The following is a 281,297-nucleotide window of genomic DNA, read 5'->3' as shown; positions in this document are numbered from 1 at the left end:
AAAAAAAAGGAATTGCGTTAGAATTGTCAATTTCCCAGGAAAATGGAGTGCACTGAAGTCGTGCGTCTAACGTTCGGCTCCATTGCTTCATGCGATTGCAAGGAAACGTAATAAACCAACATTCAATAGAACGAAAACAGGGTAAAACAGTGAAGTTTTTTACGTTAGATGCATATCCTAACCACTTGGATGTTCTTGGGAAAGTGGTGAAAAGCCGGAGAAGATACATTTCAACGGTTTTTCCACCTCAAGGGAAACATCATTTTTCTATTGTCAAGAGATACTGCAGCTGGCGTTTTGCAGCAAGACATTTGTTATTCATACCGTTGATCTTCAGCATCGCTAACAGTGTGTACGTTTGAAGTTGTTTCCATTTGTAGCAACGCTTTGTTTCCGGAAAGAAAGATAAAACAACCGTGGCTTTATATTACGGTTCTCTTACACACTTGCATTGGTACACTGCCAGTAACACGCCAGTCCTAGACCATTGCACAGTTGCAGTTGTGCCACGCTGCATTATGCCGCACATAAGTTGTGTGGGGAATAGAAAGTAACACAATTCGAATGCACTTTCTTCACCGCTAATGCATATGCATTCCTTTAGGTTGTGCCACGAATTGTTTCTACGCCGGAATTCCTTCAATGGGTACCGAATGTTTGCCGAAAAATTGTACCATATAAAAACTGTTCTTGCCTTCATCTTACGCAATTCCACAAACACACACACGTGCCCGATCTCACGGCACGGGGAAAAAAAGCTTGACATAAACTTTCACCAATGCAACTAAAACCTAATGGATGCTTCACATTTATCAGGCACCATCGAACCGGTGTACCACCACCGGGCCATGTTAGTTGGCACAGTTGGCGTGGAAACCCATAAATCTGTGCCCTGCGTCCTGTCACCCCACTTCCGGCAATCTGCAGCGCGAAGTGGCCACTTGCGAGAAGTGTGTACCCGAGATGCACTGTGCACACTCGCAAGCACGGCGTTAAAGTCCGTCGAGCGGCAGTGCCGGCATATACCTACCACACATGCCCCGGGACACGGAGCGCATCGTGTGTCAAGACAAACCCAGGGAAACCCCGGGAAAACCCTCGGTGTTCTTGTTGTTCGCTTTCCGGTCCCTCCATGCCGGAGCTTTCCCAAGACAACACGAACACGGGCCTGCTGATGCTGACAGAGTGATGATGAATTGGAGTACCCTTTCGTAAATAAAACATGCCCACTTCTTCTGCGTCTTCCGAGCCTAAAGTAGACTGACTGGTCCGGTGAGTGGTTGGGATTAGAAACAAAAGTTTTCGTATCCCAATTTCTGTGCATTTGTTTTTGTCTGCTTATGGTTGGTGGCTTTTTTGTTTGGTTTTGGTGGCCGTTGTCGTTATTGTACCTTCACATTATCCTTTTCTGCTCTCGCTTCTTCGCGGTGTGTGCGCGAGTTCACACGAGAAAAGACAATAATTTAGCCGTGGCCACGGTAGCTGTGTGTTGCTGATGGATCGTTTTAACGCGACTTTAAAGTTGTGCCAATCGTACCGTAGCAAGTGAGGATAAGTCGGACCAGACCAGAGTCGGAACTGGCCGGTGGTACCCCTGCTACGGAAATAATTTATCACTCCGAGCAAATGCGGTTCGCAAGGGTTGAAGGAATTGTAAAAATTCGATCCATTATTTACACACCGGGGAACCAAAACCAAACAACACTTGCCCAACCTGATACCCAGCTCACTCAACCGGCGTAAGTGTTGACAAGGGCAAGGGTCCTTGGAGGGTTTTTTTATTTTTCCTTCAAGTAATTAACCTTCTGTATTGTTTTTTTTTCTTCTTTTTTACATTTCACAATGCAATTGGGGGATTTTTTTTTGCGGACAAAGCGGAAAAAATAGAATGAAATAAACTTGAAGGAAATAATGCTCGAAACCATCAAACACCTTCCACCGCTTCATGATTCAATCTGTCAGTGCGGGATTTGAAAAGCTCTTGGAAAGGTCCAAGAAGCTTTCAATCACATTTGCACAGCATGGTTCATCTCTTAACAAGGTTCATCCTCATATGTGAAAGGAAAAATTTAAGCTTTTAGACTACATGTTGAAGAAGGGAGTTGGAGGCTAAAGAGTTCGAAGAGAAACATAACGTTTCGCAATATTTTTAAACAAACAGTGTAAGTTAAATAAAATGGGTTTTATCGTTCGGAAAATGTCCAGTATTTTGCGTATAAATTAAAAAGATTTTAGAAGATACGGACCTTATATTGTATGACAAAAACAAACAACTCAATTCCGCTGGTTCTTAAGGTTTTGTCCATGGCACTGCTCCGGAGTACGGCGCTCCTAACAACTATTCACAATTTTTGAATTTTTGAATATAATTTTTAAAAAATGGCCCAGTACACCCGGGATAAAGTGATCTTTCACTGTTTGGAGAAGGAAATGTCTTCAAACGAATGTGAATTGTATGCTAGATTACGTTACCTATAGTTCTAAGCGGCCTGGCCGTTCTTCGTGAAAAAAAAATAAAGTAATAATAATAGTTTTAAAAAACTATTATAGGAAATGTATTGAAAATAAGGGAAAATGTACATTTTATCCGCAAAGGAAATGTCCAATAGGAGCCCAAAACTTTAACTTTAGCTTGAATAGCTTGTAAATGGCTGGTAATATTAATTAATGACACACAATTAAATTTAAATTCAAAATCAAAAATCCCAAAAATCATCTTTTTTTTGCAAATCGTCCGTGTGTGAATCCCTTCAGGCTTCTTATCGACTTTTTCATATTGATTTTACTCCCGAATTTTGAACATAAACTCAAACAGCCTTACACTTTCCGGCGGCATAAAAAGTTTTTTTTTCTGTACCCCCTTCTCCCTTACGTATTATTGATTGAAAGGTTCATTTCGATTGCAATTACCGACGGATCGCTACTGTGCCCATCATTTCCAATTGCTTGATCGTTTGACCACCATTTTGCGTTTTCCGGCGGAGGGCGATAGAATAAAATGAATGAAAAAAATAAACTAAAATGAAACCATTATCCCATTTGACGCACTTCTTTCATGAATGCATTTCGTTTTGCATTTCAATTCCATCGGAGCAGCAGGAATTCGTTTCGCTCGAGTCCCCTTGTCATGTGCCATTGTCAGTCGCAGCCGATGTCAACGCTGTCCGGCGGTTGAAAGACGCAGCTACCCGTTAGCTGTTAGTTAAGGTTTGTCCCCCTGGCTAGAACTGGAAATTATTTTACTGCAAGTCAAAAACACTCGTCCGTCCACTCTCCCCGTCACGCGCGGGCAGTTTGTCTTTAGCTAAACGTGCCTTGAAACTTTAAAAGGCTGTTACATTATCGTTATGTTAACAAACGAACCACTGAATTTAACTTTTCCTAACTAACGCAAGTTTCTTTCTGCTACTATTCGCGCAAGCAAGCAAGCTGAACGTACTTTTAATATTAATTATGATCCTTTATTCATTACATTGCTCTTCATTCCAACATAATATGCCCGGTGCCTCTGTTGACCAGTAACGGCCACTCGCGGTCGCGCGGTATGCTGACTTTTGTTAATTATAATAATTTACTGTTTTACATTCTTGCACTGCTGTCTACTTCATGTGCATGCCCACCCTTAACGTTTCTTTTACTTTGATGCAACCATAATAAAACTAAAGCATCGCGCGTGTTTGTTATCGTTTTGTTTTGCCCTTCGCTATTCAGGCGCTGTCTAGAGGATGATAATAATATAAAAAACCAAGCAACGAAAGACGAGCATCGTCTTATCCGTCGATTCCAAAGGAAAGTGCTGCTTGTACGAAACAGAACGAAAAAAGAAAAGCACATATGAGTACGTGCCAGGATAGCCGGATAAGCGGTTAATAGCTATATAAACTTGCAACCACAGAAACAAGAACCGAATTCTCTCTTCAGAATCGCGATTCCCGTTTTAACAGAAAGTTATTTCCAGCCTGCATATTTTTTTTGTTATTGTTACCGTGTCCTGTGTCGCGTGTGTCGATTGAATGTAAAAAGAGTGTTTGTAAAAGCCTTCCAAACCGGTGACATGTATAAATGGTTGTTTTGTGAATGAAACGAGCGATCATCATCTACCAGCCTCGGGAGACAATTTGGTTTATAATTAATGGTTTCTTCTCTTGCTATCCGTTGCCAGTTGCGTTCAGCTTTGGTTCAGTGGAAACACGGTGCAGTGGATTTACGTTGTACAATCCATCCGCCTACATGCATCTCATGCACTTCCTCCAAGGGTTTATTTGTTCTGCTATGCACTTCTCTTTCACAGCCAAAGAAACGTTAGAGTAATAATTTTCCGAATGTATGTAAGGATGGACAACAAAAAAACATGGGTACGTCGCACCATTCGACGACCACAAGGTACAAGGAAAGCCATTACTTGTACGGCGCGTTAGAAACAAACAACACTGTATATGCTGTTGTGAAACACATTTTAGCCTTTTCATTTCATTTCATTGCATTCGGTCTCTTAGTTAACGAATACTTTGATATAATGTGTGAAGATCCACTCGGCATGCACAGTTTTAAACTCCAGAGAGCCTATATTAATGGATGTGGGCCAAATAACACAGACAGAACGAAGCAAATACATCAAAAATACACGACCATTAACAAAGATAGAGACATTGGGGTTTTGTGGAAAAACATTGAACTTTAATCAACAACTGCATGTTTATTCATCCGTAACGTACGGATGCGGAAACCCAGTTCGGTTAATCGAAAACGATGTTCGATAAACCCGAACGCAGAAAGCAGAAGCCGTTGCCGAGGCAAGCGCATCTTCATAACTAAGATATAAATAATCTTTGGAAGCTTTAAAACGATTAAAACAACACACATACACACACATACGACTTGAACCATACTCTACGCTTGACACTCTTATCGTGTTCTTCCTCATGGTGTAAATGCATAAACCATTCAGTTTGACCTTTTTTGTGTAGCAAAAATGTTTCCATTTACCGAACCGCACCCTGATGCTAATGATTGCGACTTTACACGCGCATGTAAAAGATGAAGATGCATGGATGCGTTAGTTTTGTTGTTGGTTGTATTTTACAGTGCTTTACAGTACATGCTCGTGTTCGTCCCATTACCCGCCCTAAATGGGCGTCATCCATACGGTTGATACGGTTTGCAAGCATGTGTGCATACGTTTCTCTACAATATGCACCAAACAATATGCAGTGATCGAACATTTGATCTTTGATTACTATTCCTCACTACAGTGCATACACACCTTCGTCACATGCTGCTCTCCCTTTGCCGACGACTTGAGGGAGAAAATATACAATTTCCTACTTTTAATTTCCAGAAGGCAATAAAACGATCAACCGAAAATAATCGGAAAATCTCTCATGCGTATTTACCGCGTCGCCAGTTTTGAGTAATGCGTACCATACATACATATGTATTTATATATCCGTATGTGTATCTACATCTTTTATATATATAATTATCTCTTCTGCTTCCGTATCCACACGCTCCACCGCTCTTTACTATTCATCATTCTGCTGCCCTATGATAGCATCAATCGTTCCTACCTTTGTCCGGGACGCATGTTTCACCCCCATCTACACAATTTATTGATTGATTTGATCAAATCAAACGTTGCTGGCTTTCTGCTGCAATGCCCTTGTGATCGTCCTGTACGGATTTTGTAACACTATGTTTACTACTGTTGAAAATGTACTCCATTTTTATATGTATATATCCGTATCCGTCTCTTTATCGACACACCAATACGTCTAGCCGTATCTGCCTGCGGTTAGATGCATAATATTACGGAGCACAACTATTTAGTGTGCTATGTGGAAACTTGTATATTTTATCCACACCACGTGAAACAGACACCTCTTTGTGACTGGTACCAGCAGTGTACGTGTTGTATGTGTTTATATACGGGTCACTCTCATTGCTCATCACTTGTAATGTGCCGCTTCAGCTTATTGGTGTGTTTTTGTCTGTGTTTTCTTCAAACCCCTTAGTGCCGAGGACAGTGCGGCCATTTTCAATTGCTTGGATTGGCATAAGACTTCTCCATACGTTGAACGCTACCATGCTACCATCTCCTGCCTTCCTTTTTTTCCAGTGTTCTCCTATCCCTGTGGTGTGTGTGTGTGCCACTGTGGCATTTAATTTATCTGCTTAGTTCACTTTTATCCTACGCGATGTCACGCTTCCGAATATCTGTCGTATGCGATTTATTATCATGCGTTTAATTTACTTTCTTTCTGCAAGTATCTCACACAAAACACACTTCATTAGTACAAAAAGCATCTGATTTTGCGCTTTTCTGATAGTGCACGGTGTGTGTATGTGTTTGTGCCCTGCGGAAAACATCGACATGCTCTTATGCTTTGACTGGTTAGTTAGGCAGAACGTGAAAGCAGTTCGATCTTTTCCGCATGGTGTGTATTTGTTAACAATATCATTCAATAAAAACTAGTTAATTTTTGTTTTCCTTCGCGTTCCTCGCTTAACTTCGAAGCGCGATTTTGTGTATCCCTTCTCATGCATCTTAAATTCTCTCACATTCTCACACGCTTCCCATTTTGTCGCGACACATTTTGATAGTCATCATCGTTATGTTTTGTTTTTGTAAGACCATTCTACCAACTAAACTTTTGTGGCCACTCTTTTACTATTTTGTTATCCAACCGATCCTGGTCCATAATAGCCCTATCCGTTCCCATGTTTCCGTCTAGATCACACGCTTACAGCCTTAACTTTCATACGCACGATATAATATAGAGCTGACCTAATTATGGCGCTCACACATCGAACATGTACAGCACCGTTTAGCTGCCAAATGAATTTTGACGTGAGCCCGCTGAGGCACCGAATGTACGCAAGATAGGCACAGTCGAAACAACTGCCGAGCTATTACTGCCGGTAGCTACGGTAATGGTGGATGCGGTAGAATACGCATTTGCCGACACGGTAGGAGGCCTTTCTCTTCCAAGCGTACTGCTACCGGCAACTGTTGGGCGTGGTACCGGTGTTATCCAAATAGGTGTCGGCTTCGGAAGCGGTACCGCCGGTGGATAGGGCGGCAACTGCCTATTGGGGCCAGCTCCACCAGGCATCACGTGAGACCCAGAGGTACTCATTACCGCGGTCGTTACAACGGCTGGTGGTGGCGGAGAAAAGCATGAGCGTGCCGAGGTCGCTGCATTATGCGCGGCCTGCTCCATGCCATGTACTGCTGCGTCTTGTGGATACTGTGGAATTGGTTGGTGTAGGTGAAGAGCTTGCAGTTGCATCACTGGCACCGTTTGTATCGACGGTGGAGGCGGTGGTGACGGCAAGGAACAGTCTTCCTCCTGCACTGCAGATCCTCTTCTTTCCATAAGCGAGATATCCGGACGGCCGAGTGTAGAGGGGGTAGCGGGTCGTAAATGCGGCGTGGTCGTATCGTTATCAATACTTTGCAAAGATTGGTCAGAAAACACGATTGCTTTTATTGGAACATTTTTCAGCAACACCGAAGACGATGACGCGCCTGATGAAGCCGAAGCTACTGCACCGGTTGCTGCCGTGGTGCCGTTTACTACGTTAACTCGTTCATGGTCCTGACCTTGCGCTAAATGCTCTGCTGCAGGATCGTACGGCACGGAGGTACCGGTGAGCATAATTTCATCATCACCATCAATACTGTTGGAAACGTTAGTGGCATTGGTGGCGGTGTTTGCCGACGAACTGGCCGTTGTTGATGACTTCTTCTTGCTGCGTCTCGTTAGGTAGCGGTTGAGAAGGGAGAGAAATTATTATTTCCGTTTATTGGTTGGATTTTGATTGCGCTGGGGTGTCTGCGGTCGCTGATTATTCGTTCCGCTATATTGATATTTAGCCTTCTTTTCCGATGGTTTTAGAATCTGAAACAAAAATGGTACACGCAACAACAAAAATAACGTCATTGACAATAAAACCGCAAAGAAGCGCTGTGACGACATACCTGAAACGAACACATTAGATTTGCGTCTACCGACATCATACCACCAGCATTGTCGAATTCACCGCAATAGTTTGGAGCGGAAAACAGCGTTACTAGCGATCGACGGGCAAAGAACTCGTACCCGTCCTCCACGACCTGGTGCGCTCGGCAAATGAGATCCAGCTCGTGAATAAGTAAAAACTTGGAAACAATATCCACACCAAACGTGAAGCTAACGCCACGATCGTTCTCTCCCCAACCTTTAACATCTTTGTCCGGATCACTCCACAGCAGATCGCACAACAGCCCCGTGTCGGGAACGTCTGTAGGTCGCATTATGCGTTTTATTTGTTCCATGTGCTGTGTAAAAAAGAAAAGAAATAAAACACAACTTTTTAACCATCCAATATAAAAAACGGTTACCAACACTTACATTCAAATCCGGACTCAAGCCTCCATGACAACAGAATATTTTCTCATCAATAATGGCAGCAATGGGCAGGCAATTGAAACAATCCGTGAACGTTTTCCACAATTTCACGTTGTACCGCCGTTTGCATTCATCGTAGAATCCTAAATTAGAATACATTTTGTTGTTACTGATGATTGCTAATTTCAATTATACCCTTGCTTTCTCACCATATATCCTATTAATACTGGCACACTCATGATTTCCGCGCAATAGGAAAAAGTTTTCCGGATACTTGATTTTGTATGCTAACAGAAGACAGATCGTTTCCAACGACTGTTTGCCTCGATCCACATAATCGCCCAGGAATAGATAGTTGGCCTCTGGGGGGAATCCTCCATATTCGAAAAGTCGCAGCAGGTCTGTGTACTGTCCATGTATATCACCTAGAAGGATTGGAAAACGATGCAAAAAAACATACAATCCATTGCAGAAATCTGGTATGTTCTGATATCTTTTACACTCTCAATACTTACCGCAAATTTTAAGTGGAGCCTCCAATTCCAGAAGTATTGGTTGTTGCAGGAAGATTTCACGAGATTTAAGACATAGTGCTCGAATTTCTTCCTCTGGCATAGGTACTGATTTTCCTGGACGACATCCCCGAACTATCATGAAGAAACAAAAACAAAGTGGACAACATTTATCACGAGTTTTTATTAGTCCTTATAATTATAATCATAATTAAAACCTAACATACCAGTATACTAACATATTACTAGATAAAAAGAAGTGATTAAATATAGAGTATCTAAACAAAACTCTAAAATGTAGCTAAAACTTACAGTAACTTTCAAGTAATCGATTGATTCTCTAATGTATCGTTTTAGCTAATTGGCACGTTCTCATAAATAGTTATTATTTAGCCGGAAGTATAATAATCTGTCGGTTATGTTCCGTAGCACAACACGTATTGTGCAAGCGGTGTTATAATTAAATTATCCGCTTTGTAAAAAAACCAACATGTGCAACCGCCAGGTAAGACGAACACAAAACCATTACATTCTGCATTCGACTGAAGCAGTAGTCCAGCAACAACACGGACAGGGAAACACATCAACTATTTATAGGCGGAATTTTCTTTACCTTACCCCGAGTGATTCGTTGCCTTTGGGACAAATCTGCTGGCTAACGTTAAACAATTTAAAGGATGAAAGTGAAACGGTAAGCTTTCACTGAAGTTTAGAAAGCCTATAAAATGTGAAGAATGAATATTCTTCTAAATAGAAAAGATTTTAATTGGTAATAATCAATGTCGTTAACCATATACAGTTTGCGTCCTTTAATAAAGGTGTACAATCTCATCACTGTTGACTGCACAAACTCGTTAAGGTAAATCGCCTCTAAGCGGCAGTTGTGCATCATCAGATGCTCACGTTTATGATGCTATATTTAACCTGTGAGCTGTACAGTATGTTGCACTCATGCCACATCAGGTCAATTGCTCTTGAAAAGTTAGTGTAGCTTAAACATCCCGTGTGTCTTATGTATTAAAGAGTCCGTTCGCATCGATTTGATACCCTCCATCTTTAATCCCATCGGTGATAGTGATTCAATAACAACTGTTTAAAACCTCTTGAATTATTTAAAAAACTTGTACAGACGTTCAATAAATACACGAAGTTATTTCATGTAGAACTTCGAGCACAAAATCAGCCCTCGTCTTATATCACACCGCTCATATTCGTGAACATTATGCCTAAATACTCAATGGCGCAGCATTTAGATCAATATTTGGATTCCATCCAGAAATATGACACTTTATACTGTATTAAATCAATATGACACTTGCAACGGTCAAAATCTTACCAGAATATATTAAATAAAATAAAGGTTTTACACATAGCAATCTGGTAAATTTAAAGGCCAAATAAATTGGCAGATTTTATACAAATAAATAAATAAGTGGGAAGTAACACAAAATAGCACATAGTGTTTTTTTTAAATTCCAACGCTGAACATCATCTACTCTATTTCTCTTATTCTCGCAGAAATTGTATTCAATGTACCTCAACTCAACCCGGACCGAATGTCATGAGCAGGGTAATCAAGCAAAACGATGCATTCATTCGCGAAACAAGCCACCAAATTAGCTTTTTCTCAAACCTGTTGCGGGCTAGACAATCATATGGTGAAGATTTCAAGCTTTTTCCAGAGAAAATTCTAGTTTTTGTAAATGCAAATCTGCCGCAAATGTTTTTGCGCCACGTGCGAAAGACGCGCGAGGTGCGGGAAAGCGACCCACAATGGGAGACCGGTTTAATTGCACCTAATTTGCGATCATCGAACAAACCCGGTTTATTGTAAGAAAATAAAGTGAGAAAAAAAGGAAAAATAAACGTGACCAACAGGGGGTTACACCCACTGCGGAGGCGCAGGGCCGGCCCTGCAGGTCGATTGTGTTTTGTGAGATTGCCGCGCGCTAGTGTACTATTAGCATGGGTGACGTCGGTGTCGTCGGCAATCCCCAACCATGTAGTTGCCGGCATTTAAATCGTCATCGGCAGCATCGCGTGAGCCTAATCGAATGCAATTGATGCACGAATTAATAGCACCCGTCTGTGGTAACAATAGTTACAGAAATGTTGGTGTGATGTTGGCAGTACTAATGGAAATAACAGTAATAGTGGAGGAGTCCAACACACACAGTACTCTACGGGCACTTCATCAACTTTGATGGTGCGTTGAACGATTGAACATTGTGCGCTTTACATCCTACTGCATTGTAGATCGGCAACGTTTCGATGGAATGAGCAAATTATAGGTTTGTAAACAGAACTAGATGCTGTGGTGTTTTCCCTCTTGCCAACTTCACATGTACGGATTTCCTACTTGGCTTTACGGTCTGGCACTATCCGTTGATCCACGGTAGCATATTTTTTCCGCAAAATATGTGTAACAAACCTTTAAAATTCACACAAACACTAAATAAAAAACATTAACTACTCAATGGGTTTAAAATAACGAAAGTTGGCAATTGGACCGAATAAAGTATTGTAAGTCCTTTGTAACAAATGTAACAAGTCCACAAGCGACAATACCAACCACTGCATGTTTCACAAATTCGCTTCCTTAGCTCTACTACGGCCGCCGATTTTATCAGTGCATATTCAAACTAGCTCGTGTTGAATTACCCCCATCAACAGAAGACCCCATCTGTGCAATGCCTGCCGACAGCGGGAACTGTTCACCGAGCAAAACATAGAATGAAGTAAATAAACAATCAAGTTGTTCAAAACCATCCAGCCGTAACGCCCCACCGAGCAAGTTGTTGCCAGTCGAACGCAAAATCGTTGGCCATGAACTTCAACTATACGCGGCGACGAAAAACCTCAAGTCTGGAGAGCACGATTGCATGTCTATGTTCGGTCGTACCCATATCTGTCCAGTATTATGTATGCAAACGTTAACTAATGGCAGGGTGCTTGGTAGCCGGTAATTTGCTGGTAGCTAAAATCACCAAAGTCGCGCCGACGATGACGCGTATTCTCGCATGATGACAGTTTCGTTACGTTTTGCATGGTACACGGAACGGGGGAAAAAACACATTTGCAGTGTTTGCAAAATGACGGCGTATCGGTTGTTGGTTTACTTCCCGAGCCAGTGGGAATTAAATGCGAAACTTGAGCTAATGGCATTATTTGTTTTTAACAATATAATTGGAACTATACCTGTCACGTTATTAATAAAAAAAACTTTAATGAGCTCTCCAACGAAAACGATATTTATCGATCCAAATTATTCACGGACGCTTCCCAACAAACGCTGAGAGATACTTCCTGCTCAAAACATTCGTACGCAAAATCCAACCTCATCATATTACGTGTCCCGTTAGCATCCGCGTTGTTATTCTATTTAAAATCGGCAGACACTCTTACACCGTTTTAATAATACCAAACACGCTTACAACCTTTGAATATTTCTGAGGTATGCGAAATACTGACCTGCAACGAAAAACAAAAGAAGAAGAAACAAAACAAAAATCATTAGTAATGCAACTACTAACAGGCGACCGTTCTTAAGGTACTACGCAAAGACAACACACATTAATGTTTATCCTAAAAGTGCAGAGCATAATACACTTTACTAGCTACGAACTAGTGGACAAGAGCAGGAAAAAGGTACGGTAAGTTATACGGTAAAACGCACTCTGGAACAACAACAGACAACAGCTCTACAAGAAGTTGTACCAAGCTTGTAGTTGACTAAATCAAAGGAGGGAAGCAACCTTGAAGTTAAACGAAAACATATTTCAATTAAAACCACAATAAATCATGCTTAACAGTTGGTTAATTACGGAAAGAACAGCTCATGGAAGAACGCCAACATCTTAAAGCTTTTTTCGTGGGCAGATGGAGGCGCCCGGTAGACTGTAGTGCAGAAACTCCTGCTCACTTTGGATCTTATCAATGTACCTTTTTGTTTAACTTTAACGCGATGAAAGGCAACCCTCCGCTATAGCTGAAATGGCCTGATATACCCGCATCTTTAGATATAAATATATATATACGGTCGTTGAAGATGGAAACCACAATTTTTGCTGATTTTCCACCACACTCTGCAATCAATCATTCGCTCAACCTACGCTAATACGGCGCAACTCATGTGCAGATCCATCACCGTTGATGGTCTTTTGAGTGTGTGATAAGAAAGGATCATAAATGTGCCACCACCAGCCACCACAGAGGAGGTCGGGGCATCAATTTCCTTTCTTGCTGACTGATAATGTATGAACAAATCCACCAGGAACCCGAGTGGAAAACTGGGATAAAATTATGGTACCAGTGCTCAAAACATTCACATCCGGCTAGGTTTTGCCTTGCTTATCATGCGTGATACAAAGCGCACGCAACATGAAGGATGCCACGTGAGTCGATGATGGCAGTGATAGGTATTAAGTAATTACTACCGTTCGTGAGAAAAAAAAAAACAAACAAACATCTTCCCGACCAAATGATACAAGCAATGTTTACTAAAGTAGATGCTCCTGAGCGTGTGCAACAAAAATGACGGCACGAGCAAATAAAACTATGCTGCGACGAATCGACCTAATGCAAGAACGCTTATCTGCATTGAAGTCAAATTATGACCATAGACTTCCTGGCGGTCCTTGACACGCGAAATCTAATGTTCTCAGTAAACCATTATTTTAACCATTTAAATCCGCCGTTACGATAACTATCGACATCACAAACGCGCGGCAGAGGTAAAGATTGTTGGCAATAAACGTTGCAATAACTCTTGCAACGTATTATTCATCGTCTTATGTATTTACTTCAACGCTCCGGCAGCCAAACCAAAACGACCAGGTCAGAAATGGATCAAATTTATCAAGCCAAACGATCATCCAATTAAGTCGTAAACGATAACAACAGTAACAATCGCAATAAAATACGGTCCAGCCCATGCCATAACCCTTCAAGCACACCGCGCGGCCACTGGTTGCCTTCGCCAATTCATCCATGATAATGACATTGACAGCTAAATCAGCAACAGCACACAGAAGAGCACAACAAAATTGGAACTTCACATGCGGCAGATGGTTCACCCAACCCGCGAGTCGACTGAATAAACAATTCCGTCTACTTGCAATTCACTCGTCACCGCCTGCCTGCCGACTTTGTTTTCCCTTTTTTAATCCATTCCTGTCGCACAGGGGGCACGTGTGAGTAATGGGCAAACCGGTGCGGACTCCGAGCAAGGCAAGCAAAAAAAGGGCTTTACGACACTTACGCGAGGAGGAGCGAGGGTTCGTCTTCGAGATGGTTTTGCTGCGAATTCCAAGGACTCGAAGAAGCTCCAATAGGGGAAAATTTACATATTCAACGAACGGGACGCAGAGAAAGAGAATCGCTTTACAAACTCATTCATGCATATGTAACAGGTAGCTGTTAACAGTATGTCCGACCTGTTCATGTGGGCAAAATCAAAACTCTCTCAGTTTGGAAGATCTTGCAGACTCAGTACTAGCTCGAACTGCTCGAGAGGAATTTTACTGAGTTGATTGAAACAACAATCGAAATCATCTTCCTATTCCCAATATTTAAAACAAAATAACTTCAATAAATTAAACTAAAATAACCATCTTTGATACAATAATCTATAAATGTGATATCCATCCATTCTAATGATGAATGAATTAAATCAAATAAATTATCACATTGCGATAGTATTTAAAATGCTTTCTGTAATGCTTTCTAACGTTTAATCAAACATTGAAATATCTTTCAATTTCATGGTAATCTGTTCAAAACTCTGGGTGACAAAGTACTGATGGTGATGTCTTTAAACCTTACCTTCGAAATTTTACGTATTTGTTATATTAATAGAAAACACACAATCAAAATTCACAATTCGCTATAAAGTACGGAGTTTACAGCAAACCTTAACAGAGGTTATTCATTCGTGTAAATAAAGTGGTTCTTTTCTTCCAGACAATCAAGCAATGAGCTTTTACATCAAAAATAGACAATATCTAGCCATGTTCATCTACCAACAGATAACTAAAACACGAACAAACTGCAAGCAAACAGGTCTAATGAGAATAGAAGAATTAGACAAGGAATGCGAAGACGCGGAAAACTGGGAAATACACAACACAGGTAGACAGGCACAACCGTTTTGTTACATTACGACAGTACACAAGGAGTCGGAAAAAAACAAGACAGAAGAGTGAGTGTAAGGGGCCATAAGGGCAAAATCAGGTACAGCAAAGAAGAAAACGAAAAGACCAAATGCAACTAAACAAGAACACAATAAAATTAGATATTTTGAAACACAATCAACGAAACCCGGGAACGGGAAAGGTCAATCAATGCACTATGCGTATCAGAAAACAAATGCAAACTAGAATTAAAATAAAACCCGATTACATAAACCAACCATAAAAGGAGCAACTAATCATACAACGGAACATACTACTATCCGGAATGCAAAATCGAAACGCAAACTGCAAACTGCGCAACCAAAACACAAGAAAGAAAAACTTGAACAAAAAAACCATAACAAAAGGAATGCAGCAGAGCTCATTCCGTATCGTGGTTCGCTGCTATACCCATGAAATCGTGTGAGAATATCTCTTTCAGTTTGCCCTTTTTCCGGGACTCTTGCGCCTGCTGCTGCTGCAGTTTGTGAGCTGTTCGGCACACGCGCGGCATGACGCGCACCAGGGCAGTAGACAAAACAAATGTACCGGCAAGTGGCGGGGGGAGGAGATCGATCGCGGGAAGCGCCATGTTTGTTCATTCATTCGGATGGATCACGCAGCCGTCGATCGTCGCGGGTGAACCAAAAGAAAGCAGAGAAAGGCAGGATTACAGCACAATAGAGATGGTAAAATGGTAAGTGGCGATGAGTTACGAATAATGTACCACCAATTAAGCACGATCGAGTTGGGAGTTTGGTATGTGTGTGTGTATATATATATATATGTGTGTGTATGTGAATATCATTTAGTTTGGCGTTGTTTGGTATTGTTTTTTTTTTAATTTTAAGATAGATATATCCACAAGAAGCATGTAGAATCATGATGATCGGTACCGAAATTCCATTAATTACACAGCGCACAGTAGTTGATGCATCGCACAAAGACACGGTACGGTGCCACGTCGCAGAAGAAACCCAAACCAGACACAAAAACCAGCCGATGGCGAGATAATAGGCAAGGTAAGCCAGAAGTGTTATTAAATTGTGTAACACAGTTGTATGTTAAAATTTACGTTATACGTAGTGTTTGGTTGTATTGTTTTGTAGCAGTTGTTTGGTCGTTCAAAAAACGAAAACCGAAATCCGGAATTTATTTAAGCAGCGGGAAAAGAAAGAGAAAAAGAAAAGAGATAAACAAAACGGATAAATAAAGCCAACAATCTGGTACGTTTGTTAAAACGAGAGAGGGAGAGAGAGATAGAGCGTATGTTATAAAACAATTATTGATCGTATAAAGAACAAATAACAAAATAAAGCGAAACACAACGAGCATAACGAAGATGAAGCGAACGGGAGAACGTTAAAGGCGCATCGTGGAATGTTTTCTCAGGGGGAGGGGGGATATGTTATGCATGCCAAATGATATTATGATAGTACGGATAAGGGCAAGAGTACTTTAATGAAACTGCTCGTTTGAAGCGCTAGCCGGAAAATTCCTTAAACATGCAAAGGAAATGGCACTTCAATTCGAGGTAGTTAAATGTAAAAGATTCAAATGAAACTCCTCCCTTCTCTTTCAGGCGCAGCGTGTTTTTGAAAAGCCATCACCAATATTAAATTTATTGCTAAACTTGAAGGAAACACACACGCCCCACAATAGATAATAATAATAATACAATATATTGATAGCATTGTGATATGTGTGGTGAGTTTAAAGACTGCTGCTAAAACTTCTCAGCACTACCAAAACTAATAAGTGTTGGCAAATCTTTCCACTTTGGCAAACTGATACACCTTGCCTTTAGGTGACAGTGGTAATGTTTCACCACCACGGGCGATCTCCGCCTTACGATGCCCAGCATGGAAAACATTTCAAAACCCAATTTCCTTCCCGAACGACACCGGTCAACGTGCTGCAACAACAAAAAAAAAGTCATGGTAATACTGTTACACGGTAGCAGCATCTTTTTGCCAGCAGAGAAAATTGTTGCGCGACACGTGAACACAGGACACAGCCGCATTTTTCGTCCGCCCATTCCGTTTGTACATTCTTTGCCCGCAAGAGTCTCGCGTCTGTCAGCGTGAGCAAGGGGGAAAATTTTCATTTTCAACCTAATTATTGAGCAGCAAATTGAACTAGCAAACCAATTTCCCGTGCGCTCGTTCGCTGTGCGCTTTAAACTTCTTCCCCCCCTTTTAGGCGTTCGTCGGGGCATCATCATCATCATCATCACCACCTTCACCAATTGGGCATGCCCGGGTAGTTGGTAGTTGCTCGCGACAAGAAATTTCCTTAAATCACCCTTCCATAAAAAGAAATTACTACTCTGGCTTTACGCAGCACCAGTGTGCACACCACCTTTTTCGCTTCTGGTACCAGGGCACCCGCCGGTTTTAGTTGACCTGTGCAGGTGAGGGTGAAGGGGTGGAGGGGAGGAGGGAGAGGGGTTTTAAGACTTGTTTATCAAATATCCGTCAGCACTGATGGTGCTACCTGTACAGTAACCAAAGACGGCATACATCATCCAGCATTGGGGAGAGAGATGCTGGCAGCAGACAGCAATGGCCGCACGGTGTTCGGTCTCCCTCAAAAGACACCCTCAGGGAAGCAACCCTAACTCGAACGATATTGAATTTATACCTCTCATCGTTGGACGACACCCCCGAAACAGCGAGAGGGGATACACCCGAATTAGGGCATCCCGTTTCATCACCGTGCCAATGGATTTCCTAAGGGCTCGCACCATGCCATGCGCGAATAGCATTACACATCCGGAAGACATATTTTTAACGTTCTGCGCCCGGTGGCGCCGCGCCGTGAAATGAAACCGGAACCGGATCATTTACCGTATCCAAAGGTGATAAATATGTAACATTTCAAGAGCTGGCCGTTCGCTTACGAAACCGTGACGTAGAGACATTCGTTTTCTTTGTTGCGCATGCCTTAACCAGCTAACGATGTAACACGGCTTAGCGAAGCGAACCAGCAGCTTGCGTTACCTTCAACGCCGGACTGTGTATAACAATCTGTACAAAGAACTTTAAGATTATGCAATCCATGGTGTTTAGGAAACTAACGATATGGTTTTGTTTTATAGAAGAATACGTGGTTCGTACCGTCTGAAACAGCGCAGTGTTCAGTTCTGTTTCTACAGTTCTTGATGACTGGAAAGCTATCTTGAAGCTTGATTCTTCAAAGTTCACATTTCTCCTTAAAAACTGCACGGTCTCGAAAGTATTTATGTACTTTAAATACGTCAATACAGCTTTGCGAATTTTTTGTCAACTTCAATCTCCAAATTTACTCAAACCATGTTTGAGAATCAAAAAACGCTATTGCGTCTAAAGTACTATTATTATAAAACATACAATTATCACTCATCAAACAACATCACAACATCTTATTCCAGCAGTGCAAAATATTGAAACTGACTGCAGCAAGTAGTCGAAAACAACATCAACGACAGCAACGACAATCAATGACCATGAGAAATTGCGTCAGATCGTGCAGCATGCGGCCAGTCGCCAAGCCGAATTTGAGTGACATGTTTACACCGGCCGTTCGTTGTGGCCTTTCGTTCGCTCGCGCTAACAACACAACACACTCGTATGAAAGCAATTTTGATTATCGTGCTATGATTTCTGCACACTTTCTTCCGCTTTTGCTGCGGACGACAGGCGGTGGAAGTGATTAAAGCTCAGGTTTTGATGTGCCGTGATAGGCAGCTCGTACAGCTCACAGAGTAACAATGCATCCCCGTGTGCCTGACATATCTGACCCTGGGACAATATTGACTAATCCACTAGTTTACCCAACCCCCCTCACTAAAGGCTACTTCTCGCGAGAACAAAATCCATATCCATGCTCGACTGAAGGCGGAATGAAGGGAACCTACAGCAGACACGAAAAAAGACACGTACACAAACATCCTTCACTGTACCTGCAAAACCATGCTACGGCATTGTCCCCGACTTGCCTGTTCTAGCTATGTAACGACCCAAACCACATCAAAGAAAACAAAACGTCTGTTGAAAGTGCGCAATGGCCTGAAAAATTGTCCACCTTTTAGCGGAAGCTAAAATTAGAGAAATATGTTTACCATCAACGAAACCTAGTTAAATCATTAGACAAGCAAACTTTGCACCCTCGCTGGGAAAGCAACTGTGGAAAAGGGGTGCGCACAGTACAGTACGGTGGGAAAACCGTGACATACATTTTTCCTTCCCCACGTTCCGTTTTGTTTCGGCGCCATGTAATTTTTCTTTTGCTTGATTGCAAGTATCACGATCGCACCCCCGGGACTACATAGCGACATCGATTCGTGCAATCGGAAATTGTCATAAAACTGTAACAATTTTTGTTTCACACCCGAGATGTACTAACTCTTAGATGCAAAATATAGTAGCAGACATAAAGGTTCACAAATGAAGAAGCTGACAGGCATAATAGCTATAAGTCCGCACTGTATTTAGACGTTTGTGTTAATTGCATTTGAGAACGGTTAGTCTTATGAAGTCATCAATGAAGAGTCACTCTGAATCTCTAAGTGTGTAACGATTCACGAATCTTTGAAGTTTTGGATAAATAAGGACTATGAAATTATTTGATCTCTGATAGTTAATGCCTATCTACTTCACTGCAGATTCATGATTCAAAAAGATTTATGAATCTCTGAAAAACTCTGGAGAATCATAAACACCGAAATCTCTGAATCTTGAAAATTATTTTTCAAATTAAATAATTTTCTGAGGATTTATGAATTCCAGAAAACGAATATTTCTGAGCATTGTATTTCTCTGAAGCTTTGTGAATTCACCAAGATTCTTATATTTCCAAGGGTTGAGGTATCTACGAAAATCTTCTTTTTTACCATTTCTCTTTTTCTTTTTCCCACTATGTCTCTTTCTTTCTTTTTCTATCTCTCTTTCGTCTTATCAGTTATTCTATTCCTCTCTATATCTGTAACTGAAACATATCCATCAATTTACGGTAAATCAGTGGAAATTCTTCCGTCAGCTTTTGCTCAACTAAACAGATTAAACATTTAATGGATTTTCTCCAACCAAAGCGTTGTACTTTGTGGTCTAAAGACGAAACATTGGGTACCCCTCCACAGCACATAACCATTGCCACATGCTTTTCCGTTCTGCAACGCTTTAACAGCAACGAAAGCGCACATGGAGGGAGACGCCGTCGCACCTAAAACAACCTCTGAAACCTCTACGCAAAGCACAAAAAAGGGCAAGTTTGAAAGTAATTATCTACCCTTCGAAACTTTTCCCAAAACAACTTTGATACAGCGCTGCTGCTATAAATTGAACTTCCGTTCCCTCCCATCAACCGGTACACGTACCGGTGTGACTTCAAGGGCCCAACACATTTACAGTGGCTGGGGCGACCCGTTCAAAACACATTATAAAACGCACCGAAAGCTGCTTTCGTCGGGGGAGCAAACATTGCCCTTTTACCCCAACTTTTGCATTCGATCGCTTGGAAAAACAAAATAAAACATGGAGTTTGTGGAAAAAAAAGAACTGCACACAAACAGATAATGCAGCATGATAAACCATGGCCAGAACCCGTACTAATTTTGCCAATTAATTCTTCTCGAACTGCACAACTACTATCGTTCCGCAATCCCAGCCAATACAATGTGGAAACGTTTTATCACGTCGAATCGTTTTTTTTATAATCACACTTTTCGCACAACTTCCGGTACGGTCAGTACGGTACATTTTCCATGCACTATCACGTAATACTGGCTGGCGCAGCTTCACATCGGGGCGGGGGGCCACATTCTTTCCGACCGATATCACTGCAGAAAATTCAATCAACAAGAAAATTAATTATTGCCACAGCTATATTATAGCACAGGGTAGCACACTCTATTGTTATGGAAAGTACATCCAGGAAAGTTTTTCCCATCCTTGTCAATAACTTTCTCCCGGTCTTGAATGCATGATTTTTCTCTCCTTCCACCTAGCCATGCCAGTCATGGTTGTTGAAGAATTCACCAATCGATCCAACAGCAGTGTACGGGCGGGAAGCAAATCCTTAGCGAAAAAGCAACAACCCGGGCCACACACCGACGCCACCCGTGTGGAAGCCATTGAAAAGTGAGAAAAACGTGATCCTAACTTCAACGAGTGCTCTAAGCAGCGCGAACTTTCCATCATCCGGCTTGGTTTTTAGCGCAATATTTGTTCCATCGAAGTAGTGCAACCGCCCACGGCGCGGGTTGGCATGGGGATGATAGGGAACGATGACCAGGAACTGCCATTTTCCATTTTTCATTTTCTCCCGGCGTTCTCAACTTGCAGCAGAACATATTCAACGGCGAGTGTCATGGTCAACGCACAAAGTCGCTTGAAATGACACACACACACACACAGAGTGAAGGAACTGGGCCACCGTCTTTTCCGGTGGAAAAGCCGAAGAAAACTGCGTACCCTTCACGGTTCACGGTTGCTAACATATTTCCCAGCTTAACCACAAACCACACCCCGCAGAGACAAACTCCATCGACCCCCGGCCACCGAAGCTTCATTGTGTGTCCGCTGGGAAGTGGTACATCTTTACCGGACTGGCAATGAAAAGTACACTACAGTGGCTACACGAAAGTACAATCCTTCTAGATGGAAAGCTCACAGCGTTTTTCAGCATTTTTCCCTGGCAGTTGGTAGTATTGGTGGTCGAATAGAAATAGACACAGAAGGGCTTTATCTGTGCGGTAGCTCAGGACACGTGCTTTCCCTTTTTCTTCCCGTCTCGTTCTCGCCCTTCATCTCCCTTTCTCTCTCGCATTCTCAAGCTCTCTCTCTCTCTCTCTGTGTATTAAACATTGTTCAGGTATCGATTTTCCCAACCCAACCGAGTTGACGAAGACGACCGTTGCAAACGACCCTTATCGTTCGCCACACCCACCCCCAGACCGGACACGAAAGATAAGGAATGGTATGGCTGCCGCAACAGGAAAACGTCGCCTGGTGAAAAACGTCATTTGGCATTTTAAATTGCATTAGCAATACTGCGCGTTGCATGCACCGTGGCACAAACCCACCGCGAGACTAATTTTCATACCGAGATGCTACAAAAAAAAACAAATTCCACTTCAAGACAACGCAGAAACGCAACAAGTTCGACGAAAGAAAATTATTTTTTTTCCCCTGTTACGAATACATACCTTCACCCACAACTAACTAGCCATTGTACAACCAATGGGTCAATTTAAAATATAAACTCTTCGGGCACGATCGATTGTGCATCTAAATAACTTTCTTCGACACCCCGGCCGGCCCTGAATAATACAGAAGAACGGGGTGCAAAGGCGCCTAGTGCCACCCCCTCGAACCGAACCACCCAACGGCTTTGTTCCGGGTGGAAAACTGTTGAGCTTTCTTTTCCGCCATTCTTCCGTTTAAAACCACCATCCCCACCCACTTCGTGGTGGCAAAAGTTGGAACACCATAAAACCAGGACTGCAGCAAACAAAAACAGTGTGGCGCCTATATGGTCGTAAAGTCGCGTGGCGTGCACATTTCGTGTCAAGGACATTCTCGATCGAAAAGTTAGAGCTATCGGGAACGCCGATCCAGAAAAAGGGGTCCGGCCCGACCACGACACGGTGGTGTTTTCATTAATGGGGGAAAGAAAATCAGAACCCAAGCGCGATCTCTCTCTCTCTCTCTCTCGCACACGCACACACCCGAATGGATGGTTTATAGGCATCTGTGAGGTATAAGCGTATGTGCCGCGCTGTTGTAATGTAATTATGCACTCACAACAACAAAACAAAAACGGATTCAAAGGGAGCAAGTTGCCATCCTGTCGATTGTGGGTCAAGCCAAGACGCTTTTATAAACCAAAACAAAAAATAAACAGGGTCGGAAGTGGAAATCTAGGGTAATGACAAACATATTTCCATGTCTGAATGCCCGAGCAGCACGATAAAGTTGAGGTTTGATTTCATTCTTTGTTGTTATTAGCAGTAGCGATTTAATTTCCCACCTTACTCGAAGGGATATCCCTTACTAGCATTGCCTAATTGGATGCTTTGTAGCATTATGATTAATCTATTTTTCCTTATCGGGCTACTTTGCTTATCAAAATCACATAAAGAGAATTTAATTTAAAAACAAACGGAACAAAAACTTGAAATCATTTTCAAACTTTCTATTAACACACGCCATTGTTTATAGCCCATTCATTATTCGGCTTAAAAAAAAAGCAATCAAACGAATGAATCAGCGCACTAAGTCGGCAACTGTAACAACATCGTGTAATACCGCGTGGAATCGCATCACGTTTTAGCAAACAGCACACAAATAAACACAATTCGTGTTATGTTTTTAGTAAAAAAAAATAGAAGTATTTAATTCAAAATCAACCAACAATATATTCCAAAATTATGCCATTATAATTATGGAAGTAAAAGGATTTTGCGCTCATTTCAGAACATGTTTAAGCACCTCATCTATATTCCAACAATAAAATGCCACACTTATATGTTTTGTCCATGCAAGCACATGCTCCAGTTTCGGTAAACATCAATGCTACCTTTCGCTTATCTCAGGAACGACGAGTGCACATGTACGTCTGGGAGGAGGAAAAATGGGTACACCCGATCGCGGGCAGACTCACTCAGGGCGCCCGCCCTGATAAGATAGCGCGAAAAAGATCTTCCCTACGCAATGTTTAAAATAAATAACGGTAGCAGCAAACCTGCTCTAAACGTGTGATTCAACCCCGCACTGGAAATGGTGCTTGTAATAATTCTTCAACATAATTTAGAAGTTAGGAATCACTCATGACTCTCAATAGTTTTTTTATAGACTATCCCATGTACACCATACATACTCCGACTGACGGATTAATTAACTGCAAAAAAATTGGAATATTTCAATTCTAAAAACACAATTTCTACAATACTTTAATGAACTTCCATAGGAACATTTAACAAAAAAACACACACACACAGCGTTACTAAACTACTCCAACGCAACATCGTGTTGAATAGCATTGAAATTGTGCCAGAAACTAACTACCATACAGTCCGGACAATCTCCACCTTGAATCTCAATAAAAAATAAATATATACACACACACATGTGAACAATTCGCACACTGCGAGATTTGTGAATCGTGAAAAACTATTTTTGGATCCTCCCCAGTAACGTTCATCAGTGAAATTGATTTTGATGAACAGGAAAATGCGCACACACACACGCGCCGCAAACATGGAAAACAGCCCTTTAGAAAGGAGCTGTACGTCAATCCTCAAAATGGGGAGGGATTTCGATTGCGACAGCCGAATTCGATGGAGAAAATTCTGGTAAGCAACTTTTCACAAACCGACCGGAATGTAGCGAGCGGAACACCGTGCGCGTTACCAGTGGCGATACATGCACACACAGACACACACCATTCAAGGGCAACGCAACCCGAAATCCTGAAAACACGAGGTAAATTATTTGGCAAACAGAACGGTACACCACCCTTACCGAACCCTTACGTGCGTGTGCGATTCTTTTGGACTGGGAGGCAACCGTGCGGGGCGGCCAACTCCTCACATTAGCAACCAGACACATTATAAATAGAAATCCATTACCCCATGGACATGGGAGGTTCGTTGTTCGTACGAGGCGGGCGATACACAGTAGTGGTGTGTCAATTTCGTTTATTTTTTACGCCCTGGATAGGCGAGATTCTTTCCATCATGGGCTATAAATTGGCAAATGAACATCACACACTGAAAATGATTCTAAAATTCTCGTTCCAAAAATCCCAAGGTTTATGCACACTGTTTAGCGAATCTCCGCGTCTACGGCAAGCCGAGAGAAAGGATTTTCTTCCACGGACGACAGCATTAAAAACAAATGCACGTAAATAAATTGAAATTCTTCAGCTGTTCGCACTACAGGAAGAGAATAGTTAATTTGAAATGCTACCACAGCAGAGCGGTACGGAAAATTGAAACGGCAAATATTAACCACATCGTTACGGGAGCTATTCATAGCTACATCGATTGCCGGGCGCAGTGAATGCGTGCAATTTGTGGCTTGCAACACGCCCCGCCACATATCAACAATTCGTCGTCGTAATACACGATTAAGCATCGTAATGCCGCTGTATCCGAGGGATCTCGCTTCTGACATCCAATTGTTCGCTACTGTTTCCTCAATCCTGCCTTACAGCAGCCTTCGATCGGCTTCGATCCGTCATCGTAAATAAACAAAACGACGGTCCAGTTCGAGCTTGACACGCTGGCAGACATTGTGAACCACTGCTTGTATTTATGAGAACATGGTCAATATTTACACCACCATCGGGCGCCAAGCGCTAAACTATAAATCCATCGTTTCGTTCCACCATGTAAAGCGGTGACTAAAAATAGACTCGATACACAGCAACCAGCTATAAGCCGCGAATTGACAAAGCTATCGCGAAACTTGCCCTGGTGATTGGTGATAGAGAACCAAATGAAGAATCAATCTCACATGTAGCGATGGTGAAAAGCCTAACCAATACCTTCCCGATCATGTTTTGGAAATTAAAGCCTGTTGTGTGGAAGTGAAACAACACAAAATGAAATGTAATGAATACAGGACATCCAACATGAAGACCATCTGTTAACTTATCCAGTTGAAGTGGAATAAATACAGGTAGATATGGAATCTTTCCTCCTTTCTCGCTGTGCCCAGTTTTTGCGCAGAATCAAAATCCTTTTGAGCAAGATCCAGAAAATAGGATGGAATGCGATCTCACCCACTTTAGATCGCCTTGAAAACTTTGAAACACTGAAAAACTTTGAAACGAAACAGTTGAAAAACAACTGACTCCAGCTCCAGGTTCCAGCTTTGCCACTTGAACTTGAAAGCCCTGTAAGGGTAAACGACGGCAGAATTGGAATAATCTATACGTTGTAACAAAATGATATTTCGCCGTCCATTACCCATATCCAAACGCGTCCCTCGCAGCAAAATGTTTTACCTTGCCAAGGAGTTGTAAATATCCCTCTTATCGGCAATGGCAATCGTACGACATTTTCATACTCGGAGAGCTTTCTTTCACGATACAGATGCTGAAAGCTTTTTACAACACCCACACGATAACGCTGCGATATCAAAAGAAATCTTAAGAGATATTATGTTTACCCCCCTCTTATTCTGGAAAATATCGAGTTCGAATATTTTACTGCCGCTCCCGGGGTTCCCTGGTCCCCCTTTCACATCTTCTAATAAATGCAAAAGCAATAGACCACTCTTGTCAAACAAAACGCGAAAAATTGGGACGGAAAATGTGCCCATACAGCGGAAGCGGCGTGGAAAATGTTATGATTTATGCTAACGAGCACTTTCACTCGCTGGGACGGGAGCAGGAAATTTGATGTTTGCAAATGAGATAGATACTGCTGCAGAATGTTGGAATGTGGCAGTACGCATCCAAATCACCACGTACATGCTCTGCTGGTACACCGACAGCTGCAAAATTGTGGGTCTGTGCCATCTACAACAAGGCATCAGAATTATGATACGCTTCTTAGTGCTCGGTATTTTGTTCTTCGCCCGATTTACTATCAAACCGTTTTGGTCAAATTTGCTGACACGTGTATGTGTGTCACCCGAACCAAAAGCCAAAAAGGTGAAGAAAACTTGTTTTAATACAAGCGGCTCACTTTTGACAAATATTGCCATAATCCCACCGACACCGTTGCGTGTTGCGGACCGGTGCCACTCCACCTCGTCCGCAAGTGGCAGTAGTAGTAGCACTTTACAGTACAAACGGGTGTGGAAAGAAGAAACAGGAGGAGAAAAAACAATCCAGCTACCCCAAAAAAATGGAGCACTCCATATCAGCTTAAGTCAATGGGACGAAAAGCCAAACAGCATTAAACACCCGACCTACCGGGCGTCCTTTTACACCCCCACCCGTGCGGGTTGAGCACTTTTCACCCCAAAATGGAAAAGGGCGATATGCGCCGGCAATGGTCATGCAGTAACAGACTTATTCGAGTGTCACTCGAAGCCACGGCTGCCAAAGTGGAGTGTCTCTTCAAAGCTTTTTCAATCCACTTTCTTAACATACTCTCCCAACCGTTAGAATCTGAGTCTCGCGCGAGCAGCAGTATGTCGCCGTTCTACTTTCCAATCGATCCAAAGCATTGGCTGAAGCGAGCACAAATCGTAGTGTGATAGCTGAGATCGGTGGGTGTCAGAAATTGAAAGAAATAAACAGATTGCAGTGAAGGGGTGTTTAAGAATCGATGAAGATTGTGGCGAATACGGTTTCTCATTCCGGCGACAGGACCCGTTACGATCCGTTTCAAGTGTGTTCCTGTGCGAAAGGATGAGCAATTTAGACCGACAGACCGACTGAAGCCATTAGTATATTCGCATTGCCATCAGTGCACTTTGTGAGTAAAAATATAAAACGCTAATAATGTATTTTAATCGCTTCTTCTATAAACCTTGGCAATCAAAATCTGCTCTGGCCATCTGCTGGTTGTTATGACGAACTTATTCTACAAGCTATGCAAAAACTATTGCTTAATTTATTAATTATGGACGATTTGATAGTTTAATACTGTTAAGTGTTGAGTAGAGTTTGAAATTCATTATATGCAAGTTGAGTTCATTACTCATCTATATTGATCTTGATCATCATAACTTTTGATTCGCCTGTAACTCAATTTGCGAAACTTGTTTCATTGGTGATTTTTACGCTTATTTAACTATAAATTAATAGTGACAATTATAATTGCTTGTAAGTAGATCTATCTAATAGTGTCAACAGGTATGACGCGCTTATTTGCTCATCAATCGAACGCTACACGTTCGCAAATTAATCAATATTTAAACATTTGTACAATAACTCACCATGGAACAATTGAAACGTGTTGCTATCTTCAACCATTAACCGTACTATAAGTGTCAACTTGTAGGTCTACAGGTATACAAGATGTTTTTGGTACGAAAATCAACACTGGCCGTTTCGTTCCCCCATCGGTAATGACATGCAAAATAAGTAAAGCTGTTTCTATTAGACCACAACCAAACCACCGAAGCGGATGATTGCTCTTTGCCACGGTTCTATTCAATGAGTGCCGTTGTTTCCAGTATCTTTTTTTTACCACCTCTAGGCACATTATACCAGCTCCCCCATCCATGAGGGTGGCCAGTAACGCAGGTGGGTGTTACCATTTAGCGGTATCCAACCGTTCCGGGTGCTCCCCAAAATGGAGCAAAACGAGCGCAACCGTATCAAGCAGCAGTGGCAGCAAAACAAAAAAATACAATTCCTCGCGAAAAAAAAAACCAACCCCACCAAGAAACATCCCCCCGGTCGGGCGGAAGCGAACACAAGAAACAACACTGTTTCTGTACGGGTGATGCGCGGCTACCAAACAGAACCACGTGAAAACGGTACCCGTAGCGCGAAACATCCATCGGCAGAAGAAACAACAGCAGGAAATTATCATAGAATGGGTCGGAACCAACTACGGACCGAATAGGGGCTTACAGGTAGGGGATAGGATTGGGCGATGGAAGCAAAATCAGATCATCACCCATTAGGTAGCCGACTCCCCCCATGCTCATATACATCGGCAAGTGGTAAGATAATTTTACCGCACCACCTTCGCAATCCGACCAAAGGGTATATGTTTACCGTGCGTTTGTTTCTCTTCCACTTGGGTTGCGCTGAAACTTCATTCTTTCGCTCACTCGTTCTCGAAAAGATCACTCATGATCTATCTGTGCTTTTATGTGTGCAGTTCCCTGGCGTTCTCTTTTTGGTCTGCTTAGCTCACTGTTGCTTCCTGTTGTACGTCTGAATAACACAAAAAAAGCGAACACCCCCTCCGGATCTAACGGATTCGCGGGTGGATAGCGAAACATTCATCACCCTGCCAATGAATGATTCTTATTTGCTGTTTCTGGGTCTTTCTCTTTTGGGTTAGTTTTTTGCTCGAAAGTATCACAACAGTGCCATGACAAGATTTCATATTCAGTCAGAGTCTTTTAGTACCCCATTTAAGTAGGCTACCGATTGTTGGGCCAGTAACGATAGTTTAGGTTCAACGCGATCTTAACTGATCGGCTGATGAAAATACAGAACTGAGAGATGCCTAACGATAATCCAAACCATTGTGCTGCTAATTAAGCATTAGTTTTTCTCTTAATTTACATGGTACAGCTGCAATAGTTCATGTACGCCGGCATTATTTTGGATTTGGTACCAGATACCCGATATCTGATAGCAAATATTCAAATAGAAACGGAAATTTGTCGATCTTTTCATATGAAATTATCATTCATCATCATCAAAAATTGTGTATTTGAAGGATTGCCTGTCCCTGTACCTGTGTTAATGTATCTACAAAATTATACTCAACTCTTTGTATACTCAACACTCCACTCATGATATAGAATTTCAGGTTTGATGATACCAGTGGACTCATCCTTAAACCTTATTAGATCGCAATACAGTCGTTGCCGCTAAATTTTGTCTCGTAGCCCCCAATTACTGTCTTAAAATCACGTAGTTTTGTCGCCTACTGATAAATTAAATTAAATTAATAGTGAATAAAGTATATAATGTTATGAACCTATTTGAAAAACTTTGAGTTTTATCGGTAAATTTGCGGTACTGAAATAGGCTTGCAACTATTTGTTTTTCAATTTAGCAGATGAGAATCAATTTAAATTACAACTGAATTAATTTATGCTGAATAAAACATAACATCAACGTTTATTGTTTTTGATATTTTCTTAAACTAATTCCATCAAATATTCATTCAAGCTTCAAGGTAATCATTCAAGCTTCCATCCTCCCTGCGGAGTACTTCACAACTTGAGATTTGGTGATCACGAGACAACAGGTATCAACCGACTGTCAAAGATTGGTGACCGCCAAACAAACATTCATGCGTTAGAGACAAAATTTAGAGACAACGAGTGTATTTTGCAGCGTACAAAATTACTCATCTTTTTGCCTTTTGGATTTGCCTGACACCTCAGAATATAAATCGATAAAATCTTTTTGGCAATGACATATTCAATCTAACGAGGTTAAAAAGATAATTTAAGGCCCATAACTTCCGTTACGCTACAACAATGTATCCAGGCATATAAAAATTGACCATAGGTACTCAACCGTAAGTAGTGTCATTGTACGAGAAAGGTGTAATAAGATACAATAGTAAAAGCCAGTAGCAGCAGAATAACAGTACGACAAAGAATGGCTGTCAAATTACCCTTGACAGTGCTAATCATTGGACACATGGAAGGCAGACTTTGCAAATTTTCAAAACACAAGCACAAACATTGGCAATCGATCAAGAATCCATATCATATTCCTTCTAAAAACCGCTCTCCACCACCAACGGTCTAAACCTGATGGACGACCAACATAGAACCAAGAGAGGCAGCCGAAAATAACAAGTTCAAAAGTCGCAATATCGATTGGCGCGCGATAAAAATATGCCCCCAATCAATTGTAGTCAATAATAGAGCCCTTGGCATCGGGACTAAATCTAACACACATGCACAACATTAGCGCCCCCCCCCCCCCTTCCTCCCACCCCAAAAGTGTGCCCTTCGAAAAGCGCGAGCAAGGGGAGCAAACCAGCATATATGTTACGTTCACGGTCACAGCAAAAATACACGCTGCTCTCGCGCCATATCAAACACTCGAAGGCAATCGTGAGACAGTGAGAGCAATGGTTGGCTTATTTTTTTCCCTTCTTCCGATTTAGCAAAACAGAAGCAAAGCGGTGAACCATCCGATGGGGCTGACGGTGGGGGATTTTTGGGCGATTCCCAAACGGGACGATTCAATCGTGCATTGTTTATTGTTACATACGCCAAACACCCATACGTACTGTCGGGAGATAAATAAACACACCGAGAGCAAATAAACATGGCAGCTCAAAATATGGGTATGATAATAAAAGCGTAATGAAGTAAGCTTTTCCACCGAACACAGCAGGGATAAAGCGAAAAAGCCCATCGCTTTATAACACTGCCCAGTCAGTACATATTCGTCCGAGGGATCAGTAACGGATAATCTACGGCAATCCACACCCCAGCGCTGGGATTCGGGTCAACCGAAGGACACTCGTCGACTCGCCCAAGGACGAGGAGTCAGGTCCCCGTACCCTCGCTCACACGAAACGTGCGAACCATACAGACCGATATTGGGTACTTCCATCGATCGACTCCCGATAACGACAGACACACGTCGGTCCATCAATCGAAAAACCTAACGAGCATTTTAATTATTAATTTTGGTGTGGTATGGTAAGCGCACTGAACATACAAACGATGATGTGATAACACTGGGCAGTGCTAACATTGGCCGGTTTGCTTCGAAATGAATGCGTTTGAACCAGCGCACGAAAAAAAAGGTTACATTCTTTTATTTTTGACGCTGTCGACACGCAACGGTCAAGAAGGGGTTTATTAAATTTTCAAGTATTTGGGTGAATATCCCAATACGACGGGTTTACTGTGAATTTTTATATTTAATTAAACAGTTTATAAGAAAATATGATTATTTCATTTCATCATTTAACATTTCATGATCTTTTAATTATGGTGATCTATATAATAAGTTGTAAAAACAATTATATGCAGTTGAAACACTTAAGTGTTGCGATCAATCTCACTACAGACTTTAGCTAATACATGTAAGATATTATTATCAAAGGTGCAAGTTTTCGCTGTTGGTCAACATTTGACGCCAACAATTATTGACGTGCCCAAAATGTTTTAGACCTAGCTTTGACATATCTTAATCAAACCGCTTCATCTAATTAGTGGTGTTATTATTTCGTCATATGCTAATATTTATGCATATTTTATGCAAATATTTAGCATGTGGCTAAAAATCGAAATTCGAAGGATTTGTTGCTTTTATTCTTTAATTCAAAGAGCACAGCTTCTCTGAAGCGCAAAGGTAACGAACCCAACTGATGCGATTGCTACCACGTGGTCATGCTCGGCCTCACGTTGCCAAAATCCGCTATTAAGAAAGATTTGGACACCCTCAGACGGGGAATTCTACCCTACCATTTTGCCCGAATTCACCTGACATTGTGCCGACCCCCGATTATCACTCGTTTCGTTCGTGGACACATGGTCATCCGATCAACAGTTACGGTTTATGTTGGGAATAACAACTCAGTACGGTGCAATTACTTTCGAGTGAAAGAGTTTTATCATTAGGTTAACTCTTTAACTCACTCACTTTAGAATTATAATAAGCTTCTGGTCGGCGCACAAAAATAAAATAATTGCTAAGACGCAAATAAATAATTAAAACTTAACACTATGACATTCCAATTAGCTCACTCAATCGTTCTGATTCAATATGAACAGATGAAGCGATCAAAATCAACCTGATTCGTGGATAGCTTGTGCAAAGATTAACGATGGTTCCCTGACGGTAGTCGATTTCTATCCGAAAAGTCGTCGGGCAAAAGTTGTATTTAACGATGTGAATTACTTTCAATTATTGAATTCACTTCTTAATATGACGCATTCATTTGCATATTGAAATTGAGAGTTCTGTTTGACCCAGCCGGTAAGGCCACGTGGGACCGCGAAGACAACACACATGTGCAGAAAGGATGGCACAGAGCAATTGAAAACTCAAGCCTTAAATACCGAATTGATGGTTAAATTCATTTACTTTTTTTTAAAAGAAAAAAAGAAAAAGAACAAGGAGGAGTTTAAGTGAAATGTAAACGAAAGTTTAACTACCAGTGCGGAACACATTGAACTTACAATGAAATAATGAAGATTGCAAAAGTGTCAGACGAAAATAGGATAAAATCGCACGTAGAATGTGACAACCAAAGGAAGAAAAACAAATGAACACCAAAGAATTGGGGACATTGGGAAGGGAAATAAAAAGCGAAGAATTTTCCTCGAAGCTCAATGGCGACAAATGTTGAATGAAAAACGACCTTTTTCTATTTACATGAACACGAAAACGACCAACGGTGATGTGGAATATAATGGGAAGAAAGTGAAAAGTGAAGGGAACACACAAACGGCGTACATACACGCCACACATCAGCCACATACACACCCGAGTGGAACAACACTAGAAATGTGAAGGTTTGTTTTTTTTTAGTACAGCAGGGAAATGTCCGATCGAAAATGGAATTCCACGACGGGTTAAACTTTATCACCCAACACAGTGAGGGAAAGCCCCTTTTGCCGACCATCTTGCCGGGGGCACGTAGGAGGAATACTAGGGAAGATGGTGGTGGTGTATTGTGAAAAGAAACGAATGAAGTGTTGAGACATGACGAGGAGGGGCGAGTTTTTGGGGATGATGTACTACACCCTCCCTGCATCATAATTCTTCCGTGACTTATGTGTGAACTTTATGAAGCTTGAAAATGAGCTAGACAAGGCAACGCAAAGATTGCGTAATTTTTTTACCTTCTAGCAGCCGCTGGATCAGATTGTCCACGTCCAACGTGTAGTCGCCCATTGCAGCTATTGGTTCTTTACGACTGGATGGTTGGTAGTTGGCTGGTTTGTACGAACCCCGGCTCTGCTTTGTCCGGGAAACTGCTGCTACTTAGATCTCTCCGATGGGTTTGAAAAATCCCACCGTTGTGGTCTGCTGCTTTTTCTAACTACACTGTAGGTAAGAATCCCTCAGCGGGCTGGGATGGGATAAATTTGGACTGCTCGTCCCTGGGTACTGAGTTCGAATCAACGAATGTTTAACACTGAAAACAAACCCGGCAAATCGGCTACTATGATGAATGTAGTACAGCACAACACTTGCCAGCCGGACGTGCGCACTATCTCATGTCCTGTCAAACTGCACTGGACACTTGTTTTTTTTTTTCTTTATCAGTTGATGTTGCCGCTGCTGTTTTTGCTTTTTCCTGCGTGGTGAAAATGTATGATTTTTTGTTACCCTTAGACTAATATGAATTGCACCTTTCGGTTAAGTTTCCAATAGATTTAAGCAAATACGGCCCGTTCCTTAAGAATCAGAAAAAAAAACCTCACACACCAAAACGTATACAAGCGCACGGTGCCAGGAATAGGCGCCGGTGACGAATTTAGCAAGCGGCGTTAAACACGAACAACAGTCGGCACTGTAACACAGGGGTGTTTTATTAATAAAAAAGCAACGCGGGCGAGTTGCTTGGATACAGCGACGATAATTACTGCATTCGCACCAGCTTGTTCCCACTTAATATCAACCTCACGGCTAGGGATTTCGCTTCCGATGGAGTTCAAAGTTGTACACAAAAAAACATACAACAAATACCTGCCAGCAAAAGTTTAAGCAGTTAAACCCTTTGGAATGTGATATAACTTAGGTAGAATAAAATTATGTTGACATGCATAAACACACGTAATAAAATATAAACATAGGTAAAATAACATTTGGAACATTAATTCCGCACACAACGCGTAGGAGGTGGTTTCATCTTTAGCACAAGCCGGAAATAATTCTTCCTCTGCCGAGATGTCCGCCGTCATTATTATTTCTTCTATTTACGAAACGCACGCGCGCACCTGGTTTTACTCACGCGCACGGCTTCCCGCTTCTTTTTGCTGTGTGATTAAAACCCTTGCTCAATTTTATGAACACCGCCTCACTAACACACACTACCACTACGTTTGCAGGTGAAGTCAACACCGACACGATGCAGTCCAATGGTGGGAAATGTGCATTGTATGGTAAAGACGTTCCCCAACGTCGAGTTTTGTTCACATCCATATACCTTCTCACACGAGCGCACACACAATCATTCTTGGTTCTCTTCGCACATGCCAGTACAATATTCACACCCGAAAATGGAACGATTAACGCATACTTGGATACGGTAACACGATAGCGCCACACACACGCACTCAACACACACCGTCCATCTGCACTCTTCAACTACAAACAAACTTGCGTGTGTACACAGAAAAAAATACACACACGGTTGAGCAGAGTATTATTTTTGGACAACGGTCCCACCGTACCCGCAAGGGAGAGAAAATTCTTCATTTGCCGTATGTTGCACACACACGCACACTTTCCGGACTTTAAATCAACCGTGAAGAATATAGAACAATCTATCTACCACAAAAAACTATCTTACCACACTAAACTGCAACCAATAAAAACGAATGCGACGATCCCGTCTTTTCCTGTTTCTGGAGCCTATTTCACACACTTTCCACACAACCAAAGGCGATTCATTGAACCGAAAACTACTACGAAGCTAAAAAAAAGGCACTCATAAAAAAGGTAGGAACTGTCTTTTCTAGCTAGGATCTTCACTGCGTAGGACCGGATTTTAATCCATTGACGACACTGGGAGACAAAATTAGATCACAGCTACAAATTGGAGCAATCTTTGCTGTTGTTGTTGGAGTGAACAGTGGAGCAGTAACACTTTTGCACACGTTTCCCTTGTTACGCTTACACTTCCCACAACACCACAACGGCACCGATGGAGACGGATTTAATACCTTTCGTAGGATAAAGCAGTATTCCGGCACCGCGTGCACGAAAAACCCAACTCGTTCCGGCAGCGAATCACTTGACTGTGAACTTTCCACACGTAGTGCACAGTTTTCTACCTTGCTTGGGCGGTGGGAAAATACACTACACAGTGCACACACCTTTTTACGTACTTGCGATGTGTGTGTGTGTACGCGGCTGAGTGTGAGTTTTAATCAAATGGGAATGAAAAATGGATATTTCATCACGAACACACATTGACAGGCTGTTAATGTTTTGACCATATTGTACGGCCACACTGTTCATTATGGTCGATTCGATCAGAATATTTGCCCATAGTTTGTATGACTGCAATGAGCGAGATGGAAGACAATCGTTGAAACAGCTGGAAAGGCCTTTTCGCTATTCGAAAATAATGGTTATAGAAATGTTTTGATTTCTGTAGCAACATGTTGCTGGTCTATATTTATTCAAATGGTTACACATTTTTATTTACTTTCGGTAAAATATTCAAAATCTTTCTCTAAACAAACATCGATAAACGGAATCGGTGTACAAACTTCAGCACAGGGTGACAGCCCATTGACAGCAAAGGGTGACAAACGAAAACATACAAACGTTCCGAAACAACAACAAATCAGTACAGCTTCGACGTAATTCTCCACCAAATTAAAACAACTTGTTTTAGTTACACAGGATGGCCGATTTCGACTGGAACGATCATCACCGGCAGCAGGTTCTACAGGGCCGACAAATATTAGAACGAACGTCCGCCAGTCTGGCCCGTTCGAATCAGATTGCCATCGAGACGGAACATACGGGTCATGAAGTGAGTAGCCCTTTCATTACATCGCTGGTCACTTACGGTTTAGCTCGAGCATATAATGCCATGCTCCTTTCTTTTAGGTAATTAATGAACTTGAAGTGCAGCGTGAATCTCTGCTACGCAGCCAACGTCGTCTGGAGAGCGCCAATGACGATCTTAGCAAATCCGGTGCCATCATCCGTGCGATGAAGCGTAATGTGCTGTACAATAAGCTCATCTTGATCATGATCATCGTAATGGAGGTGGTAATACTCGCAGGCATGCTTGCGTTGAAGTTCATGTAACGAAGCAAATATACCGCAACCGAATGCCAAAGCTTAATAGAAATGGTTTCTTTTCCCGCTGGCTAATCAAATTGAATAAATTCCTGTCAAATCTGTGATTTATACACCGTTTTCGAAACATTCAAACAAACGTTCTCTTTTGCCTGTGGAATTAGCTCAGTTCATGTTTATTGTATACTCTTATCAATATAATCGTGCATAATAAAAAAAAAACATTGTTAAATCTTTAAATGGTTAATCAAAGAATACTCTAACCTTACTGCTTAATAAGGTCTTTAGAAGGCCACAAATTGCCGTTATTGTGTGTGGAGTCAGCCTAACTTCATCCCATTGCACCACGGATTCCTCGAGAAAACAACAAATCGAGGTTTTTTTGAGAAGAGCCACCTCAAAAAATCAATAATCTAGCCAATATTGCCGGATTATTTATTTTTTAACACGTGCATGATAACTTCATCAACCGTGTGGTTGTTCAATAAGGATCGTATATCGTCATCGTCCATCGTGACGGAAAACAGAATTTTTGTGTTCTCGCGCATACGCGTCGTATGATCACCGACCTCTTCTCCCTTTGCCGGCTGATGACCGCAGCCCATAATAACGCGCCCGAGCACCTCCTCTACCGGTGCATTCGGCCAGCCGAAACTGCGCAACATCTCGTCCCCCATCAACATCTGCAGCAGTTCGGAAATTTTGCGCTCCAACATATCGTCGCTCAGGAAGATCGGTATAGTGTCGTCATCCGTGCGGGCACGCTTCGAACCGATCGTTTTCGGTTCACGTTTGCGCTTCACTTTCATTTCATCCATCATCTTCGTTTTAGCTTCTTTCGGGCGAGTTGTTGCTGTCGGTACTGTGTCCGGCTTTGCTTGTTTGACGGGTTCCTCTTTCGTGCGGGGAATCTCTTTTGTAACCTTTGCGACCGTTTTTGGTGGTGATTCCTTTGGCGAACGCATCGGTGCACTTTCCGACTTTAGTTTCAACGTTCCACTGCTGCTGCCGGTTGGTTTTGTGGAGCTTGCAACGTTCTTCTTGGGTGATTTGTCCTCATGTGCCATTTTATCGGCCTTCTTTGTAACGACCGGTTCCGCCTGTTTTGGCCGAGCAGTGACAGTCGCCGTTGATTTGGATTTGTCGAGGGAATCTTTTTCCTTTTTAACAATCGCGACGCTTGGCTGTATCGGGGCAACATTTGACTGGTCGATAAACTCGACTATACCGCTCTCGCCCAAAACTACACCCGTATCATCCACGATTGGTATCAGTTCATACGGGACCGATGTGGTTGGTGGCATGCTTGCGGTGCTTGCCGGGATTTCTACCACTTCGAACATTTCTACCGTTTGGTTGGTGGTATAGCCGTCCTCTTTCGTGGGGCCTTCCTCCATCGTGGTGATCTGGTAGACGGCTCCGTCTATTTCCACCGTTGCTTCCTTTTCTGCTTCCCGCTTTGCCATCAGCTGTTCCATCTTCTCTTTCTCCGTATCGTCGATTATTTTTTCCAAATAATCACTGTTTGTGAAGAACGTTAAGAAATGCAGTAATTATTTATTACATGGTCAGCACTAAACTAATAATTGAATAACAGAGAATGCTCCTAATTAAATTTTAAAAAATAATTCTTTTAAGTTAAACAATTCTCTGGAATATCTAACCTCATCGTAAACTTTACCGGAAGTTCATGAGACACTCCATTCCATAATAACAGGCCAAATAGCGAAATAGTGTCATTCTCGCTGAACTTAATACGTGGTAATCTCGAAATTATGTTCCTCAAAGTAATGGACATCATAATTCAAAAAAGCTTGTTTTCAATTTGAACACTGCATGATTCAAAAACTTATCGTATTTCCTTTTGTCAACCCAAATACGAAATCCTGGGTAAGGAAAAGGAATATTAATTTTATACTAGTGTAACGAACACGTAACAGCACGGTAAACGAAATTGTATAAGCGAAATTTTGAGTTTTATGTTCAAGGTAAGTAAGGATTAGATTTTAGGAAATAAATTAATCGATGATTAATCTATGATCTCCGGCGGTTAACAGGTTATGCTGCATATGTACTTAGCCACTTCTTTATCGGCACAACAACCTCTAGAGGTCTAGGCCTGCCATTTCTGGTTTTCTGTGACCTTATTTTGCCGTAGCTGTATATTCAGTCCAGCGTACGGGGTATTGGTCCGGATGGCATTTTGGTAAGGTCCGTTCGTGAAGACCATCATGAAACCGGGCCGCCCTGTTCTTAGATAGCTGTACAAAAAGTCCCTAATATTTTCCAGAATTTAATTCCCTTGGCAGTTATTGTTTTTAAATTACACAACAAGTATTAGTTTAATCGCAAAGGAAGCGATTTAAGTATTTGCTAATTAAACCGAATCTCTTACCGGTGTCTTGTGCGCATATGTCGCATCAAGCAGTCCGCCCTCTTGAATGTTCCCGAGCAAACTTTGCATTGCACCGGATTTTCTTCCGTGTGCGTCCGCTGGTGCAACACGATAGCGTTTTTGGTCGTGAAAAATTTTCGACACACCAAACATTCGTATGCTGAAATGGTAGAAGAAACATAATAAATCATCACTCCAAGCAATGATCATAAACAAAAAGTCAACTCACGTTTCACGTCCAAATGGATTAGCTCGTGGCGTGTCAGATCATCCTTACGCAAGAACGTTTTTGGACATTTGTCACACTCGAACGGTTGCTCTCCCTTGTGCATGAACTTGATGTGCTCGTTTAGTCGGGCCTTCCGGCTAAAAGTTTCGTCACACTCGCTGCACTCGAACGCATTGCCGCCACTGTGGTTGAGCATGTGCGCCCGTAGCTGCGTGGCCTGGATGAAGCGTTTACCGCAATCCTGACACTCGTGCGGTTTCTCGCCGGTGTGCGTTTTCCGGTGCCGGTTAAGCGTTTCACGCGCAGCAAACGTTGCCGTACACTCGTCACAACGGTACGGCCGTTCGCCGGTGTGCTTGCGCCGATGCTTTCGTAGCGCACCCGTGGACGGAAACGACATCGGGCACAGATCGCACGGAAATGGTTTCTCGCCCGTGTGCGTACGAATGTGAATGTTTAGCAGTGATGACCCGTAGAACGACTTCGAACAGTACGGACACTGGTAATCACGTTTACGCGCTCCCTGGCCCATATGCGAACGCAAATGTTCGCGCAGATTGTCAATGCGTGTAAATTGCTTGCCACAAACCTCACACGGTAAGACTTCCACCTCCTTCGGGACCATACCACACTTGGTGTGCTTCTCGTGCCGGTCCAGATGGTAACGGCGGGTGAAATCCTTCCCACACGCCATACATGCGTACGGCTTGCCCTCGTCGTGGGTCTTCAGATGCTCGTCCAAAATTGTCTGTGTGCTGCACTTTGCGTTGCAGTAGCAGCATGGAAACGCGTCCGACTCCGAATGGATCGAGCTCAGGTGTCGCTCCATGTACTCGTACGCCTTGAACGATTTGGGACAGAATTTGCACCGGATGTGACCAACGTGCGCCGTGCTGACATCTTCACCACAGCAATAGCACGGATTATCTGGATTCGGATTGCAGTACTTGTGAAACTCTTCGCCTGGGTTCGCATGTTTGGCCGCTATGCGCTCCTTCAAGATAACGTCTTGCACCTCATCCACCACGCCCGGACACTTGTACTTGTGTGCTTTTTGTTCCTGGAAAGAAATTGTAACAATTTAGTTCGGTTCACGTAATCCCCCACAAGATCGCACGCATCTTTAGCTTCTGTTGCTTACCGACGTTGTTTTGAAAATCTTTTTACACTTCCCACAGTACTTGCTGCGCTTCATGTCCAGTATCAGTCGGCCATCGGCAGTTTCCAGCAAATCCGGATCCGAGTCCGGATTGTCCGAAAGATCCTCGTAATCTTCGTCATCATCCCGATCATCTTCCGATGTGCTTCCGTAGTCCGTGTTCTTATTAACCGGTACCAGATCAATCTCGTCGTTACCGTTCACCTGAACGTTGACCAACAGTTCTTCCTTCTTCGTCCCACTCGTACGGACTCCGGCAGACTTTTGACCGACCATTTCCGGATTTCCGGTTTCTGCAAGAAACGTCACTGCCCTCGACGATGCAAGCGAACTGCTGCTCCGTAAATTAGATTTCACTTGCTCGTGCCACTTCAACGCACAACACGGTAAACACTTTGGGGCAGATCGACGATCATTTATGCGCAAGCTTGTTCTAGTCACGACACGGGATTGCGCCTACAGCCAAACCAATCGCACGCACAAAAGTAGTGCACAGTGTAGGAATGCTGAAAAGACTGGTACAACAGTGCTTACAGCACAACAACAAACCCAAGCCCTGGAATGCTCATCATCCAAATGTCAAACTGCACACGTAAAGATGCTTGCGCACCGTAGCACGAAAAAGGTTAAGCCACGGTAAGATAAACGCACCACGCACCTCCTAATTCACTTTCATTGCTTACCCTTGGCCAAAGGAATCACTAGCACACCTTTTTACCACCGCTTTTCATCTTCTGCAAGCAAATTTCCAGGAAAATTGGGCGAGTTTTCACTAGGTCGACTTCTTAATTGTTCCAATGTCTAGCGCGATTTGACATTACGACTTCAATGACGCAGACACGTCAGCAGCGTTGCAGTTCAACAGGCGTTTTGGTGTACATGTGTAGTGGTATATTAGGCGCAGAAAATTCATCTATTTGTTCAGCAGGGCTATATTACCGTGCATCTACACTGATCAGTCGTTTCAGGTACGACTGCCAACGTACCTATAGGTCTGGTATGCTACGGGGTACGTTGCCAGTTACCCATGATTTGTGGAAGACAAAAATGCAGGGTTCTCAGGCTAACGTACATGGGATGACCGCGATGTATTTTGTCAAGTGGGCCATCACTACGCATACTATCGAACTCATGGACACGTTTGCTTGTGTAAGTAAGATGAAGTGAGATCTTGCCCTGCTGCAAAATTGCACAGCAAGGAAACAAAAAAAGAGCACTTCAATGGCTCCAGAGAGGATCGAACTCACGACCTTCGCGTTATTAGCACGACGCTCTAACCAGCTGAGCTATGGAGCCAGATGCCAGAGAGCGCTTATATCTACTATTTAAGCTGAAAGCTTTCAGCACGTTACGGAGGTTTGTGTTTGAAGCATACAGTAATAATATAATTATTTTACACAATACCTAGACGATGCAGAATTGAATGAAGAAATGGATGTCATTTTGAACATTATAGGACAAAACAATTTTTTTAAATTAATTGTATTCTCCACGTGACTTAGGTAAGAAGACCCTGGTTTACATAATAACGATTTTTTTACGATTAAAGAACACCTTCTTTCCCTGCGCTTTACACATTGTTTTTTTGTTTTATCCTAGTGGAGAGATTGAGTTGTTGCTTGCACCTGTCCACATGTACGGTAGGACGCTTGTATCTGTCTATTTGCATGTAGGAAGCGTCTACTATCACACAGTGGGAATGTGAACTACACTTCGAATAATGTAACTATGGCATTGCTTACACAGTACGAAAGCGTGTGTGCGATTGTTTTCGACAACAACCGGGCGGGTTGCAGCTAAAACTAAAATTCGCTCACAATAAATTTACATCCCACCTAATTGTAGACCTTCAAACTGCTAAATGTTTTACTCCAAACCCACGTACCCTCTATCCCACGTATTAACCAGCTAGTGTATAGCGCAATGAGATCGATCAACATCAATTTAAAACCGTCTTTTAACGCGTCTAATACACGGTAAAACCTGGTACCGCGTTCCAATATTCTCGCGTTATCGGCACCAAACATACGTCCTTGTTGATGAATCTAATTTTGTGGGCTGGTCTGTAACCAACCGCGGCTGACCAGATACTTTTTCACGATGCTCTCCGCCACCGAATGAATGTTATGGTCTAGCGCGGGACGGCTAAGCAGAACCGTTTTTAACGTGAGATATCTGGTAACGGGCATGTTCAGTGAACTGCACAGTTGAATTTCATTAGACGTCAGCAGCTGGCCGCCGGGCTGCTGTGCCGGATCGGATGCCAGGTTTCCGGCCCCTGCGCCGCTGCTCGCCTGATGGTGGTGGTGGAGCTTCTGGCCGCTCGTTGACTGATGCAGGCCGCCCGAGCTCGTCACCACCTCCCGCTGTGAGCTATCCAAGCAACTTTTGCTGCTGTATGAGTCGTCGGAGCAAACCCGGTCTTCGGTGAGGTGCGTGGGCTTTCGGTCGATGGAATTTAAGCTTCGGGCGTCGTTTTCGTTTCTTCTTGCCGATCCCACCGTCGATGGTACCCCTTGGGTCGCATTCACCTGACCCACTGACGACACCGCTCCCGTTTGGCCCATTCCGCTGCCCAACACCGAGGATGCCCCTTTGGCGATCTCTCCAGAGGCGCCTCTGCTTCGGTTGTCCTGTCAAAATTTGTCGTATACAACCGGTGATCGACTGACCGTTTGGACCGATTATACATGCAAGCTATTTCGGAAATCGCCGTGCAAACAAAGAGCACAATAGCCACATCAGACAGTGGCGCACGGGAAGAGCATTGGGAGAAAGAACGTGAAGAAGAGAAAAGATTGAGACCGATTAACTTCGCGGCTGGCAACATTGTATTCACAAGAAATAGCTCCCATGTATAATCGGTAACCGGCTCGGTGTGCTACTGTTGTTGCTATGGAAATGGAGCACGATAATTTGTAATGAAATCGTTCGTGCAATACACGAAACATCGTGATGAGAGTGTAGCTATTAAATCAACAATCTAATCATATCAATGCATCCGTACCAATCCATTTCCATGGCTTTCAACGACACGCCGGTGCGGAAAGCTACGCATATACATACCGTCCGTCCATGTCCATATGGTCCCGTGTTGCGATACTGTGCCGCAGCCACATGCTGCTCGAAGTGAACACATTCATCGACGCGTTGAATGCCATTCCAGCGGTAACGGTTCAGCTCGGACAAACGAATCCGCAGCGCCCGTTCACGTTCGAGTGAAGATATCAGTCTCTCAAACTCCAGCGACGTGTAGAACTGAGAATAAGTTCGTAACCGTTCACGAAATTCACGCTGGTCGCGGGTCTGTCGCGCACGTTTCATGTTGCCGCGGAAGAAGTTGGCTATCAGTTGATAATCTCGCACCACTCGTTTCCTTCTCGCCCGTTCTCGTAACCGGCGGGTGTAGATATCCACTTGGGCTAACTTGAGCAGCATGTCCACATCTTCATCGTCCGGCTGTAACGACAGTGTAGAAACGAGCTGTTCCGCCGTTGGGTCGTATTCGCGCTCGAAATCGTCCCTATTTGGCATGTAACCAAGGGCGGCCGCTTCCTCGGCCGTGCAGTCCATCGGCGGTAACTTCTGTATCAGTAACTGACTGAGTGGTCCGGTATCGTCCGAGGTGTGGTCGGTAAGGATCGGGCGCTGATCGACTGCCGTTTGCCATGTGTGCCGCCCGATGGTACCATTGAGAAACTTCGACACATATTCGTCTTTGGCCTCCTCCGGTGTGCGGGTTTCGATGTGTTTGCTAATATCCTCCCAGTTACCGAAACCGTACTGTTCGATGGCATCGAGCAGATGCAGCTCTTCGCGAGCCGACCAGCCGCTTTTGCCACGAAAAATGGAAAGTATTCCTGAGTCCATAAACTGGTACGAGTGATCATTCCGATGCGGTCCGATTTCGGCACCTGCAGCAAAGCACTGTAAACAAAACACAGTAATCAAGCAACCCAGTGGAAGAGACCATTCTTCGCCTTCATCTTCTTCTTTGCATCAACACCTACCGCTAGGCACAGTTCGAAGTCCGTGCACACCACGCAATGCACGCGGATCCCCGAAATATCTTCCTGGCAGTTGGTACATGTGTATTTGGCGAACAGTTCTGTGAACATTGGTGTAACCAAAGATTAGATACACTGCGGGAAAATCCACGACAAATTTTCGTCTCCCAGTACAGACGCTCGCACTTACCCGCCATCTTGGATGTGAGACGAAATTTCGATTATTCGTGGCTTATTTTATTTTTAGATTTTTCGTCGAGCAGCTTCCACAGACTTTCGAGCAGATCTGCATGACACGATGGCACAGTGGGCGTTTGACCTGCTGGTCCAAAATTTTATTTTTCAAATATTTGAAAAATGTTTTAACGTAATTCAGGTGTCAATTGTTTAGTAAAGTGATTTATACGATAAGGGAACGAACCAATAAAAGAACAACCATTCTACATCCAAGAGATGAAAGCTGTCTTCACAAAAGCCGACAAAAGCGTATTTACTTTCAATGGTGTAGCATACCGACCACGTGTGCGTTTGCAAAATTTCAAATAAACCACGTGTGGCGAGGTGTGCGAGTAGAAAACTTACCTATAGAAATTATTTTTTGTAGTAAAATCTTAAACTAATTTTATGTTTCGGACATTTTTGTAATTCTTAACACCATGAAATCAACATTTGAATTTGAGCAAGTAAATTATAACGTCGCACCAGTAAAAACATTCGATTCACATCGTTTTTAGCTTAATATTTATTCGTAGTTTTTATTTTTACAATTCCTTGCCTGATTTGATTGTTGTGTTCATACAGTCTATGTACAATAATACTCGTTGAACTCGCTCCCAAGCTCCCTACTCTTACGTATGCTTGTGACCTCCATGGGGTGTCCTATAGAATTGACCTATGCCGCCTACATTTCACTATATCTGTTCTTCCACAAACGGTTACACTTTCATCAAACTAAACCCGATTCGACGTAGACATCGTTGAAAAATTGTGACTTAATCTAACTTACCTCAAATTACACGTCATTACGTTACTACTAAACTCGGATTGGGATTGCTTTGGCGTTCAAATAATGAGCCGAAAAGCAATCTTCGACATATCAAATGAATAAACATGTAATGGCCTCAATGTGGTCATGGTATTGGTATTACGCAATAAGATTTGGATATGCTGCTCGAAAGGATCCGCAGTTATTGACTAGTTTTCCCTCCTTAGATTTGTGTTTAATTACCGGCTAAGCTGCTCTTAATTACATCAAATAAATACAGTCTTGTTCAAACTTAACGTCTATAAGCATACGACACGTGTGACATCCGCATTGGGTACTCAATTTCATTGCTGTTCGACGGTTGTATTTGCAATATAAATTTAGTAGGACGACGAAAACCAACCCTTTTACTTGCAAATGGTTCTAAAGATGTTATGTTAATCTACACTGGATATCTCTATCGCAACTTGAAGCAAATGCACCCCATAGTTTCTCTGTAGTTGGTATGTCTGCCTCCAAGATGAAGACTATCTTCCTTGAAGGTGATCGGCGATTTACGAGCCACATATTGCCACGTGTTTTGTTTTCGCTTCCAAAATCAGAGTTCGTGATCCCGAAGTGTAGCCTTCCGACTCCTCACGCTTCTGGGCAGCTGTAGCCGTTGCCTTATCTTGTTACCACCGTCCGGTATTCAACTATTTAGAACTACTTTAAAACTCTGCCCCAAAGCAATGCTAGATACTCAAACATTCATTCACATTCACGCAACGCTTTACAATAAATAATCTACATTGAGATTGCTCATAACGAGACTCATCCTAAAGAACTCTACCCGTTCTGCATGGCACAATGGTTAGTAGATACAGTCGTTGTTGTAGCTTCTATTAAATCGATACATGTGTACACGTTCGTGTTCCGTGCCCGCTTGATCGTCACAATCTTCCTCGTCCTCTTCGTCGTCACTATCGTCGCTAGATGGCGGAGTTTCTAGCTGCGGTAGCCCTAGGTCTAGGTATTCTTCGTTGGACGTTATGCTCACAAGCCGATCCAGGTGTTGCACGATTTCACTAAACGTAGGCCGTTCTTCTGGTCGATAATGCCAACACTCTCGCATAAACAGGTATCTGAGAAAGAAGAGACAGTAACCATTGATTAGTGTCGTGGCCGATGGTCGACGACTTCAAACAACGAAACACCAACGTACATTTCAATCGAACATAGCGGAGGTTTTTCCATCCGTTTGCCTTTTTTCAAATGTTCCAGCAGGTTGTCCCACGTTGGAATTGATGGGTAGGGGTTTCCTCCCAGTGTCATTATTTCCCACAAAAGAACGCCAAAAGACCATCTAAAGGTAAAGAAACACCAACAATATTTAATCCAATTCCATAAGCTATGCAAACAAAACTAAAAACTTACACATCGCTTTGTGAGTCGTAGAACTTTTCTTCCAGAGATTCCGGTGCCATCCATCGGATCGGTAGTTTGCCAGTGGTCGTCTTTCGGTAATATTCCTGATCGTGGATATCTCTGGCTAATCCAAAGTCGGCTATCTTCATCACGTAGTTGTCGCTTACCAAGATATTTCGGGCCGCCAGATCTCGATGGATGCACTGCATTTCCGTGAAACGAAACACGAACCACACGAGCCAATCATTCAACAAAAGTTCCAAAGAAACTTCGTTACTCTTAACCTACCCTTCTCGAAGCCAAATGTTCCATGCCACGTGCTATCTGATACGCGAACGAGATAAGCTCCTTTTGAGTGAGAATTTTCTTTTCCTTCTCATTGGTGGCCTCGTAGTTCGATCCAAAGCGATGACTTCGCAGAAAGTTCTTCAGGTTGCCGTGCGGTGCATACTCAACGATCACGTACAATGGACCATCCTTGCAGCAACAGCCCAGCAGATTGATGATATTCACATGCTTTCCAATCATCTTCATCACCTCCATTTCACACACGAGATCCTTGACATCGGCATCCGTATGTCCCTCTGAAACCATATACACGAACACCGATGCATTTCATCAAAACTATCGCAATTTGTACTCTGCTTGTACTATCCTTACCCTTTAGCATCTTAACGGCAACCACGGTTGATGGATGACCTTTGACAAGCCCGTGCGCTTCCGCCATGACGACCTTTCCAAACATTCCCTCGCCGAGGCTCTTGCCCAGATGTAGCTTGTTGCGAGGAAACTCCCAATTCAGATCAATCGGAAACTCGTACTCCGAGATCATGGTTGGATCACAGTTTCCACTTTGCACCAGCGTCGACCGTTGTTTCTCGATGCGAACAATTGGCATTTGCTAGAAACAAAAATAAAAATAAGAAGGATATCGTTAAACCAGAAACCCGAACAAAACATGCGTAGTAATCTCTCCAGCAACTTACCAATGCCTCTGACATGCCCGGTATGCTACTCTCGACGATCGGTTGCTTCAACACGATCACCTTCTTCGTCCACTGGTTAACGTGTTCCATGGCGCGGTGCTTCATCTTTTCGCGCTTTAGCTTTTTGCAGACTATGATTACCACGCCGGCCAGCACCACGAAACAGACGCACAGAAAGAACGTCATGCCCATGATCAGCGTCGAATGTGTTCTGACCGGATGTGCGGTCGGGGTATCATCCGGGGGCAGTTCGTCCAACACCTGCAGATACGCACTCTCGTACGATGCACCCAGGCTGTTGGCTGCAATGCACGTGTACCAACCTTCGTCCGCATGGGTTACGTTTTCCAACGTCAAAACTTCAGGATTATCCGGATCACGCTGATAGGGGGATACATTGGAGTAAAAAGTTTTAACAGTTTGTAAAGCTAATCAACTAAAATATCATTATTATTGCACATCTTATGTTAGCAAGTGCGCTGTTAATAGGTTAATAGTACTCGTTAGTCAACAAACTTACTTAAACTAACGCTAAATCGATGATTAATGTCGGTTAATTCACAACAGGATAACGATTATTGTGTTAGCAAACGGACAATTTTGTTTTTTTTTAAACCATCACCTTAACAGTGTTTGTAAATTCGTCGCAATTCACATCGCAGAGACCTTTGTATTTGACCCACTCCACGTGTTTCGTGAGATCACTCAGCACCTTACACTCCATCGTGACATTTCCACCAACAACTATCGTCACGTTGGATAACGCTTTCGTTATGATCGGCTTGTGGTTGACACGATCTGTAAATTGATGGGAAAGGGATATTGCTTTGTGTTACCGCAGTCAGAGCTACAACAACCTCACCAAGGATACAAAGTGTGCTATAAAAGTACAACAGTATTATCACCCTTAATGTGACCATCACCAGCAGTTTTCCATTAGCAGAAATATACAAACAACCAACCCGAGTAAAGATAAAGCCCAATCTCCATTACACAAAGGAACTACACCGTACGGAACCGTAACACCGAAGAAACATGGATGTCGAACAACGTAAATCTACCGTCCACCAACTGTAACCAACACCTGAGTCTGTCATTCGGTACCTTCAGTTTAAGATTTTCCGGTATGGATACATTTTCCAACTCGACTATTCGTAGCTTCACCCACTCAATGTGTGGCTCCAGTTCGGACAGGGTGGGACAGCGGAAGATGGCGGTGGTGTTGACCAGTGTGGTCACATTCTTCGGACGTTCCGTAAAAAGTGGACGAGCTGGGAAGCGATCTGCGATCACGATCACGAGACACCGCCACCCATGAAGGAAGAATGATGAAAAAAGGATTTTCCCAGCTTCCCCACGTTCCCCACCCTTTGTAACTCACCTTTCACTTCAAGCTTGGTAGTGAAGTCGGAACATCCCAGCCGGTTGCACACGGTGCAGGTGTAAATGCCCGAATCCTGCGGCACCAGATCCTCCAGCACGATTGCCCAGTTAACCTTCTTCACCTGCCCCATGGTACGTTCGATGTCGCGCCCATCCTTCGTCCAGGTGATGTTTGGTTTCGGGTACCCGTCGGCAGGACACCGCAGCCGTACCATGTTGCCGGACGGCTTCGACACAATCTTCGGCATGTGTTCCTTCTTCATGAACTCGGGCCAACGGTCCGGCGGTGGCGTACCGGATCCATTTACTGCACCGGCACTATCCTCCGTCGTGTCCGCACCATGCACACCGGTTCCATTGGACGGATCTTCTCCCTCGTCGTCCTCATCTTCCTCTTCCGCGTCCTCTTCCGGCTGGAGCATTCGTTTCTCGGTGGCGACCGGGTAGTAGCGGCCCATCGCACGCACCATCACCGTATCTTGGGCCGGACCCGGTCGAAAATCTCCCTGCAGCTGGGAATGGCTTTCCATCGTGTTGTGCTGAATGTAAGTTGGTTCGAGCTCTCCCGATTCTACCACCTCCAGCTCGGTTGTTGAATTTACACACCCGTACACGTTGCACACCACGCACACGTATGTTCCGGCGTCCGTCGGCATCAGCTGCTTGAAGACTATGGTCGATTTGTACGAGTTGTCCCGATATTCTTGGCCATCCTTTTGCCAGCTTATGTGCGGTATTGGGTGACCGATCGCGTCACACTTTAATCGATAATCTTCACCCACCTCGCGAACAACCGAACTCGGGTATGCGTCGTCCTGCGTACCAAGTATGCGTGGAGGGCCCTCCTTCAGCTCGTTGTCCAGTATGTCCAGAGGCTTAACACTACCGGGCGCGGGACCGGCTGATGTGGCATGTAAACTTTTGCGTTCCAGATTTGCCATTCCGGCACCGTCGCTTTGGTATTGGTCCGTTTCCTGACTGAACACGGACAGTGTCAGGTTGGACCATTCGTTAAATTCGGAACCGCAGGAATAGTAACCGGCATCAGTTTTGCGAACTTGCTCAAAACGCAGTCTGGTGGTGGCGAGGAGAAGAAAACACAAAATATGTAATTAGTCGAAACAATCAACGATTCTGGCATTCATTTTCTTTCCCTTCCCAAACTTAGACATCTTTCCCGAACTCAGCCGGACTTGTCTAACAGTAAGTACGTGCTATTAAGTTACGCCCTCCCCTGTATACGAGAGCCTTTACGAGACGAGACTTTGGAATTAGACAACCCGAACACATGTTGAGCAGTTGTTTAATGCTATTGCTTACCCGTCAATAACACCTACTACAGAACGGAAGGAACGCTGTTGGAAATAAATTCTAGGTACTTATTGTTCCACTTCCCCACTAGCAGCGGAGACTCTCACCGGCCGGAGGGTGGTCCGATAAAAGTCTACAAAGGTATGGCAATAAATCCATCAAACAGCAAATCCAATCACAATAACCGATAGCAAAAGCAACTGCCAGCATACTTCCAAAACAGGGACCCGTGTCTGTCAACTGTTTGATGGGAACTCTGAGCGTATGCTCGTCGTGTCATAAATTGCATTATTTCCCCGGGAGTAGCTCCTACAGTTCATTCAAGTGTCAATCGATCGGCTCTGAACTGAATCCTGGTCTGAAATTCTTTCTCGCCGTGCCTAACCTTTTGCTTACCCAATTTGTACGTCAATCGACACAAGGGTAACGTACGATCATTACTGCGCGTGCGAAGGCACGTGGTCGATCGTTCGATCCCAGCCAAGAGGAAAAACTCTCTTCGTTGCTTTTACTTGCTTTTGGTCATGATGGTTTGTTTATTTTTCAACCATCTAATAAAGATTTGTCGATCGGTGAAGATTTCCCTGCCCCGATTGACTGTGGATGCGTGGAGATCACAAGGGGCAAACGGCCCTAGAAGCAGCTTGACTTTTCTTTATGGAAATTATCTCAACCCTCCCCCGGGTATGGTTCGGGCAACGTACGAGGGGTTAATTGAAGTTTTGGGTTTTCCAATAACTTTCGAGCTCACCCATTTGATCTTCACCCATTTGTGAACGTTGGGGCTTGAAGGTGGGACAATGTTCTATACACATTGTGCGCGACCGGAGCGATCGAGCAGATGTTTGGAATGAAAAACCGATCAAGAAGTGTTGTTCCCTCCCAGTTTTGTTATGCATCTTCACTTACAATCCATCCCTTTATGGCGTGATGGCATTAAATGCAGTTGTGTATGCTGATGCCTGCACGCGTGCACTATCGTGCGTTTTGAGATGGGGTTTTGGCGGGACCGTATGTTTGTAAACATTCGGGAACTCAAGAGGAAAACAAAAAAAAACCATAAGATGCTAAAGCTCATAATTTTTCTTCACCTCCACTGTACCCAAAGGAGTATTTTTAGCTCGGAACATTGACGAATCCGTTCCAAGGACGATAGAAGCGAACAGAATAAGTGGAAAATTGAGCCCATTTAACGGGCATGAAGTACGCCGTGTGTCCGGAACAGTGGAGCACCAGTGCGACGCGCTAGCCTTCAACGACTGTTGATGAAAAGCAGTACAGTTCCTTGTTTAACCGTGCGGACAATCACTGCCAGTCTTTTGCCACTGTTTGAATGCCGTTTCTTGTAACGGGCTGTCGCGGAAGACGCTAGTAATTGCTCTTAATGGATTACAAATTGATGTACCGTGCCGTCGGTTTTGCATCCCTACCCTCCAAATGTCCGGATTGCCACGCGAGGGGAAAGATTGATCGCATATGCATGTCGATCGATGAAAGAGCGAAAGTAAACTGCACGGGACTGCGTGCACGGGGGTTGGTGTTTGATCAGCGAACGTCCTTTGGAATTTGTACTTCAATTTGAGCCATAGCAGCCGACCCATCAAGCACTGGCTTAATGTACACACATTGGACCTTACTGTAGTACCTGTAGCAATCAACAGACCACAGCAACAGCGCACACAAAAATCCACTCCGCAGCAAACCGGATTATTTTAACCGTCTTTCGTTGCCCTGGCTGTAAAATACACACTACTCCGCACAACTCGGTAACCGCAGCACGGGAAATTCAGGGAACTCATCGTTCGCTTCTGTTTTACTCCCAAATGCGTTGCGCGACTGTTTCATCACGTTACACGTCCGTTCAATTTTCCTCCCAGTCTGGCCATCATGGAGGATTACTGCCAAATTTCAACAAAACGTTGCGCTTGTGTTTATTTTAAGTTGCTCAATGAAATTTCAAACACACACGCACACCAATTTTTCCATGTGTACCGTTGGCCGATGGTAACAGTTCCGCTGCTGTGCTCTAAACATACGGACGGAAAGACCCCACTTTTCCGACGGGACGCCGTGAGCGTGCGCCCGTGCGCCCGGGAAAAGGTAAACACACAGTTTCAGACCAACTCCGGAGATCGCCATCTGGTGAATTTTCTTCTGAGTTTCCACGAAAGCTAGAGACACGCGATTGAGCGCTGTTTCGTTTAACGGGGTATAGGTTTGATTGCATCTATTGCAACTGTTCATATCTCTCTGCTAGTCTTTTGGGGAATAGTAATTCTCAATATCAGTTTTCCCACTCCTTGATGGAAGAATAATTTTCCTTCTTGCTTGGTGATGCTTGGTCAATTCTGGCTCTATTTGACTTCGTTTAGCCGTAGCTGGGTAGTAGTCAAGTCCCACAAGAACCTCCAAGAACGTTGGATTTGGTCCGGATGGGATTTTGTCCCGGTCCTGTCGTGTGAAGATCAGCGCCATTCCCAATACACCACCGTGCCTTCCAACTTTCCTATCGGTCACAACCATCTTGAACTTTATCGAAAAATATTCAATATCCGAATTTACTTACGATTTCGCACGCTTATGATCCACCGCAATCAGTTTACCATTCCTATACCACGTGGGACTGTCGAAATTGCACTTGATGATCAGCTTGGCATAGAGTGGGACCGTTTCCTTCACGAGCTTTTTATTGCCTGTAATAAAACAGAATGGAATGGAAAGATATTAAACATTTGGTTCGAGAAAAAATGGTTTTATTAGCAAAGTGTTGAAATCGGGCCGACAAGCAGCCACGAACGGAAGAAAGATGAACAATGTTGGGCGTCACCGCGGACAACATCAAGCTAAAATTAAAGCGTTTTGTTTGTAGCGTACAGTACACGGTGTTACACAGGGCCAAGACATCACTCACACAGGCGTTCTTATAGGCCGTATGAAATAGCAAAGAAATCTCGCGTCAATCGAAGCTTCAGGTTTGACTGCGCCGTATTCCGGTCGAAGCTTAGGCAACCGGATCCGGCGATCCGGACGGCAACGGGAAGATCGTCATTGAGAGGCTGTGGCTGCGAACCGCAACCTGCGCATCGCAAGATGCGATCGCACGGATAGCACGGGTCCAGTAGGGGGAGTTTAGTGGTAGTTTGCACATGTTTCCGTTTTGATCAGTTTCGGGCCCCGAAAAAAACCCTTTCCGAATGGTTCCGGCTGGTGTGCGGTCGGGTTTTTGCTGTGTCGTTGACGGTATTTCGGGGCGGTTTTTCAATGTCGCTACCGGAACGAGTCATCCCACTTGCTGCAGGATAGAAAGAGAGGAAGTTGCATAGGCGCAAGGATGGAACGATTGTAACATTTGCGGCTTCCACCAGCTTTCGGAAAACAGATGCGGAACAAACCTACACGATGCGATTCTAAGCAAGAGAGTGTGTTGATGGTTTCCTCCTGTTCTTTTTTTTCAGGATATCCTTACATTCATTAGAAGAGGAAGACACAGCGTAAGACACAACATTAAATCTAGCGAGAGATTTTTATTACTTTAGTCAGGCATCTATCATTTGAAAATTTGCCTAGCATAAACGCCAAAACGAACATCGACCACGACACCGCAACATTCGCCGGTATATAAAATAACGGATACGGTCCCATGCCGTGTATGGGACCGGTGCAAAATGATGCCCAGCATAAAACGCTTGATACAACTTCGATGAGTTTTACGCGTTTATGATATTAATTAAAACGTGAAACCGTGCGCTGATGTACGCTGGCAAGTCGCGGCCTTTAATTAGTGACATGTGCATCGAGATGCGGCCGTTTTTCGCCTTCACCCAGCGCACGCACGTGCGCAGATGAAACTGACGCGCGTGATGAGCGACACCACTTCCTGACGGCTCGCTGTCAACGCTTCTGTGTCGCCGAAGCCCGGTTGGAAGGTTCTCAAAACTCGTGCGAGTTCGAGTGGTTTGTGTGTGTGTTTGATTGCAATAATTTTTCACGGGTCAATGTGTGATCGTACCGCAATAACTTCGGCTCTCCAATTATGCCCGAGAAGGCAGCTTCACGGTAGCGTGGATACATTTTTCCCTGTTCCTCGCAGACAACATCCCGGTGTAGGTCCTCAAAACATGGCTTTCAATTTCCATTTTGCATGTAACTTCATGTTGGGAGATCTTCGTTTTTTGTTGGTGCATAGAGTTCCTAGTAGTTCCAGACTAGACACCAGGCAGTCTGCAGCAACTCGACTGCTAGTTTGAAAGGTGTGATGTATGGCTGTGGCTAGCATACTCACCGAACCATCTGAAATACCCTTTCGGCATATCCTGCCTGAATGTCTAACACATGGCTTTCCTTACGCACGTTGAGTGCATTCGCCCATTCGACAGTGACAACGTTTCCATGATCAAAGTAATGACCTTCGCGCGAACGATCGGGAAAAAAAAGATGCTCACCACCGGGACTCGGTACCTTCAACCTAAACTCTTGAACCACTCGAAAATAAAATATTAATTATAGCCCAACGTTCTGGTCCGCCGAGCATTTCGTTTGGCCCCCGGTTGATGCTGTTCGGTTCGAATTGCTGCATAAAGTATTGCACGCTTCGGAACTGACGATCGTTTCCATCGTTTCGCCCAACGGGACCGAACAAGTGCACCAGACAGATACGCGTCGCAAATGGTTGGAACAGCTCCAACAGTACTCGCCGTGGCTAATTGATGTCTATGCCAGTGTCCAGAGGAAAGCGTTTCTAGAATACGGTCGGTATTGTACGACGGCTGCGACGCACAGTACTTCACCGCGCTGGTATTCCAGCTAGTTCCGGTTTGTGCCGCTAGAAGTTCGATCTTCCCCCGTCAGACAGACAATGCCACAAAAGCGCTATGGTGGTGCTGGCTTATGCAACTATGTATCTGTTTTCTTCGTCGCATCTGCGATCGAGATGCACGGTGATATATCGCACCCGATGGATTCCATCTGGCCCACAGATGCTGGCTGCGTGAATCCCGATCGATATCGGGAACCCTCTAACCGAACGTTTGAAAAATGTACACAGCACACTGCTGGTACACCCGTTCCTGCTTGGTCATTCATCTTTTTCGCCAAGGCATCCAATTGCTGGAACGAAGCGCATTTGCATTGTAGCGTTTAATTAATGATATATGCCGCTAACTGCAAAAGGTTGCTGCACCTGTTCTATTTTCGTGTCACGCGTTTTGCTGCCTTTTGGCCTCGACCGAGGCAGTACCGATGGTACGGGCACCGCTAATGCATCTGCAGAGCAGTGCAGAGTTTATTTTAGTTGACGCAAATTTCACTTTTCATTCATAACTTTTCCTTTTACCCATGGCTGTAACATTTGCAGTCATTCATGGTGTGATGTACATGAAGAGGGCCTGGAATAAATGCAGCATGGGGACGTGCACGGGACGCATCTTCGTTTGGTGACACTGGGGAGTCGACCAATCTTGGCTATGCCGAACGAGCATGGGCTGCAGAAGATGCACGAATGGACCCGGTTTAGGGTAAGACCGACGGAAATGAGCTTCAATTACTATCATCTTCATTCGCCTGCCTGCTTACGGTGGCCCCCCACCTCCGCTTGAACTGCACCGAATGGACAGATAGGAAGGATTTAAATGTTTCGCTCCCCAAATCACGCTATCGCTCATGCACGGAATGTCCCATGCGTGTATCATCGTACGGCTGGTTCGGGTCGGACATTATGTTTGCCCGCTGTTGCATCGAGCATAGTAGGCGAATTAAATAATTTATAGCAGTGCTAAATTTGTCCACGCAGTGTCTTGCTGCTTACGTGTGTTCGCTTTGTGGTGTAGTGCCTTTGCTTCATCTAAATCCCTCCGCTGGAGGTTAGCAGCTGCTGGATGCGATGTTCCGTTTGTTTCGGCTTTGTGTGAAAATGTTCGATTGCGGATTGTTTATGCGGAAACTAATCGATGTAAACGTACTTCAAACGTGAACATAAACACCGGATACATAGTATTACGTGACCGCCCAAGATTCGGTGGAAACGTTTGAACGTTAGCAAACACCCTGTACCAACTAGAACCCCTGTTCCGGTGCTTAAAGGAAGCTGGACTTCCTTCCTGTTCAGGGAAGTAGACCGCAAGCGTGGAATGTAAGTTAAATAAATATCACATGCTAGTTTCTTGCTACAATTGTCCAGGGTGGATATCAAAGAATCTCTACAATTGTTAATATTGCAGACAATTCAATCAGCACGGTTCTGTTAACCTTTTCCTCTCTAATCGACAATGGTAATGGGTATACCGATGACTATGATTGTACTTTAAAAACCATCTTGGGTCAATGTTAAATGAAAAGTGTAGTGATACAAATTTCTATAACTGCATTCTGACGGCAATTTCAATTAACCTCTCTGTTTGCCATCAGATTCAGCATTTGTTTGCAGAGTGACATTAAGTGATAGTTGGATAATTCTAACAACCTGAGCTCTTGAAGATGACTGGAGGAGATGTATTGTTGCTGTCAAGTGGAGATCAGAGGTGATTAATATTCAAACATATTTTATTATTACAGCAATTATTTGATGCTGCCAAATTAACAAACAAATAATAAATCAAACCAATCTCTGCTCAATGATTACTAACTTATAATTTTGAAGTCGTAAAGATACCACCAGAAGTTGAATACTTCAACCACCAAGTGAGCGTGTTGGTATGTTCCTACCCTCAAACACTAACCCTTTTGGCCCTTTCCGCCATTCCTGGAGTGTTCTGATTGTTAGTAACCTTGGTGCACAATGATAGTCTCAAGGTGTATGTGATGACGCTCGCCACATCCACACTGTGGCCGTTAAGTTAAATCACTCACCGGAAGCTTCATTCTCAGACGGTGCCGGAATGAAGCAGCAGCGTGTACAAAATTGGCCGTGCTGCGTCAATTCCTATTCCCCATGCAGCTCACAAGAAGCGGAAAACGTGGTGGCACGTTGTACGTATCCTCTCCCCTGCTGTTCCTGCTACTAATGCTACCATCATCATCATCATCATCACTGGTCGCCACAGTCATTATCATCATCTGCATCGTCAGTGGCGGTGTGCTATTTTCGACACCTTCCCATAAACCAAGGTAAATAAACATTCCAACGTGTGGTTACGCCCAGCACCCCAACGTGCCAATATAAACAGGCACTAGGGCAAAACACTCGGTATCGGTAGCGCTCGGTTCGTAGATCGATTTTTGAGAGTAATCTATTGGCACTAATTTTGAACAGGCCAGGACGTTAAGCGACTGTGCGGTAAGGTTGGAATGTACAACGAATTTTGGGTTGGTGAGGTTGATTGGACATCGGCCATTGTGCAGTGCGACTTAGCGTGTTACCGTGAACGATCTAATCGTTTACTGCAGGTGTGCACATTACACGCTTAATGGTTGTACCGAACATGGTGGTTGGATACGATTGATATTCTGCAGCCGTACAATTTTCGCAAACACTATTGTTAGCGTTGCGATCTGCATCAGGTTTCCACCAAAGGAGGGTGATGAAATGTTTCGTTAGTAGGCTTATCACGTTGCAGCATACGCGCTAGTGTCACTTATGGATGAATTTGTTACATTTACGCGACGGAAGTGTGAAGCCAGCAATGGAAAAAGAATTGCTATGAGGAGTTCGTTAATCGATCGTTATATTTCCAATACAATTCCGAAACATCTTATTGCGTCTCGCGATTATATGACGTTCCGCAATGTCGTCACCCGAAAGTCTACCTTTGCTCTATAAGCCCTTTTTAGTACGGTGTTCACTCAACGCACTGCGACTGCGACGACAGCTTAAGTGACAGTTTGCCGGACACTAGACATCGTGGCTGCCGCACGACTCAGTACGCGGTCACCGGCCTGGAGTAACATTTTGGACGGTCCCAACTTCTCTGCTGTAATGTCATGTTGCGTTAGAAAACCAACCGTCTCTCTTGGTCACTCCCTTCCCGGGAGATGGCACTGATTGGAGGGAGCTGATGAGATTTATACGCCACATAAATGACGCTTGCCGCTACGGGCCGCTTCGGGTTCCCCAGGGCGGGCTAATTATCTGACGACAAACATATCATTGAGTTAATTATTTTAAGCGATTCAAAAGACCGTTTTTCGCGACCAACCTCGGCAAATGGTTTGGGGTGGATCGGCACGAAAGAATAGACACGCTAAGGTTCAAGTAAATTACCACATGAACAAGTATGCAAGCGACAAGAGTCAATTTGGGCTACAATGTGGTTTTGTTTTTGAGGAGTCTTTCTTTTTTTTTGGCATTCCGAAAGAATGTTCGTATGATAACTTCGTGCTCCTTTATTAAAAAGTGTGCAAACCGAATATTCCAACGGAGCGCTGGATGTATTCCAACCACGTACTGACCTGCTCTGTATCAAGCTATGGCGCGAGTATCCGAACGATCGAGATTCATTTATAAACCGTTGCCCATGGAATGGAATGCGTACACGACTATCTTGATGGGGAGAACAATGCGGTGCTGTTTTCTTGGCTTTGCAAGACAGTCAGACGAAGTTCGACCACGGTACAGCAGCGGAGATTGTTCGCGTTGTCAGTAAACGATGTAAGAAGATTATTTTTATATGAAAGTTGGGTTTCGACTACTCATTCCAACGTCCAGTACATTCTGCGAACCAAACAACTGGCCGAAATGATTCATATGAAGTACACACACAATTCTCAGAACCATTGAAACCAACAACAACTCCCAAATTGCATTATAAAAAAAACAAAATAACGATTTCAATAAAAAGCACTGGGAAATTGGCCATCACATCACACGGTTTACGTACTTTGCATAAAAATCGGTAAACATTCGCACCATTTCGCCCAAAGCGGAGAGTGTCTGGTTTTGACGAATCAATCAAGAACGGCTTGGAATCTGTTACATCTCCTGTCAATCGTCACCCATCTAATCGCGAAGATCTTTCCAAAACCGTCTCGCCTCAACAAACCCTGGAGATGGCGCCATCTTGGTTTGGTAGTCCGCTACCCCTACACGGATGCTTCCGACAGTGCGCCACAGCCGCATTGCGCTGCGGCTGCATCGTATGCGTAATCACTGCCTTTCCAAGAAATTCAGCAAACCAACACGAGATCCCATCAACATCAACAACGCTGTCTTCCGCGCCCCAGCATCATCAGTGGCTGGAACACAGGGCCGCGGATGTGTAACCGGCAGCAGTGTTGCTGAGATTTGACAGTATCAGTATCTTACCCTGAGGGTTGAGTCAGAATTGGCAGGAACACATTAGAATCGTAGGAACGGAGCCATAAAATTATGTACCAACAAATAAAAAAAAACACTGCGAGATGCAATGATTTGCTGTCTGGCAAGTTCAGCAGCTTTGGTTCCTCTTTTTTTTGTCTGACCCTGTGCGTTGTGTACGTGTACCGAAATTTTGGTGAACCATTTCGTACCCGGCGAGCTGCGTCGCTGCTCCGGAGTCATGTGTGCCAAAATCGCAGCTCAGCTCACAGGCGCGCCCCTTGAGTGTCTTGAGATCCTTCTGGCAAACGAACGGCACCCGTACAGCGGTCGGAACCCGGTGCGTCTCTAGGGCAAAGATCGCATCTAATAAAGTGATGCGATCGTATAAACAAATCATAAAGCGAACGATGTAAACATCGAGTTAACAAACGCAATAAAAAGGCGGCCCACAGAGATAGTCCGCCACCGGGGCCCCGTGCAAAACAGACGCCCGCAGTCGCTCGGGGACGGCGAAAGAAATGAACCCGCCCATCGCCCTACCGCGGCCAGGAAATGGATGTCGTCCGGTTGTGCGGCAAGGGTGTGTATGGGTTGCAACGGTGGCAACTAAATGGACCATTCAAAAGCGTCAGTTTAACGGGGGGAAAATTACTGCACTGTATGCAGGAAAGTGAGCGCGAGACGTAGGCAATGTTCAATTAATCCCCAATACGCGCCTGCCACCTCACGTGCCTTCAATACTCCCGCAACAACTCGAAGGAAGTCACAATGAGCGGTGGCATTTTTTGTTGCCCTCGGTGCCAATCCATTCGGTGGCTTTGACTGATAGGAAACGGCAGTAATAAGCCAACGTTAACGCATGTCTTCAGCGGAACCGCAGTACCAGTTGGATACGAACGAGTCGATAGCCGATAGATCCAGTACATGGGTGGTCTACTCCGATGCGTCACAGACGCGTCGGTGTGACGATTCCGTTCCGCAGGTCAAGGAACTGTTGCCGCATCTTGTATTATCTCTGCTGCATTCGATCGGCGGCCCATGCAAATCGCTTTATGCGACACATCCCAGATGACGGGAAGGAATTGCCCAAGCGAATTTCGATGGGAAGTAAAAGATGATTCGATCAGATCTTACCATTGGGCGCACCCTACACTTCATCAGCGTTTGCATTTGTTTGCTCGGGTTACGGGAGGGAAGTTCCTTCTTGACTAGAGCGATCTCGTTTAATTTTTGTCATTTTATTATTTCCTGTCTTCCTGGCCACATCGGTAGCTGCGTGTGACAAACTGGTCGGAGAACAAGTAATTTATGATCTCTATTATATGCGCCAGACGTAGTAGTCGCTCTCACTCTTTCTCTCTCTCTCCCTCTCACACACGCATTATGTTGTGCGCGCTGGCGTCTTCGCGACTTCAGGGCACAAGACGCCAGCATATGCAACTTCGACGTTGCTGTCCCTCGAGAGTGATCGTGAAGTTGCGTCAAGAGCACTAAAGAAAAAAAACACTCCGAGGTCGATTTAGGGGTAACACTATCCTTGGCCTATCGTTACAAACGGGTGCCAGAGCAGGAAAGCAACGTCTCACGAGAGATAGCATGAAATCGGCAACAAAATATCATTTTTCACATTCTGAAAAATGATGGCAAAAAAGATCCAAGTCAGACCCATAATGGGACACATTGTCGGGACGGTGCTGTGCTGTGGTGTGTGCTTGAAGGTTTCGTCAGAAAACAAAGAAGCTTCAAAGTGTCGCTTCAGGGCCTTGTCTTAAAAGGTTACGCAGGGCGCGGAAACGGCTAGGGCCGACATGACCTTCGAGATTCCAAATCCATGAAACACTCATCCGCGGGTCCCCCACATGGGAAAGGTTTGGCGGGGTGCGTTGCAGATTCGTCACCGATTTCTGGGCAATTTATTGGGTCTGCTGTCTGATAAGGCGTTCTGCCGCGCCTGTTTGCAATTAAATGTCGGGACAATCTGTGGCTAGCCTTAAAAACGCTGGTGGTGCTTTGATGCACGGATTTCTTTTGCTTAACTTTTTTTTTTGATTGACCCTCGCTCATCTGTTTTGTTACCATTCTACGGCGGCTAGCCTACGGATGAGAAGAATGAGTGCAGAAATGACTGCATACGATCGATCGGTCTGCATCACGTCGAGGTTGTACGACCAAAAACCACGACCTGTTTGTTGCTTCTTCCCCCGGCAACGTAATGCGGGTCAAACTCCAATACAGACCCGCCGAAAATGACCAAATCTCGTAAACAGTCGACCCACTTGCGTCCCCCATCCTGAAGTGAGGGTAATGTGCACGACCAGGCGTACCCACCAGCACATTAATGAATGGTTCAATGTTGTTGTTATTATGTTTGTTACTATATGTTCTTTTTTGTGTCGCTCCCAATTCACAGGAAAAGCAGTAAAAATGAACCGCGATGTTCAAAAATGCCACTGCCATACGTCAATCTCTCAAAATACGTACGCCGGAATGATTGCTGCTGTGACAATTGATCCCGCATACTGAAAGACGTGCGAGCTAAAGAATGTGTGGTCAATGGTAGTTCTACCAGGGGTCAGAACAAAGCCGAAATCAGGGAGTTTGCTTTAATCAAATGTACGTTTTTGCATGTCAGTAGACACGAGATTCGTAATTGCATTTCTTGCCTTGCGGGGAAAATCTTTATCGGGGTACATTGAAAGCAATAATTAAAACACAATTGTACGTTAATGAATTCTGCCTAATGTTTTAACTTATGTAGGGTGTTGGGAGAAAACTCTTGTTGTTTCTAATACATTTTACGAGAATACTCATTAATATAAATCTTCCGTAGCATTCAGATTCGAATAAATTAATGATTAATTGGGTTACTGCTTGCTATTTCAACACTATGGGAATTTTAATTATAACTATGGGAAAGATTAAAAAAATCATAAATACCATCATTGATTATGCTGGCGTTATTGTGTTTCTTATACCAGCAAATCATGAATGTTTGAGAATTTATGAACGTTTGTGGATGTACGATTTCTTAATAATTGAGTTGATAATGGTATTCAAGAATCTTCAAGGATTCCTGGATATCATGGGATCCCAGAACATTTCAAGTTATTCTGAAATTAAATAATCTTTGGAGATTTTTGGAGAGAAATCTTATGGAATTTAGGAACCTTAGAGGGGTCATCGATCGTCAGATTATAGAATGATCTAAAAATTGCATTGCATTGCAAACTAAACGATCCTTAAAGTCATACGACGAACAAATAGCAACAATTGCCTTGTGGTTGAAATACCACCATGGAAAACTGAAAACAAATCGCTACCGATGCTTTATGAACATTGTTGCTGTTACTAAACCAACGCGCGTCGGTAAATTATCGTTGATTGTTGTAAACAAAGGCTGTACGTGAATGAAAACGTGCAAGGAGAACTGTATAAAGCGAAAAGCTGGGAATCATATACATATAACAGTAGGAATTTGCAGGTTGCTCGATACGTGCAGAATGGATACATTTTCCGCATGGGTTGCAAAGTAAACAGACGAAAGTTTAGGCGAAGCAATGCCATTTTTCGTACCCACTCACCGGCCATACTTGAACCTCAGAAAACCATTCACTCTCCTCTTTGGTTCATTTGCAAACGGAACATCGCACACCAGAACATAAAGTATCAAATTTCCCACCGCAATGACCGCCAGATGCAGGAAAATTCGATTTCGCTTAAGCAAACACCACGGACGGTTAAGTGCCCCAGTTTGCACGCACGCACGTTCGGCCGTGCGGCTTTGCGATCGTGAAAATGGTAAAGAAAATTTTAAACTTTTCCGTGCCCCCTTTCGTGTGATGGAATGTGACACGCTTTCATCTGCCCTCTACAGTGCGCGGCTTCGCTTGTCTCTCGGCAAGTTGTCTTCTTCAGCAAGACGGAAGTACTTCCCTTCGTCAAAATGTTTCTAAAGCCGGGAAAAGTATTCCCGGTGAAAAAAGTGTGCATTATGCTCCCCTTCTTTTTTGTGACTGCCATTTTCCAACCCCGAGTGGAATGTGTCAAATGCTAAACGGGAAAATAATTATGAAAATTTCGGTGCTTAGTGGTGACGCGCTTAGAGGACGGGCATACAAAAACACAACACTAATGAGCCAGTTGGCCACAGAGCAGTGGCGCCGAGAAATGTTGTAAAATTACCAAATGAAAAAAAAAATGAAAATGAGGATGGAGATGGTTGTTGAAAATGAAATTCTGGTGGAAAATGCTTCCATTAATCAATACGGTACGATAAATCATCACTCACCTAAATTGATCCGTATTGTGTCCGGATCGGACTGTGATAGTTTGTACGGTGTGCTATGCCCAACACATAGGCTTACGAGGACTGCCACTATACACCACCAGCGTACACCGTTCGGAGCCATATTTATGAAGCAACTCTGTAGCATCAACAGCACAACAACCCTTCACATGTGATCAATTTGCACAATCTTCTTCTGGTAATTGGTCTAGCAGCACTACTGGTCCTTTTCACCCGGTTGTTTTACGCGATCGTCGATCGTTCGCCACACGATTCGATGACGCACGGTTTCACACACTCATCCACCTTGAACCTGGTCAGCAGCATGGCCGTTTCGTGAGCGAGGGACTTACACCACCGCCAACGTTTGTGGGATGCGTTTCTGCAAAAAGGGGAAAGAATAAAGTATAAATATTAATATGCAATTTTGTCAAGACAAATTCATGCGTGCGGTTCTGTGTGGCGTATACGGCATGTACACGCAAATCAACCCATTCCCATGCGCGTGTTTCGGGACGCGCTTCTCCGACGGTTTTCCCGCGAAAAGTGCGGTACCGACCTCCAGCCGGTGCGGTCTCGTATAATGTAACTGTCCACAAGGGCAGCATAACAATTTTATTATCTTCACATCCGCTACGCCGTGCGTACATGTGGCAAAACTGTTATCTTACTTTACTGCGGGTGGATAGTTGCAGGATCATCAGCGCATTGAAGATAACCGACTGCATCTTCCCAATCATCGGCCAACGCAGGACGTTCTGATCGGAGGAATAAACACACATGTTTGAGAAAATCTAAACAACAACCTATCGAGCCTTTTTCATTAGGAGCTAGCTGCAGGTTTTGAGGGATCGAAATGAATCTACCAACCAAACAACTAAACTAGAACGCATTAAACCGGTAACCAGACAGTTCAGAGAAATACGAGCAGGATATGTGTCGGATGGGATGGGCCGAAAGTTTATGAACTGTAACGATGCCGCAAAAAGCGCACCGACTGTTGTTTTCATCTGGCCTAATCTGGCGCTGGATGAAGGCTACAGGCTAAACATACCATTATGTAGCTATAAGTTAAACATTCCCAAAATGATAAAAAGGATTACCGCATCGGAACTTTGGAGGGTGTGTGCCTTCAACCGATAAAAGCATTCGTTGGGTTGTTTTGTTTAAAACCTTTCGGGTTTCATAGAGGAGTTAAAAGAAGTTAGTCGGAAGGTATTCGGTTTTGATCTAATTTTGTTTGAATTGCCTTTTTTTAAATTTAAAATTTGAATCCTTCTTCTTAAAAGTACCTTCAATATATATGATTTCTTAATATAAGTAATGTTACCGAGACGGCATTGTTCACCAATGGGATGTTTTCTTTCCATCAGGATTCAGAGCCGGATGGGATTTTCCACATGGTATTCTATATTTTACGCTCGTTAGACAAATTTTGTGAAAAATTAGCCCTTCCAATACGACATATCTATCATCATTAACCCCTTTTGACGGCAATTGTTAGTGAAGTACCCGGTTCTTAAGAGTATGTTTTCGTTTGCTGCGTTTGCTTTTGTCCGCTAAAATCCACTTCATTAACACACATGGCACCGAGCAGTCGAATGGAAGACTGTCACAGGACACGGCCATAAGCTACGCAGGTTCACCCGCCGTAGAAATGAGAAGTGGCAAAGGCATAAGAGAATTTCCCATCCCACAAGGGGTGTGTATTTTTTTTGGAAATGCTTGTACCTTACCCAAAAAAAAAAACGACCCAGAGTCCTTTAGCTAAGGCTGGTACTTCTGGTGAGACTTTAAAATGCAAAGTAGGCCATGCCAGCACTGTTGGCCGATATGGTTCGTAAAAATGCAACTGCACAACAGCGACCGATGCAGCAACCCCCGTTGCAGCAGTGCAAGTAATTATCCATTCCCATCCTCCGCATCCTTCTTGGCCATGGCCGGGATACCCTCTGGACCAGACAGCTAAATAACGTCCTCTCTCTCGCTCTCTTACTGTCGCTCTCCATTTCAGCATCAGCTTCAGCGTCCCTGGTTGAACGGTCCCGAAAAATGGGACATGAAAAACTGCCCGAAAATGAATGGCGTCCATGTGTTTGCTCATCATCCTTGTTTTCTTTACAAAATGCACGAAACCCGAGGACAGTAATTGTGGCGGACGTAAATAACGCCAAACGCCCAACGCTGCGCAGCCCCAGCGGACCGTCTATATCGTCCGGACGGCGAGAGTCCCTTCTCGCTCCGGTTACCATTAGCCGGCTTCTGGCATTCTGGTGTTGTCCATTTGCGAATATGGTCCACACGCTTAGCCGATGCACACTGAGATCGTGCAGAAAAAAAGTATCGCCTCAGCTCGGTCGAACTTTTGAATTCTGACGTTCGGTGGTAGGAAAAACTCACATTCAATTGTTCTGTCACCTCAAATGAGGCTTCATTGGATTTTTGTCGCTTTGGATGGGGTGTTTTTTTGTTGCTGGTAGTGTACGATGTCACATGCATTATTTGTGCATCGTTCTTGGATTTGAGGTACAGCTGGTGAATCTTCGCACACGCGTAACACCATTATCGGCATCGTTCGCGATCACGAGATCTCGACGAACAAACGAGAAGAATCGACGTAGCAAGGTGGAAGTAAACCATTTGAGCCAACGTTAAAACAAAGCGGGGAACTGTTTAGTGGCACAAAATTTAGCATCTTCGCTCACCCACCCCGTTCTTCAACCTTTTATCTCCATCCACTGACACAGTTGCAAACGGGATTTTGGGCACGTCCGTACAAAATAAGACTTATTAGTTGCTTTCGCTACTCGTTCGCATCAGCCCCCAAACTGTAATTCCATCACGCAACATATTGTGCGTTGAACATACCAAAATATGGGCAGGCCGTGTGGATACATCAAAAAAAAAAAACCCCCCGAACACCCTCCGGGGTTTGTATCGCACCGTGTCGCCAATACAAACGGTCCGATTGTGTCCGAGAAATCTTCAACAAAACTTGCCCTCGTGGCCAAAACCGGGTACGATTGTTTTATCGCACTCAATTTACAAAGTAGTATCTTGGGCCAGCAACCGGTGGTCTTCCTCCAAATTTTGGTTTGGTGAGCTTCTTAAGGTCCCCAGTCAATCTCACCAGTTTCGAACAAATCAAATTTATGCTGGACACGCATCGGGACGCGCGGAACAAACGAGCTGTATTATTTGACATTATTTTATGGCAACCACACAACAGTTCTGGTGACGAAGAAGTTTTTTTTGTTGTTGCTGTTTGGCATTGGTTTTGTTTTTATTAAGTGTGCACAGTGTGCGGTAAATCACGGCCTGTGAACGAATACCCGGAGGATCATCGGAGTTCCAATGGGGCACAAACAACAACAGCATAACCCCGTATCGTAGCACTCAATCAGCTCTCGTTTCAGGAGCATCTTAATTCCTGCTTAAAGGTTCAAATTGTGCCTCGGTCTGATCAACTGATCTGTGTGTGTGTACGATGGTCGGTGTCGTTTAGAAAGAACCGAAACCATCATCACAAAAAACGACCCCTTTTTTTCGGAGGGATTAGACGACCCGATGGCCACCGGTTTGGTACCGCGTAAACCCGAGACCCTGTGTGGACAGTGATTGCGCGTTCGTATCACTAACCGATGGGGCGTGAAGCAGTCTCACCCGGGGTTGAAGATTTGATTTAATTCAATTGACGAATTCTTCCCGTGTCCCTCCCCCGAGGGTCCCCGAGGGTCCCCGGGGGCACTTTGACACACGCTGGCCGGCTTTATCGCGGTCATCTTTTGATGATCCCTTTAGCTGGAAGGAAAACCCTCGGATAATTTGATTTATAACATAATTACACGCACCAACGATTTGTTACGCCCGTACCACTGTCGGAGGTCGTGGGATATTTCGGGGAGGGAAAAAAACACCTTGAGTTATCTGGCCGATGAATCAGTTGTAGCGAGTAGCAGTGTGATGTTATTTTTTACAATGTTTTTTACACTTTACAACACTCTGCGACCAAAGTTGCATTTGTTACCGAGAGGTGTAAGCAATTTGTCGTACCGTGGCGTCAGCTGCTGTCCGCCCGCGCTTTGTTATAACCTTGTCCAACGTTTGGCCTCTAAAGAATACTAGTCCGATGCACTTGCAAAATGGATGTGGCGTGTGCGGATGAAGTAGCTTTGCGACACGCACACGCGCCTCTCACTGCGATGCAACTCACCATTGCGCATGCATCGTCACCTCGGCGGGTGGATCGGCTTTTCCATGTCAGTTGGCGCGGTTCACTTGACAGCTCCATCTGCCCGTCGTACATCTTTTTGCGAGCGTGCTCGATCGGTGCAGTTTGCCGCACGGCAAACTCCCTTCATTCTCTGCCGGGGATTAATGCAACCGTGCAAGCAAAAAAAAGAACCCCCGTTGGAAGTACTGTCGCATAAATTACGCTTCGAACCGCGAAAACCGGGCAACGGATTGACAGCAACAGCGGCAATCGGCAGCAATGGCGGGAAGAACGATGCACGCGCGCGAATTTTGTCATTCGGCGCAAATGTAGCAACATAGCGGCACTCAGTTTGCCACTGAAGGAACGTTATTACATCAAACGATTTTGCGATGTTTTGATAGAAAGTAAAGGCATTGACATCGGTCCGGTAGCGCTTGGACATGCGCTGTGACCGCACGTGATAGCGTTAAGGGTTTCGCTCCGTTCGGACCGTTGAGGTACTACATCAAAGTTCAAGCTCTTGATAACTGGTACAGACTTCAACCGAGCATGGTGTTTTCACTCACCCCGAACGGAAACCATTTCGGGGCGATAGTGCCGCATGCCCTCGCTTTGTTTCTACCTTGACTCGTACGGCGGTGGAATACGCATAGACGGAGGACATCAAGGATTCTAATTGAGTGCCATTAGCGGTGATGATCAGCCATCCAGACATACATCCGGGGGCACGCATATACGCTTCCCTCACAATGTCCGGGAGAAGAGAGAGTGAGAGAGAGACTAAAACTCCTTTGGCCACTTGAGCGTCAAATCCCCCCTTGATGTCTTCTGCTGGTCGCCAAGAATTGACGGTCTGTTTTAGATGCTATCCTGCGAGCCGTCTCTGTGCCGATCCCTTGTGAAGTTCCATATTCAATTAGGCACGCAACATCAGCCCGCTTACCGTGGGCGAGAGCCTCACGGGCTCGTGACAGGGATTTTGATTAGAAGCTTCAACTCCTCGGAAAAAAACAGAAATCAATTTCCAGCAATCGCACCGCACGGGCCCCGACACATTCAAGATAGGGGGGACACTGTTTCCGAGCGGTGTAGCTGTTGAATACGAAATTAATCAACCCTCGACGGGAGGTAACGAAACCACCGCTCATCGCTGCTCCTTTAATGTCCACCGATCTGCCGTGAAGTTAGTTGGCTTTCCAGATCCTGTGCCTCTTCGTGGTGGATATGGTCATGCATTAATGAAACACCACTGGCAGGTATCGCCGTATGCATGATTAGATCTGGTGACGGTTTGTTGGTTTTTGTTTGTTTCGTGTGTTACTCCAACATTGCGCGTAGACATGATCGATGTTTGGCGCATGTCATGTGTGTGCGCGGGTGTTTCGACTACTGGGCCAGGCGTAAAAGTGAAACACAGTCTCCCCCATTGTTTTGGGGATGGTGGCAGCACTGTAGGCAGTGCTACCTACTTAGCAAAACGACTAGACGGTGGCACCCAGATTGCGAGGTTAGGTTCGAACTAGAATCTGGGTTAAATGAACGTCACATACTAATGGAGGAATGCGCACGAAACTGCGCACAAAGCGTTAGGTGGAATGCAACGAAGATTGTATCTGTAAGGTGCGCTTAGAAGGAATGGAAAGTTTATGAATATAACTTCCTTCCCCACTAGGAAACACCTAAACGTTTTTATGTGACTATTCTAACTAAAAGTATTAAAATAATTCACTTCAAAGTGTTCAATACCCCTTTAATTAAAATTTATTTCATTTTAAATTATTTATTAAATATTTTTAAGGATCTCGACAAAATATTTATGGGAAAAGCATTTTTCACTTTTCAAAAATTTCAAACACCAATAAAATCATCCACCTAAAGTGGATCGTAATTTTCTGCTTCCCTCTGATTGTCTACATAACTGCGCATTGTAAATTATTCATTTCAATCAAGCAAAAATTCAAATCATCGTAAAATTGTTTTTTTTTTCGCCTGTTCGCCCAAATTAAAACTGACTCTAAACAGTTCCGCTCTTAAATCGTACCGGTCGCACATTTTACAGCTGTAAACGTCCACTTAATGCGATCTATAACTCTGCGTGCGCATTTACGTGTGACAGGCGCATTCGCCAAAAAATACGAAAAGCACACGGATGCTTCCACTCTAGCAGCTCCCCTAAGTCCCGCTAATTAATTACCGAAATTAAACTTAATCCTAAGGTACATTTCTCACCCGGTGCACCGCACTCAAAGCGTGCTGAAGCGGGTGTGAAATTTTGAAAAATAAAATACAAATCTTCAAACACACGGCATCGACCGTCAAGCAACACCAAAAAAAAAAGACGCTTTATCGCTCCAAACCTATAAACAGCGTTTCGCTTAGCTGTAGAAGGATGACAAATGGCTACGACCCGTTGTGTACAGCACGCGAATAAAAATGACCGGATCGGAACGCCGGATGCAGAAATAGTGTCCCGGCCCCCGGGGGAGCCGTTTTCGGGCTGGTCGACGCGAAGTTCATTTATTTGGGTACAATTCATGTTTACAAAACGTGGCCCGAAAGCATGTTAGCTGGGATGTTACCTTTTTGCCGAACATTACTTCCCGACCCACTCAAATGTTCACTTCAACCCATCATCTGTCTTTCGGTACTCACCGCACTATGGCGACAATGCTCAGATGATCCTGCTTTGTGCATGCGTACTGTTTTGGGGGGCCCATGAAATATGAACTCACCAACAGTGAGAAAGTGTTTGGCGTTGGAAGTTGGACGAAACAAAAAAAAAACAAAACCTCCCCTTTAGACGAGGAAATCCTCAGTGTTCTTGAGCAAGGTAGTTGTATTGGGTGTCTAACTCGGTGCACTAAAAGTAGAGCAAAACTGTGACCGCATTTCGGTGATCCAACGACATGCAACCCTCGTGTCAGCATTCGGCCGAGCAGTAGGGGACGTCGCAGTAAATCAAGCGTCATGCTATTGGACAGTACAATAAATCAAATCCTTACAATCCTGGTGATTGCATAGCAAAATAGCATATTGCCACCCAATTTTTTGACGGTTGTTGCTGCTATTTCGTACCCGAACAACGATCGCGGTCACGGCGATCGAAGATCATTCTTTCTTGAAGCATATGGGATGATGTGTACAAAAAATCAGCCACAGAACGAAAAATAGGGAGGGAAAATCGATGCACCTTGCCCTGTGCGGGTCTGCGAGGTCTTCGAGAATGTCTGTTAGACGACTATCACGGACGGGGAGAGATCGAGACCGAATGGTTTGCCCATTACATTCAACAGAACCAGAAGCCAAAACTGTGTTCACCTTACCTCTGACCCATCGACAAAATGCTATAAATATTGATGTTTACACCCCGTCGTACAAGTACTTCCCTACCCCAACCCACCACCCACGACATCGTGGAGTGGGGACGCGACCTCAAACAGTGATGGAACCCCGTTGAGTGAGTTGCCCCCGAAACATGCTCGAAATTGGCAAAATGGAAAAAACGGGGAAACATTTCCCGCCGGGGCGCTACAAATACACACACATACAACCAAACACACAAACACACATTGGGGGAAGTTTTTCGCGGATTTTCTCACCAGCGGTAAACTTATTTTACCGATCGCTGCTATGTGAAGATCGAGGTGAAGATCAACGACGTGCGTGTTGATGTGTATTTCTTCACGCGGGTTTTTATTTTCCGTTAGCGATCGCGTACTTTTTCTATCTGTTTTGTTTTTTTTTTGCAAACATCCAATCGCGGTAACACTGCAATGGGAAGGTTTGTCTTCGAGCGAGTTTAAATCGCGTTCCCTCCTAACGGCTACACCTTGCAGCGAACGGTGATCCTTCGCGATGTGCTATGGATGGGAAAACGATCGCTATTTTTAAAAGAAACACCGCCAAACGCAACGATCGATTGATTGTTTCAAAATCGACCGCTCTACCGTGCGGTGGCACCATTTTCGTTGGGCCCGATACCTGCTTGTTGCCGCAGCGTGAGGCCCGAAGGACGAGATCGATGGGAAAGCGGTTCACAAAATGGTGCAAAGTAAAACTGTCTTTGATCCGAACAGCGTCTTATGGTGACAATTTATTTGCTGGGAAAATAAAGTTCTTAAACTGTTCTCTTTTTTGCAGAACATCTTTTCTGATTAAAAAATATTTTACTTTGATGGAAAAAGTCTCAAAATTTTCCGTTTTGCCTTCCCATTTTTCCATTCTAGCAATCAATTCAATTCATTTGTCAATTGATTGCTTTTTTTTTGTCCCTTGCATCCTTTGATCGTTTCTTTTTATATTGCTCCATTCATTGTTCATTTATTTTTACCTGATTGTTGTGTTGACAGCTTCCTACCGTGTGTCGTGTGTGACCCGTTTGCGTAATCCAATTTGTCCGTTTGTCAGCTTGGTAAAATCGTTCTTGTTTTGTCGCTTAATTCTCCGTTCCAACAGCTACGTTTTGCGGCATTACACTTGATACACACCTTTCTTTTCGGTGGTATTCGCGATGATACCGAACACTTCGAACGCAAAGGACAAATATCGCAGATCGAATGACAATCGATCCGATACTATTCCGTGGTTTTTTTGTTGTTGCTTTCTTTCTCGCTTACTCGTTTCGGTTCGTTTCGCTGTTGTTGTTGAATCTATTTTTTTGTTTATTTTTTACACTTTACAACACATTATTTTCTGCCTTTCAATTAAATTCGCACTTTTTATTCGACACTTGATCATCCAACAACACGCTGTTCACTGTTGGTGATATCGATAACTTTTTTGAATTCCAAATTTGTAGTCACTTGCATTAAGATAAACCCCTGCAACACATGATCACCGAAAAGGCTTTTCTTTTCATCTCTTCTTTTTGAAATATTTTTCTTCTGCGTGTTTCTTTTTTTTTCAAATCTTTCTTCTCCGTCTGCTGCGTCTCCGTTTTCTGGCCGGTTTATCTTCACTGCGCAACACATGGAGTTTCACATTTCACATATGGAAAAATGCACCTTTTACCAAACGTACTGGCACAGGGGAAGACTACACGCCACATGCACACTGCACTCGCCAAACAACAAACTATTCGACCGTCGAGGATTCGGGCACAGACAAACATACGCACGCGCGGTTTGCTTTGTGGAAAATCCTTCGATACGCGTAGCGTTTTCAAACAGCACCTACTGCGTGCGTCTTAGCGAACGGACCGTCAGTAAAGGACTGAGAAAATATGTTTCGTTGCTTTACCGCTTTCCCATAGCACGGTACGCATACTCACATTGCTCATTCGTTTCGTACGTGCTGTTTGGGTGCGCGCGAAAGTTACGTGAATGTTTTGGTATGGTGGTTTGAAACTCATCTAGCATTATGTTTGGAATTTTTAACCTTTTTTGCGTTAGATAGAGAAATAAGATTTAAAAAAAAATATGATTTTTTGTTTAAATAGACTCAACATATTTTTTGTAAAATTTCTCTAAACTAGATCAGGTTTGCGTAGTTGATATCAATTATACGATAGAGTTACATCTCATTGAATTACATTAAATTTTTTAGAGCGTTAAAGGGTTTTGAATACACACGGATTTTAAAATTGGACATCATGTGGACTTTTAATTAATAAAACTTCATTTTATAATATTTGAGTATTCTTGCTCTTCTAAAACATTTGTTTTATTTCATTGTTATTTCTAGAAAATTACCGTATATCATAAATTTGAAAGATATGAGTTGTCAAAATGAACTTTATTAATATTTTTTATACTTTGAAGACTTTGTACTTTATACAACTTGTACCTATAATTCGATACTTTTATATTAAATACTCACGATGTGTAAAACAATTTTGGAAGTACGTAGTCATTTTAACTACCATAATTAGTCGAGAAAGCAATACCCAAAGGAAGACTGTAGATCAATAAAAATCGACACAACTTACAGACCTACCCAACATGCACTCTCTATGCCATGTTTGCTCTCAACATATCGCAAGGATGCGCAATATGAGAAAGAGAGTTAGTTTACGGATTTATTTATGCTTCTCACAGCAATCGATTTCATCCCATTCTCGTTTGCTTTTCCTCACTACTCACCACGTTAGTTTTACCCGCGAAAGAAGAAAAGGTGCATTACTAGTTTGTCGTCTTTCTGCTAGTAGAATATAAAGTCATTTGTTTACTGATTAAAACCATTGGCATAGCATCAATTAATGTGACTGTCTCTGATGATAAATTATAGGTATGTAACAGTTAGGAAGAGTATAAGAAATACATCCGACATTAAACATATAAGATGGTTTTGCTATTTGACCAAACATTGTTAATTGTTTACACCGGCCATACTGCGAGCGCCATTTGCAATATGAATTTCGCCGGAAAAACGGAACACCATAATGATGCTTGTTTAAAGTTCTGAATTTCCTTCCTGCGCATAGCATCCGGTGGTATCCGGCCCTAGCCCTTTTAAGGAGTTTCATGTCTATGTTAATAAAATTTGTATCACAGTTTTCAAAGCCGCCGGAATCGGTATCCACATTTCCGTTGCAACTAGTACGCGGTTTACAATTCGTTTTCCTGTGAAGTTAAACTCACATCCGGAAAACTCATCCAACGTTTGGAGTGATCTTCATCATTCGACAGCGATCGTTCGGCAGCTCACCACTTGCAGTTCACCTTTGTTACTCCAGCGAACGATCCCCGGTACGGACTCAATGCACTGACGAACGCCGCACCGGATACGTCATCGTCATCGCACGTCAACGGAGCGTCCTCGATTTCGTCCTCCCCATTGCCTCCGCAGATGCCTGTGATGGATGGGATGAGGTGGAAAAACTGCGCTTCCTGTTTCCAGTTTTTTTGTCAGCGCTTTCTTCCTACAGTCTCGTCTGAAGGAAAATTTCCAGCGGGAAAGAAGGAAATGTTCGTCCCAATATCGATGATCAACACAAAGAGATGGATACCTTCGTAAAAAGGTGAGGGATTTTTGGTTTGCTGTTGCTGTTATTGCTACTCTACTATTAGTTGCCACACCATGCATGGTGTCTCGGGTGACAAACAGTTGTAAACATGACAGTTTAATCACGTGAGACCGTTTTGTGACGAGACCGACGTGGCGATGCGCTCTGGTTGCGATCTCGTTCCACGCTCCACGTTCCGACAACACCCGCTGCTTCAAGTGCAGACTGCCACAGCTAGATGCCAGAGGGGATGCACGCTCTAGGATAGGAGCGAGCATCCCCACGGTCAAAGCAAACCAACATCCGCCATTCGTCATCGCGAGACGTCGAACAGTTTGATGTGGAGTTCGTTGAATTGTGGTGTTCTGGCGAGACCTTTCCCGACGCCCTCATGCTCCGGTTGAAGTGCTGGGGCCAAGAACTATCCGAAACCACTGACCAGAGTGAAGAAGGCATGGTGGAAATTGTAGCAACCGTTGACTGCAGGAGTTTGCCGTGAGGATACGCGGAGGGGGGCCTTGGGAAGTGAAAGTATCCGTCACGCGGAAACACTCCGTCGGCGGAAGCAGAACGTGGCAGGCCCGTAAGCAAACGGCTTTTTTGGGGAAAGATATTTATTTTTAAGCAAACAAGATGACGTTTTGGCATCTAACGAGCAGTATTCTCTAGGGAGAGAGGGAAGGGAGATGAAAGGGAAATTGCTGCTTTACTCGTAGACTTGCACTCCTTTGCAGTGAGCTCTGTCCGAGCTAGACCTAAATCATCTCTCCACGCACCCAAGCAGCAGTTGGAAAGAAATGTTGCAATGGAAATGGAAATGTTTACAAATAACGAATAAATCAACAGACAAAATGATGAAATTTTAGGAACAAACTCGATGTTGAGCCAACAAAGTTACAAGTTACAAACGAAACAAACTTCAATGTTACTAAGTTCGTTTAAGAGGAAAATACGAACATTCTAAGTAATTTACAACATTATTCTTAGTTCTTAATACGCTAATAATTAAATTTGAAATAAAAAATATTAACAATCGCTGCACTCAATTCTTTTGGGCACTTCAACGATCGGTTGTTACTTTATAAACAAGCTCATGAACATTAATAATGTTGACTCCCCAAGCCCCTACTATCTTCAAGCAAAACTACCGTGCGCGTTGCCCCAAGAATGTTTTGGTTTAAATGGACCTTTTCTTCAGTTGATAATTAAACGTTTATTTTCCAACGGTATGTAATTCACTCGCCGGACAAGCAGCAAGCCGAACGTGCAGAAGGTTTGGTCAACTTCACTCATCACCTCCTGGCTAATAATTTCTCTATTGCTCGCCCACCCCATCGTATGCCAACGCTTCTTGCGGGGAGCAAGTTCAGTGGTCAGTATATACATATCGTTTTATGCCATCTTCACTTCCCGACAGTTGGCGTGCCGTGCGTGCTGTGTGCGGTCGTGTTTTGATTCATTGTTGTTAATATGTTTTATGTACTGCACGGGAGGGCACGACGGCACCTCTGCTGATCTCGGAAGCCAACGAGTTGGTGTGCGATTCGCTTGTAATCGAACTGGAAATTAATCCCACAATGGAAGGCCGCCCTGTTTATATGGGAGCTGCATTGAGCAATTTATTACATCGGTTACAACATATCATTTTAGTTAATACCATCTCGTGTTGAAAACTTCACAATAATAATATGTATAGATAAGCAGTAGAGCGTCCTCTACGTGGTAAAATGTCGATTGCTTGGATTATTTTTTAAAAGGTAAATAAAAAGTAGCAAGAGAAAAGGGAGGGATATATTATTAATTACATATAACGGATTGATATCAGTTTTGATCATAATATACCGTGTTTGGTATTTATCTAATCAGGAAAAAATATAGTTGATAATATAATTAAACAACCTTCTGTGAAACAGCAAATAGCGTTCTACAAATACCACATTTCCAAATATGTTTCCTCAAAGTGTGCTGAAAGCTTGACCCGACCTTTAAAAGACTCCCACAGTAGTCTAGTAGCGCGACGAACCTGTTAAGTAATTAAGTTATTTATTCACTTTATTTATTAGCTTCCTACGACCGATTGGATTTTAACATAAACCTCTGATATCTTGTTTGCTATATAAAGTAAATGATCACTTCCTCTAAAGCGTATCGAACTCACAATTCTTTCTTATCATAGTCAACTCGTTCAAGGTTCGCTATCTACTATGTATTGCATGATAAACATCCAGGTATGGTAGCTCCCAAAACAATCCTATTTCCCTTTTGTCGATCATGTATTTCAGATAAACGTTATGATTATTACCTTTCAGAGCAGATCGCACGAGAATGGATTTTATTTATTGTTCTGCTTTTTTCTTATTATAGGCCGCGTGCGGTTCGAAGATTTCTGGCACGCGCGTGTGCGTGCTCGGTACATGCGTGGGAGCTACACATGGCCAGGGAGTCGGATGCAACGTACCACAGAACACTGATTCATTGCTGAACATGCACGGATGCGGGCGGATGCGGAACGTGCAGGGATGCTTTAAATGAACCGATCTCCACCAGCAGAGATTACAACGAACCGAAGCGAAACGATATGGACACGATCGCGGGGCGGAGTAACGCATAGTAAGCGTTCCGCATACGAGCGGTTTGTTTGCGATTAATGTTGCCCAATGTAATCTTGTTGACATGCTGCATACGAAGCATAGCGCTGGTTAGGGATCATAAAAGTAATTGCATAGCATAAGATTAACAACCTGAATGATATGTGCTGCCATCATTAATAATTGCAATAATAGGAACATTATCCGCATCGAAGTAGAGGAAAAGAAGATGAATGATTAATCGATTTTTTGTTTTGCTATAGGTGAATGGTACGTTGTTGTGAAACATTGGAAATGTTACCTGTGTTATGATACGATACTTAACACACAACGTGATTTAAGTGAAATACCATTCTAATTACAATACCACCACATTTTCCTTACGCGGCACGATCATGCACAAGTGCATTGACAGCTTCCTAAACGGTTTGTTTGCCGTATCCGAAAGATTCCAGCACCCAACGCAGGGCTAAACATCCTTCACGGCAGCTGCAATCATCAGTTGCGTTCATTCCGTCTCCCAAGTCTCACATCCTTCGTAACGGAAAATCTGGCACTAGATTCAAAAGATGCTCCTTTTTCGGTTGGCTCTCGTGCCAACTGCATCAACAAACCGGTGCATCGTTGCATGCGCATGGTGCATGTGTACACAGTTCTCCCCCAAAGCTTCGTCTCATTTTCCCACCCGTGCACAGACCTGTAGCAACCGCAACGAACATCTGGAACCTGATCGCAGACATTTACATCGCTACCATCTTGCCAACTCGCGTTGATCGTTTCCCTCCACTGGTCGTCTCTTCCCGTTCGCTGGCCACCGTTTTTCATGTGCGCACACGAATTAAGGGCGCATGATGTGCCGCCTGTCTCCCTTAACACCCCAAAAACTCACCACAAACTAATCAATCTCAGCCGGCAGCAGCATCAGTTTGCGAGACAGGGCTTAGAATTCGGGAGTTTTTCGTTTTCTTGATTTGGGCCCCTGCGCCACTGACAACTTCCGAGAATTGTCAACATAAATTTTGCACTTAACCACCGATTGAACGCGTGAGCAACTGGGTTGCTTCCATCCCGGCAGCAATTAGCGATCGGACGAAATCCTTTCCAGATGTTTCGCCGAACGGGTGCGGTGCTTTCGGTGACCGCGATCCCCTGGGGGCCAAACTGATGCCATGATGCCATGCGATCTTATTACAAATTCAATACAACGGTGAGATATGCAACGCCACAGTTTAGAATCGTTTACGCCCGACGACGGTTAGTTGAAATTAGGGCCAGTTATCAAAACATCCATGTCCGTTTAAACAAACCCATTACGTTTACGATATTCATATGGCACGGTGGTTATAAATTAGCTACGGGAAGCGCAAAACAAACGGTGCATATATTGGGGTCGAAAATTATGTTATTTATGTAGAATGGACGGGCTGCGTGATTAATGGTGTGGAATTTTATGCAATACCTTAACCAGAGGTGGTTGTTGCTTTGGGAAATTTGTGAATGTGAGTTTAATGGGAGTGAGGAAATTGTGAAAAAAATTGAAAAACAGCAGAAAAAATTATGATCATGTGATATTTTTTGATAAATTGATAACAGCGTAAATATGATGAGGTCCATTCAAATCTCAAAAATCTTTGAAAAAATTTGAACGGTTTAAGGAAATCTGTAAATTCTATATTTCTCTATTTCTCTAATTCCAAAGATTCATTAATACTCTGAAATTCATCAATCCTCAGAGAAAACTTAAACTACTCTATTCTTAAAGAGAAACTAATCTTGATTTGAAGTTCAAGATGATATATAAACACTAAAACATCTGTGGGTGTTTATACGTATGCCATCTTTATAAAAATCCATACCTCAGCAACAACAATAATATGATTAATCCTAAAATCATGTTTCCAAATAGTTTATTGAGCCTATGAGGATTCATTTAAGGAACTCAGGAATCATTTGAAACTCAACCCCTGATTTGAACGACTCCTTGTTAAACATTTATATGAATGACTCTTCTCAAAAGTTTCGTAAAGTTCACATCCCTGATCTGTTTTGATCTTCTGAGTCTACGTCTTTAGATAGCTCCTGATGCCTGGTACGTGTGATCGATACTTCGTATACATCACGGCATTACCAAAACGAGATCGAACCGCTCACTTAAACCCCATTTACCATTGTTTCCATTGTGGTCACGGCATCACCTGCTAATACCTCTCTCACATATGCAGCAAACCCGCTTTAATGTACCCGTCAATCGTTTCGCACCATAGCGGTACGACCATCGCCATCGAATCAAACCCATATCCGCCCAGCACACAACACCCGCCCACACGATGTCCAAGACGAATAACGATTTGTCCCATCATCATCGTTTGTTGTGAGGCTATGCTTTTTTTGTTGCTGTTCCTTCACAACCCTTCATTCTGACACGAGGATAGTCACACCTTCCTAAGCCGGGTGGCATTTACTTTTCTCACCTCATTCCGGCACCGTTTCCGGGGTGGTTAAGGAGGGAAGGCCCATGTTTTCAAATAGCTGTTTTTGGACCATGGCTTTGTTGCGCCGAGCTTTCCAATGCTTCCGTTGGTGACAAACGACATAGCCTAATCGCGCTTGACAGGGTCGACGGAAATGATGGAATTTAGATATTCTATTTCTATTTACCGCTCGTTGGCCGGCACGAGTTCCGTCACGCCGGATATTTAGCGGGTAGCGGTAGGCAGCGAGCGTAGGAAGTGCACTTTGAAGTGCATCCGATGCACGGTGAAAATGAGGCCATCCGTTAGGTGCAGTACTACGGCACCTGTGCAGCCCGATTTAATGTTTTGTTTACATTTTCTCCGTTTAAGTCTTTGTCAGTTTGCAGTAAGAATCACTGATTTCAAGAATTAATCATTGCAGACTAGATTTTTATGTGTTTGAAATTTGGATTACAATATTAACAACTTTCATTAATTAATGAATTTTTTCTGCTTTTATTTTTTGTTCAAAAAATATCTCGTAATTTATTTACTTATTCACAACTTTCACTTTATTAATCCACACAAATAACCAACAACTCTTCTGTAACTAAAAAATCTTTTGCAACTTAAACTACACTTATGCTCCATGACACTTCCCGCTGGTTTCAATGCGTTTCTTTTGACAACCAGCATACAACCCCGGGGACAAACAGAAGAAACCGTCTTAATTCGTTGTCATAACTTCAGTAAACTATACATCCGCCCTGACTGACTCCATAGCGTTCGGTCCTGCCTGGAATAGCGAGACGGGAACACAATGAATGTGGGTGAAAATTCATAATTATATCGTTCACATACACAACACGCTAAGCCAGAAGCAAAGCCTCATGTATTGTAACGAAAAAGCAAAACGAAACCCTCTCCCAAAAACTGACGCCCGAGCGAAGTTTTCAATTTGTGAAACGATTATCTTTCCGGTCGTTGCCGGATAGTAAGCTGAGTAGGAAGGATGTGCAACGATACTCCCGCATGCAATAGGGACAAGCGTTCGAGGGTTCTGTGGTTTCCCTCGCTAAAGCACCACACGTGTACGTCTAGCCACCCTCAAGGCGGGATAAGTAATGATTTAAACCCATTGCCTAGAGATGACAGGTGAAGTAGTTTTGGTAGGAACGATCAGCCACCAATGATGAATGGGAAAAGGGGGTAAGCTGCTGGGAGGTATGTACCGTCAAAAGCGGCTCCCATAATCGTTAACGGATCGTTACGAATGCAACACAATGGTGCCGTTAGGTGGGAGCAGTGTTTGGGTAATATTTTATCTCCCGATTGCAGCAACGTGCACATGCTGCAAACGAATTTCCTTATGCATTGTCACCATTATTTTCTAACCCATGTATGGCTTGTGAATAGCGTTAATGCAAAATGATTTAATTTATTTGTTTTGAGTTGATTTATGCCAATTGTAAGCTTACGTAATCTTGTCATCCTACACAAAGCAAAAAAGAATTTCAGAATATGCTTCTCTTTTTTTCATTTAAAAAAAACCATTCTCATACAAAAACAACAGTTAAATTAAGCAACCAACATCACAGCACAAATGGTTGGATGCGCTCCGTCAAAGAAGTGTGGGCTTCAGTAATTTGATAAGATTTTTCCAACAATTTGATTTGATCATTTCTCAAGGGCTTCCTTTGTGCGTTGTACCGCCTGTGATGTAGACGAATGTAAAACATTTTATTGATCATTCCAAAATCGTGTATTCTAGAACATCTTCAAAATGTAAAAGATTGACAGGAAATGCCACTTAGATCACTAGATTTCGGCTATGCTGTAACTACATTTTGGGGGTATGCTTTGGAGTAGATAATGATTCTGGACGATTCAAAATAAACTTGCACATTCCAACACTCATTGGTGTAGCTTTTAAGGTTAGTGCTTCCAAGGAAAACTTCCCACAAGTTTATGCATACAGATGCAGATGTTATCGCAGTATTTACGCAACTTATTTCTCTGGAAATATTTATGAGAACTCATGCTCCCGTTCATAAAATGGACATTCTATCGCTTTTCAAATTTACCGCACTCGTCAAAGAACATGGAACAGCTGGAACAGAAAACCAACCACTACGGTCGGTCTGTGATGAAAGTAGATACGAATACATATTATCCCCCGACCGGTACCGCAGCAGCTACTTTGATCCGTCCAACGTTCCGAGTTCCGCACCGTGTAGAAATTCCTAGTAAAATGCTACTCCCAGTGTGCGCCTGAAACATGATCACTTAAATCGTTTTATTTCCTCCACAGTTCGGTTCCACATCCATCAAACTTCCGATTCCTTGCGGCACCGTGAATGGTTGTCGTCCGATGCTAGCGCGTCAGTGAAGAGCGCAGCAGTGCGGCAGATCGGCAAACAACTGTTTACAGTCATCGGTGTGTGCTGGAGTGCCGAATTCTTCGAAATAAACAGTACTCCCCGGTGGGGTGCTGTGACGCATCATCATCATCAGCGACCCTACTAGTCCGATGTAAACACCATGTCCAACGCCTCCACCGGTTAAAATCGCGGCTCCGAGTATAAATCCCGATCGGGTGAGATTCGGTGTCGGTGCCGGAATTGTGACTTACAGTGAACAGAGCAATCCTTTTGATGTCACAAAGCATCTTGGGAGGGTAACTGTTTTTTTCAATCGCTCCCACGACAACCTCGCAATAAGAACTTGTGGGAATGTAGGCATTTAAGTTTGCTTCGGATTGTCAAACATTTATGGAACTTTTAGTTTAGGAAACTTGCGGTAAAATATGTTCTCGATATATTCAACCCACTCTGTAGTCGGCGAGACATTCACGCTGGCGCGAGTGATGTCATAGAACGGAAGGAAGGCCGTTTGGGTAAAAGATCCGAATAATGACGCTTTAACCTACTTTATGAGCAACACATTTTGACAAAGCACAATCCCCATTTCGGACGCGGTACACCCATGGTATGAAGATCATATTATACGCCCCGTGACGCTAACGGGTCGTGCACCCACCTGAAAGATATTGTACACCACTTTTCCACGCAGTTTACCCATGACCGGCCATCTCACATACTAGGCTACCTAGCCGCAACAAATTGATACCATACAAACCCCCATAAACGACCGAGAGACACTTGCAAATTCGTGAAGGAAATTAATGTGTACAGTGCCCGTTGGAGGGTTAACAAATTATCTCCACACTTTCGTCTTTACACTTGCTCAAACCACTCCTTCTGGAGAATGGTTTGAAAAATATTCCTATCGTACGCTAATGTCACACCCGGCATGACTTTGTCCGGGGTTTAGTGGGAATAGTGTGCAGGTTCTACGGCATTTGTATGCACGCCTGTATGCTGCGTTCGTCCAATAAGTTATATCATTTCGCTTTTTCGTTTGTTTCGAAGTGGCGTCAAAAAACTATCCAAGGTTGTACAGGATATACACTTGTGATCCCACCGCCGGCTTTCTTCCAAAGAGCGTACCTAAGCTCGGTTTGTGCAGGTCCACACCCTGATCTCAACCGATCTCACGCATTAACATTTCACGGATGTAACTTCCTTTCCATTTCGTTGGCTGCTTAGAGATTGATTAATAATTCATGGTTATGATTATTTGAATTTAATTTACCAACTGGACACACGGAGTGTCTTTGGCTGGTGAACGCTCTGCCCCATCTGCAGCACCCAAATTGATTTCTTAGTTTGTTCCTCGTTTTCGACCAGAATTTCATAGTTTTCGATAGGACTTGCCGGTTTGCATACTAATGTGGCAGCACGATGGTTTTGTGTATGACTTTTAAGGAAAGACTCAACGAAAAGGAAATGCACTTGTATGCCGTATCTGTAGCTAAGGTTACGTAGAGGTACCTGCACGTAATTCCAAGAAAAAACACAACTCCAGACGAAATTCGGCACGCAACCATAACGCAAACTCGCGCAGAATTTAAAACTGCATCCATCAGCAGGAAGAAACATTATCTGCTATCACACAAATGGTCCGAGTTCTTGGGAAATTAGCACAAACTATCGTACGCAGAAATCGTTACAGTACCACGGTTGGCCCAATGTCCAAGCTTGCCCCCCAAGGAAGAGGCACACGGTCGACCCGCCTCTTGTCCGAAACATGAAAGGATGCGTATTGTTGACGGAACGCGCACGCTTGAGTTCGTATTTTTATTAAAAACTTATGCTGATGTCTCTCGCGCCTTTCTTCCAGTCGCGAGTTCCGGCGTCGGCCCGAAACGGCACGCGCATACGCTAAAGATAAAACGAAGCGGTTGTTGTTTTCTTAGCGCTGTACATAAGCAAACGATCGTAAGCGTTTGTCAAGATGGTGGTTTGTGTGGTGGCGGTACGATTGCCACGAGACTGGCGGGCATCGGTTAGAACGATGAGCCACCAAAAGGTATTAAGAGATCAAAGGCTGATGAGTTTTCAGCGAGCGTCACGCATCAACCTGCCGCCAATGTTACGATCCGAAGATGCTCTCCGCTGGATCGAAATCTGATCGCCCTAGAGCAAAAAGGATTAAAGTGAAACTAAAAATACACACAGTGATGTTAAAGAAACAACTCGTCTAGTTAAATATTTTTTGTTTCTTTTTCTTTATCGGTACAACAATCTCAAGAGGTCTAGAAGTGCCAGCCGTTATCAATACATTACTGGGCCACCCTCAATTTCCCGGATTTTCCCGGAGAATTAAAGACACAATTCTGCTCAATACCTCATAACAAGGTGTCAACAAGGGTGTCCTGGATGGATTTTATGAATATTTTATTGTGTTATTCTTGAACATTTTTAACTCTTTCTTCAGGAAATCTTGAAAATTAAACTCTTTTTTTTTGGATATGCCATCCAATGATTTATGCAAATTTGTATTTTCCAATCCAATGATTTCCAGCTTCGTAAGCACATCAACTGATAATTATGCGAACCCGGAAAAGATTTCATTGAGCGGCTCATAATACGCAATTTCTAAATGTTCCCACCAAACACAAAGTATCAACTGCTTCTCATAAACCGATAAACTCTGCCGAAGCCAGATGTTCTAACGTCGTTCTATGTCTTTGGGGATCCTGAAATGGGAAATCATCTTCTTGGGAAACTTTCTGCATATATTGACAAAAATAAAAGGACCCGTAGATGAACAAACTTAGGATTTCTGATGATACTTTTCAATTAATTTCAGAAGTTCGAGATATTGGTGAGAATCCTTACATTACTTTCATACCGTATACATTTCCAACTCAACTCCAGCAATACCTTCCCTTACGCCTTACAACGTTGTCATTTTGCTATTGTGTAACTTAAGCCACGAGTAAAACGCATCCAAACAATTCATCAACATATCGTAAACCACGCAGTAGCCTTGAACGAGGCCAGACAAACAAGCACTGCGCCCGTACACATTTCCGGGACAGTTTGGCCTAGCACCTTCATCCATATTTTCCACACACATCCTCCTGCGTACGCTTTTTCAGTGCGCTTGTTTGTTTGCATAAATGCATCTTAACGCAGCGGCGCGAGTACACACCAACCACGCAGCAAAAACCGTATGTGTGCGATCGCCCCAGACCAATCCCAGCCCTAAATTGAGTTGTTTTCCCTCGTGGCAAGGGCACGTGGGGAGCGTTCTGTTGTGTTATGGTTTTTTTTTCGTTTCTTCTCCCCAGGCTCCGGAAACGGGACACCACTCCGGAACCACTCCAAATTATGGGATGCAACGTTGGGAAAACTGTACGCATTGGAAGAAAGGAAGGAAAAAAACAACCCCAGCTCTAGGCACGCGCGCTTCCAGTGTCGGAGCGAATCATTAAATTTGTCCGCACTGTATCGAAGAACGAATAAATCCACCACCATCGGGATGATCGAATATCAATGCACCGCGATCGCGTAACGTTATCCGTGTGCTATCGCCCGGACCATAAATCCTTAAATGTGACAGGTTTTACGAGCCTCGGTGCGTGCGGGTTAGATGTTGTACCATCCTAGCTCAATTTGTGCTGCGAATGAGAGGAATATTACCGGCCGCATCGGTGGCTACAAACTGGCAACTTGGTCAGCATACTACAACGTGCTCTTCGGTGAAGTTTTCAGCTCTAGTGAGTGATCCTTCTTAAGTTACGCTATAAATAAATCGTGCATTATCAGAATGTTTTGGTTATGGACTGTTTTACGATCGATACCGATGTTTGACAGTGAAATATACATCTTAGACAGTAGCTACCGGTAGGGAAGATACTACCATAGCGCAAAGCCATCACACATTGTTAGACATCAGATTACAACACTGCGCTAGTCAACCCAGATGGTGATCTGAAGATCTTCTTCGCCCAATGCAATACATCTGATGTTGTTTCGCTGGGAAGCGCTTGCTTTATCACATAAGCCCCCCCTTTGGACCTTTGCACTTGCCAAGCTGTTGCAACAGCATACATAAACGGTACACCATGTCTTACGACACGGTTTATGCTTTGCGCCTCAAGCAGCCAAACAGCATCTTATGCACCCACCCCACACCACGCGCCATCGCCCGAGTGGGGCAATTTTCCAGTTGAATCGAATATCTTTTGAAAACCTTCCTAGCCATTCAAATCAATTGGCTTCAATTGTCTCCCGGACCTCGATGGAATCGGTGTAGATTTATTTTAATGCTATTACATTAGAGAGATGTTCGCTACTACAAATAAAACTAATAAGCAAGGCGAAATCCGTTGCGTTGCGTGTGCACACACGTTCCGCATCATTGGTAGAACCTGGAACCTTTGCGGCGGGTATCAGCTCTGGTCGCTTGCCTTACTATCCATCGGTGTGTACCACCCGACCGGTGCAATTGAGTTTGATTGAGCTGACCGAATGCCTAGACAACTGGTTGGGTCCCAATGCACAGTGGCACACACGCAGCCGTGCACCAGTTTTCGTTGGAAGAAAATTTCCAAATGATGCTTTTCCTCTCGAGCTGAAGCCGCTGTAAGTGATGCTTAAGGCTGAAGCTTCAAGTTGATAAACAAACAGCCTGTTGAACTGCTTGTCTACAAGGACCTTGCCCGAACTATGCTACAAATAAACAACTTCTGAAGGGCTTTTTGTGGGAATCAGCACTTTCTCCCAATTTTAAAGCTTCCTAGGCAATTGAGCACACAGTACTTCAGAACACACGGGTAGCTCGTGCCATCCACGAAGCAGCTGACGTGTAGAGGCTACAGCATAGAACGGTCAAAAAGGCTACCCCTTGATAATATCTCGATCTCAGGAACACGGTCGACGATCATGAGGATTATACTTTCTTTCGTTCTTCTTTACATCTTCAAAACACGTGGATGCAGGAGTGTGCTTCTAATAGAATTCTCCGCTCTGCAAGTGCAGCAGCTCAGGTAAAGAAAGGGTGCGCTTAATTTATTTCCAGCAATAAATTAACTCACGGCCGGTAATCGGAAGCCTCGCGGTACCGTCGACACCGCGGTAGACAAGTGGCTACCGGATTGTTTAGCTTTCCTTCTAATTCATGCAGGTCTGGTTACGAAATGATGGTGGCTACCGTAGCACCTCTTCTTGGGAGGTGAATGAGCTGCCTCAACCATCTACGGGTGCTTTGTTAGGACCCTAAGCTGGTCCCTCGTTAATGTTCAGCCATATTTCAGCGTACATTGGGAGAAAGTTTTTCGTTTAAAGCTTTGTAAATTGATTTCCGATTTAGCTTTGCTGATGTATTTCGTGCTGTATAAATTAGGTTGGGATAAATGAGCTTTCATAAAAAAAAAATATCAAATTTAAAGATTCCTTATTTCTACTGCAAAAGACAATTTCTATTAAATCTTAAATCATTCGTCACTCTACATCCGGCACGGAATCAAAACATCCGTTGCGATCGGAAGAAAGTGCGGCACGGCCCTGCGACATCTTCTCAATTACATCCAGATGAATGATTACACCCACAGCGGAAGCTCAAAAACGGCTAACCGACAAAGAACATCCAGTTCTCAACGATTCCATCTCACTTTTGACACCCTAGTAAATGAATTCTTTTCGAACAAAAACGTTTTTTTGTGGAGATGCACCAACTGTTCTCCTTGTTTTTTTTTTCGCTACAACTCGCATGAGCCTTTGCTTTATGTTGAAACGCGATGTAATAATACCGTCCAGGTGCCACACATCAGGCAGAGCAACTGGATCACTTCGTCGTCTGCATCACAGACGGGATCAACACAAAAAGCGATCGACCGCCAACGATGAACGCGCGGGTGACGGTGCACGCAACAAAATAAGAATGAAAAAAACAGCCCCTTGTACATCTTAACCATCGCCTTAGGTGACAAATGCATCGATTCATAAATGCATTTCCGGAGGATAACCTTCACGCCCTTGTGCAACCGTGGCATTTGGCGCGAACAGCCAGGGTCAACCGATCGATGTCGATCGGAATGCTGTTGCAATACGCTGTACGTTCGACAACTGAAATGCGATCACGTTCCCGAATGTACGGTGCAACAGATGCAAACACCCGCAAATGGAAACACACCCTTGCCGGGTACGGGTAACAAGGTCTTTGGTTCGATAGCAAAATGGGGCACGTGTCATGTGCCAGAGCGTTAAAAAGCCCGGATGCTTGCAAAGTAACTCACGAATGTGTCAGCTTCCGATAGTTTGTAGTTCGTTGGGTACTCTTACTTGCACCAAGTGCAAGTTCTTCGTTCCGATTGTCTAAGAGCTTGAAGAAATGCCGAAAGTGCATTATCACTTCAATTATTTGGATTTATGGTTTAGATGTAATATTATATTAATGCGCAATTAAATTTATAGCCTTATTTTCAGCTAAGCAATGTTGATGACTTGAATTTTGTTGTTGTTGTGTTAGAGATTTTGAGCCTTTTGAGGAAAACCGCCGAAAAGTATGCAATGTTTAAACACTAACTTTTCATACAAACCAGCTGTTTTCAGATTTCCGATACCAGGAGAGCATGTTTCTTAAGAGGTGACACCTAGTACCAGCCGATCAGGATGGCGGGCAAGATGGTGCACAAGATGGCGCGCAACTTCGTATGCAATGTTGAGCAACACTGCATACAACAAACTTGCATGCAACAAACTTGCATGCAAACTTGCATGCAAGTTCTTGCATGTAATTTCTTGCATGCAAACTTGCATGCAATGTTGCATGCAAGTTTGTTGCATGCAAGTTTGTTGTATGCAGTATGCGCACCTCTTAAGAAACATGTTCTCCTGGTATCGGAAATCTGAAAACAGTTGGTTTGTATGAAAAGTTAGCGTTTAAACATTGCATACCTTTAGGCGGGCAAAATTACCAGGTGCTACCTCTTCCGTGGATGTTCTGCTGGTACTATACATTCGGAAACTGGTAGTTTTCGAAGAAATTTTTCACGACCAACGGGAAAGTTAGTGTTTAAACATTGCATACCTTTCGGCGGTTTTCGAGCAAAACTGATGTACCACGTGCTACCTCTTCCGTGGATGCTCTCCTGGTATCGGCAATCTGAAAAGAGCTGGTTTGTATGGAATTTAGTACCAGCCGACGGAAACGATGTACGTGTTTCCACATCAAAACGTCTACAACATGTTTGCAAAAAAGTACTGATAATCTTTGAATGGTCAAGTGCCAAGTTTTGAGCGGATCAAGCTCCTTGAAGACTCTAAGCAGAATGTCAGTAAGGGTCCTTCTAAGGGCTTGGCAATTATGACACGTTCCTTAGGTATTAATGGTGCTCTAGCCTATAACGATAACTAACAATAAATGTAGGAAAATACCCGACGTAGGTTGAAATATTTGATTATCGATATATTGTTGTTGCGTTGAAAATACGGCATTGCCGTCATAATGGAATCTAAATAAAAATAAAAAAAATAAAAATATTGTTGTTGCGGTTCATTAGATATTTAGGAGTGAATGTAAAGCTACAAAATTTGTAAATATTTTATAAAAGCACCAGCACAAACCCGACGTTACAAAATTATCCACTTGTTCTTAGACGAGCACGTACAGTCATGGCTAAGCAATAACACAAATTATCAAACCAATCGTTCCCGCCTGGCGGAATCAAGCAGTCAACACACGAAAAAACTTAACCTTCCCCACACAGCAAAGGATTCATCCTTCCTCTCCACGCAGTCCTGCCAGTATCAACGCACCGCACCGTTCGGAAACAAAATAACGCTTTATTATTTATTCTACCACGTTTCCCATCCTATCGCTTCATCCTGCGGGGGGCTTTAGAATCGAATAATAAATAATCGCTTAAACCTGTCAAGCGCGGGCACACACCCCGGGGCACACAGGACATCCCTTAGTCCCTCTCGATGCGGTGGTCGTTTAACGTTTGCAATCTTCCTTCGCGGTCTTTGCGTTCCCCCCTCCCAACCAGTTGCAGTGTCCCCGCTCATCCGTTTGGGTGTGTGCACTTTTTATCAGAGGTTCGTCGTCTGGAGTGCGCTTCTTTTGTCCGACCAGATCTTCTCTTCGCACACCTTCATCACACATCCGATATCTTTACGATCCCCTTTGCGACCGCGCTATCGCATTTATTTATTCATTCTGTCGATGGTTTCACACCGCAGCAGTTTGCACTATTCGTGCTTATCGGATTTGTTTGGTTTGTCTCTATTTTCCGCACCGTTGGCGTGTGGTTTGGCGGTATTCCGAACCATTCCTTAGCATATGCTATGTGTTGTGCATGTTGTGCAGTTGTCTTGTTCGCGCTTCCAGTGGTGAAACTTTCAGATGCATGATAAGCATTACTCAAGGAGATTCCCAGTGAAAGGGAGTTGAGTGTAGTGCGTGGAAAATGGAAGAAAAACATGATTACATTCCGGTCACAAACTTCATCGGATCTCACTAGGGACAATCTAGGGATAGCACCCGATGCCACAACCCAGAACCGATACGATCGACAAATCGACGAAATATAATTTAAATGATTCCCTTAAATGTTACGAAGTCACTCTGTTAATTAAAATGCTTCTAATATGATGATATTTGTAGTATTACACTACTAGCCATTTTAATAGAATAATCAAATGTTTATGTATCTTTTAATATTAAATAAACTTATTCCTACTTAACACACTTTGAAGCAATTTATTACAATATAAAATGTGATGAAATATCCTTTTTACTGGAAAAACTTCAAAAATAATATCTTCTTAACTTATATGCTTACACTTCCTAACACAATTCATCTACATATATGCTCTGTCTCTCGACCATTATCTTGGCGTCCCCTTACTGGGAATTCCACTGGAAGCGAGAGTATCAGATCAGAGACGATCAAGAAATCTCTACGCTTCATTTGCGGAAGATAATACGCCACAATTCAGGCTGATTTCGTTCTGAATTGGGTAATTGTGATTGCTTCTGGGATGGTGGCTCGCGCTGATGTGATCGACGTACAACGATGGAGGTCGCTTTCGACAAAACCGTTGGTTAAGTTTTGCACATTTGAATCATATGATCCAACCGACGTTTGTGGCAGTGTTACTTCCCGATTGATATAGTTATTTTTTTATTGAACTAGCCCATAAAATTGTGAAGCATCATAATGCTGTAAAAAACAATTGTACAAATCGATTCCAAACCATTCATTGGTGCGCAGTCCGCCTCTGAAACACTATAAATCTCAAATGGTTACACATTAAAACTTAACGACGGAAAAGGGAAACAAACGAACGCTGGACGGCAGCTTAAACGGACCAAAAAGGAGTCTCCAAGCCGGTGATCGTATATTTCTTCCTGTTTGCTCGTTAAAACGTCTGTCGGTAGATGCGTACAGTGCAAATTTTGCCGCACTCAACCCAGCGTTCGACTGGCGACAATTTATTACCGCCATTCGAGTATCTGTTTCACCGTACGGAATATTACGAGCAGCATAAGCAATTGGCAATTGGCTTGGTACAGCAAACGTGCAAGTAATCAACAAAAGACAGAAGCCTTTTTTCCCGCCACCCCTGCAAGGACTTACTATTAATAGATGGGCGAAACTATTGTCTCCACTTTACGTAATCACCGATCATGATCCTCTGCAAGGTGCGTGCTGCATAGCGGCAGAATGGGTGCGCGTGTGTCTATTGCAAGTATTATAATGGCACCCGAACACGTTTGTCGCATGTTAATTCGTTTCGTCGACAAGTAGAGTTTATGATTTTTTTTGTTTTAGAGAAACACGACGCGACCAAAGCAAAGAGGAATTTGCTATGACGAATGTAATGGAAAAGTTACCATAGAAATAAAACAATTATTTAACTATCATTAAAATTATGTCTAACATTGAACTGAAATCATGATAACATAAAAAAACAGAAAAGAATAAAGAAAGATGCTCACAAAAAGAAAAAAAAGAGTTTCCCATACCGGGAATCGAACCCGGGCCTTCCGGGTGAGAGCCGGATATCCTAACCACTAGACAATATGGGACTGTCTCTTTCCTACCACATAACGTGCTACATAAACCACGTCTCTCTTCTTCATGTGCAATTCGTTTTGACAGCTTTTCTTGACGACAGGATAATAAAGGACATTTTAGGATAATAATCATCACACTATTAAAAACGCTCCAATGCAACTTTTTGCTGAATGATCCGTACAAAAAGTGGATAGATGCAGTGCATTAGTGGATTAGTGGTGTATTAAACCACAACGGGTTTCAATCAAATTTATTACTATTGGAGTGATAATTAAACTGGCTCTATCACTGCTAAAGATTTATCAAACGCTTCAGCTCATTGTGAGTTTTTGCTTGTTAGTTTTTGTGAATCACCAAATTATGACACCTCACGACGCGTGGTCCGGTGACGCCGTTAATATTTTTGCTAGCAAGAACTCCACCCGAGCAATATAGGCGTTGCTCAGCCAAACGGGCGTCATTTGGCGAATGTTGCGTTGAAATTGATTTAAATTAGTCTCAATCAAACCGCAGCGCGAAGCGCAAAACGAACAACGGTGGACGCTAAGTAAGGGTGGTAGCATTTTCGTGTCCAGCGAACAGCATAAGCTGGTGTGTGTGCTGAACCCACAGTGGATTTCGAACAGCTTCAGCTCGCAGAGTATGTCAGACATACTTAAATAGGCAGTTACACAAAAACCACATCCCTTTCTTTTTTAATAATAAATCCATTTCCAAATCCAGACTGACTGTCTGAATTCCAATCGATCATTAAAATCATATCATCAGCACACGCTAGGCAGGACGAGTGTACGCGTGTCAGTGCAGTGTTTTTTAACCTCAGGCCGCAACAGTTTTCCATTTCCATTACCGGCCGTAGCCGTACGAGGGAAGTGTTTTGTTATTGTTGAATTGTTGATATTATTTCCCTCCCTTCGCGGGCGGATCGTCGCGCCCGACCGCTGTTGGGTCCTATCCCGGACCACACCAACACAAACTACAGCATCCGAGAACCGTCTCGCTAGGCAGTACCAGCAGCTGGCAGCAGTTCGAACCGTCATCATCTCCGCGGCCGGAGAGGATCGTGCGAGCACTCACAATTATTCCAGAGCGTATTATGATTCTGGAGAATCACTATCACACAGCTGTGGCCGTATCGCACAGGCAAAACAGGTACCCCGGTCCCTTAATCGGCGTCAATTGCAACGAGATAGCGAGTGAGTGCTGACACATTCTTTCACGCTTTGCCAGCAGTGTTTCCTGAATGTGTTTTCGGAAGTATCAGTGGAAAGATACTAAGCATTCCAGAATAGTTCCAGCTCAGATCAGATCAAGCAGTTCGTACGCAGTAGATTTCTTGGGTCTCCTCCCCAGGAATATTGAAGGACTATTCCTAACAACAAATCTGTGTCCGTGTGTGTGTGTTTGTGCATGTGTGGACACATCTATTTCTGTGTCCAGTGAGCCACGGTCCAGATTACCAATGTGCAAACAAGCAGCACAATGAGGTGTCACACCAGCAGCGGCATCAAAAGTGCAATGGAGTTGCCGGCGCCCAAACACGACAGCGATGAAGACAGCGGAGGTTGCGCGCTAGGCATCGATGAGCGTACCGGTCGGCTCCACTGGTGCCCGGGGTATAGGTTCGTGAAGATCCTGTTCGTAATACCAGCGGCGATGCTTCCGATCGGTTTGCTGTTTCTGCTGTTATCTCGGTTTCAGGTGGTTGGATCGGTTCGGCTAGGCGGTCAGCTGGCTGACCCAACGAGCGCTCTCGATGGATGCGGTGAGATTGGATACTTCACCGAGGAGCAACTGGCGGCCAACCACCTACCCGAGGAGATCGACTGGGCGGAGCAGTCCGATGATGCGGAACGTCGCTGCCAACCGGTACCCGACAAAGTGCCGGGCGAAAGTGTCGACACGGAAGATCGTGGACTGTTACGGGGGATCGTACGAACTTCCTTCATACCGTCCGAGAGGCGCATCATCCCGGCAGATTGTTTGGGCGAGTCGGTTGCCAACCAGCAGCAACATCGACCGCCACCGGTGGAGCATGGTGCCGAGGAGCGACGACGCGTCCGTAAGTCACTCGCGTGGATAAACGACGACAGGAGCAGCCCGGCAAGCGTACGGGCCGCACAGGTCCAGATCATGAAGCAGTACATGGATCCGCAGGCAGATCCGTGCGAGGACTTCTACCAGTATGCCTGCGGTAACTGGGATCGGGTTAACCCGATACCGAAAGACAAGGCCGCACTAGACACGTTCGAGCTGTTGCGCGAGAGTCTCGATATGGTGCTGAAAAACCTGCTGCTCGAGGGTGAACCGGTGGGTCTGCACGATATAGAAAACGCACTGTCGACCGTGCGCTCACCGCAGGGTGCGAAAAAGATCACCACCACGACCACAGCAGCCACCGTGATGGTGACGGCACCGACCGACGATATGCCGCAAGACACGATCACATCCGCAGAGCAGTTGCATCGCGTACGGAAGCGGGGCCGTGCCGTGCAGGACCGTACGCGGCGTGCGGTGCAAAACAAGCTTATCATCCGCTCCGCACAAGTAAAGCGAGTCCGCAAGCGTGCACTACTTATCAACGATGATGCCGAAATGAAGGCGCGTCATCTGTTCGTGTCCTGCATGAACTACGAGCTGATCAAGCAGCGCGGTTTGGAGCCGTTGCACGCGCTGCTGCACGGACTCGGCGGTTGGCCCGTGCTCGAACCGGACACCTGGGACGAGAACAACTTCGACTGGCTGAATCTGACCGCGGCATTGCGGCGCTACAACAACGATGTCCTGATCGTCGAATGGGTCGGGCCCGATATTAAGAACTCGGACGAGAACATAGTGCAGTTCGATCAAACTTCGCTAGGGCTGCCGACGCGTGACTACTACCTACAGCCGGGCAATCGCAAATATCTGGAAGCGTATCGGCAGTTTATGGTGGAGGTGATTGGATTGCTCGGTGTGCCGGCAGAAAGGGCACGACAGGCAACGGAAGAAATGATCGAGTTTGAGACACAGCTGGCAAACATCACCAGCACGCCGGAGGAGCGTAACAACGTGTCGACGCTGTACCGTAAGCTGATCCTGGAGCAACTGCACGAAGAGGTGCCCGAAATCGATTGGACACGCTACCTTACGATTGTAACGGAGCGACCGGTCAATGGGTCTGACTTTGTCGTCATGTTTGCGATGGGTTATATGCGCGAACTGGTTGAGCTGATCGGTCAGACCGAGCCGCGCATCGTGGCCAACTATCTGCTGTGGCGCTTCGTACGTCACCGCATCAACAATCTGGACGATCGCTTTCTCGGTGCGAAGCAGCGCTTCTCCAACGCACTGTTTGGACGCGAGCGGAATCCTCCGCGCTGGAAGAACTGTGTGACGCAGGTGAACGCCAACATGGGCATGGCGGTGGGCGCAATGTTTGTACGGCGCTACTTCGACGAAAACAGCAAGCGCGACACGCTCAAGATGACGCACGAGCTGCAGGAATCGTTCCGCGAAATTCTCGAACAAACGAGCTGGATCGATGCGGCAACGAGGCGGCTGGCGGAGCAGAAGGTTAACGCCATGTCCCTGCGGATCGGCTATCCGGATTTTATTCTCGATCCGGACCAGCTGAACGCACGCTACGACACGCTGGAGATCCATCCGGATCGCTACTTCGAGAACACGCTGAACGTGCTCAGCCACATACGGCGCACCGATCAGGAGAAGCTCGGCCAGCCGGTGAACAAAACCGCGTGGCACACGGCACCGGCCGTGGTCAATGCGTACTACAGCCGCAACAAGAACCAGATCATGTTCCCGGCCGGAATATTGCAGCCACCGTTCTACCACCGCCATCTGCCGAAGGCGATCAACTACGGTGGCATTGGGGTTGTGATTGGGCACGAGCTGACGCACGGGTTCGACGACAAGGGCCGGTTGTTCGATCGGGACGGTAACTTGTACCGGTGGTGGAGCGATCAGGCGATCGAAGCGTTCCACGAGCGGGCGGCCTGCCTGGTGCAGCAGTACAGCCGGTACACGATCGACGAGGTCGGCGTGCAGCTGGACGGAGAAAACACCCAGGGCGAAAACATTGCCGACAACGGTGGCATCAAGCAGGCGTTCCTCGCGTACAACAAATGGCTCGAGGGGCAAACGGACCGGCTGGTGCTGGAGGCGGAAACACTGCCCGGGCTGAATGTCACCCGCACGCAGCTGTTCTTCCTGAACTTCGCCCAGATATGGTGCGGTGCGATGCGTCCGGAAGCGACCCGCAACAAGCTCAAAACAGCAGTCCACAGTCCCGGGCGGTTCCGGGTCATCGGCACACTGTCCAACTCGGAGGACTTTGCGCGCGAATATCACTGCCCGGTGGGAAGCTTCATGAATCCGGCTGACAAGTGTAGCGTGTGGTAGGGTTTGTGGAATAGGTCACGGATGTGGTGAATGTGCGCTGTAAATAAGCCCTTTATGCTTGGTAGTCAATCGAGAAGCACAACCGGTTGTGTGGTACTGGAAGGCATCTAAGATAGCACACGAGTGAGATCCGCTTACAAAATTTGCGTGTAGCGTTTCGATCAATTGGTTCGATCGCTGTTGCACATGACGCACTGTACACGGTCCCGCCGTGAGGGATTGCACGTGGTGTGCTGTTTGAGTAATGACTCCCGGCTGCCTGACACACCGCTTGCATATCTTACAGATATAAGTCACTATTTAATTGAAATCAATTCCAAACACCCGTCGGAGGATCCACTCGAACGATTTCCCGGGGGTGACATCTGGTTCTCCACGCTCAACTTCACACATGCACACAACCCAGGCACAAATAACGACTGTTATCCAATTTATCTGCCGTAGATCAATTTCACCGAGGTCGAATCGTTTCCCGGGGTGGTGGTACGGCGACTCGCTATCATCAGCACCGTGCTCCGAGCATGGTTCGGCGGGATCAGCAATGGTTAAACGATTAGATTAAGCACACCTTGCGACAAACGTGTAGACACCGTGCGTGAAGGGATTTTTTAGTGTTAGTGTCAGTTAGAGTTCCAAATTGTCCCCAGTGTATGGGGATGGTAGGGCCATCAGCAACGTTCCAGCAATTCCACTCCCCTTCAAACTGTGGCCTTCTAATGTTAGCCCGTTCGTCTTAAGTACCTGAACTACAACACCGCATGTAGGAGTGCTTTTCACATCTCAAAATTATGAAATAGACGAAAAGTTCAACTCGCCAAAACTTTTTGTGTTCCGATTGAAGTTGCATGAAGCATGAATGCGTGACGCTCCGAAGCACGGACGTCGCACCCAATTCATGAAGATATCACCCGCACGATGCGGTTGCACCCGTGTTGAGACAAGTAGCAGGAAGAGGGTTCCTTCTCCTTGCTCGATCGTGCGATCATGCCAAACAAGACGCGTCGTCCACGGCCCAGCGCACTCCATTGCAACTTGTTTCACGCGCTTGGAATCTTGCTTACCCAATGTCCAGAAATAACCTCCAAAAACCAGTGCGTACGCGTGAGCTAGCTAGTTGTCAACCTATAGGGCCGGTGTGTGCCACGGCACTTGGACCGGATGCACACGACGGAATTAACATCCAAGCAGAAATTGTTACCTCGCTACCCAAGACCGGGGGTGGTGTTACCAAATAGTTTAACCACTGCACACCTCCGGTGGTTAGTTGGTCCACACACACACACACACACCCAAGCTTAAACCGGGAGATGGCAACAAACCGATTACGGAAGCAACGAACCGGTGACCCGAATGAACATTCCGCCACCGTCGTGGAGCAGTTGCATCTGTACACACGCCGGTCCGCGTTGTTGTTGCTTCACTTTCGATCGAAATGTTGTTCTAATATTAGACTACGGTCATCTTTACAGCCAGTAAAATAACGGAAGTGTTATTAGCGACGTAAGCCGCTCGCTGCGTGCACCGGCAATGTCAGGCTAGGTTTATCGAATGTAGTAATGTGCGATCGCGCAGCAGTGCTTACTTCCCGCGTGCTGGTAGCTGCCACCAGTAGACGAATTAGCCTACCACGTGTTTTGGGTGATTAAATTCTTACGGGCGAAGTGATAAATGGTTGGCGATGAAAAGCAGCAACAAGTCGTTCCCTGTTTCCACTGTTTCCATTCGAGTGCGAGCAGATGATAATTTATAGCCCTTCTTTCAATTTGTCTAAAATTCGATCTTATGAAAGGGGGAAAACGGAACCGTTACTCTTAAGCAATAATAGCTAATTTGGTCGACAGCAAAAGACCAAACTGATGAAAATGTTTGATGCAATTAATTACAGAACATTAACAAAAGTAAAGCTGCAAACAGGTTTGCAAGTTGTATTGATACAAAATAATAGGCTTTATTTTGTAAAATTAATTAATTCGAAATAAAGAATCTCCATAACAGCTACGCCATCAAAATCACATGCAGGGTCAATGGCTCTTGCTTTTATATTACACCTGACGAGACTGCATCCTTATGCACAATATGAAGGGACGTGGGGACGAAAGAGTTGTGAGTTGGGAGTTAAAATAAATCATTAATTATGCCTCCTCCCAACAAAACCAATGGCTCAGGATGGAGCCCCATTCATCGGCAACAACAACGGTAAGGAAATAAAAGATAAATACAACGGTCTCCCGCACAATAGCAACTGGACATCGAGCTCGAGCACGATAAGGGCGCACTGGAAGTGCAAACAGGAAACAAACAGCGATGGGTTTGGAATTAGAATATTAAATAGCGTCCGTTCGCTAGAAGTTATATAAAAAAAACCCCGATTGGCCGGTAGAACAACTCCCTTCAAGAAGAACCAGCGCACCTGCCTGCATGCGCCGGGGGGAGTACCGTGCCGGGTGCTTTTACGGAAATGGTCGGCAAGATCGTAAATGGCGGAAGGCATCGGCAGTTGTGTGCAGAGCACAATGGATGTAGTGTGACAAACGCTGGGGGTGGTTGTTTGAGTGCCCACACTTTTCCCGTCCTTTGCTGCAGTTTCCTTTTACGTTCGCTTCCCAAGATGGCAGTGCTTTCGGAGGTTGGGGCGACAGAAGCCACTTTTGGGCGACCGCTAGTATTCGCCGTAAAAACGGTAGCGAAACAACATTTTCGGAACGTTCTGTCGTTTGGTGAGAAATGCCACGCGGGCTAATGGGGAAGAGTGTGGCATTTCTTTATTCGCGGCGGATGTCGCGGTTTGAGCGGCTAGAGTTATATGTGAAGCAGAGGTAACACTTCCGCCTCATCCGCGACACCGGTGGCCAGGTGGATAATTTATACACCAGTGAGGACCGTTAGTTGGCAACTACTGCGCTCTCTAGTGCTACTTTTAACTTCTGTCCTATTCATTGCTAGCAGTTCTAGCATTCTTTAAATTCACAACTCGAACATGGCATGACACGACCATGCTACCCAGAGATCACCCAAAGGACATTGGAAGCAACACGAAAATGCATAATCGCCATTTTGGCCGTTCTCACGATCGTTGGTTAGACCGGATTTGGTCCAGCTCATAGAGTGCATCATAAATCTTCATCAACCACAAAACAACGGCTCAAACTTGATTGGTGTAGTTTCGGAATGAGGCTTAGACCAACGGGTAAGAACCCGATTGAAGGAAACGGATCCGTGCCTCACCATGAAATACACAACGAACAAGCTGGATGTGATTGCAAACACGGATTCGAAAGGCACTCTATACATATCATGAGTGATAAGCTGATTTGCAGGAAGATTAATGAATCTGTAAATGGATGTGCATAACTGGAGCTAATGGAAAAATTTCGCACAATTTGATAAACTGTTTTTGCACTTCCTATTCCAGCCTATGTATAGTGTTATGTGTTTCAATATGATTTACGAATTATGCAGGCAAAGACATAAATTTGTATACAAAAATGTAACGTCAAAAAAGGGACGCGACTAGTAAAAAGAAGTTGGGTGAGAAAAAAAAGCTTCGGGATAGCAGAACGTAGTTTCGATCTACGGACCTCTGGGTTATGGGCCCAGCACGCTTCCACTGCGCCACTCTGCTCTCGTAGTGGAGTGTGGTTTCAAAGCTGTATATAAAGATTTTTATGCTCTTTTTATTGATACTTTTATGAAAAAACTATTGTTATGATAATACTAGTGACAACAAACAAACATATTAACTGAAAGGTTATTAGATTGAGTATTCAATTGTTTTAATTGTGTTGTTTAACTGTTGATTTTTTTTCATTTTCTAATCCAATTTATTTATTACTCCAGGTTTTATACCCGTACATTTTTAAGATCATTTCAACTTAAACCAGTTTTTTTTGTTTAGTGTAATAGTATCAATAATAATAATATAATAATAATGTAGTATTGTAATATAATTCTTCAGTTTGTCTTCCTCGCGGGTTCACAAATAATTAATAATATCTATATCCTAAAATATCCGAAAACTTCAAGCAATCATTAAACAGCTAGGAAGGATAATGAGGAGACGATCTATAACTGATTCGAAAGGAGGACAAACTAAGATGAATATCTCACAAGTAGGAAGCAGAATTAAATAGGAACGGAATTAATAATATAGTAAAAGTAATAGCAATTATTATCAGTAATAGTAACAATAGCAATTGGGTTTGAAGAAACGAATCAATGTCATTAATCAAAATTATTCAAACTAATTAATAATTCGTTGTAATGTTGAGCACCACCGAATAATTTCCTGCCTGGCAACATTCAACAAGCATCGGTGGTTCAGTGGTAGAATGCTCGCCTGCCACGCGGGCGGCCCGGGTTCGATTCCCGGCCGATGCAATGAATTTCATTTTGATGATGAAAACACCACCCACCTTTTTTCACAAAGTCTACCAGGTGTTACCTCTTGAAAAGCATGCTCTCCTGGTATCGGCAATCTGAAAACAGCTGGTTTGTATGGAATTTCGTACCAGCCGACGGAAAGTTTGAGCGAAATGAAGGATGCTTTCCTGTTCATCCATCTTTCTTACACTAGCGATCGCTCTCACGGGATTGATAGTATGCAATGCAATAGTGATGGGCAAATTTAATCCACGCTTCAGGTGTCAGCTCTTGAAAAACATGTTCTCTTAGTATCGGAAATCTGAAAACAATTGTATGCGCGGCAACGGTATAGTGGTTTTCACAGTTGACCAGCTGATTTGGTCATTGGACAAATTTGTCAGCATTTTGGCAACTCTCGTGGCCCTGCACCTAATGGATCGAAGAATGGAGCATAACTGCTTGGATTAATCCTCCACTGCAATAGATACAAATAAAAAAAACAGAAACATATTCGAAACATAACACATCCACCATCACATACACACACACACAAATATTCCTCTCGCTCTCTATAACTCTGTCTCTGTACTCTCCCTCCACCTTTCCCTCCTTCCACGTCATCTCTTCTCATGCTAGCATAATTTATATATCATGATAAAGCAAAATATTTCACACGCCCAACGTGGGGCTCGAACCCACGACCCTGAGATTAAGAGTCTCATGCTCTACCGACTGAGCTAGCCGGGCCAGGTGAGAGAAGAGCTCAAATTGTGCTTTACAAACGTAACAGATACCTTAATTCGTATTCCATAGCCCAATAAGGACGTTTTCATACAATGTTATGATTTCTAAACGGAGTAATTTATTAAAAACCTATTCTCGCCATTAGAGACAAGCCAACAACTTATCCAATTCCACATTAGAGACTAATAGTTCTTTACTACGAAATTTCGGACCAAATTGTTTTTTATGTTATAGATTACTGCTTGAGTTTTACAATTGTTTACAATTGTTTAAGTTTTACAATTTGACTTTACTAATGGTTCGGTGCGTTTTTCACGCATAACACATCACAAATAAAATGAAATCTTTCCATGACGATTATAATTATAACCGTATCAACCGTAGCTGGAGTTTCTTTCTCAGCAATTAATTATCTAATAATTTTCTATTCGTAGCGAGAGGCCATGTGGTAGTGGCTTTGTTATGTGGTGAATATAATTGCATGCCATTAGTTATTTGGAAGGTGCTTAATTATTGTTAAAATTATCACTTACAAGTAATGCAGCATAAACGGGTCGTATTTAGAATATCATGTATGTAGCGTGCATTTGTGAAGCGGCGTTGTCCTCGGGCAGATCGACATGGCTCCATAGCTCAGCTGGTTAGAGCGTCGTGCTAATAACGCGAAGGTCGTGAGTTCGATCCTCTCTGGAGCCATCTTATGCTTTTTTTTTATATTGTATGAATTGCAAATGATCAATTATTTAACTATGATTTTATCTATATGCCGTTTATCCACATAGGTTTTATATTCTGTCGTTAATTTTCTTCCCGGTTTCTCTCTTATTCGTGGTGGCACATAACCGCTTCCGTAAGTCAACAAACATCGATTTGTTTTCCTTGCGGTACTTCCGGCTAAACACAGAAGAATCCCATTGTCTTGGGCAATAGAAAGCATACCAAAGGGTTAATCTCCGCATGGCAAACATATTCGCAACATTGTCCATCCACTGCACACGGAGCCGTTGTCATCTTTTCGTTTTTTCCGCTTTTCCGATGGCTTTTCTCCGGTGTCTAAAGTTTTCTGCACTGTGTACACAACGGTGGGTGCATGGAACTGTTTAGATAATTCTTCGCACGCGCCACACAATCGAACGCGAACGGCCGGAAACACTTCGTCAAAACATAACTGGCAACCAGTCGCATACGGAGAAAGAAACAAAGTCAACGCGATGTTTCCGGTGAGCATAAAGTTTTCATCATCTTCCCATCTTTCCCTTAGCCGTGTTGACAAAATGTTTAATTGATTTCTTCTCGCTTGTTCGCTACCCTTTTGAGATCCCCCTTGTTATATCCACTTCCTGTGTGTTGAAACTCCGCTCTCGGGCGTTAGGAGGTGTTGCTGTTGTTAATAGACTTTCTCTATCGATATTGTGTCTATTTCAAGGCGCTTTATTAAAATTCTTATCACACTCCTTAAGGCAACATGTAAACCTGTTCAGTACGATCGTCTTTTGTGCATAAATAAACGATATATACTAAACATCGACGTTTCTATTCGTTTGTCAAATCCTACGTTTGGTTCACAACGTAATCAACTCCCAATAGTCGCTGTTCTAACAGTCGTGTTTCATAATTTATGAAGTGATGAAAGGAATATGAAAATCGTCCGTTTGTTTCGGGGACCCCAATAAATTACCTGCCCGTTTGAAGCTACCTTTGAATGCAGCGTATTGAGTAGACACGGGACAAGGGTACTGCGACACGAAAACCCACATGCCCCGTATACCGGAAGAGGTAATAATAAATTCTTACTGTATATATTATGAGGCAAAGATGATATTGATAGAAAAGGGACTAACAGCATGGATTGGGAAAGGTAGAATAATTACGGACGTGTTGACAAGGTTTGATGTATTCATTTATTTTCCCACAGGGATCATTACTATTGAACAAGTGTTTTGTTTGATTTTCTTTTCTACTAACCGGTTGGCAGAAGTATGTGGCATGTCTTTTTCTACTAAATTCTATTTAACTAATAAAAATGTAAACTTGCTTACAAGATAAGGTTTCTTGTAAAGGTCAGATCGATGGACACCGCATGATTGAATTAAGTTTTTATCGTAAAAATACATACTTTTTATATTAGGATACATAATGCTGATAATTCTGAGAAACAAAAGTACAGAGCAAGAAATGTTTAAACAAGTGCAAGGAAAAGGTTCCACTGTCAGTGGGAAACCATTGTAAGCTAAAAATAAAGTTGTCACGCGTACAGGTGCTTGAAACATGCGCGCCTGGTATTAACTAGTGAAGCGCACCAAAGAGTGAACTCGACCATGGTAAATGAGCTATGATTTTACATGATTACGCACAGGGCATATCGGCTCCATAGCTCAGCTGGTTAGAGCGTCGTGCTAATAACGCGAAGGTCGTGAGTTCGATCCTCTCTGGAGCCATATGCATTCTTTTTGCTACTTACAACTTGCTCTCTCACTCCAAAAGATGCATATGTTCCTTTTTTACTAATTTCACATCAACATTCACTTGATAATTCAATGCTAAAATGGTGCTAACATTTCACAATCAAGCCCACCCCCATGTTTTATCGTAAGTAAAGCGCGTGTCATTCGATGCGTGGTCGCACAAGTGATTCGTAACTCAGCAAGAATGCAGCATTTATGCTTATGCTCATGCGGCTTATTCGTCGAACAAATGTCAATCGTTAATAGCCCTTTGCTAATTACTTAACGCATCGCCGAACCTCTGAGCGTTTCAGAAGAGAACAGACGGTTCTTCTACGTTCTTCCGCCCGTTGGTGGTTGTGGTTTGTACTATGTGTGCATAAATGCGTGTGTGCATAAATGCGTTTGATTCCAATTGCTTCTTTTACGTAAAGTCTTTGACATGTATTTAATAATCCGTAAATTAAATCCAACCTGGTCCTGGTCTAATGTACGCGGTGGCTGCATTTTGCTTGTGGCGTGGACTTCATACGGCACAGGTTGCGTTTGGACTTAATGGACGATTATTCATCTCGATTGGTCGTGCCATGCGTGTGCGTGTTGTCCCTTTGGTTACTTAACCATGAAATTAATGTGTCATCGGTATGCCGATAATAAGAAATATACTATTCAACGACGTTGTACCTGATGCATATCGTCTGTGATGTCACAAACAATATTATTTCTCACAATCGTGCTCAGTAATCTGCAAAATATCCTAAACAGATTATTTCTAAATTTACCTAAGCAAAAGAAGCTTGATAAACCTAACCGGCGAATGAAATGCAATATACTCTATAAACAATAATACACGCATTTGCTGCATTTTGTTGCTTGAAGAGTTCGAAAAAAATCGAATCGAAGGAGGTAGAATATAAAACTAAAAAAATATTACATTTTAAAGGAATCCATTTGGATTAAATTTACGAAAGAAAGATAATAAATAATCGTCAGAAGTCTTATTTAAACAAAATTTGAAGAAAAAATGGAAGTTTTGTTGGAAATGAAGGTAATTATAAAAAAATAAGAAAAAGACAACAAAGGACTACTTTATAAAAGGTTAACAAAGTTTCACTCCATTTAGATTAAGATTTCGTACTCCTAGAGTATAATAGTATATTAGTAATATAATTATGTAAACAAAAATTACTACTTAAAGAATGTTGAATTAGTGCATGACATCATTATTTCGTATCTACCATTGGCAATAGGTTAGTACAAATCATAGAATCTTGTAGTTCGTAGTAGCAGACTCCCTTACTGAAGTTATTTTTAAACCTGCTGCCACCCCCAGTTAACATGACGGTTTGTTCCTCGGTTGTTTCGATAAACTGAAGCGTTGTGTAGTGACGCTTTTAAGATTTGAAATTACGTGAATACGATGTGGCTCGCAATCGTTTATTGAAAAATATAATCAAACCTTAATTAATTTGTTTGCAAAAGTTAATTTACAATCAAGGAAATGTTCCACAGCAAGCTTTTCTCAATTTATCCGTCGCGCTTTCAACTCGCCAATCACAAAACGCTTCACATGGAAGAAACGCTTGCGCAAACGTCCCCCCACCCCCCCTTTCCTCCCCTCTCTCTTCCCAACCCACTTGCTCGTTCATTTATATGTCAAACGCAGCTGACGCATCGAGCATACTCGCAGCATCAACCCCCAACAACCGCTTCCACCCACAGCAGTCTATCACGGTGTTGTTTATCGTGCGGTTTAGCGATCGACTCTCTGTAAAACCGAGCCCCAAGTGGTTAAATTAATTTCACGAACCGTTGAGCATTTGATTGACGGGTACAGCAAAACAGAAGTGGTATGTTTTTTTTTGGGTTTCTGCCCAAATTATCAACCCCCACTGATAAGGGTGACAAAGTGGGGTCGTGAATGATTTACGGTGAAATTTCCATTTGATTGTTTTTTTTTCACAAAGCCTCGCGATGACAGGGGTGGCGCTACGGTTTAGTGCGAATTTGAATTTTATGTTTCTCGAAGCTGGTAGCTTTCTGGACCGATACCGTGCCGCAAAACGGGCCGGTTTCGATGGCGTCGAGGGACCGTTTCCACCCGCGGAAATTAGCGTGGATGAGTTGGTGGCGGTGCAGAAAGAAACTGGATTGAAACAGATTCTTATGAATATAGCCTTGGGTAGGTGGATGATTGCTGGAAAATAGAGTATGCTGGAGAGTGCTGTGTTTTCAAATGTGTTCCCATTTTCGTTTAGGGGATGTACCAGGCGGTCAGCTCGGTTGTGCTGCCCTGCCGGGATGGGAGTCGGAGTTCCTGGTAAATCTGAACCGTACGATTGAGTACGCCAAGGCTGTAGGGTGTAGGAAGTAAGTGTTTGCAGAGATAGTACTGTTTGTATTTGCATTTCAGTTTGCATTGTACTGAGCAATGATAAGCGAGAGGTGACTTTGAAGTGCATTGAGATTTCAAAGAAGGTTGGTTTTTGTTTACGCTTAAATGGGGCGTAAAACACTCTCCATGCACGAAGCATCGGTGGTTCAGTGGTAGAATGCTCGCCTGCCACGCGGGCGGCCCGGGTTCGATTCCCGGCCGATGCAACTAACCTCTCTTTTTTTGTTACCATTTTCGTACAATGCTTGCATTAATTTTTATGCTCCTTCAACTACTCCACGCTCTGGACAGAATACACATAATGGCGGGAAAATTGGATGGACCTGGGACAGAAGTACACGATCGGACGTATCTTGCCAATCTTCGTGTCGCAGCACCGATCCTTGAGCGCAACAACATTATCGGTGTGATTGAACCCATTAACAAACATTCTGTACCTGGGTATTATCTGGCATGTTACGATAAGGGTAGGTACTAAACCCTTGAATTAACCTTAAATCTTGCATCTTTACTGAGCTTCCATACTGTTGCTTTGCAGCCACCAAGATGATTACTTCCGTCGGTAGTGCCAACGTGAAACTGATGTTGGACATCTTTCATGCGCAGCATATACGAGGCGACATCACCAACAGCATCCGTGCCCTAACGTCTTACATCGGCCACGTGCAGCTGGCCCAGGTACCGGGCCGCAACGAACCAGACACCGACGGGGAGCTTAACTTCCGCTACATTCTGCACGTGCTGGCCACCGAGGGCCGGTATGCGGACGGTTGGGTTGGGTGCGAATATCGTCCACTTACCGACACCGCGAGCGGCCTCAACTGGTTGCGTGACTTCGGCTACTGGCAGTGACATTGCTGATGATGGTCCGGTTTGACGAAACGTCTCCGGGAAGGGTCATGGGATGTCAACATTATGCATAAGCAATGTGATCAAATAGACGGGACCGTGCACTTTGGGGTAGAAAGTTGTTTCATTATTTAGCGATTAAACGTATCGATTGCCAGTTGCGCGGTGGGTGTGTTAACCAACGTGGTTGCTCCGTATAAAAATGAAACACGGGAATACCACCGGAAGGACAGTCTCTCGGTCACTGCACAAAACCGGCACGGCACGATGGTTATCAAGGAAAGTGAGTTCGATGATTCGCTCGGGTACGCGCTGCTGCGCAGTGAGATGGGCACCGTGTGGGACACGTCCAAGGACGAACGAATGATCAACGGCACGATGGATCCGGAGCTGATCCAGCGTGCCAAGGAGCGGGCCATCCGGGCCCAGCTGAACTCGGCCGACGGCGACACGTGTGAAACGCACGATCAGTTCTACCGCGACCACAAGCTGCTGCTGGTGCTGTTCCGTGGGCTGGCCGTCATGCCAATAACGCGCTCCGTGCCGGGCCGCATCACATTCAGCTGGCGGTCGGCCGCATCCATCTACGCGTTCTGCTTCTACATCGTGTCCACCGTGATCGTGCTCGTGGTCGGGTACGAACGCATCAAGGTGTTCCAGACGACGACCAAGTTCGATGAGTACATCTACGGCATACTGTTCGTGATCTTTCTCGTACCACACTTCTGGATACCGTTCGTGGGCTGGGGTGTCGCCGGCCAGGTCGCCATCTACAAGACGATGTGGGGCGCGTTCCAGGTGCGCTACTACCGCGTCACCGGTACATCGCTGCAGTTTCCCCATCTGAAGCTGCTGATCGTTTTCCTCTCGATCGGGTGCCTCGTGTGTGCGATCGTGTTTCTGCTGTCACTCAGCTTCCTGCTGGAGGGTTTCGCCCTGTGGCACACATCCGCCTACTACCACATCATCACGATGCTCAACATGAACTGTGCGCTCTGGTACATCAACAGCCGCGGCATCCGGGTCGCCTCCTCCAGCTTGTCGCGCTGCTTCCGGCAGGATGTGGCGATCGAATGTACGGCCGCAATGATCTCACGCTACCGATTCCTGTGGCTGAACCTGAGCGAACTGCTGCAGGCGCTCGGGAACGCCTACGCCCGCACCTACTCGACCTACTGCTTGTTCATGTTCGTTAACATCACCGTCGCGATTTATGGCGCACTGTCGGAGATCATCGACCACGGGTTTGGGTTTTCGTTCAAGGAGATCGGGCTCATCGTTGACACGGTCTACTGCTCCACGCTGCTGTTCATCTTCTGCGACTGCTCGCACAATGCCACGCTGCAGGTGGCGCAAGGTGTGCAGGACACGCTGCTCAGCATCAACCTGCTGAAGGTGGACCAACCGACACAGAAGGAGATCGATCTGTTCATACAGGCAATCGAGATGAATCCGGCCATTGTGAGTCTCAAAGGGTACGCGGAAGTGAATCGGGAGTTACTCACCTCGGTAAGCATCTTGCATCACGTGCCCTCAGTGCAGTAATCTTCCTTTCTCACGCATTCCTGTGTTGTCTCCTTCCACAGAGTATTGCCACGATCGCTATCTACTTGATCGTGCTGCTGCAGTTTAAGCTGTCGCTCATCTCACAACAAATTCCGGCCGAAATCATCGAGAATGTTAAGCTTTTACAAAAACAGTAAACCAGAGTTAAGATAACTCAATTTGCGTTAGGTACTTGATTGTCCTTTACAATGAATTGTTGTTGTTTGTTAATCGTATAGAAACTTTGAGCTGGGCGGCTACATTCGCCTCTATTAAAAAGAATTCAGCGAAGAAAAGAAGTGTTTCCAGTAGTGTTGTGCTTAATGAACCTTTTGCCAAGAGCCATTCATAGGAATATTTACTTAGAAGTCTTTCAATTCTGAAATCGACACTCAAAAGAGTCATGAATCCTCAGAGCATGAATCTTAGAGGCATTTTAGAGGATATAAGAATCTTTGAAAAAGAGATTCGGATTCAATCAGTTTCAAGATTCATTCAGACTCATGAATTTGAATCAAACAAACCCAACATACTTCTTCTCCTTCTTGTCCCGCTCACAGTTGAGCACGTCATGCTGACATGGTCTGATCACCAATCCGTTCCAGGAATCTCGGTCCATGGCTGCTCTCCTCCACCCTTGGCTACACCCGATCTCCGACAAGTCCTGCTCCACTTGCCAACATTTCTGGTGCGACTTGAGTCCGGCATCCTTATCACGTGCCTCAGCCATCGTATCCCTTAGGCCTTCGCCATCGTCAGGATGTCTGCTCCTCCACACAGCTCAACTAGCTCGTGATTCGTTGGTCGGTTTGGTCTATTTGTCTCCAACAAACCCTGCCAGGTAGGTTCCGACGACATCTGTAACGAGGGTCCCAAGTCTGTAAAAGAGTATTCAGGACAGGATCTTACAGGCAGCATTCAGGACTGTGATGGCTCAGACGTTAGAACAGTCCAACCTGTCGCCCTTTTTGTACACACCCAGTTTTCACTCATCCGGTAGTTCTTCCTGTTCCCAAATCCTTACAATCAGCCGATGCACGATAGCGGTAAGCCTCTCCAGTCCCATCGTTGCTAGCGGACTTGCTGCATTTCAGCTGTTTGACTCCGCTGTTGGCTTCGTCCAAGGATGGTGGGGGTACTTCGCGATCATAGCGGCGAGAATCAGGTCTACAGCTTAAAAAAGCAACCCTCAAGATATGACTGCAGATGCTTTTGCTGTCTTTATTGATTAATGGACACAATAGTTGTATATATGCACCGTAAGCAAACACAAAATAAAAGCAATCTCAAGAGCAAATAAAAATTAAACGAGTCAGTTAAGATGCTTCACAGCTCCTCCTCCAAAACGAAGATTCTCTATGGAGCATTATCACACTTTGTGCCCCGGATAGCAACGGCCGGATCCTGTCGCCATAGGCGAAAATTGTAATCACTCTCATTCAGCCGCGAGTAGATCCAGATCGGTAGATTGTTGGATAACACCCACAGCATGCCGTCGCTGTCGCTCGTCAAGTCGGTCGGATATATAAGCTCCCGATTGTCCAGATGGACCACCGCGTGATTGCCCGCATCGAAGATGTGATTGGTGTTCCAGCAGCCGATCGAGTTCCGGTTTATCTCGGCGTAGAACAATACCCCGGTGCGTGCATCGTAGTGGTGCATGGTCGACTGCGTGTTTGCACCCCGGTCACCCAACGATTCGAACAGACCATCGTAATTCCCTGACAGTGCGATCCGTTTGTTCTGCAGCACGCTGGAAAACGTCCCAAACTCGGTGGTGCTTACCATCGGATGGTAGTAGACCAGCTTCGAACGGGCGAGCGTATCATTCTGTCCGACCGCCACCGAAAACACACCGTCATCCCACTCAAACCGTTGGCCGGCCACGTTCAGCGCGGTACGGTTCCGATCGTGCGCAAACGACGTATGATTGAACGACCACATGTCATTATCGCGCAAACTGTACACGTGGATGGCGTTTGCGGCCAGATCCGGAATGTAGGCGAATGCGCCGCCACAGTCGGACGGCTCAACGTCCACGGTGATGCTCGCCATTCCGACCCCTTCCCGTACGATCGAGTCCGGTATGGTGTAGCGTTGCACCAGCTGATCGCGGTTCAGATCGATGATCCAGATCTGGGGACGTTGCAGCTGCAGTCGATTGTCCGGGTACTCTAGCATGCCCGTATCAACAAACCACAGCCGTTCGCAGGCATCCACCCTGGTGCGATACACCGAAACCAACCGTCTCAGATCAGGCACATATTCCGGCTAAAAAGATCAGAACAGTATAACAGCAGGAGTAGCGTTTCCAACAACACAAACCTGCAGCTCGTTGATTGGGTAGGTCGGATAGGCTTTCAACGGTGGGCTACGATCACCGTGCGCCACCTTCGACAGATCGATCACGTTCAGTGTTGCCGGTACACCCGGCCTTCGACGTGGCACCGTGATAAACAGCCGGTTCCTGTGATGGGTGGCACCCATCGGAATGTTACCGTACGCTTGGAATGTTTCGTTCTCGGCATCTCCCAGCGTTCTAGGAAATACAATCGCACTGTTGCCGCCTGGTGGAGGAATCGCACAACAAACCCAATCACTGAGAACTCTTTTTCTGCCATAATCAACGAGCAGCGTTGTGTAATACGCACGCACCTTTACTGCGATCGGGAAGATCACTGTAGGACAGCTGTTTCCATTCAAACACTTTCTCGAACTCGGTAGCCTTGCCGTGAAACACCAGCAGTGCCCCCAACGTGGCAACGACAAACAAACGTCGACAGGACATTTTTAACGAACACATAAATAACTCCCTTTTTTGCCAATTTGGGAATGCCACTTTATTAAACCCCTTAAGGAACTGTGGTCCAGCAAGCCGTACGCGCTGATCGAAACTGGGATGTCTATCACAAAACCGATCACGTCAGATCACGTTAATCACCACACCCGCCGACTGGCTACGAACCAACGACGCTCCTTTACCCCCAACCAATACAGACAGGCTGCGAAGTGTGTATTTGTAGTGCGCTTTATCCGTTCATTGCCTATGCATCGGGTGCACAGATTGTGCCTGCGATTGCCTTCGCCGGGTTTTGCCGCCAGACGCGGAAATTATAGTCATCAGCGTTGAGCGACGCGTACAGCCACCTAGGCAATCCGTTCGTCATGACCCACAGGTCACCGTCGCTGTCGAGCTGCCCGGTGTGAGGGAAATGAGGTTATTTGGATTTCGGTTAGTTAGTGCAAGGTGTCGGGGAAAACGCCACACCGTGACCACTTACGGTCATATCCGAGGGGTAGATGAAGTTCGTATTGTCCAGATGGACGATGCCGTGGTTTTCGGGATTGAAGGGCCGCTTAGAGTTCCAGCAACCGATCGAGTTGCGGTTGACTTCCGCGTAGAACAGCACACCCGTCGGTGGATCGTACTGGTGGATGGTGCACTGCGTTTTAATTCCACGCTCGCCAAGATGCTGCCAGGGTGTGAAATAACCGAAATAAGTGTTACAAAACCTCGAAGAATTCCTCTTCAATATTGAGGAATAACGAATAAAATAACACAAACACACTTACAGTAAACAAATGATCGTATCCTCCAACTTTGGCAAGAGTTTCGTTTTGCAAGACACGCGAATTGGTCGTGTACTCGGACGTGCTGGCCATGGCGTGGAAGTACACCGTTCGTCCTTCCTCCGTCGACTGCTGTTGCGGACCGAGTGCCACCGAGAAGATGCCATCGTTCCAGCGAAACCGTACACCGGCTACACCGAACCCGGTCATGCGCGGATCGAACGAAAGGAACTCGTGCTGGAACTTCCACATCCGGTTTTCCCGGAACCCGTACACGTACAGCCGGTAGTAGGCAAGATCGGGTATGTAAGCGTACGCCCCGTCACAATCGTCGCCGTTGGAATCGATTGTAACGCTGGCCATACCGTGGCCCTCAGCAACGAGCGTGTCCGGTATTTCGAACTGGCGCACCTTTCGATCCTGCAGCAGATCGATGATCCACAGTGCGGGTCGCTGCACCTGCTTCCGGTGGCCGGGATATTCGAGATATCCCGTATCGACGAACCACATACGGTCGCAGCGATCAACACGGGTGCGATAGACGGAGATGAGCTTTTTCGGGTCCGGTAGGTAAGGGGCCTACATTGGAACAGTTAGTGGAGTGAGTTAGCAATATGCTACCAGTTGTTCATGCGAAAAGGCATGGAAGGAACTTCCAAAACTGAAAGCACAAATCTGCAATTCTACATTCTAAAACCGGCTTCTAATGTACACCATCATCAAACAACAAAAAAGCGAAGAGGAAACGACGATGCGACCAGTTTTTGTTGCACATCTAATGACTGCACTTGTGGAACGTTCCCTTCATGCGCAACAACCCCCACATTGTTGCGGAGCATCTTACCTTCAGCTCGTTGGTGAGCGCGTTCGGGTACGCAACCAGCTTGGGTGACTTTTCACCTGCCGGGACCTGATCCAGCAGGATAACGTTCAGCGTGGACGGAATGCCGGTACGACGCCTCGGCACGGTTATGAACACACGGCCCTTATGATGCGTCACTCCCATCGGTAGATTGTGGTATGGTGCGAAGATTTCGTTCAGTGCCGCCATTTCCGGCGCATCGTCCGGCATATCCGGGAAGAGCAATCGATCGGAATCTTTACGCGGCGATTGGAAGATGGAAACAGAACGTTACACGCATCCTTTAACCGATGTCTTCGTTAGCGGTATACTACCTTCGCCTAAATCACTGCTGTTAAAGTCTAACGACTTCCAGCGAAACACTTCCTCAAATTCATCTCCTTGAACGAAGCGGCACAAAGTCACGGTAATGAGCAGAGTGACGCACCGTAACGCGGACACACTTTTCTCACACATCCTATCGCCGATGCAGCAGAGTACGCAGTGCGCCGGCCAAGACAACCTTTTTCGCGGCCACCGATTCGCACTGAACCGGTTTCGTCATTCGATGTTATTGATTTAACAGTCGTTTCTTTCCGTTGTGGGTTTGCGGTTAGGGCAGTGATGTCAAACTCTGTCTAGCTCGTGAGCCTGGTTACATGCAGTGATGGCTAAAATGCAAGAATGCTCTGGATTTTGAAGCTTCACCAGAATTCCCCAGAACTTCCCAAGAATTCAAAGGCAGCATCTCACCCATTCTTTAAACAATATCATCAGGTATCTGATTCGTATTCAGACAACCGGAGAGTTCTAATTCTTGAAGTGCTCACAAATTCGCATGTTTGACAAGTCTGGAGTAGGGTGGGTAATTGCAAATAATCACCTATTCACATCCACCCTTACTCTGGTCCACATCCAAACAAAAAAGCAGTGCAGGGTTGTTTTATTGGTAGATGCGGAAAAGTTGACGCGGTTTATTTGATGCTCTTTTTCGTCGCGGACCCACCGGGACCGGCTAGTGGTAGTGGTCGTTTGATACCCGTATTACGGTCGTCGACCGTTTCCCGGGCGGCCGTGCCCCCAGCCACCATATGGACCACCGCCCGGTCCGTCCTTGTCCTTGTACTCGAAGAACGTTACACGATCATTATTGTTCTCATCTCCAAACCGTTGCCCGGTATGCACGTTCGGCTGGGAGGCTGGATCGCAAACGGTACCCTTGATGATCTGCTTGATGTTCGCACGCCACACGAAGAAATTGAAGTCCTCCAAGCTGAGCTGAGTGTACAGCAGCTTGATGATGGAGTTCGTCATGAACCATACGTAGCCGTTTTGATCGATCTACAAAAATGTACACGAGGCAATTAGCAAATGTTCGATACTAAGGTTCTTCGAAAGTCCTCCACACAACCTTCTACTCACCGACAGATCATTCGGGTACACAATATCACGATCGTTTTTGTACACGATCGCCATGTTTTGTGGTGCGAAAGGTTTCTTCGTATCCCAGCAGAGGATCGCGTTCTGCTGGATCAGTGCGAAGAAGATCACCTCCGTTTCCGGATCGTACGCGTGTATGCTCGACTGCGACTTGCTGCCACGGTAGCCAAGCAGCTTGAAGTCCGTACCATGCCAGGAACGCTGGGATGCGGTCTCGTTACGCAGGACCTCCGTCGACACGGTAAACTCGGAGTTACTGGACAGGGCGTGGAAGTACGCCGTACGGAACTTGGTGGCCGGATTCGGATTGCCGAGCGCGATCGAGAAGATACCATCGTCCCAGGCAAAGTTGATACCCTGGATCAGGTAGTCACCCTCGAGCGGGTTAAGGAAGAAGTAGTTGTGCAGGAAGCGCCACGCACGTCTGTTAGCATAGTCGTACACCACCATGCGGTACGTCTGCAGATCGGAGATGTACACGAACACCTTCTCGCAATCGGTCGGATCGACGTCGAGCGTGATCGACGTTAATCCGTAGCCAGTTTCGACCGCTTCCTTGGGAATTTCGAAGCGATGGATTGGCTGGTTGGTGGTAAGATCGATCGACCACACCGAGGGTCTTTGTACGACGGTGAAGTTGCCTGCAATGGAAAGAGAGGGAGAAGGAAGGACATTTTAATGTACGAATACAAGTTTAATCCTGATAAATGATTGATTCTCTGAGGTGCCTTCGTTGAAGTCGCCGGTCTTCTACCGGCGTGTTTCATCTTTCGTATGCTTCTTTGCATACGATGACATATTCTTGCATGCAATTATTCACAATTCGTATCTGAGGAAAGTTCCGTTTACGAAAGAAACAATCCTATCGAGTTCCTATCCCCGGATGACCTTGTGGATCAGTCGTACGTTACCGGTTATATTATACGATCGGGATTAATCATCCAACTCATATAAAAAGCGCCAGAAAAGAAGAGGTGTCTGCTAAAACGGAATCGAACAAGGCCATCCCAAAACATTTCGGGCTGGGTAACAGTGTGCACCCAAAACCTTGACCAGATTTTGTTTGTTTTCCATACCGCAGAGACATGCCCGAGATGGTTGGAAACACCCATCGTTCACACTTCGAACCTGTTCGTTTCGGAAACCGGTCTCCCGAAGTGATAAAGCGTTGTAACCGGTTTCCTCCATAAAACACCGCCACAAAACGTACATGTTTTGCAGGGAAATAACGTTCGATTCGGCGGAAAAAAGCCATCAAAAAGCCAATCTTTGTACAACAAAAAATATAGATTGGAAAAAGAAAACGTACCCATCTTGACCGCGTCTTGATTTTAGGTTGGGAGCGTTGTTGTCTACGGGGTGCGTTGATTATTGTGACCTTCGGCGAGAGCTAGGTTCATCGTTTTGAACCTAAACAACTTGATAACGAATGCTAGGCGTAGTGAATTAGGGCAAATATCCCAACAAATGCTCTGTATGTTGAAACATACATGCTCCGTATGTTACATTTTGAAACTTACCGGGGATTTCCATCATGCCCGTGTCGACAAACCACAGCCGGTCGCAGCGATCGACACGTGGACGGTATACCGTTACGATACGGTTCGCGTCCGGTTGTAAGTCCGCCTAGAGCCGTGGAACGGAATTTGATTAGCGTTCGTTCTGGTGCGGAACACAAAATAGGACCCACTTACCCGGAGCTCGTTGAGCGCAAAGTTGGGATACGGCTTCAGGATAACGTTCGTGTTGGGGAAAGGCGGCGAAATGTCGACCACATTCAGTGTGGATGGGATGCCCCAGCGACGGCGGGCCACGGCCACAAACACTCGATTCTTGTGATGTACAGCACCCATCGGGATGTTTCCAATCGGTATGTAACCATTTGGACGCTGTAACACTTCCGCCGGTACGTCGTACTCGACCTTCTGCCACTTCAATACCTCTTCTACCTGTCCGTAAGCCACTGCCACCAGGGTGGCCAGAAGGATCAGGCCCGCTTTCGCCATTTCTGCCTGTGAATGAACAGACGACCAACACTGATCACCACAATTCCTCCAACTTAATACTACTGATGCGACTGTTACCCGTCACTGATGGAAGAAATTAACACTGTGACCGTTCCGTTCCGATCACACTGTAGCAATGACGCTGTGCGACTTGGTAGACGAATAAATAGACTTCGCATCCAACGATTTTTTGTTGTGTTTTTAATCTCGTGCATCTTCGCTTTAGCCGGACCGGTTCCTATTTGTTCTCCCTCTACCAATTTTTATTATCTCGAGCGTTCCTTCGCCGACTCTCTCCTTTTGCCTGTTTACAATATTTTGTGGCGAGGGTCGCCTACGTTCAGAAGAAATTTGTTAAATTTGTTTAATTTCTGCCGGTTTCTTTTCAACGTTCTTTACCTGGGATAGGTAGACTCCTGTTTAGGATCGAGGAAAAAATGCTGCTGGTCAACAACCTGTTGCTGATTTCGTGTCTGAAGAAAACGCAGCTCGTGGAAGATGTCTACCAGAAGCGACAAATTCTGGACAAGTTTGAACTTTCACATTTAATCTGCTATTGCAAACGATGCCAGACACTCTTGGTCCAGCAGATGCAAAAGACTTCGAACATTTCCTATACCCGGGGTTAAGTTTTGTTTCTAGTTAAATTCTGCAACCGTAATTATTTCCCTTTTGCAGAGATAGCTTTATAACTGTTAGAATAAGTTGCTCTTCCTGAATCTTCTACAATTTTTATGGGAGAAGTTTTTGTGAGCAGTATTGAATGATATGTAATGGACTCTCAACTACTTTGCTATACTCGGATATTTTGTTGAAAAATATCTTCCTCTACTTCTTTTCTGGTACAATTTGGGACTCCTGTTTCCTGGACCATGTTTTCTTACTCCGCAGGTTTGAACAGAAGTGCTGATATATGACTAGCAGCTAGTGGTCTTATGTATATCCCGCTTGTATTTTTGTTTTTAAGAAATAAAATGCATAAACTGTTGATTATTTTGCCAAATGGTAGTATAGGGTCGTATGTTTTGTGTTCTGAATGATAGAATGCAGCTAGACGGCTTTTTTAAAATTATTTGCATGAAAGTTTTCAAAAATGTTTCTTGAAATATTTCAGTACCGAAGAATGATACAGTGTCGTACCACAAATATACTCATCTTGTCATGTCTGTCGTGTTTGACAGCTGAAAGCGCCTTGTTGATACTCCAATAGCATTCTCTGCATTGTTTTGCTCTAGAATGGATGTAAGTGTGCAAAGTACCAAGCGATTATTACGTATTTTATTGATTTAATTACAAAATTTGTTCTCTCTTCATTGCATATCCTCGTCAGCTACAAGGCACGGAACGAGAGAAGGGCGAAAAGGTGAAGATAGTCAACCAGGTAAAGCATATACCGAAAGATGCTCAGGTTGTGATGTCGATCCTGAAGGAGCTTGGTGCCACCGATTACGAGCCACGGGTCATTAATCAGCTGCTAGAATTTACCTACCGTATGTACAGTCGTGTCGCTCTAGAGTGCCGTATAGTGGGAATCCTTACGATAACTTGATTTTACTATTTTCAGGATACGTAACGTGCATCCTGGATGACGCCAAAATATACGCCAATCACGCACGCAAGAAGGTGATCGAGATGGATGATGTGAAGTTGGCTACGCAGATGATTCTCGATAAAGCGTTTACAAGGCCACCTCCGCGAGATGTGTTACTGGAAATAGCGCGTGTCCGCAACGCTACACCGCTACCATTGATAAAGACCCACTGTGGATTACGCCTTCCGCCAGACCGCTATTGTCTTTCGGCCTGCAACTACAAGCTTCGTGCTGCACAACAACCGAAACGCATGAACAAATCCGCTCTCGAAGGTAGATCGTCTCTCAAGTCTGCTAAAGCAGGTTCCGGTGGAGGAGCCGACGGAAACGGCACTGGTGGAGGCGTCAAACGACCATCCGTTCAGTCCACTCCGAAGACACAGGTAGTAAGCATACCAAAGCCAGTGTTCAAATTTAGTACGGCTCCAAAAACGGCACCAACTACGGCAACAAAATCAATTAAAACGACAGTCACACCGATCGGTGGTTTGGGTGGAAGCAATGGCACGTCAGCCGGTAGTACAGGTGTAGCTGGAAACGTGGACATTAAGATGGAAACAGATGATCAGTTTGGCGAGGGAAACAACGGCAACAAGCGCAAGCGAGAAGAGGATGACTTTGAAATAGTGGAATAATTTAGTAGACATTAACAATAAACACTCCTGTGTGCGTGTGACTGACCTAACCATGAGCGAGCAGTGAGACACAAAGTTTATTCAAAACCGAGAAATTAATGTAGTTGTACTGAATCGCATACTACTTATTAACATAATTTCATTGGTCTTTGAGAGCCTGAATAGTAACGCATCCTAGATCCATGATCTGAATATATTCCGATCCTCCGCCATGTAGTCGGAAGCAACATTCCTGTAATTATAAATCACAAAGCATAAGTATCTGTTTGTACAGCTTACCATCCATCTACTTACACCAAGCTTTTCGCAGATAACGGCCTTTTGTTTTTCCGTAAGTCCGTCGTTGTACACAATGTACTCAGTCAGTTGTTCGAACAGTTGGCCGACACTATACGCGTCGTAGGAAAGATTCTGCACAAATTCCTCCAGCTTGCTGTAGTTCGAGCTTTTGCAAACCGATATAAATTCCTCCAGGTAGCGTTCCGGCACCACGCCGGACATTTCCAGTATGTCCTGCCGTTCGATACGTGCCTGGGTGCCTTTTAACCGGTGACAAGATTGTAGTGTAGTGATGGCTCGTCTCAAATCACCACCGGATATGTTCACGATGTCCCTATAAACTTCTTCATCCACTTTCACACCTTCCTGTTCGCAGATGTAGCGCAATCGCTCAATGATCTTCTCTTCACCCAATGGCTTGAACCGAAACTTGGTGCATCGGGATGTAATGGGCTCGATAATACGCGACACGTAGTTGCAAACCAGACAAAATCGCGTGGTTTTCGTTTCCTTTTCCATCGTTCGGCGCAGAGCAGCCTGAGCCGCGTGCGTCATTGCATCGGCCTCATCCAGTATGACGATCTTAAACGGTGGACATGGTTTACCATCCGATCTGGTACCGCTGGCCGTTAGTTGAGCGAACGTTTTCACTTTGTTCCGGATCACCGCTATGCCACGATCGTCCGATGCATTCAGCTCGAGAATGCGTTCTTTAAACATATCGCCAAACAGTTGTCGCGCAGCAGCAAGAATTGTGCTGGTTTTGCCGGTACCGGGAGGACCGTACAGTAGCAAATTTGGTAGGTCCGTGGTGGAGAGACTTTCACGAAGTACGGCTACAACTTCTGCCTGTTCCACCACATCATCCACACTCTTTGGCCGGCTAAAAGAAAGAAGTGTGCATGCTGTAAACCTCAATCTAATAACCAACAGCTAATACTTACTATTTCTCAACCCATGGTACGCTATGCTTTGCTCTCTTGGTTGATGTTGATGTGCCGCCCTCACCACTAGGACCCGAGGAAGAACTGTCTCCAGTTGTGCGGCCTGTTTTTAAAAATGCTTGCATAGTTTCTGTTGAGTCTCGGGCAGTGATCCAAATGCTTGGTTTTATTGAATAACAGATACAAATTAGAAAACAACGAGTGGAGAATGTTGAAAGTACCGCTTTGTATCAAATTTGCGCGGTTATTATTGTTGACATCGTCTGTCAACGTGAAACATTTGTAAGGTTCCCTTAAGGTTTCGCTAGGCAATACAAGCGCACGGTGGAAATTTGTCATGCTGAATAAATTTGAACTAGTCGTTACTAACTCAATTAAAATTGAATTAAAGCTAAAGTTCATTTACAATCCTGTTCTATGAAATTTGCAGAAAAACAGCATAAAACACTTAAATTCTATTAAGATTTTCTATAAAAATATGAGAATGTTTTTTCTTATTTTATTTTTAAATTGGTTTCTTTCATTCAACATCCCAAAATAATGGAAAACGTCTCATGGATACAATTTAATTCGGCTTAAAATGACTAGTTTATTTAGCAAATATATAAAACACGTACACAGTACACGTGCACGCCTTTTGTTGCCAAGGTTGGCTGGTACCTGTTTACGTTCGATTTCGCCGCAGTTTTCCTTCAAACAATCTTTCCTTTCCCTATTATCACTAGAAATATTCTGTAACAATCTTTTTTGATTTGTGCTAACTAGGCGTAAACATGTTCGTACGTTTTGCTCTCTCGGTTCGCTTTTAGATAATCGCTCAGTAGTATCGCTAGGGTGAATCACTATCGCTGTGGTAATGGTGGTAGCAAGCTACGTAACCTGATTGATACTAAACAGAAAGAAGCGTTTGGATTTTAGGCTGAAATCCATCTGCTGAAAGAGTTTTTAACATATCGGTTCATAATGCTGCGTATGAATACTATCGCAAAATACGGCCATTCTTTTTTCCCCCGCTAGAGTTTATGGCAAATACACACCTACTCAGCAAAGATAACAAGTCAGATTGGAGTGAAAACATTTCCAGATGTGTCGCATCTGTAAATACAATTTTTGCTCAACAATTTACAGCTACATAATTATAACCAATACTGCAAAGGAAAAAAAATCACCAACAGTTCGACTAACAGTTCGCCTCAATCGCGCCCTTACTTAGTGCTTCGTGAGTACAGTACAGCTTACCACTCAATCCCCTACAAAACGTTCCGTTTAGCCCGTACAGTCAATCTAGCAGATTTCACTAACCACCCTAACGTCTAAGCTATAGTATCGTACAGATCCGAGGGCCCGCGTGTGGTTTCTTCTCCACAGCCCTGACCGCCTCGTCGAACACCTCCGCCAGATTGAGCTTCCGTTTCGCGGAACATTCCACTAACGCGTAGGCTTTGATTTTGTGCTTTAGCCTCTTGCCCTCGGTCGTGGTGACGAACTTTTCCGACCCGGCTACCCGCAGATCACTCTTGGTGCCTGGCACACGCAAAACACGCACAGCAGTAGTTGAACAGGTGTGGGCAATGCGTTGCGCCCGAGCAAGGCAGCGTCGACGTCCCAAGGCGTTATCGTGGGTCCACGGTATGATTATTTGGGTGAACAAGAAAAGAAGAAGAAGAAACACGGGGAAACAAGAACGTGTATAAATTTAAAGTTAGAAAACCTTTGCACAACCACACACGCCAACGATGGCCGTCGCGAGGCGCGTATCTAGGCGTAGACGATTGGACACACTTACCGACAAGCACGATTGGAACGGAGGGCGCAAAATGTCTTATCTCTGGGTACCATTTGGACAGCACGTTATCGTAAGATGTGCGGTTCGATATGGAGTAGCAGATGAGAAAACAATCGGTCTGGAAATAGTTTTAAGCGAATAAGACCCTCCATCATATAGGACGGAAAAGGTTAGGGCCGGCAGAATGGACGCCTGGACCCACCCATACTTACATTCGGATAGCTGAGTGGCCGCAATCGCTCGTAATCTTCCTGGCCGGCCGTATCCCACAGGGTAAGCGCATAATCGGCACCGTCCACGACGATATTACACGCATGGTTGTCGAACACGGTCGGGACGTACTCGCTGGGGAATTCGTTTTGCGTGTAGGTGATCAGCATGCAGGTCTTCCCGACCATACCATCCCCGACGGTCGTTATCTTCAGGGGACGCATCCCGCCGCCGCCACCATTCGTAATCGTCATACTGCGAGTGTTGCTCTTTTTATCCAATGTCCCAGAATATCCGACGTGTCTCGGCGATCGTTTGGTGCTGGTTGGTAGAAGAAATGGTATAACACATTAAGCTTTTAAGCACGCACCGTTCAGGCCGTCAACAGGTTGTTTCTAACCGATAAACCACGCTGCCACACATTCCCTGGCTCGCGGGGAACTTCACCGAACCACCGGTGTAGGTAGCCGTGGTTTATCGTGCCAGTGAGAAAGTTTTCATTTTACTGCCAAATGCGGTCTTCCAGTGGGCCTAGGTCCGGTGGGGAAGGGGATAAGCGGGACTTGTACCGACTTCCAATGTGTGATCTTGAACATCGTTTAGTTGCAGCGTGATAGCAACAGCGCGTAACGGTGAGAGAAAATGGCTACCAGAGGGCGCAGCGCTGAATTTGTTTACACAAGCGGCCGATACGAAGGTGCGAAACAAACTTACAGCCAACCAACGGCGGATGGCGGGAGGCTATGACGATGGAAGATTCCCAATTAGTAACCGGCAACACGGTTGGTACCCAACCGGCCAAAGTGTGGTCGCGAAATCGAAGGAAATGAGACGTATCGGTCGTGCTTCTTTTATCGTACCCGCGAATTGTTTTATCCCAAACGATTAGTTGGAGCGCTCAATCGGCGTAACAAATTAATAGCAACTTGCCCGAAGAAAGCGACAAATGGTGATGAGGCGGAAGGATGGGAAAGTGTTGGTGGTCGAAAAAGAAAAGTAAACTCATTTTTTTTATTTTAAACTTCAGCGTACATTACCAATCAAGAAATTTGAGAAATTCGAGAGGAATAGCGTTGTGCTTAATGAATCTTTTGAGAAGATTCATCCACATGAATATTTAGTGAATTGTGTGTGGCGTATCACAGCCCCTTGAAGCTCAGGCTCATATGGACGGACAAGCTCTAAAACTTGGATGGTGATATATGAATCATGGAGGATTAATTAATCTTCGAAATAGAGATTCAGATTTATTCATTCCTGAGACTTTGTCATCCAACTTGCCACATATTGACATATATTCTAAATATAAGAGTTAGGGCGGCATCTTTCACTTATGGAAGCTAATGGGAAACAGTGACAAACATGTAAAAGATAGTTACAAACATCCTGTATTCCGTGAGTGGAAGAATTAGCAAATGCAAATTGTTGAAATTTCGAATAACGAGGATTTCAGTAGAGCGAAACAAAGAATTGAAGATTAGACATTGCAGAAGTTGGTGGCTGTAAACCAAACCAAAACGCAGAACAAATTGGACGTCGCAGTAAAAGTGCCTCAGGTGACAATTTGTTATTCGTTTCAAACCGCAAAAGAGGAAAATTCCAAAAGCTCAGAAAATAAGTGCCACCCGAACGGAGCGTTAGGAAATGGGAGCATCTCAAACCCATTTGTGAGATGGCTCTTTAACGGTGATAAAGGGAAATTATTTCCGCATCCGATTGTCAATGGTGACAACAACTGAACCTAGCCTCGAGAATCATGACTTTCACCTGTTTGAAGTCGGACCATCGGACATTGAAGAGCCAAATCGCTCTGTGACCAGATTAATCCTAGTAGGTTGTGGTGTGTCATCGAATGCTGAATCGAGGTGGTTCGGTAAATATGTAACTCTATCAACTGCACAAATAACTTTACCTTAACATAAGATTCGACAGAAACGATATACGATTCGAACGTTGGTAGTAATTGTTTCATATGTATCATTAAACGGGTTCTCCTTAGAGCAAGAACTATTTTGAAGTCATTCTGAAACACTACCAAGTCTAATCATCCTACGAACGAATATTCTCAACGTATACCACGGGGTTTTTTTCTAAATTGTCCAAAACATCATTGTCGTCTAGCTCACGTTAATGTTTATGGATATTAAAACCCCGCCGAACAGGAATTAATTTGCCGCCATCAAGAGGCAAACACAGTTCATACAAACTAAATTCAGCCTCAAGCTCAAACCTATTCTACGCTGAAATTAGCTTAGGGCATAGGAGATTAGGTCCATGAAACAAACCTTTTCCGGTTCATTATGAAATAGCGCTATGGTTGCTAGGACCAAGTCCCAGCAGGATTTAACCCGAGCACTAGCATCGTTCGTGTACGTTGCCTAGCACCATGACGTGAAGACGTTGGTCGGTAATTGAATTGTGTTTTGCATAATTTTGCTGTTAAATTTAACGCATACGGTCAGGGATATTTGGCGCTTTTTTTCGCTTCCCCGCGTACATATACCCACTTTAAAGCACACCGATTCCGATGCATTACATTCCAATTACTATTTTCGTACGCTTGCAAGTACTTGGTGAAGGGTGAAACACTTGAAGAATGGAACACTTGAAACGGTGTGTAGTTAAATCTGAACTAAACATATCGTCCGGAGTGCAGAGAAAAAAGAAACCGGATGAAGACGTACAGGGGCTTTCTACACATCAGGTGATTTCATTTCTCCGTACGTATAAAGTTTACATTCAACAAATACTTTTTGCTCGACGAAAGACGGTGTAGCACACGAGGAAAATGCCTGCCTTGCTCAAACGGGGATGTTTGATGTCGAACAACTTAATGCGTATGAAAATTGATACGCAAATTCATACGATGATGCTCACTCACACCACGCGTTACCAGTGCTCGTTGTCGTAGTGCATCCTTTTCCCGTGCCAGACAATGTGCTGGAGCGGTGTTTCCGTGAATTACCATATGCTGGGCAAGAACACCATTTGACGAGCGTAGTCACAAGAATTTTTCATATGGTTAGACATGTTTTTATGTTCTGCTATCTGTCGAGTTACAAGAACTGTCTCTCCTTTTCTTTATTTGCGATCATCTTCAAGCGTGACAACGTGGCAGCCGTGATGTCTGCAGGGAATATGCTATTGGATGAATGGAATTATGTATCACACTATTTCATAAACAAAATGTATCGAATACCTTAAGTGTAATCAATTCTTAATAGTGAAATTGTTTAGGTTACTGGTGAGTGATGCATCTTTATTAGACTTTCTATCGAGGTCACTATTGTGAAATTAATTATACAATCATATCCAAGGAGTTCATGACAGTTGCGTGCGCACAGGACAATTTAGTATACCGTAAAACAATAAATATACTACAAATATACCAATTTAGTATACCGTGTGCTGGAAATAAACTAATTTTTCATATTATAATTTTATACAAGAAATATTTCTTATTTCTTGATATTATTTATTACTATGATATGTTTCTTATTATTTCCATTTATTTCGTACTTTATATATCTTGTACTCAAAATGTACTAATTTAGTATAAGTTACAATAAAAGTTCACTGATATAGTATATCAGCATATACTACATTCAAATGCAGGATGTTCAATGTAAATTTGACAGTTCAGCACTGTTTACAATTTGTGATTGACGTATCAACACAAGCGATTCGTCAACCGAAAGCTAACGTTGTATGTAACTGGGTACGTAATTATGTTCCCACATGGGAACATTATGTACCTCATAATTAGTATGCAAAAATTAAGGATTGAGCTGAAAAACTGTTGAATAAAAAAGCGTCTTTTTATTGTAAATCTTTGGTTATCCTCAAAAAAATACGCTGAAAGCCACCCTTATTTTTTTAGCACTCCATCGTGTACTACCCCCTTTAGTATACTTTTAACTCCTGTTAATACGGGTCCCTTTTTCCTACCCTTTATAAGCCACGAATGCTCTCACTCTCTCCCTTTCATGCATTGTAAGGTTTTTTTTTCTTTCGTGAAGCATTTTTTTTTCGTACACGCAACCTATACCTACATCCGCTCATATCACTCGTTTTGCACCCCTTATTACTCATCTCCAGGTGTAAAGTGAAGCAAAAACGCTATGATGCTCATATCACCTTCTCGCTGCCACTTGCTGTCGGGTTAATTATTCAACGGACGTGTTGGGACACCATTTTTGTCGCCATGTCGACGTTAGACACAAAGCATCCCAAATGGCTAAGAATATCCTCTATGTGCGCGTTGTAGGCGTTTTGACTGCGTCATTAAAATCCTTGGAATTATGTTAGATTACCAGCAACATAATTGAGGCATCTCCATTCAGCGAAGATAGGTGTCTCTTTAGGGGTTGTTTCCATTTTAACTAGACATGTCGCAATGGCAATGTGTGGAACTTAGATGATCCATACCAGAATTTAGCCCGTCCGTTGCTTATGAATATCGTAGCAAATGTATCACCAGAAGCAAAAAAGCAGGACCAATTATTACACCATGCGAAACCGTATCAAAATAATCAGTTTCCAACAGCCGTTCGGTGGGCCCAAGGTTGAACGGAGCTCGCGGGAATATGGCACCCAAGTGTGTCGGTGTGCTTGAGCACGATTTCACACCGACTCGCCAAACTGTCGGGTGTCTTATCAGTATATCGTCACATACTGCGCACATATGATGACCGTATGATGATGACGATGGTGATGGGGCTGGTGCAACAGTAACACACCACGATGCGCCACACTCCCAACCCAGGCGGCACATGATATTTGCCCACAGCACACAGTTGACCGTCGCTGCGTTCCTTCCCTGTGGCAACTCCGTTTTCCCACATTTCCCGTCTTGTGCGAATCTTTTCGCAGTTATTTGTTTGCCGACAGATTTTCCGTGCCTCGTGTTGGGTATTAGATTGGGTAGTATTTGGCTGATGCGAGAACCAGTCTGTCTTCTAACAGAAATCATGATCATGGCACTCTGCTCTTACTATTCTCGTGTTTATCTCGTACAGACGGTTTATTTGCATCCCTTACTAACGTTCGCTGGCAAGCAGCAGCAAACTACATCTTCACCAACGAAGAACGGTAGCGGTTCTCTTCGGCACACAAACATATTCCGTTCCGTCGCCGGTTTGCTGTTAATTGAGGTAAATTAATTTTATCAACCTCACACTAACGTCGCGCGCGGACTGACGCGTTTCCTACCCCAAAACGAAGCTGCTGTTCCGCGTTCCTAGCTGGAAAAGGCCACCGAAAATCTTACTCCGCACGTACACACATGGCAAAAGAGGGCAAAGATTAATGGATGTAAATTGAGACGAACCCCGAACGGGAATGACCTCGCACGGTATATCGGTCACCATCAGCACAGAAACTCACATCCGAAAGGCTTTGCTTTGTGCCGTGGACACAATTCGCGTCGACGCACCGGTTGAATTTGAATCAAGGTGCGTAAGGCTTATTGAGTCAGCATTGAGTGGTGCTAGCGATACACCGAGGAAGGAAGGAGTCGAAAACCCATCGAACAAGCGTCCAAATGAAGCAAGAAGGCACGCTTTGTCCATTACCAAGGGGTGGGGGGTGGTTTATTAAATTTGTACATACCAACATCTGCTTCCGCTTTGCTTTGCCCTGTTTTTCCGGTAGCATAAAGGCAAACATAAATACCCACGCGAGAGCAAACCGAATTCAATCCAAATCTCGCAAAAGTTAGTAAAGTGCTTGGAACCAGACCAGGTGAGCAGGTTACTGCCGGTGCTTAGAATGAATATTTTACCAAAAAACGAAACACACAGCCACCCAGTCGAATTGGAAAAGTAATGCCGGCATTCAACTTGGGCATGGTGTCCGGGACGGGTGTGTATGACTGTGCGTGCCCGGTTAAAGTACCAACAACGGGTATAATGCTGTGCAATAAAACTTTTCCCCTTAGGACGGTGAAATGTTGTGCGTTTGTTTGTTTTCTTGTTTTAAAAATATTGGTAGCTCTGGTAAGAGATGTAAAAAGGCACTGTTACTTTATGGAAAGCAACAGCTTCCTTTACGTTTTATTAACGATAGCAACGAACTCTACTACGTTCATTTGGTTAGACACAACTTGGACCATGTGGTTAAGTTGCAGAAAGATACATAGAAATATTTGAAGAATAAAAAACAATTACAAATTTGCAGTTTATAATAATTGAAAAACCAAGTTTTAGACGACGGCATGAAAAATTGTTTTAAAAGTGAAAAATGCTCCACAAATTTACTTAAATTTCCCAAGATTTTCCACAACTTTTTGCTAACAAAGATGTATATAAAACAGTATGGGTAATATTATGAACCATTGTTATTATATAAACCTGACTGTAATGTTTGTGAAAAATGTTTGATTATGCCCATCATTGGAGTGGCCCAAGGTATCCCATCCGAGGTAAAATCCCATCCGAACAATCCCCCGTAGCAAAGGCTGACTTTTCGATTAAGTAAGGGGTAAATGAAGTCAAAGATAGAAATAGCAAGGCTCTATGCCTCTCGTGGTTATTGTGCCAGTCATTATTTGCAATTAAAATAATTTAGAAATATTAAAGACATTTATATACATTAGATTAAGTAATGTAGCATATTTTGAAGATTCTCAAAGACAAGCAATAGGATGAATGGAATATAACGACTTCACATTAAGGAGGCAGCTTCGGAGGATTCGTAAGGAAATATCGCGATCGAGCACATTGGGCAAGACATTGTAATTTCTAATTGCTCTCAAAAACGGACCATTCTGACCACAACGAGAAAGATAAGCAGAGACAGACAAAGGAGGTCGAATGCGTAAGTTACGGGACGGAGCATAAAAGTTCACACAGGACAACAAAGCAAGAGCATCAATACCATGCATCAGAAGTGATTGGTGATGAAAACGAAAGCTCCTCAAGATGCCACAATTGGCAGGGAACCGTCCATATCAGCGGTACCGGCAGGAGCACAAGAAGGAATTTGCATTGGTAACGATCCAAACGTCCATTTGGTGGGACCTGCTCCGGGTAGTATATTATGAGCCGTTCTTACCAGAATAACTAAATTGCACCAATTGTCAATACTTTCCAAAGCAAAATAAGTCAATATATGGTCAGTTAAGGAACTACTAAGGATATTTTGAGGCCTTCGGGGGGCCTCGGAAAAAACTTAAAAACTCGACATGTGAGCGTTGTGTCTGAGCGTAATGAAGCGATGAATTGTAATACAGATCAACTATGACATATCAGTCAATTATTGGCCTAATCTGCATTGCATTCGGACAGCGCACATACACACACACACACCGGGGTCGTTGTATGTTAGCTCGTTAAAACAATGTACTCCCAAGAAAAAGACTCACTTAATTGAAACATACATTAGCACTTCTTAAACCTGCCCCTCAATGTTTATTTGCTGGTAAAACTGTTCCAGAAATGGTTCCACAGGCCAACGGGCTGTACTGTGGATAATATATATGCGTACAGGTATTACTCAGCACCAGCAGGGTAACTTTGTGATGCGTCAGAAATCAAATACCCGCATACATCGATGCCTGCAAAGGGTGCTTAAACGCAAGCTTAAGATTGGTGCGCATCACGGTGCGGCGTGATGAATCATCACACCTTGCTTTCCGACATAACTGAACTTATCCGGCTCGTGGTAGGTGAAACATAATCCAAAAACAGAAAACGAAACCACCTCAGTTTAAAAAGAGGTGAAAAGTGTAAAGATATTGAACATTTTTGGTAACCCAACACAAACTCTTCTATTCCCAATTCCCAAGGGTTGAGAGCCCTCTTTATTTCCCCTTCACCACAAGCAATTAGTTCAGTGCGATGGGCTGCAGCAATGGATTAGAATTCCCGACGTACCCGACAAACCAAAACAGAAAATCCCGATGGATATTTCAATATCCAGCCGCAGCGGCAGCTTGAGGTGTATGAGTGATTTCACTTCCGGCGTTCCAGCGTCAACGGAAATGCCCGATTCGCGCGACCCAAACCGGCTCGACAACTGTTTGGGAAGGTTTACCAGCAGCAGTAGAACAACATGCATCGAATGGAGTTATTATTGTTATGCCAGTGTAACTTGTTTCTGGGGACAATCGGTATGTGCCACAGCCGTGTCGTAATAGAATGGTACTGGAAGCAAACGGCCCCCTTCTTGGACGAGCCTCCACAAACCTACATTGACCGATCGTTTGGGTTGGGTGTGAACCGTCGAAAAGGAAAACGTCGGTTGTTGTTACTTTCGAGTGTCGACTGTTGCCTTCCCGTAGTTTCCGATGGATGGGACATATTGATTTGCATCTTTGTTTGAATCGTCTTCAAGCAACTCTCGTCTACCGTTTTAGGGCGGAAGATGGTAGACTTTATTTCTGTATTCCCCGTATTCTTTCCATCAGCCTTAAATTTCACGGTCGTTACCTTCTTCCACCACCGAAACCGTGTGCCAATTCATTGCCAATTGTTCACCACGTTTGTGCGCAAAATTGCCGTTGGTATTTCGCTCTGCGTCGATCGGAACGTTTTGCTTTTATTTTTTTTGGATAGAGAATGAAGTTCCCTACTTATCCCACAACGCGCGGTTTCGTGTGCGGGAGCAATCTATTTCTCTTCTTCGTCGCACCTTTTCGCCGCAACAATTCCATTACGAGCGTTTCAGCGTGCGGACACACCAATATTCCGCATACACATGTTCACCGGTAGCTGGGCCGCTCCTGCAAATGGATACGCATTAATAAACACCAAGAGTAAATATCCTTCCACAAACGTGTGCCATTTTATCTCCCCCGTGAATACACGCCGAAAGCAATGGGGCGCTGGCACAGGTAAAACACCAGCAGTGGAAACGAATGACTTATCATTTTTTTTTGTATTTGTTGGTGGTGCGTTGATAGCGAGAAGACCATTCAAAAATGCTTCTCGTTCATTGCATTAACGAGAGGCCCGGTAAATCATCATTATTGGCGTCCCACAGCCCCCCCCCCCTATCCAGAAGGTGGAAACCCCCCAAAAACTGAAATTGAAATTCCGTTTTGGTGAGACCATTTTTCAAAACCTTGGCTACTTGGATACTAAACAAATCTCCCATCAGGCAACTTCCCAAACGTCAGTCCGGGAAAATCAATTTTGTGGAATAAATGAGTTATTCACTGTGGGGCGTATTGGGGAGTGGAAGGAGAACAACAAAAAAGCTTACGCTCGTCCAAAATATTGCTTCTGCTTCCGTTGCGTAGAACGTAGAATTGAAGGTAGTGTGCTATCAATTAGATTTTTGAACCATTACACCGATTGAGCAGGCTTTTGTATGGTATGTTTTGGAACAGAACTGACACTGTGTTTCCAGTTTTTGTCATGCTGTTTGGTGATCCAGTGGTGATTAGATCTTCATCGGGACCTGGGAGTTGGACATAGAATTAGCTCTTTCGTCCTACACCAGTTAACTCAAGTCACAGAGAGCCCGAAATGGCCAGAAGGCCACAAGGGACTTCCAGAAGTTTTGCAGTAGTACATAAGAAGTACTGTTCAAGCATTCCTAGTAGAGTCCTCACTAAAGAGACATATGAATGATTCTTCCCAAAAGATTCATGAAAAGCCAACGCTAAATGAAAACTGTCATATTCAAATTAATCAATGAAGAGTCATTAGAATCATAAGCCGTCTCTCGACAGATTTGTGAGTCTCTGTAGGTTCATAAGCCTTGGATGATTATGATTGGTGTCATTTTCACTCTAATTATTTTTTGCTGAATTACCTCTACGCAATCGATGGCTACCAGTACCCGGGGGTCCTTCTGAAGCTGTGTTTAAAATTGCGCAAATTCGTGGATATATTGGGAGCAATGAATCCGGGTCTTTGCACGGAAGGACCGGTATCGAGGTACTCCGAGGTACCAACTGACGAGTCCTAGACTCTGACCGACCGTTTGACCAAGCAAAACGTGTGATGAAAGTCCCATTCAATCATCATACCATAAAGCAACATTCTTGGAATAATAAAAAGCCCCATTCGGTTGAGTTTCCCGTCGCGAAACATTCCGCGAAAAATTCGTCCCATTATCCAGCGTTTCGTTTCGTCGCACAACATCAAACAGACACGGAATGCAGGGGAAGGATGTTCCACAAACAACCCCCCGGCAGGTGTAAAAAGGCCCACCCGTAGGAAGGCTGCGCATCCAATCTGTTGGCCCAAAAACGGAAACACTTTGCAGCGGCACACATCCGTGTGTGCGCTGTGGAATGAGTTTGAGCTTGTTGAATGGCTGTTCGTTTCCGCGTTGGATCCGTCCGGGCGGTCCGGATAGATAAAGATGGCGGAAGGCCCGTTCAAAAGCAAAAAAAGGGCTCCTTTAGGGTTTGAACGACCCCGTTCTAGTAGGAGCAGGACCTTATCTCAACTAGGACGTCACAATACCGTCAAAGCGTGTGCTCATTAGTGCATTTACCACCCTGCAGACGCTGGTCTGATTGTGAAGGTTTAGTTTCAACGGGGTTCCTCCTTCACGCACACGCGCGTGTCCCGTTTCATCTCCACCCCTCACTAACGCACTTTATGGACTTACCTTTAGCACACTGCTCGTTACGCGGTACAAACAAGTTGTGTGGCGGCGATGCTATGCACATTCAGGTTCCCAAAACGCGGCACAAACGCGTCCGTCAGGTTTCTTCTCCACCTAAAATGATCCAGCGCGAGCTAAAGAATGTACGCGCGTTCGCAAAAGCTAGTCATTACACTGATTGCCGACGAAACATCGAACCCCAGAGGCAGTATTCACGGTATCTTATCGGCGCTGTGAAGCCCTCTTGGCGGGACGGCGGAGGGAAGGTCTCCGATAGCAGGAGTGGTGTGCGGTGACCCTTCTTCTCGTTTTTAATCACGTTGAAAAATGTCAATCGCCACAGGAAATGTCATCGAGTGCGAGCGTTTTGCGGGGTAGAACCGTCGCTCATTACCATTGCACTGTGATCGCCTTTGGGCGATAGGATGCGAACATGTCATACACTTTCTGTGCACAATAGTATCGGTGAGCCACGTTGCGTCGTCAACTTGCACGTTGCAGCACTGTGAATGAAAAGGAAACAAACGCGTTTACCGAATTGATGCAACGGCATCCACACGCAAGATCGCTACTTTGCCTCACACTGCACACATTGGGCACATTAGGGGGGGATTTTTCTATTTGTCACGAGACGGTTCATCGCAGGATGATGTGTGTGTTGGGTTTGAAAACAAAAACGGGCTTACGAAGCGCACATCACAGCCGCGAGGAGAGCTTTCACTCTTCTGGTGTCACATCACTTTTAACTTCAACCGGATGTTATCGCGTCTGCTGTGTGCGTGCGGACACAAACTCCGATTAACGCGCTCCGTTTCGGACAAGAACCTACAGATATCTTACAGACCCCCAGGGAACGGTTCCGGACCGTTCCTCGGGATACGTTCACTCCGCTGCATTACAAGCGTTCAACGTGTTCCCGATCTCGGCGATCCCGCGCGTCCAAACAACGCCACCGACAGTTGCAGTTGCCCACACTGTGCTGCAGCTACACTGTGTGTGTGCGTCTACCGATAGCACTGATAAGCACGGAACGGTCACAGTTTATCTCGTACGCCGTCACGTCAATTCCGGGTTGGTCCGGTCCCACTGCTAGCCGGTTCGTATCACGCCAAAGAAGCGAGCGCAGGGAAAAAAATAACAACTTCCACCCTTCTGGACGAACCGCTCCGCCGGGACTTACTGGCTGATTGACGGATCTTTCGTTGTTGTTTGTCTGCTTCTGTGGTCCACTTTACGCTTCAGGCAACTTCACTACAAAACACTGTGCCACATCAAACCCCCGCGAGATGCGTCCACGAAACCGCACACCGTGATCAGTTGCGTTCGCGGTGAACAATACAGACTCGCGCGCGCTTCGCGGACGATATACCCGCGATAATACGCGAATGTCGATGCGTTGTTAGCATGAGAGAGAAAGAGCGCGAGAGCGAAAGAGCGCATGGGAGAGCGAATTCGCTTGAAGTAACGCTCATTTTACATACTTTCTTTCGTCTCTCTCTCGCTCTCCCACATAATTCTGCTCTCAGCTAGGTCGAACTTGCTTACAACATTGTGCGTTGTAGCGCGCCACGCAGTTACGACGCGTTCTCTACATGCACATTTTAACACTCGAATGTCGTGGTTTTTTTTGTTTAAACGTCTGTCCGGCGGATGGGCGATAGATTTTAAATGCTCAATTGCGCTTTGGCCACCATATAAGCGGGACCGTAAATAGAAGAATACTCCCCGGCTGTAACCGCGGCGTTGTGCTACGACGTCGCCGGTTTGCACGCGAATGCACGTCACGTATCATCAACACCAACACCCCCGAGCTGTGGGGGTGCAATTATAAAAAAACGAAACGAAAAAACAACACACACAACCACCCCGACATCCGCCGCCAACTAGCTGTTGCCAAATTGGAGGATTCGGAATTCGCCATTTGCCCCTGCGTGATCTGCGCTTTTAGCGCTTCTACGCGATCTGCCAGATCTTGGTCGCGCGAACACGGATACATTAGAACCAGTTGTGGTTGGATTACAACACGCGGTGTGTTATTTTAAGATACCACTTGCTCGTCTAACCTACAGCTCGGGGAACCGTGTTGTCTGCGATCGTGTGCATTTGCCACGAGAGATATGTCCAGATATGGTATGATACGCGGGATTAAAAATGCAAACACTGCTGCAAAGTGCAACTTTGGCACCCGATGTACAAAACTTTGAATAAATAACTTCACTATTTTTGATACCCTTAATCTCCGACGACAGCCAACACACGGCAAAGTCACCGAACGAATAGTTTGCCTACTCGCGTGTGAGTGTGTAGATACCGATCGTGATCACGCGCAGTCCCTACGATCCAAGTGGATGCGATACGAAGATGACAACAAACAAAACCAACCGCCAACAGGTTGTCGTGCCCGAACAACCCCTTTTCGACCCCTCGTTTTCCTTTTTCTATGGTACACGGGCGAAACGTGATTGTGTTGTTGCGTATTTGTTTGTGGTGGATGTTGCTTTTGTGGGGGATATCGTTTTTTTTGGAACTCGTTATTAACGAAACCTGTGACACGCGTCACATAATGCGTCGCACACAATCGAACGACATTGTTTTGCGTCTCGGTTCTCGATCGTTTGCCGAAAGGCTGGCAGGCTTTTATCGTAGGCTTTTAGTGTTTCGCTTTCACTTTTCACCTCTTCTTGATTATTTGGTCGCAATGAAACACCATTGCAGGCACAACTCTTTACACTATTGAACTCATCTTGCACTTACTTTAAACACCCCGGCGCGATTAATCCACTGTGGTGCGCACTATCGCAACGTGAGCTAATTCTAGAGTGCATTCAAATCACCCAAGGGAACCACAAGTGCACGCGAACGCTAGCCGTATCCAACTGAAATGACGGTACAGCGAAAAGATGTGATTACGGTCATGTGTGGGGTGGTTTTTCTGCTGTGTGCGTTGTATTTGTGGTTTGCGTCTTGGCTAATCCAACAGATGGCGCTAGTGAAATTATGCTGAATCTACAGCTGCTCAAACACTTGAACGTACATACGCATTTATGTTAGATTTATGTTTGTCTTAACAGTGAGTTACCGCTATTTGTAATCAGCTTTTGATAATTGTGTTGAAGATCCACATTAGGTTATGATAACCATGTAAAGAACATGGTACTGATTTGGTACGATTGTGAAACATTCAAAAAATAGAACTGAATGTACTTCTTATGCATTGAAATTGAGTTTACTCACTTGATAATGTCAATGGTGTTAATATACTTCCGGAGGTAACCAGACAATTCACCAGACAAGGCTGTTCTCACGAATCAAACGTACTCACGTTCTCATCACTTTGCACCAATTTCAAGTGATTATTCTCAAAATCACGGACAATGTCTCATGCAGTTGGTGTGAACAGCTTACGTCAAGCTCGTGAAACTTATGAAGCTGGTGAAGTACAAAAAGCGAGTTTACCGAAATGAAATGTCTTCCCTCGTAAGCATAACATCCAAACATACAAACCGAAATAAAATTGTCTAATTTTAAAACCGTTTGTTACAGGAGTAATCGAGATAGTTAAGCATTTTGTTTAAAAGAAATTCTTCTTCATAAAATAGAAATCCTGTATGTTGTAGATTTAATCAACATTATCATTAATTCAACATAACGATAGCAGGGTTTTGTAAATATTACCACAACTGTTGCGCGTGAAAACACTAGCGCCATCTATTACGAGAAGCGAAAGTGTATTTTTGAAATCAATTCATATGCATCCTCATATCTTTTTGTTTTCAATTGTTTTTAAATAAACTCCATCACATTTACGGCAGATAAGTTTGAATTTTGAACCAAGATTGTTTAACTAAACATTCATATATTTTTTAATATTTACATCAGCATAAAAACAACATACGGTCGAGTTTACCCGTGATAAGGTAACGTTTCACTGCTTGGAGAAGGAAATGTCTTCAAATGAATGTGAATTGTTTCGTAGATTAAGTTACCTTTATTAATAAGCAATATGGCCTGGCCGTTATTATTGAATGAAAAAAAACATACAAATATCAATATTGGAATTATACTATCAAAGTTAATAAAAAGTGAAAATTGATTGAACTTAGACAATTGATTAAGTGTTCAACATCAGAACAATTGAAAATAAAAGCCAATCTTAAAAGAGTATATAAAACTATGTACTACTGTCAATATGAAACCTATTATCGATAACCACCATTCACCTATCAGTGTAATCAGCATTAATCTGGCAATCTGCCATTGTGTAACACATGAGTGAGCATCTTTTTGACAAAAAAACCCCTCATACAACAGTAAATAAGACTTTAACTAATCAATCAATCGCTGGTGATAACACTTTTACCATATAAGCATACGATAGGTGTAATCAAAGATCGATATCATAATTAAACTAATCTTTCTGTAATTTACCACTGGTGATAGATTTATGGTTTAACAGCTGCTAGATGTAGTGTGTTCGATAACTTCTTAGAGGTTATTAATGCAGCTACTGCGGCTATGCAACTAGAAACGAATGCTCAAGAACAACGAGTGATAGTAAAAGTTCAGGCTTGCAGTTTTAAGAATACATCTAGTAAGAGAGAGCAACTAAAATTCTACACAACAATTATCAGATGAAAGTTAACATTAATTGACGATTTACTAGTCAACCATCAGGCCTCAAGTGTCTAAAGCAAATGTCGGAGGTGTTTTACAAACATGGAACGAATAAATAAATGCGCTGGTCAAAGTACACATCCATCCACTAATCTCACCGGGCTTGGGGGAAGCCTGTATGGGTTGTGTTGTTAAATAAACGGCCAAACCGAAAACTGGACGCCAACGTGCAGATACGATTATCTGCACACCGCTAAGTCCAAACCCCATAGCGCTTAGTGCACCGCTGATAAACAACTCCTGGCTGATTGTGCGATCGTATCTGAATGTTTGACTCGTATCGAACGAGCGTTGGCTGCACGAGCTGAGTAATGGTTGAAGTTAGATCGGAATTGTGTGGAGTACGTTCGGTGCGATGCAGTTACATTGGGGCCCGATAAGCAACTGCAGCCTAAAAAGTATGACTAGAAACATGCGAAATCAGTACCGATACGTTTGAAAAGATAATTAACTTCAACGCGCTGGCTAAACCGTATGATTAGGAGTTACTTATTTGGCAAATGAGTGATGTTTTGTTTCTTATGCATTAAGCTTATCTAATCGTGCCGGGCTTGTGTAAAACCGGTGGCTTAGGATCAACACCCCAATGTATTAATGTTGCGGCACACGCAGTTGGTACGAGATGTTTGAATTTCGGTACCGAATTAACCATTGAAGTATACACGCAGTAATGCATTAAAATGTACCGTTGAACAAATGTGGTCACATTAAAATAAGCAAAATCCAGTTAAAATGACTAGTCTCTCTATATCACTAACCGGATTTTCTGACGGTGTACTTTCGGCACATTATATTCTTATCGTGGTTTCGGCAGACTTTAGATTCTGATTTATGGTTCCACACCTTCGCCTGAATCAGCGACACTTTATGACGGCTGTTTTTTTTTCGTTACTTATAAGAGAGCGACTAATAAGAGAAGCGTAAAGAAGAGACAAAAAATCATTAAATAAGAACCTTACTTTACGGACTACGAAAAGAAGAGTATATGAACGGTAACAATGTACGTAAGTGTGTTAGGGTTTGGTAAGAATGAATTAACTGTATATTAACAGATATTACATAATGTGCAATACAATTGGTTAGTTTACTTACCGAGCAATAGTGTCTCGCTGTGTCCTATCTAGCTGTTGATCGGATAAATAGTAGAATTATTGCAAATAGTATGAACAAAATCAGGAAGACTTGCAATATACATTGTACTAGCTATAACAACTAACAGACTGATTACCAAAAGACAACCGGTCTTTCAACAGTGTAAGGAAACTTCTCTACTCAAAACACCAGTCGCGACGAACGATGCTGAGACTATATAGAGCTTCTATAGTTCCAGTACTCACATACGCCTCTGATACTTTGTCCAAAACTGACGAGAGGAAGATGCTCAGAAGGATTTTTGGCCCCGTATGTGTGGAAGGACAATGGGGGAGCCGCTACAATGATGAGTTCTTTCTATCGTACAGCTGTGTATACTCGCCAGGCTCCGGTGGGCTGGTCACGTCATGAGAATGTCATCGGACGTGAAGTCCTTTTAGTTCATCCACATGTACAGAGAAGTCCCAAATTGAAATGAAGTGATTATGGATTGGCAGACGATGACGCCGGATAAGTAAGTAAGTAAGACACTTCACATCTTAAGGATAGCATTGACTTGAAAGTGTGACACAACAACACACGCGGTCGAATTTCAAATCTCGACTGGATCGCTCCTCACGATTGATTATTCAGTTATGAGCAATCATATACTAAATAGAGTGTTTGATATTTGTGAAAAATTTGTTAAAAAGATGAGGGTGTAAGGTAAAATTTGGTTATGAGTCAATAAGATCCAAAGTATAAAACAAATAGAAAAATTCGGCAAAACTGTACGAAAGGAATATCAACTTGAAGCTTTCTGAAACTTATTGAAGTCTTTATAATAAAAGATTTGTCCTAGTATACAGATGCATTCTCCCATCACGTTGCTGGACGCACCAGACGAATAAAAGACCCCGGTTACAACCCGGTAACCGGCCCGGTCTGGCTCGACATCACACACACTGAAATGCACTTCCCGCCAAGGGTCGAAGATCATCGAAGAATGTATCGTCATATTTCGCACACTGACGCGCATCCCATTGCCCAAAGCTACCCGTGGTTCCCTGCGTTGGACCCGCACGTCTTCTTCGCACCAAACACCCTCCACACCGACGCTATCGCCCGCTATTGTGTAGTCTAATCTATCGAATTAAGCATACGCTCCCCGGTTGGCCGGATCGGTGCAGCAGATTCTCTGCGTGGTTCTCCCTTCTATGATAACGCGAACAATTTCTCCACACGCATTGACCACCCGTGCCTCTTCCTTCCGCCCGTGCCTACAGGGCCTATGTTCTGCTATCTCGGGCTACCTACACACAGCATTTCGTCCACGTTGCAAAGGGGTTGTGTTTAAATAGGAACGTTCATCAGCGGCAAGTTCATCAGTTTGGTACTGTCCACCGCCCAGTGTCCGTCAGCTCTTGGTAAGTAAAGCGTGTGTGCTCCCGGGGCGGCAAATTCTTCGCCGTTTGCCGCGAACAGCGTGTTCCAGCGGTAAAGTGACTACCGGCAGAATCATTATTTGTCTGTGCTTACGTGCCGGCCATACACACTGCTGTGAGCGCAGAGTGCTGTACAGGAGTTCTAGCTCGACTGCCTACTGATGATGGCGTTCTATGATGTGTTTCTTTAAAGATAACCGCAGTCAAAACACCACCCCCCATCATCAAAATGGCCCTCAAGTCCGATCCCGTGTTCGAGCGTATCGCTAAGCGCCTGGAGACGATCGACCCGAACAACCGTCAGGTGCAACAGATCTACAAGTTCCGCATTCAGCAGAACGGTAAGGTCGTGAAGACCTGGGTGCTGGATCTGAAGGCTGTCAAGCTGACGGAGGGTGACGGTGCGGCGGAGGCCACCCTTACCATGGAGGATGACATCATGTTCGCCCTCGGCACTGGCGCGATGCCGGCGAAGGAGGCCCTCGCCCAGGACAAGCTGGATGTGGAGGGACAGGTTGAGCTGATCTTCCTGCTGGAGCCGTTCATTGCTTCGCTCAAGAAGTAAAGCGATGCAGCGCAGCCACCGGCACACCAATACGGGCACCTACACCTACATACGCTAGCAACACCGTACCGAAACACCATGGTGGGCTCAGTTAATTTATTACAATAATCACACACGCACACACACACACACAAACCACCCCCGAAAGGACGTAACATCTTACGCATCTTCCGCGGACGAGGATGCGCTTATTATCGGTATTGTTTTCTGTTTCGCACCCGCGCCCGGTTCACCATCATCGCCGGCCCCTGTTAGTACGTCCATCCTACATCACTGCTGCAACATTTGCAGGCACATGCTGTACAAACACACACACCATCCAATATGTACTAACGCGGATTATTAAATGATGCTTTGAAAACAGAATCAACGTTTTGTTGCACTGGAGTGCCTTTTTTTTTTGCTCTTACGCTGGTGATTTCGCTTTCGCTTTCCTTACTCCGTCCATTTCCGGTTAGTTAACTGCTTCTTGACGCGGTTTTTTTTTCTATTTTGCTGCGTTCGATGTTACCCGCTGCGCCTAACGATCATAACGAACGAACTCTTGAATTTCATTGTCAGTCACAGCTTGAAGTTGAATTAATCCAATTGTTCATCGGTTGGCGAACAGTACGCTCAAATGTACAGGGGGCGACTATGACTGGATGATACCATAACCGGTCAATTAAAGATGGTTTACTGGTAGTAATTCCTTTACAGTATAATTGCAGTTAAATCATAGTTCAATTAACTTAAAGCAAACATAACTTTCTGAGCACGAAACTTTCACCTTATCAAAATCAATATCTAAATGTTTTAAATTCCATAACACTGGTTTCTCAAAAATGTTCTCTTGTTCACGTTATTGTAATTTTGGAAGTTTTTACTAGATACTAACATACTAAAATGAAGGATAAATTTCGAAACCATCCTTGAAATCCTTAAACTACTGAAAAACATCCGTTTGAATTCATTTTTTTCACTTTATTACATTATGCGGTTTTGCTTTTGCAAGAATTTCGACAAACGCGTCGCGACAAACCATTCCTTTTCAACGCTAAGTTGATACGCTTAAATTTGTTACTTTTCTTACAACCACTGCCTCCTTTACGCAATGCTATCAATTTGCTCGCACACACAAAACCACCAACTTATCGTCCCAATGGATCTGAATGCAACAAAAGGCCCTTTTTTTAAATAGATACATTTATGTAAATAGATTTGACTGCACAGCATATAAAAAAATACCCTAAATAGAAACATTTAAGTGACTTTTTGGTATGGGGAAAACGTTATGAAAACAAAATGCTACATGAAAATTAGTTGTTATATACAAACAGGGTGTTTGGTTCGAGAAATTACAAAATACTCACGTTAAAGCAGCCCTTTCCGGGCTTCATGTAATACGTAACAGTAGGTAGCGGGTTGAATGATAAGGTACACGCTCATTCGGATAAGGCTCCGATATCGATAAAGAAAAATATTTCCCCGATTTCTGCAAATCTTTCCTTCATTCCTCCTACGCCTACGTCGGGCCGGACTCTTCATGATACACAGTCTTGTTTTACGTTGCCTTCGCAATCTTTTATTTTTCACCAATTTACATTGGCATAGTGCGATCAAGCCACCCTGAAAACCGCTAAAGCATGTAGCTCTGGCATCGGAACATAATACACACTGCTTCCGAAACTGCCAATGTAGATTTAAAAGATGTTTCGTTTATCAATACCGCACAGTTCGTTCAGCGCTGCTGTACAACACCGTTGCAAACTGCGCATACCGCGATCGACACTCCCAAAGGCGCTAACTAGGCTTCACGGCTAGTCCGTTAAAAGGGCTCGGATTGTGGTTTTAAAAGATGTTTCACTGTAGCGTACACGGTTATCTTCTATCTTTTCATGTGCGTTCAAATTTTATGTGCTTGCCGCATGCGGTATAGCTTATTGCATTTGGTAGAAGATGTTTGGAACTATGCCATTCCAACTCTATTAGGGGTAGGCGAATCGAAAGGAACTTGATGGGCAGCTTCAACAGTGAGCTTCCGTATCGGGGTCGTCATGCAGATACCTGGTGTTGGTCATGGTGATAAGCTAGAATCCAGCTTTAGCCTGTAGCTGTTTCGCATAGGATTAATTTATGTTCAATGCTCACATGCTTATGTAATTATTCCTGCCACCGTTCGCTTTCGCGCGGATAGAACTATATATGTTAGGTGTTGGTAAGTATAATATTAACAATTCTACCTTTCATTTGCGAGTTGTGCATTGCAACATTGTATTTTTTACTCTTCTGCTAGTTTCTAAGTTATTGTTCTTTGCTAATAGCTAATGCTAATTTTAGGAGCATTTGGTTTTGATTTCGTTTCATGTTTTGGTGACTCATTAGTTTTCCCTCACTAGGATTAAAAATTCAGATCAAATTACGCCATCAACGCAATAGAACGTCTTTTCCTTCTTGTTGTGAGCATTAGCGTTTCGTTTCGTACGGTGAACGTTTAGTTTGTAATTGATTTAATTATAGGCACAGCATTGTATGAGATTTCGGGTTTAAACTTTCTCTCCAATTCATTACCAACAGTGCTATTTACAAAACAGTATCCCTATTTTGCAATAGCTACCCGTTGCAGCTCGTTTGTATGGAATGCTTAGACTTTTTTTCCTATTCAATTTTCTTCCATGTGCTGGAAGAAAAAGAATCGACTAATTCTGTAACGGAGTACTCGCCATATGTTAAGCAGATCATAGGTTTAAGCAGATCGCAGATCTACTGAGCTGCAAAACATATTTCGACACAACACATAGCCAATCAATACTGTAACGCGATCGGAGAAACTGGCAGGATGACAGCAACATATAATGTATAATTTAGCGTTAAAGAGCTTATTTATATAAAAATATCATTACATAACATTAAGCTAAGGAATATGACCCGTGATATGTGCGAACATGGAACTGAATGATTCTTCTAAGATCAAACAAACGTATACAAAACGTATAAGCCTGGCGACTGCAGAATAGAGTGTTTGGCAACGAATACCAAAACAGTGGCATATGATGAAATAACGAATATTACAAGTTTTAAATTCCACCAAATGTTGTAAATTCGTTCACTGCAGTCACTGGTGCAAAATAATTATTTCATTCTTAAGTAACAAAAACGTGCCGCTGTAAAATGTTCGTGCCATCGCAAAACTCACATCATGTAAAATGGTTTAATAATAATAATATTCATGGGGTGCGTACTCATTTATGCAACGTTGTATCTGTTAAAGCTATCTCTTTAGTGCCTGTGTTCCGTGTCGCAGAATGTTTTTAATGTTTTATGCTGCGTTCGCAGTATGAACTAGAGGCACCGCAACAACACAACCTGCCGAAAAATATCGGCCATAGCAACAATACATACTTCTTTCTAATTCTGGTTGTTATTTACCGTCCGATAGTGGTGTCGCCGGCAAAGTTGCTAACTGCTGCAACTGCTTTTGGAACGCTTCCAAAAGACCGGTCAGCGTGAGGCAAAAACCACGGCTTGCTGGAATGAGCGGAAATTCTGGCCGCGGTACACTAGGATCACTGTTTTCTGACAGTAATTCGTCCTTGGTAGTTGTATCATCCTGACTGGCAACAGGAGAAGAAACACCTTTCAGTTGAGAAGCATCCGAATCACAAGATGCGATTGATTCTTTTTCTAAGGAAAGTATTATAAATAATTAACATACCGCTTCTTTAAAGAAATCCTTGAAAACAATTACCATTTTGTTCTGCAACACTAGTACGACGGTTGTAATCATTGGACAGTTCCATCCATGTTTTAAGTCGATGATACATGCGGTGCCCACACGCGTGGAAATGGGTTAAAATTTGATCACGGAACACTTCCGGTGGATTCGACACCAATTTGGTCATTGATTGCACCAGTTTCAGTAGTACCATTTCGTTGTACATACGCGAATTTTCCTTGCCCTGCTGTGAACCTGGATGAGTTAAAAATAAGAAGCAATCATTTGAAAACATACTTTGAACGATGCTTCTTCGAGATTCTTCAACCTTTACTCACCCCGAAGCTTTTCATATCCTGCCTCGTTGAAGTATGGTTCCGCAACCAAAATTAATCCCTGTATGGACACGATCACCTGCAGCAGCGTGCTAGACGGTCCCCAAACTTCCGTACCTTTACCGGACCAGGTTCCCAACAGTGAAACGCATACCTTGCCGTCTTCGTACAGATTCGGATTCAATCGATCGGTGCAGTAGCTTATGTAATGGCACAATGGTGGAGCGCGCGGATAATCCAGCCCAAGCTGAATGTCGAACAAAAACAAACCATCCTCGTATGGCGTTTTCTTGGGACCCTCGATCATAACGCTCAGCAAATCTAGCCTGTCTTCAAACGTTCTAACCCACACCCCTGGTGGTAAAGCCGTCCGCAAAAGCCAATGTTCTCGTTGTACCGCTTTGTAGAAGCTTTGTGCGTTGCTGGTTTGAAAAATTGTTAGATGAAACTTGTGTGAAGTTGGTGACGATTCGATTATCTGGAAGCTTTCGGATACAGCGCAAGACGGCGAAGATGGTACCATATCCATGCCTGCCACGGTTGGCGAGCTTGCGGCTATCGGGTCTGGAGTACTACCGGGAATTTCCGGCGTTCCGGCAGGAGATGGTGTCCAAGAGGGTGGCATCGAGGCAAGTGTCGGTGTCTTGAGCTCTACAACTGAAATAATCTCTTTGAAAGGATCCTCCAACCCGTAACGTTCGTTTATCTCTTCAAGCACTTTTATGAGCTGACTCTTGAGTAGCGAACATAACCGTGCCGCGACACACTCCCGGGACAGTTGCTCACCCGTTTCTTTATCTTCCTGATCCGGCTTGTCGCATCCTGGACCACCTTCGGCTAGATCGAACACAGAACTTGTATTGTTCAGATCATTCTCCGCGTTCTCGTTCATCTTCATGCACATGTTCACGTAGTCCAACTCCATGTTGGCGATACCGACGTTATAGTTGGCATTATCGTTTTCCTCCTGCTTTTCGGTGGGACTACTGATCGACGGACTGTTCGGTGTGCTCGGACTGAAGAGAACCCTCTGCAAGGGATACGTTTTTGCTGCCTCCGGTGTATTGGCTGTCGGAGTGGACGTTTTCGAACCGGATGCACTCTGATTAAACAGACGATTCTTCTGATCCTGCATTCGTTCGACCGTTGTCTGATTGTTTGACTTTCGTACCCGTTCTACCAGCCCCATAAAATGGCGCTCGTGGAAGAAACTCGTATTCATCAGTCGATCAAGGAAACGACACTTTTTGTAAACCATCATAAGCTTTTTCATAATTTCTTGGTTTTGTAGATGGGGATTTATGTTGAACAGTTCCTCGAGCCGTGCAATTGCTACGCGAGCCCGCTCGAGGTTTGTTGTTAGCTGCGGTTTCAGCATTACCGATGGGGATTCCTCATCTGCGTCACCAAAGTGACACGATTCTGCTTCCGTTTCCCACGAATCAGCATCTGAATCACCCACGCTGCCCCAGAAATTGTTCTCCGAATCGTATTGTCCAACCTCGAAAATATCCTGCGGCCAGCACATGCTGACGAATCCGTCCACCCACCATACCTTCACCATCCCGTTCGGGTAATTGTCCAATACCTGACCGGCGGTGGATACACCATCTTCGCCGGTGAAGTTAGCTACACGAATTACGATTGTCCCGGGCCGATATTGGAAATCTGGATGATCTTTCAGATCGTACACACTGACCTCCGATTCACCGTTGTATGTTGGCTGCGGTTCTGATGTGCACGTGTACGTACTGAACCATTTAACACGGGCCGTTCTTCCATGATGATCTACATCCTGTATGACACCGTAATCCCGGAAGGATGGATTTTTAGCCGGATCGGTATTGCCTGCCAGCACAAAATCTCCTGGAAAAAATTCATGATCATCCAGGTGATGTATCGGACGAAGTTCGGTTGATGGAATATTCGTTTCGATCGTCCCATCCTGCCAAACGACCGTTGCCGTGCTATAAACAACCAACGCCTCAGTGACCACTTCATCCCCAGCTGCTGGAAATCGATCACCACTAAATTCTCCAGCCAACTGCCGACGTTTCAGCTTACAGACACGTTTCGCCAGCAAGGGAGATTTTCTCGGGCTTGGTTTAGATGTAACCGAACAAGACGATGCGGCTCCGTCCGATTGTTCACCTTCCTCGTCTGTTTCCCATCCTTCATCACTGTCCTCATTCGCGAGCTTTGTTGAGAAACCGTGGCCTCCATTCTCTTTTCCAGCGCTGCGAACCGTCAGCTTAGAATCTACGTTGCTCGATTTAGATGATTTCGTCACCTTTTCCTCTTCTGCGGTTGAAGCTTTGATTGGCTTTACTTTCGCTTTGCTCTCTTGCGACAATTGCTCCCGATATTTGCCGCTCATGTCCTTGCGCCAAGCCTGCTTGGAGCAAATAACATCAGATTCTTCTATTTTTAGATAATTTTTATCGTTTATCTGCAGCATACACGATTCGAAGAGATTCAATTTTTTCAACCGCTTCAAATCCTCCTTACTGATGTATTCTGGTGGTTGTTGCAAGCTGCCCCCTTCGGACAGCTTCTGTTCTAGATCTTCGGTCGAAACCTTACACTGCCAATGGACTGAAACGCCCTGCAGCTCCACCGATTGGACGGTGAATTTTCGTTCCAACATGTAATTCTTGCGTGAAAGTTTCATCTCGTTCGACGTGGTGAGCCACTTGGCATTGGCCAGCTCGCTCATAAGCCCTACCAGCTGCTGTCCTGGATAGAATAATGGTTCGGCAAAGAATCCTCGCCGGAAGCGCATATTATGATCCCGGAACATTCCTAACTCGCTGGCAGGACATATTTCTACAAGCGATCCACAGGACGACCTGAATTGGGAGTAAGCACAGGGGTTAATGCTTTGAGCTGATGAAGTATTCAGCATTAAAAGGAAAAACTTACTTCAGGATTAACTTTTCGATAATTTGCTTTGTGCTGCCGACCCATGAGTCAAGACAAACTGCACTATCTTTAGGCAGGGATAACAGTGGCCGAAGTCGATCCGACGGCACGTTACGGATGACGTGCTTGGTGCCGATGATACGGAGATCTGCCTTAACGGTTATCTCGTGACAGTAGCCCCGCTGCGTGTCTCTACCCGGAACCATTCGACGCACAACATCACCCGGCATTAGTGTCCTATCGGCAAGGCCTACCTACAAGTGCCATAAAAGGTGCATTGCAAGCAATGGAACGAAGGCAAGTAACCATTAGAAAGGAAAATTACATAATCCACCAAAACACAGTTAACCGACACCACCCCAAATTGGCTCAAAGTAAAAGCGAACCGTGTACTAATATTTGCAGGCTGCTCACCTTTCTCTGTTTGATGATTTCTTCGTGTCCATCCGGATGCCAACAGGCACGAATTTCACCCCGCTTTGGTGCATCTTCCTCTGCCGTTTCTTCTTCGCTTTCGTCGTAGTTGTCGAGCACCAGGCCAAACTTGACGTGACCATTTTTGGGGGTGAGACAAAAAATTTCATCCTCGTAGAAGTATTGATTTTCCTGCTCGTCCTCGCCACTGTCGCCGTTGTTTGTGTCCTCGTTACACTTTTCATTCTCAGTGCGATCCTGTTGGTGCTGTACGGTGTGGGTCTTGCGATCGGACGAGAGTGGTCCTGTTCCCAGCGTCTGCTGACCGTGTGGATGGTAAAGCTGTGAGGGTCGCATTCGAAGCGCTTGTGTTCCGTCACTGTTCAAACCGGGGCTACCGTTGGCAGCCACCGCTTTCTGTTCATTGCTTGGGCGATTTTTTATGATGGCTGCCCGTTCTACACTTTTCACCTTCTCCATTGTGACACACTGCCTACTGCGTATCGATGGTGGATGTTCTTCGACGGATTGCACTAGACTGCAAAAACCCGTGCAGTGAAAGGGGAAAATTTCTTTTGTTTACTATCAGTCACACTCACGTACAGCCTGTTCTCTGCTAGCAGATGCTCAATTCGCGAGGCTCGACAGAATTACAACACGCAAATTTTAATACGGACAATTTCAACAATTTCAAGACACTCTTCTGTAGCACAATCTCCGCAAAAGGGCGCAAATTTAGTGGTCCTGACACGTGTTCCACGGCATACTAGTTCTCCAGTTTCAGCAGCAATAAAGAGGAAAATATCCTCTGCACTGCAAACGTCAAACACATTTTTTCTTGTGCAAAATTGTGGAAGCAAAACACTGACAGCAGACAAAAAGGATTGCTGCGTCAGTGGCGCTTTACTTTTTTGGGCAATTGTGGAAATACAATTACGACTTGGTAAACAAATGTTAAAGCCTTTTTATTCAAAATTAAGGCCTTAAGCCATTTGAGATTATGAAGGAATTTATATTAAATCAAAACAATATTGTAGTTGTCTTCCACTGTCCAATTTCACGAATGATGCTTCAGCTGTTATTTTACTTTCAAACGCTTTCCAAAGATACAAAAATACGGTTGCATTTGTAGTTACTTAAAAACAGCAAAATGCTCATACAGAAATGGTGAATGGTTCATCAGTATAGGTACAAAACAGTCTGCAATTCATGAGATAGATGATTCATTTATTTGTAGTCCATTGTTAAATTTCAGAACATAGAAGTTGTATGATTACACGCTTAAAAGGTTACGTTCTCTAAGTGCTGCACCACAAAGTTGTGCAAAGCGGATGAATAGTACAAATGTGTTAGATTTCTGCATTGCTTATGCTTATTGCAGCAAACCTACTTAAATCAGATCTGCCACGTTCATAGGCATTTCATCGATTTGTGTCGAGTAGTACTGTTCAATATCTCGCAAAATTCTGATATCATCCGACTTGACAAAGTTTATCGCCACACCCTTACGACCGAAGCGACCTGATCGACCAATGCGATGAATGTACAGCTCACGGTTGTTCGGCAAATCGTAGTTAATGACCAGCGACACCTGCTGCACATCGATACCGCGCGCCCAAACGTCGGTCGTGATCAGCACACGGCTCTGGCCAGATCGGAACTCCTTCATGATTTCGTCTCGCTCCTTCTGCGGCATGTCACCGTGCATCGAACTGACGGTGAAGTTGGCCTCGCGCATCTTCTCAGTTAACCAATCCACCTTGCGTCGGGTATTGCAGAAAATGACGGCCTGGGTGATGGTAAGCGTATCGTACAGATCGCACAGTGTATCGAACTTCCATTCTTCACGCTCGACCGCCACGAAGAACTGCTTGATGCCTTCCAGTGTCAATTCATCACGCTTTACCAGAATACGGATCGGGTCGGTCATGAACTTGGATGTCATTTCGAGTATTTCGTGCGGCAGGGTTGCAGAAATCAGCACTACCTGCGTGGCCGGCGGCAGGTATCGGTAAACATCGTAAATCTGTTCCTTGAAGCCTTTGTTTAACATCTCATCCGCTTCATCCAGCACCAGCATCTTAATGGAACGCGTACGTAGGACACGCCGTTTGATCATGTCGAACACACGGCCCGGAGTGCCGCTCACTACGTGCTGACCGTAGTCGAGTTTACGAATGTCTTCTCCCAAGTTGGTGCCACCGATACAGGCATGACACTGTACGTTCATGAAGTCACCTAATGCCAGAATAACTTTCTGGATCTGAACAGCCAGTTCACGGGTTGGGGACAAACAAAGAACCTGCGTTTCTCGCAGTGTGGTATCCATGGACTGCAAAATGGATATGGAGAACGTGGCCGTTTTGCCCGTTCCCGACTGTGCTTGTGCAATGACATCCCGGCCCTTTACGATCGGTTGAATACTTCTTTGCTGGATGGCGGAAGGTTTCTCGAAACCTAGGAAATAAAAGACGACGTTGTAATTTCAAACGTAAAACAAGATGTTCGTCGTTCCATCATTGTTGTCGAAAGCCGCCACTTTCTAACTACAAACACTTACCATACGCGTAAATACCCCGCAGAAGCTCTTCCCGAAGCCCCATTGAGTTGAACGTCGGCAACACCTCGACATCTTCGCTTGTTTCGAACTCCACGTTCGATAGATCCTCGTTTGCTGGCACCCTTCTTCCGGACATGGTTCTATTTTGCACACCGAAGAAGCTTCTTCGTAAAGGTAAAGGTAAGGTAAAGTTTTCGATCACAATTTGCCAGAAAACTTTTTCTTTTACCCCACCATATAATTGTGCGAAAGCGGAGCGTGTGTTATTTGATGTCAAGTTTTTCCGTTTTGGCGTTTTTTCCTAGTTTGACAGCAAGCCGGTGTTTGGTCGCTGTCAAGCTGAGTCGACATTGAACATCTCGCATCGTGAGTCGACTTTCCACGAAATTACCATGTTTGCTTTTGATTTTGAACATTTATTCATTACTTATAGTGGGGTAAAAAGTACTGAAATTTTTTGGTCAATATTAAACATGTTATAGACAGACAATTCCCCACATTTTTCGTTATTTCCTTCGTTTCACAATTCTCATCCCGATCTCACTTCCATCTCACCAGTCATTCTCGGCGCTGTCAAAACACATTAAAAAAAGCACTCCCAATTCTTTTGTTTTCACAAAAGATTCAGCTGTTCGTTGTACATCGCGGCGTAATTATTCGTTTTATTTTGGTTCTCCCCGCGGGTTTAGCAATCACTTCGCTAACAAAACGATTACGAACAATTCCTTCGCGGCGTCTCCGACGTAGCGTCTTTCCCTTCAATTTGCTTATCAGTTTAGTTCGGTTGTGAAAGGCATCTGCATCAGATTGTTGTATTTTGGTGTGCTTCGTGTGGTGTTATTATTTTGTTCACTTTTTCTGCGTCCCAACATTACTCACGGTTTTGTCTGTTCGTTGTTACAACCAGTGTTGTTCTTGGTTGAGTAAAGCGATAGGAAACAGAGATTATTCCAGAGAACGAACGAATGAAAAGTATGCGAGTGTGTGTCTAATCACCCACAGTGCGTCGGTTTAGCATTGGTGCTGTAGGGGTAGCATGGTCAGTCTGCTACGAAACTTTACATCGAACTCAGTAAGGCTTCATAGAACCGCGAGGAAAGGACATTTGGTTTCACCTAGTTTTATTCGTTACAGGGTGGACGTTTCTTTGATGAATCATCGAGAATGGACGACAGCAGAACGATGCTTGATCCCATCCTGGCCACGGAGGATGACGACAGCTTTCGACCGCTGCGTACTGTCCCTGCCTTCAGGTATTGGATGCGTGCTATTTCTGATACTGATACCGACTGTGTCGGGGGAAGCTTATCGACATTTTCGCACTGTGTGTTTAAATTCGTAGCTCTATGTATAATGACGTTGGGTATGGACGATTTCGGCGGATTACAAATCAAATACCTTAATCGCAAACAGAATATGATAAGGCCATATGTAGATTTATGTGCTACTGATGGCTCCAGAAAGCCAGAAATTTCAGACCTAGCCCTCTTCAGGTTGTGCCGATAAAGAAGCAGATGAAGATAGAGCATTGAGAGAACAAATTCATTCAACACAATGTAATTAAATTGAATTGAACGATATTCTCATTCTTGTAATGTTTCAGCGTACATCTCCTAGTGTCCAGTTGCATTTCTTTGACTGGAATCATTCTAGCAGCAACATGGGAGGACAGTCGACGGTGCGAAGCATACTTCATAATGCTTTACCTGCGAGCTGCGTTCTGGATTTTCACTTACGTAAGTGCCAATACAGTTCACAGTTTGACGCTAAGTTGAATGGTATTAAAATGAAACAAATACTTCTAGCTGTTTGATCACATCGTACGGGCGCATCATGAAAAGTTGCGGTTAAACGGATATCACGATTTCCACCGTGCCACCGAACAACACAAAAGTGTTCCGCTGCAGATTGTATCCCTGTGGAACACGTTCCTGCTCGCGATCCAAACGCTTATTCAGCACTACTACGGTGACGCATTCGGTGAGAAATGCATTGCGGTCGGTTTGCTATCGCCGATCATATACATTTCTGCTTTTTCCGGCCTGGAAACGATTGTACTGTGCATCGTAAATGGAAGTTACATTGGTAAATGCACGCAGCGTTTCCGTGTTGACATGTCGCTTTAAACGATCGGTTCTCTAAATTCTCTATTTTAGCTACTGTAAGGCGCTTCAATCGTACCGCATCACCGCCGGACGCACTGCAGGATAATCGTGGTTTCAGCGGTGGTTCACTGGGGCTTACTCAGCGTGGCCTTAGTACGGCAGAGCTGCTGGAGAAGCAGGCTGATCTGATCAAGTATTTGAAAGATCATAACTTAAAGCTGAATCAAAAGATAATGCAAATGAATGCGCAGGTGCGAACGGTCACGTACCCGGGATAAGTTGATAACCCGTTTTTTGATAGGAAAACCAGGGAAAACAGGGTAATGAAAAGCAGAAAGTTTATTTTTTTCATCATTGCAAGGTGTATTTGGAAACTCGCAACAACATTGGACTGAAACACTTTATACAAATACTTACACCATCGATAATTTCCCTTAGTTTTGGAAATTTGCTCTAGATTAGTTAAGCGTGATGAGTGGAGCATTATAAATTTCTTTATTCACAATAGCATATTATTTGTTTTTGGTGTATTCAAAATGTTTCCATAATTAGAGGAAATACAGCAAAATTTCCCACATTTGTATTTAAGAAAGCAATTCCTCTTGGAATGAGTGATACAAAACTAAAGTCGTTTAATAAATACTTACGAATAATTGCAAATGAAAAAAAGGCAAATATTGTTTTTTTTGTACATGCAAACAGTGAATAAGGACAGATTTATTACTTAACGTCTATCGTAGTTTAGATTCATGCGTATAACGATATATGTAGTATACAAACCAGTAACGTTACGAAATAATGGTGTATGAAGAGCTACTACATAAAAGGTAGTACAATGTAATAGGGTAACACATACACAATACCACAATTACGCTATACAAATTGTATTAAACGTGGACTACTGTGGCGTCCTATTAATATCCTCCAACGATTGATTGTTCTGCCAGAGAGTAGTTAAGGGATTGGTTCGGAACGAGTTCCACCAGATTTTTCGCCTCCTGAATTCTGCTACAAAGCTGACTGTTCTCCTCCTTAAGCTTGCTTATCATCGCCGATTGCAGCAGAATGAATTCCTTCGGATCCGTTATGCTTTTGAAGCTATCGTTTACGCTGTATTCCTCCGTGGGGCAAATACGCAGACTCAAGTCGTTGGCATTCTGCTGCGCGTCCGGTATGGGACGTGTGAGATTGAACACTCGAACGTGAACTGTTTTTTTTCGCCAGGAATGTGTAATTGTGTTAACGAGATATCTTATCATTGAGTCGAGTATACGTACCGATATAGGATAGCTGCACTGGTACAATAATCATAGTTTCTAGAAGGGTGAAAGACGCTACAAATACCACGGACGAAAACCCATCCACAAAGCAACGTTGCATAAACGTTTCCCCAAAGCAATGGCCCAATGCCGTGTGCACTATTAGCAGGATCATATTCGATAGCGTAACCAGCTTAAGGGAAGATTTTTTGTGTCGGTGAACTTTCGTAGCGAAGGAATGGTGCCCACAGCGATTCAGGCACAGGTGTCGGCTTTTGGTGTACAAGTGGATTAACTAAGCGTTTGTTCGCGGTGCCCAAGAATAGATAAGAATTTGCCAAATTAATGCTTTGTTTAAAATTGCACACTTATGCTGCTGGTATTTTCGGTACATACGTAAACAATCGCCCAATAGACGCCACGTAGGTAAAGCAGCATGTAGTAATATAAACACACCGTTGTGGTATCACATTGCTGTAGCGTATATATAACGGAGATGATCGTCAGGGCAAGTGTAACAAACAGTTGGATGCTGCAAATGTGTAAATGCGATGAGATTGTTTTTTTTTCCTTTTTCCATACTACAATCTGGTCTATACTGCATCCTACCAAGCACTGGGAACTGTTTGAAGCTTATCAAAGTGTATGGAATCATCCGGTTCGGTATTGCTGGTGGAATGAAATAGCGACTGATTGGGACCAGCATTCCGACCCGCGGCGCTAGATGATCCGATTGCAAACGATTTAAACAGAAACGACGATAAACCACGAGTTAGGAAAGAGGTCGACATTTTGTTGCCACCTTACGAGAGCGCTTCTTATTGATTCCGGTGGATGCTGCACACCAACTGACATCGAGAGAGCAACGGTTTCCCTAAACTAGACGACCATTTTATCCATTGTTCATAATTACTCCATTTTTTGGAGGCCTTCATCTTGTTCATTTTATTCCTCCTTTGCCGAACGGTGTGAGCATCCGAATCCGTATTCCGTCAATCATTGACACGTGGTGTGTGCTTATCGTTTGTTCCGTTTTTGCATCAGAATGTCAACAGACTCAGAATTGCCCTTGCAGTCCAATAATTCTAAGCTGTACTCGCCGCCAAGTTTGGCTGAGCACAGTTTACGCTTTCGTCCTGTTTTTGCTATATGCCTGTTCAGGTCGGTAGTGCTTTTTCCTCCCCGTTTGTCTACCCTGCTCTAGTTGCCATCGAACTAATCATCCACCGATCGTGACCATTTCAGTGTGCATCTGTTCTTCGCGATCCTGATCGTAGTGGTTGGCACTATCGCATCGGCACTCTGCTGGCCACATCCCGACGGTGACGCGTCGTCTGTTTATTTTATCATCATTTATCTACGCATCAGCTACTGGGTGGTAACGTACGTGATACACGAACAGAACAAGCGAGAATTTGTTCGACTCGCCGAGGCGGACTTTGATCATTACCGCATGCTGACAGTGTATCGGAAGGCACCGTTACAGATAGCCACCTTATGGAATGTGATTCTACTGACGGTGCAGAACCAGGTGCGATACCTGTTTCCGTATGTGCAGGGAGATGCTAGCGATGGTAGCGTTGGTACAACTGTAGGCGGTGCGCTTAATCCAGCCATAACACCGCAGGTGTTCGTGATCGTGGTGTGTGCGCTGGAGCTGTTGGTTTTATTATGTTTTTACGTGCCACTGGTAAGGATTCTAATCGATATCAGAAAATCGGAAGGCCATGGAAAGGTAACTGACCTCCGGTACCGTCGCATGACGGATACGGAACTCGCGGAACAACCGATCGAGTGGCAGTTGGAGCGGCAAGCTATCCTGATCAAGTGGCTTCGTACGAAACGCGACAGCTTACAGCGGGAGGCAAAACTACTTGGCGTCGATCAATGTTGATCGTCCTTTGTGTATGTTATGAGAAGTAATCGTAGGACGGTCTGCGGTAGTAGTAAGAGCTCCATTTAGATGGTACGCAATAACTCAAGTGTATTCATCTGTAATATTGCGATATGTTTATTTGTAATTGTTCACAGGAAACAATAATAATCTACCACTAGTGATAAGAAAACGATAAAAACAAATCACACAACCGTTTGCTGGGCCGGAATCCCAAACTGAAACGAAATAAATCACACGAGATGTTCTACGCATTACATCACTACTTCTTCTGATTGTGTGTTCGGTTGTATCCGGGAAGGTGTTTCGCTTTTACTGGCCATCTGCCCGCACTGCTAGACATCTGATAAGCTCAAGAGCTCACTATCGCACGCCTTATAGCTTAGCTTTCCGGCCGAATCGAAGGAGTAAGTGCTGAGCTTACTTCCGTTACCGGCATTCCGTCGCTTTTCGGCCGTTCTTTGCCGATGATCCTGGTTTGTCATCCGATTGTTGCTACCGGTGCTGGTAGTGGACGTTGTAACGGGTGAGTCACATTTCTTGCTGCCAGCAGCAGCACCCGCATTACCACTGGAACCCAATTTCTGCGAAATCATTTTGCTCACTTTGTCCGGTTTGCGGTAGAGGGTGTGTTCCGCCGGTTCACGGTTTAGGCTGGAGCAACGATGGGCCACATGTCCTAACCGAGGGCCCCACTGTGGGGGTCCTTCCAGCAACAAGGGGGCCGCCTTTACGCGTTGTCTCATGAGCTCCATGTTGATTGCATGTTCCTCCTGACGAAGCCGCTGTTCCGCGCGCCTTGTAGCAAGTCGAAGATTTAGCTCTTCCTCATGCGTATGGCTAGAATGTGTGCATCGTGTACAATGTGTTTAACAAATTCCTGAAAAAAAACAGACCACTTACTCCAGGTTTAAGTTTTGGAATGCTTGACATTTTTTTACACCCCATCGGAACCTTGGGATCTTCTTTTTCTCCGTCACTGTATCGTCGAGTTCCATGTCCCGCAGCTTCTTGCGGCACCATTCCGTGCGCAGCGTGGCAGCAAGGTTCGGTCTGTTGACCGGATAAATCGGTGCCGGTGTATCTCCTGAACCTCGGTTGTTATCCGTACTATTACTGCAACTAGAATTGCTGGTCGGATAATGCAGCTGCAAAGAAGATGTGCATTAATGGACGGATTTTGGCACGTACTGAACGCCCCAATCAACCTACCCTGGCCGGATCATTTACGGATGTGAAATATTCCGCACACTTTTGCTCCACACTTTTCCGCCGCTTTAACGGCTTGCGTGATTTTCGCTTACGTTTCGATGTTTTTCCACCGCTGGAGGTTGGCCGCTCCCTGCCAGGATCTTCTGCCGAGTGTCTTGAGAGGCAATTCTTGCGTTCGCTCCGCTCGCGACGGGCCATCGATGGTGGTAGTGCCGCTTGCTTCAACATTTCCTCTGCCCGCAATCGTTTGTTAAGATGTCGAAAGTATTCGTCCTCCCAGGCTTTGGTGTGAAAGTAGCTGCTGAACAGTTTCTTCGGGCATGGTTTTGCCTTGAAGGGGCGCGATTTCCGCAGCACATCCATTCCCGACTCGTACCCCGTGCTCAGTAGTGCCGGTGACGACAAACTTCGGCTTAGACAACGGCTGTGACCACGGTTGAGACGCTCCGAAAAATGGAAAGGTTTTATCTGCGATTGTAACTCGATCTCGGAGTTCAGTTTCGCCAGTCGGCTCCGATTCTCCTGATCTGCCATAATGGTATCAAAAAGCGGTATCCGAGATGTGATTGGTACGGGGTTGGCACGGAATTGTGCCGACTGCTTGGACGTAGACTCGACCAACGCTTCCTTGGAGGGAAATGCACTCTTGCTAGCAAGCAGTAAATCCTGCAGGGTACGCTGTTCCTCTTCCCGCTGCGTCATCTTATACGGCTGCGGAATAGTGACGTTGGCAAGGTTGCGTATCGGACTGGCCGATTTGCAGCGCAAGCTACGCTTCACGTATCGATCGTATCGTTCGACAAAGTCCGAATTGGCGGGCGTCGCACATGAAGGTGATGCAATTTTGGTGGTCGCTGTGCTATCGTCCGGATCCGAAACGTACGGTGTGCCGGATCGATACTTTCTGCTACTCTGTCCGAGCTCCTCGTGCAAACTGTTATCCTTGGTGCTTTCTATTCGCACCGATTTGGCAGATCCTTTGCGCGTCGTGTCAGCAGCTTTATTGGTACCATCGTGTGTGGTGTCCACTACCGTCGGTGGAGATTTGCTCCAGGAATGCAACGATTCTCCGTCCTCTGTCCCCTGTTCGCTACGATCGTTTTCTTTCACACCATCACCACTGTTGGTCGTACTTTCATTCGCGTTGCTCTGGTAGCTATGCTTGTTAAGACCTCGGACATCATTGCGCCTGGAGCAAGAACCTGGCTCCGGCGACAGTGGGCACGTGGTTCTCTCATCTTCGCCCACAAAACAGATCGACTTCAACTCCTTCTGCTTCTTTTTCAACGTATTCAGCCGACAGTAAAACTCTTCCCGAGGCAAATGCAGCAGATCGTTATAGTCTGGGATGCTGTCGTAGAATTGGACCATCGTTTGAAAGCTGTCGGTTTCTTTGCGCAGCTGGTGCGTCAGGGAGCAACATTTGGAGCGCCGGTATTGTCCATTCCGTGCCAGCGGGCACTTGATCGACGCTTTTTTGCGTGTGATCGTACTCATGGCTTCCTGTGCACGGGGATCCTGCAGTCCACGGTCGTAACTACACTGTGGCACTAGAAACGATGGGTTCGGCCGTTTGCTGGACGGGCTGAGTGGTTTCTTGATGCAGGAATTGACGAACACTGAACGACCGTGCTGTCCGGACATGACCGTCGAATTTTGCGAATCCGTTCCGATGGCGCGTTCGATGCAGAGAATCTAGAACAAACCGAAGAATTCGGGGCTCGTAGGACACGAAACTGGTAGCCCTTGCTGTACGGTTATAGCTGGTTCAACACGTCGTACAGCGTTTCGGATGACATCGTTTTTTAGCGTTTTGAAGGTAAATCAGGCAGGAGGGATGACCTGGAAATATTTGTGGCCCTCTTCTTCGCCCTGCTCGCAGCAGTAGAGGAGCAGTCGGAGTGTAGTACTCCGCCTTAGTGCTCTGAGTTTTCCAATCTATGACCGATTCTTCACCAAATATTTATCGGCTGTGGACTTCACAATGAAACATTCGTTACTAACTGATAATGGAATTTTCACTTCACTTTTGCAGCACAAAACAAAAAAGCACCTTGCTGTTTGTTGTGTTTTCTGGGGCACTATGGCAACAGAAACTACGACCATTCTCGGGTTTTTGGGGTGTTACGATATTCGAACCAGCCGAAGCCGAACAAAACGGTCGACTATTGGGTTGCGCTAAAAGTGTTTTTCCGAGTGGATTTGATTTCCTATCGTATCTTCGTGCTCGTGGCACCGCGAAAGCTCTTTTCGTCGTGATGTGATTTCTAGCAGTTGAATAGAAAATCAACGCAAATTGACGACGTCATCGTTATTTTATATGTTATCACCTTCGAGACGAACACCGCCTTTGTTGGGATATAAAATTACCCTGTGGGTGGTTCTTTGTTTGGCACCTTTTGCAGCTGGAACTTCTCACCGCGTGCTGTTCCAATAGTAGCAGCAATAGGAAGCTTAACCGTATGACGGCTCATAAATTATTGCCTCGTGTTAGAAATCTAACCGATCACGTCGGTGTCAGCGGAGGTGTAATAATATGTGCCGCTTTGTTACGCTTAATACGATTTTTCACGTACTTAATTACTGTGTTCGTACGTTCGCCCGAAAGGGTCATCAACTGCTCACTTCGTGAGTAGATTGTTGTCTGAGGAGGGTTCTTTTCAGATGAACTTACCGTTTAAAACGAGTTGTTTGTATTTAGTTAGGTGGTTTAGTGTTGCAATTATACGCAGCAAGTAGAAAAAAATTATGACTGAAGATTATAGTTGATATTCTATGACTAATACGTGACTCAGGAGGTGCACAATGCTTCCAGGATGAAGCAGTGTAAGAATTTACCAAATGTAACATCATTTTTGCAGTGCTTAAACAATTCCAACCTAATTTAGTGTTAACATTTTTATGAAATTTTCTCCTGCACAGATTTATCGGACCATAACATTGCTATAAGCAAATTGAAAGCGATTTGCCACGATTAGCTATTTAAACTAAACAATTAATACCGTTCTATTGAGTTTTTTTCTTTTTCTTCCTGAAATCAATTGCGTGCAACAGCAACGTCATTTAAATCGATCTACTAACACCTGCAGCAACACTACGCATACATCGGTACCAACGTGTCTCGTTGTTGCGTAAACGAAAACAGCTGATTGACGATACGCGACCCAAACAAAGAGCAGCGCAAGAATGCGAGAGAGAAAGAGAGCGGCACCACGCCATCATTTCTCACATGTGAGCGAATTGATTTAATCTCGCACAGTGGAGAAACATAATAGTTTTTATATGGTGTTGTAGTTAAATTAAAAAAATATTTTTAGTTTACAAACATAATCTTACAACACTTGCGATATTCAGAAACAAATTTTATGTAAATTTGGACGATGTTTTCATATTCTGAAATGGATTTATTTGATTCATTTCCAACCCTATTATAATTTTCGTAACAGTTATTGAACGAAGGTTTTGTATCTTATTTTGTCAGACATTATTATAGACAAATTTATGAAAACGAATGTGCTCTTAACGCATGTTGGAATACACTATTATTTTACCCTTAGTATTTGCCATTGTGCCTTTTCGCGCTCTCTCTCTCCTAGCGCCGCTGCGATCGTGGGTCACCGTGGTACTTGGAAGTCGAGAATGTTTCAATTCAAGTTTACGCTTCGCCAGCAAAGCACGCGTTTACGTTTGTATCGCGCTCTGACTTCCAACAAGTTTCACGGCCCTTAAGGGCAAGATGCGAATTACTGCGTGAAGCTCGATCAATGTGTTGCTAAAAATCGGTTCCGTGCACTACATTTGGTCGGTATTGTATGGATGTAATTGAAGAAAAAGCAACTTGCCATAAGTTGGTGCTGCTGTGTGAATAGTGCTCATTATTGTGCGGGTAGATCTGGTAGCTCCACCATTCACCAAATAGATAGCTGTTGCGCGGTGTTGTTTACCTTGGACTCATCGTCGCTGTAGAGAAGAACATCATAACAACGCCACCATCGCAATCTGGTGGACTGCTTCTGCCTGAACCAGTGCTATTTGCGTGCAAATCCATTTAGACAGCATCCCATCGAGAAGGGGAGACCAATTTTTATCAAGGTACGGTACAATAATTCGATCCAAGCAAGCGGCCGCGTACAGCTGCGACTAAACATATGACGAGTGAGAAAGTGTGCGTACCAGGGCGCCACGCGTAGTGAAATATTGTGGAATAACCAAAACAAAAGCATCGGTGTCGATAAACGGTGTGCGTAGTGCGTACCGTGGTAAAGACGTGAAAAAGTTAGTGCCAATAGTGTGTGGTGTTCTTGTTTACTAGCTCACTAGCAAAGCACGAAGCATAGCAGTGAACTAAGTTCGATTGTACGCGGCAAAGTGTCAAAGCGCGGGCTGTCAAATGCGTTCGCCGTAATCAAGCAAGTCATCTAAGTAGCAAGTGGTCTAGGGCGAATTAAAGTGGAAAATTTTCATCTCGTGATCAATCGACGAGAACGCGAGCGTACCAAGAGCGAAGGAGAGAGAGGGATATCCCTGTCGCGTTGTTGTTATTTCTGTTGCTTGAAATAGAAATTGTATCGCGGCCAGCATCTCGCCAGCAAAGAAAAGAAAAACGTGCTGCCTTTATGTTCTGCTAGTGATATTCCCCCCTTTATTCTTTTTTGCACTGCGCTAAGCGGCGCCTCGTAATCGGTAATTTGTGCGTGCAAGAGTGCTGATGTTGTGTGGTGTCCGGTGCTGAAGAGTTCGCTTACAGGTGTTTTCCGGGTACTGTGCCACCCGTATGATTTGCCCAAGTGTCCTTGCCGCAGTGGTCACCGTTGCGGTAGGTCTTCGTCCCATCAACCTGCCAGCACATTTACGGCCGTAGAAAAGGGCAAGCTGTTAGTCCCCGGGCTGGTTCCACCCGCTGCAAGCTACATTCCAGCTTTAGTTGTCCAGCGCGACCTGCAACAAATCGACCTGATAGTGTGTGTTTGTGTGTGGTGTGGTTGTGTGCGTCTGTAGTGTACCAAGGCGTAGAACGTAGGATAGAAGGAGGCTGTAGAGGACTCGTACGGCGTTGCATCTATTTCGGCATCGGCTAGAAAACCGTTTCACAGTTCCCGTAACCGTGGAAGCCGTACAGGACGGTGCGGACGGTGGGGGAGCAGCGGCTCTAACGATGAGCTTGAAGAAGGCCAGCCGTACCAAGAGCCTGTCGTTGAGTGGCGATGACTTTCCGCTGCGTCCAGCAACTGGGGCCGGAAATGTCACGGGTAAACCGAAGGCCACCTTCAGCGCGGTGAAGCGGCCCGAGGATACGCTCAAGATAATGAAGTACATCGATGATAACGTGATCGGGAAAGGTGTCGCATTTCTGGGACCGTACGGGCGTCGTAAAGGTACGTACAGAGGAATAAAACGCTCTATTTCATACATATTTAGATGCAATAGTTCTGTATTATTCATCACAAAAGCGATAAAAATAAGTGTTTCTAATGCAGATGCTTCAAAGCGATAGATGTAGCGCTCCTTTGTTCCGATCTGTGTCGTTCTTTGTTTTTGTTTACATTTTTTTGCTCTTCTTCAAACGGCAGATATTCTGGCACGCGTACCAATGCGTACCATGCACTGATGCCCGAAAAGGATAGCCTACTATTCAAGCTACATGGTTCTTTCTTTCCATTGGCATGACGTCATGGCGCATGTCCTAGTTTCAAGGATACCCAAGCGTGCGGTCTTTGACCCCTTTCCTGCCACGCACCTTGGGCGGGCGTTTCGCTGTGCTGTGTTTCCCCTCAAGGCAGAATGTCCTTGGATGTGTGTTTTGGAAGAGTGAACCAAGAAGCTGGCTGTTTCCCTGTCTGCATCCTTGCCAGTTGTCTACTGTAGCGAACAAAAAAGGGTTCCACTTTGTCGTTTTGTGAATGCGGATGTTCAGCAATATTCCTTGTCCGGGAAATTCCGTACTTGGGTGTGCTGATCTTCCACTGGTGGTTTTTTCTTCTTCTGCGTAGTACGGTTTCCGTTCATTTTATTACGTTAGTGGAAAACGTGTTGCGCAACTGTTTTGTAGCATACGGTTTTTTTTTGCGTTGAGAGAACATTGAATGGAAATTACGTAACAACTTGCTGTGGGCACGAAATTCTGACCAGCACAAGGTGAAGATTCTTTCGGGCATGTTTCCCTCACGTGATGTTGCCTTATGCTCTTCAACTGTTTTCAAACTCTTTGCATTGTAGGTGCTATTTCTTTGGAGATATTTAGAAACATTCAAGAAACCATTTACTGCAGTACTTGCTACTCTTTAATTATGATCCGTTTTGGGTTTTCTTTTGGTCGGATCGGTAATTTAGCGGTCTTCACACGACGAGGACGTTACTAAATCTTATACAGACACTTTCTATTGTATGAATCGAGTTTGAATAATTTAGTGTGTAAATTAAGGTAAAGATACTCAGGAATTGCTGACGTCGAACGAGCACTTAGGTTATAGAAACAAGTGGAAGGAGTTTTAACTTACTTATATTATTTCTCTTTTACTTTTTGCTATTCTGTCTTTCTTCCCCTTTATCGGCACAACAAAACCTTAAGAAATATAAGCCTGTCACATTATTTGCTTTCTTGGACTTTGTTTACCAGCAGCTGGATAGTCAAGTTCTGTATACGAGGGATTGGTACAGATGGGATTTTGGAGCTGTCCTGTCGTGTGAAGACTGACAGCGCTATCAGTAGAGCATCGGGACGGCCCAATTTCTGACTGTGCTTATCAGCCACTAAAATAGCTTTAAACAGTTGTTTAAACATAATCCTCAATCCTCAAAAACGTTGCCTACGTTAGAGCTACGTTGGCTTCGTTTAGATAAGATTCGATCCACAAACGTCGGTGTATTAGACTGATTGATGACTCGTGACTGAGCCTATAGGACAACCTTGAAAACATCTGCTTTATACCAGGTATTTTACAAGATTCACAATATTATGAATCAAAAGGCTATAATCACCGCCAAAACTATGATTGTTGTTTTGAAAGGAATTTGTCACCATCGAAAACAAATGTGCACCACAGATTCTTCGAATACCTTTTGAATTCCTTTGAAACCGTGCTAGTCACATCCTGTCCGGGTAATGAATAACACGCAATCATCCTTATTTATGGCAAGCAAACACACTCGGCCGACCAATTTCTGATCATTCGCCACCAAACAATCTTGCGTTCCGTGCCAAGACAGTGTTGTTTTCGTCATTTTCTACGTAAAATCTAGCTATTTGTTGCGCTTGAGAGGAACATCTTGAACTTGATTCTATGTACAAATGTGCAATTAATTGTTTACCGCATCAGAAAATTGTCCCTGCGCGCAACCTACTTTGGACTGATGTTTCATTCATAAAACAGTAAATAGGATATTGCTGATTTATGTGCATTTATTTCACTGTCATACTTTATAGGTGTGACCAAAATTTTTTGAACTGAGCTTCAGAGAAAAAAGAAATTCGTTGTGACACCATGTTCTTACACATGCGATACATGGCGTACGCCATTCGAAACAGTTTCCTGCCTGTGAAAGCGATCTCGCGAATGTGCATTTGCACTTTACCATCGAACGGATGTTATTTTTAGCCTCGCTAGGCGCACATGGTTGCACTTCCGAGACTGCACACACACACTAGACAGAGCATTTGCAAGGGAAGACCGTACCCCAGTACCTTTTCGGGGACTTCTTTTGCCACAGCGTAAAACATAGTTATGCGATCGCACAAAATGTCTTTACAAGAGGTGTCTGCCAAGTGTCGCTGAAAGGCACACTTTCGCTTCTTTATTTCCAGCGCAAGATTTCGTACCGCGGGTATCGACCATACCACGTCTGCGGTGCCGAAGGGCAAGCACAACAGTCTACGACGGTTCCGCTTTCAAGGCCAGGGTTAGCTGGGGCTAGTTATTTACCGCACCGCGTTTGGAGCATGCGGATGCGCGACTGCATCATGCAAAAATGATCATCGTCTGCTGGGAGAGCGTGTGTACGTGCGCGTGTTGATTGTATCGTAGATGATCGAGATCGTGTGATCTTGGCAGCGAAAGTGCTTCTGCCTGTTTGCAAGTGAAAACGAAAACGTTGAAATGCAGGTTTTTGCAGCATTGGAGCAACCGACCTATCGACCGACAGACACGACACACCGCACACGCACTCCGCGTAACCTAGTTTGTTTTTCCCGTTTTATTTTGTGCGCTGCCCATCTTAGTTGACTCGCCTCGCTGGGGCGTCGAATACCCATCCGGTTTCGAGCAGCCGACGGTTTTGAACCGGAAAAATTGTCTCGCCGTGCGCAATTAAGTCTACCGGCGATGGGACGCCGGTCTAGTCGGAAAAAGGCTTCAGCGATGGGTATGACGCTCGGTTGTTTTTTTTTTGTCTTGCGTTATTACCTTTTGTGCACAAATTCCGCCACGATGCATCGGCGATGGTGTGCTTGGGCGCATGTCCTGCAGGCGGTTGTAGGATTTTATCTACGATTTGCTGATGCATCGTACCTATGTCCTATGTTTAGCCTTCGTTTATTTCCGGCTGATTGGCGGTGAAACTGCCTTTTTTCCCACCAGTCAGTAGCGTTTGATGTATGCGTGGCAACATCATCGGGAAAACTTTTCGCGAGAGTTGACGATATGAAGTGATATTGAATATGGGTCAACAGTGGCACTATCGACTTTCAAATGTTGAAAACGGAAAGCACGAGCATGACCTATTTCGATGTAATGTAATCAGCAAAAGAATTAATTTTGCTTCGACACGTGTTGGTTTGAAATAAAAAATGTCTAAAATTTTCACTAACGAATATACATTTGTTGAGTTAAAGAATTCAACAATTTAATGTATCTTCGGAATGTACCATTGGAATAATTTCAACAACGAAAAAAACCTAAAAATTTACCACTGTTGCAAAGAAAACAAAAAAATACACGTGGCCTCAGTACTTGCCGGAAGAAAGTGTCAAGTGTTCGGTTTCTCGTTTAACACCATTGCTGCGAGGAGAGTACAGGTGCACGCACCATTACACCCGGCTTCCGTTTTGTCCCTTGCGCTGAAGCTACCATCTGGTTGAAACTGGATATCGTCAACGGGCGCCAGTTCAATCGAGCGAATCCTCCAACAATTCGCGTGCACTTGGGGCCAAACGGCCCAACCGGTGGCCAAGGGTGACTCGTGTTAGACGTGGTGACAGGTATGACGCGAATACACAACCGATTAAGCTGTCTAGCGCATGTTTTTCGTGTGGTTAGGTTGCGATATGCAAGTCTGCAGTTGCACTTGCACGGCATACTACAGCGAGACTCGGAGTGTGTGAGGGCTAACGGGGCGGTTATGGGGGTTGAGTTTGTTTTTGGGTTGTTGTATCACTACCAGATACTCTTGGCACCAACCTTGAACACTCCAATCGATTGTCGTGTGGCATTTTAGAGTGACTTATGCGGTGTGGTTTTAGCAGTTGGCTTTGTGATATAATACATTTTCTTGTATTTATTCACAATCTATTGTAATACATTGTATTATCTTATATTGTTATCATAATTTTATAATAAGTTAAGAATTTAATGAAGAAATACAGATGAAATCCCAGAGATACACTCTATCAAAGAGGAGCTCGAAGAATTGCATGTCTTCAATTTCCACTCATGTCCACTCTAGGTACTTATGCTTATTCTCTTATGCTTTTAGACCAATTTGCTTAGTGTTTCAACTTCATTTACTTATTCGTAATATACTTAACACTGTAGGCCGTTCGTAACAATATTAAAACAAGAACAGTTAGATTTTGAACAAAATTGTTTACATTTATAATTTACAATTAGCTGAAATTTGGTTTATTGAACTCATTTAAAAAAAGCTTTCATACTTGTCATAAACAACAGAGTATTCGCCAATTCGCGTATATTAAATGCCGTGTATCGCTGGAGCTACTTGTACTGTATTGTCATTTTAACAAAAAAAGGACAATCAATCTATAAACGTACACAGAGCTTTCATAACCTATTTGTCGTAGTTCTAAGTCGTTAGAATATCTACAAAAGTACCGCCAATTAAGCTATTTGTATACCTAAAGGACCCGATTTCGGATACACCTTCACACAAAACAAATCAGCTCAGTAATCCCGTTGTCGGGCGTTCCAAAATGTCACTGGTCTTTACCATCGGCATGCTCCTGCGTTTGTAAACTCATAACAACCGTGTGACAAATGTATCACCCACCCATAACACCACTTACCAACAAAAAAAAAAGGGCCACAGCGTAGGGTTTCAATGCGCGTGGTTCGCATTATTTTGCTTCCGATTTGCTGCGGGGTGTGTGTTTGTTTTTTGGGGTGGCGTGATTCTACGCATTTTCTTCCCTTTTTCCCCCGGTGTCAGTCAGTAGCGCTCTGTTAAAGTTGGCCATACATTTTGCACCCAACGCTCAATCGTGCGATCGCGCCGATGCATTTGCTTACACTGCCCAAAGTGGTCACGTACGGATTTTGTTTGTTGTCGCTGTTGTATGGTTGAACTCATTGCAGTCAGAGATGTCGCGATGCGATTCGCGGTTTTTCATTGTGCTCTGCTTTGATGTTCTCATTAAGCTGAATATTGTTGCAGCGGTGGTTCGTGGCGTGGCGATGGTTTACTAAAAATCTAAACTCCACTTGCCAATCCTGAGAACAACTACAACACTCGCTGGAATTAATACGCTGGCACACAGGATCAGCTCGGCAAAGCGTCGCGATAATGAGCAATGCATACGTCCATTCCATCACTCGATGCATGCATGCACGCGAGTGGAATCTTCCCTTTTGCTGTGGTTCTGCGGCTCTGGGAGCGCTGTGCGCACCGCCGGGTCTGGCCGAGTGGTCCAGTGTGAGAAAACCAGATTCTCTCAGAACACGGCCGGCTTATCGCGCGCCGGTTGACAGAGTGGTTGCAACCATGCTCACGTTGCTTCCTACAAGCATCAGTGGCTTTTGGTCCTTATCAGGTCGGAGTGTTTCCCCAAAGTTTCCTTCAACCTCCACTTTTCCGCAGACGGACTCCTGAAAGGAAGCCACGCATTGCGACACCCCAGGGAAGATCTTCGCGGGTCTTCGCAGGGTCATTAGTAATGATTTTAAACGGAATTATGTTAACCTTTGCTAACCATCAGCTCGGTACAATGTGTTTTCGTGTAACGCATTGACCGCTTATCGCGGCGAAGGTGCACAGTTGGGAACACTGATTCAAACCGGGAACGAAACAATCGGCTGTGTGATCTTCTAGCCGTAGTACAGACACGTTTGTGACACCCTCTTCAATGTCTTATTAGTTTAATAATTCAAATTTTGCTAGTTAGTTCCAATGCAATGAGTCTAATAATAATCTATCGGTATGAATCTAATAGCAGCTATTGTAAAACGTGCCATAAAGCAGGAACTTCATGCAAATATTAGCGATGAATCACTTGGAAGAATAGTTTTTCTAATAACAATGCTCTACCACGTGCCAAACGTTGTTTTGCTAACGTTGCTGAAGCACTCAAAAACGCCTATCACAAGACGTTTCTTTCCAGCTGCAGGGCTGGCTATTAGTGCCCTTTGCACAATGTGGCTCCTCACCCGTGCTCATGCCACATGCGCTCGAGGACCTGCGCTACGTCTGCGACATCGACGTTGGAATTGGCTGCTTGCGGGTGCGATGATTATTATTGTCGATGATTGGTGCGCTAGTGACGATGGCAAATAATTGATGCACCCCCGAGGGGGTGACATATGCGGCCTAACCCTTGTCACCCCGGGGAGGGGGTGGTCTTTAATGGAGAAGTGCAAGTACAAGAAAAAAAAACAGATGAAGCAAAAGCCAGTAGGGACTAATACTGACAGCTCGAGGGGATCGCGCACGTTTTTTATCGCGTGCCCCCTTTTAGTGCGACAGTTGTGATATGAAGTGGGCAGGCATCATTATGGCCGACGTGCGGCGGGGTATGGAGATGAAACATTCCACGTGGTGTTGGAATTTGTGTATTTAAATTCCAAGTCCACGGTGATATTTGAATCGGTGAAAAATAAGAAATCGGAACCAGCAGTGGAATGCGCTAATGCGTTGCTTTGGGCGGAAGTTTGTGTGCACCGGATGAGCTTTGGTCAGCAAATTATGAAGGCAATGTTTATGTTACTCGAATGGTTCGCCGTTTGGCAAGTGCGCCATTTGCAACCGATGCCTGTTCGCAATGGAAGTGTGATGTGTATTTATTTTGAGTATGTGAGGTATTTTCTTCCCTTCGAACTGCGCTCTACTCGGGCGGGTCTGATCGTGATGTGATAGTTGTGTCGGTTTTTTACTCGATGGAACTGATTAAGAAAATCCTCCGATGGCTCCTCCGTGGGTGTGATTATTCAGTTTGAGCTAAATAAAGTCAGAGATGGGAAGCCTCTCTTCAACAAACATCCTTATGAAGTGTCCTGTATCGAAATTCATCTGGTCCGCCCTCGGACGTCAGGAATTCACACTAAGGTTATGTGATAACAAATAAGTCTCATTCATAATTAATTCTACAGGCAACTTATTCTCAACTGTAATTTTTAAGGTCATTAAGGTCATTAAGCCAAAATAAAAAACCTTCCTTTTCAAATTTGGCGATTGGCGATAGGGAACAGGAACTGTTCCGTTTTTTTTCGTGCATGGGGACACAAAACTTCTTTGTTGTCAGAATTGTCAAGGCCTATTAGAGCCGTGACGTCCAACGTAGGGGGGGTTAAAATAGCTAAAGGTAGCTTCAGACCTGTGAACCATGAGAGCAGGCAGACTGCCTAAGCCAAAAAATCTGTTCAATTTAATTTAAACTAAGATTTATTTGTTTTATTACCATAAAGTAAGTTTAAGTATTTCAAATTAGTAGATGACTGCTTTAGAAGTGTTTGTAAGGATTGATAATTAAAATGGATTTTTTTCAAGAAGCAAACTTAATAAATTTCACTTACCAAACGATCGACGGGTCAATTTGACTTTGGTTATTTTACGTCGTGGTCGTGGTAAATTTGAAACAGCCAAGATAAAAACTTCAAAACATTTTAATCAATTTAAAAGCGATAAATAAAATTGTATTGTATAATCTTGTACTACTGCATTCATATATTTTTCCATTTTATTCATACAGCCTTCTCAAATTAAATCAATCACCTTTCTTCCGGACACTGGAGTTCAGTGCTTCTAGCTGTGTGTGTTCCACCAATGAATTCAGAGTTGAGCAGTAGACACACTGATATCATTTACAGATTCGAACACCCACTTCTCAAGAGAGGCGTGCATCGATAACGATTCAATGTCAGTGATTTGTTTTTAGTCAATTGATTGTGGACCACTAAATCGGTTATTATTCCGGCCCCCATCTGGCCCTCTCCCTTTGTATGTCGTGCTGGGTTGCCACTGGAAGGCAAACCCCACATTTAACACTCGAGACACGAATGTCGTCGGTTGCCGTTACGGGAGTTAAATGCATTTAAATGCACACAGTGCCGATGATTGTAGTGTGTGATCCGAACGCCTACCGCAACGATCACAAGCGTAGATACGCTGGCGTTGCCATTCGAGTGTTTGGAAGGCGCATCCCCAACCGGGGAACCGAGGCCGGCACTGTTCAGGAATGGCACGTGTCTGATGTGGCTGATGGTAGCGCATTGGTAATGGTATGAATAAGCTTCGCAATGCGAGTGGGAGGGTAACCGATAGTGTTTATGAAGGAATTGCAACGCGAATGGTATCTTTTTGTGGAATATGCAACGATAAATGAGTCTGAGTTGATGAGTGGATTATTTTTATAATGCTTTTAATGAATAAAGTCAACTTTTGGTAAGGAAGTTTAGAATGTTGAATCGTTACCTAAAAATGATTTCCAAATTTATAATACTATTCACACGCAAAATAAAATAGCGAAAAATAACCATTCGACTACAGACAGTTTAAACATTGGTCAAATCTATTTGGTCACCAAACATGACGAGTAGGTGACAGTAAATCAGACTGAAATCGTCAATATTTGCAATTATTGATGGCACGTGTAATGAAAAGTGCGCTATTAATCACACCTGTATGTTAAACACAGGAACTGCACTCAAACTAATCGACATGTTCAGCTCTCGACTGTTAGACGAAAGATAATCAGAAGGGAAAAGCTAAAACAATGACCACACCTGGCGGCATTCCTTTCTCGCACCTCGTATGCGTATGCACGGCGGCGTTGTTTAAAGTCATTTCCTTACGGCCGACGTCAAAGGCAAATTACCATCAATTGCCACCGTAATGGTTTGGCATCGCGGAACAAAACGATTCCGTTCAGTGCATCAAATGTGTTCGGCCTTCAACCTCCGCAAAATGCATTCGATAGGAGTATGGTATTGCAAAAGCAAACAACTTAACACCTCGCTAACGATCGTACGCTTTTTGGTTGGCGTTCGGCAGTGGTGGCACTGGAAGATTTGCTTTGCCTGTGTTGGGTGGTTATTGCGCATCTTCGCACTATCGGGGTTTAGATTTGGGCAGGGGTTTGCATTCCTGCACTGGATGCCACGTGCCCCGCATCTGGATGTCTCGAACAGGGAAGTTGTGGTCCGGATGGCACGGATCGGTTGCAGCTGCGATATTTAGATATTGCGGCACGATCTCGACGTGAGAGTTGCGCTTCTACGGAACCCATCGAACCGGCGGTGCATCTCAGATTTGGTGATGAAATGAAGAAAACGACGATGTTTGGTCTGGCCGGGCAGATCACGTAGGGCACGTCCTGGTAGTGTGCGAGTGGGTAAAAATCGTTAAAAACTTTTACGCAGTAGTACACATCGCTGCAGCAATCTCCCGTTCACGGCGGAGCTATAAAGTTACGGCCAATTAGATACAGCGCTGGGAAAACAGGTCCACCATAAAGTGCGATGCATTTTCCGCCCCGTGTGTGTGTTTTTTTCTTCTACGCCGTTCAATCGGTTGAATAGGTGCTGTTCAACACATGATTAACACTTTATGTGTTTGCCTTAATCCGAGCGTTTTGTTTGGTTTGGTCGCCCGTTCTTTTGTTTCGCTGGCGTGGCGTGTGATGTAAATTTACAGCATCGTGTACGATTATCCACACGTAATCCGCACGCGGGAGACGCACTTATTCGGCTTCCAAACGGTGGAATTTAGTCGTCCCGCCCGAAGCGTCCGAATGACGCAAATTTGGTCGCAAATACGCGACGCGACTCAACGTGAACTCGTACTCGTAATAGAACGGTTTGCCTGTTGACTGCTTTATGAAGTGTGACTGACCGCGGTGTACACCCCGGCTGTGGCTGATGTGCAGACGCATTTTGCATCGCGTGTTGGGCGGCCACTTGCCTCTTCCTAGTTGGATGTTTAGAGAATTTCTATTCACCATTTGCGTGCCGGTCGAGATCGAATTTCGCTTGATGCTAGAAATAGCTGTTGACCCACAAACCAACACCAGTTGGTACTCTTTGGTCTAATAGCGTTACTTTAGTCTAATAGCGTTACTTTAGTCTAATAGCGTTATTGGGTATTTGGGGCTATGATTAAAGTTCTAACGTTACAACAGGTATTGACCAGCTCGTTTTTGGTGGACGGCATTCATTGTTTTTGTACTGTTTGTATGGCTAGAACCGAGACCGGCGGTTTAGTCGTAGCGGAGATCTTAACGGAGATACGTCATGACCAGTACAAAGTCGCGTTTCGACTCCGAAATCCGAAATCTTCAGTTATGAACGTGTTGTCACAACAGAAAGACAAATACTCTTGACAATTCTTTGTCTATTTTAGCTTTTAAAAAGAATAACTTTGCAAAACTCCGTGCTTACAGTCCAGCTATAGGTGAATAACGTCAAGGAGAGCCACAAAGGGCAGACTAACATCTCTTGAAGTTGAACTTCCAGATGATACAGGATCACAAGGATGTTAAGCTGAACGTTAAGCTAAACCGGCAATTTTCTTGCAACACCCAAGCAAATGTTGATTGATTAATGCTTTCCTTGACAACTCCACCGGTTCTCTACATCCTGAATGGACGCTAATCATCGCGCGAGTGTATGTGCGCGCGCGCGCGTCAACTGTTCGTATAATGTATGCTAACGACGTAATTGCAGTACTGTAACGCGATGCAATGCATGCAGTAATCAGGTCTCAGATACCTCACCAGAATCACCTACACACCTAACACGCCCGTGAGAAATGTTCGAGAAAGTCGTAAACAGTTGGCTTTCGTTTTCGATTGCCACACTCCTACCCCGCGTCAGCCTGGTACGCGACACCAGGTCCCAGTGTCCCGAGCTGTGCACGTTCTATTGCGTAGTAGAGCTGAGCGATTTTCTAAGAAACAAGAAAAGACAACAGCATTAAATAATGCGATAGCATAAACAGCTTAACAGCAGCTTGATCCGCACCAATATGAAGCTGATAGCAGTGCGATCGGGTGGTTTCTATTTCTTTCTCTTACTACGCCGCCCGTGAATGAAACGATCGCACGTTTCGAAAGATCCAATCTGCCTCAAACATCTTGGGCACACACCACCACCATCACCACCACCACCGTTCCCATCTGTGCGTGTCCTTCAGCCGATCGTTTTTCGAGGTTATGCGTCTGCGGTTTTGTGAGCGTTGTAGGGGTGGTGTAAGGGGGGGGGGGGGGGGGGGGAGGTAGGGTGACCAGGTTTATGTAAGCGTGAGTGTGCCAAAGGGTGAAACGAATTTTTTGCGAATCGTACGCGAGAGAGACTGTGCCAGACATGTTGGCGGCCGCCACGGATTTTTGACGATCGTTGGCGACGCCGTAGTTGGCGGTTTCGTTGTCGCTACAGGCGGGAGTTAGGTGAGTAAGGAAGCGAAGGTTGTTCCTGGGTTGGTTGGCCAATGGTTTCATTTCATGCCTGCTAATTACCCGAACGAATGCAACAGGCAGGCGGAACGATTCGTGTGGCGGTTGTTGCTGAAAGATGTGCTTTTAATCTAAAGTAAATGGATTCGAACATGCAATTAAACGATTCGGTAGTGGAAATAACATTGCACTGAGGTGGAATCACAATTGGAGGAATTTTAAAATTAAAGGTCACGTCTTTGAAGCTCATAGTTGCCTGGGTCTACATTCTTGAAGAGGTGTTGACCAGTCAGAGAAGTCCTTTTAACCTCCCACAATCGAGTCTCGTTCAGCAATAGTTCACTTCTGCCATCACTCCATCTCAATTTCCGTCCAATTGGAAGACTTTAAACAATTGGTTGTTCGGTGTCATTCTAGTGACTAGTGAGATCACGAGATCCGACAGAGATCACCAAAAATCTCATCGAGACGTTCATGAATTATAATGTCCTTAAATCATTCTTTTGACAGAGATGTCACTATTCTCATTAGTATCTCAAATGTCCACAACTATTTACGGCGGTTATTAAGCTAACAATAGTAAATCCCAATTAGATTACTTTAAATGACATAATGTTGGTGGGTTTTGTTTGTTAACAGAAATATTCAAAGTAAGTGTGCCTTGTCTGTGCAGCTGTGCTTAGCAATTGCTCCCTGGCCAACGTTCGTTCGTGGGTCAGACACTGGCAGATAGGAATCCATCATGGATACAGAATCGCACAGTGACATAGTAAATTCTGAGCGTTCGTTTTGCAATGTTTATAGGTCAACCGGCACACCGAACCTGCGCGGTTTTGCACCAACGTGCTGCGTGTGTCCTTCGGCTTGTGCGGATTAATGGAGTTTTAATTGAAGGCCTCGCGGGCACCCATGTCATGTGGAGAAGTTTTTAACATTTGATTGATGATGTTTGTCTGCCGTTTTCGCGGGTGTGCAAACTTATGTATGTATTTCCTCTGCTCCCTCCCCGCGCAAACCAACCAATAGCGAAATCGGTTCGACAAAACCATTGTTGCGGCCGGTCGAGTTTTGTCGACTCGTTCGACTAGAGAACCACTGAGCACGGGAGCACGGGTGGCTGACGTCAAAGTAAAATCCGGATCGGCACGGATTTAAAGAAGGGTCCCCTTACATAAAGCGTTAGCGAATGCGGCGCAACGCTGGCGGTGGCAGCCGAGGACAGTCCGCCCAAGCCCCGGCGCAGCTTGAGAAAGTGGTTCCGTTGCCGGCAAGTGGTTTTGTGTGCTCCACCTTCATCAACGTGTATGTGGGGTCTGCACGACAAAAGGTGATGACCTTCTTTACCTTGTCTGCTGATTCGCTCTTGACGGTTGCTAAAGTGGAGGTTAAGTAGAAAGAGCTTAAAAATGATTTGCCTTTTTTTCTTCAAGACGTTTTGGACGAGACGAGTTTTGCAGTGATTTGGTGCTGAGCTACCACAAAAAGCTGTTGAATTTTTCGAACATTATGAAGTGTTTTAGTAAAAAAAAAACATGTAATTCATGCTCCTTTTTCCAGTTATCGGCAAAACAAAGTTTACCTTTGTTGTAATCACAACACAACATCTTTGTTCCTGAGACAACGGGCAAAAGCAAAGGTCGAACAGATCATTTATCTGTATGCAAAATGATTACTTTCCCTTCGCGCAAGACCGCAAACCATGGCCATTGGCAAAGAGTAAAATCAATAAAACAAACACATCGGGTCAGTGTCGCGAATGGCTGAAAATTAAAGCCAGAAAATCTCTAGAAGTGACAGACTTTTGTTACTAATTCCCCTTGTGCTGGGAGACTTCTTGAAGCAAGTGTACACCACACGATCGATTCCAGTTCCCTCCGGATGGAACTGGTACTTCGAATAAACGCCCGTGGCAATGTCAATCAATGGAATGGACGAAGGGTTCGTACCTGCCTTCATGCAGAGAGGCAATCACGTATCATCACTTGTGCCGAATCTTTCTGTTACCGTGTTATAAATTGGGCCTTCTATGTGATGTAGACTGACCCTGCTGATTGGCCTCTCATTGAATCTCAAGACCGCAGACCTTACGACTTACTTACGCATCTGGCCCTTCATGTGTCATCTCCAGCTGTCAGAGACAGTTGAAAAGGTTAACCAGCAAAGATGCGGTATGAAGAGAGACCCACCAACTCCATCAGGCCGTTGGCTCGCAATCACCGTGATTGTGCAAGCGTCCTGCGAGGCGAACATGACGCACGACGGTGTTAGATGAGCACCGATTATGAGACCATTATCGCGAAACTTTCTTCCGATTATCAAAAAGCCTTTGATTGACGGGATGACGGGAAGTCTGGTCGTGCTTACAGTAACGTGACCGAATATGCACAAACCCCCTGTGTGTGTGTGTGTTTGAGCAGAGTATTTTGATCGGTAATAGTTCGGTGTAAGATGAAGTATTATCCAAAAGTTTTTAAAAAAAAGTACAATAACAAAATGATTGACACCGTAGCATTGCGGAAAGCTTTTATACGTCTACCGTGGTCTGATTTGTGTCCGTGACGATGATGCAATTATGTAATGAGCACTGGAAGCTACCAAACCAAAAATGAACCGTGCAGCGTGAAAGATCCTTCACACCGGAACCTGGAACCGTTTTCGTTCGGTAGAGAAAGTAAATCGAACGATGAATCGATCGCGCAGACAAACTCAGTATTCCAACGATGGATTTCTGGGGTGCCGCTTGTATTGCGTTGCCTGTGGAAAGCTTGAACAGCCGACTGCCGAGGGTAAAGTGTCCATGTGTAAATGATTTTTTTTTTAATTTACGGATCGTAAATGGATCCTGTTGTGATTTTAAGTTGTGCTTTGTAAGTTTGAGCAAGTCACAGGTAGGTTGAGTTGTGTATATTTATAACCGTTGTACGCTTTACACATCACCGTAATCACCTACACAGTATAATATCTCGTAACGACGATGTTAACGCCATAAAGTGGATTAGTTTATGAGCTCATGGGCAGTGGTTCGCCTTATGGGGAGGATTGAAGCTGAGAGGAAGGAAAAGAGTAATTACCTCTGAAGAAATTATTCATTTAATGCATTATACATGTTTTTCTATATTCTTCACAACGAACACCTACTTTAAACTCAAGAAAAACATTTTTTTTAGCTCTTGCTGTTTAATGTCCGCCAAACCTTGTGATTGAACTTGGTTTAGCATCCCCCGAAAACAAAACGGTTTCCATTACGCTGCGTTCCTTTACACGTGCCGTGCATTAGAAGAACGCTTTCCTAAACCAGCTGATGTTCCTGCGGCTCCCAGTGGAATGCATTTCCTTCATTCGTTTGCTTGTACGAGTGGTACGAACCCATGCACTGCAGCGTACAATCGCTAAACCTTATCGCCGCCGAATCGCCGCCTGTTTGCTTACAGTGTGAAGGGTGTAGTGTGCACCCACCAATGCCTAGTCGCTCTGCTGCACTAGTTGATAACGGCGAAGCAATGCAAATATTGACGGGACATAAATATTGACAACAATCCAGCCAACGCTCGAGCCAACGGGTTTATTGTTGATGTTTCCTTGCCAGTCGCGTTGAAAACTCATTAGTGGTTCGTGTTTTAAGTGTTGAGTGACCACCCGAGTAGTTGTTGTAGGACATTTCTTCGATTAATTCAATCAACTTTAAATGTTCTGTAGCAGTAATAGAAATAAGTGTTGCTTAAGATAAAAAACTGATCAATAATATCCTCCACCTGGTTGTAGGAAAGGCTTCAAACTGCTTCATAATGTTTAATTTCTTCCCATACCCTTAAACAGGGCGACAGATATTGTATAGTCAAGGTTGTACAACCTTGAACCCATATTATATTTCATTCAAGCTGCATTCCGCACTGCCGGCACCCTGACAAACTGCCAAGAGTTGCATGCCAACATCTAACTCAACCGAGAGGGGTCGCTCTGCTCGTGCTCGCACCACGGAAAGAACGAACGCAAAAAAAAAACCAATGCTACGTGCAAGTACAAGGTAAAGTTCAACGATTTGAATTCCTTCTGAGTTCCTGCCCTTAGACCGGTTGGCAGGAGGAAGAAAAAAAAACCGAAAAACGAATGTTGTATTGCGACACCGAAATTCAAGACGTCACTTTCGCCTTACCTATTTCGCTATCGATTCGCGCTGAGGATTCGCGTTTATAGGGATCGGTTTTTATTTTGCCTTTATGTGCTCGCTTTCAGTTTAATCTTTCCTTTTAAATTTCATTTTAAGTGAAAAACCCATCCCCGGTACGACTTTCCTTCTCGGGTGCGCTTTACGTTTTTGGGGCCATTTGGGCGCGATGTCATCTTCTTATCCACAATCGCGCAAGTTAAAAAGGGGGGAAAATGCAACCCAGTCCCCAAAAATAAAGCCACCCGAATTGGCGAAAGTTGTTGAAGTGCGTGTGTGTTTGCTTGTGTTTTTTTTGTTGTTGTTTATTGGGAGCCTCCACTCCATTCCATATCTGACGATGACGTCAACTTTGGTGGTCGGTACTGTTACACAGTGGGTGCCGTGAATCGTATCGGGTTGGTTCCGCCTAGCGCAACTTCACGTCGTTGCAGACGTTCCGCGATTCCGTTCCCTCCATTCCGTGGTTTCGTGCGAACCGCCAGACCAGTTGTCTACCAATGCCAAGGAATTGCCGGCCGGCAATAATTGTTGCTGCTGCAAAAAAATAAAAACTAAAAACCCCCAGCAGGAGTCTTGCTCGGCTGCTTCAATACATCCGAGACTCACGGCCGCCGCGATTACATGCAGTAGGCGAGAGGTGGTGAACCGAACTCTCACTTTCAACCGAGCATGATGGACAGATTTTGACAGCTGAAGGATCGTGCATGATGAGTGTGGATGGGGCTGTTGTAAATGAAGTAAAAAGTCCTGCACAGCTTCCCCGTCGGTCGGTGATAAGATGTGTGCCGTGTTGGGCGATTCGTTCGGCGTACGATCGCCCGATGTCTCTGGCCATGGGATTTTTGGTGAAGTGCAGGGCGTGTTGCGGTTGAGAATGAATGCGGGAGAATGAAGCGGGAGCGCAAGCGAAGATCCTTCGAGATCTACGTTCGTTTTGGGGTAGTTAACAACGTACTGGCGGTGCTGCAGAGAGTTGCGACGAAAACCGCACTCGAAATGGGTCATCCATCAATCAACGGACCAAGTACAGAGAGCGAAGAAACAAAAACCATCCGTCATTGGATTTCGCGCACATGTGCGGGGCACAAACTGTTGGGGTGGTTTTGCAACAGCCACACGCAACTAGCTGCTATCATCTGTCTTCGGACCGGTCAGTTGTCATGGATTGGTGGTGTAGCGTCCACCACCCTTTTCAATTGATTGGTGATCTTTTCCGTTTCGCTACGGTGTCCCCAATCGGCAGGGTATTCTCGATGCAGCGGCATAGGTTCGTCTCGATGGCAGCGGATGAAGATCGCAAGTTGAAACGAAACGCTACAAACGCACTCAGCTAGCAAACCAGACAGACAGGCGTCCAATGACAGATTAATTAGAACAGAGCAGTTGGAACAAACTCTTGTCGGGCGGTATAAGGCGGAAGTTTTCTTCCATTCAACGGTTAAGTGACTTTTGCCGGTTTGTTCTTCGCTTTTCCGCCCTTCGATCGGTGCCATTGTGTGTGAGGATATTGCTATGTTGCACTAATTAAGAACATCCATACGTCCCATACTGAGCATAACGTCATATCTCGTTGTGGGTCCAACTACCAAAAGTCTGTGCAGTCTGTTTAGACACACAATAAAGGTAGCAAGAAGTGCATCCAATCTGTTTACGAACAAATTATTTTAACCCTGAACATTTGTCTTGGGTTAGTGACTTCTTGAGGATGGTCTTTTGATTGCGTACACCTTCAGAACCAAACCACACACCCCGGTATAGCAAATGCCTCTGGTTGGCTCTCTGGCTTATTTGTTTGCAAATGAAACACGTAAATATTTTGACAGCACAAGCATAGCGCTAAGAACCAGAAAACACAACACACCTATGTCCCAATCTACTAGCGGCGAACGAACACATGCTCGGCGTTACCATTCCACCATCGCTACGGTTAATACACCCGGCCACGATGGAAGAAAGTGACCAAGGAAATGGTTCGGCGGCGGAATCGCGCCCTTCATCGTTAGGGGTAGTATGCGAATAAAAATGTTTACATGTTGGTAGAGATTTTACCAAAACCATCCCCCCACCGTCCATCTTGCGCCACTGTCCGGAAGCTCACTCGTTCCAACATTCGTCCGTGCATTGGTTGTATGCGCATCTGGATGTGAAGGCAACACGTTAATTGAAGTATTCAGCAACAAAATGGAGAAAAATCTTTTAATAAAAACTCACCCCCAAAATGGCCCCATTTCATGTCATATTCCATCGTGTACCTTTGGCGTTGCAAAGCCTGTTTATGAAGCAATGTTCCTTCTTGCTCGTTGATTTACACTGTTTGTTTGCTTCACGCGGGATGAAACATTAAATAAACATGCCATCTTTGCATATTTCTTCGGTGATATACGTTGATGCAAAGGGAAAAATCGAATCAAACCCGGTTTAAACCAGTTGACCAGCGGCGCGAATGATCTGCGCCGAAGATGTTCTGGAATGGACACCTTAATGCGTGTTGTTCAAATTTCGACGTGACTGCATGTGTTTGCTCGCGGTATTTCTGACTTGCTTGTGTGTGTTTTTTTATTACAATATTTAATATTTAATTGCAGAAACCGCAGCAAGGGAACGATGTTTTGCGGGCCACACCTTTCAGTTCTCCTTGGGGGAAAAAAAAAGCATGTGGATGATTGAATGGAACAGTGGTTGCCCTCGGTTTACAGCACGCTGCACAGATAGCAAAACCGGCCGTAAGGTGGTCCCGTCGCTAAGGAAATGTATTTAAATTTATTCTAAAATCTTTGAAGAACCTTTTGCTCGCGGGTGTACGATCGCGTACAGTGTACAGGTCTGTCTCAGCATCACCACTTCATCAGCGCTTGATTGATAAGTGTGTAGAAATCAATGTTCGTTCAGGTTTGAAATTGACCATTATTTAGTCATCAGTAAGGCGTAAGCTCATGTTCAACAGAATGGGCTCATTTACAAGCTTAAAATTGCAATTGATTTATAGTAAACCACAAAATACACAAAGTAGTCATTTATGTGCAATATTCTAAGAGCTGTTCTCTTGCTGCCTACGATGCCAAAAGGACATGCGTTGTTTGTTAGCGGCAAGTGCAGTAAAGAAATTGATGTGGGAAGTAGTTAGCCATCGGTGACTTTTAGCTGTTCGCCGCATATTTACTGCGGCGTCCCCATCTCACGGTGAATCCATAATCGTGTGGAGAGGAGGGTGATCGCGGATCGCGACGTATCGCAAATCCATTTTTCACGTGACGATCATCCAAGGGCAACCGGCGTACGTAGCACAAAATCCGGTACTCGTCTCACAACGCCTCGACGTCCAAACGCTGGATGCGTGATCGTGTTCCTTTTTTTTCTCGAGACGCTTGTTTCTGTTTCTGTCTGTCTGTATTTTCTTTTTCACCCCCTGAAGCGACTGCTCTGTTAGAGAAAATTCTAACGAAAGTTTTTCTTTCTTGTTTTCCTTTTTTTTTGGTCTCTGGCAGGTATGTCATCGCACAACGCTTCACACCCGCCTTGGACAGGAAAGCGGGTGAATCAGCAAAACCCATCGTTCCAACAGCTAATTGAGCCGCGGAAAAAGAGAAAGGAAATTCTAACCTCATTTCAGCAAGTTTTCCACTTGCTTGACAGCTAACACCGCGGGTCCCTGATGGTGGATTGTTTCGCTACTAGCCGACGGTTTACTCTCGACCATCGTGCGATTTCCCAGATCGACTGCCTGGTGTTTCGATTGGTGCAATTTTTGTTTTCTGCCACGACTGAGCTTTCCTCAACCTTCACGGGGATCTGCCCGATTTTTACCCCGATCGAGCGGAGGGTCCCAGTTTTGTCTCGCGTGGCCTAATTCTTTGCGCACCAGCACACCCATTCCGACGCACCTTCCCTATCGATCCTGCGTTTGCTCGGTGGTTGGGTTTTTTCCGTTTGGTCAAATTCATTTTTTTTGCTCTCCCTTTCTTGCTTTGAGTCCTTCGAAGCAATTAGTGGTGTTGGGTCAGGCTTCGTTTTGCCGCCATGTCATGTGCCGCGAGTGTGTTGTTTTAACCAACCCGTCATGGTATATCAAGTGAGAATGTGTGTAGTTTGGTTTTTTTTTTACATATTCCTGCAGTCCAGTGGTTAATTATTTGTACCATCGGTTGACGGATTTTTTTTTTGCTTCACGTCCGCTTGCGTGTTTGACCGTCCTCGACTCGATTCTGCCATCAGATTGATGGCATTGAAAAATGCGAAATGCGAGAATGTGTCTGCACGGTGCGTAACATGCCGTGAACATGCTAATGTTCGTGAAGCTACACATTCGTTGATCTTTTGCAAGCACCCAACACCAGCCAACAAGAGAAACATGACCAATGAAACGGAAGCAAACAGCTGCGGATCGTTTGATCGTCAACAAAGAAGCGAATCCTGCGGATGGAGTGAACCGGCAAGACATTTTGCCGGGAAGTGGGTTAAAAAGTTTGCTAATGGATATTTGGTTTATATTTGTGTTTAACACATTAATTGGGTCAGTGAATTATTGTACACTAATTGACCTCGGAAGGACTTAATCATCGCTCTGTTACAAACAGAATAGTTTCTTTAGATGGAAATATATCAAGTTGTGTTGAGATAGTACATGACTCGTTTAATCTGCATGAATAACTTTGAATCTTCATTATTGAATATTCATGAATGTCTGAAGATCCGATAATATCTGCAGACTCGTAAGCCTCGCTCAAGATTCATAAATGTCCCAAGATTTAATGAAAAGTGTCAACTTTGTCTATCATTGCATTCGAAGTTAGTCAGTATTTAGCATATTTCGTAAATATTTTATTTAGATATTTTATTGCAAAAGTTTTAAAATTACGTACAGTCATGAATCTGTAGAATTTTTCGAGAATTCTGAATTCCTACGGCATAATGCATCCTGAATAGTTTGAAACCCACCTACTGATCATTGCATATGAAAATTTCTGTTCAAAAGGTTCATTAAGCAATAAAACTAAAATAATGTTAATAAAAATATGGAATTTTTCCATCATTTAAAGATCACAAGCAGACTAACAATTAAAGCAGGTGATGCTCTCAGGAAACGTGTAATTATTCACATTCTACATTGATGTGTTGTCCATACGACGCGAATGCGATGACGCACTGGTGTGACAAAATCGTCAGAGTTAAATTTATTAAGCCAATTACTTACTTCGCTACTTCCGATGGAATGCAAGATCGTAACAAAAATTCTGCCTCGATGTAATTTCTCGCTCGATTAGGTGACTGCTCGAGGAAAATTTGGAAACCACTGTGAAAACTATCTCCCTCGAGCAAACCTGCCCCGACGTTTCTTTGGCAATGAACTTGCCAAATGGACGACGGAATGAAAAATTATCTGTTTCCAAGCGGCGAGTGAGCTTAACGACGTGAGCGTACAGCCGTGTGATTGATAGTTTTTCCCGCCATGTCCGGCCACGGTTCGGTGAATAGAGTTTTTCGATATCGAACTGACAAGTTAATTGACTTTCCTGCTCGTTAGTGAAACGCGTCTATTTATCACGACCATCGGGGGCTGTCTATTTATCGTTTTCTTCCGCTTTATTTTATTGTGCCCTAATGAAGAATTTAAATACACGAAAGTGGTTATAGACTTCACTAAGCTTTAACATCATCGAAAGCCGTTTTTGCGCATCGGGTGTAAAGTTTCAAAGGGCGCGTGTGACTAATTCCTACGGAGTAACTGGAGCCGTACGGTTTCAACAAGGCAGTTCGTTGTTTGGCCTTGAGCGAAGAACAAAAACAAACATAGAAGGGTATGTGTAATATGATTTATGCTCTCAGCCGGTGTTTACAACGCCATTTTGCCATGATACGATGGGAAAATGATGCGATCATACGACACTCGTTGTTTAAATGTATGCAGAAAACGGTTTTCCAATGTTCCTATGCTAATTTAATATTAAAAACAAATGCGTCAATGTCGCATATTATTGAACAATAGGCTAACATTTTTAAACCATCATTATGAACCGTTCTGTAGTCTGGCGTGAAAATATAAATCAATTTTTCAGTCCCAAAAAAGATTCGGCCACGATTACATCATCGCTCTTTAAAACTCGTCCCGCAAAATAATTCACTAACGCTCAACGGATGAGATGGTTCCCGGACCAGACTGGTGGTCGCTAAGCCGACTACCGTCGTATTTCGTTTTTTTTTTACCGGAAAAGCTTGCCATCGAACAGATAGAACCAACCAACTCAGTTTCAGTCTGACGTGGCAGCACAGGGGCAAACCAACTGTGTGCCGACCGACTGGTGGAAGATGCGTTACGGTCGGTGGGGTGTCACAGTGGACGGTTAAAACAAATTTTCCACTCCGTTCAACAACCCTGACCATGTGCCGGTTGCCGGCCCATGCCCCAACATTATTGCCACAATTCCTCCGGTTGTTTGTTCCGCCATGGGGAAAATGTACTAAAATTAGAAAATTCGGGTCAGTTCGTGACACTTGAACCGAGCCGTGATGTGTTTTTTTGTTGCTGTTGCTTTTCGGCCGTCTTCGTTAAACAGACAGAGTGTTGCTTAGATAAAAGCTAGCTTAATTAAACATTGGAGCGTTTGGGCATCTTCGTCGCTTTGGGGATGTGAAATGATTTATAAAGCATGGCACCGACACTAAATGTCTGAATTTAATTCTCCTTAATGGAGCTCGTTTGCTATCATATCTTGCATGTATTTGAAACGGTCGATTAGAAACAGCTTCGATTGCTTGTATGTTTGCTCATTAAGCCATTATCTGGCCACCGGGGTAATGCGTAATGCTGAGAATAGGAAATAATGCTCTGCAAATTTAGGTCATATGTCATCGACCGACAAGGGATGCCGAATTTTATGGCATGTTTACACAATATCGGTTTTATACGGCCAGCCTGCCGCCGTGCTTCCGGCACATTCGCTTTCTGCAAGCATGGACTTGGCATATTTCTTTGGTGGGCTTCAGTTAAACGAATTGCATAACACGCTGTAGCGCTTCACTGTGGCCGCGGTAGAAACGGTAACAGAAACACAAACCGTCTGTTATTACATGATACAATCATGCGACACTCACCCTAACGCAAACACAAACTACAATTAGCGACCAGCGCGACGAATGAACGTTAGCCGATCGATCGTTCTGTACGCATGAAGTTGTCGTACGCCTTGGAGTGTCTTAGATGCAAATCTTAGGTAAATTACAATCGCTAGCTACAAGAGGTCTAGGCCCTTTCGGGGGTGCACTAACAGGTTCGGTTATATTTCTTTCATCTGGCGTCCGATCGACTAGCGACTTGTCGACTGTATGTCCTCCGAGCGTGATTGAACTGCCCGACCGGTCAATAAATTATCCTCCAAATGGATCCGACTCTTGTTTCACGCCTCCAAGGGGGTGGAAAACGTACCAACCACCTATCGTCGTGTGAAGAAAATCATATGCAGGCTGTGTTGCATTCGTTAGTAAACACAAACCTCTCGATTCCCCGGTAGTACGTCGAGAAGAACTTTTATGCGAGGTACACGGGTGGGAATTGTTTGATCGCCGTCGCGAATGCCGGATGTAGGATAGATTTTACGATCGAGCGACACACAGGAGCGTAGTGGTGCGATTTTACGATCTTTTGTCGTCGTTAGGTGGGTCTGCATCCACCGGTCTGCATCGCGACAGCGGAAACAGTGGAATGCACCGTGCGCGCACCATACGGTGAACTTCTGCAAAGTTCAAGGAAGTTTGTGTGTTTCCCCTCTGCAATGTCACGGCTGTGTGGCGGAAAACGGAATCAGAACGGCACCGCAACAGGTCCGCAGTCGGCAGTCGGTCACGTGATGGGGTTGAGAACCGCTTCTGTTTGTCTTTCTTCACCTTCCCCCCCTGGGGGATTTGTCGGTTCGAAACAAGCTTCAGCCGGTGGTTAAAGTTCCCAAACGCAGGCCATAAATTATGTAGATCGAGTGTTGAGCTGTGGTAGAGCCTTTCCGGCCTTTTCTCAGCACTACATTGTGCGTCTCTGTCAATGGGCAGACGCAGCAAAGAGTCCTTATTGCTGCCCGCTTGTTTCAAGGTCCGAATCTCAGTCAAGGCCGTTCATTGATTCATAGCACACAGCACAAAACAGCGCCACATTAGACTGTTAGGCTGCACCATTCGGTACAAGCGCATTGTGAAGCGGCTGCGTGCCGGCGCGGAGATAATCATCCGCTTCGTGGCAGGCCTTGGACAGTTGGTGCAAAATAAAAAATAATAAACCATCGGCGAATCGTGTTGTGCCGTCGCTTGTCATAGCTTGGCAAATTATGATGTTATCATCAATATAGCGACCCGTTCATGGCGCAGAGAGCGCGTTTGTTTAGCGTTGTTCGCGTTGCTCGAAGCGCCACTTGTGGCTTGGTTACGAGTGGTTACGAGACTTTGGACTCGACTTGATATGATCGGTTAGTTGTTTCTGTTCTAGTGAGGAAAACTGTGTAGTGACCTTGCACTTCTTCCAAAGAAATACCTAGAATACTAGGATTGGCTAGATTGGCATTGAAGATCTAATAGTATTTGAGGAATTTCTCTGGAGGAGTGGCAGTCATCCGGCTCAAACCTTCAACGATATTGGGTGTCCAAATACTGACATGCGAGTTCCATTACTAGGATGATTCTGCTTTTTGCACTAACAGCACCCCGTTTTGACCTTCGTATTGAGCTAGAATGGTTCCTCCCAAAAAGCAGTGGCACCCTCTGACGTGCGTCAGCATGATCTCGCTTGGTGAATGAAACAGGTTGTTCGGGGTTTTTCTCGCACATCTAACATTTCATTACACTCAGCACTGACGAGGGGCCAGTTTTTCCGTTGCCGTTACCAAACGGCGCGTAAAGCAATTTGCGGCGTGCATAACCTTCGCCAAAGTAGGTTAGTGTTAAAAAACGTTTAAATATTTCACATTTTGCCAAATTCTCGCGTTCTCCGCAGGTTCTTCGGCGTGCAGAGTGCATCACAGTTTGTGTACTTAAATTTAACACGAAAACCAATCCGCTTCGAAGATTCATCAAATTTGGGATGCTAAAAAATGTGCGCCGATTCTAGACGTCAAAACCGACACTTTTTCTAAGGACAGTTAGGTTAGGCCTTCGTCTCTCCCGGCTAAGCGAGTGGGGTTCTCTTGGCAGTTTTGTTTCTTTTTGCACTCGAGCAAAACCGCCGGCCGGAGCTCGAGTGTGTTTTGCTCGCACGTCGCCGTTTATGGTGTCTTGAAACATCAGAAAGCCACCCAGCCACAGTCACTCTCGAGTGGTCTGAAAGGAGAGGTGATCACTTGCAAAATACGGCCTTACCGCCACTAACATACGAGATCTCAGACTCTAGACAGACTTGAAGTCCTCTTCCGGGCATGTACCGTTTTGCAGCATCGTGAATATGATCGAATACAACGAATGACGGGCGGAGAGGGGCCTAATCGTCCACCAGCAGCACCAGCCTCATGTCCCCCCATGAACTCAAGGAGGCGCACTAGCAACTCAGACACCCCATCACTTCACATCGGACAGCCTCGATCATCGGTTGTGGTTGTTCTTGAAGTGTCAGCTTGTGACACCGATTCCACCGCAAAGGAACGCTCGAAGTCGAAGGCTCGGTACGGCGTACGATGTTGTAAACCACCCGGCCCACAACCTAACGGCTCCTGAGCAGCAAAGTAACTTGTTGTAGTTGTTGGTTTATTAAAATCGTTAAAGAAACGGTATTGGTAGCTATTGTAAGTTTCTTTCAATGGAACCTCAACAGACGCGAGATGAAGGTGAAGGATGAACTCCTCCCTCCAAACAAATGGTGCCACCTTGTGCCCACGCTTACCAAAATGAAACCTATTGCAGACAAAACTTCTAAAACCTCACGCATGTGAGAGAGAGAGGAGGGTGTCTCCGTGTACGCATATTGAGAATATGGGTCAATGTCGTGCTTCTAGTTTTGCGGGTTTATTCGCGCGCCGCGATCGTTCAAATCAGTGATCGTGCACAGTTTAAACAACAGAAGAAAGACGCTGCTGCCCGCAATGTCATGTCGGTTTTGACAAGAGAGGCTGCTATTTTTGCCAACGCCAACGTTGGGCGATAACACGCGTTGTGTCGGCTCGTACATGGGTAGCAGTCTCTTTCTTTTCCCTTGTTTTTTCCGACACCCATTTTCCCGGCACGAGGTTACCCGGTGGTGTTGTTACACCGCTAAACCATCATCCGCGGCCTGGTTGGCATGGCCGCTTCGTCTAAGTTGGCTAATGTTTATTTTTGTACATTGTTCTTGTAGTTGTTTCGCAACCCCGCAAATCGGGAGCGCCCACAAATTGGATTGGGAAGGATATGTGTGCTGGTAGGCTGGCAACTCGCAGTATGCTTTCCGCTCAGGTGGCTCCCTAATGGCCTGTGTTGGGGAAAAGATGCATTACAGCGATGACCTTCCCCGGCCCGAGACGGACAGAGGAAAAACAGATTGGGGGAAAAACGGTCCCTATGAATATCAACACGCTACCTCTCCTAGACACGCCGAAGGCTACTGGCTGGTGTCGTACAGTCTAAACCCAACTGCTGGCCTCGTCTAGTCTAGACCACAGCGAATCGGCAGAAGTTGGTGTGATTCGCAAAACTTCGCTATGAGATGTGGTTGTGGTTTGTTTTTTTTTTCACTTCAATTCTCGTCCACAGACACTGGACACAGGTGTAGGAAAGGTGGCTCAGCGCCGTTACGGTTGAGAAATGCGAAAAGTGAAGGTTGTGCTTGCACACCCTCCGCTTAGTATATGGTCCGTACTAGGAAATACGGCGTTCCGCAGTGGCGGCACGTTAGCAATAGACACCGGAGCCATTTTGCTGTCGGATGCAACTGGTTGTGCTGGAGGAGAGCTAGGCATGTACGTTCCCCGTTCAGGTTGATGCGGTTCTAAGATTCAATTCATGCTTCATGACTCACAAGCTCACCTCCCAGAGTGGGCTAGAATAACGAGTAGTGCGACGGATGATTGCGCGCTAACCACGGTCTGGCGGACAGTGTAATAACAAGGCAATAAGATGGTCATGTGATTATTCAATTATATACCTCTTTTCGCCCGAGCCGGAAAGGGCGCCTTACCCTCACCCCTACGGGAATGGTAGAGCACCGGGGCGTTTCTAGAAACTTTACCACCCGGTGGACGGTGTTGTGGTGCCGTGGCATTGCGCGGTTTTTTTTTGCGCGGATAATGTAGCCGTTTGTGTGACTCTCCCGCCACTGGAATCACGCTTGTTAAAGAGCCAATATTTGCTGACCGCAATTGAATCAAATTGATGGCAATCAGTGAGTAGTGGGATGCGTACGAGATATGAACGGTAGTTCCCTCCCTTGTCTAGGGAGTCCACCGGTCCCCGAACCATCATCACCACCACCACCACCAATGCCGGAACATGGATGAGTTTCCGGTCGTGTCTTGATTTGCGTTTACCGTGAAAAGTGACGTAAAACGATCACCCCACGAACCCCAGGCACAGTGCGTAAGCATTCCACCAGCGTTGGTGTCGTTTGTGCGAAATAATGACCTTTGGCTTGCGGCGTTGATGATAAGCGATAGCGTAAGGATATTCCCAAGGCACGCCTCGTCAAATCGACGTGTTGCGGAAGATGTGGCCCAAGCTGGTACACAATTACAGCCGGGCTGGTATGGCTGTACGAAGTTTGGTTGCGTGTCCCGTTGGCAACGGCCAACTCGGGAATGAAGCTGATTGGAATTGATTGAAGATGATACGGACGTCTTTCGGAATGACGTCCGACGCCGTTAAGCTGAGCGCATGGGTTGCGTTGCGGTGTAACGGAGCTAGGATTACCTCGCGGTACTCTTTAAACTAAAGCCTCTGATATGGAATGATAACTCCTTCCATAATCAGCATCGAAACGTTTAATTTGTATGTGCATCTTTCAAAAATGCGATCTTCACGGGGGAAACCATGTGATGCATGTCTATCGCTTTACCGAATGGTTGCACCAGCCGTCTTAATTGCCCCTCGCAAATGGACCCAGCGTTGATTGATCCAATCCACGCACAGTCGGCCGATTAAACTGCACGAGGTGCGCATTACGCCCGCTGCCAGCCGTCGGTCAAACCGAATCGAACGTTTGTAACGTCCGCTGTCCGTTTGATTGAAGGTAATTGATTTTGAGCATCACCAGGCCGTAACTATAGCGCGATGCGCGTTGCACTTGCGCGAGATAAATAATTCAATTTTGGGGAGTGGAAAATAACGTCCACTGCGTGAGCTGGCATGAGTCACCGGGGAGGGGTACGCGCATAAATTAGAGTGGGTTTTTATACGGTAACTTTCGATTTTATTTCTACTTTATGACCTGCTGGCGTGCGGTTACGATTGATCGAGTTTTAATGTTGTTTTGATTTGGTTTTGTCGCACATTTGAATTAGCGCTTTCCGACTTGTCGTCGGTGTGTATTCTTCGCTCTGTTTGATTAAGAGGACTTTGCTGTAAATACGTTTGGGGAAATTGTGGAAATGCTACATTTTACCGTAACGTAATGCTTTATCATCTGGAAGAACATTATTGTAATTAAACGCTTTAATTTGTAACCTTCCATCCCTGGCCGAGAAGTACTCGTCAGTACTTCATGCATAAAATGACATTCAAATCATCAAATCAATGTAAATTGCGTTGCGTTTTCAACGCGACAAACGGAATAATTATTAACCAGAGAATGTATCCGACGGGCCGGTCATTGGGCCAGAGGGGATAGCATCACACACCCACCGGTCGGTCCCACCGTTGACAGTCGTCAATTTTTATGATCGTTAAGTTTGCTTTCAAACCCATTCCCGACCCTGTCGAGGGATCCTTTTCCTTTTTGCTCTGACATGGCAGACGATTGCTTTATTATGGCTTTTTGCCAAAAAATTTGCAACGACACATTATTTATAGCGAGTGCAAAAACCAGCACGGCCATATTGAGCAGTGGCATCACACTCGTCATCCCCCTGCACCGCTGGGCGGATTGGTGTTGCGCCTTTGTGTCGCCGCCACGATGTTCGCGGCTGTCTGCAGCACCGTGTCTTGCAGGGGAACCGTGCGCTCGTTCTGCTCCCCCAGCACACAAGATCATCCAAAGACCACGAAGCTTCCGGTGGTCACCGAAAAGAAGGTTTCGATCATTGTTGTGGGGGTGTGTACGGGAGAGAGTTGCGCGGGGGATGCTTGTTTTGGCATCGATTGAGTGTGAAATTTGCATTCCACACACCCGGCCTCCCCCTCCCCTCGTTTCCGCTTGGTTTGCATTTCCGAACCGAAATGATATGGCCCTCGTTCGGCCACGAAGAGGCGAACACACTTGTTACTTCCGCCAAAACGACGCCAAGCCGTCGGGTGTATTATGGTCTGTTGATCGACCATCGAAATGGAGAATGAGGGAAGCTGTGTGCGAGGCTGTGTGCGCTTTCGATGCATGCGCTTGGGATAAAAATAGGTTCACTGCTTACACTTTTCGACATACACACATAAACTTGACTGGGATGTTCCCACCGATCGTATGCCAAATGGTGTGCGGCAGGCAGCAATTTAATTGATAGCGATTAGCGATTGCTCTCGCTTGTTGCAGTGCATGTACCCGTTTTTGCATCATTGAATATTTTAATTACGCGCTCATATCGTTAAAGATCTTTGACACTGACATTGATTGGTTGCGTCATTTCGAAAGGATGTTTAAATTGTCCCGGTTTAATGGGGGTACGTTGCAAATGGTAACGGTGGTGGAGATAGATGCAACGTTTTCTTCCAGGGGGGCAATCAGATTGTACTGATTTTGGGGCCTTTTTTTAATCCGTGGACATCATGAAAGCCCCACCGTTAAATCTTGAAAAATTGTTTACAAAATTTTACTATTAAGAAATAAGTTTTTGACTCAAAAAATGGACATAACAGCTTACTTCGAACAAATATATTTTCAGGATAGAAGAATGGGAGCTACGTATGATTACAGAGTTGTTGTTTAAAACTCAATAATTTAATGCTTGTTTAAATTGAAGGATCTGTTTTTGAATTATTGATATCCTTTCTTCACTAACATTGATATCCTTCTGTAGTTGTAAGTGGCAATTTCGAGTGTCAGCGGAGCTACTACGTTCTGAAACGGAAACTCGCATGAACTTTTCGTAAAGTTTACAATAACTTCTTCTTCTGGCCCGGTTACAGTTGAGCATGTAGTACTGACATGCCCAGGTCATCAAACCCTCACCAGGTTACTCGGTTCAGGGCTGTACTTTCTTAATCTCTGGCTGCACCCAGTCTCCTGCAGGTCCTGCTCCACTTGATCCAGTCAACGAACGGGTCGCTGACGAGCAGCTTCCTGGTAGGGCATGAGTCCAGCATCCTCATCACGTGTCTCAGCCGGCCGTATCCTTCCGGGCTTGGCCACCGTCAGGATGTCTGCACCTTCGTCATACGCGCCCTGCTCAAAAATATCGCCAAAGATATTAAGCAGCATCCGTCGCTCGAAAACGGCGTGAACGTTGGCTTCCTTCGCCCGTGTCGTTCCATAGTCCAGACTCATGATCATAGAGAACTATCGGCCGTATTAGTGTGCGATATATTGTGCATTTCGTGTGTTGTTGGAGACTTCTGGATCGTAGGAGTTTGGGAAGCCCATAGTGGGCACGATTCTTCATCACATTGCACCTACGATTTTCGTTACAAAGATCGTTATCCGAAGTTACGATCCTATCAAGGTAGCAGAACTCCTCTAGAACCTCTAGAACGTCAGAAGACACCCTGCTCCCCAAGTGAACCTCATCACAATCAGAGCTTCCAACTAGAAAGTAAATGTTCGAATCTCATCTAGTTCTAGCCCTTCACTGTAAGAAAGTATAATATATCTAGAAAATTACTATATGCCAGATGTTCGCTAGAAAGATCGTTAAGCCAAAACCAACCAACAAAACCGAGTAATAGTTTAATCCTGTCTTAATCCAACGCTCAAAACGTTATCTTAACGAGTACCCGACAAACAAAAGACGTAAAGCTTCCTTAAACATTACTCTAAATTATCTTCATCATAATAAAGACAATGGTCATTGATGTATTACATTCAGATTCTCTTTTTCATAGTTATCTGTATCTTTCCATCATCGGTGCGTTATCTGCACACCCTTAGACTTTTGTCTAAGAAAAGGGTTTTATCAACCACCACGCCGCGTGTTCCTACCGAAATGTTTTATCGTCCAGTGACTTTCATTTTGTTTTGTCCAGTTCAACAGACTGAACTCCGTTTATCAGCAGTTCATTGCGTAAGCACCCCGAGCCTCACCAGTTGCCAGTAGCAGGTTTATGTTTCGCGTTGACCAAACACCAACAGCAGCACACTAAAACCGAAAAAGAATAAGCCGCACAGAAAATCTAGGTCAATTCCTAATACGAGGGCACCGAATGCGTTTCTGCTGATGACGTTTAACGCTCACACTCACACTCACTCTCGCGCACTAATCTCACCGTAAGCTCACAGCTCGCGCCACCCATCTGTAAAGGGTTGTGCGGCACGTGTTGTTTTTTGGGGAAGGTTTTGAACCGGTTCTCTTGTTATGGCCGGTATTGAAGCAACCCTTTCCGCATACTCTGTTCCTCCCACGGTCACACATCAGCCCCATTCGGTACGGCACTTGGCGCGAAATGCCGCATGCAACCGGCACGAAGGGTGTGTACGCATTTTAGCCGACAGAATCGAGTGATGCGCACCGTTGTACAATCGCACCCTGCACGAAAACACGTGCGTCTCGTTTAGCGCTGGGTCAGAGCGTTTAGTTCAACGCGGTAGATCTGACGTGGCTTGGTGCACTTGGTGGTGGTAATGGTCGCTCGATCTGTCATCAGAGAAGAGGGTGGGTTTGCAGAAACACAGCCCGAATTGTGGCGAGCCAGAATGAACGCGGCAAGCGAAAACACAACACAGCAACCCATATATCGTTTCCCCGGCAACATTGCTGCAGCATGGTGTTGTTGGTGTGTGCTCAATGACCGTCCTTCAACCGGGTGGTAGATTGTGTGAGTGTGTGTGTGTGTGTGTCTGTTGTTGTTTTGTATCATGGATCAATATACGGTGGATTCTCGAAGCATCCCCTTTTTACTACTTGGCGCGTATCACATTCTTACCACCAGTTAACCCATTCACCCCCAATCTGTTGTCCCCATGTGGTGCGCTTAAGTGAGTGTTTTTTGTTTTGAGTTTGCCAATTCTTCCCAATGGGTTTTGGGTTGTCTTCTATTATTTTCTCTTTTTGTTTTTGCTGAGATTCCTTCTTTCTTTCCCATTTGCCCTGCGCACGCAAAGACCGACCGAACTGGGCGGTCGTGTTGTAGCAATAAATTAACTTCCTTGTTGTGTGGTTTCACGATGCTGCGATGGGACACTGCCGTATTGCGGAGCGTGGCGGAGGACTGGGCGTCATTTGGCCTTGGAAGTCTTGCCCTTCTTTGTCACACCCCAAAGCGAAACACACGCAATCAATCAATAAATCGAAACTGTATTTTGCACTGATATGGTGTCCAACGGTTGGGGCGGACTTAGCACTGGACTAGCCGGGACCGGACCGATAGGTCAGGATTGGGGACCAGTTTTTATCGGTATACGCGGGTGAGGCATATCGCAGGTTTGTTTTTGTGACACTGATAAGCCACGGGCAGAGGCACGAGCGCATGGTGATAATGGATGTGTTCTTACGTGGTTCGCACGAGTTTCAATCTGCGGTAAAGTTGACATGGGTTGTGGAAAGAAGAAGATCGTTCGAGCAAACGCTTCCATTTTGGACCGATCGATAAGTTGGTCCGGTGATCTGGTGAATGTTTTTCGGACTGCGCAATACCAACGACGTGTGTTAGCTGGTATCCTTTGCGATCATTCAACCAACCAGCAGCTTTTGGGAAGCACGCATTTATCTTTTTAGCATTTTCGAAAGGCCATACCGATTTTATTGAGACGCGAATTGTGTACTGCCAGCATGGCACCCGATGAGCAGCCGACCGGTTCGATTGTCAACCGGTTTGCGTTATTTTTGTACACTTCCTTCGCGGCTTCGGAAAGACTCCGTCGTTGCCGTCGCCACCACCACCGCCGGGTGACGTATTTATTTTTATTCAACACTTTTCCTCAAACACGATGAACGGTAACGTTGTTGGAGTTTGTGTTTTGCTGGTTCTGTTCTAAGTTTGGCGACGGCACCACACGGAGATCGTGGAGAAGATTTTGTTTCGTCAATTCCGAGATCGTCACGTGATTTTGGGAAGCCTTTTCACACGGAGAACTAGAGCTGTGCATGCAACGTAGTATGATGATCGACGGGAGTCGGAGTTAGAAGTTGAAGCGTGTAGCAGTTAAGTTGGATTTGATTTAAGGAATTCTATAAATCATTTGCAAAAAATGTACCTCAAAGTTTCTCAGACAACCACAAGGTTGTCCATAAAGGTAGAAGTGATTTTAATATAATTCGTAACATTGTTGATAGATTACAGATCATTTACAGCAGTTTAGAGTTCGAGTGACAAGTTCTGTATAAATTATACTCGAAGATCCAAAGAAGATGTGGAATAATCCTGTAGACTTTCTGGAATACTGAAGGTGTATTGAACTATGAACTCGACAGACATGCTGAATTTTTTGTAGATATGTGATTCCAAAGTTTACAGAGCTCCTGTTCAGAAAACTTAGTACAGAATCGCTTTCCTTTTGAAAATGAGATTTGAGTCTCCAGGACACTCCAGGTCTATCTGAAACGATTACGACTTTACCAGTTGAACGCGAAGAACATGTAATTTTAAAATCATTTGCTTTTGGGGTTTTCCTAAATTCGCCATACCGAATATTTCGTATAGAACATGACGGTTGCGGAGTCAACGAACCTCCAAAATAAAGCTGCCAGTATATTGCCAGTTTGCTGAAAAAATTCAATTTCCATTCTGAGCGAGTGTATCCGTCTGTTTGCACACAAGAAACACACACTCAACCTCAACAGTTGCTCCAAAATGGCAATTCACACCTCCAGCCAACGATAGCGAACGGTTGTGGTGACAACTGTGTAAATAAAATGTGGAATAGTTCTCGTATCCTTCTCAGCGCACACGCATGTGCTAACTGTTAACATACACACTCCGTGGAAGGGGAGGTTTTTTGGCAACTGTGTATCGATCATGTAATGATTCGTCGAGATCATTCCGATTGTCCATTGGAATTTCCCCTTGTAGTGTTAAACATTCAAAAGCGTTCAGAACGTTTCGCGATTGTCTGGCTGCACCGTGAGATGATGACTGAATGGCTCTGATAAGTAAGTAAAGGATGTTTTCATAACAGCGGTATAGAAACGAAACAATCGCTTCTCATTATTTCGCGCTAAACAGAAGTCTTCATTAGCGATCAAAGTGCTGACTTTGAAAGCATGTCTCACTCGCGCGGCTATTATACACGCGCTAAACGTCGCAACGTGGTTGCGCACACGAATGTCAAGAGTGTCGCTTAAGCGTAGCGATTTGAAAGTAATCGATTTCTGCCCTCTGGCAGCGTTCGGACAATTAACGCTGCTCGCTGGAAGCTAACGTGCCCCACTAGAAAGGCACTAGGCGAGGTAGTGTCTTGGTTGTTGCTTTAGTTGAATTGAATTAGTTAAGCAAACGCATGCAATACCGCGCGGGTTTAAGCTTCACTCCTTTAAATGTTTCCCCAGAGCCACGATGCTTGTTTTGCACGTTGTTAACACCTTCTCGCAAAAAAAAAACGCTGAATACGTTGGCACACAATTCAACTGAGACAGAGCGGCTCTTTGGCACAGCGGATAGCGGAAGTAAAGCGTGTAGAAAAAAAACGACTCTTTTATGTGTGTTAATTGTGTGATACTTTGCACCCTAGGATGAGCTGTTACAAACGATTTGTTTATCACGCTTTTGTGTTTCATTGTCAAACACTCAAACTCTACCATATCATTGCAGTATAGTTGATTCTTCTTTAAATATTTCGTTCATTCGGCACTTCGCTTTTTGATGCACAATGTTGTTTGCTGCATTACACTTTTTTTAAATGTATTGTTTACTTTAATGTCGGAACAGTAGCAAAGTGTTTATCAGTAGCAGATCATATTTTATTCTATCTTAAGCAAAGAAGGTGACACAAATCTTCATAATACCGGCGGCATGTTGATGATCGGAATAAACGGGCAAAGAAAAGGTTCTTCTTCCTCGTGCTGCAAACGGTTAAATTTAGAACTGTGTTTCGTGAACGTTACTCTTGCACTTTTTCAGAGTTATCCTTTTGCGGGTGTATGCAAATGCCGACGCTTTCATGTTTGCAAACACGATAGAGACCACCTTTGGATGCAAGTTACGAAACCTTGCGGCACTCGAAACGTAAACACCGTGCTTGGATTACACGATTGGATCATTCCCACCGGTGGCGCCAAATGAGGCGGGAGAGATAAGTGTTGCTGTTTTGTTCAAGCACATCGTTCCCAACCGTTCCGATTGTGTATCCGCTTCTACAGCAGTCCCTGCTTTTGCAGATCAAGGTACACTTTCTTGCTGAGAATGTTGCCGCGCGAATCTTCGAACTCTTCCTCGTTCGCCGGCACCCACATCTTGGAAAACGTTTGCTCCTTCACCTTGTCCCACAGAACCAGTGCGTCTTCGATCTTTGTAATGTTGGCGAAGTGAGCCGTGTTCGGGATGCCCAGACAGCGCATTCCGTGAGCGTGCCGCCACTCGGAAAAGTGGTTCTGGAACGCTTTCGGACCGTTGTACTTGTAGTTGCCACAGATTTCACACTCGTACGTAAAGTGCAGCTGGTGCAACTTGTACAACCAGTACGGAATCGGTTTACCGTCGTAGCCGAGCGGTAGATTCTTTGGATTGTACGGTATGCCGTCGTCATCGTCCGATTCCACCTCGTCCATACTATCTTCGTCGCTCTCGTCGAGCGTGTAGCGGGCCTGCTTGCGCTGCAAATTGATTTTCGTCTCGTAAATCTGATCATCGACTAGTTCCGCCAGCTTCGCAATCTTAAACTCCAGCAGCGCGATGTCCTTCTCCTTGTTTAGGTTCATCAATCGCTTGGTTTCGTTTTCTTGATTTTTGTCATCTTTCGAGGAGAACAACCGTTTCGCTCGCTCGTCTAGGGTGCCGCCACACTTCATGCCGAGTGCCTGCAGAGCGGCCTTGAGTCGATCTAATCCGAGGTATGTTAGATCTTCCCATTTGGAAAATTCGTGCAAATTGATCAGCGCATCATCGTCTACGTCGCGCACCTTTTCCCACCCGGACACGATGCCATTTTTCCACATATCTTCAAACTGAAGCTCGTTTCGCTTCACCGTATGCTCCAGCTCGAAGAACAGCGGTCTGCTTCGGGTGATGAAAGAGTACAGATAATCGTGGAGCAGCTGCAGGTAACCTTTGTACTTCAGGTTCTTCAGTTTGCGTGAAATGTCGGCAAACTTGTTGAACTCCGATAGGTACGTAATGTAGTCGATTTTGTTAATGCTCTTCAGATTCACGAAGTTATCGTAGCATTCGTGCAGATCGAGATATTGGCCGTAGTTTTCAACGTCACTGAATTTCACCACCTCGGCCAAGTACGCCGGATCGTTCAGTTGCTCTTTCAGCTTGTCAAACTCGATCGATGCCGGTACTGCCACATTGTTGCCATGGTTGGAATGGAACTCAATCAGCCCATTGAATTGGCTGTAAAACTCTTTAAACTCGTTCACGCTCATGTTTGTGATTTCCTGCTTCCGTTCACCATCCTTGTCTTGGTACAGTTCCAGCAGAGACTTTGAACACGTTTGGTACCTTTCCAGATAGATTTTGATTCGATGATCTGCAAGCACTTTCTCCTTCGTCTGTTTTAGTGTAGGATAAATTGAACACACCGATTATCTTTGGATAATATGGATACTACACTATAGTTACGCTTACTTACCGTCTTCTTGGGTATCATCAACTCCTCCGACATGGCCATTACCAAGCGGTCACACTCTTCATGCAAGCGGCGCTGTATTTCAAAGATAGTTTCCATTTTCGATTGTCTTCTTTAGTCCCGTTGAACAATGCCGAAGGCAATGAAAATTATTGACCAAAACACCAGGGAAAACACTGAAAATGCCGAATTGAAAATGGGTTTTGTTGAATACGCTCCAGCAGACGAGAAAAAACAAAACTCTTTGACAGATGGCCAAGAACTGAACACGCATATCGAACCGCATGCGCCCGAAGTATCCCGAAGCTTGACAGTGCGTTTGAAGTTCGAAACAAAATGGCTGCCTGGAAGAGCGCCATCTAGGTGTGAACAGTGAAACCACTGCTGTGAGGAATTTCAAATATGAAAAATCGGCTTACATTCTCCAATAAAACAAGAATATTAATAAAAATGTCCTTAACTTTAATTTTTTTTCTTTTGATTTGCAGTGGTATATGCCGACTATGCGTCGTCTGGCCGTTCGTTGCAGTTTTTAGAAGATTATATAAATAAGGAAGTTTTGCCGGCGTTTGGTGATATCAGCTGCATATCGGCCGTTACAGGATTGCAATCACATTTATATGAGTAAGTAAACAGGCACTCTGTACTTGATTTATTTTTGCGAATTGTACAACACCTATCACATATCCAACAGCAATGAAGCCCGGGACCTGGTGCGTGCAGCGGTCGGTGCCAATGGAGAAGATGAGATCGTTTTCTGTGATAATCCCGCTGAACGTTTGTGCTATCTGCTGTCGAATCCTAACGTTTGTGACCTCACTCCATCACAGTTTCACAACAGTTCTCACAGTGCCATTAGCAATCTTTCCCTCGGCGCGTTGCACCAACAGTCACTACAGCTCGGAACTTCGCTCCGGCACAACAGTTTCTCCAATACTTCCAACCTGTCGGACAGCGTGGTAGATGTCAGTAGCCAGCACCAGCAGAGCCTGTCGGTAGCGCCACCGATCCTGTTCGTGAGCACCTCCGAACCGGTAGCCAACCTACGCTCGTGGATCGATGCCGGTTGGCAGATCGAGCGTATAGTGAAAAACCATGAAGGATTCCTGGATTTGGTTGATTTGGAGAAACGGTTGCAGCACTACTCCGAGTCACGGCGAAAGATGGTCGGTCTGTTCTCCGGTGCGTCCCGGCTGACGGGCATTCTGGCGGACGATGTGGCAACCACGATTCTACTGCACCAGTACGACGCCCTTTCCATATGGGACCACTCGATGGCGGCATCATGTGCACCGATCTGCACCAACCCGATCCTGCCCGGTGCACAGAAGGATGCCATATATTTCCACTGCAATCGACTGGTCGGTGGAGTGCAGGCCCCCGGGGTGCTAGTCATTAAGCGTAGACTAATCGAACACAGTACCTCTTTTCTGACGGATTCCGTCGGTGTGGTCGGTGCGGTACGAGCGGGACTCGTGCTGCAGCTGAAGGAATCGCTCGGCTCGCAGGCGATCATGGGTCGCATGGAGAAAACGTGCAAGCAAATGTTGGCCCACGTGCGTACCATTCCGGAGATTGCGCTGCTCGGTCCGCCGTGCACAACGGCCAAACGGCTCACGACGCTCTGCTTCATGGTGCGCCATCCAAGGGGTGCCTTCCTGCACCATCGGTTCGTGGTAGCTGTGTTGAACGATGTGTTCGGTATTCAGGCCACGGCCGATAATATGGTTAGCGATTCGCTCGGTATCAATCCCCAGCTGATGGTAGAGTATGAAAAGCTCCTGAACGACGAATCCTTGAGGGCGGGCTGTCTGCATCCCGGGTACACCCGCATCACGTTTCCATTCTTTATGCCCGAATCGGAAGTAGCCTTCATCTTGGAAGCGCTTAAAATGGTCGCAACCGAGGCGTGGAAGCTGCTGCCCCAGTACGAAGTGGACGAACAGTCCGGTGAGTGGCGACACCATTCAAACTCGCTGGCAAAGGAACGCAAATGGCTCGGTGCCATCCGGTACATCGATGGGAAAATGTTGTTCTCTGACCGGCGCATTTCGGGCCCCGGTTCATTCCCCCAGAACTACTCCGACTGTTTGCAGACGGCGCGGAATCTCTTCAACCGGGCACGTAAAATGGCCCAACGGTCCACCACGGAGCAAATCGTACTGAAGCACCCGAACGCGGCAATGGAGAAGCTGCGATGGTATATGTTGTCGGGTGAGGCGCACGAATTGCTGCTAGGCCATTCGCATAACGTAAAAAACACCGTACCTTTCGATCCTACTAGAAGTAAGTGTAGTCGTAGGCATCTCGAACGGAACAGAGTCCATGTACTGATCACACTTTTTTCCTATTGCAACATTCTTCACAGTACCTGAGAATTCGTCGCTGATGTTGATTCATCGACACCACAGCCTGTCGGCGTTGGACATTAAACGGTTCAAGAGCCGCAGTCTGCCAGCATCTCCGCTGCAGATAGCGAACCGTCGTCAGAACTCATCCTCCCCGTGTCAGTCACACAGTCCAACGCCGACGTCATCACCGCCCATGGTGCGGTTTTCGGTCGGAGGTGAAGTCACGACCTTGCTCAACCCTTCCCCGATGGCAACGGGCCATAGCAGCCATAGTACCTCCGCCGGGATCGTCCCAGCTTCTTCCGGACCCATCGGGCGTGACATGAATGTCAGCCGTAACAGGTAAGATTCGTGCAACCGTCCCCAGACTAGACGGTGTGAGCATGTGCGTGCGTAACTAATCCAACACCAAAAGCAGTTTGGCTGGCTGGTATGAGAGCCTGCAATAATTAATCTGCTCGCTGCCGCCCGTTCTGCACGTTCAAGAGAGTGATGCGATCGGTTCGATTATTACACTACGTTCATTTCCTGGATGATCCATATTGTTGTACGTTAGCGGTTACTTTTATCTTAATCACATTCATATGCGCGAGCTCTGCACCGATGGGATATAATAGATTAACTTTTCGTTCCACCGTATATCGTGCGCGCGCGGCTGGATAATATGCACCATAGATGTCACAGCTGGGGAGCGGCCAGCTATCGCGCACATACTGGTGGCCTTACTGCACGGGACGTGACCGTAAACGCAGCAACGCAGCGTAATACTACGCCCGACGGACACCATGACACCAAACAGCCGGCCACTTCGATTGCCCCGACCGGCAATGCGAGTCTGCACGCACTGGGGCCACAGACACGTGCGAGCCTTGGGTTGGTGGAACCACAACAGCATCTACCGTACAGCGTACAGCGATCGTATCAAACGCAACAATCGATGCCGGCACCGTCACAGCAGCAACGGCCGCCACCGCTGCGACGCCCACTGTCGGTGGTGTCTACTGCACCGATTCCGCTACCCGGGACGACTGGCCGGCTACCGAAGCAGAGATCCTGCTCATGCAGCAGTCAGACGGACGTTAGTCTGCAGCACCAGGATAGCGCACCACTGCCGGGCACGGCGTCACCGACACCGAGCCTTCCTAATCTACGTTCGCTAATGGGAAGGTTAGAACCGAAGTGCTGTTTACACACGTTGCTGGTTGTAGTCACACAATCCGTCTGCATCCCTTTACTCTCATCCGTATCCTTGTTTTTCGCACCCTCATGCTCGCGGCTTTCCGTTTAACCTTAATTGTTGCTGCATCCATTCGGAATATCGTTATAAGTTTTATGTTTTGCTATTTATTAGACTACAATACGCTGCATGGAATATCTGTTTTTTATTAGTTAATTTTTTATCAACTAAACCGTCTTCTGTGCTCTCGCCAGAACCGTCTTCGGTGTGCTTCTGCATGTACGAAGCTGGAGCATAGTTGCGTTAAACGATTTCCATCGATAATAGTTAACAGAATGGCTTTCAACAATTGCTTCTCGTTTATACATCGCTTTTCATAATTTGAATTTGTCCGACTTGCATGTCCAGCGCCGTTGTTTGTGTTTTTGTTTTTTTCTCATCAAGGCAGGCGTGGCTTTCTTCTATCCATGTCACTGTGCTTAACCATCTCCCGATGCTTCGATGTTCGTTACTGCAAATGCGCTACTATCTACTAAACCATTCACATTTTACATCACTTCTTCTGTATCTCGTCTATTTCTCCATGTTCGCGTTCCATTGCACTGGTTTAGCAGCTGCAGTGAGAGTACGGAAGATATCCAGGCGTACGTGAAGGAGATGACGAAGGAGCTGGCCACCGAGATTAAGTCCGAGATCCGGGAGGTGATCAGCAAGGTGGAGGACGTCCTGGAGAGTACGGACAGCATTGAGATGAGCAGCTTGCTTAACTTTAATTCGCTCGGACAGTTAAGGTAAGCGTATGTCATAATGTTGGTGGACGTAACTCCATACTGCCAAATGCTTAACAATATGTTCTCTTGATCATTAGCCATGGACCGGTGGAAAACAAGCGCGATTCCATCTCTACCAGTGATGTGGTCGACTACTTGCGCGAGTTCAGCAAAGAGATGACGAACGAGGTGAAGTCCGAGATACGGGATGTCGTGAACGCGGTGGACGAAATCATTTCGCCGGAAGGATTTCTTGGCTCGCGCAAAAACTCACCCCCGGACATAGTGCGCAATGGGGCGGCTAGTGGAACGGTCGCCACCAATCACGCACACCCAGCAGCTGGAGGACACAAACTGTAATTGTCGTTTCGGAACCGGACGATCTTTTAGTGTAGTAGTGACGCGTGGGAATTCGTTTTTGGTTTTGTCTCGCTTATGTTATTGTAATGTTGTCGGTGATGTTTCGTGTGCTGTTTACTGGCACGGCTTTAGCTCTCTCTCTTTCGTTTTGTTGCCACTCCACCCCGAAAAAAAACATGCCGTAAGCTAGTTAAACCACCGATCGCTAACGGGAACCATCCACGTTCTCTCTTTTTGTCTCTTTTTTCTCTCTCTCTCTCTCTTTATCTTCCCTTCTGTCGTTCCCTTCCATCAAACGCATATGTGTTCTGTTTGTTTGTGTTGTCCGTCGCTTGCATAAAACAAAAACACGTCACATAATCCTTCATCCTTCATGTCGCCCCTCACCCTACACATTCCACGCTTGTGACGCAAACTAAACATCTATAGCTTGATCAAACAACGGTACAGCGATATAACGCCGGATGCCAAGATCCATCGGCCACGGTCGGCCGACAACGACAATAGCAAGCATCGTTCGGAATCGTTCCCGAGACCGAGTTCGGCCGCCAGTCCGGAACATATGGGCCTAATGGGGCCACCGCACCATTACGCCGTTGGTGCGATTGGGAAGAGTTTCGATCCACGGTCCACCATGTCCTCGCAGGATTCGGGTATCAATATGAACTTTTGTGAGTCAGCCGAGGAAAGTAACCGTGCGCGCGTGGGACGAATGGCCGGCAACGATAGGTAAGGTTCTTCTTCTCGCGGGGAGATTAAGGCTCTAAAATTCGAAACGAACAACTAACATGGATCATGAACATAGGCGGTATTTGATCAGCCATCTGTGATGTTCTGGAACTCGGGCATGTTGGCTAGTGAAACCTTCTTCATTTAGTTGCTCCCTGGTGTTAAGAAACGGATTAAATGTCTTTGATTTTAGTGGAAAATGGGATTGTTTGATAATCTGTCCGATGGATGATTCGATGAAGCTTACTAATGTTCTCCTTTTTCTCCTCTCTCCCTCACACTCACATGCACACACATAGAATACGCACAGTCTCCGCCGATGTGGACAGTTCCAGCAAGCACACCATTCCACCGCGACGACTCATATCGGAACCGTCGGGTGGATCGATCCTAGAAACATCTCCCAGTGCGGATGGTGGTGCTGGCCATACAGACAACGGTACCACCGGTGGCAAGAACCCGCTCACACGTCAGCAACACGTCCTCAACCGCACACCGTCGGGCGATGCGGGACCAATCGTTCAGGCACCATGCGTCTCCACCATCCAGTGGCACCAGATGCCGAAGGAAGTTTGGAAGCAGGCAGCCGAGGTTAACGATTAATTTTGTGCCACATTACCATTTTGCCTGCAAATTGCTTCGTAACTTTCGGTTTTCCTGTCCGGTCTCGGGACGTGGCCGTTCATGTTTCCATGTGTGTGTGTGCATGCATTGCTGAAAATTAGCGCATTTATCGACCAATATCGACCGGATTGTACCCGACCGCCGCTGAGTGAGGTGGAGGCGCGTTTGTTTTGTGGGTTGGCACACCAGACACAGCCCGTGCAAACTATTCGTGACACAATAGACCACTCACAAACGCACGCACCCGCACGACACACACACACGTACATGACTGTAAACCGGGAGATGGTGGTGTTGCACGTTTCACCGACAAAGCGAACCTTTACTGATAATTCGTGTTACAAATAGCTTGCTAATCATCTAAACGACAGTGAAAGTAAAATGCAAACAAACCACACTAACACTAGCCAGTTTGGGTATTGGGGTATTGGGTCGGCTTATTAAATTGGATGCAATACGTAACTACTTTGCATGCCATTCGTAGTACACGCGGCAGTACTGTGCGTGATACCCGGGACTAGAAAGGGGTGTTGTGCTGCAAATGAATGTATTACTAATTCATGTAACAAATGTTTTAAAAATTATAACTAACACAATTCATTACCCTGATTTTAGGTGAACAATAATGAAAGAGAAGAAGAGAGGGCCAGAAAGAGAAAGAGAGAGAAAAAAGAAAAGAAAAATGTGAGGCGAGAGATAGTGGAGATCGTTAATTCGAGTTAAAAGTCGTTAAAAACTATTGTTAGGATGTAATATGTTCTTATTTTTATCCACTTTACCATTTAGCTAGCGTTTAACTTGTACAAGTTATGTTTACATTGTTTCTTTGATGCATTCTTCTCATCCGATCATGTTTTGGCAAAAGAATGTTGGTTACTGTGTGTGTTTTATTATTTTGTTTTGTTCTGTTGGCGTTACTGTTATGTTTGGTTTTGTACTTTACGAGCACGATACAGTCAGTTTTCCGTGTTTCATTGTCTCGTTTAAAGAAGTTTGTTTTGTTTAATGTACTTTTATTTCTTTCTCTTATTCCCCTTATGGTTTTGTTGCATAACGTTCTTCGGTTCTATCTTGCTCTGTTGCTGTCGAACGTCGTGTGACAATGCGGAAACACAGTTGTTCGTGAAGTTGGCCGAAATGTTTGAAATATAAGCTGAGTATGTGTGCCGGTGGATGGCTTGTGGCAGTGGAAGAGATTTGCGGTGGAAGAGCTATTAAATCTACACTTCACGGATTGTTTGTCCCACCACTTCACGAACGAAAATCATATTGACGGTGCTGAAACAAGCTACAGCCCTTTCCGCCATTGGCATGCCAAGAGCATCGGCCACAACATGAAACCAGTCAAAACAAACAATTAGAAAAGGGTGTAACTTTCGATGCAAAAACAAAAACAAAACAGATGTAATACTATCCAAATTGAAACTATTTTCTACCTGAAGTGCTGGTGTACATCTTTTGTGTTTGCATCATTGCTGTATTTACTATTTACTATAAGTCTTCGCGCGCTATATAGGAGCGAACATTTCCTTGCTTGCAATTGTAAACTAAAGTATGTGTATATTTATCTGTCCCCAATGTGTGTATTGTGGAAACAGTTTCCAGCTGTGAAAGAGTTTAAAGCTTTTGATAACGTATCGGGTAGCATAACACATGTTCAGTCATTTCGAAGCAAATGCAACAGAGACAGGGAGAAGATTTATGTAGATTGTTCGTCGGGAAATGTAATCTTCATTATTCTTACAGTGCGCCATCGTTAAGAGCAAGCAAAATCACGAAAACTGGTTTGTGATATAGGGCAGGAAGCGAATAATGCTAGAGATAGAGACAAAAAATATACATATATTTCACAACAAGTTAATCAAAAAATAACTTTTTTCTTAAGTAGCATTTTTAATGTTAAATTTTCAAACCGAAATCAAATAGCTTTGTACATTATAACACATGCCAGGAACGCCGTAGCATTTGATTGACAGCAGTGAACAGTTTTAAGATATGAGCGGTGTAGAATAGAGTTTTTTGTTTTTGGCAACAGTACCGTAGACTTCTCCTAATGGGTTGGAACTTATTTTCTTTTTAACTAATGGTCGCTCCTTACTCTCGGAGCTGTAATTTCATAAAAGGGACAGCTTAAAATGAAAACTTATTAGTATTTCGCTTTATTTAGCTCCACAGGCTTTGGTCTGCTTTGCCCCTAGGGGTCATGCTATGTGTGACGGAAATTATCTTTGTCATTTTGTCGAATATTTCAACAGACTAAGTAAATTATTTAGCAAGGAAAAGGAAAATTATATCTTCGAAAAATAACCGTATTCGTCGGGAGGTTTAAAATTCTCCACTTTAGTTTATACAGTGACACACAGATGACGCTACTGTACGTGCGTGTCAGGTGTTCTTGTCTTGGATAAATATTTTCCGTTGCTATGAACATCTAAACAGCTGTCGAGGTAGATGGGGAAAATACAGGGTTCGCTTACGTTACATTTGGAGGTAATCGGTGGTTCAAAACATAATTTAATTGTGTTTAAGGAATCGTGAAAAGATGATTAATTTGATCATAAAATCAATCAGATCAGAGCGGTCAGAGAGATTGCACACTGTACACATAAATATTTAAAATATGCTATGTGATTTTAGCTTACATATTACAAGAATTCTAGAGGTCTAACCAGTAGTGCCAGGGAAGTCCTACTCCATGTCCAAATGGGTGACGATCGTTTCTGATAAAAACAAAAATTTTCAAGTGTATTGAGTCTCCATCGTTCCAAAATGAACACTGGTGATTAGAGCGAAAAAGGGCACTCAATCCATTTATATCACTCGAAAACCATTTATGCATCAAATCGATTAGTCATATATGATGGCTTCCATTTGTTCTATGGTTCGCACGAACTGTCGTACATTCGTAGTGTTGTATACTAAAAATTACGCTTAGCAGAAAGCGGCTTTATAACGAACCCCCTGTTGCTGTTGCTACTTCTCCATGCACGTCATTCTGTATCCTTGAGAAACTTTTCCTCCTCACTAAACACAAGCACCGCACGACGCTGGGTATGCTAATTGGATGCCGGGACAGACGAGACCGGGCTGAGGAGACCGCTCATTATTAACCGCTCGATTAAAAACAAACACGCACTAAAAGGTGGCTGGATCGGGTATCTCCGGTACGTCAGCTAGACCAGCCTGGCGCTGATGTGCTATTGTTTCTGCAATGTATTGCTCTACACGTTCTGTTTTCCCACCAGGCACTAGACGAATATCAAATGCTGCAGGAAGGCGATCGTGTCCTGGTGTGTCTGTCCGGCAGTAGCTCGTCCCTCTGTTTATTACATCTTCTGCATCAGTTTTGCCAAACCCGGCAATTAAAGGTGGACCTGGCCGCTGTCACTGTCGGCGGTGGCGACTGCGGAGTTGACCCGCGAACACTAATGCTGTACCTGAAGGAGCTCGGCGTGACGTACTTCTACGAACCGCTCGGTAGGTGGTGGGCAGACACCCATGCATTGCAGGCCTTTAACTCACCCGTGATCCCTTTGCTTACCGTTTTGCCCAACCAGCTTCACATGACTCAGTCAGCGAGCAGCTGATGCATCACGCACGACACCGGCAGTACAATGTGTTAGCGATGGCCAGCACGCTAGACAAGCTGGCCGATCGGTTTCTCACATCTCTGCTCTACCGCGGTGAGCTGTGCGCACTGCAGGCCGTACAGCGTTCCGAGCCGGCATCGACATCACTCGAGGGAGATGTGCGAACCATTCGGCCGCTGCTGTTTTTGCGCGAGAACACATTCGACGCGTTTGCCACCACGCAAAGCATGCCGTGCCGGGTGTCGCGCTCACTGACGGTGGAGTCCACCGGTGGAGACACGTTGCGCGAGCTGTTGCACAAGCAAGAGCTGATCAATCCGCTCGTATATCACAACATTCGGAATGCCCTAAGGCCGATCCTTTCACTGCGGTACGAACGTGTCTCATGGGACGCTATGAACTTGCGAACGTAATCGATGCTTCTTCGTTATCCCATTACAGCCCAACCGAAGCCTCCAAGTCGGCGTACGAAATGCTTCGATCGTCCTTAAACACGCGCGAATAGGTTGGCAACACACGATACGGGAATAAGCGGCACATCCAGGACCAAGTCACTGTTATGCTGTAACTGTAAGAGAACAATGTGAAAAGATAGAACTTGAAAATACAATTTAAAATTTGAAAACCATTGACTGAAAACTAGACATTTAATTGAGCTTTGAGAACTAATCTAAATTTCTCGCTAATTCTTCTCATCGCTTCACAATATTTCTGCTGCAAAACAGCTTGTGGTCCTAATATGAAAAATACCATTTTTTCACACGCTCCTTCTGTATCACCCAAAATAAAGAAAAACAATCCCGAAAGCATTCAACAAAAAAAAAGCCCAACCAACCGTTAATGACCTTTATGATGGATCGTGTGGAGGTACGTGCACCGCTGTGCCTATGGGGCTATCAATTGCTTATGGTCAACATAACACCTTTGTGTGGATTTCAATTTGCAAACATACGAACGCTCCCCCCCCGGGTGCCGTAATGACATAAATACGGACCATGTTTATGGATGCAATTATCATTATACCGCTCGATGGTTTTTGCTGCACTGATTTCCGCCGCCGCTGGTGTGCCGGATTTGCGACACGACGAACATGATGGTTTTGATCGAACGAAGGTGGCGTGGCGTGGAGTATCAAGCTGCTTTGCTGCTCACTTGCGATCAATTATTTCATTACACAATTCAGCATGCAAAAAGAAAAACGAGACTGCGGGATTTTCTTTTCGTTTCCTTCAAGTAGATCGTGCGATTGGAAAGGCAATTGGCTAACAGGATCGCGGGATCACTAGAAGGTAACTGCTCTGGGGTAAGAATAGATAGATGGAAGGATTGTTGTCTGGATTTTTGGGGCAAAATGAGTTTGATTCTGTGCAAAGCTTTCTCAGCGGACTTTTCCAAGCTCGCAAAAGGCTGTGCGAGTGTCCTACACCATCGATTTCATCCAGCAAAACCTTCAGAGGGGATAAACGGGAGAGCCACATTTTTTCCACGGCATATTGTAGTTCAATATTCAAATAATCCAGAAAAAATTGCAATCCAGTCTATCCACAATTATTTTTTATTAATTTGAAAAACATTTTATAAATGCAAATGGAAATGCTAATGCACGCTGCATATGCCATGCAGGTGGTTTACAATAAATAAGATATGGCGTACCCAACTTACTGAAGCACAAATCATTTTACAGGCTGTTAACATCCAGGTCCGGTTTCAAGAGTTGAGATACAATATACAAAATGTTACGATATTTTAAACAAATGGTGTACAGCACAGAATTAAAAGTTATGTTCAATAATAAGAACTTAGTTTCCAACTAATTTACTCTTCAAAACTTTCATTTCCTGTCTCAACTCTAGAATCCACCGATATGTAAATCGACGGTCATTGGGGTATATTCACTGAATTGTGTACCGTCATTTCTCGAGCTACGCGAATCTCGAGTTACGCGAAACTCAAAATTTGGCTCGTGTAATTTTGTACATGGAATTTATTTTTTTATCTGTCAAATTTCAAATCTTCAAAACATACGTTACATTTTATTTTAATAAACTTTGGTTTTGGTAAAAATCTGTTTAAATTGTCAAAATAAGCTGAGAAATATCTATTCTTATTGTGGTTCATAACGTTAAAAAATCAATCGCTGAATACTATATAAATACTACCAGTTTCCGAATGTATAGTACCAGGAGAGCATCCAAGGAAGAGGTAGCTCCTGGTACTGCGCCGTAAGGTATGCAATGTTTAAACACTAACTTTGCAACTAACTTGCAATGCAATGCGCCGTAAGGTATGCAATGTTTAAACACTAACTTTCCATACAAACCAGCTGTTTTGAGATTTCCGATACCAGGAGAGCATGTCTCTCAAGAGGTGACCCTCAGACACTCAGGCACTCAGTCACTCAGTCACTCATGAGTGACCGGCACTCATGAGTTACCGGCACTCATGAGTGACCGGCACTCATGAGTGACCGGCACTCATGAGTGACCGGCACTCATGAGTGACCGGCACTCATGAGTTACCGGCACTCATGAGTGCCGGTAACTCATGAGTGACTGAGTGACTGAGTGCCTGAGTGCCTGAGTGTCTGAGGGTCACCTCTTGAGAGACATGCTCTCCTGGTATCGGAAATCTCAAAACAGCTGGTTTGTATGAAAAGTTAGTGTTTAAACATTGCATACCTTACGGCGCATTGCATTGCAAGTTAGTTGCAAAGTTAGTGTTTAAACATTGCATACCTTACGGCGCAGTACCAGGAGCTACCTCTTTCGTGGATGCTCTCCTGGTACTATACATTCGGAAAATGGTAGTTTTCGAAGAAATTTTTCTCGACCAACGGGAAAGTTAGTGTTTAAACATTGCATACCTTTCGGCGGTTTTCGACCAAAAATGCTGTACAAGGTGCTACCTCTTCCGTGGATGCTTTTCTGGTATCGGCAATCTGAAAACAGCTGATTTGTATGGAATTTCGTTTGAATTGGTTTGCTGGTTTGTATGAAAATTCACGCCAGTGGATTGGGTATGAGGAAACAACAGGTAAAATCTTGCATTTTTTAACCATGACACTGATATTAAAGAGCGAGTTGTGTGTGTGTGCAGAGTGGATGCTTATCACCGTGCATAACTATTGTCCACAAAAACATTACTTTTAATTACTGTCGAAAACTCAGAAAGGTCAGAAAATTGTTTAAAACAATTAAACGAACCCGTTTAAAAATGGTTTTTGCTATCAACGTATTGATAATAATTTTGCTCACCTATCTAGAAGGCACCTTCCATTTAGCACGTTAAATTTGATACGGGGTTTGTTTTTATTCCTCGCTGAGGTAATTACATCTAGCGTGGGTAAATGCAAAGCAAAAGCTGAGCCTTCTACAAGAACAAAGTGAACGTACTAGTTTGCAGGTGGATTAAGCACCAGCGCGTCGTTTGCTGTTGTGATTATTGTCCTCATGGCAAAAAAAAGGCGACGAGTGGCAGTACATGTGGGCACAATCAATCCATCAAAAAATTTTACTCCAAAAATGGTGAAAGGTTCACGCATAATCTTTATTTCGTACTTCGTGCCTGTCTTGCCACGACCTTGCCCATAATGAAGCGTTTTCTTCGCGTACATCCGGAGTCGGAATCCATAGATGATCCATTTGCCGGCCAAGTGGCCAATTTGCCATCTACCAATATATGTGATGCCATTAGTGAGCCGCTTTGTTTCCCGCTTTCCACACTTTACAGTGGGGGGTCGTAGCCTTCCAAGCAGAGTGAAAAAAGAAACTCAAGTTCCTATTTGGGGCCAGAACAAAACCTGTGAAGGTGGTGGACAGAAGTGCAAATGAAACCATCTCCCGCTGCTTCCGTTCAATTTCCATCGTTTTATGCTTCCCACAACAACAACAACTCCACAAAGGATAATTGATGCCCTATGATGAACTTTCCGCCGAATGATTGAGTTTGTGCTGCGAGGGCCAATAATTATCTCACGTCAGCGCGCACAACCGAGGTCCGGTTGTCCCTCCCCACAACATCGGACCGTCGTCGCGTGCGCCGATTTGTATTGGTTTTTTGTTTTGTTTTGCTCTTCTTCTTTCGCTCATTTCGGTTTGTGATAATTTTCTATATCAATTACTGCCTTTAAATCCATCCAAGCCTCGGAGGCTTACCCCGGGCTTTACCTTTTACCACCATTGCGCCGGCTTGCTAATCGTTCGGGCTAATCGGTTGCGAGGTCGGTGGCAGAAGAAACTGTACCGTTTCTCTCGCGCCTGTTACGAACGGATTTCGCGGTTCCATGGTTCTCCACCTCATCTCGATCAGGGTGCCCTTATGCTACCAGTGTGACCTATAATCAGCATGCAAACCGTCCGGTCCGTCAGTCGGGGGGCTGGGGGAGGTTGAACCTGTCGATCGTCGTCTGGTAGCACTAATTAAGGTCACCAGGTTCTGCGAATCCCCGTCCTCGGTGTCCAGGCTAATCAATCCACCCATGGTCCCCCCCCCCACCTAACCCCCTCCGTCCACCTCCCAGGCGAGCAGATTGATTAGATTGTTGCTTGGCTAAAGATGGTGCGTGTCATAGATTTCGCATTTCAATCATCGCATGTTGTGGGCTCACGCAAAAAGCAAACCCGAGCAAGAGGTCAAAGGATAGGCGCGATACGGCACCGAAAAGCCAGCGGATGACAATTCGCAACCAGCTGCGACAAATGTTTCCATCAAATCAGTCAGCATTAGCAGACGGTTTGTTTGTTGTGAAGTGCGGTTTTTACAGTACCAATACGATGTTTCTTACACTGGCGTTGTTCCGGGTTCTGCAGAGTGGTGTCGATGTAAGCGTGGTTTGGTTGCAAAATAAATATTTATCGTATTTATATTCCTACACACGGGGCAGCCGTTCGGTGTGCTAACAAAATGCGAACCCGGGTGTTTGCGAAATTCGCTAGCAAATAGTTTCGTAGGTAAGCGTGTGAATCGTTACGATAAATAATAACTCTAATAACCCCTAAACGAAATGTAAATATTGCAAATACGTGACAGAATTTTGAAATGATGAAACAATTAATTGCCGGATTTTTTTACAAAAGGGTCAAAAGCTTAACTTTAAATGTTTAACTAAGCTGCATCTACATGACATAAATTCCTATCGTCTGCACGGAAAGCAATTATGAATTAAATAATTCATTCTTTTTATCATAACCACCATTCACTGTTTTTAGCCTGTTAAGTGCAGTTATTTATTAAATACGGAGGTATTTACCTTTACCATATAGTTAAATTTCCAGCGACCGGTTTTTGGATTCTACCGACTGCGGGTCAAATTAAACTGCTAATAATATCTAATTATATTTAATATATTCTAATGTACGGTTACGGTACAGGGTGGTTCCTTCAGGTTCTTGCATGCCTTTGACCTGTTGACCCGTAGGAATTCTTATATTATACTACTGTTATTAACGCTGTACACACTAAGATTGATCTACCAAGCAGAATCGAGATCCATCGAAGACAGATAACAGTGGTATGAACCAGTCGGATCGGAAACCCGGTGGGAAACGGTGTTCATTTGTGGTCTTTGTTTTTTTGGGTAGGTTCGGAGCACAGGACTAGGAAATGTGGATATGAAAGGAAATCCAATCAATTTGCTCAGAAAAGAGTGTGAAGGATTTTACAAAGTTAGTCGTTAGCGTTAATTGATGATGCTTGAAAATGTTCATGAGCACTAACATCCACTTTCTTCTGGAGAAGAGTCTCTACTCTTGGACGTTTCGGAGTCCACACTGGATTAACTTCAAATAGTTATCGATTGGCACAAGGTGTTTCATACATCCAAAACTCATGGAGAGATTGATGACCGTTTGACCGAAGGGACGGGCGAGGATCTTGCTGACTCCGAAGTCAGTTTCGGTTGTAATTCGCAATTCGATTCCGGATTTAAGGAGTCCCATAAATAGACTACGTCTCCGGGCTGTTAAAGTGAAGTCTGAGCAATGTAGTTAGATAAGATTAAATATTATTTACTGTAGAAGTACATAAGTGGTATACTTTTAAGTACACCAGTTCGGAGGATAATTTCGGTTTTAATTAAAGTAAGTAATATTTTTAGCTCATCGAACGGAAAGAATAAAAATGATGATTTGAAATGCAAAATAAAAGTACACCCAGGAAAGGTATTTGTTGTGCGGCCATTGTAAGCTACACTATTGAACATTTTCAAGCATCATCAATTAACGCTAACGACTAACGTTGTAAAATCCTTCCAACAACTGTACACGACGATATGTCCGTAAACGTTTTTCAAGACTCGAAGAGGAGCGGAGACATCGGGAAGCACCTTCCGACCATCAGATATAGCCGTTTTAATTCGAACAAGTGCGATAAACGGATAGCATGAAGACGACCTATGTGGATTAGTGATTTCCGATGCAGCACTTTTAGTGCACACAGTATCCGCAAGTTAAAATATTCCTCCCTTCTTAGCGACATTTGGGCTACGACTCAAAGACCCAGCGACGATCGTGTCGAGTAAAACGATCCGCAGAAAGGAACCAAAGTTTGCGAATGGCTTCCTCCGGTAGCCAACCGACACAGAACGATTTTGGCCAAACATCCAGCGGATTTGCTCGAATAACCTCGTACCGATGAGGCCGCTCAACGTCAAGGTTCATCGAAAAGACATCGAGAGCCATTTGCTAACGTTTACTTTTACATCGACATTTGATAAAGTTCCGGCCAGTTGACTGTGCGTCCATCTTTTTTGTTGTTGTTGCTTTCAAATACATAGAACCGATCACCGGTTGAGATCGTTATGATGTCCTAGCTTGAATGGTAGGATATACACCACACTTCCAACTTCAATGTACCAACTGTCTCCAATCTACCATTTATCGACTCCACGGAATGCGGTAGCTGCCGTGTACGCTGGCACACACAGACAGCGAACCACAACGAAGCGTGACAATGCGAGAAGAGAAACGTACACGTGTGATTTCGTGTGCCATTGTGTGAGCGCGCGACAACACTGGCAATTATAGTCCCCAGTGCTGCATTAGCATGCGCTACCGGTACCGTGTGCGCGACCGTTGACGATTAGTTCTACCGCGATAGCGCTGGCGTTAGGATCGTTCTGTTGCGACTTGCTGTACCAGGCCGATGGTAACACGGTGACCAGAGGAAGATGCGATTGATTGTGGTGTTGTTGATGTTTCCGATGCTGCTTTCGGCACATTACTATCGGTATGATCAACGGTACGCGAGCAACGAAGTCAACGATGTTCCGGATGAGGAGGATCCTCCGCTAAGGGTGCAAGATGAAGATGCGTATCTGACAGTGGTAAGTGCAGGATGTAACAGACACGGATCGTTTGGAAATTGAACCAACGAATCACACTCCGTACTAGTGATCAGTTTTAAACAAATGTTTCAACGATACTTGTGTAGGTTCCAAAATAAAGTGTTTAAAGTGTAATATTTTCTATAAAAATAATCCGCGTGATCATCGACCGATTTTGTGTGCGTGTTTCATTGGGTTTCAGTGATAAAGCTAGAGCCATTTCTGTACTCTGTTCAACTAGTAATATGCTGTGGTAGATCGAGAATCCTTTCAATTTTCCGGAACTTATGCAAGTTTAATTCGATTCCTAACAGGCCCACTTGGCTAATGATGCAGCTTTTCATAGAATACGTTTTAAATTTACAAAAGTTCTACAGAATGAAAGGAAAGAGTCTATCCATTCTGATCCAGACGGATCGATCCAGATCTATCGTGAAACATTGCAGTACATCTCGAACCAGAAATAGCTACAAATTTGCCACTTGAACTCGCAAACCCTGCAAAGCAAGATCACATTATCATTTGTTTTAAATTTCCTTCCTGATCCTCTAACGAGTTTTTTTTTGTTTGTTTGCTTAAAGCCACAACTGGTGTGGAAGTACGGCTACGAGATCGATATCCACGAAGTGCAAACGGAGGATGGCTATCTGCTCGATCTGTACCGCATCCCGGGCCGCAGAGCCGCATCCGGTCAACCCGCGGCCTGTCCGCACCGTAACGCACCCATCTTCCTGATGCACTCGCTGCTCAGCAGCTGCGCCGACTGGGTACTGATGGGCCCTGGGCGGGCCCTTGCCTATCTACTGGCCGACGCCGGTTACGATGTGTGGATGGGTAATGCGCGTGGTACGCGCTACTCGCGCAAACACACCCACCTCGATCCGGACCGATCGAACGAATTTTGGAACTTTACCTGGCACGAGATCGGACTGTACGACGTGTCGGCAATGGTCGATCACGTACTGACCGTCACTGGTGAGCCGCGGCTGCACTACGGTGGCTTTTCTCAGGGTACGATGGTGCTGTTTGTGCTGCTGTCGGAACGACCCGAGTACAATGCGAAGCTGATCGATATGCAGGCCATCTCGCCCTCGGTCTATATGTACCGGCTCGAGGGACGCATCGTGCGCACGTTTGTCCAGCTGGCGGACCCACTGGTAGTGGCACTCGATGCAGCCGGTCGGCACGAGATCCTGCCGAACAAACGGTTCATCGCACCGCTGGCGAAGATCATGTGTCCCGACGTGAATGTTACCGTGTGCCGGGAGCTGCTGTACGATGTAGCGGGCAAGAATCCGCCGCAGGTGGACGATGTAAGTATGCATGGGAATATCTCTTCGTGTTGGAATGTTTTGTTTATCCTCCGTCTTATGAAGCGGTTCGGTTTAGTGATAGGAAGGTCTTTCTTCGTAAATATCTAGCTGATGTCTAATTAACTCAACTTTAGTAACTCCCCAATATGTTTAATATTGCCCTTACGGTCTTCTAGGACATAACTGATATATCATGGCTTACTAGACTTATTTTTAGCAATTAACCGGATAAACAAACCACAGTCTATATAAGATTCAGGTCATTAGCCCAGATTGAGTTTGCCCTTTTTGAACCTAATTTTGACATTTAGATAAATAAGTGTTTACAAAAACTAACTAACAAAATAGTCACAATACTTAGCAACTGTGGCGGATTCAACTACTTGAAGGCCATAAGAGACATGGTAGTTGGGGCCCACCAGTAGAGGGATGCTTCAAGAGACCGACCTCACACGAACAGAGCCGAATACACTGTTCATAATCTAACTATTTTCGGAGCTCCCCTTGACGAGCGGCCGTCTGACATCTAATGCTTTAAGATCCGCCAATGGTTGTTGATAACTTTGTCACTTGAAGTTCGGGACCTTAAGGGAACCGCTTTGGAAGATCTGCCACTGCGTAGCAATGAACGCAAATAATTTTTCATCTAACTGTCAAAAAAGTGCCCACGCCTACTTGCCATTCTACGCTTTATGTGCATCGACCTGTATCCTATACCGACTTTGAGTCAGACCTTGCAACGAGGGGCCAGTCCGCATGCCATTCGAATCACGTCCTTGAGTGTATTAGACCGATCGTTAAGACACACGACACTATTGGACCATATCGGCCAAATGGAAGACCGCTCAGAAAGGGTCCATCATATCCATCAAAGCCTTGATCGAAGTGACTGATTTTTAGCGAAGGGAGTGAGCTCTTTGAAAGGAGAAGAATTCTAAAAATTAATCTTGATATGAAACTCCAAATTCTTCCCATTGCAGAGGATGGTGCGCATCTTTCTCGGTCACTTCCCGGCCGGTGCATCCCTCCGCCAGCTGCATCACTTCTCGCAGATCATCCGTACGACCCGGTTCGCTAAGTACAGTGCGCCACGTGCCGGCCGGCATTCCGCCCCACCGGCCCCACTGTACAATCTCACCCGCGCCACCATCCCGGTCGTCGTGTACTACGGACTAAACGATCATGTGGTGAACTTCCGCGATGCACTGCAGCTTGCCGACGAGGTGCCGAATCTGGCCGCCGTACACCAGATCGCCGATCCGCTCTTCACCCACAGTGATTTCATACTGGCGAAGAACTCGGCCCGTCTCATGAACGCACTGTTGCTGCAGGAACTCGACCAATACGATCGCACATCCTCGAATGCGTCACGCTGATGCTGCATTTCCGGGTTGGTGCGGATCTGATTCCAGCATCCAACATCGGGCTTTACCCCGCTTGGGCATTAATTTGCTGGAGAATTCCCACCGACCGTGCGTCCACGGAGTGGGCCTGGTTTAGGTCCGTTGGGCGTGTGGAAGGAAGGTGTGTTCGTACCATTATCTAGTTGCCTATTACTCAGCGCGCGCACAGCATGAATACACGCCGGGGCTAATTACTGCTATTTCGCTGCTGCCATAATCACCGTTTGTGAGGTTTCGTGAGATCGATCGAAGGAGGACGACGACGGTACGTGGGATTGATGCAGCTACTTAGATTCGTAAGATGACACCCCTAAAACGAGACCGTGCTATATAGCCAGTGTGCTGCGCTACCTGCGTACCAGCTATCCAGCTATGGATTATTAATTAAGGTGCGCAACGTGCAGCTAAGCTACGTTATCGAAGGTATCATTCAATTTTTCTGTTCCGCCGGCGGTAATCATTTAATCAACATCTAAACGAACCCAGAAATCCCAGCAGTGTGATTAATTCATCGCTTCAACACACAAGGGTTGCACCACCGGCGAACAACGCCTCTACCATAAGTGACCTTAAACTTGATCACCCAAACTTGATCGCGTGCTGTCGGAAGCCGTCAAACCCAATCCATCCCGTTAACAAGTTTTACGTTTGGTGCGCGAATTATTTGTGCTGCTGATTAACGAAATGAATGAGCCGGTAAGAGGATTACGGAGTTGTGTCAATGAATGGCCGCGAACTATCGGGTGGCACATTATATCATGTAACAAACTGTACCGGTATCCTGCACCGACAAGTTTGGTTAATTCACAACCGGTCCCCGTTGTTATAGAAACAATCACCAAATGCTAATAAGACCTCCTATCAGCAGGTGGGAATCGAGTCAGTGTGAATATCGCTTTCAACCAATGTAGGCAAATGTTAAACCGTCTACGGCAGCGATCGGTGAAGTACGGCTCTTTTGGCACTTTTATTATGACTCTTCGTCGAAAATGATTCATCCCATGCCAAGCTTGTTAGAATTTTCTTTGATAATAGTTAAATCTTGAGGTCCGTCGTGTTCGGTTGTCTCGGTTACTTGAGGAATTTGCCATGCTACACTACCTCCCATCACGATAACCTTATGCAGCTTATTCCTTATCTAGCTGAGGCCAGGTTTGAAGCATCGGATGATCATCAATGATGTTAGAGAATTGTTTGTTATCAATGATGGTGTTCCAAAATGATTGCCTCGCTGAACTTTTTAATAGAATGTTGACTTCAGCTAGTTTTCCTTTACGAGTCATTGCTTTAAGAAATGGCTTAAAGGCTTACAAAATGGCTTTATGATAGATATTCTTCATATTGTGAACCGACAGGTACCGCATATCTATATTACTATGGACGCATTTATTGCAATGATTTTGTCATGAGATACGATCCGTTCAGTAGGCATAATAATATTAATTAAGGAAACTCATATTAATAAACCAACAAATAATGATGTTACCGAAACAGTTGATGCATCGCTACGTATTCTACATGTTCAATATATAAAATATATACAATTTACCTGAAATTGTTGTTCGCATTTACAGGGTTTAGATTATACGTGGCGGCGTTGGAGGTTTTTTTCCTGGATGGATTCAAACAGAACTAGCAAGGATCCATATGGATCATTAATCATTCCTCATCATTTGGAACCACCTCAAACCAGAAGCTGACTTTGTTCTCGCAATGTGGAATGACAATTTTTTATCGTTGGTTAGCGTTTCTTGCTGGTTTTGTCCGCTGCCTGTACAGTCGCCGTTTGGTACCGTCGCCAAACTTAGAACAAGAGTTGCAAAACAAAAAAAAAAACAACTTTAACAACATTGCCGTTCATCGCGTTTGAGGAAAAGCCTTGAACCACCCTGTGTTCTCAACCCACCTGTTCAGAATTCGAATTTGTCAATATAGTTGGGAGTCATCTAGGAGTCAGCGTCGGCACCTTAAACGGAAACATTTACAAGGACGCACAGTTAGAATTACTAGTTAGGTATAAAATAACGATAAATGAATTAATTGCATATAATGTATCGCTATCGAAGCACCATGGCGTTGAATTAACAAAAGAGAAAGATAAAGCAAAGATTTGGAGCCAGCGTTTTTTTTTAAATTCTACATCGTTTAAGCATCTAGTGTGTGAATCTGTAAGAAGTCCTTGCCGGGTAACGACTTACAGACACTCTCACACGCTCCCCGGTGTTCTTAAATTGTTTGCTGGATTTTTGGTTCACGTTGGTTTGGTTTAATATTTTTATGCGCATCATGTAAGTAAAATTATAAACTTTGTCCTATTCGAGCCTCGTTTTAATTAATAGAATCATTTATTTCAACAACTGTTGTTATGCGAGCGATTTTTTTATTGTACTCTGGCCGGCTGGAGGCCATCACGAAGAACAGGGCCGCTCCCTGTGAAAAGCCGATGTAATGGAGGCGCCTTGTACCGGTCTCGTGCAGGATGTGATCGATCATGGCCCATAGATGATCGTAGATCGTAGTAGCCCATCTCGTGCAGGGAGAAGTCCCAGTACGCTCGTGAGTCAGAGGACAGCTTGGTGTGCCGGCGCGAGTATCGATTGCCGCGCAGATCCGCCAACCACACATCGTGACCCTGATCGGCCAACAGATACGCAAGACTATTGTTGGGGCCGATGATAAGAAAATCAGCGGAAGTGGCACCAGCAGCTTCGGAAGCGAATGAGACTAGCATAACGGTCAACCAGCGCACCTTCATAACCATAACTGTTGATCTCCGTAACGTGTTGCAATGTGATACTAACAACCCCCCATCATATCCAAAGAAAAAGTGCAAAAAGGAACAACTTTATGTAATAATACACCAAAGAATAATATAATTATCTCCTTCTGGAATATTCTTACTGTTCGAATGATATCCGCTTGAAAGAACTTGATTTTTTCCACAATGTTCTGGCAGGGATTTCAACGCGTGGACAACTACGAAAGATTAACTGGCGCAAGACACAAGATGAATTAGCGAGTTTGTGTGTGAAATAAGTGTTGTTGTAGGACAAGGCGGTGCGTTGTGAAAATTTTGCTGGACTGATCACAACACAAACACAAGCATAACGAACCGCCTTTTAGATTTTTTTTGAAGAAACAACAGCTACCACATCATGTACCACGTGTTTCTCAAATTGTTATGATAATATAAGTTCACTCCTAATTTTCGAGCAGTTCCCCGAAGCTTGTTCACATCTACACGATCCGCGAAAGCTCCATCAAGCTTTAATTAAGCTTTCAAAGCTCACTGTGCAATAAGATTCGAATTTGTAACGTATTTTTTTGTAATTAGCTTAAAAATTAAATTATTTTTCATTTTGATATCCCAATAACGTTTAATTAAAGCTATAGATAGCAGACAGTGTTAGTGAAATAAAGAAAAAATCAAATAGTTGTGTATAGTCCACTTTAACTGCATAAAGTTAGGCGCATACTTGTAACGCATACTTGGAGGCATTTTCAAGGACACATCGTATCAATTAAAGGCATGCACTAGATAACATCCGCGGCCAAGCCCTTTCCACCGGATGTGGTCCCTTTTCTTTAACACTCACCAGGAGAATAGAAATTTCAGACATCTAGACATCAGTATCATAAAATGTCCTAACCGAGATTACGGTTTCACTTGGCGATGTCGGAGCGTTGTCCTGAATCGATTTAAACAGAACTTGTAAGGACCCACAGAGACCCATATTTATTCGCACCATTTGGAACCACCTCAAACCAGAAGCTGACTCTGAACTCTCCCTTTCATCCACACGCCAACCTACTACAGTTCAGTGAATTGCAGTTCTTTTACCGTCAATGCAATTTACGCGTTCAACGGTTTTTCCGCACGCCACCCGAGCATCGACAGTTGAACGTGCCGACGACTCAGTGTCCCGATTACCCATGCAACCTCCGGATCGGCATAACATCTCTCTCCTGGTCGTTTGGTTTTGCTCTCAGCTGAGTGAGTATTGAGTCAATAACGCCATATAGACTGCGTCAAAGCCTAAAGAAGCAAGGCTCCTTCCGATTGGTTTGCCTTGACTTTCATCGGCGCGAAAAAGCACCGCGCATGCAAAAGGGTTCATTTCCACTTTAGATGTTAAGCGTACATCACCATCAGTTTAGTTATAAAAAAGAAGTATAAAATTCTAGGCTCTTTACACCGTTCCACAATGGTGTGACATAATTCAAATTCACCTGTTACTTCCTTTCAGATATATTCACATTGATAAAAGCTCCCAGTACATTGCACTGCTCCCTTCACGAGTCTTTGCAAACGCAGGGAATTGGATATCATTTGTTTAGCATAACAATTGCATTGATTACTTCATTACTTTTCCTTTAAGAGGCTCACTTACTGTTTGTTTTATGTCTACTCGGTATTATCTTGACTGTTAAATACTTTTAGAAATTTAATATTACTTTTAAGTGTGTTGTAACATTTCACATTTCTCCTTGTGTATCGTAACTTATTCATCTGTCCTCAGCAACAGTAGTACGAGTTATGTAGTTGAAATAATTAACCGTTGCGTGTATGCATCCCGAGACTTACCTGTTCATCGTCGGCGCAGTTCATCCAATCGTCCGGACCCATATCGTAATGCAATTTCATGTACTCGTGAGAACTCAGTGTGCGCTGATAGCGTGGGTATTAGATTAGAATCGTGAGACGCACAGATAGTAAAGCCGTTCTCCTTCCGATCGTACGGGCAGGTTAGTAGTAGAATGGCATCCGACACCGAACGTTCGATTGTGGCTCGCGGCTCCAGTGTCGGGAAACTGACGACGATCATGCTGCTGTCAACGATCGTGTTGCTATCGTACGGAGTAGCACCTGGAATCTCGGCAGCAGCATCCACCCGGCAAGGTCCAGGAGATGGCAACGATGTTAGCAGCTATTTTGCGATTGACGTCGAGGATGGTGCGCTGCGTACGGTAAGAACAGTGAGCTAAATCAGTCAAATCAGTCATTGGAATCAAACGTGTAGTTGATTAGCAGAGTAGCTAAATGGAAATTTATGTGAAATGTGATGAAAATTTGCAACTTGTAGTTGAGGTAACTAAATATTTAGACGGAACTGCTCTCCAATAATATGAATACTAAATTAACAATGACAGTTAATGGCAACAAGGTGGAAGGATAGTGAAACCCCAAAAAATATTGTCGTTAAAACACACTAACACAACATGCTCGTTACAGCCAGAGCTCATCGCCAAGTACGGCTACCCGGTCGAGAGCCACGAAGCCACCGGTGCAGACGGATACATCATAACACTAACTCGGATACCTCCCAAAACACGCCGTCATAAGACACCGATGTTGCTCGTTCACGGTCTGCTCGCGAGTTCTGCAGACTACTTGATCATCGGACCCAACAATAGCCTTGCTTACCTGCTCGCCGACCGGGACTACGATGTATGGCTAGCGGATATGCGTGGCAATCGGTACTCCCAACGCCACACACGGCTGAACAGTAGCTCACCGGAATACTGGGACTTCACCTGGCACGAGATGGGCTACTACGATCTCCCGGCAGTGATCGACTACATCCTACAGCTTACCGGCGCCCGCCAGCTGAACTACATCGGCCACTCGCAGGGAACGACCGTGTTCTTCGTAATGGCCTCCAGCCGGCCGGAGTACAACGAAAAGATCGCACACATGTACGCACTCTCGCCGGCCGTCTGTTTAAAGCGCGTCCGCAGTCCTCCGGTACGGTGGATGCTGCAGAACATGTTTGCCCTCAAGGATTTGTTCGACGCGATCGGATTGCAACAGTTTCTGCCTCACTCGAATACGCAGTACGAAATGTCACGCATGCTGTGCCCGATGTCCGATCCGAACAACTTGTGCATGCAGGTCGTCAGTATGACGGTGGGCCCGAATCCTAAAATGACCGATATGGTAAGTGGAAGTGAATGTGGAACAATTTCCGAGTGCATAGGTTTAATGTTAGGCTTTTATCTTCCGTTGTGATCCATCAGATGGCGATGCAGATACTTGTCGGGCATGATCCGGCCGGTGCATCCATCAAACAGTTGTTCCATTTTGCCCAGCTGTCGCGTTCCGGGCAGTTTCGGCAGTTCGATTACGGTCGGCGTAATAACGCCGAACGCTACAGCCACTGGAAGCCACCGGCGTACAATCTGCGTGCGGTGTCCGCTCCGGTTACGATCTTTTACGCGTTCAATGATTGGTTAGTTGATTCGCGCGAAGTGGTAAGGTTTTCCCGCCTGCTGCCGGTGCCACCGACGATGCACCTTGTGGAGGATGAGAACTTTAATCATCTCGATTTTACGATGGCCAAAAATGCACGTCCCATGGTGTATGAACGCATCCTGAGCGATCTGGAGCAACGTGAACGTTCGAATAGCAGCTTATGATCGTTTAACGATCGAATTAGGTAAGGAATAGCGATTGATAATGCAATTAAAATTTAACACCGGTAGTACACTGTTTAATCTCGTTAAGTGAATAATTGAAGGCGGATGTAGTCAAAGTATAAAAATAATAGTTCGTTTAAAAATAATGGTGGGGAGATATTTAACTATAATTAGAAAAAATGCTTTTATAAATTGCAATACAACTGTTAGCAAAGTGTTGATTAATGTGGTCTGGTTTAAAATAATGTTCTTTTAACTAACACATGAGCCTTGTGTCACATAGCACGAGCTAAGTTTTTATCAGAAAATTGGAACATAATAATCATTTTAACAAGAGTGTGATAGATAAAACAAAAACAAAACATAAAACAAGAGCATGATTGAAAGTAGAATTAAGAATTTACGAAGGGGGGAAAAAGTGTTCGTCACTTTTCGGTCGTTGAAATCTTTCTCTATTCGCACAGCCAGAATAGTGCATAACATGATTATACAATACAACCCTTTTTTTATTAATACAAATCCTAAAGATATTTATCTTGAAGATAAATAAGTGATATTGATGTGATTGCAACACAACACATTATTACCTAACACTCTCCGAGTATTTTTGTTTTTCCATCTATCGTTTGAAATTTTTGTAAAAATTTCTTTATAATTTATTTTGGTTTATTATTGTTTATTTAATTTATTTTTATTTATTTATAACTCCAGTGCGACGACTTTTGACGTATTATCAACAGTCAATATATATTATTGTGTTTATTATCTTACAAAGCTTTTCCTCCTTGCAAGTTGCTTTATCTCGGACATACTCGGTTTTATTGTTTATTTATGTTAGCCATTCTGTTTACTGAATGATTGGAAAGAGATGAAGAATATTTTCCACACATTTCGTCTTGGTTGATCTATCACTCTTTAATATTTGTTAGTAGTGTGGCATGCAAAGCCAACAGTAGAAGATTTGCAACACGAACGAAACAGAGCGGTTTTAGAGAAATTGGTCTCAAAAAACGAATGCAAAGTGGTGGTTCAAATAACCAGCGATGATAATAAATTCTCAACACAAAAAGTTGGCATCGAGCACTATAGTGTTATCTATAAGAGCTACTAAATAGATTAGATATAATATAGCAAAACATTAAACCAAAAGAATATAACATTTAAAACATAACCGCTTGTCGAAGGAAGTGCAATTTTAAACTCATTTCGCAACACCAAATAAACCGATCCACCTAGAATGGGCGCATCATCACGTAACGCAAGCCGTTACAACCGCGACCGGAATTGATTTGAACTTTCAACCAGCAATCATTTTGCCGGCCTAGGTTAGACACAACAGCTCCACCCCAACAATCGGTTGCTACTTCCTCTAAGCGGTGTCTTGCAAATCCCACTCCGCAATCAATCGGTGTGCTTAGATAATAGACATCTTCGCAGGTTCGCAGCTACACAATTTGATTTACCGTTCAGTTGCTCGGGCAAGCATGGGGCACTATCCACATTTGCATTCGCACGGCGATTTTAGCTGAGATAACAATCCGAGCGGGTTTGTTGATTGACGCTCATCATCGTTTTTTCTCTATTTTCCATTTTTTTTTCTTTCACGTTCAAACTGACGTGTTTCGTTTCCCATTACCCTTTGCTGCATTCTAGTGCCCTTCCCGGTTGGGAAAACATACTAAATTGTCGTAAGAATTGGGAGAAAATTGCAACTCATTCCGGCTATGTGTGTTTTCCAGCGATGGGAGAGAATGGTAGCGGAATGTTGATTTAAATTCCAACGAACAAAATCGATTCAAATCAACGTGCATTTTACGCGGTAGATTTCCATTCAATTTACAATTAAGATAAAGATGGAGAGGTTGTAACAAGTGCTTTTACACATTGTAATTAAGTTCACCTGCTGCATTGTGATAGTAAACACGACACGCTTACATGAATATGTTGTGTGTTGTTTATACCCAAAAGTGGATTTATTTATGACTCTTTGGATGAAGTTAATTTTTTGAATGATATATACACTTTCTACTTGTTATAACTGACAAGATATTTTTGATATGTATTTATTCTTGAAAAAAGGATCATCTCTTGTAAAGTATCTAGAAAAAGTAATAAACACATTCTAAATTTATTATTCTAAACACGACTTGCTAGCGATTATTTAAAATGATAAGAATCTGTATGTACTTCTATCGTACCTTAACCAAGCATTGCAAATAAACACACTCTGTGAAGGTATTGCTCATTATCACAGCCTAGTCCATTCATTTGTAAGATATTTAAAAAATTGATGACAGTAACTGAAACTGCAAGCGAAACTGTTCAACGTCCTACCCTGCTGTTGCATTCACGCGGAACATGGCAAGCGTAACAGCAACCGCTTGCAGCCTCCAATCGAATAAAATCTCAGAGTCAGAGTCAAGGGAAAGGACAACTGATCTACCGCCCGTTTACCTTGACCATGGTGCGCACATCGCATGGTGTCGCTGCAACTGCAACCGAGCAGCAACTGCATTCAGCCTGCAGCTGAAGAAAATGTAATCAGCGAAGCAAATTCGTGCACGTTTCGGTAGCTATCGCGTCAGTACAGAAATGACCATGGTTCGATACGGAAATACAATCCACACCGGCCTTTTAGGTCGCGGTGCGTTCTTTGCAAGAAGTTCTGCCATTACCGGACGACGATCGTTTTGGGTGATTTGTGTGATAGTTCTACCGATCGTGGCGAGTGCACGTGTTGCTACCAGCGGGTACGAGAGCGTGTTTGCGATCGACGAAGAGGACGGAACGTTGGAGACGGTAAGATTGCAGCAAAGGCTAAATGTGACCCCGTTCGAGAGTATGTTTTCGAGTAGTGTAAAGCAATAGAGGTGCCTGGTGCCAAAATCGTTAAAATGTGAAAATTAATCAAAACATTTCCAGATGAATCATTAACAAAGTGCTCAAAAAGACATAGTATAAAACACTTTAGTATAAAACATAGCAGAGTTACACATAGAATACGAACGTGGCAACCCTAGACGTGACACAGCCAGATTGTTTCCGATCGGTACTCATGCTCAGTGTTAAATATAAACATGCAGGATTTTACTGATCAAGTAAGAAAATTGCCCCCATTTTTGGTATATTTTTCAAAATGAATTAGAATATTTAGAGTAAAATGGAGAATCGTTGCTCCTTTATTCTGGGATCCTGAGCAAATTGAACTGGATTCCATTTAAAAATTTCCCAACTAACATGTACTTGTGGCGGACCCACCATGTCAGAAAGCTTTGCCAGTGGATGAATTGAGTAGGCCTTGAATAAAATCGATTTTAAACCTGCTAAAGCCTTAAAGCTGCGTCTTTACCTCTAAATATTCTACGTTAAGCTCAACTCAAATTTTCAATTAACCAAATCAGGATGCTGGAAATTATTTGAGCCACACTTTTAAGTCAAAACAGTCATTTTTTCTATTTATTTATCAGCGGTAAAATTCTCAGGGCTTTAGTTAGTGAATGTTGGTATGATTTTTGAAGTCTTGAAACTGTTTTGATGAAAAGTCATCCTATTTATTTATACTAGTCTGAACTGATTCACAAATATGGATACCCGAACGAACGGCACGAAGTCATCACCGACGACGGATACGTGCTGGCACTAACGAGAATTCCTCCCAGGGACAAATCAACCAATCATTCGCTTCCGAAGCTGCTGGTGCACGGCTTGTTCGCCACTTCCGCTGATTTTCTTATCATCGGCCCCAACAATAGTCTTGCGTATCTGTTGGCCGATCAGGGTCACGATGTGTGGTTGGCGGATCTGCGCGGCAATCGATACTCGCGCCGGCACACCAAACTGTCCTCTGACTCACGAGCGTACTGGGACTTCTCCCTGCACGAGATGGGCTACTACGATCTACCGGCCATGATCGATCACATCCTGCACGAGACCGGTACAAGGCGCCTCCATTACATCGGCTTTTCACAGGGAGCGGCCCTATTCTTCGTGATGGCCTCCAGCCGGCCAGAGTACAACGAAAAAATCGCTCGCATGTACGCTCTGTCACCGGCTGTTTATGTGGAGCATATCCGAAGTCCCATCTTTCGATGGTTGATCGAAAACAGTCCCGCCGTCAAGTGTTTCCTGGACACAATGGGACTGTGGCAGGTGCTTCCCTACAACAAGGCACAATACGCACTGCAGAAAGCATTCTGTCCGGTACGCATAGCGCGGAATGTTTGTGTCCAACTGATCGAACAACTAGTTGGCCCCAATCCCAATGGAACGGATCGGGTAGGATGTCTCACTTTCGCATCAATTACCCTTCGCTAGCGCAAATTGACAACATACTTTTGTGTCTCTTTTTCAGTTAGCGCTGCACGTGATTTCCGGCCACAATCCTTCGGGAGCATCGAGCAAACAATTGCTACACTTCGTTCAACTGAGCCGTGCAGGTCGCTTTCAGCAGTTGGACTACGGCGGAAAGGAACAGAATCTCGTCGCCTATGGACGTGAAGATCCGCCGAGCTACAATTTGTCTGCCGTCACAGCACCGGTGATGATGTTTTACGGACTAAACGATTGGATGGTAGATCAGGCTAATGTTGTGCGACTAGCAGGCGAACTGCCCAATCTGGTGTCCATTACCGAGGTAGAAGATAAGAACTTTAATCATCTGGATTTTGTGACGGCAAAACGGGTGCGTGCGCTTGTGTATGATAAGCTACTGCACGAACTGTACGAGCGGAGCCACGAAGTTAATCGAGTGTGATACATAGTGGTTAAAATACTGTTAATTTTATAAGGAGTCAAACGTAACAAAACATTTGATAAAACTAAAAATGATATTCATACGAACACAACCATATCAAATATCTTGTCTAACGCACCTCCAGATTTGGTCTAATAACAGATTAAGCTCTTTGGAGACATGCTAAACAAATAGTTCGTTGAGGCTTAGTTCTTCATTTGAACTGACTGGATGCTTAGAAGCGATGCTGGTAGAAGTGTTGGAGTCACCGAACTCCTCATCATACTCTTCAAAATCGATCATGCTGACATTTCCGATGTCGAACTGATGTTGTACTTCCTTCGAGACCACCAAACGTCCCTACTTCGTCTGCCGTTAGATCAGGCAGTTTCTTAAGGTAACCTTAGTGCTCGGAAACTCCCAGTTGTTTAGTCTGCTCTAAGACCACCACAGGGTCTAATACACCGTCGGTTGAGGATCGACACTCATTCCGTTCACATAAATCTGTTCAATACTGACTTAGATACAAGAACTCTAAGCAAAAGCAAAGTAAATCTAGCGCTAGGGCCCTGCAACAGTCTCGAATGTATAAGAGAACGATATAACTTCTACCAGCGGCGGATCAAACGGTAGGCGGAGTAGGCGGTCGCCTAGGGCCTCGCCGTGTTGGGGGCCCCAAACAACTTGTGCCGATTGTGCGATTTTTGGAAATATAGCAGCAGAGTAATTTTTTGCACAAATTCTAATTAAAAAGGTAGAAAATTGATCGGAAATATCCTTAGATTTTATATATCCTTGGTTAGATTTTTTTTTATTTGATTAGCTATATCGGCCCGGTTACACGGCTACGCAAGTGAAGTATGCAGTGTATTCAAACTCCTTCTTCGTTATCGGCACGACATCTTGTTTAAGCCTACCATTTCTATTTTTATTTTTATTTTATTTACCCGTAGGATAGTCAGTGCTGCATACGGAGGTATGGTGGTCCAAATGAAATTTTTCCGTGGTCCTGTCTTGTGCAGACCGACTGCGCTACGAATACACCATCTGGCCGCCCCGTGAACCCTTATAATCCCTTTGACTTCAACCTATTCATGAATTCTGTTTCTTGAACAGGATTTTTTCATCTGTTCGTAAATGATCCTACCGTTAGATGCTAGAATAGAAACGATGCGCTGTTTTCACTTACGTAATATTTGCCAGCTATTGCCATTGCGATACTCGTGGTGTGGTATTGTTTTCTCTCCCCGATTGAACCGTGAAAATTTCTAGCCTACGTGTTTCGGAACAGTATTGTGGTGGAGTATTGTGTTTAGTATTTTGATCGTCACAATTTCTGCAAGTTTGCAAGCCGGTAATGATGTTATAACCGACACAATCTGCCAGTGTATTACGAAATAGCTAGCATTGTCATAGAATATGAATAAAATCATATTGCAATCATTAGAACTCTCTTTTCCGTTTGATATTTCATACCTCATGGTTTTTGGAATACCATTTCTGTCTTTCTTGATTATTACTTAATCGAAGCTGGATTGTAGGTCCAGCTTAAGTCCACCCATCCCAAACTGTCCAAACACTTCATCATATCCCCTTGTAGAATACTGTTCAAACTATATTGTTGTAATCTCGGTAACATTTGCATCGTTGTTAGACTGAAATTGTTTTAAATTTTCCAATTCTAATCATCACCGCGAAAACGTTGATCTAAATTTAAAAAAGAACACGAAAAAAGATACTTGAAGAATTGTTTTGTTTTCAGATTTCCGATACCAGGAGAGCATGGTTTCCCAGAGGTGACATCTACAGCTTGGGACAAATTTGCCCATCACAATTGCTATTGCATACTATCAAACACGTGAGAACGATCGCTAATAAAAAAGATCAATAAAACGGAAAGCATCCTTCATCTCGTTCAAATTTTCCGTCGGCTGGTACGAAATTCCATACAAAACCAGCTGTTTTCAGATTTCCGATACCAGGAGAGCATCCACGGAAGAGGTAGCACCTTGTACAGCATTATTGGTCGAAAACCGCCGAAAGGTATGCAATATTTAAACACTAACTTTCCCGTTGGTCGTGAAAAATTTCTTCGAAAACTACCAGTTTTTGAATTTATAATACCAGGAGAGCATCCACAAAAGAGGTAGCTCCTGGTACTGCGCCGGAAGGTATGCAATCAACTTACAATGCAATGCGCCGTAAGGTATGCAATGTTTATACACTAACTTTCCATACAAACCAGCTGTTTTCAGATTTCCGATACCAGGAGAGCATGTACTCCAAGAGGTGACATCTTCCATCCCCCTCCCCCCCATCCCCCACCAAGATGGCGCGCAAGATGGCGGCCAAGATGGAGGACAAGATGGCGGACAAGATGGCGGCCAAGATGGCGGACAAGATGGCGGACAAGATGGCGGACATAAGATGGCGAACAAGATGGCGGACAAGATGGCGGACAAGATGGCGGACAAGATGGCGGACAAGATGGCGGACAAGATGGCGGCCAAGATGGAGGACAAGATGGCGGACAAGATGGCGTACAAGATGTCGGACACAAGATGGCGAACAAGATGGAGGACAAGATGACGAACAAGATGGCGGACAAGATGGCGGACAAGATGGCGGACAAGATGGCGGACAAGATGGCGGACACAAGTTGGTGGACAAGATGGAGGACAAGATGGCGAACAAGATGGCGAACAAGATGGCGGACAAGATGGCAGACAAGATGGCGGACAAGATGGCACGCAAGATGGCGGACAAGATGGCGGACAAGATGGCGGACAAGATGGCGGACAAGATGGCGGACAAGATGGCGGACAAGATAGAGGACACAAGTTGGTGGACAAGATGGCGGACAAGTTGGTGGACAAGATGGCGGACAAGATGGCGGACAAGATGGAGGACAAGATGGCACACAAGATGGCGGACAAGATGTCGGACAAGATGGCGGACAAGATGGAGGACAAGATGGCGGACAAGATGGAGGACAAGATGGCGGCCAAGATGGCGGACAAGATGGTGGACAAGATGGCGGACAAGATGGCGGACAAGATGGAGGACAAGATGGCGGACAAGATGGAGGACAAGATGGCGGACAAGATGGAGGACAAGATGGCGGACAAGATGGAGGACAAGATGGCGGACAAGATGGCGGACAAGATGGAGGACAAGATGGCGGACACAAGATGGCGGCAAAGATGGCGGAAAAGATGGCGGACAAGATGGCGGACAAGATGGCGGACAAGATGGAGGACAAGATGGCACACAAGATGGCGGACAAGATGTCGGACAAGATGGCGGACAAGATGGAGGACAAGATGGCGGACAAGATGGCGGCCAAGATGGCGGACAAGATGGTGGACAAGATGGCGGACAAGATGGCGGACAAGATGGAGGACAAGATGGCGGACAAGATGGAGGACAAGATGGCGGACAAGATGGAGGACAAGATGGCGGACAAGATGGCGGACAAGATGGAGGACAAGATGGCGGACAAGATGGAGGACAAGATGGCGGACAAGATGGCGGACAAGATGAAGGACAAGATGGCGGACAAGATGGAGGACAAGATGGCGGACAAGATGGCGGACAAGATGGCGGACAAGATGGCGGACAAGATGGCGGACAAGATGGCGGACAAGATGGCGGACAAGATAGCGGACAAGATGGAGGACAAGATGGCGGACAAGATGGAGGACAAGATGGCGGACAAGATGGCGGACAAGATGGCGGACAAGATGGAGGACAAGATGGCGGACAAGATGAAGGACATGATGGCGGACAAGATGGCGGACACAAGATGGCGGACAAGATGGCGGACAAGATGGAGGACAAGATGGCGGACAAGATGGAGGACACAAGTTGGGGGACAAGATGGAGGACAAGATGGCGGACAAGATGGCGGACAGGATGGCGGACATGATGGGGGACAAGATGGCGGACAAGATGGCGGCCAAGATGGCGGACAAGATGGCACTGACCTAATGGATCAAAGAATGCTCTAAAATATAATAAATTGTTGAAGTAGTAAGTAAGTAGAAGCTCACCGCAGAAATCAACCGTTAATTTTTGTTCATCGCCTAAAACAGCGACATGAGCGTATGATCATGGAGGTAATCTTTCAACACAAAAACTTGACCTAGCATTTTAGTTTTCAAATGCTGAAAGCTATGTAAATCTAACCGACTGTGCATAACACAAATTACTATTATTATCAAATAAAATTTGCGTTGTTGGCTTAATGGGATACACAATGGTAAACATTCCACTAAATAATAAATAAACAAAAAAATCGAAAGTCACAACTTAGTAACTCACTCATTCTGTATTGCAAAATGTATGACAGCCTGACTACCCCTCACAATGCATCAGAGAATGAGCGATCTCCCGCCAGGATATGCAACATATACGCGGCATATTTACGTGGATTAATTTGATTGGATGAATTTTCGTCTGCATTCGGCTCCATCTGGGGATCATTCTCATTGATGACGTCACCACTATCTGTGTTTGTCCCCGTGTTCGATGGTCTCGGCTGTCTTCCTCGGCGACGTATCTTAAACATACCATGAGTCCAACCGGCTTCGCCCCGTGGAAACAGGATCGGGTACTGTAGTGCACGCATCATCTGGATGGTCTCATACACTGGCCTTAAGGATCCTGTAGCACGATGTTGCAGCACAATCTCCCGTGTATATTCCGTGATACCGGTGATATCGTCACAAACACACATGACCCACCTCACCTGCAGTCGGTGCGTTCTTCCGGCACTGGTCAATACCTGGTATACGTGAAAGGAGGCAAAGGCGCAGTTCATCGTGAACAGTTCATGCGTTCATACGTATGACTGAACATTCATGTTAGGAGATTGCGTGTGATAAATACTCGCTGCAGGACAGACAATATCGATTAAATCCACCACCAACTACTGGTGCTTGAGTGTTTTGTAAAGTTAAGTTAAGATCGAAGAAGTATAACAGAGTGTTGCATGGCGAATATCCCGGAAGCACTGCGAGCGAACCAATTCGATGGCAAAGTGCTCCTTGAATGCTGTAGTTGTGAATTCCACCACGTGCTGCTTCTCGAAATTGGCGCACGTATGATTGTAGCTCCATTTAGAAGAGTACAGATACAGTGGTAACTGGTGTTGGTGGTGATATAGCCGGTTCCGTTATTGTATTCGAAGATGGTGATGGCCCTGGCGGACCATTTGAAGAAGATGATTAGGGGTGGCCCAGCGGCGAATAAAACGGTAGGCGGAGTAGGCCCTTTCTTACTGCGCTTTTCGCCTTGTCTCATTTCAAGTCCCCTCAATGTCCCCCTTCTCTCTTGCATCGTTTTCAAAATTAGAGGCCCCAACTATAATTCCGCCCTGGGCCTTCATGGGGATTGATCCTCCACTGTCGCCATGCAACACTCAGTTGCAGCGGATACATGAGGGCATAGTATCAAAATTCAATGATCATTGTTTGTGCTTTTGGGCAAACCAGATCTGTTCATCACCGTGACTTGTAATCCGAGTCTTGATAACAGGAATATAGTCCAGTACGATTTGCAATACAGAATTAACGAGTTACTAAATTGTGAATTTCGATTCTTTTATTTATTTGTTATTTAGTGGATTGTTTAACATTGTGTATCCCATTAAGCAAACAACGCAAATTTTATTTAATAATAATAGTAATTTGTGTTATGCACAGCCGGTTAGATTTGCATAGCTTTTAGCATTTGATAACTAAAATCAAGTCAAGTTTTTGAGTTGAAAGACTACCTCCATGATCAAACAAACATCAGCAAAGTATCGAAAACAAAGTTCCCTTGCGTACAACTCAGAGTTCTATTGCGTAGCCCTGAAACCGGGCCGTTAAGCTAGTCTATATATAAACGTTAGTATGAGCTAAGGAGAACCATAACGCCACTACTTGGATCACAGTTTCTACGATTTACGTACATTTATGATTCCTGATTAGTCCATCGCCTTCTACGATTTTTTCGCCCAAGGTACAGTTTCCAATCGGTTTACAATCAATCAGCGAAATTTCTTAGCAACCTGTTCCGCTCATGTAGATGTTTTAGGCGATGAACAAAAATTAACGGTTGATTTCAGTGGTGAGCTTCTACTTACTGAACTTTTTCAACAATTGATCATGTTTTATAGCATTCATTGATCCATTAGGTGCAGGGCCACAAGGGTTGACAACATGCTGACAAATTTGTCCCATAACCAAATCAGCTGTTCAACTGTGAAAACCACTATACCGTTACCGCGCACACAATTGTTTTCAGATTTCCGATACCAGGAGAGCATGTTTTTCAAGAGGTGGAATAAATTTTCGCTGCAGGTGAAATAACCTGCCCATCACTATTGCAATAAATAATTTGCCCATCACTATTGCATTGCCTACTATCAAACCCATAAGAGCGTTCACTAGTTTAAGGATTCCGACACCAGGAGAGCATCCACGGAAGAGCACCTAGTACAGCAATTTTGCTTGAAACCGCCGAAAGGTATGCAATGTTTAAACACTAACTTTCCCGTTGGTGGGTTGCTCCCACGGGTCACCACCCACCTCCAACGGATCACCACCCACCTCCCACGGGTCACCACCCACCTCCCACGTGTCACCACCCACCCTCCGCCATCTTGTCCACCATCTTGTCCGCCATCTTGTCCGCCATCTTGTCCGCCATCTTGTCCGCCATCTTGTCCACCATCTTGTCCGCCATCTTGTCCGCCATCTTGTCCACCATCTTGTCCGCCATCTTGTCCGCCATCTTGTCCGCCTTCTTGTCCGCCATCTTTTGTCCGCCATATTATCCGCCATCTTGTGTCCGCCATCTTGTCCGCCATCTTGTCCACCATCTTGGCCGCCATCTTGTGTCCGCCATCTTGGCCATCATCTTGTCCGCCATCTTGTCCGCCATCTTGTCCGCCATCTTGTCCGCCATCTTGTCGGCCATCTTGTCCGCCATCTTGTCCGCCATCTTGTCCGCCATCTTGTCCACCATCTTGTCCGCCATCTTGTCCGCCATCTTGTCCACCATCTTGTCCGCCATCTTGTCCGCCATCTTGTCCGCCATCTTGTCCGCCATCTTGTCCGCCATCTTGTCCGCCATATTGTCCGCCATCTTGTCCGCCATCTTGTGTCCGCCATCTTGTCCGCCATATTATTCGCCATCTTGTGTCCGCCATCTTGTCTACCATCTTGTCCGCCATCTTGTCCACCATCTTGTCCGCCATCTTGTCCGCCATCTTGTCCGCCATCTTGGCCGCCATGTTGTGTCCGCCATCTTGTCCGCCATCTTTTCCGCCATCTTGTCCGTCATCTTGTGTCCGCCATCTTGTCCGCCATCTTGGCCGCCATGTTGTGTCCGCCATCTTGTCCGCCATCTTGTCCGTCATCTTGTGTCCGCCATCTTGTCCGCCATCTTGTCCGCCATCTTGTCCGCCATCTTGTCCGCCATCTTGTCCGCCATCTTGTCCGCCATCTTGTCCGCCATCTTGGCCGCCATGTTGTGTCCGCCATCTTGTCCGCCATCTTGTCCGCCATCTTGTCCGCCATCTTGTCCGCCATCTTGTCCGCCATCTTGTCCGCCATCTTGTCCGCCATCTTGGCCGCCATGTTGTGTCCGCCATCTTGTCCGCCATCTTGTCCGCCATCTTGTCCGCCATCTTGTCCGCCATCTTGTCCGCCATCTTGTCCGCCATCTTGTCCACCATCTTGTCCGCCATCTTGTCCGCCATCTTGTCCACCATCTTGTCCGCCATCTTGTCCGCCATCTTGTCCGCCTTCTTGTCCGCCATCTTTTGTCCGCCATATTATCCGCCATCTTGTGTCCGCCATCTTGTCCGCCATCTTGTCCACCATCTTGGCCGCCATCTTGTGTCCGCCATCTTGGCCATCATCTTGTCCGCCATCTTGTCCGCCATCTTGTCCGCCATCTTGTCCGCCATCTTGTCGGCCATCTTGTCCGCCATCTTGTCCGCCATCTTGTCCGCCATCTTGTCCACCATCTTGTCCGCCATCTTGTCCGCCATCTTGTCCACCATCTTGTCCGCCATCTTGTCCGCCATCTTGTCCGCCATCTTGTCCGCCATCTTGTCCGCCATCTTGTCCGCCATCTTGTCCGCCATATTGTCCGCCATCTTGTCCGCCATCTTGTGTCCGCCATCTTGTCCGCCATATTATTCGCCATCTTGTGTCCGCCATCTTGTCTACCATCTTGTCCGCCATCTTGTCCACCATCTTGTCCGCCATCTTGGCCGCCATCTTGTCCGCCATCTTGGCCGCCATGTTGTGTCCGCCATCTTGTCCGCCATCTTTTCCGCCATCTTGTCCGTCATCTTGTGTCCGCCATCTTGTCCGCCATCTTGGCCGCCATGTTGTGTCCGCCATCTTGTCCGCCATCTTGTCCGTCATCTTGTGTCCGCCATCTTGTCCGCCATCTTGTCCGCCATCTTGTCCGCCATCTTGTCCGCCATCTTGTCCGCCATCTTGTCCGCCATCTTGTCCGCCATCTTGGCCGCCATGTTGTGTCCGCCATCTTGTCCGCCATCTTGTCCGCCATCTTGTCCGCCATCTTGTCCGCCATCTTGTCCGCCATCTTGTCCGCCATCTTGTCCGCCATCTTGTCCGCCATCTTGTCCGCCATCTTGTCCGCCATCTTGTCCGCCATCTTGGCCGCCATGTTGTGTCCGCCATCTTGTCCGCCATCTTGTCCGCCATCTTGTCCGCCATCTTGTCCGCCATCTTGTCCGCCATCTTGGCCGCCATGTTGTGTCCGCCATCTTGTCCGCCATCTTGTCCGCCATCTTGTCCGCCATCTTGTCCGTCATCTTGTGTCCGCCATCTTGGCCGCCATCTTGTCCGCCATCTTGGCCGCCATCTTGGCCGCCATCTTGGCCGCCATCTTGTGTCCGCCATCTTGTCCGCCATCTTGTCCGCCATCTTGGCCGCCATGTTGTGTCCGCCATCTTGTCCGCCATCTTGTCCGCCATCTTGTCCGTCATCTTGTGTCCGCCATCTTGGCCGCCATCTTGTCCGCCATCTTGGCCGCCATCTTGGCCGCCATCTTGGCCGCCATCTTGGCCGCCATCTTGGCCGCCATCTTGGCCGCCATCTTGTCCGCCATCTTGTCCGCCATCTTGGCCGCCATCTTGGCCACCATCTTGTCCGCCATCTTGTTCGTCATCTTGTCCGCCATCTTGTCCGCCATCTTGTCCGCCATCTTGTCCGCCATCTTGTCCGCCATCTTGTCCGCCATCTTGTCCGCCATCTTGGCCGCCATGTTGTGTCCGCCATCTTGTCCGCCATCTTGTCCGCCATCTTGTCCGTCATCTTGTGTCCGCCATCTTTTCCGCCATCTTGGCCGCCATGTTGTGTCCGCCATCTTGTCCGCCATCTTGTCCGCCATCTTGGCCGCCATCTTGGCCGCCATCTTGGCCGCCATCTTGTCCGCCATCTTGTCCGCCATCTTGTCCGCCATCTTGTCCGCCATCTTGTCCGCCATCTTGTCCGCCATCTTGTCCGCCATCTTGTCCGCCATGTTGTGTCCGCCATCTTGTCCGCCATCTTGGCCGCCATCTTGTCCGCCATCTTGGCCGCCATCTTGTCCGCCATCTTGTCCGCCATCTTGTCCGCCATCTTGTCCGCCATCTTGTCCGCCATCTTGTCCGCCATCTTGTCCGCCATCTTGGCCGCCATGTTGTGTCCGCCATCTTGTCCGCCATCTTGTCCGCCATCTTGTCCGCCATCTTGTCCGCCATCTTGTCCGCCATCTTGGCCGCCATGTTGTGTCCGCCATCTTGTCCGCCATCTTGTCCGCCATCTTGTCCGTCATCTTGTCCGCCATCTTGGCCGCCATCTTGTCCGCCATCTTGTCCGCCATCTTGGTCGCCATCTTGTCCGCCATCTTGTCCGCCATCTTGTCCGCCATCTTGTCCGCCATCTTGTCCGCCATCTTGTCCGCCATCTTGTCCGCCATCTTGTCCGCCATCTTGTCCGCCATCTTGTCCGCCATCTTGGCCGCCATCTTGTCCGCCATCTTGTCCGCCATCTTGTCCGCCATCTTGTCCGCCATCTTGTCCGCCATCTTGTGTCCGCCATCTTGTCCGCCGTCTTGTCCGCCATCTTGTCCGCCATCTTGTCCGTCATCTTGTGTCCGCCATCTTGGCCGCCATCTTGTCCGCCATCTTGGCCGCCATCTTGGCCGCCATCTTGTCCGCCATCTTGTCCGCCATCTTGTCCGCCATCTTGTCCGCCATCTTGTCCGCCATCTTGTCCGCCATCTTGTCCGCCATCTTGTCCGCCATCTTGTCCGCCATCTTGTCCGCCATCTTGGCCGCCATCTTGTCCGCCATCTTGTCCGCCATCTTGTCCGCCATCTTGTCCGCCATCTTGTCCGCCATCTTGGCCGCCATCTTGGCCGCCATCTTGGCCGCCATCTTGGCCGCCATCTTGTGTCCACCATCTTGGCCACCATCTTGTCCGCCATCTTGTCCGCCATCTTGTCCGCCATCTTGGCCGCCATGTTGTGTCCGCCATCTTGTCCGCCATCTTGTCCGCCATCTTGTCCGTCATCTTGTGTCCGCCATCTTGACCGCCATCTTGTCCGCCATCTTGGCCGCCATCTTGGCCGCCATCTTGTCCGCCATCTTGTCCGCCATCTTGTCCGCCATCTTGTCCGCCATCTTGTCCGCCATCTTGTCCGCCATCTTGTCCGCCATCTTGGCCGCCATCTTGTCCGCCATCTTGGCCGGCATCTTGTCCGCCATCTTGTCCGCCATCTTGGCCGCCATCTTGGCCGCCATGTTGTGTCCGCCATCTTGTCCGCCATCTTGTCCGCCATCTTGTCCGCCATCTTGTCCGCCATCTTGTCCGCCATCTTGTCCGCCATCTTGTCCGCCATCTTGGCCGCCATGTTGTGTCCGCCATCTTGGCCGCCATCTTGGCCGCCATCTTGTGTCCACCATCTTGGCCACCATCTTGTCCGCCATCTTGTCCGCCATCTTGGCCGCCATCTTGGCCACCATCTTGTCCGCCATCTTGTTCGTCATCTTGTCCGCCATCTTGTCCGCCATCTTGTCCGCCATCTTGTCCGCCATCTTGTCCGCCATCTTGGCCGCCATGTTGTGTCCGCCATCTTGTCCGCCATCTTGGCCGCCATCTTGTCCGCCATCTTGGCCGCCATGTTGTGTCCGCCATCTTGTCCGCCATCTTGTCCGCCATCTTGTCCGTCATCTTGTGTCCGCCATCTTGGCCGCCATCTTGTCCGCCATCTTGGCCGCCATCTTGGCCGCCATCTTGTCCGCCATCTTGTCCGCCATCTTGTCCGCCATCTTGTCCGCCATCTTGTCCGCCATCTTGTCCGCCATCTTGGCCGCCATGTTATGTCCGCCATCTTGTCCGTCATCTTGTGTCCGCCATCTTGTCCGCCATCTTGTCCGCCATCTTGTCCGCCATCTTGTCCGCCATCTTGTCCGCCATCTTGTCCGCCATCTTGTCCGCCATCTTGGCCGCCATCTTGTCCGCCATCTTGGCCGCCATGTTGTGTCCGCCATCTTGTCCGCCATCTTGTCCGCCATCTTGTCCGCCATCTTGTCCGCCATCTTGGCCGCCATCTTGGCCGCCATGTTGTGTCCGCCATCTTGTCCGCCATCTTGTCCGCCATCTTGTCCGTCATCTTGTGTCCGCCATCTTGTCCGCCATCTTGTCCGCCATCTTGTCCGCCATCTTGTCCGCCATCTTGTCCGCCATCTTGTCCGCCATCTTGTCCGCCATCTTGGCCGCCATGTTGTGTCCGCCATCTTGTCCGCCATCTTGTCCGCCATCTTGTCCGCCATCTTGTCCGCCATCTTGTCCGCCATCTTGTCCGCCATCTTGTCCGCCATCTTGGCCGCCATGTTGTGTCCGCCATCTTGTCCGCCATCTTGTCCGCCATCTTGTCCGCCATCTTGGCCGCCATGTTGTGTCCGCCATGTTGTGTCCGCCATCTTGTCCGCCATCTTGTCCGCCATCTTGTCCGCCATCTTGTCCGCCATCTTGTCCGCCATCTTGTCCGCCATCTTGTCCGCCATCTTGTCCGCCATCTTGTCCGCCATCTTGTCCGCCATCTTGTCCGCCATCTTGTCCGCCATCTTGTGTCCGCCATATTATTCGCCATCTTGTGTCCGCCATCTTGTCTACCATCTTGTCCGCCATCTTGTCCACCATCTTGTCCGCCATCTTGTCCGCCATCTTGGCCGCCATGTTGTGTCCGCCATGTTGTGTCCGCCATCTTGTCCGCCATCTTGTCCGCCATCTTGTCCGCCATCTTGTCCGCCATCTTGTCCGCCATCTTGGCCGCCATCTTGGCCGCCATGTTGTGTCCGCCATCTTGTCCGCCATCTTGTCCGCCATCTTGTCCGTCATCTTGTGTCCGCCATCTTGTCCGCCATCTTGTCCGCCATCTTGTCCGCCATCTTGTCCGCCATCTTGTCCGCCATCTTGTCCGCCATCTTGTCCGCCATCTTGGCCGCCATGTTGTGTCCGCCATCTTGTCCGCCATCTTGTCCGCCATCTTGTCCGCCATCTTGTCCGCCATCTTGTCCGCCATCTTGTCCGCCATCTTGTCCGCCATCTTGGCCGCCATGTTGTGTCCGCCATCTTGTCCGCCATCTTGTCCGCCATCTTGTCCGCCATCTTGGCCGCCATGTTGTGTCCGCCATGTTGTGTCCGCCATCTTGTCCGCCATCTTGTCCGCCATCTTGTCCGCCATCTTGTCCGCCATCTTGTCCGCCATCTTGTCCGCCATCTTGTCCGCCATCTTGTCCGCCATCTTGTCCGCCATCTTGTCCGCCATCTTGTCCGCCATCTTGTCCGCCATCTTGTCCGCCATCTTGGCCGCCATGTTGTGTCCGCCATCTTGTCCGCCATCTTGTCCGCCATCTTGTCCGTCATCTTGTGTCCGCCATCTTTTCCGCCATCTTGGCCGCCATGTTGTGTCCGCCATCTTGTCCGCCATCTTGTCCGCCATCTTGGCCGCCATCTTGGCCGCCATCTTGGCCGCCATCTTGTCCGCCATCTTGTCCGCCATCTTGTCCGCCATCTTGTCCGCCATCTTGTCCGCCATCTTGTCCGCCATCTTGTCCGCCATCTTGTCCGCCATGTTGTGTCCGCCATCTTGTCCGCCATCTTGTCCGCCATCTTGTCCGCCATCTTGTCCGCCATCTTGGCCGCCATCTTGTCCGCCATCTTGGCCGCCATCTTGTCCGCCATCTTGTCCGCCATCTTGTCCGCCATCTTGTCCGCCATCTTGTCCGCCATCTTGTCCGCCATCTTGTCCGCCATCTTGTCCGCCATCTTGTCCGCCATCTTGGCCGCCATGTTGTGTCCGCCATCTTGTCCGCCATCTTGTCCGCCATCTTGTCCGCCATCTTGTCCGCCATCTTGTCCGCCATCTTGGCCGCCATGTTGTGTCCGCCATCTTGTCCGCCATCTTGTCCGCCATCTTGTCCGTCATCTTGTCCGCCATCTTGGCCGCCATCTTGTCCGCCATCTTGTCCGCCATCTTGGTCGCCATCTTGTCCGCCATCTTGTCCGCCATCTTGTCCGCCATCTTGTCCGCCATCTTGTCCGCCATCTTGTCCGCCATCTTGTCCGCCATCTTGTCCGCCATCTTGTCCGCCATCTTGTCCGCCATCTTGGCCGCCATCTTGTCCGCCATCTTGTCCGCCATCTTGTCCGCCATCTTGTCCGCCATCTTGTCCGCCATCTTGTGTCCGCCATCTTGTCCGCCGTCTTGTCCGCCATCTTGTCCGCCATCTTGTCCGTCATCTTGTGTCCGCCATCTTGGCCGCCATCTTGTCCGCCATCTTGGCCGCCATCTTGGCCGCCATCTTGTCCGCCATCTTGTCCGCCATCTTGTCCGCCATCTTGTCCGCCATCTTGTCCGCCATCTTGTCCGCCATCTTGTCCGCCATCTTGTCCGCCATCTTGTCCGCCATCTTGGCCGCCATCTTGTCCGCCATCTTGTCCGCCATCTTGTCCGCCATCTTGTCCGCCATCTTGGCCGCCATCTTGGCCGCCATCTTGGCCGCCATCTTGGCCGCCATCTTGTGTCCACCATCTTGGCCACCATCTTGTCCGCCATCTTGTCCGCCATCTTGTCCGCCATCTTGGCCGCCATGTTGTGTCCGCCATCTTGTCCGCCATCTTGTCCGTCATCTTGTGTCCGCCATCTTGACCGCCATCTTGTCCGCCATCTTGGCCGCCATCTTGGCCGCCATCTTGTCCGCCATCTTGTCCGCCATCTTGTCCGCCATCTTGTCCGCCATCTTGTCCGCCATCTTGTCCGCCATCTTGTCCGCCATCTTGGCCGCCATCTTGTCCGCCATCTTGGCCGGCATCTTGTCCGCCATCTTGTCCGCCATCTTGGCCGCCATCTTGGCCGCCATGTTGTGTCCGCCATCTTGTCCGCCATCTTGTCCGCCATCTTGTCCGCCATCTTGTCCGCCATCTTGTCCGCCATCTTGTCCGCCATCTTGTCCGCCATCTTGGCCGCCATGTTGTGTCCGCCATCTTGGCCGCCATCTTGGCCGCCATCTTGTGTCCACCATCTTGGCCACCATCTTGTCCGCCATCTTGTCCGCCATCTTGGCCGCCATCTTGGCCACCATCTTGTCCGCCATCTTGTTCGTCATCTTGTCCGCCATCTTGTCCGCCATCTTGTCCGCCATCTTGTCCGCCATCTTGTCCGCCATCTTGGCCGCCATGTTGTGTCCGCCATCTTGTCCGCCATCTTGGCCGCCATCTTGTCCGCCATCTTGGCCGCCATGTTGTGTCCGCCATCTTGTCCGCCATCTTGTCCGCCATCTTGTCCGTCATCTTGTGTCCGCCATCTTGGCCGCCATCTTGTCCGCCATCTTGGCCGCCATCTTGTCCGCCATCTTGTCCGCCATCTTGTCCGCCATCTTGTCCGCCATCTTGTCCGCCATCTTGTCCGCCATCTTGTCCGCCATCTTGGCCGCCATGTTATGTCCGCCATCTTGTCCGTCATCTTGTGTCCGCCATCTTGTCCGCCATCTTGTCCGCCATCTTGTCCGCCATCTTGTCCGCCATCTTGTCCGCCATCTTGTCCGCCATCTTGTCCGCCATCTTGGCCGCCATCTTGTCCGCCATCTTGGCCGCCATGTTGTGTCCGCCATCTTGTCCGCCATCTTGTCCGCCATCTTGTCCGCCATCTTGTCCGCCATCTTGTCCGCCATCTTGGCCGCCATCTTGGCCGCCATGTTGTGTCCGCCATCTTGTCCGCCATCTTGTCCGCCATCTTGTCCGTCATCTTGTGTCCGCCATCTTGTCCGCCATCTTGTCCGCCATCTTGTCCGCCATCTTGTCCGCCATCTTGTCCGCCATCTTGTCCGCCATCTTGTCCGCCATCTTGTCCGCCATCTTGTCCGCCATGTTGTGTCCGCCATCTTGTCCGCCATCTTGTCCGCCATCTTGTCCGCCATCTTGTCCGCCATCTTGTCCGCCATCTTGTCCGCCATCTTGTCCGCCATCTTGGCCGCCATGTTGTGTCCGCCATCTTGTCCGCCATCTTGTCCGCCATCTTGTCCGCCATCTTGGCCGCCATGTTGTGTCCGCCATGTTGTGTCCGCCATCTTGTCCGCCATCTTGTCCGCCATCTTGTCCGCCATCTTGTCCGCCATCTTGTCCGCCATCTTGTCCGCCATCTTGTCCGCCATCTTGTCCGCCATCTTGTCCGCCATCTTGTCCGCCATCTTGTCCGCCATCTTGTCCGCCATCTTGTGTCCGCCATATTATTCGCCATCTTGTGTCCGCCATCTTGTCTACCATCTTGTCCGCCATCTTGTCCACCATCTTGTCCGCCATCTTGTCCGCCATCTTGTCCGCCATCTTGTCCGCCATCTTGTCCGCCATCTTGTCCGCCATCTTGTCCGCCATCTTGTCCGCCATCTTGTCCGCCATCTTGTCCGCCATCTTGTGTCCGCCATATTGGCCACCATCTTGTCCGCCATCTTGTCCATCATCTTGGCCACCATCTTTTGTCCGCCATCTTGTCCGCCATCTTGTCCGCCATCTTGGCCGTCATATTGTCCGCCATCTTGTGTCCGCCATCTTGTCCGCCGTCTTGTCCGCCATCTTGTCCGCCATCTTGTCCGCCATCTTGTCCGCCATCTTGTCCGCCATCTTGTCCGCCATCTTGGCCGCCATGTTGTGTCCGCCATCTTGTCCGCCATCTTGTCCGTCATCTTGTGTCCGCCATCTTGGCCGCCATCTTGTCCGCCATCTTGGCCGCCATCTTGTGTCCACCATCTTGGCCACCATCTTGTCCGCCATCTTGTCCGCCATCTTGGCCGCCATTTTGGCCACCATCTTGTCCGCCATCTTGTTCGTCATCTTGTCCGCCATCTTGTCCGCCATCTTGTCCGCCATCTTGTCCGCCATCTTGTCCGCCATCTTGTCCGCCATCTTGGCCGCCATGTTGTGTCCGCCATCTTGTCCGCCATCTTGGCCGCCATCTTGGCCGCCATCTTGGCCGCCATGTTGTGTCCGCCATCTTGTCCGCCATCTTGTCCGCCATCTTGTCCGTCATCTTGTGTCCGCCATCTTGGCCGCCATCTTGTCCGCCATCTTGGCCGCCATCTTGTCCGCCATCTTGTCCGCCATCTTGTCCGCCATCTTGTCCGCCATCTTGTCCGCCATCTTGTCCGCCATCTTGTCCGCCATCTTGTCCGCCATCTTGTCCGCCATCTTGTCCGCCATCTTGTCCGCCATCTTGTCCGCCATCTTGGCCGCCATCTTGGCCGCCATCTTGGCCGCCATCTTGGCCGCCATCTTGTGTCCACCATCTTGGCCACCATCTTGTCCGCCATCTTGTCCGCCATCTTGTCCGCCATCTTGGCCGCCATGTTGTGTCCGCCATCTTGTCCGCCATCTTGTCCGCCATCTTGTCCGTCATCTTGTGTCCGCCATCTTGACCGCCATCTTGTCCGCCATCTTGGCCGCCATCTTGGCCGCCATCTTGGCCGCCATCTTGTCCGCCATCTTGTCCGCCATCTTGTCCGCCATCTTGTCCGCCATCTTGTCCGCCATCTTGTCCGCCATCTTGTCCGCCATCTTGTCCGCCATCTTGGCCGCCATCTTGTCCGCCATCTTGTCCGCCGTCTTGTCCGCCATCTTGTCCGCCATCTTGGCCGCCATCTTGTCCGCCATCTTGTCCGCCATCTTGTCCGCCATCTTGTCCGCCATCTTGTCCGCCATCTTGTCCGCCATCTTGTCCTCCATCTTGTCCGCCATCTTGTCCTTCATCTTGTCCGCCATCTTGTCCGCCATCTTGTCCTCCATCTTGTCCGCCATCTTGTCCTCCATCTTGTCCGCCATCTTGTCCGCCATCTTGTCTTCCATCTTGTCCGCCATCTTGTCCTCCATCTTGTCCGCCATCTTGTCCTCCATCTTGTCCGCCATCTTGTCCGCCATCTTGTCCACCATCTTGTCCGCCATCTTGTCCGCCATCTTGTCCTCCATCTTGTCCGCCATCTTGTCCGCCATCTTGTCCGCCATCTTGTCCTCCATCTTGTCCGCCATCTTGTCCTCCATCTTGTCCGCTATCTTGTCCGCCATCTTGTCCGCCATCTTGTCCGCCATCTTGTCCGCCATCTTGTCCGCCATCTTGTCCGCCATCTTGTCCGCCATCTTGTCCGCCATCTTGTCCTCCATCTTGTCCGCCATCTTGTCCTTCATCTTGTCCGCCATCTTGTCCGCCATCTTGTCCGCCATCTTGGCCGCCATGTTGTGTCCGCCATCTTGTCCGCCATCTTGTCCGTCATCTTGTGTCCGCCATCTTGTCCGCCATCTTGTCCGCCATCTTGTCCGCCATCTTGTCCGCCATCTTGTCCGCCATCTTGGCCGCCATGTTGTGTCCGCCATCTTGTCCGCCATCTTGTCCGCCATCTTGTCCGCCATCTTGTCCGCCATCTTGTCCGCCATCTTGGCCGCCATCTTGTCCGCCATCTTGTCCGCCATCTTGTCCGCCATCTTGGCCGCCATGTTGTGTCCGCCATCTTGTCCGCCATCTTGTCCGCCATCTTGTCCGCCATCTTGTCCGCCATCTTGTCCGCCATCTTGTCCGCCATCTTGTCCGCCATCTTGGCCGCCATGTTGTGTCCGCCATCTTGTCCGCCATCTTGTCCGCCATCTTGTCCGCCATCTTGTCCGCCATCTTGTCCGCCATCTTGTCCGCCATCTTGTCCGCCATCTTGTCCGCCATCTTGTCCGCCATCTTGTCCGCCATCTTGTCCGCCATCTTGGCCGCCATGTTGTGTCCGCCATCTTGTCCGCCATCTTGTCCGCCATCTTGTCCGCCATCTTGTCCGTCATCTTGTGTCCGCCATCTTGGCCGCCATCTTGTCCGCCATCTTGGCCGCCATCTTGGCCGCCATCTTGGCCGCCATCTTGTGTCCACCATCTTGGCCACCATCTTGTCCGCCATCTTGTCCGCCATCTTGGCCGCCATCTTGTCCGCCATCTTGTTCGTCATCTTGTCCGCCATCTTGTCCGCCATCTTGTCCGCCATCTTGTCCGCCATCTTGTCCGCCATCTTGTCCGCCATCTTGGCCGCCATGTTTTGTCCGCCATCTTGTCCGCCATCTTGTCCGCCATCTTGTCCGCCATCTTGGCCGCCATGTTGTGTCCGCCATCTTGTCCGCCATCTTGTCCGCCATCTTGTCCGTCATCTTGTGTCCGCCATCTTGTCCGCCATCTTGTCCGCCATCTTGGCCGCCATCTTGGCCGCCATCTTGGTCGCCATCTTGTCCGCCATCTTGTCCGCCATCTTGTCCGCCATCTTGTCCGCCATCTTGTCCGCCATCTTGTCCGCCATCTTGTCCGCCATCTTGGCCGCCATCTTGTCCGCCATCTTGTCCGCCATCTTGTCCGCCATCTTGTCCGCCATCTTGTCCGCCATCTTGGCCGCCATGTTGTGTCCGCCATCTTGTCCGCCATCTTGTCCGCCATCTTGTCCGCCATCTTGTCCGCCATCTTGTCCGCCATCTTGGCCGCCATGTTGTGTCCGCCATCTTGTCCGCCATCTTGTCCGCCATCTTGTCCGCCATCTTGTCCGCCATCTTGTCCGCCATCTTGTCCGCCATCTTGTCCGCCATCTTGTCCGCCATCTTGTCCGCCATCTTGTCCGCCATCTTGTCCGCCATCTTGTCCGCCATCTTGTCCGCCATCTTGTCCGCCATCTTGGCCGCCATGTTGTGTCCGCCATCTTGTCCGCCATCTTGTCCGCCATCTTGTCCGCCATCTTGTCCGCCATCTTTTCCGCCATCTTGGCCGCCATGTTGTGTCCGCCATCTTGTCCGCCATCTTGTCCGCCATCTTGTCCGCCATCTTGTCCGCCATCTTGTCCGCCATCTTGTGTCCGCCATATTATTCGCCATCTTGTGTCCGCCATCTTGTCTACCATCTTGTCCGCCATCTTGTCCACCATCTTGTCCGCCATCTTGTCCGCCATCTTGTCCGCCATCTTGTCCGCCATCTTGTCCGCCATCTTGTCCGCCATCTTGTCCGCCATCTTGTGTCCGCCATCTTTGCCGCCATATTGGCCACCATCTTGTCCGCCATCTTGTCCGCCATCTTGTCCGCCATCTTGTCCGCCATCTTGTCCGCCATCTTGGCCGCCATGTTGTGTCCGCCATCTTGTCCGCCATCTTGTCCGCCATCTTGTCCGCCATCTTGGCCGCCATGTTGTGTCCGCCATCTTGTCCGCCATCTTGTCCGCCATCTTGTCCGCCATCTTGTCCGCCATCTTGTCCGCCATCTTGTCCGCCATCTTGTCCGCCATCTTGTCCGCCATCTTGTCCGCCATCTTGGCCGCCATGTTGTGTCCGCCATCTTGTCCGCCATCTTGTCCGCCATCTTGTCCGCCATCTTGTCCGCCATCTTGGCCGCCATGTTGTGTCCGCCATCTTGTCCGCCATCTTGTCCGCCATCTTGTCCGCCATCTTGGCCGCCATGTTGTGTCCGCCATCTTGTCCGCCATCTTGTCCGCCATCTTGTCCGCCATCTTGTCCGCCATCTTGTCCGCCATCTTGTCCGCCATCTTGTCCGCCATCTTGTCCGCCATCTTGTCCGCCATCTTGGCCGCCATGTTGTGTCCGCCATCTTGTCCGCCATCTTGTCCGCCATCTTGTCCGCCATCTTGTCCGCCATCTTTTCCGCCATCTTGGCCGCCATGTTGTGTCCGCCATCTTGTCCGCCATCTTGTCCGCCATCTTGTCCGCCATCTTGTCCGCCATCTTGTCCGCCATCTTGTGTCCGCCATATTATTCGCCATCTTGTGTCCGCCATCTTGTCTACCATCTTGTCCGCCATCTTGTCCACCATCTTGTCCGCCATCTTGTCCGCCATCTTGTCCGCCATCTTGTCCGCCATCTTGTCCGCCATCTTGTCCGCCATCTTGTCCGCCATCTTGTGTCCGCCATCTTTGCCGCCATATTGGCCACCATCTTGTCCGCCATCTTGTCCACCATCTTGGCCACCATCTTTTGTCCGCCATCTTAACCGCCATGTTGTCCGCCATCTTGGCCGTCATATTGTCCGCCATCTTGTGTCCGCCATCTTGTCCGCCGTCTTGTCCGCCATCTTGTCCGCCATCTTGTCCGCCATCTTGTCCGCCATCTTGTCCGCCATCTTGTCCGCCATATTGGCCACCATCTTGTCCGCCATCTTGTCCACCATCTTGGCCACCATCTTTTGTCCGCCATCTTGTCCGCCATCTTGTCCGCCATCTTGGCCGTCATATTGTCCGCCATCTTGTGTCCGCCATCTTGTCCGCCGTCTTGTCCGCCATCTTGTCCGCCATCTTGTCCGCCATCTTGTCCGTCATCTTGTGTCCGCCATCTTGTCCGCCATCTTGTCCGCCATCTTGTCCGCCATCTTGTCCGCCATCTTGTCCGCCATCTTGTCCGCCATCTTGTCCGCCATCTTGTCCGCCATCTTGTCCGCCATCTTGTCCGCCATCTTGGCCGCCATGTTGTGTCCGCCATCTTGTCCGCCATCTTGTCCGCCATCTTGTCCGCCATCTTGTCCGCCATCTTGTCCGCCATCTTGTCCGCCATCTTGTCCGCCATCTTGTCCGCCATCTTGTCCGCCATCTTGTCCGCCATCTTGTCCGCCATCTTGTCCGCCATCTTGTCCGCCATCTTGTCCGCCATCTTGTCCGCCATCTTGTCCGCCATCTTGTCCGCCATCTTGTCCGCCATCTTGTCCGCCATCTTGGCCGTCATATTGTCCGCCATCTTGTGTCCGCCATCTTGTCCGCCGTCTTGTCCGCCATCTTGTCCGCCATCTTGTCCGCCATCTTGTCCGTCATCTTGTGTCCGCCATCTTGTCCGCCATCTTGTCCGCCATCTTGTCCGCCATCTTGTCCGCCATCTTGTCCGCCATCTTGTCCGCCATCTTGTCCGCCATCTTGTCCGCCATCTTGTCCGCCATCTTGTCCGCCATCTTGGCCGCCATGTTGTGTCCGCCATCTTGTCCGCCATCTTGTCCGCCATCTTGTCCGCCATCTTGTCCGCCATCTTGTCCGCCATCTTGTCCGCCATCTTGTCCGCCATCTTGACCGCCATCTTGGCCGCCATGTTGTGTCCGCCATCTTGTCCGCCATCTTGTCCGCCATCTTGTCCGCCATCTTGTCCGCCATCTTGTCCGCCATCTTGTCCGCCATCTTGTCCGCCATCTTGTCCGCCATCTTGTCCGCCATCTTGTCCGCCATCTTGGCCGTCATATTGTCCGCCATCTTGTGTCCGCCATCTTGTCCGCCATCTTGTCCGCCATCTTGTCCGCCATCTTGTCCGTCATCTTGTGTCCGCCATCTTGTCCGCCATCTTGTCCGCCATCTTGTCCGCCATCTTGTCCGCCATCTTGTCCGCCATCTTGTCCGCCATCTTGGCCGCCATGTTGTGTCCGCCATCTTGTCCGCCATCTTGTCCGCCATCTTGTCCGCCATCTTGTCCGCCATCTTGTCCGCCATATTGGCCACCATCTTGTCCGCCATCTTGTCCACCATCTTGGCCACCATCTTTTGTCCGCCATCTTGTCCGCCATCTTGTCCGCCATCTTGGCCGTCATATTGTCCGCCATCTTGTGTCCGCCATCTTGTCCGCCATCTTGTCCGTCATCTTGTGTCCGCCATCTTGTCCGCCATCTTGTCCGCCATCTTGTCCGCCATCTTGTCCGCCATCTTGTCCGCCATCTTGTCCGCCATCTTGTCCGCCATCTTGGCCGCCATGTTGTGTCCGCCATCTTGTCCGCCATCTTGTCCGCCATCTTGTCCGCCATCTTGTCCGCCATCTTGTCCGCCATCTTGGCCGCCATCTTGTCCGCCATCTTGTCCGCCATCTTGTCCGCCATCTTGGCCGCCATGTTGTGTCCGCCATCTTGTCCGCCATCTTGTCCGCCATCTTGTCCGCCATCTTGTCCGCCATCTTGTCCGCCATCTTGTCCGCCATCTTGTCCGCCATCTTGTCCGCCATCTTGGCCGCCATGTTGTGTCCGCCATCTTGTCCGCCATCTTGTCCGCCATCTTGTCCGCCATCTTGTCCGCCATCTTGTCCGCCATCTTGTCCGCCATCTTGTCCGCCATCTTGTCCGCCATCTTGTGTCCGCCATCTTTGCCGCCATATTGGCCACCATCTTGTCCGCCATCTTGTCCACCATCTTGGCCACCATCTTTTGTCCGCCATCTTGTCCGCCATGTTGTCCGCCATCTTGGCCGTCATATTGTCCGCCATCTTGTGTCCGCCATCTTGTCCGCCGTCTTGTCCGCCATCTTGTCCGCCATCTTGTCCGCCATCTTGTCCGCCATCTTGTCCGCCATCTTGTCCGCCATCTTGTCCGCCATCTTGTCCTCCATCTTGTCCGCCATCTTGTCCGCCATCTTTTGTCCGCCATCTTGTCCGCCATGTTGTCCGCCATCTTGGCCGTCATATTGTCCGCCATCTTGTCCGCCATCTTGTCCGCCGTCTTGTCCGCCATCTTGTCCGCCATCTTGTCCGCCATCTTGTCCGTCATCTTGTGTCCGCCATCTTGTCCGCCATCTTGTCCGCCATCTTGTCCGCCATCTTGTCCGCCATCTTGTCCGCCATCTTGTCCGCCATCTTGTCCGCCATCTTGTGTCCGCCATCTTTGCCGCCATATTGGCCACCATCTTGTCCGCCATCTTGTCCACCATCTTGGCCACCATCTTTTGTCCGCCATCTTAACCGCCATGTTGTCCGCCATCTTGGCCGTCATATTGTCCGCCATCTTGTGTCCGCCATCTTGTCCGCCGTCTTGTCCGCCATCTTGTCCGCCATCTTGTCCGCCATCTTGTCCGCCATCTTGTCCGCCATCTTGTCCGCCATATTGGCCACCATCTTGTCCGCCATCTTGTCCACCATCTTGGCCACCATCTTTTGTCCGCCATCTTGTCCGCCATCTTGTCCGCCATCTTGGCCGTCATATTGTCCGCCATCTTGTGTCCGCCATCTTGTCCGCCGTCTTGTCCGCCATCTTGTCCGCCATCTTGTCCGCCATCTTGTCCGTCATCTTGTGTCCGCCATCTTGTCCGCCATCTTGTCCGCCATCTTGTCCGCCATCTTGTCCGCCATCTTGTCCGCCATCTTGTCCGCCATCTTGTCCGCCATCTTGTCCGCCATCTTGTCCGCCATCTTGTCCGCCATCTTGGCCGCCATGTTGTGTCCGCCATCTTGTCCGCCATCTTGTCCGCCATCTTGTCCGCCATCTTGTCCGCCATCTTGTCCGCCATCTTGTCCGCCATCTTGTCCGCCATCTTGTCCGCCATCTTGTCCGCCATCTTGTCCGCCATCTTGTCCGCCATCTTGTCCGCCATCTTGTCCGCCATCTTGTCCGCCATCTTGTCCGCCATCTTGTCCGCCATCTTGTCCGCCATCTTGTCCGCCATCTTGTCCGCCATCTTGGCCGTCATATTGTCCGCCATCTTGTGTCCGCCATCTTGTCCGCCGTCTTGTCCGCCATCTTGTCCGCCATCTTGTCCGCCATCTTGTCCGTCATCTTGTGTCCGCCATCTTGTCCGCCATCTTGTCCGCCATCTTGTCCGCCATCTTGTCCGCCATCTTGTCCGCCATCTTGTCCGCCATCTTGTCCGCCATCTTGTCCGCCATCTTGTCCGCCATCTTGTCCGCCATCTTGGCCGCCATGTTGTGTCCGCCATCTTGTCCGCCATCTTGTCCGCCATCTTGTCCGCCATCTTGTCCGCCATCTTGTCCGCCATCTTGTCCGCCATCTTGTCCGCCATCTTGACCGCCATCTTGGCCGCCATGTTGTGTCCGCCATCTTGTCCGCCATCTTGTCCGCCATCTTGTCCGCCATCTTGTCCGCCATCTTGTCCGCCATCTTGTCCGCCATCTTGTCCGCCATCTTGTCCGCCATCTTGTCCGCCATCTTGTCCGCCATCTTGGCCGTCATATTGTCCGCCATCTTGTGTCCGCCATCTTGTCCGCCATCTTGTCCGCCATCTTGTCCGCCATCTTGTCCGTCATCTTGTGTCCGCCATCTTGTCCGCCATCTTGTCCGCCATCTTGTCCGCCATCTTGTCCGCCATCTTGTCCGCCATCTTGTCCGCCATCTTGGCCGCCATGTTGTGTCCGCCATCTTGTCCGCCATCTTGTCCGCCATCTTGTCCGCCATCTTGTCCGCCATCTTGTCCGCCATATTGGCCACCATCTTGTCCGCCATCTTGTCCACCATCTTGGCCACCATCTTTTGTCCGCCATCTTGTCCGCCATCTTGTCCGCCATCTTGGCCGTCATATTGTCCGCCATCTTGTGTCCGCCATCTTGTCCGCCATCTTGTCCGTCATCTTGTGTCCGCCATCTTGTCCGCCATCTTGTCCGCCATCTTGTCCGCCATCTTGTCCGCCATCTTGTCCGCCATCTTGTCCGCCATCTTGTCCGCCATCTTGGCCGCCATGTTGTGTCCGCCATCTTGTCCGCCATCTTGTCCGCCATCTTGTCCGCCATCTTGTCCGCCATCTTGTCCGCCATCTTGGCCGCCATCTTGTCCGCCATCTTGTCCGCCATCTTGTCCGCCATCTTGGCCGCCATGTTGTGTCCGCCATCTTGTCCGCCATCTTGTCCGCCATCTTGTCCGCCATCTTGTCCGCCATCTTGTCCGCCATCTTGTCCGCCATCTTGTCCGCCATCTTGTCCGCCATCTTGGCCGCCATGTTGTGTCCGCCATCTTGTCCGCCATCTTGTCCGCCATCTTGTCCGCCATCTTGTCCGCCATCTTGTCCGCCATCTTGTCCGCCATCTTGTCCGCCATCTTGTCCGCCATCTTGTCCGCCATCTTGTCCGCCATCTTGTCCGCCATCTTGGCCGCCATGTTGTGTCCGCCATCTTGTCCGCCATCTTGTCCGCCATCTTGTCCGCCATCTTGTCCGTCATCTTGTGTCCGCCATCTTGGCCGCCATCTTGTCCGCCATCTTGGCCGCCATCTTGGCCGCCATCTTGGCCGCCATCTTGGCCGCCATCTTGTGTCCACCATCTTGGCCACCATCTTGTCCGCCATCTTGTCCGCCATCTTGGCCGCCATCTTGTCCGCCATCTTGTTCGTCATCTTGTCCGCCATCTTGTCCGCCATCTTGTCCGCCATCTTGTCCGCCATCTTGTCCGCCATCTTGTCCGCCATCTTGGCCGCCATGTTTTGTCCGCCATCTTGTCCGCCATCTTGTCCGCCATCTTGTCCGCCATCTTGGCCGCCATGTTGTGTCCGCCATCTTGTCCGCCATCTTGTCCGCCATCTTGTCCGTCATCTTGTGTCCGCCATCTTGTCCGCCATCTTGTCCGCCATCTTGGCCGCCATCTTGGCCGCCATCTTGTCCGCCATCTTGTCCGCCATCTTGTCCGCCATCTTGTCCGCCATCTTGTCCGCCATCTTGTCCGCCATCTTGTCCGCCATCTTGGCCGCCATCTTGTCCGCCATCTTGTCCGCCATCTTGTCCGCCATCTTGTCCGCCATCTTGTCCGCCATCTTGGCCGCCATGTTGTGTCCGCCATCTTGTCCGCCATCTTGTCCGCCATCTTGTCCGCCATCTTGTCCGCCATCTTGTCCGCCATCTTGTCCGCCATCTTGGCCGCCATGTTGTGTCCGCCATCTTGTCCGCCATCTTGTCCGCCATCTTGTCCGCCATCTTGTCCGCCATCTTGTCCGCCATCTTGTCCGCCATCTTGTCCGCCATCTTGTCCGCCATCTTGTCCGCCATCTTGTCCGCCATCTTGTCCGCCATCTTGTCCGCCATCTTGTCCGCCATCTTGTCCGCCATCTTGGCCGCCATGTTGTATCCGCCATCTTGTCCGCCATCTTGTCCGCCATCTTGTCCGCCATCTTGTCCGCCATCTTTTCCGCCATCTTGGCCGCCATGTTGTGTCCGCCATCTTGTCCGCCATCTTGTCCGCCATCTTGTCCGCCATCTTGTCCGCCATCTTGTCCGCCATCTTGTGTCCGCCATATTATTCGCCATCTTGTGTCCGCCATCTTGTCTACCATCTTGTCCGCCATCTTGTCCACCATCTTGTCCGCCATCTTGTCCGCCATCTTGTCCGCCATCTTGTCCGCCATCTTGTCCGCCATCTTGTCCGCCATCTTGTCCGCCATCTTGTGTCCGCCATCTTTGCCGCCATATTGGCCACCATCTTGTCCGCCATCTTGTCCACCATCTTGGCCACCATCTTTTGTCCGCCATCTTGTCCGCCATGTTGTCCGCCATCTTGGCCGTCATATTGTCCGCCATCTTGTGTCCGCCATCTTGTCCGCCGTCTTGTCCGCCATCTTGTCCGCCATCTTGTCCGCCATCTTGTCCGCCATCTTGTCCGCCATCTTGTCCGCCATCTTGTCCGCCATCTTGTCCTCCATCTTGTCCGCCATCTTGTCCGCCATCTTTTGTCCGCCATCTTGTCCGCCATGTTGTCCGCCATCTTGGCCGTCATATTGTCCGCCATCTTGTGTCCGCCATCTTGTCCGCCGTCTTGTCCGCCATCTTGTCCGCCATCTTGTCCGCCATCTTGTCCGTCATCTTGTGTCCGCCATCTTGTCCGCCATCTTGTCCGCCATCTTGTCCGCCATCTTGTCCGCCATCTTGTCCGCCATCTTGTCCGCCATCTTGTCCGCCATCTTGTGTCCGCCATCTTTGCCGCCATATTGGCCACCATCTTGTCCGCCATCTTGTCCACCATCTTGGCCACCATCTTTTGTCCGCCATCTTAACCGCCATGTTGTCCGCCATCTTGGCCGTCATATTGTCCGCCATCTTGTGTCCGCCATCTTGTCCGCCGTCTTGTCCGCCATCTTGTCCGCCATCTTGTCCGCCATCTTGTCCGCCATCTTGTCCGCCATCTTGTCCGCCATATTGGCCACCATCTTGTCCGCCATCTTGTCCACCATCTTGGCCACCATCTTTTGTCCGCCATCTTGTCCGCCATCTTGTCCGCCATCTTGGCCGTCATATTGTCCGCCATCTTGTGTCCGCCATCTTGTCCGCCATCTTGTCCGCCGTCTTGTCCGCCATCTTGTCCGCCATCTTGTCCGCCATCTTGTCCGTCATCTTGTGTCCGCCATCTTGTCCGCCATCTTGTCCGCCATCTTGTCCGCCATCTTGTCCGCCATCTTGTCCGCCATCTTGTCCGCCATCTTGTCCGCCATCTTGTCCGCCATCTTGTCCGCCATCTTGGCCGCCATGTTGTGTCCGCCATCTTGTCCGCCATCTTGTCCGCCATCTTGTCCGCCATCTTGTCCGCCATCTTGTCCGCCATCTTGTCCGCCATCTTGTCCGCCATCTTGTCCGCCATCTTGTCCGCCATCTTGTCCGCCATCTTGTCCGCCATCTTGTCCGCCATCTTGTCCGCCATCTTGTCCGCCATCTTGTCCGCCATCTTGTCCGCCATCTTGTCCGCCATCTTGGCCGTCATATTGTCCGCCATCTTGTGTCCGCCATCTTGTCCGCCGTCTTGTCCGCCATCTTGTCCGCCATCTTGTCCGCCATCTTGTCCGTCATCTTGTGTCCGCCATCTTGTCCGCCATCTTGTCCGCCATCTTGTCCGCCATCTTGTCCGCCATCTTGTCCGCCATCTTGTCCGCCATCTTGTCCGCCATCTTGTCCGCCATCTTGTCCGCCATCTTGTCCGCCATCTTGTCCGCCATCTTGTCCGCCATCTTGGCCGCCATGTTGTGTCCGCCATCTTGTCCGCCATCTTGTCCGCCATCTTGTCCGCCATCTTGTCCGCCATCTTGTCCGCCATCTTGTCCGCCATCTTGTCCGCCATCTTGGCCGCCATGTTGTGTCCGCCATCTTGTCCGCCATCTTGTCCGCCATCTTGTCCGCCATCTTGTCCGCCATCTTGTCCGCCATCTTGTCCGCCATCTTGTCCGCCATCTTGTCCGCCATCTTGTCCGCCATCTTGGCCGTCATATTGTCCGCCATCTTGTGTCCGCCATCTTGTCCGCCATCTTGTCCGCCATCTTGTCCGCCATCTTGTCCGTCATCTTGTGTCCGCCATCTTGTCCGCCATCTTGTCCGCCATCTTGTCCGCCATCTTGTCCGCCATCTTGTCCGCCATCTTGGCCGCCATGTTGTGTCCGCCATCTTGTCCGCCATCTTGTCCGCCATCTTGTCCGCCATCTTGTCCGCCATCTTGTCCGCCATATTGGCCACCATCTTGTCCGCCATCTTGTCCACCATCTTGGCCACCATCTTTTGTCCGCCATCTTGTCCGCCATCTTGTCCGCCATCTTGGCCGTCATATTGTCCGCCATCTTGTGTCCGCCATCTTGTCCGCCGTCTTGTCCGCCATCTTGTCCGCCATCTTGTCCGCCATCTTGTCCGTCATCTTGTGTCCGCCATCTTGTCCGCCATCTTGTCCGCCATCTTGTCCGCCATCTTGTCCGCCATCTTGTCCGCCATCTTGTCCGCCATCTTGTCCGCCATCTTGTCCGCCATCTTGTCCGCCATCTTGTCCGCCATCTTGGCCGCCATGTTATGTCCGCCATCTTGTCCGCCATCTTGTCCGCCATCTTGTCCGCCATCTTGTCCGCCATCTTGTCCGCCATCTTGTCCGCCATCTTGTCCGCCATCTTGTCCGCCATCTTGTCCGCCATCTTGTCCGCCATCTTGTCCGCCATCTTGTCCGCCATCTTGTCCGCCATCTTGTCCGCCATCTTGTCCGCCATCTTGTCCGCCATCTTGGCCGTCATATTGTCCGCCATCTTGTGTCCGCCATCTTGTCCGCCGTCTTGTCCGCCATCTTGTCCGCCATCTTGTCCGCCATCTTGTCCGTCATCTTGTGTCCGCCATCTTGTCCGCCATCTTGTCCGCCATCTTGTCCGCCATCTTGTCCGCCATCTTGTCCGCCATCTTGTCCGCCATCTTGTCCGCCATCTTGTCCGCCATCTTGTCCGCCATCTTGTCCGCCATCTTGTCCGCCATCTTGTCCGCCATCTTGGCCGCCATGTTGTGTCCGCCATCTTGTCCGCCATCTTGTCCGCCATCTTGTCCGCCATCTTGTCCGCCATCTTGGCCGCCATGTTGTGTCCGCCATCTTGTCCGCCATCTTGTCCGCCATCTTGTCCGCCATCTTGTCCGCCATCTTGTCCGCCATCTTGTCCGCCATCTTGGCCGTCATATTGTCCGCCATCTTGTGTCCGCCATCTTGTCCGCCATCTTGTCCGCCATCTTGTCCGCCATCTTGGCCGTCATATTGTCCGCCATCTTGTGTCCGCCATCTTGTCCGCCATCTTGTCCGCCATCTTGTCCGCCATCTTGTCCGTCATCTTGTGTCCGCCATCTTGTCCGCCATCTTGTCCGCCATCTTGTCCGCCATCTTGTCCGCCATCTTGTCCGCCATCTTGTCCGCCATCTTGTCCGCCATCTTGTCCGCCATCTTGTCCGCCATCTTGTCCGCCATCTTGTCCGCCATCTTGTCCGCCATCTTGGCCGCCATGTTGTGTCCGCCATCTTGTCCGCCATCTTGTCCGCCATCTTGTCCGCCATCTTGTCCGCCATCTTGTCCGCCATCTTGTCCGCCATCTTGTCCGCCATCTTGTCCGCCATCTTGTCCGCCATCTTGTCCGCCATCTTGTCCGCCATCTTGTCCGCCATCTTGTCCGCCATCTTGTCCGCCATCTTGTCCGCCATCTTGTCCGCCATCTTGTCCGCCATCTTGTCCGCCATCTTGTCCGCCATCTTGGCCGTCATATTGTCCGCCATCTTGTGTCCGCCATCTTGTCCGCCGTCTTGTCCGCCATCTTGTCCGCCATCTTGTCCGCCATCTTGTCCGTCATCTTGTGTCCGCCATCTTGTCCGCCATCTTGTCCGCCATCTTGTCCGCCATCTTGTCCGCCATCTTGTCCGCCATCTTGTCCGCCATCTTGTCCGCCATCTTGTCCGCCATCTTGTCCGCCATCTTGTCCGCCATCTTGGCCGCCATGTTGTGTCCGCCATCTTGTCCGCCATCTTGTCCGCCATCTTGTCCGCCATCTTGTCCGCCATCTTGTCCGCCATCTTGTCCGCCATCTTGTCCGCCATCTTGTCCGCCATCTTGGCCGCCATGTTGTGTCCGCCATCTTGTCCGCCATCTTGTCCGCCATCTTGTCCGCCATCTTGTCCGCCATCTTGTCCGCCATCTTGTCCGCCATCTTGTCCGCCATCTTGGCCGCCATGTTGTGTCCGCCATCTTGTCCGCCATCTTGTCCGCCATCTTGGCCGCCATCTTGTCCGTCATCTTGTGTCCGCCCTCTTGGCCGCCATCTTGTCCGCCATCTTGGCCGCCATCTTGGCCGCCATCTTGGCCGCCATCTTGTGTCCACCATCTTGGCCACCATCTTGTCCGCCATCTTGTCCGCCATCTTGGCCGCCATCTTAGCCACCATCTTGTCCGCCATCTTGTTCGTCATCTTGTCCGCCATCTTGTCCGCCATCTTGTCCGCCATCTTGTCCGCCATCTTGTCCGCCATCTTGTCCGCCATCTTGTCCGCCATCTTGTCCGCCATCTTGTCCGCCATCTTGTCCGCCATCTTGTGTCCGCCATCTTTGCCGCCATATTGGCCACCATCTTGTCCGCCATCTTGTCCACCATCTTGGCCACCATCTTTTGTCCGCCATCTTAACCGCCATCTTGGCCGCCATCTTGTCCGCCATCTTGTCCGCCATCTTGTCCGCCATCTTGTCCGCCATCTTGGCCGCCATGTTGTGTCCGCCATCTTGTCCGCCATCTTGTCCGCCATCTTGTCCGCCATCTTGTCCGCCATCTTGTCCGCCATCTTGTCCGCCATCTTGGCCGCCATGTTGTGTCCGCCATCTTGTCCGCCATCTTGTCCGCCATCTTGTCCGCCATCTTGTCCGCCATCTTGTCCGCCATCTTGTCCGCCATCTTGTCCGCCATCTTGTCCGCCATCTTGTGTCCGCCATCTTTGCCGCCATATTGGCCACCATCTTGTCCGCCATCTTGTCCACCATCTTGGCCACAATCTTTTGTCCGCCATCTTAACCGCCATCTTGGCCGCCATCTTGTCCGCCATCTTGTCCGCCATCTTGTCCGCCATCTTGTCCGCCATCTTGTCCGCCATCTTGGCCGCCATGTTGTGTCCGCCATCTTGTCCGCCATCTTGTCCGCCATCTTGTCCGCCATCTTGTCCGCCATCTTGTCCGCCATCTTGTCCGCCATCTTGGCCGCCATGTTGTGTCCGCCATCTTGTCCGCCATCTTGTCCGCCATCTTGTCCGCCATCTTGTCCGCCATCTTGTCCGCCATCTTGTCCGCCATCTTGTCCGCCATCTTGTCCGCCATCTTGTCCGCCATCTTGTCCGCCATCTTGTCCGCCATCTTGTCCGCCATCTTGTCCGCCATCTTGTCCGCCATCTTGGCCGCCATGTTGTGTCCGCCATCTTGTCCGCCATCTTGTCCGCCATCTTGTCCGCCATCTTGTCCGCCATCTTTTCCGCCATCTTGGCCGCCATGTTGTGTCCGCCATCTTGTCCGCCATCTTGTCCGCCATCTTGTCCGCCATCTTGTCCGCCATCTTGTGTCCGCCATATTATTCGCCATCTTGTGTCCGCCATCTTGTCTACCATCTTGTCCGCCATCTTGTCCACCATCTTGTCCGCCATCTTGTCCGCCATCTTGTCCGCCATCTTGTCCGCCATCTTGTCCGCCATCTTGTCCGCCATCTTGTCCGCCATCTTGTGTCCGCCATCTTTGCCGCCATATTGGCCACCATCTTGTCCGCCATCTTGTCCACCATCTTGGCCACCATCTTTTGTCCGCCATCTTGTCCGCCATGTTGTCCGCCATCTTGGCCGTCATATTGTCCGCCATCTTGTGTCCGCCATCTTGTCCGCCGTCTTGTCCGCCATCTTGTCCGCCATCTTGTCCGCCATCTTGTCCGCCATCTTGTCCGCCATCTTGTCCGCCATCTTGTCCGCCATCTTGTCCGCCATCTTGTCCTCCATCTTGTCCGCCATCTTGTCCGCCATCTTTTGTCCGCCATCTTGTCCGCCATGTTGTCCGCCATCTTGGCCGTCATATTGTCCGCCATCTTGTGTCCGCCATCTTGTCCGCCGTCTTGTCCGCCATCTTGTCCGCCATCTTGTCCGCCATCTTGTCCGTCATCTTGTATCCGCCATCTTGTCCGCCATCTTGTCCGCCATCTTGTCCGCCATCTTGTCCGCCATCTTGTCCGCCATCTTGTCCGCCATCTTGTCCGCCATCTTGTGTCCGCCATCTTTGCCGCCATATTGGCCACCATCTTGTCCGCCATCTTGTCCACCATCTTGGCCACCATCTTTTGTCCGCCATCTTAACCGCCATGTTGTCCGCCATCTTGGCCGTCATATTGTCCGCCATCTTGTGTCCGCCATCTTGTCCGCCGTCTTGTCCGCCATCTTGTCCGCCATCTTGTCCGCCATCTTGTCCGCCATCTTGTCCGCCATCTTGTCCGCCATATTGGCCACCATCTTGTCCGCCATCTTGTCCACCATCTTGGCCACCATCTTTTGTCCGCCATCTTGTCCGCCATCTTGTCCGCCATCTTGGCCGTCATATTGTCCGCCATCTTGTGTCCGCCATCTTGTCCGCCGTCTTGTCCGCCATCTTGTCCGCCATCTTGTCCGCCATCTTGTCCGTCATCTTGTGTCCGCCATCTTGTCCGCCATCTTGTCCGCCATCTTGTCCGCCATCTTGTCCGCCATCTTGTCCGCCATCTTGTCCGCCATCTTGTCCGCCATCTTGTCCGCCATCTTGTCCGCCATCTTGTCCGCCATCTTGGCCGCCATCTTGGCCGCCATGTTGTGTCCGCCATCTTGTCCGCCATCTTGTCCGCCATCTTGTCCGCCATCTTGTCCGCCATCTTGTCCGCCATCTTGTCCGCCATCTTGTCCGCCATCTTGTCCGCCATCTTGTCCGCCATCTTGTCCGCTATCTTGTCCGCCATCTTGTCCGCCATCTTGTCCGCCATCTTGTCCGCCATCTTGTCCGCCATCTTGTCCGCCATCTTGTCCGCCATCTTGTCCGCCATCTTGGCCGTCATATTGTCCGCCATCTTGTGTCCGCCATCTTGTCCGCCGTCTTGTCCGCCATCTTGTCCGCCATCTTGTCCGCCATCTTGTCCGTCATCTTGTGTCCGCCATCTTGTCCACCATCTTGTCCGCCATCTTGTCCGCCATCTTGTCCGCCATCTTGTCCGCCATCTTGTCCGCCATCTTGTCCGCCATCTTGTCCGCCATCTTGTCCGCCATCTTGTCCGCCATCTTGTCCGCCATCTTGGCCGCCATGTTGTGTCCGCCATCTTGTCCGCCATCTTGTCCGCCATCTTGTCCGCCATCTTGTCCGCCATCTTGTCCGCCATCTTGTCCGCCATCTTGTCCGCCATCTTGGCCGCCATGTTGTGTCCGCCATCTTGTCCGCCATCTTGTCCGCCATCTTGTCCGCCATCTTGTCCGCCATCTTGTCCGCCATCTTGTCCGCCATCTTGTCCGCCATCTTGTCCGCCATCTTGTCCGCCATCTTGTCCGCCATCTTGGCCGTCATATTGTCCGCCATCTTGTGTCCGCCATCTTGTCCGCCATCTTGTCCGCCATCTTGTCCGCCATCTTGTCCGTCATCTTGTGTCCGCCATCTTGTCCGCCATCTTGTCCGCCATCTTGTCCGCCATCTTGTCCGCCATCTTGTCCGCCATCTTGTCCGCCATCTTGTCCGCCATCTTGTCCGCCATCTTGTCCGCCATCTTGTCCGCCATCTTGTCCGCCATCTTGTCCGCCATCTTGTCCGCCATCTTGGCCGTCATATTGTCCGCCATCTTGTGTCCGCCATCTTGTCCGCCGTCTTGTCCGCCATCTTGTCCGCCATCTTGTCCGCCATCTTGTCCGTCATCTTGTGTCCGCCATCTTGTCCGCCATCTTGTCCGCCATCTTGTCCGCCATCTTGTCCGCCATCTTGTCCGCCATCTTGTCCGCCATCTTGTCCGCCATCTTGTCCGCCATCTTGTCCGCCATCTTGTCCGCCATCTTGTCCGCCATCTTGTCCGCCATCTTGGCCGTCATATTGTCCGCCATCTTGTGTCCGCCATCTTGTCCGCCGTCTTGTCCGCCATCTTGTCCGCCATCTTGTCCGCCATCTTGTCCGTCATCTTGTGTCCGCCATCTTGTCCGCCATCTTGTCCGCCATCTTGTCCGCCATCTTGTCCGCCATCTTGTCCGCCATCTTGTCCGCCATCTTGTCCGCCATCTTGTCCGCCATCTTGTCCGCCATCTTGTCCGCCATCTTGTCCGCCATCTTGTCCGCCATCTTGGCCGCCATGTTGTGTCCGCCATCTTGTCCGCCATCTTGTCCGCCATCTTGTCCGCCATCTTGTCCGCCATCTTGTCCGCCATCTTGTCCGCCATCTTGTCCGCCATCTTGTCCGCCATCTTGGCCGCCATGTTGTGTCCGCCATCTTGTCCGCCATCTTGTCCGCCATCTTTGCCGCCATGTTGTGTCCGCCATCTTGTCCGCCATCTTGTCCGCCATCTTGTCCGCCATCTTGTCCGCCATCTTGTCCGCCATCTTGTCCGCCATCTTGTCCGCCATCTTGTCCGCCATCTTGTCCGCCATCTTGTCCGCCATCTTGGCCGTCATATTGTCCGCCATCTTGTGTCCGCCATCTTGTGTCCGCCATCTTGTCCGCCATCTTGTCCGCCATCTTGTCCGTCATCTTGTGTCCGCCATCTTGTCCGCCATCTTGTCCGCCATCTTGTCCGCCATCTTGTCCGCCATCTTGTCCGCCATCTTGTCCGCCATCTTGTCCGCCATCTTGTCCGCCATCTTGTCCGCCATCTTGTCCGCCATCTTGGCCGCCATCTTGTCCGCCATCTTGTCCGCCATCTTGGCCGTCATATTGTCCGCCATCTTGTGTCCGCCATCTTGTCCGCCGTCTTGTCCGCCATCTTGTCCGCCATCTTGTCCGCCATCTTGTCCGTCATCTTGTGTCCGCCATCTTGTCCGCCATCTTGTCCGCCATCTTGTCCGCCATCTTGTCCGCCATCTTGTCCGCCATCTTGTCCGCCATCTTGTCCGCCATCTTGTCCGCCATCTTGTCCGCCATCTTGTCCGCCATCTTGTCCGCCATCTTGTCCGCCATCTTGGCCGTCATATTGTCCGCCATCTTGTGTCCGCCATCTTGTCCGCCGTCTTGTCCGCCATCTTGTCCGCCATCTTGTCCGCCATCTTGTCCGTCATCTTGTGTCCGCCATCTTGTCCGCCATCTTGTCCGCCATCTTGTCCGCCATCTTGTCCGCCATCTTGTCCGCCATCTTGTCCGCCATCTTGTCCGCCATCTTGTCCGCCATCTTGTCCGCCATCTTGTCCGCCATCTTGTCCGCCATCTTGGCCGCCATGTTGTGTCCGCCATCTTGTCCGCCATCTTGTCCGCCATCTTGTCCGCCATCTTGTCCGCCATCTTGTCCGCCATCTTGTCCGCCATCTTGTCCGCCATCTTGTCCGCCATCTTGGCCGCCATGTTGTGTCCGCCATCTTGTCCGCCATCTTGTCCGCCATCTTGTCCGCCATCTTGTCCGCCATCTTGTCCGCCATCTTGTCCGCCATCTTGTCCGCCATCTTGTCCGCCATCTTGTCCGCCATCTTGGCCGCCATGTTGTGTCCGCCATCTTGGCCGCCATGTTGTGTCCGCCATCTTGTCCGCCATCTTGTCCGCCATCTTGGCCGCCATCTTGTCCGTCATCTTGTGTCCGCCCTCTTGGCCGCCATCTTGTCCGCCATCTTGGCCGCCATCTTGGCCGCCATCTTGGCCGCCATCTTGTGTCCACCATCTTGGCCACCATCTTGTCCGCCATCTTGTCCGCCATCTTGGCCGCCATCTTAGCCACCATCTTGTCCGCCATCTTGTTCGTCATCTTGTCCGCCATCTTGTCCGCCATCTTGTCCGCCATCTTGTCCGCCATCTTGGCCGCCATGTTGTGTCCGCCATCTTGTCCGCCATCTTGTCCGCCATCTTGTCCGCCATCTTGTCCGCCATCTTGTCCGCCATCTTGTCCGCCATCTTGTCCGCCATCTTGTCCGCCATCTTGTGTCCGCCATCTTTGCCGCCATATTGGCCACCATCTTGTCCGCCATCTTGTCCACCATCTTGGCCACCATCTTTTGTCCGCCATCTTGTCCGCCATGTTGTCCGCCATCTTGGCCGTCATATTGTCCGCCATCTTGTGTCCGCCATCTTGTCCGCCATCTTGTCCGCCATCTTGTCCGCCATCTTGTCCGCCATCTTGTCCGCCATCTTGTCCGCCATCTTGTCCGCCATCTTGTCCGCCATCTTGTCCTCCATCTTGTCCGCCATCTTGTCCGCCATCTTTTGTCCGCCATCTTGTCCGCCATGTTGTCCGCCATCTTGGCCGTCATATTGTCCGCCATCTTGTGTCCGCCATCTTGTCCGCCGTCTTGTCCGCCATCTTGTCCGCCATCTTGTCCGCCATCTTGTCCGTCATCTTGTGTCCGCCATCTTGTCCGCCATCTTGTCCGCCATCTTGTCCGCCATCTTGTCCGCCATCTTGTCCGCCATCTTGTCCGCCATCTTGTCCGCCATCTTGTGTCCGCCATCTTTGCCGCCATATTGGCCACCATCTTGTCCACCATCTTGTCCGCCATGTTGTCCGCCATCTTGGCCGTCATATTGTCCGCCATCTTGTGTCCGCCATCTTGTCCGCCGTCTTGTCCGCCATCTTGTCCGCCATCTTGTCCGCCATCTTGTCCGCCATCTTGTCCGCCATCTTGTCCGCCATCTTGTCCGCCATCTTGTCCTCCATCTTGTCCGCCATCTTGTCCGCCATCTTTTGTCCGCCATCTTGTCCGCCATGTTGTCCGCCATCTTGGCCGTCATATTGTCCGCCATCTTGTGTCCGCCATCTTGTCCGCCGTCTTGTCCGCCATCTTGTCCGCCATCTTGTCCGCCATCTTGTCCGTCATCTTGTGTCCGCCATCTTGTCCGCCATCTTGTCCGCCATCTTGTCCGCCATCTTGTCCGCCATCTTGTCCGCCATCTTGTCCGCCATCTTGTCCGCCATCTTGTCCGCCATCTTGTCCGCCATCTTGTCCGCCATCTTGTCCGCCATCTTGTCCGCCATCTTGGCCGTCATATTGTCCGCCATCTTGTGTCCGCCATCTTGTCCGCCGTCTTGTCCGCCATCTTGTCCGCCATCTTGTCCGCCATCTTGTCCGCCATCTTGTCCGCCATCTTGGCCGCCATGTTGTGTCCGCCATCTTGTCCGCCATCTTGTCCGCCATCTTGTCCGCCATCTTGTCCGCCATCTTGTCCGCCATCTTGTCCGCCATCTTGTCCGCCATCTTGTCCGCCATCTTGTCCGCCATCTTGTCCGCCATCTTGGCCGCCATGTTGTGTCCGCCATCTTGTCCGCCATCTTGTCCGCCATCTTGTCCGCCATCTTGTCCGCCATCTTGTCCGCCATCTTGTCCGCCATCTTGTGTCCGCCATCTTTGCCGCCATATTGGCCACCATCTTGTCCGCCATCTTGTCCACCATCTTGGCCACCATCTTTTGTCCGCCATCTTGTCCGCCATGTTGTCCGCCATCTTGGCCGTCATATTGTCCGCCATCTTGTGTCCGCCATCTTGTCCGCCGTCTTGTCCGCCATCTTGTCCGCCATCTTGTCCGCCATCTTGTCCGCCATCTTGTCCGCCATCTTGTCCGCCATCTTGTCCGCCATCTTGTCCTCCATCTTGTCCGCCATCTTGTCCGCCATCTTTTGTCCGCCATCTTGTCCGCCATGTTGTCCGCCATCTTGGCCGTCATATTGTCCGCCATCTTGTGTCCGCCATCTTGTCCGCCGTCTTGTCCGCCATCATGTCCGCCATCTTGTCCGCCATCTTGTCCGTCATCTTGTGTCCGCCATCTTGTCCGCCATCTTGTCCGCCATCTTGTCCGCCATCTTGTCCGCCATCTTGTCCGCCATCTTGTCCGCCATCTTGTGTCCGCCATCTTTGCCGCCATATTGGCCACCATCTTGTCCGCCATCTTGTCCACCATCTTGGCCACCATCTTTTGTCCGCCATCTTAACCGCCATGTTGTCCGCCATCTTGGCCGTCATATTGTCCGCCATCTTGTGTCCGCCATCTTGTCCGCCGTCTTGTCCGCCATCTTGTCCGCCATCTTGTCCGCCATCTTGTCCGCCATCTTGTCCGCCATCTTGTCCGCCATATTGGCCACCATCTTGTCCGCCATCTTGTCCACCATCTTGGCCACCATCTTTTGTCCGCCATCTTGTCCGCCATCTTGTCCGCCATCTTGGCCGTCATATTGTCCGCCATCTTGTGTCCGCCATCTTGTCCGCCGTCTTGTCCGCCATCTTGTCCGCCATCTTGTCCGCCATCTTGTCCGTCATCTTGTGTCCGCCATCTTGTCCGCCATCTTGTCCGCCATCTTGTCCGCCATCTTGTCCGCCATCTTGTCCGCCATCTTGTCCGCCATCTTGTCCGCCATCTTGTCCGCCATCTTGTCCGCCATCTTGTCCGCCATCTTGTCCGCCATCTTGGCCGCCATGTTGTGTCCGCCATCTTGTCCGCCATCTTGTCCGCCATCTTGTCCGCCATCTTGTCCGCCATCTTGTCCGCCATCTTGTCCGCCATCTTGTCCGCCATCTTGTCCGCCATCTTGTCCGCCATCTTGTCCGCCATCTTGTCCGCCATCTTGTCCGCCATCTTGTCCGCCATCTTGTCCGCCATCTTGTCCGCCATCTTGTCCGCCATCTTGTCCGCCATCTTGGCCGTCATATTGTCCGCCATCTTGTGTCCGCCATCTTGTCCGCCGTCTTGTCCGCCATCTTGTCCGCCATCTTGTCCGCCATCTTGTCCGTCATCTTGTGTCCGCCATCTTGTCCGCCATCTTGTCCGCCATCTTGTCCGCCATCTTGTCCGCCATCTTGTCCGCCATCTTGTCCGCCATCTTGTCCGCCATCTTGGCCGTCATATTGTCCGCCATCTTGTGTCCGCCATCTTGTCCGCCGTCTTGTCCGCCATCTTGTCCGCCATCTTGTCCGCCATCTTGTCCGTCATCTTGTGTCCGCCATCTTGTCCGCCATCTTGTCCGCCATCTTGTCCGCCATCTTGTCCGCCATCTTGTCCGCCATCTTGTCCGCCATCTTGTCCGCCATCTTGTCCGCCATCTTGTCCGCCATCTTGTCCGCCATCTTGTCCGCCATCTTGTCCGCCATCTTGTCCGCCATCTTGTCCGCCATCTTGGCCGTCATATTGTCCGCCATCTTGTGTCCGCCATCTTGTCCGCCGTCTTGTCCGCCATCTTGTCCGCCATCTTGTCCGCCATCTTGTCCGTCATCTTGTGTCCGCCATCTTGTCCGCCATCTTGTCCGCCATCTTGTCCGCCATCTTGTCCGCCATCTTGTCCGCCATCTTGTCCGCCATCTTGTCCGCCATCTTGTCCGCCATCTTGTCCGCCATCTTGTCCGCCATCTTGTCCGCCATCTTGTCCGCCATCTTGTCCGCCATCTTGTCCGCCATCTTGTCCGCCATCTTGGCCGTCATATTGTCCGCCATCTTGTGTCCGCCATCTTGTCCGCCATCTTGTCCGCCATCTTGTCCGCCATCTTGTCCGTCATCTTGTGTCCGCCATCTTGTCCGCCATCTTGTCCGCCATCTTGTCCGCCATCTTGTCCGCCATCTTGTCCGCCATCTTGTCCGCCATCTTGTCCGCCATCTTGTCCGCCATCTTGTCCGCCATCTTGTCCGCCATCTTGTCCGCCATCTTGTCCGCCATCTTGTCCGCCATCTTGTCCGCCATCTTGGCCGCCATCTTGGCCGTCATATTGTCCGCCATCTTGTGTCCGCCATCTTGTCCGCCGTCTTGTCCGCCATCATGTCCGCCATCTTGTCCGCCATCTTGTCCGTCATCTTGTGTCCGCCATCTTGTCCGCCATCTTGTCCGCCATCTTGTCCGCCATCTTGTCCGCCATCTTGTCCGCCATCTTGTCCGCCATCTTGTCCGCCATCTTGTCCGCCATCTTGGCCGTCATATTGTCCGCCATCTTGTGTCCGCCATCTTGTCCGCCGTCTTGTCCGCCATCTTGTCCGCCATCTTGTCCGTCATCTTGTGTCCGCCATCTTGTCCGCCATCTTGTCCGCCATCTTGTCCGCCATCTTGTCCGCCATCTTGTCCGCCATCTTGTCCGCCATCTTGTCCGCCATCTTGTCCGCCATCTTGTCCGCCATCTTGTCCGCCATCTTGGCCGCCATGTTGTGTCCGCCATCTTGTCCGCCATCTTGTCCGCCATCTTGTCCGCCATCTTGTCCGCCATCTTGTCCGCCATCTTGTCCGCCATCTTGTCCGCCATCTTGTCCGCCATCTTGGCCGCCATGTTGTGTCCGCCATCTTGTCCGCCATCTTGTCCGCCATCTTGTCCGCCATCTTGTCCGCCATCTTGTCCGCCATCTTGTCCGCCATCTTGTCCGCCATCTTGTCCGCCATCTTGTCCGCCATCTTGTCCGCCATCTTGGCCGCCATGTTGTGTCCGCCATCTTGTCCGCCATCTTGTCCGCCATCTTGGCCGCCATCTTGTCCGTCATCTTGTGTCCGCCCTCTTGGCCGCCATCTTGTCCGCCATCTTGGCCGCCATCTTGGCCGCCATCTTGGCCGCCATCTTGTGTCCACCATCTTGGCCACCATCTTGTCCGCCATCTTGTCCGCCATCTTGGCCGCCATCTTAGCCACCATCTTGTCCGCCATCTTGTTCGTCATCTTGTCCGCCATCTTGTCCGCCATCTTGTCCGCCATCTTGTCCGCCATCTTGGCCGCCATGTTGTGTCCGCCATCTTGTCCGCCATCTTGTCCGCCATCTTGTCCGCCATCTTGTCCGCCATCTTGTCCGCCATCTTGTCCGCCATCTTGTGTCCGCCATCTTTGCCGCCATATTGGCCACCATCTTGTCCGCCATCTTGTCCACCATCTTGGCCACCATCTTTTGTCCGCCATCTTGTCCGCCATGTTGTCCGCCATCTTGGCCGTCATATTGTCCGCCATCTTGTGTCCGCCATCTTGTCCGCCGTCTTGTCCGCCATCTTGTCCGCCATCTTGTCCGCCATCTTGTCCGCCATCTTGTCCGCCATCTTGTCCGCCATCTTGTCCGCCATCTTGTCCTCTATCTTGTCCGCCATCTTGTCCGCCATCTTTTGTCCGCCATCTTGTCCGCCATGTTGTCCGCCATCTTGGCCGTCATATTGTCCGCCATCTTGTGTCCGCCATCTTGTCCGCCGTCTTGTCCGCCATCTTGTCCGCCATCTTGTCCGCCATCTTGTCCGCCATCTTGTCCGCCATCTTGTGTCCGCCATCTTTGCCGCCATATTGGCCACCATCTTGTCCGCCATCTTGTCCACCATCTTGGCCACCATCTTTTGTCCGCCATCTTGTCCGCCATGTTGTCCGCCATCTTGTCCGCCATCTTGTCCGCCATCTTGTGTCCGCCATCTTTGCCGCCATATTGGCCACCATCTTGTCCGCCATCTTGTCCACCATCTTGGCCACCATCTTTTGTCCGCCATCTTGTCCGCCATGTTGTCCGCCATCTTGGCCGTCATATTGTCCGCCATCTTGTATCCGCCATCTTGTCCGCCGTCTTGTCCGCCATCTTGTCCGCCATCTTGTCCGCCATCTTGTCCGCCATCTTGTCCGCCATCTTGTCCGCCATCTTGTCCGCCATCTTGTCCTCCATCTTGTCCGCCATCTTGTCCGCCATCTTTTGTCCGCCATCTTGTCCGCCATGTTGTCCGCCATCTTGGCCGTCATATTGTCCGCCATCTTGTGTCCGCCATCTTGTCCGCCGTCTTGTCCGCCATCTTGTCCGCCATCTTGTCCGCCATCTTGTCCGTCATCTTGTGTCCGCCATCTTGTCCGCCATCTTGTCCGCCATCTTGTCCGCCATCTTGTCCGCCATCTTGTCCGCCATCTTGTCCGCCATCTTGTGTCCGCCATCTTTGCCGCCATATTGGCCACCATCTTGTCCGCCATCTTGTCCACCATCTTGGCCACCATCTTTTGTCCGCCATCTTGTCCGCCATGTTGTCCGCCATCTTGGCCGTCATATTGTCCGCCATCTTGTGTCCGCCATCTTGTCCGCCGTCTTGTCCGCCATCTTGGCCGCCATCTTGGCCGCCATCTTGGCCGCCATCTTGGCCGCCATCTTGTGTCCACCATCTTGTCCGCCATCTTGTCCACCATCTTGGCCACCATCTTTTGTCCGCCATCTTGTCCGCCATCTTGTCCGCCATCTTGGCCGTCATATTGTCCGCCATCTTGTGTCCGCCATCTTGTCCGCCGTCTTGTCCGCCATCTTGTCCGCCATCTTGTCCGCCATCTTGTCCGTCATCTTGTGTCCGCCATCTTGTCCGCCATCTTGTCCGCCATCTTGTCCGCCATCTTGTCCGCCATCTTGTCCGCCATCTTGTCCGCCATCTTGTCCGCCATCTTGTCCGCCATCTTGTCCGCCATCTTGTCCGCCATCTTGGCCGCCATGTTGTGTCCGCCATCTTGTCCGCCATCTTGTCCGCCATCTTGTCCGCCATCTTGTCCGCCATCTTGTCCGCCATCTTGTCCGCCATCTTGTCCGCCATCTTGTCCGCCATCTTGTCCGCCATCTTGTCCGCCATCTTGTCCGCCATCTTGTCCGCCATCTTGTCCGCCATCTTGTCCGCCATCTTGTCCGCCATCTTGTCCGCCATCTTGTCCGCCATCTTGTCCGCCATCTTGGCCGTCATATTGTCCGCCATCTTGTGTCCGCCATCTTGTCCGCCGTCTTGTCCGCCATCTTGTCCGCCATCTTGTCCGCCATCTTGTCCGTCATCTTGTGTCCGCCATCTTGTCCGCCATCTTGTCCGCCATCTTGTCCGCCATCTTGTCCGCCATCTTGTCCGCCATCTTGTCCGCCATCTTGTCCGCCATCTTGTCCGCCATCTTGTCCGCCATCTTGTCCGCCATCTTGTCCGCCATCTTGGCCGCCATGTTGTGTCCGCCATCTTGTCCGCCATCTTGTCCGCCATCTTGTCCGCCATCTTGTCCGCCATCTTGTCCGCCATCTTGTCCGCCATCTTGTCCGCCATCTTGGCCGCCATGTTGTGTCCGCCATCTTGTCCGCCATCTTGTCCGCCATCTTGTCCGCCATCTTGTCCGCCATCTTGTCCGCCATCTTGTCCGCCATCTTGTCCGCCATCTTGTCCGCCATCTTGTCCGCCATCTTGTCCGCCATCTTGGCCGTCATATTGTCCGCCATCTTGTGTCCGCCATCTTGTCCGCCATCTTGTCCGCCATCTTGTCCGCCATCTTGTCCGTCATCTTGTGTCCGCCATCTTGTCCGCCATCTTGTCCGCCATCTTGTCCGCCATCTTGTCCGCCATCTTGTCCGCCATCTTGTCCGCCATCTTGTCCGCCATCTTGTCCGCCATCTTGTCCGCCATCTTGTCCGCCATCTTGTCCGCCATCTTGTCCGCCATCTTGTCCGCCATCTTGTCCGCCATCTTGGCCGTCATATTGTCCGCCATCTTGTGTCCGCCATCTTGTCCGCCGTCTTGTCCGCCATCTTGTCCGCCATCTTGTCCGCCATCTTGTCCGTCATCTTGTGTCCGCCATCTTGTCCGCCATCTTGTCCGCCATCTTGTCCGCCATCTTGTCCGCCATCTTGTTCGCCATCTTGTCCGCCATCTTGTCCGCCATCTTGTCCGCCATCTTGTCCGCCATCTTGTCCGCCATCTTGTCCGCCATCTTGTCCGCCATCTTGTCCGCCATCTTGTCCGCCATCTTGGCCGTCATATTGTCCGCCATCTTGTGTCCGCCATCTTGTCCGCCATCTTGTCCGCCATCTTGTCCGCCATCTTGTCCGTCATCTTGTGTCCGCCATCTTGTCCGCCATCTTGTCCGCCATCTTGTCCGCCATCTTGTCCGCCATCTTGTCCGCCATCTTGTCCGCCATCTTGTCCGCCATCTTGTCCGCCATCTTGTCCGCCATCTTGTCCGCCATCTTGTCCGCCATCTTGTCCGCCATCTTGTCCGCCATCTTGTCCGCCATCTTGGCCGTCATATTGTCCGCCATCTTGTGTCCGCCATCTTGTCCGCCGTCTTGTCCGCCATCTTGTCCGCCATCTTGTCCGCCATCTTGTCCGTCATCTTGTGTCCGCCATCTTGTCCGCCATCTTGTCCGCCATCTTGTCCGCCATCTTGTCCGCCATCTTGTCCGCCATCTTGTCCGCCATCTTGTCCGCCATCTTGTCCGCCATCTTGTCCGCCATCTTGTCCGCCATCTTGTCCGCCATCTTGTCCGCCATCTTGGCCGTCATATTGTCCGCCATCTTGTGTCCGCCATCTTGTCCGCCGTCTTGTCCGCCATCTTGTCCGCCATCTTGTCCGCCATCTTGTCCGTCATCTTGTGTCCGCCATCTTGTCCGCCATCTTGTCCGCCATCTTGTCCGCCATCTTGTCCGCCATCTTGTCCGCCATCTTGTCCGCCATCTTGTCCGCCATCTTGTCCGCCATCTTGTCCGCCATCTTGTCCGCCATCTTGTCCGCCATCTTGGCCGCCATGTTGTGTCCGCCATCTTGTCCGCCATCTTGTCCGCCATCTTGTCCGCCATCTTGTCCGCCATCTTGTCCGCCATCTTGGCCGCCATGTTGTGTCCGCCATCTTGTCCGCCATCTTGTCCGCCATCTTGTCCGCCATCTTGTCCGCCATCTTGTCCGCCATCTTGTCCGCCATCTTGTCCGCCATCTTGTCCGCCATCTTGGCCGCCATGTTGTGTCCGCCATCTTGTCCGCCATCTTGTCCGCCATCTTGGCCGCCATCTTGTCCGTCATCTTGTGTCCGCCCTCTTGGCCGCCATCTTGTCCGCCATCTTGGCCGCCATCTTGGCCGCCATCTTGGCCGCCATCTTGTGTCCACCATCTTGGCCACCATCTTGTCCGCCATCTTGTCCGCCATCTTGGCCGCCATCTTAGCCACCATCTTGTCCGCCATCTTGTTCGTCATCTTGTCCGCCATCTTGTCCGCCATCTTGTCCGCCATCTTGTCCGCCATCTTGGCCGCCATGTTGTGTCCGCCATCTTGTCCGCCATCTTGTCCGCCATCTTGTCCGCCATCTTGTCCGCCATCTTGTCCGCCATCTTGTCCGCCATCTTGTGTCCGCCATCTTGTCCGCCATCTTGTCCGCCATCTTGGCCGCCATGTTGTGTCCGCCATCTTGTCCGCCATCTTGTCCGCCATCTTGTCCGCCATCTTGTCCGCCATCTTGTCCGCCATCTTGTCCGCCATCTTGTGTCCGCCATATTGGCCACCATCTTGTCCGCCATCTTGTCCACCATCTTGGCCACCATCTTTTGTCCGCCATCTTGTCCGCCATGTTGTCCGCCATCTTGGCCGTCATATTGTCCGCCATCTTGTGTCCGCCATCTTGTCCGCCGTCTTGTCCGCCATCTTGTCCGTCATCTTGTGTCCGCCATCTTGTCCGCCATCTTGTCCGCCATCTTGTCCGCCATCTTGTCCGCCATCTTGTCCGCCATCTTGTCCGCCATCTTGTGTCCGCCATCTTTGCCGCCATATTGGCCACCATCTTGTCCGCCATCTTGTCCACCATCTTGGCCACCATCTTTTGTCCGCCATCTTGTCCGCCATGTTGTCCGCCATCTTGGCCGTCATATTGTCCGCCATCTTGTGTCCGCCATCTTGTCCGCCGTCTTGTCCGCCATCTTGGCCGCCATCTTGTCCGCCATCTTGTCCGTCATCTTGTGTCCGCCATCTTGTCCGCCATCTTGTCCGCCATCTTGTCCGCCATCTTGTCCGCCATCTTGTCCGCCATCTTGTCCGCCATCTTGTGTCCGCCATCTTTGCCGCCATATTGGCCACCATCTTGTCCGCCATCTTGTCCACCATCTTGGCCACCATCTTTTGTCCGCCATCTTGTCCGCCATGTTGTCCGCCATCTTGGCCGTCATATTGTCCGCCATCTTGTGTCCGCCATCTTGTCCGCCATCTTGGCCGTCATATTGTCCGCCATCTTGTGTCCGCCATCTTGTCCGCCGTCTTGTCCGCCATCTTGTCCGCCATCTTGTCCGCCATCTTGTCCGCCATCTTGTCCGCCATCTTGTGTCCGCCATCTTTGCCGCCATATTGGCCACCATCTTGTCCGCCATCTTGTCCACCATCTTGGCCACCATCTTTTGTCCGCCATCTTGTCCGCCATGTTGTCCGCCATCTTGTCCGCCATCTTGTCCGCCATCTTGTGTCCGCCATCTTTGCCGCCATATTGGCCACCATCTTGTCCGCCATCTTGTCCACCATCTTGGCCACCATCTTTTGTCCGCCATCTTGTCCGCCATGTTGTCCGCCATCTTGGCCGTCATATTGTCCGCCATCTTGTGTCCGCCATCTTGTCCGCCGTCTTGTCCGCCATCTTGTCCGCCATCTTGTCCGCCATCTTGTCCGCCATCTTGTCCGCCATCTTGTCCGCCATCTTGTCCGCCATCTTGTCCTCCATCTTGTCCGCCATCTTGTCCGCCATCTTTTGTCCGCCATCTTGTCCGCCATGTTGTCCGCCATCTTGGCCGTCATATTGTCCGCCATCTTGTGTCCGCCATCTTGTCCGCCGTCTTGTCCGCCATCTTGTCCGCCATCTTGTCCGCCATCTTGTCCGTCATCTTGTGTCCGCCATCTTGTCCGCCATCTTGTCCGCCATCTTGTCCGCCATCTTGTCCGCCATCTTGTCCGCCATCTTGTCCGCCATCTTGTGTCCGCCATCTTTGCCGCCATATTGGCCACCATCTTGTCCGCCATCTTGTCCACCATCTTGGCCACCATCTTTTGTCCGCCATCTTGTCCGCCATGTTGTCCGCCATCTTGGCCGTCATATTGTCCGCCATCTTGTGTCCGCCATCTTGTCCGCCGTCTTGTCCGCCATCTTGGCCGCCATCTTGGCCGCCATCTTGGCCGCCATCTTGGCCGCCATCTTGTGTCCACCATCTTGTCCGCCATCTTGTCCACCATCTTGGCCACCATCTTTTGTCCGCCATCTTGTCCGCCATCTTGTCCGCCATCTTGGCCGTCATATTGTCCGCCATCTTGTGTCCGCCATCTTGTCCGCCGTCTTGTCCGCCATCTTGTCCGCCATCTTGTCCGCCATCTTGTCCGTCATCTTGTGTCCGCCATCTTGTCCGCCATCTTGTCCGCCATCTTGTCCGCCATCTTGTCCGCCATCTTGTCCGCCATCTTGTCCGCCATCTTGTCCGCCATCTTGTCCGCCATCTTGTCCGCCATCTTGTCCGCCATCTTGGCCGCCATGTTGTGTCCGCCATCTTGTCCGCCATCTTGTCCGCCATCTTGTCCGCCATCTTGTCCGCCATCTTGTCCGCCATCTTGTCCGCCATCTTGTCCGCCATCTTGTCCGCCATCTTGTCCGCCATCTTGTCCGCCATCTTGTCCGCCATCTTGTCCGCCATCTTGTCCGCCATCTTGTCCGCCATCTTGTCCGCCATCTTGTCCGCCATCTTGTCCGCCATCTTGGCCGTCATATTGTCCGCCATCTTGTGTCCGCCATCTTGTCCGCCGTCTTGTCCGCCATCTTGTCCGCCATCTTGTCCGCCATCTTGTCCGTCATCTTGTGTCCGCCATCTTGTCCGCCATCTTGTCCGCCATCTTGTCCGCCATCTTGTCCGCCATCTTGTCCGCCATCTTGTCCGCCATCTTGTCCGCCATCTTGTCCGCCATCTTGTCCGCCATCTTGTCCGCCATCTTGTCCGCCATCTTGGCCGCCATGTTGTGTCCGCCATCTTGTCCGCCATCTTGTCCGCCATCTTGTCCGCCATCTTGTCCGCCATCTTGTCCGCCATCTTGTCCGCCATCTTGTCCGCCATCTTGGCCGCCATGTTGTGTCCGCCATCTTGTCCGCCATCTTGTCCGCCATCTTGTCCGCCATCTTGTCCGCCATCTTGTCCGCCATCTTGTCCGCCATCTTGTCCGCCATCTTGTCCGCCATCTTGTCCGCCATCTTGTCCGCCATCTTGGCCGTCATATTGTCCGCCATCTTGTGTCCGCCATCTTGTCCGCCATCTTGTCCGCCATCTTGTCCGCCATCTTGTCCGTCATCTTGTGTCCGCCATCTTGTCCGCCATCTTGTCCGCCATCTTGTCCGCCATCTTGTCCGCCATCTTGTCCGCCATCTTGTCCGCCATCTTGTCCGCCATCTTGTCCGCCATCTTGTCCGCCATCTTGTCCGCCATCTTGTCCGCCATCTTGTCCGCCATCTTGTCCGCCATCTTGTCCGCCATCTTGTCCGCCATCTTGGCCGTCATATTGTCCGCCATCTTGTGTCCGCCATCTTGTCCGCCGTCTTGTCCGCCATCTTGTCCGCCATCTTGTCCGCCATCTTGTCCGTCATCTTGTGTCCGCCATCTTGTCCGCCATCTTGTCCGCCATCTTGTCCGCCATCTTGTCCGCCATCTTGTCCGCCATCTTGTCCGCCATCTTGGCCGCCATCTTGTCCGCCATCTTGTCCGCCATCTTGTCCGCCATCTTGTCCGCCATCTTGTCCGCCATCTTGTCCGCCATCTTGTCCGCCATCTTGGCCGTCATATTGTCCGCCATCTTGTGTCCGCCATCTTGTCCGCCATCTTGTCCGCCATCTTGTCCGCCATCTTGTCCGTCATCTTGTGTCCGCCATCTTGTCCGCCATCTTGTCCGCCATCTTGTCCGCCATCTTGTCCGCCATCTTGTCCGCCATCTTGTCCGCCATCTTGTCCGCCATCTTGTCCGCCATCTTGTCCGCCATCTTGTCCGCCATCTTGTCCGCCATCTTGTCCGCCATCTTGTCCGCCATCTTGTCCGCCATCTTGGCCGTCATATTGTCCGCCATCTTGTGTCCGCCATCTTGTCCGCCGTCTTGTCCGCCATCTTGTCCGCCATCTTGTCCGCCATCTTGTCCGTCATCTTGTGTCCGCCATCTTGTCCGCCATCTTGTCCGCCATCTTGTCCGCCATCTTGTCCGCCATCTTGTCCGCCATCTTGTCCGCCATCTTGTCCGCCATCTTGTCCGCCATCTTGTCCGCCATCTTGTCCGCCATCTTGTCCGCCATCTTGGCCGTCATATTGTCCGCCATCTTGTGTCCGCCATCTTGTCCGCCGTCTTGTCCGCCATCTTGTCCGCCATCTTGTCCGCCATCTTGTCCGTCATCTTGTGTCCGCCATCTTGTCCGCCATCTTGTCCGCCATCTTGTCCGCCATCTTGTCCGCCATCTTGTCCGCCATCTTGTCCGCCATCTTGTCCGCCATCTTGTCCGCCATCTTGTCCGCCATCTTGTCCGCCATCTTGTCCGCCATCTTGGCCGCCATGTTGTGTCCGCCATCTTGTCCGCCATCTTGTCCGCCATCTTGTCCGCCATCTTGTCCGCCATCTTGTCCGCCATCTTGGCCGCCATGTTGTGTCCGCCATCTTGTCCGCCATCTTGTCCGCCATCTTGTCCGCCATCTTGTCCGCCATCTTGTCCGCCATCTTGTCCGCCATCTTGTCCGCCATCTTGTCCGCCATCTTGGCCGCCATGTTGTGTCCGCCATCTTGTCCGCCATCTTGTCCGCCATCTTGGCCGCCATCTTGTCCGTCATCTTGTGTCCGCCCTCTTGGCCGCCATCTTGTCCGCCATCTTGGCCGCCATCTTGGCCGCCATCTTGGCCGCCATCTTGTGTCCACCATCTTGGCCACCATCTTGTCCGCCATCTTGTCCGCCATCTTGGCCGCCATCTTAGCCACCATCTTGTCCGCCATCTTGTTCGTCATCTTGTCCGCCATCTTGTCCGCCATCTTGTCCGCCATCTTGTCCGCCATCTTGGCCGCCATGTTGTGTCCGCCATCTTGTCCGCCATCTTGTCCGCCATCTTGTCCGCCATCTTGTCCGCCATCTTGTCCGCCATCTTGTCCGCCATCTTGTGTCCGCCATCTTGTCCGCCATCTTGTCCGCCATCTTGGCCGCCATGTTGTGTCCGCCATCTTGTCCGCCATCTTGTCCGCCATCTTGTCCGCCATCTTGTCCGCCATCTTGTCCGCCATCTTGTCCGCCATCTTGTGTCCGCCATATTGGCCACCATCTTGTCCGCCATCTTGTCCACCATCTTGGCCACCATCTTTTGTCCGCCATCTTGTCCGCCATGTTGTCCGCCATCTTGGCCGTCATATTGTCCGCCATCTTGTGTCCGCCATCTTGTCCGCCGTCTTGTCCGCCATCTTGTCCGTCATCTTGTGTCCGCCATCTTGTCCGCCATCTTGTCCGCCATCTTGTCCGCCATCTTGTCCGCCATCTTGTCCGCCATCTTGTCCGCCATCTTGTGTCCGCCATCTTTGCCGCCATATTGGCCACCATCTTGTCCGCCATCTTGTCCACCATCTTGGCCACCATCTTTTGTCCGCCATCTTGTCCGCCATGTTGTCCGCCATCTTGGCCGTCATATTGTCCGCCATCTTGTGTCCGCCATCTTGTCCGCCGTCTTGTCCGCCATCT

General features: G+C 46.7%; 25 protein-coding genes and 8 non-coding genes across 43 annotated transcripts; 15 read left to right on the top strand and 18 right to left on the bottom strand.

The window, feature by feature from the left end:
* Window positions 1-5,180: 5,180 nt before the first annotated feature.
* LOC128299663 (serine/threonine-protein phosphatase PP1-beta catalytic subunit) lies at window positions 5,181-35,694 on the bottom strand. Of its 2 annotated transcripts, XM_053035684.1 has the most exons (8): window positions 35,577-35,694; window positions 33,528-33,985; window positions 15,484-15,564; window positions 8,906-9,037; window positions 8,600-8,815; window positions 8,394-8,533; window positions 7,982-8,320; window positions 5,181-7,901 (listed from the first exon to the last, which is right to left on the bottom strand). In XM_053035684.1, exons 2-8 carry the CDS (start codon window positions 33,577-33,579, stop codon window positions 7,794-7,796), a joined length of 1,068 nt encoding a protein of 355 aa, XP_052891644.1. In that variant the 5' UTR covers window positions 33,580-33,985; window positions 35,577-35,694; the 3' UTR covers window positions 5,181-7,793. The 2 variants fall into 2 exon arrangements, with proteins under 2 accessions (XP_052891644.1, XP_052891645.1); XM_053035685.1 differs by lacking the exon at window positions 15,484-15,564.
* A 503-nt stretch (window positions 35,695-36,197) lies between these two features.
* On the top strand, window positions 36,198-36,842 carry LOC128309410 (uncharacterized). Its single transcript, XM_053045786.1, has 2 exons — window positions 36,198-36,397; window positions 36,475-36,842. Exons 1-2 carry the CDS (start codon window positions 36,266-36,268, stop codon window positions 36,676-36,678), a joined length of 336 nt encoding a protein of 111 aa, XP_052901746.1. The 5' UTR covers window positions 36,198-36,265; the 3' UTR covers window positions 36,679-36,842.
* A 28-nt stretch (window positions 36,843-36,870) lies between these two features.
* LOC128309409 (protein suppressor of hairy wing) lies at window positions 36,871-41,049 on the bottom strand. The gene is made up of 4 exons (XM_053045785.1): window positions 40,435-41,049; window positions 39,294-40,353; window positions 39,065-39,224; window positions 36,871-38,190 (listed from the first exon to the last, which is right to left on the bottom strand). The coding sequence occupies exons 1-4, from the start codon at window positions 40,726-40,728 to the stop codon at window positions 37,101-37,103; spliced, it is 2,604 nt and encodes an 867-aa protein (XP_052901745.1). The 5' UTR covers window positions 40,729-41,049; the 3' UTR covers window positions 36,871-37,100.
* A 625-nt stretch (window positions 41,050-41,674) lies between these two features.
* Window positions 41,675-41,748, bottom strand: Trnai-aau (transfer RNA isoleucine (anticodon AAU)). Its single transcript has one exon. It is a non-coding gene; the product is annotated as a tRNA-Ile (tRNA).
* Window positions 41,749-41,936: 188 nt separating this feature from the next.
* Window positions 41,937-44,604, bottom strand: LOC128309536 (transcriptional adapter 2B). Of its 2 annotated transcripts, none has more exons than XM_053045952.1 (3): window positions 44,463-44,604; window positions 43,519-44,379; window positions 41,937-43,085 (listed from the first exon to the last, which is right to left on the bottom strand). In XM_053045952.1, the coding sequence occupies exons 1-3, from the start codon at window positions 44,568-44,570 to the stop codon at window positions 42,498-42,500; spliced, it is 1,557 nt and encodes a 518-aa protein (XP_052901912.1). In that variant the 5' UTR covers window positions 44,571-44,604; the 3' UTR covers window positions 41,937-42,497. The 2 variants fall into 2 exon arrangements, with proteins under 2 accessions (XP_052901912.1, XP_052901913.1); XM_053045953.1 differs by having other exon boundaries at window positions 42,681-43,149.
* A 609-nt stretch (window positions 44,605-45,213) lies between these two features.
* LOC128299898 (fibroblast growth factor receptor homolog 1-like) lies at window positions 45,214-73,457 on the bottom strand. Its single transcript, XM_053036039.1, has 11 exons — window positions 72,592-73,457; window positions 64,049-64,427; window positions 53,098-53,224; window positions 49,219-50,294; window positions 48,942-49,120; window positions 47,838-48,218; window positions 47,512-47,752; window positions 47,140-47,435; window positions 46,861-47,054; window positions 46,649-46,789; window positions 45,214-46,568 (listed from the first exon to the last, which is right to left on the bottom strand). Exons 2-11 carry the CDS (start codon window positions 64,191-64,193, stop codon window positions 46,298-46,300), a joined length of 3,051 nt encoding a protein of 1,016 aa, XP_052891999.1. The 5' UTR covers window positions 64,194-64,427; window positions 72,592-73,457; the 3' UTR covers window positions 45,214-46,297.
* Window positions 73,458-92,620: 19,163 nt separating this feature from the next.
* Window positions 92,621-92,692, bottom strand: Trnae-cuc (transfer RNA glutamic acid (anticodon CUC)). The gene has a single exon. It is a non-coding gene; the product is annotated as a tRNA-Glu (tRNA).
* Window positions 92,693-93,978: 1,286 nt separating this feature from the next.
* On the top strand, window positions 93,979-98,306 carry LOC128310860 (neprilysin-4). The gene has a single exon (XM_053047598.1). It carries the CDS (start codon window positions 94,164-94,166, stop codon window positions 97,080-97,082), a length of 2,919 nt encoding a protein of 972 aa, XP_052903558.1. The 5' UTR covers window positions 93,979-94,163; the 3' UTR covers window positions 97,083-98,306.
* A 2,326-nt stretch (window positions 98,307-100,632) lies between these two features.
* Trnam-cau (transfer RNA methionine (anticodon CAU)) lies at window positions 100,633-100,704 on the bottom strand. Its single transcript has one exon. It is a non-coding gene; the product is annotated as a tRNA-Met (tRNA).
* A 684-nt stretch (window positions 100,705-101,388) lies between these two features.
* On the top strand, window positions 101,389-101,459 carry Trnag-gcc (transfer RNA glycine (anticodon GCC)). The gene has a single exon. It is a non-coding gene; the product is annotated as a tRNA-Gly (tRNA).
* A 659-nt stretch (window positions 101,460-102,118) lies between these two features.
* Window positions 102,119-102,191, bottom strand: Trnak-cuu (transfer RNA lysine (anticodon CUU)). Its single transcript has one exon. It is a non-coding gene; the product is annotated as a tRNA-Lys (tRNA).
* A 619-nt stretch (window positions 102,192-102,810) lies between these two features.
* Window positions 102,811-102,884, top strand: Trnai-aau (transfer RNA isoleucine (anticodon AAU)). Its single transcript has one exon. It is a non-coding gene; the product is annotated as a tRNA-Ile (tRNA).
* A 1,668-nt stretch (window positions 102,885-104,552) lies between these two features.
* Window positions 104,553-104,626, top strand: Trnai-aau (transfer RNA isoleucine (anticodon AAU)). Its single transcript has one exon. It is a non-coding gene; the product is annotated as a tRNA-Ile (tRNA).
* A 1,759-nt stretch (window positions 104,627-106,385) lies between these two features.
* Window positions 106,386-107,982, top strand: LOC128297306 (putative hydroxypyruvate isomerase). 2 transcript variants are annotated; one of them, XM_053032928.1, is made up of 5 exons: window positions 106,386-106,482; window positions 106,600-106,814; window positions 106,891-107,002; window positions 107,319-107,494; window positions 107,566-107,982. In XM_053032928.1, the coding sequence occupies exons 2-5, from the start codon at window positions 106,607-106,609 to the stop codon at window positions 107,877-107,879; spliced, it is 810 nt and encodes a 269-aa protein (XP_052888888.1). In that variant the 5' UTR covers window positions 106,386-106,482; window positions 106,600-106,606; the 3' UTR covers window positions 107,880-107,982. The 2 variants fall into 2 exon arrangements, with proteins under 2 accessions (XP_052888888.1, XP_052888889.1); XM_053032929.1 differs by having other exon boundaries at window positions 106,455-106,463.
* On the top strand, window positions 107,163-107,233 carry Trnag-gcc (transfer RNA glycine (anticodon GCC)). Its single transcript has one exon. It is a non-coding gene; the product is annotated as a tRNA-Gly (tRNA).
* A 161-nt stretch (window positions 107,983-108,143) lies between the features above and the next one.
* On the top strand, window positions 108,144-109,579 carry LOC128309754 (gustatory and odorant receptor 22-like). The gene is made up of 2 exons (XM_053046219.1): window positions 108,144-109,385; window positions 109,463-109,579. Exons 1-2 carry the CDS (start codon window positions 108,144-108,146, stop codon window positions 109,577-109,579), a joined length of 1,359 nt encoding a protein of 452 aa, XP_052902179.1.
* A 1,198-nt stretch (window positions 109,580-110,777) lies between these two features.
* Window positions 110,778-112,209, bottom strand: LOC128299443 (L-dopachrome tautomerase yellow-f-like). Its single transcript, XM_053035412.1, has 3 exons — window positions 112,077-112,209; window positions 111,747-111,988; window positions 110,778-111,692 (listed from the first exon to the last, which is right to left on the bottom strand). The coding sequence occupies exons 1-3, from the start codon at window positions 112,207-112,209 to the stop codon at window positions 110,778-110,780; spliced, it is 1,290 nt and encodes a 429-aa protein (XP_052891372.1).
* A 46-nt stretch (window positions 112,210-112,255) lies between these two features.
* LOC128296692 (L-dopachrome tautomerase yellow-f-like) lies at window positions 112,256-114,309 on the bottom strand. The gene is made up of 5 exons (XM_053032156.1): window positions 114,168-114,309; window positions 113,836-114,089; window positions 112,995-113,570; window positions 112,703-112,894; window positions 112,256-112,615 (listed from the first exon to the last, which is right to left on the bottom strand). The coding sequence occupies exons 1-5, from the start codon at window positions 114,307-114,309 to the stop codon at window positions 112,466-112,468; spliced, it is 1,314 nt and encodes a 437-aa protein (XP_052888116.1). The 3' UTR covers window positions 112,256-112,465.
* A 477-nt stretch (window positions 114,310-114,786) lies between these two features.
* LOC128299603 (L-dopachrome tautomerase yellow-f2-like) lies at window positions 114,787-117,386 on the bottom strand. Its single transcript, XM_053035608.1, has 5 exons — window positions 117,357-117,386; window positions 116,967-117,284; window positions 116,793-116,898; window positions 115,255-115,913; window positions 114,787-115,173 (listed from the first exon to the last, which is right to left on the bottom strand). The coding sequence occupies exons 2-5, from the start codon at window positions 117,276-117,278 to the stop codon at window positions 114,877-114,879; spliced, it is 1,374 nt and encodes a 457-aa protein (XP_052891568.1). The 5' UTR covers window positions 117,279-117,284; window positions 117,357-117,386; the 3' UTR covers window positions 114,787-114,876.
* Window positions 117,387-118,440: 1,054 nt separating this feature from the next.
* Window positions 118,441-119,616, top strand: LOC128299605 (transcription initiation factor TFIID subunit 9). Its single transcript, XM_053035610.1, has 3 exons — window positions 118,441-118,520; window positions 118,609-118,768; window positions 118,843-119,616. Exons 1-3 carry the CDS (start codon window positions 118,515-118,517, stop codon window positions 119,502-119,504), a joined length of 828 nt encoding a protein of 275 aa, XP_052891570.1. The 5' UTR covers window positions 118,441-118,514; the 3' UTR covers window positions 119,505-119,616.
* LOC128299604 (replication factor C subunit 4) lies at window positions 119,544-120,928 on the bottom strand. Its single transcript, XM_053035609.1, has 3 exons — window positions 120,728-120,928; window positions 119,799-120,666; window positions 119,544-119,736 (listed from the first exon to the last, which is right to left on the bottom strand). The coding sequence occupies exons 1-3, from the start codon at window positions 120,850-120,852 to the stop codon at window positions 119,644-119,646; spliced, it is 1,086 nt and encodes a 361-aa protein (XP_052891569.1). The 5' UTR covers window positions 120,853-120,928; the 3' UTR covers window positions 119,544-119,643.
* A 369-nt stretch (window positions 120,929-121,297) lies between these two features.
* On the bottom strand, window positions 121,298-136,155 carry LOC128297824 (ras-like GTP-binding protein RhoL). Of its 5 annotated transcripts, none has more exons than XM_053033536.1 (5): window positions 136,041-136,155; window positions 133,290-133,789; window positions 122,726-123,044; window positions 122,514-122,631; window positions 121,298-122,251 (listed from the first exon to the last, which is right to left on the bottom strand). In XM_053033536.1, exons 3-5 carry the CDS (start codon window positions 122,975-122,977, stop codon window positions 122,046-122,048), a joined length of 576 nt encoding a protein of 191 aa, XP_052889496.1. In that variant the 5' UTR covers window positions 122,978-123,044; window positions 133,290-133,789; window positions 136,041-136,155; the 3' UTR covers window positions 121,298-122,045. The 5 variants fall into 5 exon arrangements, with proteins under 5 accessions (XP_052889496.1, XP_052889488.1, XP_052889520.1 ...); XM_053033528.1 differs by lacking the exon at window positions 136,041-136,155 and adding an exon at window positions 134,467-134,576; XM_053033560.1 differs by lacking the exon at window positions 136,041-136,155 and adding an exon at window positions 134,467-134,508 and having other exon boundaries at window positions 133,290-133,420.
* A 4,275-nt stretch (window positions 136,156-140,430) lies between these two features.
* LOC128297192 (uncharacterized) lies at window positions 140,431-141,401 on the top strand. The gene is made up of 2 exons (XM_053032792.1): window positions 140,431-140,458; window positions 140,670-141,401. The coding sequence occupies exon 2, from the start codon at window positions 140,706-140,708 to the stop codon at window positions 141,039-141,041; it is 336 nt and encodes a 111-aa protein (XP_052888752.1). The 5' UTR covers window positions 140,431-140,458; window positions 140,670-140,705; the 3' UTR covers window positions 141,042-141,401.
* Window positions 141,402-141,999: 598 nt separating this feature from the next.
* Window positions 142,000-149,193, bottom strand: LOC128297112 ((E3-independent) E2 ubiquitin-conjugating enzyme UBE2O). The gene is made up of 5 exons (XM_053032682.1): window positions 148,407-149,193; window positions 147,993-148,246; window positions 145,074-147,919; window positions 144,769-144,990; window positions 142,000-144,704 (listed from the first exon to the last, which is right to left on the bottom strand). The coding sequence occupies exons 1-5, from the start codon at window positions 148,884-148,886 to the stop codon at window positions 144,442-144,444; spliced, it is 4,065 nt and encodes a 1,354-aa protein (XP_052888642.1). The 5' UTR covers window positions 148,887-149,193; the 3' UTR covers window positions 142,000-144,441.
* Window positions 149,194-149,621: 428 nt separating this feature from the next.
* Window positions 149,622-151,281, bottom strand: LOC128305393 (eukaryotic initiation factor 4A-III). The gene is made up of 2 exons (XM_053042819.1): window positions 150,967-151,281; window positions 149,622-150,863 (listed from the first exon to the last, which is right to left on the bottom strand). Exons 1-2 carry the CDS (start codon window positions 151,100-151,102, stop codon window positions 149,797-149,799), a joined length of 1,203 nt encoding a protein of 400 aa, XP_052898779.1. The 5' UTR covers window positions 151,103-151,281; the 3' UTR covers window positions 149,622-149,796.
* Window positions 151,282-151,572: 291 nt separating this feature from the next.
* On the top strand, window positions 151,573-153,755 carry LOC128299878 (transmembrane protein 192). Its single transcript, XM_053036005.1, has 5 exons — window positions 151,573-152,038; window positions 152,101-152,219; window positions 152,570-152,702; window positions 152,772-153,051; window positions 153,123-153,755. Exons 1-5 carry the CDS (start codon window positions 152,003-152,005, stop codon window positions 153,347-153,349), a joined length of 795 nt encoding a protein of 264 aa, XP_052891965.1. The 5' UTR covers window positions 151,573-152,002; the 3' UTR covers window positions 153,350-153,755.
* Window positions 153,756-153,764: 9 nt separating this feature from the next.
* LOC128299877 (uncharacterized) lies at window positions 153,765-155,232 on the bottom strand. Its single transcript, XM_053036004.1, has 4 exons — window positions 154,940-155,232; window positions 154,727-154,862; window positions 154,349-154,625; window positions 153,765-154,278 (listed from the first exon to the last, which is right to left on the bottom strand). Exons 1-4 carry the CDS (start codon window positions 155,119-155,121, stop codon window positions 153,986-153,988), a joined length of 888 nt encoding a protein of 295 aa, XP_052891964.1. The 5' UTR covers window positions 155,122-155,232; the 3' UTR covers window positions 153,765-153,985.
* On the top strand, window positions 155,076-156,481 carry LOC128299879 (uncharacterized). Its single transcript, XM_053036006.1, has 2 exons — window positions 155,076-155,491; window positions 155,576-156,481. Exons 1-2 carry the CDS (start codon window positions 155,376-155,378, stop codon window positions 156,222-156,224), a joined length of 765 nt encoding a protein of 254 aa, XP_052891966.1. The 5' UTR covers window positions 155,076-155,375; the 3' UTR covers window positions 156,225-156,481.
* Window positions 156,482-156,532: 51 nt separating this feature from the next.
* On the bottom strand, window positions 156,533-159,080 carry LOC128299876 (protein FAM161A). Its single transcript, XM_053036003.1, has 3 exons — window positions 157,437-159,080; window positions 157,128-157,372; window positions 156,533-157,064 (listed from the first exon to the last, which is right to left on the bottom strand). The coding sequence occupies exons 1-3, from the start codon at window positions 159,078-159,080 to the stop codon at window positions 156,560-156,562; spliced, it is 2,394 nt and encodes a 797-aa protein (XP_052891963.1). The 3' UTR covers window positions 156,533-156,559.
* A 2,100-nt stretch (window positions 159,081-161,180) lies between these two features.
* On the top strand, window positions 161,181-209,575 carry LOC128299835 (uncharacterized). 4 transcript variants are annotated; one of them, XM_053035949.1, is made up of 12 exons: window positions 161,181-162,811; window positions 199,883-200,018; window positions 200,089-201,680; window positions 201,763-202,087; window positions 202,421-202,912; window positions 203,534-203,713; window positions 203,791-204,048; window positions 204,482-204,781; window positions 205,081-205,372; window positions 208,651-208,882; window positions 208,963-209,365; window positions 209,437-209,567. In XM_053035949.1, the coding sequence occupies exons 1-12, from the start codon at window positions 162,592-162,594 to the stop codon at window positions 209,498-209,500; spliced, it is 4,494 nt and encodes a 1,497-aa protein (XP_052891909.1). In that variant the 5' UTR covers window positions 161,181-162,591; the 3' UTR covers window positions 209,501-209,567. The 4 variants fall into 4 exon arrangements, with proteins under 4 accessions (XP_052891909.1, XP_052891911.1, XP_052891910.1 ...); XM_053035951.1 differs by lacking the exon at window positions 202,421-202,912 and having other exon boundaries at window positions 208,963-209,575; XM_053035950.1 differs by lacking the exon at window positions 204,482-204,781 and having other exon boundaries at window positions 208,963-209,575.
* Window positions 197,548-199,610, bottom strand: LOC128299837 (splicing factor 3A subunit 3). The gene is made up of 2 exons (XM_053035953.1): window positions 199,398-199,610; window positions 197,548-199,317 (listed from the first exon to the last, which is right to left on the bottom strand). The coding sequence occupies exons 1-2, from the start codon at window positions 199,491-199,493 to the stop codon at window positions 197,959-197,961; spliced, it is 1,455 nt and encodes a 484-aa protein (XP_052891913.1). The 5' UTR covers window positions 199,494-199,610; the 3' UTR covers window positions 197,548-197,958.
* A 7,460-nt stretch (window positions 209,576-217,035) lies between the features above and the next one.
* On the top strand, window positions 217,036-225,656 carry LOC128299442 (gastric triacylglycerol lipase-like). Its single transcript, XM_053035411.1, has 5 exons — window positions 217,036-217,629; window positions 218,610-218,995; window positions 223,835-224,000; window positions 224,266-224,970; window positions 225,051-225,656. Exons 1-5 carry the CDS (start codon window positions 217,051-217,053, stop codon window positions 225,447-225,449), a joined length of 2,235 nt encoding a protein of 744 aa, XP_052891371.1. The 5' UTR covers window positions 217,036-217,050; the 3' UTR covers window positions 225,450-225,656.
* Window positions 225,657-228,041: 2,385 nt separating this feature from the next.
* LOC128299440 (lipase 3-like) lies at window positions 228,042-230,202 on the top strand. The gene is made up of 3 exons (XM_053035410.1): window positions 228,042-228,248; window positions 229,014-229,724; window positions 229,801-230,202. The coding sequence occupies exons 1-3, from the start codon at window positions 228,042-228,044 to the stop codon at window positions 230,200-230,202; spliced, it is 1,320 nt and encodes a 439-aa protein (XP_052891370.1).
* The last annotated feature ends 51,095 nt before the right edge of the window (window positions 230,203-281,297 follow it).

This window comes from Anopheles moucheti, chromosome 2 (assembly GCF_943734755.1).
Source record: "Anopheles moucheti chromosome 2, idAnoMoucSN_F20_07, whole genome shotgun sequence".
Classification (NCBI taxonomy): Eukaryota; Metazoa; Arthropoda; class Insecta; order Diptera; family Culicidae; genus Anopheles; species Anopheles moucheti.
This window is presented reverse-complemented; position numbering and strand designations above follow the sequence as displayed.

Coding starts and splice junctions, on each gene's coding strand:
- LOC128299663 (XM_053035684.1), bottom strand. CDS start 33,579: ATGGGCGACTACACGTTGGACGTGGACAATCTGATCCAGCGGCTGCTA. Junction 9,038..15,483: donor ATTCTCACACGATTTCATGG/GTATAGCAGCGA, acceptor TCTTCATGATAG/TTCGGGGATGTCGTCCAGGA. Junction 8,321..8,393: donor GCTTGAGTCCGGATTTGAAT/GTAAGTGTTGGT, acceptor TTTTTTACACAG/CACATGGAACAAATAAAACG.
- LOC128309410 (XM_053045786.1), top strand. CDS start 36,266: ATGGCCGATTTCGACTGGAACGATCATCACCGGCAGCAGGTTCTACAG. Junction 36,398..36,474: donor CGGAACATACGGGTCATGAA/GTGAGTAGCCCT, acceptor CCTTTCTTTTAG/GTAATTAATGAACTTGAAGT.
- LOC128309409 (XM_053045785.1), bottom strand. CDS start 40,728: ATGGTCGGTCAAAAGTCTGCCGGAGTCCGTACGAGTGGGACGAAGAAG. Junction 40,354..40,434: donor AGATTTTCAAAACAACGTCG/GTAAGCAACAGA, acceptor ATTTCTTTCCAG/GAACAAAAAGCACACAAGTA. Junction 39,225..39,293: donor AATCCATTTGGACGTGAAAC/GTGAGTTGACTT, acceptor CTACCATTTCAG/CATACGAATGTTTGGTGTGT.
- LOC128309536 (XM_053045952.1), bottom strand. CDS start 44,570: ATGTTCACAGAACTGTTCGCCAAATACACATGTACCAACTGCCAGGAA. Junction 44,380..44,462: donor ACTTCGAACTGTGCCTAGCG/GTAGGTGTTGAT, acceptor TTTTGTTTACAG/TGCTTTGCTGCAGGTGCCGA. Junction 43,086..43,518: donor CATATGGACATGGACGGACG/GTATGTATATGC, acceptor AAATTTTGACAG/GACAACCGAAGCAGAGGCGC.
- LOC128299898 (XM_053036039.1), bottom strand. CDS start 64,193: ATGCTACAGAGTTGCTTCATAAATATGGCTCCGAACGGTGTACGCTGG. Junction 47,753..47,837: donor CGGGCATGTCAGAGGCATTG/GTAAGTTGCTGG, acceptor TTTTGTTTCTAG/CAAATGCCAATTGTTCGCAT. Junction 46,569..46,648: donor CCGCTATGTTCGATTGAAAT/GTACGTTGGTGT, acceptor CTTCTTTCTCAG/ATACCTGTTTATGCGAGAGT.
- LOC128310860 (XM_053047598.1), top strand. CDS start 94,164: ATGAGGTGTCACACCAGCAGCGGCATCAAAAGTGCAATGGAGTTGCCG.
- LOC128297306 (XM_053032928.1), top strand. CDS start 106,607: ATGACAGGGGTGGCGCTACGGTTTAGTGCGAATTTGAATTTTATGTTT. Junction 106,815..106,890: donor TCTTATGAATATAGCCTTGG/GTAGGTGGATGA, acceptor ATTTTCGTTTAG/GGGATGTACCAGGCGGTCAG. Junction 107,495..107,565: donor TCTGGCATGTTACGATAAGG/GTAGGTACTAAA, acceptor GTTGCTTTGCAG/CCACCAAGATGATTACTTCC.
- LOC128309754 (XM_053046219.1), top strand. CDS start 108,144: ATGGTTATCAAGGAAAGTGAGTTCGATGATTCGCTCGGGTACGCGCTG. Junction 109,386..109,462: donor ATCGGGAGTTACTCACCTCG/GTAAGCATCTTG, acceptor CTCCTTCCACAG/AGTATTGCCACGATCGCTAT.
- LOC128299443 (XM_053035412.1), bottom strand. CDS start 112,209: ATGTCCTGTCGACGTTTGTTTGTCGTTGCCACGTTGGGGGCACTGCTG. Junction 111,989..112,076: donor TCTTCCCGATCGCAGTAAAG/GTGCGTGCGTAT, acceptor TTCCTCCACCAG/GCGGCAACAGTGCGATTGTA. Junction 111,693..111,746: donor ACCCAATCAACGAGCTGCAG/GTTTGTGTTGTT, acceptor TGATCTTTTTAG/CCGGAATATGTGCCTGATCT.
- LOC128296692 (XM_053032156.1), bottom strand. CDS start 114,309: ATGTGTGAGAAAAGTGTGTCCGCGTTACGGTGCGTCACTCTGCTCATT. Junction 114,090..114,167: donor CAGCAGTGATTTAGGCGAAG/GTAGTATACCGC, acceptor CGCCGCGTAAAG/ATTCCGATCGATTGCTCTTC. Junction 112,616..112,702: donor TCTACCCCTCGGATATGACC/GTAAGTGGTCAC, acceptor CACACCGGGCAG/CTCGACAGCGACGGTGACCT.
- LOC128299603 (XM_053035608.1), bottom strand. CDS start 117,278: ATGGCGAAAGCGGGCCTGATCCTTCTGGCCACCCTGGTGGCAGTGGCT. Junction 116,899..116,966: donor TTGCGCTCAACGAGCTCCGG/GTAAGTGGGTCC, acceptor CCACGGCTCTAG/GCGGACTTACAACCGGACGC. Junction 115,174..115,254: donor TGTACCCGAATGATCTGTCG/GTGAGTAGAAGG, acceptor ACATTTTTGTAG/ATCGATCAAAACGGCTACGT.
- LOC128299605 (XM_053035610.1), top strand. Junction 118,769..118,842: donor GCTGCTAGAATTTACCTACC/GTATGTACAGTC, acceptor TACTATTTTCAG/GATACGTAACGTGCATCCTG.
- LOC128299604 (XM_053035609.1), bottom strand. CDS start 120,852: ATGCAAGCATTTTTAAAAACAGGCCGCACAACTGGAGACAGTTCTTCC. Junction 120,667..120,727: donor GTACCATGGGTTGAGAAATA/GTAAGTATTAGC, acceptor TCTTTCTTTTAG/CCGGCCAAAGAGTGTGGATG. Junction 119,737..119,798: donor TTATCTGCGAAAAGCTTGGT/GTAAGTAGATGG, acceptor TTATAATTACAG/GAATGTTGCTTCCGACTACA.
- LOC128297824 (XM_053033536.1), bottom strand. CDS start 122,977: ATGACGATTACGAATGGTGGCGGCGGCGGGATGCGTCCCCTGAAGATA. Junction 122,632..122,725: donor GGCCACTCAGCTATCCGAAT/GTAAGTATGGGT, acceptor AACTATTTCCAG/ACCGATTGTTTTCTCATCTG. Junction 122,252..122,513: donor CGTTCCAATCGTGCTTGTCG/GTAAGTGTGTCC, acceptor TGCGTGTGCCAG/GCACCAAGAGTGATCTGCGG.
- LOC128297192 (XM_053032792.1), top strand. CDS start 140,706: ATGGCCCTCAAGTCCGATCCCGTGTTCGAGCGTATCGCTAAGCGCCTG.
- LOC128297112 (XM_053032682.1), bottom strand. CDS start 148,886: ATGGAGAAGGTGAAAAGTGTAGAACGGGCAGCCATCATAAAAAATCGC. Junction 147,920..147,992: donor ATCGAAAAGTTAATCCTGAA/GTAAGTTTTTCC, acceptor CTCCCAATTCAG/GTCGTCCTGTGGATCGCTTG. Junction 144,705..144,768: donor TAGTGTTGCAGAACAAAATG/GTAATTGTTTTC, acceptor TACTTTCCTTAG/AAAAAGAATCAATCGCATCT.
- LOC128305393 (XM_053042819.1), bottom strand. CDS start 151,102: ATGTCCGGAAGAAGGGTGCCAGCAAACGAGGATCTATCGAACGTGGAG. Junction 150,864..150,966: donor GCGGGGTATTTACGCGTATG/GTAAGTGTTTGT, acceptor TTTATTTCCTAG/GTTTCGAGAAACCTTCCGCC.
- LOC128299878 (XM_053036005.1), top strand. CDS start 152,003: ATGGTCAGTCTGCTACGAAACTTTACATCGAACTCA. Junction 152,220..152,569: donor CGTACTGTCCCTGCCTTCAG/GTATTGGATGCG, acceptor GTAATGTTTCAG/CGTACATCTCCTAGTGTCCA. Junction 152,703..152,771: donor CGTTCTGGATTTTCACTTAC/GTAAGTGCCAAT, acceptor AAATACTTCTAG/CTGTTTGATCACATCGTACG.
- LOC128299877 (XM_053036004.1), bottom strand. CDS start 155,121: ATGTCGACCTCTTTCCTAACTCGTGGTTTATCGTCGTTTCTGTTTAAA. Junction 154,863..154,939: donor CAAACAGTTCCCAGTGCTTG/GTAGGATGCAGT, acceptor ACACATTTGCAG/CATCCAACTGTTTGTTACAC. Junction 154,626..154,726: donor TCTATTGGGCGATTGTTTAC/GTATGTACCGAA, acceptor ACAAACGCTTAG/TTAATCCACTTGTACACCAA.
- LOC128299879 (XM_053036006.1), top strand. CDS start 155,376: ATGTCAACAGACTCAGAATTGCCCTTGCAGTCCAATAATTCTAAGCTG. Junction 155,492..155,575: donor TTTGCTATATGCCTGTTCAG/GTCGGTAGTGCT, acceptor TGACCATTTCAG/TGTGCATCTGTTCTTCGCGA.
- LOC128299876 (XM_053036003.1), bottom strand. CDS start 159,080: ATGTCCGGACAGCACGGTCGTTCAGTGTTCGTCAATTCCTGCATCAAG. Junction 157,373..157,436: donor CCGTAAATGATCCGGCCAGG/GTAGGTTGATTG, acceptor TCTTCTTTGCAG/CTGCATTATCCGACCAGCAA. Junction 157,065..157,127: donor TTCCAAAACTTAAACCTGGA/GTAAGTGGTCTG, acceptor CACACATTCTAG/CCATACGCATGAGGAAGAGC.
- LOC128299835 (XM_053035949.1), top strand. CDS start 162,592: ATGAGCTTGAAGAAGGCCAGCCGTACCAAGAGCCTGTCGTTGAGTGGC. Junction 162,812..199,882: donor ACCGTACGGGCGTCGTAAAG/GTACGTACAGAG, acceptor TTTGATTTGCAG/TGGTATATGCCGACTATGCG. Junction 200,019..200,088: donor TTGCAATCACATTTATATGA/GTAAGTAAACAG, acceptor CATATCCAACAG/CAATGAAGCCCGGGACCTGG.
- LOC128299837 (XM_053035953.1), bottom strand. CDS start 199,493: ATGGAAACTATCTTTGAAATACAGCGCCGCTTGCATGAAGAGTGTGAC. Junction 199,318..199,397: donor TGATGATACCCAAGAAGACG/GTAAGTAAGCGT, acceptor ACACTAAAACAG/ACGAAGGAGAAAGTGCTTGC.
- LOC128299442 (XM_053035411.1), top strand. CDS start 217,051: ATGCACTCGCTGCTCAGCAGCTGCGCCGACTGGGTACTGATGGGCCCT. Junction 224,001..224,265: donor AGGATGGTGCGCTGCGTACG/GTAAGAACAGTG, acceptor TGCTCGTTACAG/CCAGAGCTCATCGCCAAGTA. Junction 224,971..225,050: donor ATCCTAAAATGACCGATATG/GTAAGTGGAAGT, acceptor GTGATCCATCAG/ATGGCGATGCAGATACTTGT.
- LOC128299440 (XM_053035410.1), top strand. CDS start 228,042: ATGACCATGGTTCGATACGGAAATACAATCCACACCGGCCTTTTAGGT. Junction 228,249..229,013: donor AGGACGGAACGTTGGAGACG/GTAAGATTGCAG, acceptor TATTTATACTAG/TCTGAACTGATTCACAAATA. Junction 229,725..229,800: donor ATCCCAATGGAACGGATCGG/GTAGGATGTCTC, acceptor TCTCTTTTTCAG/TTAGCGCTGCACGTGATTTC.